Source organism: Equus quagga, chromosome 12 (assembly GCF_021613505.1).
Source record: "Equus quagga isolate Etosha38 chromosome 12, UCLA_HA_Equagga_1.0, whole genome shotgun sequence".
NCBI lineage: Eukaryota > Metazoa > Chordata > Mammalia > Perissodactyla > Equidae > Equus > Equus quagga.
The window spans coordinates 42,199,283-42,487,640 of record NC_060278.1 but is presented as its reverse complement, the minus strand read 5'-3'; the positions used below and the strand labels follow the sequence as shown (position 1 = coordinate 42,487,640).

Here is a 288,358-nt window from a genome sequence, read left to right as displayed (position 1 = left end):
TTAAAATGATTAGTATAAATGCAATGAGAAAAATATTAAAAGGTAGTCATTTTAACATCAGGAAATGAAGACAATTACAAGTCTGTTCTCTCCTCATTTTTCCAATCCATTATGTAGTGCCTTCTGCCACCGGTTAAAATGAACTGAATGTGTGATTCATTTATTAAACAAATCCTGAGTTCCACAGCCATGTGTCAGGTATGCTGGGGGCAGGAGAAACAGCAGGGCGCTCCCAGGTAAAACCCTGCCCACTCTGGCGGGAGGGTGGGGCGGGGGAGGGAAGGGAAGAGGAGACAGACAAGGGCAGTGGAGAGTGTGCTAAGTGATGATAAGTGCTAAGGAGAAAAAACAGGAGGAGGGAAGATGTTGAGTGGTGGTGGTGGTGGTGAAGGGGATGGGAAGTTGCCTTGAAAAATAGGGAGGCTCAGAACAGGCCGTTCGAGTTAAAGACCTGAAGGCAGCGAGGGTACAAAGTCTAAGAGAAGAAAAACTGGTCCAGAGAACAGCCAGGACAAAGGTCCTGCGGCAGAGACAGTCTGTGTGGTCAGGGAACCACAGTCAGAAGGCCAGTGCTGTGGGATTTATGTGAGTGAGGGGGACAGTAGTAGAAAATATGGTCAGAAAAATATTGGGGGCCAGACCTGCAGTCTTGTAGGCCATCACAAGGACTCCGGCGTTTACTCCGGGTGAGGTGGGAACCCACTGGAGACTTTTAAGCTGAGGAATGACGTGATCTGATTTAGGATTTAACAACTCTGGCTGCCTTTTGAGTATGGCCCCTAGGGGGCTAATTAGGAGGATGCAATAATGTAGGTGAGAGATGATGGTTTAGACCTGGGTGGTGGCAGTGGAGTGGTGGTTATTAGGATTCCAGAAATATCTAAGAGAATTTCCCAATGGATTTAATGTGATTAAAGGAGAAGAATCAAGAACGGCTCCAATATATTTGGTCTGAGCAACTGGAAGAATAGAGTTGCCATTTATTGAAATGGGAAGACTGCCAGAGGAGTAGATGTGTGTGTGTGTGTGTGAGTGTATGGGGTGGGGGTGCAGTAAAGAGAAGGGCGTACTGAAACTATGAGCAAAGATTTAGACAGGATGGAGAGGTCTAGTTAGACATCCAAGAAGAGATGTCAAATAGACAGGATCTATGAATCTGAGATTCAAGGGGGGAAATGTGACCTGGAGAGAAAAACGTTACATATAAATGCGTGTGTAGATAATATTTAAAGCCACAGGGCCAAAGGAGATCATCAAGGGAGTGGATTAAAAAAAGAGAAGAGATGCAATCACTGAGCCCTAAGGTACTCCAATATTGAAAGGTCAGGGAAATTATATGGTCTGTTAATCACATTACAAACTTAGGAGCAATCCTTGAGAAGCTAGATTTGGGGAGTTTTAAGAAACAAAAAGTAGAGGTGCTCATAAGAATTAGACTGAGGTCAAAAGCATGTTGTAAGGACTCTTTGAAAGATCACTTACAGAACATCCACGTCTAATCCCCTGGTGTGAAGTTGGCAATGCTCCCAAGCTTTCTGTAAATAAAAATAAGTTGATTCCACACCTGTTAGGATTGAGAGCCCCTTGTGTACCAGGCACTGTGATTACAAAGACGAATTTTGCACAGCACGTCCTCAAATGTCCATTAGGTGGCAGAAAAGCATTCACTAAATCGACTTTAAGCTAGGTCTCTCTCTCTCTGGTCTCTTCCCCCACCTTCCCTTTGAGCCCTCTGAATTAAAAGATGTATGTCTATTTGACGCACAACACTATTATCATGAAGAACAGAACCTAGTATTTTCTTCAGAAAGCCAAGAGATATCATCAGTCTGTAATATAGTGGGGTGAGCCAGGTATGTGGGGGACGGAGGGTGTGTGTGTGTTTCATCTGGTGTGGAAATGTGTGAGTTGGGAGATGGTTTTGAGTAGAGTACATTGACTATAATGAGACTGTTAGGCGTTATTCTTTAACTTTCGATAATTAAGCTTTTTAGCTTGGGGCAAGGTGGGGAGGAGGGCGCAGAAAGCAAAAAACCCTCTTAAAAAAAAATAAGGCACTAGCTTGATATTTGAAATTTCTGCAGTACACCAAATCACTAAATCACATCTCTATTCCCATTTAGAAGTTACATCTGTTCCCACTCTCCCTAGGGCACTGGTCCCCAAACTGGCCTGCTCATTGGGATCACCTGGGCAGCTTCAAAAATAACTGATGCCCATGTCCCCCGCCACCGCCGAGATTGTGATGTAAGTGGTCTGGGGAGTGGCCTGCCTTGAAATTTTTTAAAAAGACCCCCAGATGATTCTAATATGAAGACAAATTTGAGGGCCACTGGGTTTATGTAATGCCGAATATGTAAACATGATCGACCTTCCCACAATGCAAACATGTTCCACCCTGTAAGATACACGCAAGAGAACGCTTCCACGTCAGCGTGTCTGAGGGCTCCCTATCACCTAGGCCTGGTTTTCTTAATTTACCGAACAACTTCCAGCCGCAAATTTTGTACTACTTTCAAAACCCGAAACATGAATTAAAGCAGTGAAAGAGAAAGCAAAGGAATAATGGAGGTGAGCTGCTTTTTGAAAATGTTTTTATTTTCTTTTGCTGGTTATGTAGAATGTGTCTGATTTCTCAAGGCACGGACAATGTTTACTTTTGCAATAGTATTATGCTTAGAGTAGTGTTGGTCTTAAACACCAAATTAAAATGGTTGTTTTTTTGCTGCTCTTTGGCATCAGAAACTAAATGGTAACAACTGTTACTATTTCCTACCAAGGCTCTTTTGTGAAACACTATGAGTAAGTCAGTCAGGGAGAATGATGTCTCTCCTTGAAGTCTTCTCAGAGGACCCTGGGCAGGGCAGGTATCACCTCCTGCTGCTGTGGATGACAAATTTAACCCTTGACGCCGTTAGCAACTCTGACCTTTGAAAATGACATAGATGCAGCATTGCACCAATAAAATTTGGCGACTTAGTCATATATACATATGAATATTCATATGCATATTCACATATTCATATTATATGTGAATATTCATGTGTTATCTGTATAATATGAATATTCATGTTGCATGAACATTCATATATGGATATTATTAGATGCATAAGCATATGTATATACAAATATATATACATATGTGTGTTTAATGTTTGTAGTGCCTGTGGGGGGACTGGAATTGGCCACCCCAAGATATGACCCTTTGGCGTGAGGATTATTTTGGGCTGGTTAATTTTAAAAACTGCAGACAGGAAAGAAACTCTGAAAAGTAGAATTTACTTACCCTTTGTTAAGAGACGTTTACGTTTGTAAAGGAAATCTCCATCTGTACCTCTCTGTACCAGGAAGAAGAGGGGATGACCTTGTCTCTAGAAACTCTTAATCAATGCGGAAGGCAATGATTTAAATCTGTATAAGAATCTTACTCTTGTTTACTGTACTTGTCTGGTAACCTCCCATAACTGACTCCCCCTGACCCCTAACATCCTCCTTTGTCTTTAGCTGACATGATATTTAAGGTGGTGGCTTCAGCCATTTTGGCGAGTTGCTCAGTTTGCCTGAGCCTCTCTCATGTATACATGCTATAAAGCTTTGCTTAATTTTCTCCTGTTATTCTGTCTCATGTGAATTTAATTCATTCTCAGGCCAGAAGGACCCAGAGCGGGTAGAGGAAATGTCTTCCTCCCCTACAGCCCATAAAATATTTTAAAAATTCAATCTGCTAGTCTTCATTTGGATAGATGGCTTATAATATATTTACATTTATTATGATTACTGATTTACTTGGAATTATTTCTAATATTTTCTTTAGTGTTTCCATTAATCACGCTTTTTCTTTGTTCTTTTTCTACCCTCTTTCCTGCCTTCTGTTGAATTGTTTCTTTTTTTTCTTCTGCTAGTTTTGAAGCTGCACATTCTAATTCCATTATTTTTCTAGGTACCTTTAAATTGTTAACATGCATACTTAACAACCTATTCCAAAACAATACTTAAAGAGGTCAACTCCTCACATTTTTGTTACCGTTGTCTAATACTTAATACTGCTCTGTTGTTATACTGCACCCTACCAAAATAGTGTTTTTAAGAGTCAATACTTAAGATTTGTCACTCTGTTTACTAATTTATTTACATTTGTTTCTTGCATCTTGTTCTTACTTCTGGGTTCGATTTCCTTCTTGTTGACACACAATTTTATATTATTCATCTTTCAGTGAAGCTGTAAGAAAGATTAACTCAGTTTTTATAGGTGAAAATATTGCTTTACTCTCTCCCTATCATTGTTCATCTGGGTATTGAATTCTTTTTGGCAATAACCAATTGTCTTCTGGTCTCCATTGTTGCTGATCTGAAGTCAGCCATTGGTCTAATTGTTATTCTTTTGGGGGTAATCTGCCTCATCTATGTAACTTCAAGATTTTTTTATAATTTCCATGATCTAGGTTTGATTTAATTTTTATTTATGCCTCTTAGTATTGTTTATGTTTCTCACATTTGAAGATTTGTATCTTTCTTCAGATATGGAAAATTCACAGCCATTACCTCTTCAAACATTACCTTCCCCATTCTTTCTGTTCACTTCTTCTGGAACTCCTAATAAACAAATATTGAACCTTCTCATCTATTCTTTATATCTCATGACTTTTTCTTTCATGTTAATGGAATATACATCTCTTTATGCTGTGTTATGAGAGATTTCTTCAGATTTCTTCATTGTGTTTAATCTGCATACAACCTATCCTAGGTTGACTATATATTTCATTTCTAGAATTTCTGTTCAGTTCTTTTTCAAATCAACCTGTTCTTTTTGGCTATTATAATAGTTTGCTTCCTTTATCTCTTTGAACATATTAAACATATTCATTTTAAAGTTTCCTGTTGTTCTATTATTCCTCTTTCTTGAGTGAAGACTCTCCCATCTGCTGAACCCTCCTCATGATGGTTGATGTCTTCATGTGATTTTTAAGTTTTTGTAACGAGCACATCCTCAGCTTCACTTCAGCTCCTCACACCATATGAGGGCTGTGAATTTGGGCCACATGCCAGCATGTGGTACCAGCCTGGGGTTCCAGTTTTTTCAGGTGACTATTTCTACCCATGTTGCCAGGAGATGACAAATTACTTTGCACCTTTTGCAGGTCAGTAGGTAGTTTTTCAAGTCCATATTTTATAGATAAGATAGTACTTTATTATCTTAGTTTTATGCAGGTAGCTTTATTTCAGCACCCACACTCATGGGATCTGTGGTTTGGATTGTCTCCTCTCTGCACCAGTGTTAAAACTCTAGGCCTCAGGCCTATATCTGGCTCTGAACTCCCAGGAGCCATATCAGCTTCAGCTCACCCTTATAATTTTGAGTTTTCTCTCTTTTCCTGTTACTTAGGCTAGCTTGCTCCCTTCTGTCCTTCCTCTCTTCCTGCCTTCCTTCTTTTTTCTTTTTCTTTCTTTCTTCTTTCCTTTCTTTCTTTCTCTCTATCTCTTTCTTTCTTCCTCTCGGTTTCTTTTCATCCTCCTCTCTCCCTCCTTCCTTTCCTCCTTTGTTCCTTCCCTTTCTCTCTCTCTCTCTTTCTTACTTCCTTAGTATAGCCTGATTCAATGTTTTGGTTGTCTAATTCTATCCAGCATTTCCAGGTGTCTGGAATAGGAAGCGGAATTCTTCCACATCAGCTCAGTCTGCCATATTTGCTGATATAATCTTAAAATATATTAAATATTAGTTAAGACAATAGTGTGCTTACCATATTAGTGCCAGATATATATCCTATTAAGTGTTAGTTACTTAATAATAGCTGGCTTTTATTAAACACTTACTATTTGCTAAGAATTTTTCTAACTCCTTTATGTGTCTTTACCCATTTATTCCTCAATTTTATAAAGTTGGTACCACATTTACACACATATTCAAGCTATATTATTCTTATTTTATAGATGAGGAAACCAAGCCACAGGGATATTAAGTAACAGGATTTTCAACCTCTGACTCCAAGCTTGTCAGCTTTTTTAAGATTTCATCTGAACACAGTAAAATTAACTGATATTCAGTCTAGAATTTGATTCATTTTGACAAATGTATGCAGTCGAGTAACCACCACTACAATCATGATCTCTATTAGAACAATTCCATCATCCCAAAAGCTCCCTTTTATCCCTTTGCAGTTAATCTCTTCCCCTGATCCTCTCACCCCTAGAAAATACTGATCTGTTTTCTACTTCTGTAATTTTTCCTTTTCTAAAATTTTGCGTAAATAGAATCACATAATATACAGTGTCTAGCTTCTTTTGCTTAGCATGATGCTTTTGAGATTTCTTCCTAGGGGTGCAAATACTATTTGTCTATTACTTTTAATCACTGAGTAGCATTCCATTGAAGAGAGATGCCACATTTTGTTTATCCTTTCACCAGTTGATGGACACTTGAATTGTTTCCAGTTTGGGGCTCTTGCAAATAAAACTTCTATGAACAAATCTTTAGATGGATATATGTTTTCATTTCTCTTGGGTAAATATGTAGGCATGGAATTACCAGATTATATGGTAACTATATATGTGACTTTTAAGAAACTGCAGAACTGTTACAGAGTGGCTATACCATTTTACACTCCCACTAGCAATGAATGAGCGTTCTAGTGGCTTCACTTACTCCTCAACACTTGGTATTGTCTTTTTAATTTTAGCCTTCTAGTGAGTATGTTATGATATCTCATTATGGTTTCAATTTGTGTTTCCCTAATGACTAATGACATTGAGGATCGTTTCCTAAGTTTATTTGGCATCTGTAAATCCTCTTTGGTAAACTGGCTGTTCAAATCCTTTGCCCATATTCTAATTGACTTGTTTGTGTTTCACCTATTGAATTGCAGTAGTTCTTTATGTATTCTGAAAATAAGTCCTTTATCAGATATATACTTGGGAAATATTTTCTCCTGTCTGTGCAAAGCCTATACTCTTTTTTCTTTCTGCTTTTTTTCCCCAAATCCCTCCAGCACATAGTTGTATATTTTAGTTGTGGGTCCTTCTAGTTGTGGCATGTGGGACGCCACCTCAGCATGGCCTGATGAGCGGTGCCATGTCCGTGCCCAGGATTCAAACCAGTGAAACCTTGGGCTGCTGAAGCAGAGAGTGAGAACTTAACCACTCAGTCATGGGGCCGGCCCCAAAGCCTTACTCTTAACCACTACTTCTATTGCCTCTCAATATTTATTGAAATAATTGAGGAACTTCCGCAAAGCGATGGCCTCTTTCTACTAGCAGTGGTAGCTTTGGCAATTAATAAGGGGTAAGGGAATGCTGTCGAAATTTTTGTTTGAAGACCCAAAGTTCACATTTTCACTACTAACTGAACCTTTTTCATTTTGGTACAGAAATGAGCAGTCGTCTCTCGGATTTGAAGAATCGATGACATCACAGCTGTGATTGCCTCTGAACTCTCTGCCTTTACCAGCCATTGAAAATAACTGGACACCTCTCAGCTATATAAACTCTGCCCTGGGCAACTTGCCCTAAGGCGTCTTGTTTTTAATTTACTAGTTGTTTTTTTTTCCTTATGGAAAAAGACGGTTTACAGCAGTTAGAACTGGAGAAGAGTGGATCTTCCAAAAGAACTACTCCCAAAAGAATTATTCATTTTGTTGATGGAGACATCCTGGAAGAATATAGCACAGATGAGGAGGAAGAGGAAGAAAAAGAGGAACAGAAAATGAATTCAATGCTTGACCCTGTAAGTTTGGAATAGCAACATGAGTGAACATGGGGGCTGAGTGAATGACAGCTTAAGCCAGACAAGGTTTGTAGAAAATATGGTTTTAAGCTAATTCTTTGTTTTCCTTGGTTTGCTTTTTAGATCCATCTATAGTCAACTCATAATTTTGTTCATCTTAGTTTTCACATCTATGAGACAGAAAATGGATCATATTATAAAGCATTTTGAAACCTCCACAGGAAAGACTCTGCAGTCACCACTCCTATTATTGATTACTCTAACTCAATTTTTCTCTTTCTTTTTTTTTTCAGTCTAAACTTTCATGGGGGCCCTACCTACGGTTTTTGGCAGGGCGAATAGCAAGCACCTCATTTTCTAGTAAGTACAGCTAAGGTTATTTTCCTCTGTCCTAAATATAGACTTTAGACCCTCAGAGTTAGGTGGGACTTCCAGTGGTTTACTTCACGCCATGCTTTCTGAAGAAGTGATGATCTGGTCTCTTCTGGATCTATGCTGGAACATTCCCAATGGCATAGAACCTCACATCTTCAGGCAGACCCTTCCATCTTTTTCCACCTCTTGTTAGTAAATTCTTATACTTTTCTCTTCTTTTGAAGTTATTCCCATTGATCTTAGTTGCCTTTCTTAAGGCCATACAAAACCAGTCTAGATTCTTCTTTCATAGAACAGAGTTTTAAATACATGAAGACAATAGCCAGTCCTTCCTGAATAAACTTCCAAGTTTTCCAAACTGTTATGACACAGTTCCAAGTTCCCTCATCATAATCTCTCTATTATAAAAATTTATTATTATAAATAAAGAACTTTATTGACTCCTCCCAGGGGCATAATGAACAGCCCAACAGATGAAATATTAAATCTTATTTTGTTTGACTTTCACCAATTTTCTTTAAAACTCAATTGGCAACGTCTAATTACTCATTTCCTTCTAACTTGGATATGCTTGTGTATACCACAGAGAGGAAAACAACTTTAAAAATCTGAGAAAATATAAAATATAGCTCTTAGGAATTGCTCTTCATTCATTAAATAAGCATTCATTGAGTGTCAATATGTGCTCAACCCTGTGCTGGACCTGGGACACAAAGACAAATGACAATCTCTGCTTTCAAGAGACTCAATATTCAGTGGATAATATAGGCCAGTAAACATCCTGTCATTATAATTCGATCTCATGGTTACCAGGATAGAAGGAGCACAGGGACTATAGACAGAGTCAGAAACGCTGACATATGAAGGAGATACCTTATGAGTCCTATGCAGGTATGTCTGGCTAAGGCCAGCTTGGGGACCATGAAAGTGACCAGGGGGATCTTTAAATTACAGTGAAAAGTGATGATGGGGTGGTTCAGTCAGGTGGTCTGAGCTTTAAAGGAACAAGTGCCTTTACATCAAGACAGAGGGTTAGTGATTTGGAAGTTTCTCTGGGAATCTGAGTGAAATACCAATCTTACCGCAACCCTAACACATTGGCAGAAGAAAGGCTGTCTTCCAGAGAGTTCTGTGCTTTAGTTAGGACAAGACTGTTTGCAGAGGTGAAGTGTTTTGAACGGAGGGAGACTTAGGAGGTTAGGTCAAGTAAAAGAAGCAAAACTCGATACAGCAATACGAGAGTGTGAAGCAGAACAGAGACTACGGTGCTCTCCATGTTGACCTTTGACTGCAGATGGCGGGGACAGGACACATGGGGAATCAAGCTGCCTTCAGGGCTCCAAACAGAACTGTAGCATTAAAGTGCTTCTGCCTGGGGCTTCCAGATTGTAGTGGAGGCATCAATGTGCGAGCAGTCAGCACCTGGTCTCTACACAGAGATTTTGCATACAGCTGGAACCCAGATGACACTGGTAATGAATTTTTTCAACTTAAAATTCTAGTAGGTCATAAACAGGAAAACTTCCTAAGCTTTATTCTAATATTTTAGAAACTTCTCTCATACACATATGCTTAAGCACTGTGGCAAACAAACAGATTAAATAGCTAGAGTATTTTTGAAAAGACAAAACACATTTAAAAATAATAACATCATTCTGATGCCCTCTATGAGCAATATTGCAAGAAATGGAATGAGTCAGAAAGTCCTGTCACAGGGGGAGTCAGAAGTCCTATAATTTTATATATATATATATATATATATATATATATAGGTGAGGAAGATTGGCCCTGAGTTAACATCTGTTGCCAGTCTTCCTCTTTTTGCTTGAGGAAGATTGTTGCTGAGCTAACATCTGTACCAATCTTCCTGTTTTGTGTATGGGATGCCATCACAGCATGGCTTGACAAGTGGTGTGTAGGTCCATGCCCAGGATTCGAACCTGTGAACCCTGGGACACCAAAGCTGAGTGTATGAACTTAACCACTATGCTGCCAGCTGGCCCCCAAGAAGTCCTATAATTTTAAAGGAAAAGATTTCTAGGAGACACCTTCAGGAAACCACTGATCATTCATGCTAAACCTTTATCCCTGACTCTGACAAGCATAGAGCTGAGCCTGCAGGCCACCTTGCTGCTGTGACTGAAGGCAGACAAGGAGGGTCTTAAGCTGCTGCTAACAGGGAGTTTGTCTCGCTGCGTGGAAGAATCCCTGACATGAGTCTTGGTAACACCGGATTGAATTTTTGGTGTCATTTGAAATATACTCACAACTGATGATCAACTGATATGCATGGGGATGAGCAGCATCTACTCTGATTGTTCCGGACAAATGCTGTCCCTGTTATTAAGTATTTTGAAAATCTCTCCTGATGTATTCATCTGGAAAAGATAGTTTAGATGTAATCCCATGTGAAGATAGAAGATTTAACAAATTCCCTTTGGTCCTAGAATTTTTTGAGAGTCCAGAGCGATTGCAATCTTCTATCGGCCTTGAAGTTAAATGTAGTGGTGGATCTGCCACCACTGCAGTAGGAGGAGGCTGGGGGCCAAGAGTGTGGAAACACATGACTTGTAGGCAAGCTTTATCTCTTGGCACCTCAGCTGACTCTAAGCGTTAGTTACTCTTTTGACTTACCAAAGTTCTGGTTCTTTCTTTCAGCGTGTGAATTCCTTGGTGTAAGATTAGCTACCTTCTTTGGTCTTACTCAACCCAAATATCAATATATGTTAAACGAGTATTATAGAAGACAAAATAAGGTATGTGACATCCTGATGGGGACACCAAGAGCCCTGAGGTGGGAAGATGGGTTGCTCTCATTTCAGGCCGGTATAGAAGAGGGTTTTCCCACCTGGTGACCATGTACTACAATGTCACTGAGCTCCTACGGTCAGACTGACTTGTTTTGCTAATGCCCCTCACCCCATGGCACATCGTCGTATTTGCCTCTCTCGTGAGAACTTAGACTGTTGTGAGATGGGCTGGAGAAGGTAGTCGAGGGTGAGGCCTGCGATTGCTTAAAGGAGAAGCTTCTTACAGGGTGTCTCTACAAGAGGGGGAGTTCAGAGTTATTTGGTTTACAGTTAAACTTTTCCTTATTTCTCTCCATACCAGGAAGGTGACAAGGAAAATGAAGGGAATGGATCAAAGGCTCAGCCAGCCAAGGTTCCTAATGAAAAGTGTCACCTGGAGACTAGGGGCCTAGACTATGGAACCACACGACAGGAAATTGCAGAGGCCACTCCTCAGTGCAGCGCCACCTCCAGGGAGGGCCTGGCAGCAGGTTCCAGCTCATAATGGGCAGCAGGCAGGTCTGTACTTCCGCTGGATCTCTGTTCCTCGGCCATTGATTCCCATGGCAACAGCACCACAGGTGGCGCACCCAAACCAGATCTGATCTTAATCTCTTTGGGATTTCTTCTCCAGCAGCCAGGAGTTGCAAGCAATAATGAGAATAATTGTGGATTCTTTCTCAATCTAAATGTTTATTTATAAGCCCCACAATCCAGCTCCACCCCAGTGACACAAGTCCTGTTATTTGTGGATAGTTAGGATTGACATTTACACAGTAGTACAAATGCCTTAAGGAACCTGGGCATGGGAATTTTAGGCTGAAATGCTTTGTCATGGGCTTAGGGTGCAGAAAAGAAATTCTGTTCCTCAGAAGAAACTTTGGGCACCATGAAGTCTAAATAAATCCCCGTTCGACGCTTAACATAAGGTGTGTCCTCCCTGATAGCCATCCTGGCTTAGTTGGGGACCATAAGCAAACATTACTAATAACTCTGTTACAGTATATCAAAGTCTTTGAGAATTGGGTGAATTTGGGTGAGATTTTCCCTCAAACAATTAAAAAATAAACAATCTGAACTCCAGAAAAAGTAATTGGAAAAAATGGATCATTTTCTTGTTTGTCAAATTTTCAAAACCATTGATAGACCAACCATGGAAATCATAGCTGGATGACACAGGTTGTTCTGGCCAAAAGTAGCTGTGATAAAACAGAAATACACAGACTTATAGTCATAAGACCCGAGTTCAGATCTCAATTCTACCATTTACTAGTTGTGTGATTTTAAGTGTCTAGACCTCTGAGCCCCAGTCTCTTTCTTTGTAAAATATGGGTGGCATTTATTTGTTCCTCAAGGGTTATTGTTAAAAAAATATGATAATAAATGTGAAAACACTTTTAAAACTGTGAATATTAGTTGTTGATAATTAATGACTATTATAGACTGTTTATTGAAGATCCCAAAGAGCCATGGCTTCTGGAGTTCATGCCGTTGTATAGTCCCAACTACATTGACTCTGGGCTTGGCCACGTGACTTGCTTTGGCCAATGAGATAGTAGCAAATATGATGCAAGTGGAGGCTTGATAAGCATTTGCGCATGGGGCCTTGTCCTCTTAGAAAGCTCCATGTTGTAAAGCAGCTCAGGCTAGTCTTCTGAATGATGAACGTCCACATGGAGAGAGGTCCCAAGGATGAAAGACCGTCTCACACATTTCAGCTCCAGCCAAGGTACCCACCAAATGCAGCCACGTAAATGACCTTCTGCTGCCCTACATGGAGCAGAGGAACCATGCAGCTGAGCCAGTCACCCCACAGAATGATGAGAAATAATAAATCATTGCTGTTTTACGTTTTGGAGTGGTTGGTTATGCAGTCATTTATGACTGCAATAGTACATCTAAGAGAAGGGGAAGTTGGAATTGGTACGATATGAAATCGAGGATGGACGTCGGCCTGGAGAATAAAGTGGAGTTAGTTGAATATGTGAGGATAAGATGGGTTATGCTGCATAAACGGACAACTCCAAAATCTCAATGGCTTAAAACAGCAAAAGTTTCTTTCTTTCTCAGGAGAAGTCCACTGTCGATTCAGGTGGGTTCCCAAAGTCTTCACCATGTGCTGGCTCAGCAGTGCATGCTTCTCTGATCCTACAGTTCCTCCATCCCATGATGCCCTCGGGGATGCTGAAGTAGGAGTGGAGTGGAGGGTTCGGCACTGGCCATCAATGTCTCCGCTAGGAATGAATCATGTCACCTCTCCTTTGTTTCTTCCACCAAAGCAAGTCACATGGCCACAACTAACTTTAAGAAATGTGAGCCTCCTAAGACAGCCGAGAAAGGGAAACCCTTTCTTCTAGTGGCATAAGGGACAAATGACAGGCTCTAGCATCAAGATGATATAGGTTTATTCTCAGCTCTGCTGTTTCTTTCTAACCTGGTGGCCCTGTGCAACTTACTAAACTTCTCAGTGTTCCCATGTGTAAAACAGGCTTGATACAGGAAGAAAAGCCAACGTGAACTAGCTTAGGCGACAAAAAGGAATATTTTTGGAAGGGTACTGTTACCTCATAGACCCCAAAGGCAGATCAGATTTCAGTAGGTCTAGAACAAATCTGACAAGCCAGTACCTAAGCAGTACCCTCTCTCCATTTCTGGTCTTTCTTACACCTGAGGAAGATCACTCAATAGCTCTTTTATTTTTTAATCTATGTATTTACTTTCATTGCGATATAATTGACATATAACACTATATTAGTTTCAGGTGTACAGAATAATGGTTCAATATGTGTATCTATTGTGAAATGATCACCACGATAAGTCTAGTTAACATCCATCACCACAAAGAGTTACAAATTTTTTCTTTTTCTTTGGTTGAGGAAATTTGGGCCTGAGCTAACATCTGTTGCCAACCTTCCTCTCTCTTTTTTTCCCCTCCCCAGAGCCCCAGTACATAGTTGTATCTCCTGGTTGTAGGTCATTCTGGTTCCTCCATGTAGGGTGCTGTGACAGCATGGCTTGATGAGCGGTATGAAGGGCCGCACCCAGGATCCAAACTGGCGAATGCCAGGCTGCCGAAGTGGAGTGTGTGAACTTAAACTCGGCCATGGGGCCGGCCCCAGTTTTTTTTTCTCTTGTGATGAGAACTTTTAAGATCTACTCTCTTAGCAATTTTGAAATATACAATACAGTATTATTAATTATTGTCACCATGCTTTACATTACATCTTCATGACTTATTTATTTCATAATGGGAAGTCTGCACCTTTTGGACCCCTTCATCCATTTCACCCCCCACCACCCATTGCCTCTGGCAATCACCAATCTGTTCTCTGCATCTATGAGTTTGGGTTTTGTGGTTGTTCTTATTTTTAAATTCCACATATAAGTGAGATCATACAGTATTTTTCTTTCTCTGTCTGATTTATTTCTCTTAGCATGATACCCTCAAGTTTCATCCATGTTGTGGCAAATTCTGCCCACTTTTTAATTGGATTGTTTGGGTTTTTTGCTGTTGAGTTGTATGAGTTCTTTACGTATTTTGGATTTAACCCCTTATCATATATATGGTTTGCAAATATTTTCTCCCAATCAGTAGGTGGCCTTTTCATTTTCATGATGGTTTCCTTTGCTGTGCAGAAGGATGTCGTCCCACTTATTTATTCTTATTTATTTTTGCTTTTGTTTCCTTTGCTTTTGGTGTCAAATCCAAAGCTCTTTATAACTCTTCTGTTCAAGAGACTGCCCCTCAGGCCCAGTTGCAAACATACAAGAAATAGAACATGATTAGCTCTCATCCCACTAACTGAGACCAGAGAGGAGAGTCACGTAGTAGCAACATGGTTACAGGACCTGTTGCTGGGCAAACGTGGTTCTCAGGAAAAGGGGAATAAAGTGAACTAGGCAGAGAGACTCCACAATTGTTCTAAAGATGAGATGTGAAAACTGAGGAAATCACGTGGCTCTAACCAGGTACTCAAATCATCATATCAATTATAATGGTTAATATTGATGAGAATCCTGGTATTGCAGAGTTGGAATGGTTTGTCCCCTCCAAGGAGTCAATCTAAGTTCTTCATCTAACGGCCCTGTTGGCCCAATTTCAAGATGAAGTAAAGCCGAAGAGTTTAGGATGTGGAGGAGTGGCCAAGTCTAGCAGTTAAGCATCAGTGCCCTGTGTCTCAGGCATCAGGTCATGCTAAAGCTCTGCCCTGGTTTATGTGCCACTTTGCTTCAGAATATACCCCATGATGGACTCTCTTTGTCTTTTCCACTTTTCTCAAAAATTAAGAGGTGGGGCCGGCCCATGGCCAAGTGGTTAAGTTCGTGTACTCTGCTTCGGTGGCCCAGGCTTTCACTGGTTCAGATCCTGGGCGTGGACATGGTACCGCTCGTCAGGCCACGCTGAGGCGGCGTCCCACATAGCAGAACCAAAATGACCAACACCTATGTCCTGGGGGGCTTTGGGGAGAAAAAGAAGAAGAAAAAAAGATTGGCAACAGGTGTTAGCTCAGGTGCCAATCCTTAAAAAAAAAAAATCAAATCTTGAGCTAAATATAATAAGAAGAACAAATGGAAACCAGTGCCCACATCTTACCAGCCTGTGGCTGCAAGATAAGGTCATATTTCCTTTACTTTTTTCTTTTTTTAAAGATTGGCACCTGAGCTAACATCTGTTGCCAATCCTCCTCTTTTTTTTCCTTCTTCTCCCCAAAGCACCCCCAGTACATAGTTGTGTATTCTTAGTTGTAGGTCCTTCTGGTTGTGCTGTGTGGGACACCACCTCAGCATGGCCTGATGAGCAGTGCCATATCTGCGCCCAGGATCCAAACTGGTGAAACCCGGGGCCGCCAAAGCAGAGCGTGCAACCTTAACCACTTGGCCACGGGCTGGCCCCATCATTTAATAATAAAATTAATTCATTCCTTTAATATTAATTGGGCATCTACTCTGTGCCAGTTACTGCCTTAGGTGCTATCAACCAAACAGACAAAAATCTCTGCACTCCTGTTGGCCTTAAGTCCACAGAGCTCAGTTATCAGGGCGTCCAGTCTTTGTGTGGCCAGACTCTCAAGTGGTCCCCAGTAATCTCCACCTCCTGGTCTTCACAACCCAGGTAGCCCCTGGCATGCTGAACCAAGATGGTCTATGTGATCAAGAGAATATGTCAGAATAATTGCTATGACACTTCTGAGATTACTATAAGAGATGCTATGGCTTCTGTTTTGGTCTCTCTCTTTCAATCTGGATCACTTGCTCTGGGGGGAGCCAGCTGCCATGTTGTGAAGACAATCATGCAGCCCATGGAGAGGTCCATTTGGTAAAGAATTGAGATCTCCAGCGAATAGCAAATGAGGAACAAAGGACTGCCGATGGGCCTAGTTTCCCCTAAAAGCCACCATAATGTCACCAATCCTCTGAACCAGGTCCTGGCCCAGTACCTGGTCCCAGGCTGAGCTATATTTTCCCTAGTCCCACACAGCTACGTGGGACCGGCAGGAGCAATTCCTTCTCCCGAACCAGGCACCAGGCAGCCTTGGCTCTGGCAGCAACCAGGACTCCCTGGCGTCTCTTTGGAGGAAACCCTGGCCAACCCCACCCCACCGCGGAAATGTTTTTGAGTTCCACCCAGCTCTGCCTTAAAGGGGAATAGGCCACATTGTGTAGATTAGGGCTTGGAATTAGGCAGCTGCCTTGGCTCCCACAAACCTGCCCCCGTGATCTGGAATCTCACCATCCTTCGACTATTCTCAATCCTTAGCTACCCAGAACCACATGACGTGCACTTGGGCAGTACCCACCACTTCAGCAGATCTTGGAGAGCTGGGTCTTTCAAGGCTTCTGATGCCATGGCCTGGCCTAACCACCTAGATATTCTCCTGGGTAGAGAAGGCTCCCCCAACGCCAACCCCACAACATGATCTGATACTGCGACTGCAAAGATGGAGGAAGCCAGTCCCCATTTGGTCACGCTGCTGGTGGGGACCTGGGCTTCTCCACCAATCAAGGCTCCCAGGTGTCTCTTATTGGAGAAAATTCTGGGCAACCCTCCCTCGCCCCACCCTGGATGACTCTGGACTTCCCTTTACATCCAATATCTATTTTCCCCAAAGCACAATCATAATGTCAAGCTGACCCAATAGGAAGGGAGTCTACCATTAGCCATACACTATAACCAGAACCAAACTCTCCACCAACAATCTAGACAATGGTATAGTACTTGTCACCAGTGGGTTTCCTCTTGGGCCTTTATTGTCCTTTCATGACACGTAGTCTTAGTATCATCTCAGTGCATCCCACCTCATTTTTATATCTTCGAACTTTGGAGAAGAAGTTGTAGTCCTGGTCCTTTTCCTGCCAAGAGGCATCCCTGCCTTTTGTAAATTTATGGATGCTAAACAATATGTGGAGAAAACGTACTGCCCAGCTCCGTCTGGCAGCTTCCAAGATCCAGTGATATGTTGGGTAAGCTAACTAACTTCCCCTTCCAGCAATATTTAAACCCTAAATTCTTGCCAAGCCAAAAATATCCCCAATTAAACAAATCACATAGCAAAAAGTCTTGAATCAATTAATAAAATTTAAATGATTTTCTGATCTCGATGTTTTAGGTTATTATCACCACACTTCATTGTGCATAATGTGGGTAAATTAAAGGTAATTTAAATTTTTTTCTTTCTAATGATGGAGTCACCTAAACTTTAACCTTTGGAGTGGAAATTTAGGAAATCTGAAGTGATCAGAGAAGCCGTTTGGCAAACGCACAGAGGCCTCCACCCTTTATCTCCACACATAAAACATTTGAATGTCTTGCCCTGGGTGAGCAGCCTGCCAAGAATTACTTGAGTCTTTTTCATCTTTGCAGGCTTGTTGCTGATGATGCCCTTCAATTATCCCTGAAAAAGTTTCTATCCTCTGCCAAGTTGTACCACCTCCAACCACAAGATATAATTATTTTTTATACCTACAGCAAAATGAAGCCAACCACACCTTTAAGTATTTTCATTCTCAGGTACCTTATGCAGGTTTGCAAAGAACTAGCAAAAACAGTAGTCAGCTTTTCAAGCGAAAGAGGGAAAAAATGGGAAAACTCCTTAGGGAAAATCTTCGTTGTATGGTCTTATTTATGTTGGGGACAAGGAGGGAGTGACATGGTTCTATTAATCTGAATTTAATTAGGGTGGATAACATTTATACCAAGGAAAAGAAGATGAGGGGCCCCCAATGAATTGGTCGAAATCAAGCGGATCTTGTGTTCCTGGCACATTTACTTTATTTGTCATCTCCATGGCTACCTTCAGGCTGACCAGTTGCATAAATCACAGCAAAGTGGTAGAAAAAAATCCCTATTCTGAATTGAGTGAATTTCTGTAGACAATGTGTGCTAAGATAAATATTTCATGATGGCCTTTGGTTGTCTTTGGGAAAAAAATTAGTTTCAGTGACAGAGCAAGATGGCCCCCAAGAGCAAGATGGCTCCCAAGAAAGAGTTGATGCTGGATAAGCTACTTCTTCATCTTCAAATCGTAAGAAAGGTAGCTCTTGAATCTTCACAAATTTTATTAGTGCTAATTTTAGGCAACTGATTGAAATATCAACTTTTCCTCATTGGCTGATGGGATGGTTAGTTTTATGTGCCAACTTGGCTAGGCTCTGGTACCAGTTATTTAATCAAACTTTAATCCAGGTGTTGCTATGACAATGTGGTTAACATCCACAATCAGTGGACTTTAAGAAAAGGGGATTACTCTCAATAATGCAAACTGACCTTATCCAATTAGTTGAAAGACCTTGAAAAAAAAAGATTTCTCAAGAAGGAAAAAATTCTGTCTCAAGACTACAGCATCAAATCCTGTCTGCAGTTCCAGCCTGCTGGCCTGCCCTACGGATTTTGGACTTGCCACCTCCCATAAGCCAATGCCCTGAAATAAACCTCTTTGATTCTGTTTCTCTGGAGGACCCTGAGGGATACAGCTGGTATCCAACATGCATTTAGGAAGTCACCACCACCATATTTAGCTAGCTATCATGCCAGCCAGTGATCAGTATGACCATCATGCAATGTGCAGGACAGCTCTCTTCTCTGCTTCACATTGTTTCACACAGTCCAGATTTAAACACTTACATTCTCACACAAAAACTTTTCATCTTGGCTCCCCATTGCTTGCCAAATGAAGTCCAACATCCTAATATTTATGAAGAAGTCTCTGGGCTTGAGTTCATTCTTCTCTCAGATAATTGTGGTCACATAGAACCACATCACTGAGAATAAAGGTCTTCCATTCAGCTGTGGGACAATGAGTAGATGAAAGACAGGCCCAGCAATCCCTAACAGTAGCTTATGCTTGGATTCCGGGAAGGGAATATATCTTGGGGTTTAAAGGGAACTTGTAGTGAGTACTCAAGAGCCAGGAAACCTAGATTTTGATTCCAGTTTCTCCAGTCATTAGCCGGTGGCCATAGACAAGCCAAGCATCAGGCTTGTCCTCAAAATAAGAAACTGGTCTCCCTAAGAAGGGTGAGAATTAATTGAGATCCCGTGTGTGAGAGTTCTATTCAAAGCTCTATTCACATGGCCCCATCAGTGCTACCTTATTCCTCTAGGTCCATTTAACCCCTGTGGGATAGCACCTGGAAGCAGTACAGGGAGAGTGTATACTATGGATTATTCCTATTCTGTTCTCTGCTTTAATTCCTACTAGAGTTATGATTCTATGGAAAATGGAATATTTTAGATTCAACCCCTTCCCCCTACACAAACATCTATACATAGTTATGGCTGATTCAGTTTAGCTGCTACTTGAGATGCATCATTGTGCAGGAAACAGACATATGACCCCAGTGGCTGCCCTCAGGAAAGTGGGATCTTACTGAGGGAGCTGGCACAGGAGTGTGTTCCCAGGAACGGTGATCAGAGACCCGTTAACATACAGGTCCTTGCCTGCTGGGATCAGACTCCATGTGAAGGAGGAGGCCAGTACCAACAAGGAGAGAGGATTTGCCTAGAGAGCTAAGGGCCAAGGAGATGGATGAGGGACTATTCTTAATTTTGAAAGGAAGAGACATTGGCTCACAAAGGGGTGGATTAGGAACTCTATTTTGAGTCAGAGTGAAATGGAGGGGTTTCCTCTCAACTGGTTCCCAAGCACTCAGCAGCTGAGTTTATCTTCCCCTAGAAAGGTAAGAAGGGAAGGGAAAAAGGGAAGTCAACCTCTTCACCACCTGCGATATTGTGATTTATATTAAGAAACATATATTTGGTTTTTGTCCTCATTCCCAGCACAGAGATCCTAAAAGCCTTGGAATTTCCTGTGATGAAAGTGATAAAGGTACCCTTTGTTATATTAACAGGATGACTTTTGGATCACATCTAAGGATGGAGCCTGGTTGCCAGGAGAACCAACCACGTGATTCGTGGGTTGGAATTTTTAGCTCCACCCCCTAGACCTCCAGGCTGGACATTGAGTTCATTCTCCAATCACCTATGATTTAATCAATCGTGCCTATGTAATGAAGCCGCCATGAAAATCCCTGAACTACTGAGTTTGGAGAGCTTCCGCGTTGGTGAACATGTGGGGATTTGGGGAAGAGACGTGCTCAGAGGGCATGGAAGATCTGTGCCCTTTCCCCATATCTTGCCCTATGCATCTCTTCCATCTGGCTATTCCTGTGTTACATCCTTGTATCATAAACTGGTAATCAGTGAGTAAAATGTTTCTCTGAGTTCTGTGAGCTGCTCTAGCAAATTAATCAAACCCAAGGAGCGGGTCGTCAGAACCTCCAATCTATAGCCAGTTGGTCAGAAGCACAGGTGACAACCTACACTTGCAATTGGTGGCTGAAGAGGGGAGGGAGACAGTTTTCTAGGGCTGAGCCCTTAACCTGTGGGATCCGACACTATCTCCAGGTAGACAGTGTCAGAACTGAGTTGAACTGTAGGGCACCCAGCTGGTGTCAGAGAACTGCATGGTGTGGGGGAAAAACCCACACACTGGAATTGTGTGCAGAATTGTACCACCTTTTGGGGGTGTGAAGGAGCTTCCTTCTGGAGGTGGTTAAACCTAGAATGAAGAAGTTAAAAAATCTTACCTAGATCGAAAACTCTGAGATGAACTTTGCTAACTGCAGCTGTGCATATTCAGCACAATCAACTGTTATTGAAAACTACCCAGGTCCATCTGTCCCTCATAGTATAGGAGTGAGCTGTCTTTCCCGGGAAGTCAATGTCCAGACATCAAGATTCAGCCTCACGTGGCCACACGCAGGCTGAAGATGAAAACTAAACAGAAAAGTCCAGACTGTCAAGGGAAAAGAAATTCAGTCTTCAAGGCCAAACACAGGCTGGTAGGAAGGTGCCAACCAGCATGGCCACATGCTCCCCATCCCCTACCTAAAACCCCAGATGAATACCCCTACCTTTTCCCCTTCATAGAGGTGGATCCAAGTTTTAACTCCAATCTCCTCATCTGGCTGCCTTTCGATAACAAACCTCTTTCCTTCCACAAGCCTGGTGTTTCCAGTTTTTGGCCCTCCTGTGTGGCAGGTGAACACACCTATGTCTGTGTTGGGTAACAGTGGGGGAGACCCAGGAGAAGAGGGCAGGTAGGACAAATGAAGTCCCAAACCTCTGGTCGATTCCAGTTTAGGAAAGATGCACAAATCACCTTCGTATTAATTAGAAGCCTAGAGAAGAGGGTAGAACATTGGCTATGGAGTTGTGAAAAGTGGATTGTAGTCCTGACTCTGCTACTAGGAGTTATATGACTTCAGAAAAGTCATTTAACATCTCTGGGCTTGGTTTTCTAAGCTATGAAATAAGGAGTTTGGTCTAAATTAGTTTTTTCCAAAGTATGTTCTTCTGAATATTAATACATTTTATATTGAAAAATGGTCTGAGAAACTTAATTTTTTGGAGGAGTTTGGTTAGACAAAATGAAGAAAGTTTATTAGCTGCAGGACTTTTCAAGGTGTTTAGTATGCTAATGTGCATTGTTAAGCTCCAGAAGGCAGATATAATATACACTATTTCCCAATGTATTTGCTTATAAAATCATTTGTGCATGGAGCATTTCAAGAAGGAGTAGTCTAAGGAAATGACTTGGAGAAACACTGAACTGGATAATCTGTAAAGTGACTTTTAATTCTAATATTCTTATTCTATCAACTTGGAATGGCACCAAGAAAATGGGTGTGTGACTGGTATATAAATGACATGCTAAAGCGGGAAACATTTTTCACTTTTACCAACATCATCTTTACACTTCTCTCTCTTTTTAATGGCATCACCATTCTGACTGTCCGCCATGATGGAAGCTTCAACACTTGAAGGGCAACCTTGACTCTCAGCTGTCAATCTATCCATTGCTAACGCCCCAACAAGTTGTCCTTTATGTTATCTCTGAAACTCATTTCCATGTGAGTAACTCTGCTTCCAGGCTTTCCTGATGGACCTCTTTCTTGACTATTCCTCCACTGGTGGAAACACTAAAAATTTCTCTAACTAGTGAGGGCTGAAACATCTCCCTCTCTCCGCTTGTCTATTCTTTATCTTGATGCCAGAGGTTTTTCTTCCAAACTATGCGTCTAATCAGGTCATTCTCCTCAAAAATCTTCAAAGGTCTCACATTGTTACAGAATGAAACTTGAAATTCTTCAAGGTCATCCATGGTCTAGCCCTAGCTTATCCTATCTCTATGAGCCAAGCTCCCCACTCTTTAAAAACCTCTTATTCACGCCTCTTCATCTCTGTTAATATAATCTTCTGATTCCCACGTCTTATCTCTTGTTGTGAAAACGTTTATTTCCAATAAAGCATTTGTATCATTTAAGACACAGCTCTCATGCCACCTCTCCTTTGAAACTTCCTTATATCTTTATTTAGATATGTACTCTCCTTTCTCTGCAGTTGGTTAGAATCTCCCTTATCTGATATGCCCCTTGCCAGTCTTATAGTGATGTGTCAGCTCATGCTAGTCATTCTTCACATAATGGATTTATTGAGCAGGGGAAATAGTAAATGACTGGGCTAGGCTTAAAAGCTCAGCCGCCAGTTCAATCATACCTGGTCCCACTCATTTGTTTATTCGTTCAACAACTATTTATTATGTTCCAGGCACTGGGGAATAGAAACATGGATAAGATCCTATAACCTACCCCTTGGGTCCCCCAGGACAGCTCCAGGGGCTTGAGGAGAGGCCCTGGCGAGAAGTCCATTGCAGATCATCCACCTCCTTCCTGAGCAGTGATGAGCAGAGCGCCTCGTGCAAGCCCCAAATACCTCTGCTGTGATTGCTCCTTTGGCCCAGGTGGTAAGGATCTCTCATCTGAGATCCTTAATGTTCCTTAAAACCGAACATTAAAAAACACCTGTCCTTTGATCAAACCTCCAAAGCCTCATTTTCAGATTCATCCTAGGAAGGTTCTGGAACAAGCCTGCACTAAACATTCCACAAAGCCTAGTGCACTTACTTGACTATTATTTACTGTAACCTCCGTGAAGTGCACAACAAACACACAGAAGTCCCCAAAGCTGAAGGCTGGGAAGATGCAGCAGGAAGATAAATAAGCTTTGATGATGATTTCAATGGAGAGTAATTTCTTGCTTCCATGGATACTCCACAAACACAGCTGTCAGAAGTGCATTGTGTAAATCAGATGCTAATTAAATTAAATTCCCACTAGAATTAAGGCAGTGAAGTATTTTGTCTTGTTTTCTTGCAAACTAGGCTTCTCAATCAAGACAGCTGGAGCACTGGCATTTCAGGTACGTGGAGGCAACAGCTGCAGCGAAGCAGAGCAACTGCTTTCATAATTAAATTGCCATCAGTAACAGGAAAATAGATGGCATTTTCCACCACATTAGTAATGCTAAAAATGCGAACAATCTAGTAGAAACAGAGCTGGGTTGGGAAAGAAGAGAACTGGGTTCTGATTCAAGTTTTGGCAAAATTATTTTACAACTCTAAGCTTCAGTTCCCTGCTTCTTCCTCCCTTCCTTCCTTCCTCCTTTTCTTCTGCTCAATATTTATAGAATGTCAACTACTGCCAGGTAATGTACTGGGTCCTGGAGACACAAAAACACAAAAGACACTCCCTGTCCTCTGGAAGCTTCTGGTCTCTTTGAAGAACCAGGGGGTGGCACTCTGATTATGGCACCGTCTGGGACTTGGAACTCTATCATTCTAAATCTGAACTTTCATTCAACCAGCACGTAGGTGATATTGTAGGGGAAGAAGAGCTATTCTTCTATATTCTAGCTTCTTCTGGCTGGACTAAGAATTAAATTGACATGAGACAGAATAACAGGAGAAGATCAAACAAAGTTTAATAACATGTGTACACAAGAGAAACCCAGGAAAATGGAGTAACTTGCTAAAATGGCCAAAGCTACCACCTTAAATACCTTCTTTAGCTAAAGACAAAGGAGGATGTTGGGGGTAGTGATTTGGGACTACAAAGGGGAGGAAGGTAAGTTACATGGAGATGAAAAGCAAGTGTTTGATAAACAAATGTTTGCTGGGCCATCTATAGACAATGTGACCCAAGAGAGAACTTGGATAAAAATGGACTTAGCAAGGTTCCTCCCAGTCTACCACATGTAGAATAATACATGGTGATAGCTCCTTGTTGGGACAGGCCTTCTGTCTTAAATTCTTTTAGGCAGTTAGGGGAAAGGTCAAAGTTTCTATCTGAGTTTTCTGTTTTTGAAAATAATCATGTCAGAAAGACACATTTTAGGGTGGCAAATTCTGATCCTCCACAATACCAGCTCTGTTTTTCAGTACTCCATCCTACCTCTCTATTGAAGGATACAGAAGACACATCCCTGCCCTTGCCTTCAGTTATTAGAGTCTAGTTAGAAATAAAAGCACACACGGCTGAAACATTTGAAATATTCCACAGCTATAGATAAGCAGATGTAAGAAAATATTACCTAAATTATATAGAGAAGTATTAAGGCTGAAGCTTGGGTAAAGAAATTATTCAACGAATGCGTTTTTCATTCACTCATTCGTTCACTCATGAAACATTTACTAAATGCCTACTATGTGTCAGGTTCTGTGCTGTGTGCTGGGGATACCAAAGAGATAGTCTCTGGCATCAAGGAACTTCCAGTTAATTGGAGAGGCAAATATATTGACAAGAGATTTTCACATATTGAGGTATTTGGGTTCAAAACTGATTCAGCTTGAACTAAAAATCCTGACTTATGGCCTGTCAAACACACATTGTACATCTGCTTTAACCATTAAAGTAAAGAGTGCACTCTCTTAAAATAAAAATGCAGACTTCCCTCCTACGCCCTGTTGGTAACGCCCTATTAGTAACACCCATATTAGTCCGTTTCTTGACATCAGGGTCATGTTGACCTGCTAATTTGCAACGGAATACCTCTTTGAAACTTTGAAAATGTATCCTGGGTGTGTTTCATATATTTTCTTTGTTCTAAAGAGATATAAGACTGTACTGAAAACCATGGTTCTCCAGAACACGTTCTTCCTTTCTGGAAAAGTCCTTCCAGTGTTATAATCCTCACTCTGGCTCAAGTAAAACTCATCTTATTTCTCTTATCTATAGAAAGGTTATTGGTTATTTTGCGTCACCAATATAAAAAGTTAGTTATGATAAAATGTGGCTACAGCAGCAGTAGAGTCATCAGAACAGCATGCACTGGATGAGAGGTTTTCTGTAAAAACAAACTCGAAGGACTATTGAAAGTCTTCTATATCCGCCGTGTTTTTAATTGTCCTAGAATTTGTGTTCCACATATAACTCCCCATCAATATTCTAAGACATAAAGTCCCAGGGGAAGGTAGCTGTGTGTGGTCTATCTACAAGATAGATCCCAGCAGAGATAGCAATAGCTCTCACAAATGTAGTCTGATACCAGTGATGACTCACCAAGAACACATGATGTTACAACAAGAGAAAAATGGAAAAAGAAACTGGTATATTAACAAAACAGAATACAACTCAGCAGGAAAAAGGAACGAACTGCTGATACATGGAATAACAAAAATCAGTCTCAAAGTCATTATGCTGAGTGAAAGAAGCCTTAGGCAAAAGAGTATATAATATGTGATTCCATGATTATAAAGATCTAGAATAGGCAAAAGTAATCCATGGTGGGAAAAAATCAGCATGGTGGTTCTTCTGGAAAGTAGGATTGATTAGGAAAGGGCGTGAAGGAACTTTTTGGGGTCATGAGAACATTGTATATCTTGGCAGCAGTGTAGACGACACAGGTGTACATCCCTTGGGTTACACAATGCGTGCTTAAGATTTGTGCGTTACATTTAATCTAAATTTTACCCTAAATTGGATAAAAAACAAATATTGAGCTTTAGTTAGTGAGCTACATGCTGAAGTATTTAGAGGGAAGTGTGCTGATGTCTGCAATTTACTTTCAAATGCATTAAAAATAAGATGGATTAATAGATGGATGGAGGTATGAATAGATACATAGAAGGCAAGTATAGTACCATATTAATGATACAGTTTAGATGGTGGGCATAAGGGTATTCACTGTCATAGTCTTTTAATTTGGCTGTATTTCAAAATAAAATTTGGGAGGTGGAAAGGATACATGATGTCCCCAAACATCTGGCGGTGACATCTGTTTGATGCTCTCTTCCAAAGATTGTGCATCTCCCCGAGGACTCTTTTGAGGCAGTGGTTCCTAATCATAGGTGCATAGCAGAATTCCCTGTGGGAGTTTTTAAAAATCCACACATCAGGGACACACCCTTGGAGATTCTAGTTTCTGGCGGTATGGAATGGGGACCTGGATATCTGTGCCCTTAAAAGCTCCTCAGCTACATTTTATATAAACCCTTGGTTATGATCTCTTACCATGGAATGAAATTTTCTCTCCACCAAATGGGACACCAAATAAAGTGCATTTATCACAACAGTTTTCTTAAGCATCCTCTGGGGTCCCTCCCTGCTTAGTAGTTACCACACCTACCACACTGAGAAAAAAACTGTGGGCAAAGTGATTGAGGTGATGGTGTGATGGCATCTACCATCAGTGCCATCATCCCAATGCAGGTACATTCATTTACAGCCTGCAAGTGAAAGGAGGTTAAGTGTGATGACTTCGAAGTGTCACTTTCAGCTCAGGCCCTCTAATTCCATGTGAAAGGCAGTGCTTAAGGTTGGGGAAGAAAAGAGGAGAACTTGTGTGGGAATGGTTAACCTGGTTCTGGGTTTTTGGCAGCTTATTTCTACTCCCTGACTTCCAAGTGGAATTAAATTCCTCACTCGCTCAATTCTCTCTTCTCACTTTTTGCTTCTCCTTTTCCTGTCCTCCACACTTCTCAACTCTTCTTTCCCTTCTATCACTTTAAAATCCAAACACAAAGACATTACATATATGATTACGTCTATACAGTCAGCCCTCTGTATCTACAGGTTTCACAACCCAGGAATAAAACAACCCTGGATCAAGAGGCCTATGATGATTGCATCTCTACCGAACACGTACAGACTCTTTTTTCTTGTCATTATTCCCTAAACAATACAGTATAACAACTATTTACACAACATTTACATTATATTAGCTATTATGAGTAATCTAGAGATGATTTAAAGTATGCCAGAGGATGTACATAGGTTATATGCAAATACTACGCCATTTTATATGAGGAACTCAAGCATCCAAATTTCGGTCTTTTCAAGGTCCTGGAACCAATCCTCCATGGATACGAAGGGACAACTCTATGTGCTTTCTTCTCCTTTCCCTCCCACTCAGGCTCTGGAAGGCTACCCTGCTCTGTTTATGCTTGTAGCATCCGTTACCCCTAGCACAGGACCTATGCAAATAGCAGGTGCATAAATGAATTTACAGTCATGTGTTGCTTAACCATGGGTACGTGTTCTGAGAAATTCATCATTAGGCGATTTCATCATTGTGCAAACATCACAGAGTGTACTTACATAAAACTAGATGGTACAGCTTACTACACACCTAGGCTGTGTGGTCTAATCTTATGGGACCACGATCATATATGCAGATGGTCATTGACAGAAACATCATAATATGGTGCATGACTATAATTCAAAGAAAGGACCAGGTCAAGGTTGGAGGTGAAAAGTAGATGGGGACTATTTTCTACCTCATCCAAAGATCAAATGAAATTTTGACAGTTTCCCATGGTCCTGAATGTCCTACTGTAAGTCATTTCTTTATCATCAGTAGCTATTTTTTCCTAAATGTCACATATTTTTGAAGATATAACCACTTGGAAGTTATCTAGCAGTGGCATTTAGAGAGCTGACTTTAACTACTATGTAAAGTTGGCAGCTTTTTTCATACACAGTCTTTCTTAGTTTTCAAGATAGCTGAAAAAAATATTGCACTGAGTTGATATTTCTGCAGGGAGAAACTTAAAATGGTCCACATTACTCTAAAGGAGAAAACAACTCACTAATCTACATTTGAAATCCAATGGAGCAAGGCATTTCCAGCAGTTAGTCTGACTCCATTTCCCCTCTCCCCAGTCCACTTAAGACGGGTGTTATAATGTTTGTCTTTGCCTAGGACTCAACCTACAAAAATGTTACACACAATTTCACTGGAAGCTGCCATAGACTGATTCCTGTGGTGGGCATCTGGAAATGTGTCCCAGAATTGGGGGGAGAAAAATCTTCCATGGGCCACAGTAGAAACAAAAATGAAAATATTTGACTGGGGAGCCATCTGTATATTAGAGAGCAAAGAATGAAGTAGTGTATAAAAGGATAGAAAAAGTGGACTTAAAGAAAGGTGAGCTACTTCCAAGAAACAGAAAAAGTGTTCCAAAATTAGTAGACGTAGTTACTAACTCAGTATTTTGTATAGGGTGATCCTTAAAATACCAGTCCCGTAAAATGCTCCATTAATACACACAAACACAGTACCACCACCATCCCATTATGATCAAGTAAGATTGAGAAACGCTGCATGTCACAACCCCCTCTTGGAGATTTACAATATCTTTTTAACTCTGAGATGCCTTGCAGTAAAGAATTATATTTCATTTTGTTTAACTCAGAGCATTCAAAACTTATTTGACCACAGAGTAACAGCTATTAACATCCTGTGGAACTAGTGTTCTAAAGCTTTGGTTCTCAGACTTTGGTCTCAGGTTCCCTGTGTCAGTTTGGTTCCAGTCAGGAGAGAGAAACCACACAGTAATTTGAACAGGAAATGTTTAATATAAAGAATTATTAACTATAACATGAGATTAGCTAGTAAGAAGTAAAGAGAACTCTAAAGAATATAAGAAGAGCCAAAATAAGGAGTGGCCAGTAGCTGCCCTAGGCTGATATAGAGCCCCCATACCTCACAGCTCAGATCCAGATTTGTTGGAGAAGGCAGGGCCCCGGCTCACTGAACGGCAGAGAAATCGCTGTGGTGGCATCCTTGTGGAACTTGCTGGAGAACTTCACTCTGTGCTGGGGAAAAGCTGTTCAAGGAGAGACGTCTCAAGGGAAGCATTCTGCTACAAGACCACCTGGGGGCAGAGCTGTCAGAGGAAGCTGTTGTCTGCGGGATGCTGCTGGGTGCCCATCAGGAGCTTGGTGCTGGAGAAGCTGCCTGTGCTCAGGAGCTGGCTACTGGGGAAGCCATGCATGTGCTGTAGGAGCAGATGCTGCAAAAGATGCTCACAGGGCAGGATCCTGTTAAGAGATCATGTCAGAACCGGGACAGAAAAATGCTCTCCTTCTGCAATGTCTCTCTAGCTCCCTCTACTGACAAAGCTGGCAAAGGAAAAAAATTAAGGGGCCCAGATCCGTTTTCACAAGCAGGTAAGGGAGGGTGAACACAGAACTGAGAGACAATAAATTGATAACAGGTAAAGTTGCAACAATATATTCATTTGTTATTTAGTAGCTGATATTGATTGGTTGTTTGTCATGTGCTGAGCACTGACTACATCAGCACATTTAAACCTCAAGTATCAGTACCCAACAACCATTTTACGTATGACAAAACCCAAGGCGAATAGAAGTTAAACCACTCGCCCAATGTCATCCGCCAGTGAGTGGCAGCTCTAAGATCCAAACCTAAGCATGTGAGTTCAGAGTCTCTCTCTCACCTGAGACCAGGGAATATTTTTGCTTTATGCAATTTGATACCTGCAGTGCTTGCACACACAAAAAATTCATAAACATTTATTGAATGTGTGGCTCACTGTTTCTCAGCCTTTTTACATTATTGCTCCTCAAAGGAGACTTTCTGGACATTTTTTCCTAATCATCTCTACCATGAAATCTTAATACCACAGATATATCTTATGTAAATATATATTTATGTCCTGTACGTATATCTGTGCTTTGTACTTAGAAAGAGCAAGATTCCTGCTCCCATCCCTGAACCAATTTTTGCTCCCTTGGGGCCCCTATGACCCGTATTGGGAATGCTTAACGATGCCTATACAAAGGCATGAATTCATCCTCTGTGGGTCAGGAGGGTTACCTGGGGGCTCAAGCTTGTGAACTGGGGTGAGTCGCTTCACCTCTGGGTCTCAGTTCCTGGGACTATCTGGGTTGTGAGTTCAAATGTCTACACGGTCCAACATTGTAACATAAATATGTGAATTAGGCCAGTGTAACAATGACGTGTGAGAGAGACCAAGGCAAGCTGGAGACAAGTAAACCTCGTTAGAGTCAGGCATGTCAATTTTTTAATAACGTTGTGCCTGTCAAGCAAAACACTTTTGTGGGTTGGGTTAGTTGCCAAAGGCTGCCAGTTTGCAACCTTTGGACTAACGTCTCTTTCAGCTCCAAGATTCTTTGTCTTCAATTAAGCAAATAATGGTACGTGGTACCTCTTTGCCATTGGGAAATCTAAGTTCTGTGGCTTCCAGTTTTTTGTCGTTACGAACAGCATTGCCAAAACACATTCTTGTACACATTTTTTGATGCTCGTATGCAAGAATTTCTCTTGGGTGGTGTCCACTGATTTTGCAGGAAGCCAACACTAAGACAGAGTTAGCAGAGCAAGAGATTTATTGGGGGTAACACCTGTGAAAGATAAGGGGGCGAGGGAGCAGGAAGACAGGGAGAACCTTCGGACTGTGGCACCAGTCTAACTTGTGAGACGAGAGGAAGAAGGAAAGAGGATTTCGTAGGAAGAGCCTCAGATACTTCCTGCACTGCAGCTCAGAGGAAGTCCTGGCCAGCCCAGCGAAGAGCTCTAGAGCAGATATTGCCCAGAGAGAAATCCCTTGCTGACCAGAAAGTGGAAATACACTGGACCAGTCCTTGACTGGGGGCTTCCCAGGAAGCATGTGACCTTGGCTTGAAAGCTGAGGCAGATTCTGAAGTCACTTGCAACTGGAGGCCATCAGCTAGTTGCATTTGCTGTGGTAGCATCTCTCTTACAGGGAATTATGATGAGCAGTGGACCTCTAAGGCTGCCACATGGGTATATACCTAGGAGTGGATTATGGCTTCTTGGTCCTCTTAGTTTAAAAAAAACAGGTGAATATATTGCATTGTTGAAAAATAGAATTTTTAAAAATCAGTAAATCAAAGAAACATTTAAATATTTTTTGTAGGAAGACAGGCATCCTCTGGTGCCTGTTATCTTCTTTCTGAACCCCAATCTAGCTACCAACCACCTCTCCTGAGTGGATCGTCTGTGGGGCCAGCAGGCAGGTAGGGTCTAGAGGGTGGGAGCAAGGCCTGGGATTCTGCAGTCAGAGAAACAACAAGCAGAACACATGGAACAGACAGCGCCTGTGAAACAGGACTTGAACAAAAAATTACAGGATACCAAGTACTTTCTGGAACTAAAAAGAGGATCTCTTAAGTTAAAAAATTTAGTAGATAAATCGATGGAAAAAATAATCACTGTTAAAACTTGAATTAGTTTCCTGGAAGATCAAATAGAAGCAATATCTCAAAGCACAGAGCAAAAATACAAAGAGATCGAAATGTGGTGCAAAAAAGAAAAGGTTTGGAGGACAAATCCGAGAGATCTTACATGTGAAAGACAGGAGGGCTGGGAGAGAGGAACAAATAGGCAGAGCACAGGGGATTTTTAGGGCAGTGAAACTACTTTGTATGATACTGCATGGTAGGTGCATGTCACTATACGTTTGTCCAAATCCATAGAAAGTACCACACCAGAGTGAACGCTAATGTGAACTGTGGACTCCAAGTGATTGTTGTGTGTCAATGTGGGCTCAGCAGTTGCAACAAATGTACATCTGTGGTTAAGGATGTTGATGGTGGGGGAGTCTGCACACGTGCAGGGGCAAGAGGTATATGAGAAATCTCTGTACCTTCCACTCAATTTTTTAAAAAACTTTTATCAAGATTATGATAGTTTACAACCTTGTGAAACTTCAGTTGTACATTATTGTTTGTCAGTCATGTCATAGGTGCACCCCTTCACCCTTTGTGCCCATCCTCCACCCCCCTTTCCCCTGGAAGCCATTAATCTGTTCTCTTTGTCTACATGTTTAACTTCAACATCTGAGTGACCTTCCACTCAATTTTGCCATGAACTTACAACTGCTCTAAAAAATAATCTAGTAAAAAAATGAGTGCCCCATAAAACATGGGTAAAGGAAGAGATGGGAAAAAGACAGTAATTAAACAATAGAGAAAAATTTCTCTGATCTAAACAAACACTTGAGGCTGCAAATTTCAGGAGTTCACTGAGTTTTATATAGAATTTATGAAAAAAGGCATACATCTGGACATATGCTGATTAAAGAAAAACCTTAAGTTATTGACATAAAAAATTATTTATAAAGGGAAAGGAATTAAATTATTTTCATCTGCTGCACCAAAAATTAAAAGATAGTGAAATAACATTTAATTTCCTGAAAGAAAAAGACTGACACCCAAGGCTTCTGCATAGCCAGATCTCAGTGGTTTAGCCACACCTGTTATTGAATTATTGAAATAATTCCACAATGGATGGGAAATAACTTAGGGCCTGAGCATCTCCCTCCTCCCCAGCCCCTCCTCTCCCTCCCCTGGGTATCTGTTCTGCAAATTCAGCAGCTAAAGAGTTAATGTCTGGTACACCAGGGGTTCTCCTTTATTATGGATTGGTTAGTGTCTGGTTAAGTATCTGAATATCATTTCTTTTGCCAAGACATCAACTGACAGGGGGAATGAAAGTTTAAATTAGACAGTAAACCACCTGGTGACCTCATCTGAAGGAAATGTTTGAGAAAGAACTCTAGTCGAATAAGAAACAAATCAAAACAGAAATTTCAAGAGAGAGAAAGATAAAGAAGAGATGAAAACAGTGAGGATGAATAAGCCTTGCAATATGTGCTAAAATTTAACTAGATAATGATAGAGTGACTGGAGTTATAAAGGTAGAATTTAGGTTTTTTGAATAGAAGATATTTTCTGCAACAGAAAATCTAATACAAGGTTGAAATGAAAGGTACCCAATTGTCTCAGCAAAACCTAGGGATGGAAGGTAGAGAAAGAAAGGAAGTAAAAACAACTCTTGGGTCTCAACTTGCTCTGGGAAGGGGGCAGTATGGAGAATGAGAAATTCATAACATTCCAAAGATCTCGTCTGAGAGCAGTGGCAAGCAGAGCACCTGTGGGCAAAGGGACTAGTTGACGCCTTGTCTTCACGAAATAGTCAGAACAGATATTTGATTATGAAAGTCAGGAAAGAGAAGATAACTATTCAGAACGAGAAAGTATGGTAGAACTTTCAAATTGACAAGGAGAAAAAGGAAACAGTAATGAAAAGGACCAAGAGGAAACGACAAATCAAAGCAAATAATGTAAATGAAGGTGGAAGTGATGAAAAGCAGTCCATCAGTTATTTCACTATGTATAAGCAGGATAATTTCATGCATTAAATTATGGAAACTTTCTGGGGCCGCCCGGTGGTGCAGAGGTTAAGTTCGCACATTCCATTTCTGTGGCCTGGGGTTCGCTGGTTGGGATCTGGGTGTGGACCTATGCACTGCTCATCAAGCCATGCTGTGGCAGGCGTCCCACATATAGAGTAGAGGAAGATGGACACGGATGTTAGCTCAGGGCCAGTCTTCCTCAGCAAAAAGAGGAGGATTGGCAGCGGATGTTAGCTCAGGGCTAATCTTCCTCCAAAAAAAATAAAAATTATGGATACTTTCTGATGGAATAAAAACCAAAAATAAAGACCAGATATTTATATGTCACTTTTTTTTCTTAAAGATTGGCACCTGAGCTAACATCTGTGGCCAGTCTTCTGTTTCTTTTCTTCTTCTTCTCCCCAAAGCCCCCTAGTACATAGTTGGATATTCTAGTTGTAGGCCCCTCTGGCTGTGCTGTGTGGGACGACCCCTCAGCATGGCCTGACGAGTGGTGCCATGTCTGTGCCCAGGATCCAAACCAGTGAAACCCCGGGCCACCGAACTGGAGTGTGTAAACTTAACCATTGGGCCATGGGGCCGGCTCCTTACATGGCACCCTTAAAGTGACAAAGAAAGATAAAAAATAAAGGGACGAACAAGTAGATACTAGACAAAACGCAAACAAAAAGAAATCAGGAATGGCAACAATAATATCAGAAAAGATGGACTAGAAGACTGATTTCACATGAAACAGGATAAGGAATATTATAGAATGATAAAAGGCAGAATTTACAAAGAAAATATATAATAAGTATGTATACACCAAACAGCATTACAATAAATATATGAAGCCAAAAGCAATTAGAATTGTAAGAATTTGATAATATTTCTGAGAGATTTTGATTCATGTGTTTTAGATCAACAGATCTAGTAGCCAAAAACATAGGATATACAAGGATTGAATAGTGATAGAGAATTTTTTTCACTGTCCATGAAGCATTTTTAAAATTTGTTATTACTTTGATCACAAAGGCACTTAATAGAATTTAAAAAGTAGAGATTTCTGAGGCAAAATTCTTTACTCAAAATCCAATGACATTAAATACAAACAAGAGATGACAATTACATTTTCTTCTACTCGAAAATTGAGAAATGTCTTAGTAAATAACTCCTGGATCAAAAAGGAACAAATGGAAAAACTATTATGCTTTTAATTGAGAAGGCAATATCATAAAACTATTAATTTTCCAAATGTTAATAGATATATATAATACATTTTAATAAGACTCACTATTGTATTCTCTTTTCTTTTTGCTGAGGAAGAGTCACCCTGAGCTAACATCTGTTGCTGATATTCCTCTTTTTTCGCTTGAGGAAGATTAGCCTTGAGCTGACTGACATCTGTGTCAATCTTCCTCCACTTTGCATGGGGGACACTGCCACAGCATGGCCACTGATGAGTGGTGTAGATCCATGCCCGGGATCAGAACCTGCAAACCCAGGCCACTTGAGGCAGAGCATGCCAAACTTAACCACTACACCAAGGGGCTGGCCCCCTCACTATTGTCTTCTTTAATGAGATAAAATGATCTTAAGGTTTCTGTAGAAGACTAAATGTCAATACTTTTAAAGAGAATTACGAAAAAGAAGAATAACGAGAGGGATTTACCTTTCTAGATATTAAAATATATTATAAGCTCTCTGTAATAAAACTTTATAATACTCACTCTTTTATCATTATGAATTGACCCTCTTTATCCCTGGTAATATTTCTTTCTCTGAAGCCTACTTTTGCCTAATATTAACATAGGCACTCTGGTTTTCTCTTGATTAAAGTTTGCATAGGATGTCTTTTTTCTATTCTTTTATGTTTAACTTATTTGTGTCTTTATAGTTAATGTGGGTTTCCTGTAGACCACATATAGTTGGGCCTCACTTTTTAAACCAATCTGGCAATCTCTGTCTTTCAGTTGGGGTGTTTAGACAATTTACACTTAATATAACTGCTAATATGGTTGGCTTTCTACTTGTTTTGTCTGTTTTTTTGTTCTCCCTTTCTTGTTATGCTTCCCTCTTTTGGATTCAGTATGACTTTATCTTGTTTATTGGCTTATTAGCTATAACTCTTTGTTTTGTTCTTTTAGTGCTTGTTTTAATATTTATAATGTACATTTTTACCTTAACACAGTCTACCTTCAAGTGATATGAGACCACTTCACATATGGTATAAGAAGCTTACAAAACTTTACTTCTATTTTCTCCCTCCTGGCCTTCGTGCTGATTTCATAATAGGTAAAACAAACACACAAAAAAGTAGAACAGACTACCCAGAAATAGATGTCAGTATATATACAGTAACTTAATATATGTCAAAAGAGCTATTTCAAGTTAGTGGGAAACAATGGCATATTTTAAATTGATGCAACTGGTCTAGAGGAAAATAAAGTTGGCCCCCTGCCTCACACTGTAGACAAAAATTAGTTTCCAGAAAAATAAAAAGTTATACATAAAACAAAAGTATAGCACAATTTTAAAAGAATATATGTTTATATTCTTTTATAGGTTTAGAGAGAGCTTTTTAACCAAGACAGAAAATCTAGAAGCTATAAAAGATAAAAAATATTTGGTTATATAAAAGAAAAAATTTTATATAGCAAGATAACAAAAACAAAGTCACAAGACAAACAGTAGATTGGAAAAAAATATGTACACAAAGATGACTTATATTTTAGAAAAATGAATGTCTATACCAGGCAGAAAGCTCTCACAAATTGATTAGCAGACACAAATACAGAAATAGGGACAAATAATAGGAAAAGGCAATTTATAGAAGAGAAATCCAAATTGCCAATAAACATGAAAAATATTCTCTAATGTGGAGAAAATGCAAACTAAAGCAACAATGAGCTAACTCTACTCGTCTACCAGATTATCAGACAGTAAAAATAACGCCTACTGCTGAATGAGATGTGGTGAAAATTATTCTCTGCCTACATTGCTGGTGGAAACTTGGGTTGTTTCAGCTTTTATGGAAAGTCATATGTAAATATCTTTTAAAACTTACAATATACATACTCTTTGACCTAGAAATCTTTCTGGAAATCTATCTGCTAGCAGTGAAAACTCCAATATCCAAAGATATACGGACAAGGCTGTGGACTACAGCGTCGTTTGTTGCGGCAAAAGCTTGGAAACAGAGGAAATACTCTTCAGCATAGTTAAATAAATTGTGATAAGATTAGATCTGGAATATAAGTAATTATTGAAAAGAATGAGTTGGATTTATACCATTTGATTTTCGAGAATCTCCATGATGTGTCAAGTGAAAAAAGCTAGATGTAAAATAGTATATACAATACCTCATTTTTGTAAAACACACGTGACTTAGAAAAACTTACGTATGTATCGTACGTATAGTATGTGATTATTAGAATTTAAAGTAAGTATGAAAGGATGGATACCACGTAGTAAATTTCGGTTGAGGAGGGGAAAGTAAACAAACAAATGGAAGACAGGTGAATTTCCCGGTTCTTTTTGACCAGCCCAACTTGCATCCTGAAGCGCCATCACTGAGCATGCGCAGGTGGTCAGTGGCTTTCAGACGAGCGCCTACGCTCCGCGTCGCCTGTTACTTGGCCAAACACTGATGGCTAGGGTGAGTTGGACTATTTTACAGTTTTTAATTACTTTTATTTTTTTGTTATATAATGTTTATACTTACAACGAGCCGTTCAAGAGAGAAATACTAAGGAACGCTGATGGGAAAATATAACAAACAATGCAGAGTATAAAAATGATTTAGGTTCACAGGTTTTTCTCAAGAAAGGGCCCTAAATCTGGTCTGATCTGGATAGCTAGACTATCACAGCTCTGGGAGTGCTGAGTAAAGTGATAATGCCGAATGGAGAGCAGAATCTTGTCTCTCCAAAGCAAGGTGGGGACCAGCAGGAAGAGTTTTCAGTCCCCAGGAATTGGGGTTGACGGCAGCAAGATGGAATAGGCGTCTCCAGCCACAGGGTTTTCTCTTTCCCTAGGGGGCTTCAGTGCTGGGGGACAGGTGGAGCAGGGGAGAGATGGAGAAACCTGCGGAATCTCAAGAAAGCTGTCAAGGGAGGACTAAGCAATCTGGACTCTTGCCAGGACAAGTTGAGGGACTGCCCATCTAACTGTGTTGCTAAAATGTAGAGAGATCCGATCTGTCACCCCAGGTGGGGTTGGTGTCAGGACAGGACAGGGCTTGGCACAAGTCTTTGATGTCATTTTGACAATTTAGGGATCTCATAACTGTCTTCCCAGAGTGTCAGGAATAGGAGGTTTAGGCGTTTAAACGGCACACCCAGTGACGGCTGTTGCAGGGCAGCAATTCTCAAGTCTCCAGGAGGAAGGGAGAAAAGGCAGTGAAGCAGTAAATTGCAGTGTTACTGGCCAGGTGCTAACTTCGAGTTATCTGTGCAGAATCAAATTGGGACTAGGGGATGATAGTTCCTTCGTCCTCTTGAAGAGCAAGGGAAGTCTTTGTCTCTTGGCTTCTAACCAAGATCCTTTCTTATATTTTAAATCTCAGTTCTATGATCCTTGATTGTGAGAAGAGAAGAAGAAATAGAACAAAACTGCCACCTACGATAGTACCTAACAATGACAATTCTGAGGAGAGACTAAGAAACACGATTTGAAAGAGAAGTAGACTCAGGATTTGTGCTCTGAGTGTCGAGCAGGAAATGCTGCCCCTGCAGACACTGATTGATAAACTGGCTTCTGTTAAGGGCCTACTTTGTGCAGGCAGAATAACACAGTCCTAGGAGCTTTCCTTACTGAATCGTCACACTATCACACTGCAATGCATTGTCCAGACTTCTGTGGAGCAAACAATGGACAAGTATCCGTTTCCTTTCCATTTCAGTGTTTTATTTCTCCATTGGAAAGATGCATTTGATCTTCTATTTCAGAAGATCATCTATTTCAGAGCTCCTCAGCATCTGGGTCAGGACCCAATAAGTTGGTGAAATTGATCAAATGAGTCTCAAACATCAATTTTTTACAAAAGGAAGTGGAACAAAAAGAAAATAGGGAACTGATGGTGAAGAGAGGTAGTTTCATGAAATTTTTCTTTGAGTTTTATAGATATGTGTGTATACTGGATGTCCATGGAAAAGATATTTATTTCTCTGGGTCGAGGTTAAAAAAGTTTGAAGAACACTGATCTATTTCATTGCACTGAAATGTACGATGGTTTCCATCCAATAGACATAGCAAGAGTGAATTATGCGTGATGAAATCTTATTAAAAGAAGGGATCATCTGCTATATTTCTTTAGGGGTATTATCAAACATGCTCACAGAACCAAAAGATGGCAAAGGATAAGTAGACTAAAAGGTGTCTGATCAGACTGGGTTTTCCTGAATAATCGCTTCCCTGAACAGTGCCCGTCAGGTGCCAGTTTTTGAAGTTCAGAGTAAACTGTTCAAGCATATAGCTTTCCTCCACTAATTATACCCATCCTCATGTCATTTATTGCATTCGATGGTTGTAAATCATCTTCTTCCTCTTCTCTCGGAAGAACCCTTATTATATTTCTTAAGCCCACATGCAATCATCTGAAAACACATTTTATAAATCTCTGGAGTGAGGAATATGGTGGTAACAGATGATCGAGTTGTGTTATGAATTATTTAAGGCAGCATACATCATGAGTGCCTGAAATGAGAATTCAATTGGTAGTTGAAAACCAAAATCCCATGAAAGGGAAAACATAAAGAATGATATGATTCCTATGTGTGGTGTTTTCAAGTATTGCTGACTAGGTTGTTTGTATAAATCATTTTCCAACACGGGAAAGCAACAGAATCTTGCAGAGTGTGCAGAACAATTTCTTAACCATTTGGCATGTGTCTTTCGATTTTGAAGTAATTTTGCAACTTCGAAAGAGATTTTCAAGATCTTATGTACCCTAGGAGCTGCAAGATGCTGGAGTGAGCAGGCCATCAGTAAAGTGAGTGGAAGGTATTACACTGCCATAATCTTGGAGAAATGGATGGGAAACCTGAGGTCTGAGAACTGATTTATGCCAGGTACCTGATAGTCTTTCTTTCTCTTCTTCTCCCAACTTTTAATTCCAGAATACGTCAAACCTACGGAAAAATTGGAAGAATAGCACAAGGAACATCCATATAGCCTTCATCTGTTTGGTTCACCACTTGTTAACATTTTGCAATATATTTGCTTTCTCTCTCCTATTTAGATATAGACAGATATAGATTTATTAGTTAGTTTCAGACATCATGACAATTTATCCCTAAGTATTTTAACAACTGTCTCCTAAGGAAAAGGTGATTCTTCTTTTTAACCGTAATACTTAACATTGAATCAGTAATATGTCATAATTCAGAGCATAATCTAAATTTCCCCAATTGTCCCAGCACCTGGTATTCTTGATCCTGTGCCAAGATCCTATTCCTCAGCACTTCCAATTCCCAGAATAAGCAGGTCACTTCAATCTGCAGTGTATCTTCCTTACCCCAAATAAGGGACCAAGCCCGTAGTCAGGGCTATACATTAATATTCAACACCCTAATCCCCTACCAGTGTTGATGGATGGAAGGAACATGGTGACATAATGAGAGGGTTACTGCTGTCTGGAAGGACTCCTGAGGGGGCAATGTTCTTCCTTTAACCCTGGGAGGATGAGCCAGTGAACTCCGAGTTGTGGGATTTTCATTCCAGACAAGCCCCCATGTAGTCTAATGTTTTTGAGGGGCATTTACGCCTAACACCAAGGCCACGTCCACCCTCCCTATTATGGCATTCAAGGTCCTTCGTGAACTGGCTTCTGTTTATCTCTCCAGCCTCATCTCCCTCCCATCCTCACCGCCTTCTCTCCAGCCTCCCCTAACAAATGAAGTTCCCTCCGACGTCTAGGCCATTGCACATGTTTCCTCTGCCCAGATGATGATTTCTCCCATTTCACCCCTACTCTCTCTGAGCACCCCTGGCCTCCCAATCTGGTTAAGCTGCTCCTCCTCTGTGCTCCCATAGCTCCTCACTTCTCCTCTCTGCACTGCGACATTCTACTGTAACATCCTTCCCCCAGGAGCACCACGTGGTCAGAGCTGGCGCCCTCAGTCCCTAGCACAGGGCTGGTCCAGAGTAGGTGCTCAAGCTGTATTTATTCAATGGAGTTATTCCATGTTGAGTGAACTCTCCTTGTTGAGGAATTAGGCCCCCTGTAGCTGATGCATTCCTTCACTCTCTGTTTCTTGCTAGGTGCTCAATGGATAATAAGTATTAACGATGGAATCTGCATCCTCGGGGAGCCATACTCTAGACAGGGAAGCAAATTTGATAGACACAAAAGGCCAAATAGGAGTCCAAGAAAACTGGGTAAGAAGTGGCTGACATGGGTGCATTCCAGATCTGATTGTTCATCAGAATCACCCTAGGGGACTTGCCAAAAACACAGATCCTTGGTCTCTGCACCCAAAGGTTTTAACTGAGAAGATCCAGGGATCTCTTGGTATAAGTGACCCTGGGGATTCTCATGCGCTGGACTATGGACGCATCTTTAGGGACCACTGGCAGTTAAGGGCTAAAACTTCATAAGATGGAGTGATCACAGACAGGGCCTCCCCACCAGTCCCTTCAGTGCCTTTGTGTGAATGAGGAAAAGGCACCCGTTAAAAGGATGCCACCATGGTACGTGTCCTGGTGTGTGGAGGCCAGTCTGTGCTTCTGCTTCTGCTTGCCCCTTGGCTGGGTATGCGTACAAGGCACAACCTGTACAAGCAGACACAGTGACTCTGGTGTCAGTGAGACAGGAGAAACATCACGGAGGTACTAATTCAGTGGATCTTGAAGAAGGCAGGATGAAGCGAGCACAGTAAGCTGACTGGTCTGGCTGAATGCCAGTCTAAGGTACTGGCGCTTGATCCTGCAGGTAATAGAAAGCCTTCGAGGGATTTTGAGCAGGATCGTTATCTGATGAAAACAAGATGTAAAGGATCTGACAACACTGTGATTACTACCTGGAGAAGCAGGGAGTGGAAGATCTTTTCAGGCAGAGGGAACAGCATGGCAAAGTGGTAAAAATTAGGAGACGAAAAGAAGACAAGTATGGCCGGAGCTAGGGAGCAGTAAGTAAGGTGACCATACAATGTATTGTCCAAATAGGGACATTTTTGAACATGAAAGCGTGAGTTATTAACAATTATGCCAGGACGGTGGGTGTAAATAAAGACCGTCTTGGGCAAACTGGGAGGCATTTAAGCAACAAGCAGAGTAGTGCCCAATGGTTTTTGGCATGCAGAGAGAGGCCACATCATGCAGGGCCTATCACCCATGGGAAGGAGCTTAGATTTTATTCTAAATGCAGTGGGGAGCAAGGCTTTGATGGGTTTTAAGCAAAGCAGTGTCATGTCATGTTCCAATTTATGCATGTAAGGGATTCTCATGTGAAGGCACAAAGTTTAGAAATACAAGGGCCAGAGCAGGAGGCTTTGATATTAATCATTGCCTTGTTCTGGATGCCCCTGAAGCAGCATGGAAACCCCTGCTCATGTGTCTTCAGAGTGTTCCGTAACTTCACATGAGGAGGTAAACAAGGGTCATTACAGTATATCTTGCCATCTCAGAACATGCAAGAACATTTTCCATTTTGTCTTGTCAGGTGAATCTCAACAAACACAGAAACCACACAAAACAAATAAATCAAACAGTATTATTTGCCTTACGTCCCCCACTTCCAGGCAGCCAAACCCTGGGCTGTGACCACCCAACCAAGGGAGATTATTCCAGATGTGAGACCCTCCAATTAGCTTAGTGGGCATCCCATGTTTGCAGCACTGAAAAGGAGCAGCTGTACTGATGTGAGCGTCTACAAGGCCCCAGGAGTCCAACCCTGGGTCACGGGGTGCCGTAGACTGAATATTTGTGTTTCCCCTAAAATTCATGTGTTGAAACTTACCCTGCAGTCTGATGGGGTTTGGAGGTGGGGCTTTTGGGAGGTCATGAGGTTGGGGCCCTCAGGAATGGGATTAGTGCCCTTATAAATGAGATCCCAGGAAACTCTCCCACCCCTTCCACCATATGAGGACAGAGCAAGAAGATGGCCATCTATGAACCAGGAAGCCCTCACCAGACACTGCATCTGCTCTTGCCTTGATCTTGGACTCTCCAGCCTCCAGAACTGTGATAAATAAATTTCCATTTTTTGTAAGCCACCCAGTCTATGATATTCTGTTATAGTAGCCTAAATGCACTAAGACACAGGGTAACCCACTAGCTATTTTCCAAAGAAGTGAATCCTAGTGGTGCAAAGCTCCCTAAATGCATCCCAGATGTTCAAGGCCATCAACATTTATTGGGTACCTATGATGTATAAGGTGGGATGCTCAGTGCTGGTGGTGGACTGCAAAGATGGATGAACAAGTCATGGTACCTACCCTTAGGAGATAAAAACATAATAAAGAGAAAACTCTACATAAGCAAGATGATGTGCTAACAACTCCAAAGAAGGTTCAGACACATTGTTCTTTGTAATGCAAAAAGGAAGAGACGAATCTACATGGGAGGGCTGGCCAAGGCTTAATGGAGTAAGTGGAATTTACCCTGAGCATTGAAAAATGGCTAGGATTTTGACAGGTAAGTAAGTCTGGAAAAGACATTAAGGCTACTGGAATCTTGCTCTGCAACCTATTAGTTGTGTGACCTTAGCAAGTCATTTAACCCCTCCAAGTTTTAATTTGCTTATCAGGAAAATTAGGAAAATGATGACAGAGGGTTGTTGTGAGTAAAAACTGAAATGGTATACATAGAAGTACTTACCACAGTGGCCAGCATCTAACAGGTGCACTCGGTGATCTGTTCTGCTGATCAGAGGAAATAGGGTGAGTGAGTTGAAGCCTTTTAGGAAGAATGATAAGCAGTCCCATTGGAAAGGAAAGGAAAGTGAGTGGAGAACATCGCTGGAAAGCTGGTCTGGACCTAATTAAGAGTGACCGAGTGCGTGGGAAATCCTTGGATCAAGTGCTGTGGAGTTTTGTTCTCCATTCACCATGTAGTGGTGGGCACAGCTGTCAGAATCCGGGCAGGACACTGTGAGTTACTCCTCAAATCCAATTCTAATCCGATCTGAATATTTTGTAACTAAAGATTCAGTTGTAAAGTTTACTTCCCACAAAAATTAATCTCCAGCAAAAATTAACCACAACACTTTTTTTAATTTTTATTTTTTTTAAAGATTTTATTTTTCCTTTTTCTCCCAAAGCCCCCGGGTACATAGTTGTATATTTTTAGTTGTGGGTCCTTCTAGTTGTGGCATGTGGCATGCCACCTCTGTGTGGCCTGACGAGCGGTGCCATGTCCGCGTCCAGGATTCCAACTGATGAAACCCTTGGCCGCCAAAGTGGAACACGGGAATTTAACCACTCAGCCACGGGGCCAGCCCCACAACACTTCTTTTGAGAGCAACAACTTAATACAAAGAATTATTAACTAGATATTGAGGAACTAAAAAAGAAGTAAAGTAACACAAAGGGAGCAGCTGCCACCCCTAGGGCATAGGGAACCAAGAGAAGAGTTTGGAGTTATTGAAACTTAGGAGTTTGGAGCGTATAGAGGTTCCTCAAAAACTTAAACATAGAATTGCCATATGATGCAGCAACTCCACTTCTGGGCATATGCCCAAAAGAACTGAAAGCAAGGTCTCAAAGAGACACTTGTATACTCATGGTCATAGTAGCATCATTATTCACAACAGCCAAAATGTGGAAGCAACCCAAGTGTCCACTGATGGATGAATGGATAAACAAAATATGGTATATACACACAATGGTATGTTATTCAGCCCTAAAAAGGAAGGAAGATCTGTCACATGCTCTAACAGTCATGAACCTTGAAGACATTATGCTAAGTGAAATAAGCCAGTCACAATAGGATAAATACTGTATGATTCCACTTATATGAGGAACCTAGAGTAGTCAAATTCATGGAAACAAAGAAAAGTAGTGGATGCCAGTGGCCCGGAGGAGAGAAATGGGGAGTTGTTGTTTAATGGGTATAGAGTTTCAGTTTTGGAAGATGAAAAGAGTTCTGGAGATTGGTTGCTCAGATCTCTGAGCATTGGTGTCTCTGAATTCAGAGGCAGGGCCCTGTGGGGCTGGGGCCTGGACCTCTGAGGAGGGCGCATGGACCAGCTGGTGCGGGCGTCTCTGAAGGGGCCAGAATGAGGCTGGTTCTATAGGTGCTGGAAAATCTGCAAACTGGAGTCTAGTGCTGGTCCTGGGACTAAAGGAACTCAGGGATCTGCTGCTACCAGTGAAGAAGTGTCGCTAGGGTGTTACTGACAGAAACAGGAAGCAGAAAGAGACGAGAAATCCCTTCTTTCTTCCCCGGCAGTTCGGTCTCCCTCTAGCGTCCCCTCTTGGCAGAGCCTGACTTGGAGCCATCTGGCAAACAGAAAAGCTGTTTGCAGAGTCGAGTCCCTGCAGCAAAGCCGAGTGTGGAAGGCTGGGTTTGAAGATGACACAAGGGCTGGCACAGTGGGCCAGTGAATGTTTATGGGCAAGAAAGTAACGTAATCTGAGTTTTAGAAAGCTAACTCTGGGGGCAGTGTGACAGTGAATTAAAACCAGGAGAGACATAAGGAGACCATTTAATCCACCCAGGAAAGATGCAATGAGAGTCCAGCCTCCGATTTGCTCCAATTCTGACACGAAGGTTTCTGCCCTGTTCCTGAATCCTGAATCCTATTCCCCACTTTATCCTTAGTTCTAGTCAATAGATCCCTTCCTAATTTCCTGTTGTCCCCCCTGACTCTTTAGCTTGCCCAAGACTGCCCCACTCGAAAGTTGCGGACAGCTCAGAACCCTAGACTTGCCAACCTGTGTGGTCTCCCAATATGACCTGCTCTAAATATTATAGGGGAGGAAATCTATTCTATCTTACATTCTTAGTTGGGACTCTGTAATAAGGACAGATTAGCAAGAGAGAAAAAACAAGTTTATTAATTTTTTTTTTTTTAAGATTTTATTTTTTCCTTTTTCTCCCCAAAGCCCCCCAGTACATAGTTGTGTATTCTTCGTTGTGGGTTCTTCTAGTTGTGGCACGTGGGACGCTGCCTCAGCGTGGTCTGAAGAGCAGTGCCATGTCCGCGCCCAGGATTCGAACCAACGAAACACTGGGCCGTCTGCAGCGGAGTGCGCGAACTTAACCACTCGGCCATGGGGCCAGCCCCACAAGTTTATTAATTTTAACATGTCTATTTCATATATTCATGGGAGAAACTCAGGGAAGAGTAACTCAAAGAAGTGGCTTAGAATTCAGGCTTATGGAGTCTCTTTAATGAAGAACAATAAAGTTGTAGAGAAATGACAAGACAAAAGCAAGTGATTTTAGGCTTCCAAGGGCAGGAAACTGTGGGAAGGTAAATATATGGGAGGAAATGAATGGTGGATAAAGTCTAGTTAGGAAAGTTTGTTATGTAGATTCCTCTGATGCCATATCAGGACTAGTAAAAGAGTCTGAAGTTGCTTCCATTGATTTCCTTTTGTCCTTCCTGATAGAGAGGGGAGGGGAGACTCCTTTGAAAATTTATGTCCTGCCTTTAGAAGGAGAGCAAGGAGCTTTTCTTATATCTGCTTCTTCTTGATTGGCTTCAGCTCAAAATAATTCTTATGGCAAAGGGGCACATTTTTGGGGTGACATATTCTGGTTTTCTTTAATAACACCATATTCCAGAATACTATTCAGACGTCCGGCTATCCTTCTGAAACCCCGGAGATTAACAGCTTACCTGGACCTACTATGTGCCATCCATCAGTGCTGGAGTTTCAGAGATGAACAGCCTCTACACTTATGGAAACCAGAATCCAGGGGAAGAGACAGAAAATGTAAATAAATAATTACAATCCAATGAGAGAAAAATTGTAGTTAACACTTATCATAAGATAAGCATTTTTAAGTGCTTGAGATATATTAATTCATTTAAAGCTCACAACAAGCCTATGACGTATGTTATGTGATTATTCCCGTTTTATGGATGGTGAAACTGAGACACAGAGAGATTAAGCGGCTTGTCCAAGATCATGCAGCAAGGAAGTGTTGGAACTGGCATTGCAACCCCAGAGCAACTGGCTCGGGGCTTCTAGGCTTTAGCGTAGAAAAAGTTTAGAATAGTTGCTGAGGGGAATTCAAGTGGAAATCAACAGAGATGGACAAACTAGGTTAAGGTTCCACCCGAGGTTAAAGGGGAAAAAATGTGTGTGTGTGTATATGTGTGTGCATGTGGGTATGCACACGTGTGTGTGTGTGTGTCTAGCTGCTTGGCTCTCCTTGGAGCTGTTCTTATCGGTAGTGCTGAGGAGTTGCCATGGACCATCCCGTTTCTCCTGTCTGCTACTTCTTATCGTGCACCATTTCTGTGAGAGAGAGCAAAGGGTATTCAACCTCGCCAAACAGCCCAGACTCCAGCCCTCTTCACTGTATCAGTCTTAATTTTGCTCAACAAGAATACCCATCTCAGTTACCAATGAGGTAAGGTATAAGAGAGTGTTTTGTAAATTATTAAGTGCTGTACAAATTTGTAAATTAAGTGCCGTATAAATATTAGCTATTGTTGTCACGGCCACCAGCAGAACCGGTTGATTTCTGTACCTTTCCTTCCTTACATGTCAGTGCTGTGAAAACTCTAAGAAACTCATTGAAAAGTCCCCGTGTTGTTTTTGGAACTGGTCACTAGGTGTTGCTATTTGTTAAGATAATATGTTATTAACCTTTCCCCTGGCTCCAAAATGCCTGTATTTTTCATAGAAATTCTAATGTTGTTTTTTCTCTATTTGATTTTGAGAATTACCCATTGTGTTTCCCATAATTTACAGGGAGATAATTCAAGGTTAAGTAACGGAGACTAAGTGTCCTTAGATGTTACATCTCTTTTTCTTCCTTTCATGCCCTTCAGTTTAACAACTATCTCCACTGCAGTGCCTGCTATACGGACCACTCATCAATCCCTAGTTCATCCATTCAACAAATATTGATTGAGCATTATAAATGGTCCGGGAATTGGACTAGAAACTGAAGATACAGGAGTGAATAAAACGAAGTTTCATCCATCGTGCCCTTACTCGATAGCTCTTTCTTGGACAACAGACCCCTATTTCTGACTTTCTGAAGGGACATGAACTGAACGAACTCACTTGTCTTTCTATTTCCTGCACTGAAAATCTCCCGAGGTAGCATCCATGTAGCTCACCTGCATCTCAAACTCATCGTATTCACCTTGAGTACCATCTCTTGACTTGAATGGAACCATCACTCATTCTCTCAAGTCATCAAGCCCAGAAACCTCACGTTTCCTGGACAGCTCGCCTTCCTTCCCTTTCCACTCTGAATCGGTTGTTACATTCAAGCTCTGAGACAAATTTTCCCCTTCGTCTTCCCCAAAGCCACCACCAACATTCAGATCTTCAGTCCCCTTTGCCTGGGCCACGGTGAGAGACTGCTAACTGGCCTTCCTGCCTCCTTTTCCTCTTACCTCCAACAAATCCTCTACACTACTGACAGAGTGATTCTTTTGAAGGGTACTTCTCATTATATAATTTCCACTGTCATTCTGTATTCTAAAATACTTAAGCCTCTCCTTAGCATCTAAAGCTTTTCTCCATCATCTAACACCAACCTACATAATCTACCTCTAAATCAGTCATTGGGCTAAGGCCCATGGAGTAGAGATATGAACAAAACCAGACCCCTTTTCTCAAGATAAGCAGAAGAAGGTTATTAAATAAATTGTGGACTGAATTGTGTCCCCCTACCCCAAATTCATATGTTCATATGTTGAAACCCTAATTTCCACACCTTAGAACATGACTATATTTAGAGATAGGGCTTTTAAAGAGGTAATTAAGGCTAAATGAGGTCATATAGGTGGGCCTGAATCCAATATGACTGGTATCCTCATAAGACGGAGCGACACCAGGCAGGTGCTCACACAGAGAAAAGGCCACATGAAGAAACAAAGAGAAGACGGCCATCTGCAAGCCAAGGAGAGAGACTTCAGGAGAAACCAAACCTGCCAACACCTTGATCTTGGACTTCCAGTCTCCAGAGCTGCGAGGAAATAAATCTCTGCTGTTTAAGCCACCTAGCCTTGGTGTTTTATTATGGCAGCTCTAGTAAACTAGTACAATAAGTAAATACAGTAAGGTTTTGGAGAAAGGGTGCTGGCCAGTAAATTAGAACCACAAAGAGGGAGTGGTTACTTTGTCTCTCTTTTATAAGCCCAATGGTGCGTTATTATTTGCTGTATTATGTATTGTTGTCCTAATGTGTCCAGTTTTGTCCAGTCTCCGTGGCTCTGCCCTTGCTGTTTTCTTCACATGGTACGCCCTTCTCCCCATCCTCTCTCTGCTATCAAAATTCTACCCAGCTTTCAAGGCCAATACCATTGCCAACTTCTCCACAAAGTCTTTCCTCTGTTCTGAACGTGATTTGATTTTTCCTTTTGGCTCTCATACCATTTTGTGGGTGCCTTTCTGATAGTCCTCATCTTCCACAGATTTATTTATGAATCTTCGTTTGTTTGTTTTTTTCTGAGGAACGTTCACCCTGAGCCAACATCCATTTCCAATCTTCCTCTTTTTCTCTTTTGTATGTGAGCCACTGCCACAGCATGACCGCTAACAGACATGTGATATAGGTCTGGGCCCAGGAATTGAACCCAGGCTGCCGAAGTGGAGTGTGCTGAACTTAATCACTAGGCCACTGGGCCTGGCCTTGAATCTTGTATTTTTGACTTATCTATTCTTTCCGACCATAATCTCCTCAATAGGAGGAAATGTGTCTCACTTATTTTTATATTCCTTATGGCATCTATTACTGGGACTTACACACAGTAAATGCTTAATAAATATTTATTCAATTTGAACAAGGGGGAAATTCTGATAGAATAAAAAGAAATATACATTTTTGCTTGGAATTTTAATGGGAATACATTGTTTGTTCTTTTCTGTAAAAAATCCCCAAAATTACTGCTTTCTTTTCTGCTCTCTTGATGTCCTGAAGGAAGATTTGGCCACCTCATTGGTTCTGCAGCTTCATCAGTTTCTTGTTTTTTTGGTGAGGAAGATTGGCCCTGAGCTAGCATCTGTGCCAATCTTCCTCTATTTTGTATGTGGGATGCTGCCACAGCATGGCTTGATGAGTGGTGTGTAGGTCCACACCTGGGAACCAAACCCGTGAACCCCAGGCCGGGTTGCTGAAGCAGAGCGTGTGAACCTAACCACTATACCACCAGGCCAGCCCTCCTTCATCAATTTCTCAGCATGTTCCCTCTCCTGATGACACTGGCAAAGAAAATAGTGGGCAAAGTTCTTCAAAGTCGCATCATAGTGGTCAAAGTAGTAAGACTTTAAATTTAAAGTGGTAAGACTGCAGACTTAAAGGGGATAATCAAGAGAAGCTGACCATCCAAATTTCTAAGTCTTCAAATGCCAGTGCATCTAAAACTAGACAAAGTTTGGGTTGAATAGACATATTCAGAGCTGATCTTCCGAACACTGCTCCGTGAATGTGGTCTCTGAGATCTGAAAAACAGCTGGTCTTAAAGGGTTACCTTGGATGTTTAACTCCTAGAGAATAAGAACTCTTACCCAGAAGTTTAACTCTCTCTTTTCTCGGACCCTCTAAAATTATGGCCTCTGCTTCTGAAGACCTTTTTTCTATCTCTTTTGCTAAACTTTCTTAAGAACTCAGGTTTACCTTAAAACTTCGGGAACTAATCATCTCAAACAAGTAATTTCAATCGTAAATGTTCACCTCTTTTATCTGTCTTTTAGCTAAACCTTAATTTTAAAAGTGTAATTAAAATATCCCTAAAGAACTTCAGTAACTCAGGCATGAGTAATCCTGGGATTAAAGAGGAATAAAAATGATCTCTTCTGCTTTGTTGTAGTGTTGACACAATAATCTTCATATAAACCTAAGCTAAGAAATCCTGTTCTCATTAACTCAATGGAGTTCTATGCCACAATGAAAAAGGATGAACTACAGTTACCTCCAACGATTTAGGTGAATCTCACAGACGTAATGTTGAGTGAAAGAAGCTACTCAAGAGTACATACTGTATCATTCTACTGTTCTGAAGTTCAAGGATAGGCAAAATGAATTTCTAGTTATTGTGAGAATTAAATGAGTAGATTCACGCAAAGTCCTTGGAACGGTGGATTAATTGAAACTAATCAATAAATGTGAGCCACTTTTATTATGATGGGGGACAGTCACTAAAACCTCTCTGAAATAGATTATACTCATTAAATGGTCTTAATGAAGAACCTTAAGGTGCCCTGATGAAAGGATGACAAATGAGCTTCCACTAAGGGAACTCTACTCAGAGAGGTAGTGTAGCAGGACTTGCAGGCAGAGGTGACGTCAGCATAAAATGAAGCTCACTGAAGGGCAGGAGGCAGAGAGGGGTTGGAGAATAAAGATCAATAGGGACCATTGCCTGGCTCAGGCAAAGGGTGGGCTGGGGGGTGTCTGACAGGTTATTTCTGAGAAAAGAAGGGGGAGGGTGGGAGAGGCAGGAAAGCATGTGTACTAGAAGCCCCAGAGAGAGAGCTTAGGGGCCACACCCACACCAGATCTCCATCAGCCTTCGTCAAGCTACCCCAAAGAAGGACAATCTAGGGCCAGCACTTTTTATAGTCTAAGAGAAAAACCAGAGACTTGCTTTGGAAATAGCTTCAGGAAAATTGCCCTAGCTCTGTTCTAACCAGACCACTGCCAGAGCCTCTCTCCTTTACACGGAATCTGGGGCAGCGCCCTGGGTCCTTGATCCCTTGTTCCCCGAGGCGTCAGCCCACTCATTCATCCTGCCTTAGATGCTCTGATGAGGCTGATGTGCTGGATAAGATTGCAGCCCTTCATCTGGTTCCAGGATTACGGCCCACAGCTGTCTGCTCCATTGTACTCAGTCTGGCTACATATTGAGCCTGCAAATACACTGTTAATGCTTGGGTCTCTTTTCATGTCCTCTAGTAGGAATGTATGCATGCTCAGAAATGTTAGATAACAAAAGTACCACTCTTTAAAAAAGTTAGAACATTTCTTTCTACTTATTCTCCCTTTCCACCCACTCTACCTTTACTCAGGAATTTTCGAATTCAAACCAACTTAAATAGTGGTTTAAGGGCTTATAATAGACGTTATCAAGAAGGCTTTGGGAGTGCCTTTTAAAGTACTATATTCCTTATACTTATATTTCAATATATAAATATTAAAAAGTCTCCATAAGTGCCAAATTGCATTTAAACTATCATTGTCAAATTAATGGTCAATCATAATGCAAAAGTAATTATAATCCTCAGTAGTAATTATAATGGCTCCATTAAGTTCTTCGCTTCTCAAGATTTGTTCTCCATGAGAACGATTGTAACTCAATTATGCTTCAACCACCTGGGTCGTTGTATAATCACACCTTGAAACTTGTGACTGGTGACACCATAGATATTTAATAAATGCTATTTGATTTTCTTATCCTGATTGTGTTTCCTTCTTGCTCACCTCTGAAAAAAAAAGAAGCATGACACAGGGAACGTATGGGCACAGAGAAGGAAGTATAAACTATTCATGAACTTTTTCAAAAGAAAGGACTAATTCAAATTATGGAGCCTTAGGCAAAAATTTGTAGACTAGTTGGCATTCTTCCAGCTAAAATAAGTGAGGCCTGAATATTTTACTTTGTAGACCTTGAAAATAGCCTAAAGTGAGCAGACATTTTGGTTTGGCTAGGAGAGTGTGGGTTCTGAAGACTAGTCGAACAAACTTTGCTCCCTAATCAACTGAGCTGTGTTGACCCACACATTTCAAAGACTTTGTAAATGTATTGTCTCTAAAATATTGGGTCAACCTTGTCTATATAGTTAAAGTTTCCTAAAACAAAAGTTCATAGACCCAAATCACAAGAATGTCCATAAGCATACTGACATTGCATGCAAAATTGTGTGTGTGCATGTGTGTGAGTGTGTGTGCGTGGGCACACTTTTCTTGGGGGAATAGATACATATTTTTCATCATGTTCTCAGAAGGGGCCATGACTGATACAAGCTTAAGAATCACTGACCTCTGGGGGAGATCCAGAAAAAAACCAACAACAAAGAACCTAAGAGCACAGCCTACTGTTCATGCAAAAACAAGGAGCGGGTGGAGGGAGTGGTACAGTGGTGCTGGTGCATTAGACTAGGAATGCTGTCCAGGAGCAGAGAGGGCTAATCGTCCCCAAAGGACAGGGTTTATTTATTGTAAACACTCTGAGCTCAATTTGACAGAACTGATCTTTTTGAGTCAGACTTGCACAGGTCATTCAGGGCAGGACTCTCCACCCAAGCCCTTTGCAGAAAGGGAAAATGCCTGATGTAGACTGTCGGGGGGGGTAAGTACTCCAGTAAGCACGCACAGGGTTGGTGATGGGGAAGCGGCCTGGCTGAATTCACCAGCTTAGGTCTTAACAAAGGACCTGGTTGGTGACAAGGGGCTTATCGTCGAAATTGATCTTTCAGGTCTTTTCGGATTGTTTGTGATTTGGCCTGAGGTCATCCTTTTCCAGAGTGGCGCATTTTTTTTTAATACATCTGGTCTCAGGTAAGAATGCATGGTGGGGAGATGCATGGTGACTGGAGCAGCTACAGGAACACGGAGGAGGTGGGAAGCGAGGAGAGGACAGAGGGAGAAGGGGATGGGGCTGAGGGATACTGCAGTTCCCCAGGTCTCACACTCAGCTTCATGCCTCCCACTGGGAAGAATGGAAAGGCTGCGAGCTATAGCCCTGGCCTGGTAAATCGAGGACCTCCTGTTCCAGTGTATCAGTCCACTAGCATTGCTTCATTTTGTTGATTCTTGATGGTCTTTTTTTTTTTTTTTAAAGAATATTGTTCAGCGAAATAAAAATACCCCTGGGAAGATCAATGCTTAAGACCTCTACAGCTAAGACCTCCGTTATTTGTTAATACCATAACAAAGGCTGGGAACAGGGAGGAAATGGGGCAGGATGATGATTACGTTCCATAACTTTGCCTATGGAACCCATCTCTCCCAGAATTCCTGTTCCAGCAGCAGTAAAAGTCATTAGTGGCCCAAATGTCCAAGGTTCCATGTCATATTTTTGAAATAAAGATTTCTTGAAGTGATATGACATGTCTAAGTGTAGTCACATGGATATGGCATAGGATGTTTGAGATAATACGGTGAACTTTAGCCAAAGGAGGCTGCCTCCCACTTAGTTTATAGGGTTACACCCCTTCCCAACCTACAATGTGATCTGCTCGCTGGTTGCCACATGAACTGGAAGACGGGAATTTTTCTTCCCCTTGAAAATTGTAGAAAAATTACTGCTTTAAAAATTAGGATAATATTATACTTTTTATTTGGGCACTTTCATTTAAAGACTTTCATTCTTTTAAAAAAACATTGTTTTATTTTTATATATGTTAAATTTCAAGTAAATGCTATTATTGGCCATAATAAATTCATTTGAGCTGTTAGGGATGAACAATTTAAAAACCTCACAGCAGATTACTCTCCATGTTTTGAAGATCATGCGAGGGCCTGGAATTCTGGGAGAGTCCTGGGCCGAGTCCAGCTTTTCAGAGAAAGCGATGCTTTCTAAGGTGTAGAAAGAATGTTATCTACCTCTGTGAATTGAGATCTCTTTGGGTTCTTGAAAACACAAAAGCAGGAAAGTTTATCTTTCTCTTTCTCTTTCTCAGTGAAAAGAAACAGGAAGAGAAAGGTGAAACTGAGTTAGCTGGGTAACCCGATATTTTAAGTTTCATGCTGATTTGGCCAAAATAATTAATTATTTTTGTTAATAAAAAATAGATTTTTAATCATGACTCAATCATTTTAATACTTTAAATAGATTATTGTTCTGTTGAAGTAACTAGGAGTGATTTTATTTTCAGGCTTATTCTTTCACATCTGCTTCTACAAAAGCATTCGTGTCACATTTGTATGTAAAGTACTCAAGTCTGCAAAAGGGAGACACTTCTTAAATGAAAAGAGGTATTTTTCAAGCTACATATACTGTATATTTGTCAAGGGAAAACTGCTAGTGTTTTGGCTGCTTGACTTTTTTCATTTTATGTATTATTTAAATAAACATATTAATTTTAGATTTGGAACTGTTTGAACAGTTAGCTTTTCTGAGTTGTCTAGAGCCACTCACTGTTCACCATACTGTTGATCGTCCTTTTTTTTCTAGTCCCAGTGGCAATTCCTTAAGTCTATTCTGGTAGTACCTCCTTTCTCCACCTACCATTTTATCATTCTTCTTTCTCTGTATTTGACTTTCTTTAGTAATAGGCATAGAGTAAATCTGCATTTTTCAGAACATCCCATTGGAAGAGCGATCCCTTGTATGTAATACAAGTAAAATTGGGCATTTCCTTCTGTGAACTTTTGCAAAATTCATTAACTTGAGAACCTTTTTTTGGTATTTTTGGTATGTCATATGTATACACACATACCTTTTTAGTTTAAAAATTGATTGGCAGGATGAAACGATAACATTGGAGTCCAATTTGAGTTTATTTAGATCAAGCAAAATACATTAACACACAGAAACTTTTTTCCAGATTCTCTTGGAATCTTAGGGTCAGAAGTTGGGTGATCTGGTCCAAATTCTCATCTACTTCTCCAGCAATGGTGGCAGATGGTCATTTGGCTTCTGTTTGAAGGCCTCAGGTAATGGACTCCACTTTCTACCTGTTTTGAGTGGCTCTTTTTTCATTGATTCATTTATTTGATCATTTATTCATCATTTATTGAACATACACTATGTCAATTACTGTGTTGAGACACTGGTGTGAAAAAGATAGTCATCTTTTCTGGTACATTTCCTGCCCTCCAGGATGTCTAAGTTCCTGTGAGGAGAGACAAATATATAAATGTGTGAGATGGCATATAGTGCGGTCATTAACACTTGAGATATGTGAAGTCTGTTACTGGTCTAGAGGACAAGAGTCATTACTTCTTGGAGGGCATTGGGAAGCTCCAATGAGTCATACCGGAGATGTTGAATAGGGGTGTGCCAGTTGAAGAAGAGGCAGAAAGAGGACATTCTAGGTGCAGAAAAGAACACATGCAAAGACACTCAATGAGAAAAGGCTGGAAAGAAGGGTGGTGGTGATAGCGACAGTGGTAGTTAGAGGTCCATTTCACGGAACCTTCAGCAGGAAAGTAGGTCTTGTCAGAGGCCATGAAGAGACAGGTAATTATGGGGCGAATTAGGGAGGGAAAAGGTGGAGGATGAGTCTGGACAGAGAGCTGGAGGTTCTGAGTAGGAAAACCCATATCTGCTAAGGAACTGGATTATATCCCATAAGCAATGTGAAGCTAACTAGTATTTTCAGGTGTTGTAATAACAGCTATCACTTATACTGCAGTTTCAATGTGCTAGGCATTGTTCTAAGTACTTTAGATACATTGACTTATTTAGACCTTATACGAACCCTATGAGGTAGGAACTGTTTTTATCCCCATTTTAAGAGGATGAAACTGAGGCACAGAGAGGTTAATTAAGTAACCTAAGGTCATATAGCTAGTGAGTGACAAAGCTGGGATTTGAACTAACTGGGGAGCTTTGGAAAGATGACTGATAGCACTGTGGAGTGAAGCCCAGAGCTGGTGGCAAGAAGTCCAGCATGGAGAGGATTATAAAAATCCAAACAAGAGAGTTTATACTGAGACAGTGGGAAGAATGGAAAAGTATATCAAAGGCGTACTGTGTTGAAAGTCCTCTCTCTCATGTGCTTGCTACGGGGTCCAAAGCAGTCTGAGTTCTCTAGGATGATTTCATCATAGATTAGGACTTCGATAAAGAGTGTCAGTAGAAGAAATCAACAAACATCTATTACATGCTCGGTACATGCCAGGTTCTACGCAACTCGGCTTTATTTTCAGCTATCGTTTGCTTCATTTTATTACAACTAAATTTCTTGGCAGGAATATAGTCTAGCATTTAAAACGTGGTGTAGGATTTCCTTAGTGCACGAGTATTCCCAGAGAGATGTTCTTCTATATTTTCTAAATAAACTAAAATAAGCTGCTCAGTGTCTTGCTATGAATCTCTGTCAGTAAGTGGCCAATGTTTTGGGAGAGTTTTGGTAGGCAGTGGGCCAAACGCTAATGATTTTAGTAAATAATTTTAACCCACTCTCTTCCTGTTTCAAAACCTCCATGGCCTAATGGTAGCCTGCCTGAGGACAGAGGTTCCCGACTGCGTTCTCCACGGTGCCATCTTCATTCTGCACAAATTTCCTTTGTGTAGTAGATGGGAGCCACAGGGAGCTCACATTAAGACCCTACATTTGGTCTGCTCTGACAAGGGAAGTCAAGGCAATATTCTGAATACTTAATGGAAAGTTGGGGTTGGGTGTCATGTGTCTTCTCATTGCTCCCAATTTACTTTGCCAGTGAGTAGATATGGTATTTACTCATTATTCACTCAACAAACCTTGACTGATCACTATTACATGCTAGGTTTTGTGCCAAGTGCTTGAAGTCAGAGATGAATAAAACAGTTTATGACTTTTAGGGCAGTTACATTCTAGCTCCCTTATCGGTCACTTTCCAGTCAGGAAAAAGAAACCACACTAGCTATCTTAACAGAGAGAATTTAGTATTGGGAATTGGTTAAATGGGCGACGGCCAGCTGATAAGGCAAAAGGGAGCACTGAGGTCGTAGAGAGACAGTAGCTGCAGCAAGAAGCTCACACCTCTAGGGCTGTGAGTTAGAGAGGAGCAGGGTCTGCTAAGTGGGACCTGGGACTCTGAGGAGACACCACATTTCCACAGTAGATATTCTGAGGGGCCTGATGAGGCTGATGTTCAGAGTTGGGGAAAAGCTAGTAACTGGTTCTAACAACCAATCCCAAGGCGAAGGGCCATTGTAGATGATGCTGACAGGAAACAGGAAGTAGACAGAAAGAGCAAGTCCCTTCTCTGCCTCCAGGCTTCCATTCTGTCTCTCTCTAAAGCCCACTATGGGCAAAGCCTAACAGGGAGCAACCGGCAAAGGAGAAGCATCTGCAGGGCTGACATGTGGAGACAGAAAGGCAAGCAATCAATCCAGCAGGGGCTCCAGTCTGAGCCTAAGCTGGAATGGAGGCATGTTTCAACATGTTGGAAGCTCAGGAACTCGATATCCAGAATTCGATTTGCATATTCCTGCCTCAAGGCTTTTGCTCTGGCTATTCTTTCTGTCTTGGAACACTTTTTCCCCAGACATGCCTTTTTTCACTTTTTTCAAGCCTCTGCTCTAATGTCACTTTTTGATGATTGTGATTGCAACCCCCACCTCTGCCCCATGCCCTTTTATCTTGCCTTATTTTTTCCTAAAATATTTATCACCATGTTAAATAAACGTGTTGTTATAATAAACAAATATTTATCATCATGTTTATTGCTTTATTTTCCATCTTTGCCCCACTGGAATGTAAACTCCAACAGGGTAGGAATTGTTATCTCTTTTGTTTACCAATGGAACTAGAACAGTAGATGCTCTCTGGATATTTGTTGAATGAATAGATGAATGAAGGTGTGCGTAGCTGAGGAAGAATAAGAAAGTTGTTTGGGACAAAAGGCTAATAAGACTAATTTTAAAAAGACTAATAAGGACAGGATGGTGTCTGTCTTAGATATTATTGATCTCTCTCTCCCACGTAGAGAGGGAAACTGCAGGAAGAAAATGCACTAGGTATTTTACAAACAATGTTTTGCAAGATGGGTTTCAGCGGTGTTCCTTCTGCTCAGGTGATAAAGTGAGGTCTGGGGTGGGGACAGGACCTTTGCAAGTACCTCCACGTGCAAGCCTCAAGGGTTGGGAGCTTAGATGACATATGTGTACGGGTCCCCAGGCCAGGGCAGCAGAGATGTCTCAGAATCTACGTGAAGTTTGTTTCTGCTGGAGTCAATGTTAAAGAGGGTGTGGGGAGAGAGGTCAGTGAAGTAGCTCCATATTTATTTGTGAATGTAGTCTCCGTGTTCCATTTTCCAGAAATGCCACGTAAATTCCTCCATCATTCTTTGCACTGTATTCCTCTAATACCAAAATTCTGCTGGACTGTCATTAGACAAAGAAAGAATAAAAAATATAGAACATGACACACATGCAAAAACCAAAAAACAACTACAGAAAAGTACTTCAATATTAACAGTGAAGATTGTAGTCCGGTTCAATAGCACTTGTCCACTCTGTTCTCAGGTAAAATCCTAGACTCTCATACTAAATAACACCCAATCTATAAGTTAATACCTTATAACCATATGGAAATCAGATCAGCTTCTCTGATTCTGTCTTACATACTTTCCACTTAATCCTTAACAATATACATCACAGATCTTAAGTCTTACTTCTGTTTTGCTTTTTTTTTTGTGAGGAAGATTGGCCCTGAGCTAACATCTGTGCCAATCTTCTTCTATTTTATGGGAGATGCCGCCACAGCATGGCTTGACGAGCAGTGCTAGGTCCGTGCCCAGGATCCGAACCTGTGAACCCCAGGCTGCTGAAGCAGAGCGTGTGAACTTAGCACTGTGCCACCAGGCTGGCCCTGCCTCTGTTCTTCATTATAAGATGTTAAGAAAAGTATACAAAGGTGGATAGTTGTTATCTAGTAGATTGACAGCCCAACGTTGTACTCATGCTTTTGTGAGAGAAACGTTACGTCGACATATTTAAGGAATCTTTCCTTTAGAAATATTTAAGGAATCTTGCTTGTGTGCAATAGGGTTGCCAGATTTAGCAAATACAAATAAAGGATGCTCTGTTAAATTTGAATTTCAGATAAACAACAAATAACGTCTTACTGTAAGTATGTCCTATGCAATATTTGGGACATATTAATACAAAAAAAAAATCTGAAATTCAAATTTAATTGGTGTCCTGTATTTTATCTGGTGACTCTATGTGCAGGATATTTTTCTGAGCAGTGAGAATTTGCAATGTGGAGAAGGTCTGTCTCAGGACAAAAATACAGAGGAATCAGAAATAACCCTCTGTTCTGTCATGTCTGCTCAAGGTAGGTATAACCAACCTGTAAAGTATTATTTGATTTTAAGAGTTTTTGAGAGAATGCTACAAATAAAGGAAATGACTTCTTACTAAGTAATCAGGATGCTTTTGTACAGGAGGCATCTCCCTCTTTAAGGCAAACATCCATTGTTTTCACAGGCAAAGTTCTGCCTCAACCTTCCTAGCCTGTAGCTAATTTCTTCTTAGGAAATAAGTTTGTTATCAATGAGACTCAGAGCTGAAAATTCATTCTATTACTTACTTGGTGGTGAGATTTTCAAGTTGGGAGGAGAGCTGTGTGTGTATTTCAGTTATCAAACCATGGAGTGAAATTTTTATTGAAAAGGAAAGGCTTGTTTTCCTAGTCCTGTTGGAATTTAGCAGGTGAAACTTTCTCTGGTGGGAGCATTTCTGCTTAGTTTTGTTTTCTTGGGAAGAAAACAAAGCAAGGCTTGTGCGCTCATCAGATGTGTGGAATGCCCATTGCCTTTGCAGAAAGATAAACAAGCATTGGAGTTTAAAATTATTGGCTTGTATGAAAGTTCTTCAGAACACACCCACCCAAACTTTCAGTTAGTGAGTATCGGGTCAAGTTTCCCTGTCGTATTTCTCTTTGACACATGGAATTTCCATTGGTATAGGTCTTAAAGAGGTCTGAGGTAGAAGCTGATTATTACACAATGTGTCCCTGTGGAAGTCACATGTTTCATCTGAATTCCATAGGAGAAAAGAGTTGAATAAGACGTGACTTTATTTCTGTTTATAAATATGTTTACTTCAAGAGGGTACAAATCCATGTTGAAAATATTTTTATGGGCATACAAACCTATAAAATGAGACCAAAATTAGACTTAGGGGAGGGGGGACTGGGGAGTTAGTGTTTAATAGGTACAGAATTTCAGTTTGGGAAGATGAAGAAGTTCTAGAGATGGGCAGTGGTGATGGTTACACGACAATGTGAATGCACTCAATGCCACTGGAGTGTGCGCTTAAACATAAAAAAGTAGACCAAAATATCAAGTCATGTTTTTAAATATTTCAATTAAATTGAAACCTTTCTGGGGCAGCTCCCCTTTTAGGAAGAAACACCACTCTAAATGTAGTGGGTCATCTTTCATTTTAATCTAGAGATATTATTGGATCACAGAGATTGAGATCTTCATAAAAAATACCTTGCCTTAAGCACCCTGCAGTAGAGTTGGGAATTCTTAATTGGAGAGCACTGGCTGACCTTAATTATCTCTCAATTCGTAATTTTTAATTAATGTAATTTTAACTCAAATGGTTACTATTCCAGAGAACATGCCATTGTGATTGCCTCCAACTATAGATTAGTTGCAAATTATAGATTTTGTTGCAAATTACTAAATTACTGCATGTACAGAAGGAAGAGGATATAGTTTCAGATGTAACTGCTTATGATGTTGACGTTTATGTTGGTGGTGAAAAGAAAAAATAAGGATAACAAAAACATCCATATATGAACTAAAGAGAATGTAGAATGTGTAAATAAACTTTTAAAATAACTAACCTTATTAGCTCTGTTAATGAACCCATCTGTCTGAGCCAGTTGGTGAGGACGGGAAAAAAAAAGGTAGGACATTTTTCCTCAAAATATTCTCTCCTGGTTCAGAGTAACATTTCTGTTAATGACAGCCACTCACAAATGTCTCCTGAACAGTCGTGATGATTCTGCAGTCAGGCTGATACCATTACATAGACAAATCAAAGGTAGACTCTGAAGGCTGGGAGGTAGACGCCGGGTGGTACACTTTTAAGGACGTCACAGTAGTCTCCTGGGGGTGTTGCACTCTCTCCACACCAGAAGATCAGGTTACTGGACTGGGAGAGAGCAGATTTTGTACTAGTCCTGTCTCTGGGACTATGAACTGTTTAGGAAAACCATTATGTCTAGCTGGACTTCAGTTCCCTCCTCCATATAATGAAGAATTTGAAACACATGGCTTCCAAAGCCTCCCTCCAGATTTGTATCCTGATTGTCTGATTTGCCTCACCCATCAAATGCCATGGGAACTGTGACAGTTTTCCTGAAGGGACCAGGCAGCAGTGGAGATGTGCAAATTTTCCTCCTGTCATTGGCCTGGGGAGAGAAGCTGGTTCCAAAGCTCTAGTGAGAAGAGGTTGATGCTTTGAGCGAGCCTTGTGAATCGACGTCTTGGCGTTTCATTGCTAGCAACAGACATTTACCAAAACTAACCCAAGCAAAACGAGAAATTCACTGGGAGGACACAGAATTTTCATAGACTTTAAGGACAGGAAGTTTAGCTGGACCTCACAAGGGACTGGAAAGATAGGAACTAAGATGACCACTTCTCAGATAATTCTACCTTCTCTTTTTCCTTCGTTCTCTCCTCCTTATTCCTCCTTAGTCCTCTTCCTTCTAGTTCCTCCCCGCTTTTCTCCACCAGCTTTGGACGTCTTGTTTATGCCTAACCCAATCCTAGGTTTACATGATATTTCCATCTCAACATGAAAGAGAGACCAACTGGAGCTCTGTGTGTGAACTCAAAAACCCACACATGAGAGACTCTCTTAGCCTATTTGGGTTGTGTCTACATCCAGTCCAGTCTGCTGTGGCAATGACTATGGATCATTTGGCTCAGTGCCCATTCAGCAGGGGCTCTGGGAGCAGGTGATCTTAAAAAAAGGTATGATATGGGTATATTCCTTAAGATTATTTTGGTTGCAAGTAGCAGAGGCCTTCTTTAGCTAGACAGGCAAAAAAAATGTTTTGGAAGTACACAGGGATATCTCCTGTAATGAAAGGAAATATGGTAGGTCCTGGGTCCTTGGCAAAGGGTGTTAACAGATCTTTTCTTTAGGGCACTGCCATTTATATGACTCAGCTCTAATGGCAATTGTTTCTCTGTGTTTCCCTATGCCATATTTAAAATTCCCGGGGGGGAAGAGTCTAAATAGCCTAGTTTAGGATGTGTCTATCTCTTCATTAACCTATTATACAGGGGACATGATAGTGTGACCAACTTGTCCCAGCTTTTGCAGGACTATCCCAGTTTGAGCATGAAAAGTCCAGCATTCTGGGATCCCCCTCAATTCTGGGCAAACCAGGATGGTCAGTTACCCTAGAACATGGTCACCTGTGCATGCATATGTGGCCCTTTAAGGGATTGTGCTGAGTTTTGGGGCATTCCTACAAAAAGAGGAATTGTGGTGGGGAAACATCTCACGGAGTGTCTATTACACTCTATTTCTTGGTGGCCCAGCACACACCCACTCACACACACACCCTCCACATACATCACAACACACATACACACTCTCTTCTGCTCATTCTTTCAAAGACACAACTCTCCACTGCATGATTTGGTTATTTCATGTACTACCACAAATAGACTGCTAAGCTTCCCAATAGGAGAAAACCCAAAGCCATGTCCTTCTACTCCAACCAGAGGTGATGTTGTGCCCTCTAAGTACTGACTTTCTACATGATGTCCATTCTTCCTTTTCTTCTACCATAATCCTGTCTCCATATGTTACAGCATACCCTGTTTCTGGCAAAAGGAAAATAAAGGAAAAAATTATTATTATACTATTTCTTTTTAAAAAGGAAAAGGGGGCTTGGCAAGCAAGAGGGTATTTATTAAACACTAGTAGCAAGAAAGAAAATAGCAATAGAGACAACAGTCCTCATTACTGTAGCTGGTGATGAAGTTTCTCCTCCTTGGCTCATTCCATGGTTCCCTGTGGCTTCAGCTGGCATCTCAGTTGGTGGGGGTGATCTGCCCAATGCGGCAACCTGAGGGATATAAGCCCTGGCGGTCCTGACTTTATAGGGTTGTAGTAGTCATCCATCTTTTTTACATCTGGCTATGGGCGTTTGAGAAAGCACCCTCAAGGGTAAGATCTTTTCTCCATGATCTTTCAAGTTCTTATCTTTCTTTGATGACTACATCAGTCAGCCTAGTCAACCCTATAACTCACTATTTTCTCTGTTCTCCTAGAGAACCCTGATTCCCTGTTGCATAGAGTCTAAAGTCCAAATTCCTTAGCTAAGGCACAATAGTCTTCATGATCTGGCCTTGTCTTTATGATCTCAGACCTTGCTAAATTAACTGTAACCCCTTTAGCTCCCTAATCCAGCAAAGCTCTCACTCTGTGGCATCCTTCTCCTCTGCACACCCTTCTCCACCTTGTCTGCCCTTTAACTCTTATTCATCATTTCTTTCAGTCTCAATTGAACAGCCATTATCTCTAGAGAGTCTTTCTCTGCCCGGCTCCTTACACCCCACCATTCCCTACAGCACTGCCATAGTTCCTCTACAGCTTGATGGCTTCATTGCGCTTGTTTGCTCATGTATCTGTCCTTATGATACACTAAGCTTCCCTGTTTGATTTATTCTGTGCTTCCTTCATCGCCCTGAGTGCCTCCCTGGCTCCGTAAGATAGGGGCTTGCGTCTGTTTACAGGCTGGTTGTTGAATGACTGATATACAATAGGTGATAAAAATTTGAATTAAGGAATGAAGCAAGACTGCCTCGTGATGTGATGAACCTCTGTATTGATGACAACTTTAAACGAGATGGTGGAGGCAGGGGTCAACGTCTGAGTCATCCTGTTTCTAACGGGGTGGGAGCAGGGCAGACGCCTGGTCAAGCGATTGCAGACCGGCTGACGGATCCGCTGGAAAGAGAAGCAAGGCGAGAGGACGGAGACTGTGGGCGCCGCGGCCCCGCAGGGCAAGCCCCTCCGCTCCGTGCCTGCGACGCCCTCTCCCCGGTCCTCCACACACTCCATCAGGACTCCGCGGAGCCGGGCAACCCCGCGGACAGCAGGGGAGCCGGCGGGGCGGGACTTCCGGTCTCGCTCGGAACGCCTTCCGGCGCGAGGCGGAAGCCCGGCTCCGGGTCCAGGTCGGAGCCGGAGCGTCCCCGGCACTTGTCTCCTCAGTGGATTCCCCACGGCCCCGCCGCTGCCCCGCGCCGCGGGACGGGGAGACCGGGTAGGGACGGGAGAGTCGGGACTCCCCGCGCGGGCAGAGGGAGAACCGGGACCCCAGGTTTGAGGGAGGGGACCGTGATGGGGGGCCGGGGAACGGGGAGAGCCCTGAGGTCAGCCGTGAGGGGCTGGGGAGGGAGGCACTGGGGACCCTGAGGCCGAAGAGGCCAGGAGACGGGCAGTCGCGGGTGACACGGGGCAGGGATGCATCTTGGAGGAAAGTCGTCCCGCGTGGGGGAGTGTCCCGGGACTTGGCAGACTGTCTGTGAAGGTGGCACAAGATGGCAAAGGCTGGCTTCCAGGGCAAAGGTTCGAGAGGAGGGCGTCAGTCTCTCTCTGAGAGTCTTAGATGAGAAGGGCATCTTGACCTAACGGAGCAGAAGGATGACCAGCCACCTATTGGATGCTGAACTCGTATTGCTTCATTTTCAATTCATGCTGGCTTTTTAATATGTGTGTGTGTGTGTGTGTGTGTGTGTGTGTGTGTGTGTGTGTGTGTTTACCCCTGTGTGGATGTCGGGAAAATATTTCACGTTCCCAGGGAAAACTTGAACTCTTCTTCACCAGGTCCAACTTATGCTGCATTTCTTTGTCAAACCGATAGTACTTGAAAGTTGCCTTCACACAACAAGCAAGCCAACCAAAGTTTTCCTTTTGGAATCTTCTCTACTCTGCAGAGTTTAGGCTATCTTCTTTCCTTTGTCGTGGAATGAACCTCTAAATGCGTTTAGAATTACAGTGATGATCACATGGAAAGCCAGTTCTGTTTGCTGTTACAGTTCATTGTTTTTCTGCCTTTCTCACACATTTTTGCTAAAAGTTATCCTTTGCGTTTAGTTTTTCAGTTTAACCAGTAAGGGCAGTTTTGGATTAGGGTGCAGCCAATTACTAGCAATTCCTAAGAATTTGCTGTTTTTATTTCTGTTACAAGGAAAAAAATGTATATGTTTACCATTGGCAGTGTTTTAAAAAATATTGGTAACCCAAGATCTGTTATATATGCATTAGTGCATTTAGTTTTCATTAGTGGCCAGTGTATGTGGGCTGTTTTAATCATTACCAGAGGTAATTATTATTCATTTTAGTTAGTCTACCTTGCATTTACATTTAATGGCTGTAATATGTACTTCCTAATCTACATCATACAATATCTCACTTCAATGTAGTTACAAAGACTCTCCCAGCTTTTGGTAGATGGTGAGTTTGATTTTTGCCGCAAACTGGGTAAGGTAGCTAGGGAGAGCCATGACATTGTCAGTGGGGAGGGTGATATCTGATGATTGTTTTGCTTGTTTCAGGTGTTTCATAATTCGTGTTAAACTTTTTTATTTTTAAAATTACTATGTTGGTACAGGTGATTTTTGGATCTGATTTGGTGGTTTGACTTGCACTAGTTCAAGTATACTAGAACATTTCATATTTATTGGTGATTTCATGTCTTGCTAGCTTATAAATTCTCCCCTGCCCCGGCTTTATTGAAGTGTAATTGACAAATAAAAATTGTGTATATTTAAGGTGCATGTTGTGATGATTTGATATATGTATACATTGTGAAATGGTTACCACGATCAAGCTGATTAACAGATCATGACCGCACATAGTCACCATTTTCTTTCTTTCTTTTTTTTGTGGTGAGAACACTTAAAGTATACTCTCTTCCAAATTTCAAATGTACAGTATTAATAACTATAGCTTTTAAACTCTTGATGGCCTTGAAAATTTGTGCTTGCGTTAGGTACATACTTATAATTTCCTTATGTTTAGGGGCACAGCTCATATTTACAAGTAGAAAGCAATGCCTAGATATAAACAATACTTTAACATGTAAATGAGCATATTGAGTAATTTTGGGGAAAAAATGGAAAGATGACACTGATCTCTATAGTTATTGAATTAACTGCCATGTGGATTTCTAGTTATGTTTTAATTTAATCTTTAAGTTGGATAATACTGTTTTTCTGATAAGCCTTGTTCTAATTTTTCCATACTATCTTGGTTTGAAAAATGTGTTCTTCTCCCTTTGCCGTTGGTTTTTGGGAGATAAGCACTTGAGAAAGTATGCAGGGCTGTGGTAGTTTGTGGTGGAGGAAGTGCTTGATGTTGCAATCCCAGAGTCCTGCCTTCTTCGGCAGATTTCAAGTTATATATCTGAATGATATCTCTGAAATTTGATTGCCCTGTTTTCTGGATAATCTTTGAAATTTTCCTTCCTTGTTCTAATTGTTGAGTAAATTTCTTAGCCTTCTTTAGATAAACCATGTGTTATTCTGTAGGATTTAGACATATTTTACAGTAACCAATAGGGGCAATTTTTTATGAGGATGCAGCAAATTACGATTCTTATGGATTTACTCTTTCTTTTTATTTATGCTACAGTGAAATATGTATGTCTGCATTGGAAGAACTATTAAAACAGCGATAACGGAAACTCTGTCTTCTTATATACATACTTAGACATTTTGTTTTCCATAATCACCCGTGTGTAATATATGGAGTAATTTGCTATACTGAGTTTTTTGGTTCTGCACTCTCTGATTATCACTTTTATTATTATTTAACCTGTTCTCAGTTTTCTGCATACCCTAGTTAGAAAGCCATTCTCTGCCGTTTGATAGAATCAGGAGAATTTGTTAGAGCTGAGGAATACAGCTTTTGGACAGAGTTACCAAGGAGGGGTTGGTCTGCTGGCTTGCCATCCAGCTGCTGCATTGCCTATGGTGCAGGTGTGGCCTTCAGTAAGACTGGCTGAGGCACTGTCGGCCTCTTCTTTTAGTATCACTTTCTGTCCTTTTTCTTCTGCTGAGTTAAACCTTTTTTCCTGTAGTGACTAAGATGACCTGGGCCCCAAAGTGACCCAAGGGAATCTGAGCAGCTGAAGGACTGCAGTCCTGTTAGTAGAGCCTTGTCTGTTCTCTGCGTCTGGTCCCATAAATCTTGGCAAATTTTCCACCCTCCAGGCATGTAGTTGTGGCTGTGAACCGCTTGTTTGCATTATTGTTGTTTGAAATATAGTTTTAAAAATAAATCATAATTGGTCAGATTATATAAATGAACTGTACTTAGTTTTGCTTAGAGTGAGGCATCACATTAAATTATCCATTGACTTTTCTATTAAAGTGATGTGCTATACCTCACAATTGCAAATACTAGAGAAAGTACACTGATTGCTCTTAGTCTTTGTTGTTGTTGTTGTTGTTATTATTTTTAAAACTTGAGATCCTAAGGAAAAGAAAAACTATCGGCTAAAAAATTTGTGCAGAGGTCGGGGAGGCTGACCATTACCCGTGACGTATTAAGGGCTGATGGTGGCAGCTGCCGGCAGTGGTTGGAAGGCATATCTTAGCACCAAGGTTGTTTAGAATTGCCAGTGCTTGGTGATAATAAAAAGCAGAAAGACTTTTAGTTGGTTTTGTTATTGTTTTGAAATATCCTAGACAGTGCAATCCCTTGTTGCCTGCAGGCTGCAGGGAGAGAAATCCCTCCCGCCTCTCCCAGCTCCATGAGAATGACCTGGCAGAGGCTCTTGAGGTCAAAGTTTATATGGTAATTAGGAATCGCGGAGAGTTTTGAGGAAGGGTTGAAATGTGAGTAAAAAAACAAGTATTGAGGTTTATTTTAGCATGGCCATTTATTTATGACATTGAGAGCATGAAGGCTTGGAGATTGATGAGAACATTGTAAATATGAGATGCCAGGCACTATGGGTGAGTGAACTTGTCTTAATTAAAGCAGAGGACGGAAGGCAGGCCCTAGGAAGTGATGGATAATCAAGTTCTAGACTTTCCCACAAGAACTAATGACTACACAGATAAGAAGTATCAGAGTCAACTCCTGATATTTTAAACCTAAGTGATAACTATTTCATCATAATTGAATAGAGTTGCAAAAATACAAGTAGTACAAGGAACTACCCATATGCTCTTTATTTAGATTCACCTATTAACATTTGACCCCATTTGCTTTATCACTTAAGGACAAGAACACTTTTGATTAAAGTAGAATGCTCATATAAAATATACTCCCAAGCTGAACTGCTGACTTTATTTCTTTTCCTAATAAACAGTTATTTATTGGCTCCACTTTGCTGATTGCTAGAGCTAGAAAGTAGCTTGGGAGATAGTCTTATTTGACTCCGTCAAGGACTGTAAATGTTGACCAATCCAGGACAGGAGGGTTTTGATTTCTGAGCTTCCATAACTTCTTCCAGGGTCCTATCATCCTGACAGGTAGGAATTGTAATTCCTGTGTCTCTTTGTTGCCTTGAGGCTTATACGTTTTCCTTTGTCTCAAAACAAGCATGTAAGTGTTCCTCTTTAGACCTACCTGAAATTTCGCTCGCCTTCATTTCAGTCCACCTCTTCTTAATTTCTACTCCTTGGTTATAGATAACAGTTGAACAGCATCCTTTTTAAGAACACTTAACCTATTATGTAATACATACCTTGTTAACTTTCCTTGGGTAAAACTCTGTTTATACCTTTAGGATTTCACCTAGAATATACTTTCTCTCTCTTTAGTCCATTCACAATGCCTTACCTTGGATGATCTTTCAGATTCTAGGTTTTTCATACCCTTTTTAAAGTGTGGTGAGCAAAGCTTAGAAGATTCTGACTAATGTAGAATGCCAACAATGATATTTATGTATAGATTATTTACAGAGTGCTTTTCTTACGTAGTCATTTGGTCCTTAGGGCAGGACAGGTGGTATCCTTATTTGAGAGATCTTTTATCCAGATTCACCTGTTCACTGCGTCTCCCTTTCAGGACCTTACATATCACGCATTTTTAGATGTACCTTAGAATCCCTTGGCTTTCTCATTTCTTCTGCCCTTTCACCAGCCTAACTTTCTATTGGGGAAATAAAGTGTTTGCTGACTCAACTTATTCTTTTTCTTCTGCACTTAAAATAATATCATTGCAGAGTTAGAATGAACCTGTAACAGTCACTTAATCCAGTTGTCTACCTAATTTGAATACCCCCCTAACCCTTTCTTCCCTTCCTAGAGGATTTATGACCCTTGCAGGAATACTTACAGTAACAAGGTGTTCACGTTTTTGTGCAACCTTGGTTCCTTGTTGGGTGGCTTCTGTTTTTTTTTTAACTTTTTATTAAGATTATAATAGTTTACAACCTTGTGAAATTTCAGTTGTACATTATTGTCAGTTGTGTTGTAGGTGCACCCCTTCACCCTTTGTGCCCACCCCCTACCCGCCTTTCCCCTGGTAACCACCAATCAGTTCTCTTTGTCTACTGGCCCTATGAGTGGAGTCATACAGAGTTCGTCTTTCTCTATCTGGCTTATTTCACTTAACATAATACCCTCAAGGTCCATCCATGTTGTTGTGAATGGCACGACTTTGTCCTTTTTTATGGCTGAGTAGTATTCCATTGTGTGTGTGTGTGTGTGTGTGTGTGTGTGTGTGTGTGTGTGTGTGTGTATATATATATATATATATATATATATATACACACACCATATCTTCTTTATCCAATCATCAGTTGATGGGCACTTAGGTTGCTTCCACACCTTAGCTATTGTAAATAATGCTGTGATGAACACAGGGGTGCATGGAACTTTTGGAATTGCTGATTTCAAGTTCTTTGGACAGATACCCAGTAGTGCGATGGCTGGGTCATAAGGCATTTCTATTTTTAATTTTTTGAGAAATCTCCCTATTGTTTTTCATAGTGGCTGCACCAGTTTGCATTTGCACCAACAGTGTACGAGGGTTCCTTTTTCTCCACAGCCTCTCCAACATTTGTCACTTTTTGTTTTGGATATTTTTGCCATTCTAACAGGTGTAAGGTGATAGCTTAGTGTAGTTTTGATTTGCATTTCCCTCATGATTAGTGATGATGAGCATCTTTTCGTGTGTCTATTGGCCATGCGTATGTCTTCTTTGGAGAAATGTCTGTTCATGTCCCCTGCCCATTTTTTGATCGGGTTGTTTGATTTTTTGTTGTTGAGCTGTGTGAGTTCTTTATATATTATGGAGATTAACCCTTTGTCGGATATATAACTTGTAAATATTTTTTCCCACCTAGTGGGTTGTTTTTTTGTTTCAATCCTGTTTTCCCTTGCCTTGAAGAAGCTCTTTAGTCTGATGAAGTCCCATTTGTTTATTCTTTCTATTGTTTCCCTCATCTGAGGAGTCATGGTGTCCGAAAAGATTCTTTTGAAACTGATGTCAAAGAGTGTACTGCCTATATTCTCTTCTAGAAGACTTATTGTTTCAGGTCTAATCTTTAGGTCTTTGATCCATTTTGAGTTTATTTTGGTGTGAGGTGAAAAAGAATGGTCAATTTTCAGTCTTTTGCATGTGGCTGTCCAGTTTTCCCAGCACCATTTGTTGAAGAGACTTTCTTTTCTCCATTGTAGGCCCTCAGCTCCTTTGTCGAAGATTGGTTGTGGGTGGCTTCAGTTTTAAGGTTATTATCTTATTTTAACAGATCCAAATTACCTGTGTGTTTTTTTATGTATTGGTTTTAGTTATAGTATCATCCAAAGTGACATAGAAGATGTATTTTCTCTTTGTGGTGTAAAATTTTGTCATATTATTTAAAGATAACTAACCGTCTCTTCTCCAGGTTAAATAATACCAATACCTAGATCTCTCACCATCCCGATCATCTTATTCTGGATGCACTAGGTTGTCAGTACCCTGAAAATACGGCTCCCATCATTGTCTGTGCTGTTTTAGATGTCCGACCGAGGCAGCAAATAGTAGGACACTTACTTCCTGTAAGGTGGACATCATGCTATTCCATTATTGCATATTCCATATTATTGGAGTCCAGAATTACATTAACATTTAAGCAGACACATCTTACTCTTATATTAAGCATTCAGTAAGCCAAAGCTCCCGAAATTCTCATAGGAATTCTCTGTGAGTCTGGTCCCTGTACTAGTACAACTGATTTTTAAACTGATATGCAGGACTTTATTTTTATTCCTGTTAAGTTTTATCCTGCCTTTGTTTCAGCAGCCAGGCATTTCAGCCTGTAGAGATATACTTTGGTCTCAGTTTTCTTACTTACTCATTAGCCCTCTTCTTCAGCTTTGTCTTCTTCATTTATGATATTTATCCCTTAAAGCTTGTGTTGAGTCAGGGCTGCCTTTGGATTGATTATAGCTCACTGGCTAACGCTCCTTGTAGGGCTTAGGGGCAGATCATCTGTGGATAATTTTATAAAGTTTTCTGCAGAAAAGTGTGACAAGTGATAGTTCTCTGGCCCCGGTGCCCTCACTCCCTGGGAGACCCAAGAAGTACTTAGAGGCCATTCAAAGGCTTGTATTGGGTTTTCTGCTCCCTGCCAGCCACTTTTACACGCATCTCTGCAGAAGAGAGCAAATAGTCACTGGAATTATGTTCCAGTACACCTGCCTCTCTCCTAGTTCTCAGAACAAAGTTTCACCCCTAAACCTGGAATAGTTGAAAACATGGTTTAAAGAAAGTATCTGGGACCTGCCATTTCTTATGTTTATGATTTTGCTTTGGGGTTTAGTCTTTGAACTATATATGAACTCTTATTCATACTCTACAAACTTTAAAAAAGTGCTATAAACTATAAAAAGGTTTTTAAAAGACTTATAATGGGAAATAATAATTAATCTTCTTGGAAACTCAGCTTGCCAACGCCCTTAGTCCATTATTATTACATAGATGTATAATTATATATATAGATTATATATAGACATATATTGTATATAGAGGTTATTTCTGCTTTTAGTCAATCTCAAACCTTTAAATTCCCAACTAGTCATTTCTTAAATAGACACATTTTTTAAGCTTTGGTTCAAATCTTAGTTCATCTCCATATCTTTAAAGTTAAAATTGTTTATAGCTAAGTCTAGCTTTGAAGAAAGAGTCTATCAATTGGTGAGATTAATGCCATATTTTAGGTAGCAGATGGGAAGTAAGACGTGCAATAATTGGGGGTTTTTTTTTTTTGAGGAAGATTAGCCTTGAGCTAACTACTGCCAATCCTTCTCTTTTTGCTGAGGAAGACTGGCCCTGAGCTAACATCCGTGCCCGTCTTCCTCTATTTTATACATGGGACGCCTACCACAGCATGGCTTCCCAAGCAGTGCCATGTCCACACCTGGGATCTGAACCAGCGAACCCCGGACCACCGAGAAGTGGAATGTGTGAACTTAATCACTGCGCCACCGGGCTGGCCCCTAATTGGGTTTTCACTCAGTCAGCCACATAATAGTAGAGGAGTAGAAAGCCCTAAATTGAGTGTCAGGAGACCTGGGTTCTAAAGTGGCTGTTCCTAATGGGCCAAATGACTGAATGAAGTGTTTGGCCTTTTAGCCTCAGTAACTTCATATGAAAAGTTAGGGGGCTGGACTCCATTGGGGTTCTTATATTCCCCATTTTTGTGGCAAACGTTGGATAAATCCCTCTCAGCAGCTGTTTCATAATTCCTAGCGGTGCTGTATTTTCCTAGGCTAAGAATGGCTAAATTATATGGCCTCCAGGACCCTTTTCAGCTCTGATATTTCAGAGCTGTGCTGTCCAGCACTGTGGTCCCCAGTCATGTGTGGCTATTTTAATTAAAATGAAATCAAACTAAAAATCCAGTTCTTCAGTTAGACTAAGCCACATTTCAAATGCTCAGATGTTGCATGTGGTAGTGGTTGCCGCATCAGACAGTGCGCTGTCGAACATTTCTGCCCTCTCAGGGTATTCTGCTGGACGCTGTTCTCTTGGATGCTGTTCTAGAGTCTGCTCTGTGTAACGCAAGGGACAGATCTCAATTTAGTGTGGAAAATGGACTCACTCAGAATAGAATCTTTGTGTCTGGTGCTCAGGGGCATTGCCTCAGTGATGACTGGGTTCTTTCATTGACACTGTTAATCACTGCCAGTTTCTGTCAGAATCAGATGGCACTAACTGCAGAGACAGACATGATGTGCTGGGGGACTCGGCGGTCCTAAACACTTGGTTTTCGCAGCCGTTTCTCGTATATTTCCTACAGCAGAGGACAGGAAATGGAAACTGCGCCTGCATCGTGAGATCTAGCATTTATCTGTAAAACAGCTTCAGAGAGCCAAAGTTGTGTTCCAACCTTTGAAATACATTACATTTGTTTCAAGAGTGTGGGCAAGATTGGTGTCCACGTTAGGGAAATTTGACCAAAAAAGTGTCCTTAGTTTTGACCAGTGGTTCTTAACCTGTCAGATCCAACACTCTATTTTTATAACAAATATTTTCGAATTCCTCCTTTATAATCTTGAAATGAATTCATAGACCGTAACTGCTTACAAACCTGATTGCAAAGAAATGAACACAATGTTGTAACTATAATGTAAAGAAGAAATACAAATGAAGTCATTGCAAAAATATGTATTTTAATATGTGTACGCTCCATTTGACATACCAAATGGTCAGCTTTTTGTACCTGTACCTGGAATTACTGTGAATGACGTACCTGCAAATGCACTCTCATGCGAGTAAGTTGTACTTACATACACTGAATTGTATTGCTGTCATTGAGGTGGTTTTCCAAAATGATGAATAACTTGGTAAAATTCAGAGAAAAGTTAGGTACAGTCTTGCGTCGACTTTCAATCAGTTACATTTTGAGAAAATTTAGTGATCATTAACAGTGTGAAAAAGATAACTTGCATTTATGTGTTAAATGAAGTTACAATCTTGGCTTAGATAATTTGGATGGGCTTTTTGTCCACGTATATTTCTGGTGGGATATTAAAAACTCATGCGGGATAATCCTTTCTTGTGCAAAACTGTCCCTGCCACTGCAGGACACCTGACATTCCTTGCCTCAGTCCACCAGGTGCCTTCAGTGCCCCTCAGTCATTCTCACAACCAACAAATGTTTTCACAGACTTTCGGAACATCCCTTAGGTTTTAAAGTTAAACCATATTATTTTTCAATTTTATAAACTTAAAGGAAGCCAATTTTTTTTTTTTTTTTGGTGAGGAAGATTGTCCCTGAGCTAACATCTATTGCCATCTTCCTCTTTTTTTGCTTGAGGAAGATTCTCCCTAAGCTAACATCCTTGCCAGTCTTCCTCTATTTTGTATGTGGGATGCTGCCACTGCATGGCTTGATGAGCGGTGTGTGGGTCTGTGCCCAGGATCTGAACCCACAAGCCCTGGGCTGCCGAAGTGGAGCATGCAAACTTAACCACTACGCCACCACGCAGGCCCCATGAAGCCATTTTTTTCAGAGTGTGTATGTAGAACTGTCTTTTTAGATTAGAGATAATAAATATGTTTTAATGTCACAATTCTGTTTCATTGGTGGTGGTTGTCTTGAGCATTGTGTTAAAAATTCTGAGACGAAGTCCAGCCTCAGTAGGAAAGAGTATTGTGACTGATTACTCATATCTGCCATGGGTGGAAGAGGGAATGGCTGTATGGGACGCCTGTCACATATTCCATTTCTCATACAGCTCAGTGGATCTCAACCCTTTGGGTACCAACACCCCCACCCCAGGGGGTTTGGAGATATGTGGGGAAGTTTTTGGTTGTCATAGTGATGGGTGTGTGTGTGTGTGGTTAGCATTTAGTGTTTGGGAACCAGGGATGCTAAATGACCCACAGAGCTCTGGACAGTGTCACACAATGGAAAAATATCCCATCCAAGAATCTTCATGTCCTCATTGAGAAACACTTTCTAGCTTGGAGAAGAGTCCAATTATGGAACCTGTTCTGAGCAGGCTGGTCACTGGGACTTGAAACAGAGACCAGATATCTATTTGTCAGGGACATGATTCTAGGTATCTTGGCATGGAGAGGGAGATTGTACCACATGACCTCCAGAGTCTTTCCCAGCTCCGTGATTTCATGAGTGTAAGTCAGGGGTCAGCAAACTGTGGTCCACAGGCCAAATGTGACGTGTTTTAGTCCATAAAGTTTTATTGGAATGCAGCTATGCTTGTTCCTGTATGTATGTCGTTGGCTGCTTTGGGGCAACCACGGCATAGTTGAGTAGTTGCCACAGAGGCCTCATGGCCCACAAAGCCTCAATACTTCCGGCCCTTTACAGAAAAGTTTACAGATATTGAAATCCTTTTCTGTGTCACTGTAGCGCTGAGGGCTAACCACCTGGTGGATCAGCATTGGAACTCAGGACTGGAGAATTCTCAGCTTGACTTTGCACACATCACTAAGTAAAGTAGTGCAAAGCCTACATCTGTTTTGTGTGGTTCTTCAGTCTTTAAAGTTGGGCTGATAGTTGACTTTCCTCACAGTGATGTTATCCCAACTGGTAGTTACGAAATACTTTGAAAGCCATGCAAATGAGAAAAAAATTGAGTCTCAGAATCTTCTGAAATCAATCTTGGAGCTTAAAAATTCCATGTAGGAAATATCACTGTTCTTTTTCCTCTTATGTATTTGAATAAAGAGAAGCACAGTGAGATAATAGCATTGCTAATCTGTTGGCGTTGTGTAAGAAGTACTGACTTACAAAATAACTTTCTGAGCACTTATTTAAAATAATGTAATATTTTAGAGAGGTTATAAGAAACAGACATCTGTTAACCCTTACTTAGAAAAGAAAAAAACACTGGGGCTGGCCTGGTGGCATAGTGGTTAAGGTCACGTGCTCTGCTTCAATTGCCCAGGGTTCCATGGGTTCAAATCCCAGGCACAGAGCTACACACCGCTCATCAAGCCATGCTGTGGTGGTGTCCCACATACAAAATAGAGGAAGGTTGGCACAGATGTGAGCTCAGTGACAATCTTCCTCAAGCAACAAGATGAAGATTGGCAACAGATGTTCGCTCGGGGCCAATCTTCCTCCAAAAAAAAAAAAAAAAGAAAAGAAAAAAAAAGAGGAGCTGGCCTGGTGGTGCAGTGGTTAAGTTCATGCATTCTGCTTCAGTGGCCCAGAATTCACTGGTTCGGATCCTGGGTGTGGAAGTACACACCGCCTGTCAAGCCATGCTGTGGCAGGTGTCCCAAGTATAAATTAGAGGAAGATGGGCAGGGATTTTAGCTCAGAGCCGGTCTTCCTCAGCAAAAAGAGGAGGATTGGTGGCAGATGTTAGCTCAGGGCTAATCTTCCTAAAAGAAAAAGAAAAAAAGAAAAAAACACCAGTTTGAGTCTTTCAGTATGTTAGTGTAGCAGTCAGGGTTCTCCTGAGAAACAAAGCCAATATCATTCCTCTGTGTGTGTGTGTGTGTGTGTGTGTGTGTGTTTAATAAGAGATGTATTGTAAGGAATTGGCTTATGAAATTGGGGGATTGGCAAGTCTAAAATTTGTAGGGCAAGCCAGCAGGCAGGAAGGTCCGGCAGGAGTTGATGCTGCAGTCTTGAGGCAAAAATCCTTCACTGGAAAACCTGTTTTTGTTCTTAAGGCCTACAGCTGATTAGGTGAGTCTCCCCACACAACCGAGGGTAATCTCCTTTACTTAAAGTCAGCTTATTGTAGATATTAACTACGTCTGCAAAATTCCTTTGCTGCAACACCTAATGAATGTTTGATGAAACACTGGGTGCTGTAAGCTAGCCAGGTTGACACACAAGGCTATCACAGTTAGTATTTAAAACACATTTGGTATATTAAACAAATCTGTGGTATATAAGATATCGCATAGTGACGAGTAAATAGGCGAGTGTCTCTATTTGTAGCCCAGTAGTCTTTAAGGAATTACCTGGGTTTTCATTAATGTGTCAAATAAAGTATAGAAAATCGGCAATTTAATCAACCTTGTCATCCTTTGAAATTTAAGTTATTCTCTTTTTTTGTAGTTTTTATGTGTTGTGTATTAATTGTTTTAATTTGAGGTGCCCTAAGTAATTTTAAAGTTTTATGACAATTTTTCTGATTTTATAAATTAATGCTGTTGCTAATCTTTTTGCATAAAAAATTCTTAGAGCTGAGAATTAATTTTGTTTATTTAGTCTCATTTCCCTCATTTATGGTTGAGAAACTGGCCCCAGAAAAGTCGAGTGATTTGCCCATGTAACACAGCGAGTAACAGAATCAGGATTAGAAGCCAGATCTGGTTTCCAGTCTGGTGCCCTTTCTGCTACTAGAGTGATTACAGTCAAGGGCAGGTTTTCTGAAGAGAGGCTGATTTTGAGTCTCCTTTAAGGAATTGAGTATGAATTGATGTTAAGAGAATGGAGGTGATATTTGGGCCATTCAGTGACGTTGGGGAGACAGTGGGCAGAGAGAAGTGGGTATGTCATAAAGTGTATCCAGGTAGACAACATATCCACTTAGGGCATGTAGTGACATGTGATCCCCAAGGCGCTTGAAGAGATTTTACAAGTACAAGCTAGCCATTGGATGATCCCAGGGGATGTTCCAAAGGTTTTTAGGTACAGAGAATGCATGGCCCAAGAGAAGCTGCTGAGAGAGCTTTCTTTCTTGAGGGGGTTCAGAAGAGAGAAACATGGAGCTGTTGGAGCCCTCTGTAAGCAGCGTAGGACAGGAATTTGGAAATCCTTTAGGAGGGCATTTTAAGGACTCCGTGGGGCATAGAGAAAACGTTGTAGAATGTAAATGGATCCTTCAGAAGGTGACTAGGTTTCAGGCATAATTGAGTTTACTTTCTATAAATGATATATTTTTTGATTTTTTTATGGAGTTCATAATTGTGAAGTTTCAGTTGTATATTATTTGTTGTCTGTCCCCATATAAGTGCTCCCCTTCACCCCCTGTGCCTTTCTTCCACCCCCCTTACCTCTAGTAACCACTGAACTATTCTCTTTGTGTGTTTGTTTATCTTCCAGATATAAGTGAAGTCATATAGTGTTTGTCTTTCTCAGTCTGGCTTATTTCACTTAACCTAATACCCTCCAGGTCCATCCATGTTGTTGTGGATGGGATTTTTTTTTTATGGCTGAGTAGTATTCCATTGTGAGTTTACTTTCTCACGTGCAAAATAAACATAATAATACACATTGCACATAGTCATTATAAAGGAAATAATAAGTATAATGTGCTTAGCATAATGCCTGGCACATAGTACTAAAAAATGATAGCAATTATTATACCACATCATGGCAGCTGGCTGAGAGTCTTTTAAAAGGTATCACTAGAGTGAGGTCCTTTTGTTCCCCTTATTCTAGCTGCTTTATGCCACCCCACAGCTCTTTAGCATGATTTTGCCTTCAGGTTGCTTATTTCCAGGCAGGGGCATAGCTCTGACTATATATAGTACTTCTCCACCTCTTTGATCAGCAGGCCTGTTTGTTTTGAAAAAGCTGCGCACTTTTGGGGGCTGTATTTCAATTGTAAATTCCATCTCATCACATTGAAAGGATGTACTTACTACAGCACTATCTCTAATTAATTTGATACCTCCTTCCCTTTTTTTTTCTGCTTTGGACTATAACTATGAAGATGTTATTGGAAAGGGGAATGGAGGGTATAAGATTTTGAAGTAACCTCTCCCTCTCCTCTTCAAAGGATTCTTTCCTTCACGTTTTGAGTAAAAAACAAAATAAAGTATTTTGACGGATGCCAACTCTGAAGAGAACTGGTTAAACAAAAAAGATGTTTTCTGTGACAGTTGCATCTTAAGATATGAAAGCGCATAAGGATGTAGACTCAGTGGTAATCAGATGAGTTTCTCATGAGTGTAACGGGCTCAAGATCAAATTTGAGATTACTAGATGTGAGGCATACAGTATCCTCCTCAACTTTATAGTGTAATTATTTCTGAACGAGACCTGGAAACCATTTCACTTGTGTTCAGAAGGTTGGAAGAATTTGCATTTGACTCAGAGTGACTTGGTGGTTCAGGATCGTCCGAAGAGCCTTAGTGAAGCTTGAAGACCTATTAAAGAAGGGTTTTTTCTGGAACCCTTAGAGCTGGAAGAGAGCTGCTCTGCACAGCTTCGTATGCTGGGTTTTACATTTAAATTGAGAAATGTATGTATGTCTACATTTGCAAGCAAAGGGAGTTCAGAAAAGCTTGGAAGAGGCCTCTAGGGGAAAGAAGTAAGTTTGGATGCTTCTTTTTAGTAATCCCTAACTGCTTTTTGTAAAAAAGATGCAATTAAGTAAACATTAATTTTTGAGTGATAATGATTTTTCTGTAGTTTGATCATAAGGTAGAACAACGTCGTATTTCCAGACCCCAGTGTTTCAAATGATAGGGTATCCAGTTTCACAGTCCTGTGGTTGTCAGTATTGGTAATCTATGGTAGCGTTTGATTTTTAGTGAGACACGCTGGCAATGATTGCCTCTGAGAAGCTGGAGTGAGTGGTGTGTTGATCCCATAGTCTTTGGTGCACACTCTGCTGCAAGCTCTTCCTCTCCTTGCTCTGTTATTTCCTCTGTTTTCCCTGCTCTGTTATTTCTTCCATTGGATAGTGATGCTTTCTCATCTCACAAGTGCCCCATGCATTAAAATCACCCATTTCTCTTTCTTTTGCCCCTTAACTTCTCCCTTAATTGAACTCTCCATTTCTCTTATAAGTGATAGCTAATCCATAATTACTTGATTAAGTTAATTCAGAGTAAGATGTAGAATGACTGATAGACCTAAACCTAAAATACATTATATCAATTTATATATATTTTAAAGTGAAACTTGTAAAACTAAACAAAAAACCTGTAAAGTGAAAGAATTAGCAAGTGGCTTAATATATCTAGATTGTTTCCCTTGTTACTTCAGACTTCTTTTTTTTTGGATTCCCATTTTCTAAGAGAACATCTTGCTTCCTTATAGGAGTTGAGAAGAGGAGAGAGAATAATGGGAAGGGACAGGGCGTTTTTCAACTTGACAAATAGGTATAGCTACGTGACTTTTCTCCTTCTCCAGGTGCTTCCTCTGTAGTCTCACCACATAGCTTTTGTTTGTTTGTTTGCATACTCTTCTTATGAAATACAACTCACCTCTTGGTTGCAGGTTCCTATCTCCCAGCTTGCCGTAAGAGAACTACTCCTAATTTAGATGTTGTCAAGTTACATGTTCTTCCATGAAACTTACGATTTTACTTTGTTTTTCAGGACAGTATTAAGTTCTATTGATACGTTGAATTTTTTCCACTGAGGAGTAAAAGTCATCCCTAAATGTGTCCCTCTTGTTGGAAATCTCTCTCATAATATTGGCCTCAGTTTACTGATCATATACTATATGCCAGGCACTGCACTGGGCATTTAACATACATTATAGTCAGTCCTCACAACAAACCTTATGTAAGGTAGATACTGCTGTTTCCCTTGTGTAGATGAGGAAACCAGTTTGGAGAGATTAAATAATTTGTCTAGTTTATACTACTTCTAAATGGTGGAGCTAATTCTAAAGCCTGTCTACTTTTGATTATGTGCTGTTTTTCTCTACATTTCAAAAACACCGTAACTGTTTTGGTGCCTATACCTGAAGTCCTTTTTAGAGAATGTGAGCAGCATGTTGATTCTAGAATTTGTTTTTCCTGGTATATCCACGCACTCCCAGGAGTGTTTTATGATCCATTGGTTCTACTTTGAACTTTTATGAAATGCAGTCAGTTTATTATTGATCAATGTTTTTTTCCAAGGGTGGTACCATAATTCATAGCATCTAGCATAAAGTAGTACATGCTTATGAAATATTTGCTGCATGGATAAAAATAATAGCAAACAAAACAATGACAATAACAAAAAAGAGGTGGCAGTTAATGTATGGGGCTATTCACATAAAAATTTATTTCTTTTGGAATGTGAAGCAGGAACTTTTCTCCTATTACAGCATGCTGCAGGGCAGGGCTAGAATCCAAGCTTTGATGAAAATCACCCAAACTCTTTTTTTCCTTTGCTTTGTAACCACAAGTTATTGCCAGCTGAAAAGGATAATGGCGAGTAATGATGAATGTATTTCCATCTGCTGCAAAAAAATTTTTCGACAGTTTCGTTCTCTTTAAACCTAGATAAAAAGGGCGCTTTGAAATGAAGAGTAAATTAGTGGCTACCAAATGAGTGGTTATTAGATTTCTCCTCTAGAAACCTGTTCAGGTGATACTGTGGTGGTAGCTGGCAGTTAACAGTTCAGTTTCAAATAGTTTCTCCCTGGGGGGTGGTAGAAGAGTCCAGGCATTCTTCAGAGTCTTTCCTTTTCATCCTTAACTTGTGGGTTTTAGATATAGGTGTTACTTTCCCCAACACTGCTTCGGTTTTCCTAGGCTGTCAAAGTCAAATGCAAACCAAACTTTTAGGATTATCTTCAGTAGATCCTTTTACTCATTGGAACGTGAGAGAACTAAGCTGTTTGGCACAGCCTATATTTCTAATGCCCTCCTCCCCAGCCACTAAGGCTGTGAGGGGGCATATTGAATTGCTGTGCTTACAATAGTTGATGGTTCTTGATTCTTTTTGACTTTAATACGGTTTTTTTATGGTTGGCTCTCAAGATCACTTCGGCAGCAATGTATTATAGAAACATTTTATTAGTCCCTTCATACCTAATTATTAGTAATTAGATCTCTGGGCTCAAGTGAGCAGATCAGTAGTCACCTTTATGCTTTAATAACTTTTAATGATTTAATTTGTGGTGGTTTGGTATTGGATCTAGGTTATTGTATTTGCAGAATGCTGTGTGATGGGCATTAGGATTATCTACTCCTATCAGGAAGTGCGTAACCAAAATATAATTTCTTTATTCAACTGCTGCTTAAGGTGCTTTTTGACACATCTGCTAGTGTGGTGTGAAACAATTTTAGAAAGAGGATAATTATACCTTAGCTAACAATTATTAAATATTTACTATGTGCCAATCATTGTGCCAAGTGCTTTACATCTGTTAGATGTGATTTAATCTTCTCTGCAATCCTATGAAGGGCCGTTATTTTGCCAGCTTCACAGATACAGAAACTGAGGGATATGGCGGCTAAACAGCTTGCCCACACTCTTCCTCAGTAATTGGAGCTGAAATTTGAATCCAGGCAACCTGACTTCACGGCCGTAGCCCTTGACTATTCTGCTGTACATCAAGCTAATGCTTTCTGTTTTATATATAATACCAGCTCTATTTAAGATTTTGACTCATAAAATTCTCCATGTCATTTCCTATTAGAGTCTGTGTATGCATGCAGGATTTTCCATTTCTATTCTAATAAACTTTCATCGTTAGTTTCAGTGGTTGCCAATTGGTATCTTGCAAAGCACTTTCAGCTTTTAGCATTTTAATTCCAGGTAAGAGGATTGTGTGACTTACTGACTGTTTGGCCTATGTGCTTTAAAGTTGGGGATAGTCAAACCATTGTTCTGGTAGAAATGAACAGTTAAAGCATTTATACTTTATTTTGGATTATAATTTTTTGGGCAGACTTGTCATTTGAAGTTTATCTTAGACACATGGAAATTAATTTTTATCCTCTAAAATGTGCAGATGAGGAATTCTGGAAGCATCCTGTGTAGAAGAGAAAAAAAGTCCACTCAGAATTTAAAATTGGCCATGGAGAATTAAAAAAGAGGATGCGGGTATGGATAATCCAGATGTGGGTTGTTGAATTAAAAGTTGTTCACATTTTTTTGTCCTTAGAGTCAACCTTTAAAACGCTATTATTGGGAAATACTTGACTTACTAAGCTTTTATGAACACTTTAATTTTTGGAGCACAATTTCTAAATCCACGAAATAATCTTCATACAACAGATTATGTGCTCATTCTGAATTTTGACAAATTTTAATTAACTGAAGTGAATTACACATCTTTGAGGTGACATAATTAATGAACATTCTTTTTTCTTCCGGAAAGTGGGGGGTGGGAGGGGTGGGTAGCTATCTAATACAGCAGCAGCTGGGTTTCCTTTATCTTACAGGAAGTGTTAACCTTTGCATTTTGTTATGGAAGGGGCATTTGCTTCAGATTGGACTTCTCTCTTCTAAAAACCTGAACATATGTAAGCATAGTTGTGGAATAAGCTTGAGGTACTACATAAAATATAATTTTACTTAGAAGCTTTTTAGCCCTGAATAAGAAAGGAATAGACAGAAAGCCAAGGAGGCGAGTATGACTGAATTCTATGTGGTAGTTGTGGTATTCATGATTAAAATAGTCTGATTCAGCAACCTAAACCAATGCCTGCTTTTTAGTAAATGTTCTTGAGTGTCATGAAAAGAGGGCAAGGAAAAAAGTATTTGTGTATCTTTGTGCCGGGTATCATTGAGTACATGCTTCTTAACTCAAGTCCTAGGCTAAAAAGTTTGTATTATTTTCTTTTTTAAAGATAAGGAAGCTGAAATTTAAAAACTAGATGACTTGTCTGTGGTTAGAACTACTACATGTAGAGCTAGGATTTCAACCCAGGAATGTCCTACTCCAAGGCCTGAATTCTGTCTTCTCATATACTTTCTGTCTTCTTTTCTCTGTGCAGTTTTACCCTTTGGCTCTGTAGGGGAGGAAGAACAGTTCCTCTAGCCTCTGGGTCCTTCTGGCTGGGCTATGAATGAAATTGACATGGGACAGAATAACAGGAGAAAATCAAACAAAGCTTTATAGCATGTATACATGGGAGAGACTCAGGAAAACTGAGCAACTCGCCAAAATGGTGGAGGCTTTCATCTTAAATACCATCTGCAGCTAAAGACGAAGGAGGATGTTGGGGTGAGGGGAGTCAGTTATGGGAGATGACCAGGAAAGCACAGTAAACAAGAGTAAGGTCATTATGCAGATTTAAGTCCTTGCCTTCTGCACTGATAAGAGTTTCTAGAAATAAGGTCATCCCCATCTTCCTTGTGCAGAGAGAGAGACACCTTTACAGATGGAGACTTCCCTTACAAATGTAAATATCTCTTACAAAGGGTAACTTCTACTTTCCAATTTCTCCCTGGTCTGCAGTTTTTAAAAGTAGCCCAAAATAATCCTCGTGTCAAAGAGACACATTCTGGGGTGGCCAATTCTGATCCCCCACAACTCTGTTGGAAGTTTACCATTCTATTTCTTTTCTTTTAGTGGTTACTCTAAAAAATGTTAATATGTATACTTAATAAAATCTAAATGTAAATATTATCTTTACCCTTCTCCTGAACAATAAGATTAACCTCTTTCTGATATGAACTATTTTTATTAGATATATAGTTCTGGGACTTGATCTTTTAACCTCAGAACTAAACCATATGCACTTAGCCTTTTTTTTTTTTTTTTTCCGACCATTCCTTCACGCATATCAGCCTTAAAATGAATTGTTTTTTTAATTTTACATCCCCCTTTCCCCTCATGGGGCTTTGTGTGGGAGAATCTCTGCTCTGGCTCTTCACCTTGCATAGGCCCTCCTGTTTTGCCTCCTCTTACCGTATTTCTATAGCTTCCTCTCTCCCCCCATCAAGTTCCTGCCACCAGGACTTTGCAGATGCCCCTAGGGCATGCTGTTTTCAAAACTAACTCAACTCTCTATATTTGTGCTTTCTTCTCATTTCTGCCCTTGGAGCATTTGTCTTACTTTGTAGCTAGCTCTGCCATACATTTAAAAAAGAATGTAAAAATGTTTAATCCAGCATTTTTAGGTGATCTCCAACCATTGGGTCTACATTGCCAGAAATAGAAGTCCATATTGTCATTGTAATTGGTTGGAGTGTTTTGCATTGAACCTGGGGGGTAGGAAGAGGACTTTTGATTTATTTTAGTCTACCAGGCCCATTCCTAGCCATTGCAAAATTCTTTCATTGAGAACCATAAGAAATAAAGTGTTTGAAGGAGAATGATGGGGTTCAGGATATTCTACCCCAAAATATGGCACCTTGGCATATTGAATATTTTAAGAGGAAGGAATTTGAGAAATGGCAGATGCAGGAAGGACTTTCTGACCTTTCCCTGAAGCAGGTCAGAAGACCCTCCTGTGAGAGGTGCCCTCCCTATACCTGGAGGAAAGAAGCATCCTCATCTCCCAAGATGAGGAACCCGAGAGGAATCTGAATGAACAGTCCTTGCTAAGTTTCCCCAGTTTGCTATTCTTAGCTCATATCCCTTTTTGTCTTATCACATTTTTCCCTCACTCTGCTCTTCATCAAACCTAGTACAGTCAGGTGTTGCCCAACGATGGGGCTGTGTTCTGAGAAATGCATTGTTAGGTGATTTCGTCATTGTGCGAACATCATTAGATTGTACTTACACAAACCCAGATGGTATAGCCTGCTACACACCTAGGCTGTATGGTACTAATCTTATTGGAGCACAGTCACATATGTCGTCCATCATTGCCTGTAACGTTGTTATGCTGCCCAGGACTGTATAAAAATACTCAGGTTTAACTGTTTGTTTGTTCTGCATTTTCTGTGAAGGCTCCTATGTCATGTGAAACTCATGTTAAATAAATTTGTATGCTTTCCTTTTGTTAATCTGTCTTCTGATACAGAGACCTAGCTGAGAACCTAGAAGGGTAGAGAGAAATATTTTTCCTCCCCTGCAGTTTCTGGCAACCGGGAAGGGATGGCTGGGACACCCCACTCACTCTGGAGTCTGCAGATGGGGTCTTGGGAGAACGGACGAAAGTCAGTGAAAAGTTAGAATTCTTACCAAAATCGGCTCTCCCAGATCTCTGTCTGTAGTGCCTGGTCAAGAAAGGAAGGTAAAAATTTCTCTTTGTCCCTTCTTTCCCAAATTCAGATCAGCAGGAAAAAAACAGTTGTAAAAATTAGATCTTTGAATCCTGACTCTTGTGAATTTGGTATCAGGTAACCATTGGTTTTTGATCCTTTCCCTCCCAGGGACAGCTGTTGTTCTCCTGTTTGTCTCGTTTTCTGAGCTTGGCTTGGCTTTCTGCCCGCCGGGACATGCAGTTATTGGACCTGTGTGTGCAGGCGGTCAACTGTCAGGTTGGGGGCCATGAGAATATGGCTGGACAGAAGTGTAGATTGCACCCCTTTAGCAGCTAATGCCCTACCCACTGTTGCCACCTCTCGGGGGGTTATCTAAGTCTGGCTTTCTTGTGGCTTTCTTTGGGAGTGGGTCTGGATCTTGGGAGGGCTGTATCTTCTGCACCCTCTTGGGGAAGCCTCTTTGGTTTATGGTTGAGCCATAAAAGACTCATTGGTGTTAAGTCATAAAAGCCTTATCAGTTTTGAGTCACTTGAAATAGGTAATACCTTTGGTTTAAAAAAAAACGGAGCTCAATACTGCCAGGAATATTTACTGTTTGTCCTGTCTGAAACCTGATAAGATATTTGAGAGGATATATTTTTTAAAAGATCTGTATGTTCAGAAATTGGTCTAATGGCAACTGATATTCAGAGCTTGATAGGAGCTTTTTCTTTTTTTAAAGTCCTCTCTGTTCTCTCTATTTGATTCAGCTCCTCCTATGGGAACTTTTAAGTTGACTGAAATTCCGTTCTTGATCCCCTGCTGACTGTATATTCTACCAACTCTTATCTACTTTCCTTCTTGTTTGCAGGATTTTGCTGAGGATAATTTTGTACTTCGTTGGCTTCTCTGGGAAACTTAAGACCTCAAACTGGCTCCGCTAAGACCTCTTTCTTCCCATTGCTTCTGCTCCTCCTTCCTCCTTTTGCAACCTTTGATCTTCCATTCAGTTCCCTTGAATCCTTTGATATGACCCCCTTCAAGCCCCTATCTCTTCCATCCCTCTATCCACCCTGACAGACCTTTTTCCACTCCAGCCCTCAGTCACTTGAACTTTAGGCCTCCTGCTCTCAGTGGACTCAGGGTCCCCAAAAGCAGCTGTCTGAGAGTGAAAAGGAAGAAGACTAATTGGAAATTGATGGAATATTTTATCCACTCAGATGAGCTTTGGAGACATCCAGACAGTGCTAGATGTCTCCTTAGTTACTCCCCTAATGTGATTCACAGCCTCCATAAGATTACATATAGGGCAAATGAAAATCTTCAAAGCCTTCTCCACAAATATTGGTAAAAAAGCATTAGCCCTCATATTGTGTAGGTAACCTCAACTTGTCCTATTTTTCAGAAACACAATTCAGATAAAAATATAAAGTGGATAAAAACCCATTAGTTTGTTTTACTGATACATGGCTAAAATTTGAGAAGGAAAAATATAAAACCTTTGTTTTGTTTGCCTGTGCCTATATGTTGTGTATATGTGATATTTTTCTGTCTGTGGAAGCTATTACCAAATTAATTTTTAAAACCCCTTAAAGGAGTTCAAATCAAATTGGCTTAGAGATAAATGAGTGCTTATATAAATTAAGTATTCCTAAAACTCTCAGAAGTATAGAAACTAACCCCAACTTTTTTTAAGTTCCTATGATCTGAGATAACATTTGGTAACTACAGCTAGTTTTAAGGTTGTTGGTAAAATAAAAAGAGGTATGTATTCAGAGTTGTCAGCATTAAATATAATGCATACGTATAATTGTTTTTTCTGCCTAGCTTTACTAGTCAAATAAGCTTATTTTATCTCTACTAGATGTTTAAGATTATGAAGATATAAATCCATCCTAAGAACAAAATGTACAATAAAAATGATTTGCTTGATGTATGTCAAGTACAACGGTAGAAAAAAAGGAGGGGGGGAATCATGTTTAACTTGTTAGGTTCTTTGCTTTTGTGCTGTTTTTCATACTTGCCTGATTTGTCGACAAGAAAAATAACCTAAAATGTTGGCTAGCTTTATTTACTGTCTCATGAAATTTTCATAAGCAATTTGGGCAAAACTATTAAGAAGAAGTGAATTAATATAAGTGGGATAATAGTTTATAAATGAACTTTTCAATGATAATTATGTTTTATAATGTATCTGTTTAAAAATAGTTTCCAAAATCTTTTTGGTAACTTGAAACCTTAATGCTATACTAAGTTAAATGATGGATGTTTATGGAATATCTAGATTATTTCCAAATGAGATAAAGTACTGAAACATTAATTGCTGAACATAAACTTACCTACTTTTGGTTTCTTAAGTTTTGTAGAGAGAAAAAGATTTTTGGGTCTGTTAGCAAACATGTCCTTTGCCACATTGAAAAATTGTACTAAGAGGAAGCAGATGCCTCCAGAAATTGTGAGGTGTATATTCATAAATTTGCTAATCTACTACAGAATGTTAGTATGTGGCAGACAACTCACAATTGCCTCCTTCCTAGTTTTCACTGAAAATTAGGATTACTAAGGATTAAAAATTCTTATTACTTATGTAAGTGAAACCACTAGGAATAACAAGGGCAAAGAAGAAAAATCTCTGTATACAAAGTATGCAAGGAAAATAAGATGTGTTTGTGATAAGGAAAAGTATACAAGGTATGAAGGATATGTTTTTGTTAGGGGAAAAAGAAAGTAACTTGTCCTAAAGTAGAATGACTGGCTGTTCCAGAATGAGAAAAAGGAAAAGAGGAGGACAAAAACTGGATAGATATTAAAAAAAAAAAGTTCATAGAAGATTTGAGGAAAAAGAATTTTATGTGTGATCAAGCTGCTAAGATTGAATAGGTTTATTTATAAATTACAAAATTAAAAGATGGGAGACTGGCCCTGTGGCTGAGTGGTTGAGTTTGCATGCCCCACTTCAGCTGCCCAGGGTTTTGCCAGTTTGGATCCTGGGCATGGCCCTAGTACCTCTCATCAGGCCATGCTGAGACGGCGTCCCAGATAGCAGAACGGGAAGGATGTACAACTAGAATATACGACTATGTACTGGGGGGCTTTGGGGAGAAGAAGAAGAAGAAAAAGTAAAAAGATGGGCCTTAATTTTGATATTAAGTATGCTGATACAAAACTAGAATGACAAAGTTTTCTTGGATTATTGGTCTGCTCTTATTAAGAAATTGTAAAAAGGTTTTTCTTTATCTTCTAAATAATCTGAGAAACCAAGATTTTGTGTCTTATAAGAATGATTTCCTGTGCTTCAGGTTGCCCTTGCCAGGTCTTTGATTACTTAAGAAAAGCAAATCTTAATATTAAAAGAACTAAGGGTTTGTTCACAACTATGTAACCTTCTGTATCTATCTTTAAGATCTTTTATTGTCATTTTGGTTAAATAGATAATTAAGTATTATTTTACAATGATCTGCAATCCTATTTAATCAAGTGTTCAAACCTTTTGACATTTTTGACAAACTTCCTCAAATCAAATTCTAGATAAGGTCTTTTTGACCTAAACTAACTTTGAGATTTCCCAGAGGGCACTTGGAAAATCTCAAAGCATTTGTCTCTCACCTTGTAAAAGAGAGATGTTAGACTAATTAGGTTTATTTGACATATTAAACTGTGTGGAAAGCATTGTCAAATAAGAAGTGATGACAAACCTTCTTTAGGTTGTATTTGTATGGATATATGTTATTAATATAAATATTTCAGAATTGTATAAAGTTCAGTACCCTTGATGTCAATACCATTGATGTTCATGATATGTTCAGCATCATGTTTTCAGTCGTAATTCTGGTTATTTTAAATATTGTATGTCACTGAAATAAACAAATTTCCTTGTCAATTACGTTATAATGATTTCTCTTCAAATCTTTAACCATGACCATTTTAAAGTTTTTTGCCATTTACAGATAGTTGTTTTTTACTCCTGATTCTTATAATCAGCTACAAGTGAGAATGCTCAGTGATGCCATCACTTGAATAACTTTTGAGACCATGCCAATGGACTGAGTAATTTTCCAAACTAATGAAGAAGTTGATGGATTCACAAAACTGCTAACCCAAGATCAAACAGAATAAGAATTAATTATGTGAGATTGAATGAACTGATGAGGATGGTTATAATTTTTTTAATGACTTTTTATTTGAAACATTGCTGATTCTTTAATGTTTTGTTTTTCTCTTTTATTTTAAGCTATGTATAACTTACAGCAATTTGGTAAAGTATGCTTTGTGAACAAAGATGAAACAATTACTTTTTCTCTCTACCTGATCCCTCTGGAATTCAGAAACTCTTACTGAGTATTGTTATTTTCATGGCAATATAGTTATTTGCATAAGTCCAATAAGAATCTGTTTTCCCTGTAATCAAAACATTAGTTGTATTGCAAGGGCTTTGACTGGAATGTCATAGTTGAGAATGATGTATGAAATCAGATATGACCAGACAGTTTCAAGGGACTGAAGTGGGCTTTATGGAGCTAATGCTTATAAAACTCTCTTGGAAAAAAACTGGCCTGGTAACTGGCTTACAGGATTCTCAGCCTTACAGGTGAGTAAGGAAGGGCACTTCCTGAGAGGCCCAAGAGCCTTAAAATCTTTTGGAAACCTCAAGAAGAGAGGAATTTAGCCTAATCTATAGGTACTGAAGGCAAAGTCTAGTGGCAAGTTCCTGGCTTGGCTTCCCAGCGTTGAGAGGCTTTTAAAAGTCTAGTTTGAGATTCCTTATTAGAAGTGCCAGCAAAGCAAACTTAAAAAGAGTCTGTGGTGAGTCACTGTTTTTGCTGCACTTATAGTAAATAATTGGGCCAAATTCAATGAGACTAGACTTACTTTGCAAACAAATTAGTCTTACTTTTATTATCTTTGATAGAAATGGGGGTGACTAGAGAGAAAAAAATAATGTTTCAGTAGGAAACTATAGCATACGGTTGTGGATCTTAAGTTCTAGCCCTGCTCGTTGTCTCTAAGGTTTTATTTTCTACCTGTAAATTGGACTGGATCCTGGATTCTTCTAGTTTCCTCTAGTATCTGGCTACAACTCTCCAAATTAACATTTCTAATTTTTCTCCTGCCCTCCTGACTTGGAATCATTGAGCACTAAAACTATCTTTTTCCTGAAGCCCTGCAAGCTGAGGCTGGATGACTTGATTTAAACTTCAGAGAAATCGCCACAACAGATCACGTATGGGCAGCCTGCATGCCTGTTGCTGTGTGGGCCACTCGGAAAGTTCACCAGAACACCTGATGACCTCACCAGAGACATCCAAATTGCAAACCTGGAAAATCCATCAGGTCACCGCTGCTTGTCCTCACTCCACCATCTAAAGATGCTTCAAGCCTGACGTCTAGAAATCTCCTTAACTGACTGCCCTCTGGACTCAAAAACGGCGTTTATAGTTTGTTCTAACCGTTAACCTTTGTTTTTCTTTTGTTTTCCTTAGAAATACCCCTTATTAAATGCCCGATTGCTCACACCATATAGACGTCTAACTTAGGTGGACATCTACTCCCACCTACACCACCACCTCCTGAAATGAGACACACTGTTTAAACGGACTGACCTCTGCCCAGGACTGAGACTGGTTCTGTGGATTGTGGGAAATCTACCAACTCAGTTTGTGGCCTGTGAAACTTCTTGGGGAAGTTTCAGATGGAGAATGACAGGATTCGGGATGTGCTCCTTCAAAATATGGCACCTTGGCATGTTGAATGTTTTAAGTTGAAGGCATTTGAGAAATGCCAGGTATAGGAAGGACTTTTTGACCTTCCCCTGAAGCAGGTCATAAGACCCTGCTATGAGAGGTGCCCTCCCTCTCCCCGGAGGAAAGGAGCACCCTCATCTCCAAAGATGAAGGGACGCCGAGAGGAACCTGGATGAATAGTCCTTGCTAAGTTTCCCCAGTTCACTGTTCTTAGCTCATACTCCTTTTTGTCATGTTGTATTTTTCCATGACTCTCTACTCTTCATCAAACCTAGTATAAAAACACTCAGGTTTAACCATTTCTTTCGTCTTCATTTCCCTATGAAGGCTCCTGTATCACATGAAATTTATATTAAATAAATTTGTGTGCTTTTCTCTTGTTAATCTGTCTTTTGTTACAGAGACCGAGCTGAGAACTTAGAAGGGTAGAAGGAAAGGGTATTTTTCCTCCCCTACTAGAAGCACCAAATGACTTCCAAAAAAACTTTTGAAAACTCCCCTTACTGGAGGCTTATATTAACGGCTCTCTTGAGGAAGAAAAAAATCTGAAAACAAATCTTTTAATGGGACTAAGTATTATTTTTATCTTGCATCTTATTCTGAGATAAACAGGCGCCAAGGATTACTTGATCTGAGCATGGATTGCCATGTGTAAAGCTCAGATAGGAACAAATACTCTTAAGAAGATTTATGGCACTAAGGCTGAAATTTCCATGGCCATGTCAAAACTTATTTGTATTGGAATTTTGCAAAGTTTGTTCTGAGGACTTATCTTCTTCAAGGACCTCAGTAATCTTCAAAGAGATGATAACTGTACTTCATCAGTTCTCCAAATTTTAGTCTCAAAAATAGTTTTTCCTCTTTTATAAAAAAAAATTTATACACAAGAAGTTTTCCTTGTGTGTTTTAATTTATTTTAAGTGAAAAACTCATGCGTTATCAAAAATGATGCCTGTACTATTTTGTACTTATTCTCTTTAGTTAGCAATAAATATTAGGGCATTTGGAAGTAGAAAACTTTTAAAGCAGTGTTTCCTATGTTATTCTTTTCTTCATGTAATCTTTTAATATGATTGCTCACTAGATAAACACTGTTAAAAATAATATCTTAATTGAAAAGATGCTTAACCTATCTATTTTTTAATGGGTTAAGGTTAATGTTTTATCAAGTTACTATTTCTCTAGCAGGCGGTGTTAATTTAGTGTTTTTGGCACTGGTTTTCAGTTAGCACTAGTAGAAAAGATGAGCATTTGAAGGAAAACAATTGCTTGCTTTGTATGTGGTGATGTTGAGTAATGACTGAGTACATTCATTTGCACAGCCAGTGTCAACTCCAGACAGATTTTTCCATGCCTTTTCCTCAAGTGGGTCATGTGGTTTGGTGTTTATCACTGACTTGAATATCTTCAAGACTTACAAACCAGAACTTGACCATGAAATCAAGCAGCTGTTTCAAAGGACTCTTTGCAAGTAGATTTTATTTTTTATTTTTTTGGGTTATTGCAGTGAAAAGAAGGTTGTGCAGTTTGTATATGCATTTTGGAACTTTCTCCCTTCCCTCCTTCCCTTCTTCCTTTCTTCCTTCTTTCCTTCCACCTTCTTTAAAGTGAGTTTTGGTGCGAAGATTTTTTTGGTTTTCCCCAAATGGTCCCTACCATCAGCAGAGTTAGCTTTGTGCTAAGGCTAATGGGCCATTACATTTTTTTTTTTTTTAAAGATTTTTTTTATTTTTTTCCTTTTTCTCCCCAAAGTCCCCCCGGTACATAGTTGTGTATTCTTCGTTGTGGGTCCTTCTAGTTGTGGCATGTGGGACGCTGCCTCAGCGTGGTTTGATGAGCAGTGCCATGTCCGCGCCCAGGATTCGAACCAACGAAACACTGGGCCGCCTGCAGCGGAGCGCGCGACCTTAACCACTCAGCCACGGGGCCAGCCCCTGGGCCATTACATTTTTAAAAATCAAATAGCTGTATGGTATTTGGTGGCTCTCTTTCAAAGATGACAGTCAGTACCTGTGAGATTGTAAGCTCTGCTCTTTGTCATTTTGTTTTAGGGTTAAGGGGAAGGAGCCTAATCCCTAAAGAATGGTATCTAAGTTTGTGAAGAATCTGCACAGGTTGTAAGGGTGGCACATGTGACTGGTGGATCTTTTGGATTTAGATACCTGCAATGTTTTCAACGTATGTGTGCTATTGAAATTGTTCCTGAGTCTGTCCTTTCTTTTGTAGGATATGTGTACATATTATAGCACCTTTAATCTGCTGACCTTCAGTTGTGCTAATGTGAAATGCTCTGACAATTCTCCTCTTAAAAATTGGGTTGTTTCAACATTGAGAATTTCAGCATTATTATCTGGCAAAAGCTACTACTCTATTTTAAGTATTACACAGTTTGGCATTTATATGTATATACACATACACATGTGCAATTGTGAATTCAGGTTAGGCAATGACATGTAAAAAATGGAGAGATTATTTCAGAGTCAATAAGTTTGTTTTTGGATAGTAAAGGTATCTTAAATTCATTTAACAAATACATGCTAAGTGCCCATGATGTATATAGAACTATGTTTGATGCTGGATAGAATTTATAAACGGCCGTAAGTTCTTGTCCCTTATCCTTGAAGACCCTACATCCTGTAATTGCTGAATGTAAGGGTTGTAGCAGTTCAAATGAGAGAGATTTTATCATAGGACCAAGATTAGAGAAAACTATATAATGAGCTCGGCTGGGACTTGAAGATAGGATCTGGAGAGGCGGAGGGATAGAGGAGGAAATACTTGGTAGACGGAGCCTGAGTGAAGGTGGGAAAGGGCAGGCTGTGGATGTGTTTGAGGGACCAGTTGGTTGTAGTATCTGGGACCCATGTTAGGGAGTAAGAGAAGACAAGATTGGGGCTAGGAGATGTTGGACGTTGAGGACGAGCCTGAGGAGACTCTCAATCTTGTGAAGCAATGAGACAACTGATCATTCATTTGTTAACAAACTGAGTATTAATTGTGTGCGGATACCAATTAGGCAGAAGAGTATAGTGGGGAAGAACGCAGGCCCCGGAAGGCCTGAACTTTCAGGTTTAAGTCCTGATTTTGTCAAATCACCAAATCGTTGATTTTATCAAATTTTCTAATGTTTAAGGTCTTAATAAGAACTTTCAGTTTTGGTTACTGATCATAAAATATTTAGAAAACTATTTTATCATCACTAACAAAAATTTTAGTATTTCACTTAGCAGTTTTTCAGTTGAGAATTTTTTAAATGAAGGATTGTTTTAACCAATTTTCATTTCTTTTGGATACTGTTGAATTAATTTTAAGTTAAATTTAAAATGAAAATAAATATCAGTTAAGTTAGATGTAAAAATTTAAGTTTAAATTTAAATAAGTTAAAAATAAAATCCAAAAGCACTCCAAAAAAATCAGTTACCCAGAACAATCTTGTACCCATCCTGTGCCGGGGGATGGAGTGGAGGCAGTGAGGGTTCTGTTTGATGGCCTTACCCATATCATGTGGAGTGGGAAATGATTTTCACATAGACAAGGTGGGTAGATGTTTATTTGTTTTGTCACTGCTGTTGTTTTCTTAATTAGAAAAGTGAGTTCGGAAAGCACGCTGGATAGGCAGAATGAGAGCTTCCACAGCCTCTTACAGACCGGGGGTGGGATAGATCTCTGTCTTTGAGACTAGGCTTTTAATAAGATGGTAAGGATAGTTGAGATAAGTCACAAGTACAACCTCACAGGAACGCGTAGTGGTGTGGCAGAAGTGGGGGTATTAAGTAGGTCCTTCCAGGCTGTCTGCATTTTTGTTCAAGGGCACTTTGTGGGCTCTGATCTTGGGTTGACAGTATTTAACATTTGGATATCCCACAACTACTTTCTAGTACCCTGATTATTTAATACCGTAAACTGCTTTTCATCTCTGACACCATTGGACAGTTTAGTTATACATTCAAACTGTGTGGCGAGAGTCGTAATGGAGAGTGGAAATGGGCTGTGACCCGAGAGAAGGGAGCAGGAAAGGCCAGGCCTGTTGCTGTGCCTTGTTCTTAAGGATTTATGTCCCTTTAGTTTCTGACTGCTTTCCTCATATGACCACTGCTTTGCCATGACTGTGTGACACTACAGGATGATATATGGGTTATGAAGCATTCACTTCAGATGTTGTGAGTTGAGCTCTAAATTCACTCGACAGTGACCAGACTTATTTTTCCTCAGAGAAAATTTTTCCCCAGAGATCTTCCCTTAGTGTAGGAGAATTCGAGCCAGAAGACCTGGGCTTGAATCTTGACACCTCTGAGCAAGAAATGTAATTTTTCTTAATCTGTTTTCTCTTTAGTAAAGGGAGGGATAGTTATTTCTATGGCAGGTTGTTGCACTGAGCCTTAAATATGATGCCAAGAGAGCACTTTGTTAAGTCCTAAAGAGCTATTTGAAGGTGAAGTGTCATCGGTAGACTGTGAGTCTTTGGAGGCAGGCAGTGTGCCACAAGTCCCCACTCTGCTAAGGCACAGATCTTGAAGTTGTAAGTCTGAGGGCAGGGCCTTGTTTGCTGCACCGCCATGTAACCAGCATCTTTATGTCCAGCTGTATACTGTATATCCAGCATCTTTATGTCCAGCTGTGTACTGGATACCCAGCATCTTCATATCCAGCTGTGTCCTGTATACCCAGCATCTTTATGTCCAGCTGTGTCCTGTATACCCAGCATCTTTATGTCCAACTGTTTACTGTATACCTACCATCTTTATAGAATTGTGCTTAACTCATTTTCTTTATTTCTAGGTTTAAGAACTTTTAGTCTTTCTTTTTCTATTCGCCCCTCTTCCTCATAGGTTTGGTTATTCCTTTTCCATCTTAGAAAAAATGGTATAACAAAGCATAGCACCCTATTCTATAGCTGGATAGATCTAAAAGTAAAGAGGCGGGAGGTTCTCTTTTAGTTCTCTGTCTGCCTCAAATAACAAGGAACAGGATAATAGATGGGAATCTAGAGGACACAAATACTGGAAAGAGAGATGTTTGCGTAAAGCTAGACGGACAGGAATTCAGGCTTAGCATTTGGATGGAGAATCCGGAAAAAGCGTTTGGTCTGGGTCTAGGGAGGGATAATCTAGATCATAATGGGGTACACGAGGCCTCATTATTGAGACATTCTGTCATAGCAGGAGGTGCACACTAAGCTTACACCAACATGTCATCCAGGCTGCACACTTTCAAAATGCTTACCTTCTTGATGTTTTTTGTGTGTGTAAATCAGCATTCCTGTACTGATAGATGATAGTTAAGACTTTGCTTTAAGACAGTGCTCCTATGATTCTTTTTAATAAGCTAAACTTAGCCTTCAAGTTAGTTTCCCTGAGAGTGAGTTACTTGACTCTTATCCTGGCTCTGTTACATGTGAGCTATGTGATATGGGGCAAGGTACTCAACTTTGTTTGAAAAGGGTTTTTTTTTTTTCTTTATCAGCTGTAAAATAAAATAATACCTTGCAGAGTTGTTGAGATGAAAAATAATATATGTAAAGTACCTAGTATGGTGTCCTGTGCAGAGTGGTGATTCAGTTCATGATGGGTATTATTTTTTGACCTAGACTTAATGCATAACTATTTCTATGTCATGGGCATAAGTTCCATTCATACAATATGAGCATTCCAAATGTCAGTTTGAAGCTTTCAATATTTGTTTTAGGCTAAATATATATTATGTTCTTCCATAATTTCATAGATTGCTGAGACAGCAGACACCATATTCTGTTGAATTATTTGCAGTAACTCAAAAGGCATATATCAGTTGTCAGAAGCAGCTTCATTGAAAAAAAGACAATGTCAAACTTTTAAAGAGTCACTTATTCTTTAATTTTGCTTGGGTTATATTTGTATCCTTGACAAAGATAATTAACAGTCTTCTTGAACTAAAGTGAAGTCATCCAGACTATAAGATAGGCCAATTATATCATATCCACTCTGTACTGGAGTCCTCCCACCTCTGGTAATACGGTTGATTTTCATTTTCCAACCTTGATGATCACGACTTTGCTGTATGATATGGACAAAGCAAATAAGTTGTTGCTTTGTAAATATTTGTATTTTTTCCCTCCAAACTATGTAAAATATATTTCATGTAAAGAGAAAACATCAGGTATATTTGAGATCATCTCAGTGGGGGATTCATTACTGAGATGGGAAGAAAATAAGCTGGAAAAATTTGTGTGCAGTGATAAATTTTACACTTATTTAATGACAATTTTGGCATCTATTTAAGAATTAGGTAAATTTAGCAGACATTCTGGCTGTTTATTTTGTACTTGGGATAGTAGCAAGTAGAGTGTGTGGCAGAGTATGAGTAATTTTGACTCTTGAAAGAGAAGTAATAAAGTGTTTCATTCTCTGAGGGCAAACTTGGTTTTGGGATCTTTTAGTGACTGCAGGTAAACACAATTGGGAAAAAAAGTCAGGCTTAAGTTCTTTTATTCTAGTGATGTTTTTAAGTGAGCACACTAGATTTTAGAAATATTCATACAGAGAAACTACTGTGGCTGTGAAGGTTTCCTCCTTTAGCTTTATGTTGGTCCAAAGATAACATTGCTTGATGAATTCTTGGTAAGTGTACAAAAGTGGTAATGTGTGACCAAACTTTAGGATTTGCTTGGGACTAAAGGTTTATTGTCATTTGGAAGAAAAAAATTCTTCACACCATTCAACATGTGAGAATGACTATAATTATGACAGGACAAACCTTACTTTCACTGGAAGGTAGAAGAGGATAGTGAAAAGAGCACTGGAATGGAAATCAGGAATCTAGGGTCTCTATTTGCCCTTTCTTTCATTAACTGGCTGAGGACCTTAAGCAACACATTTAATCTCTGAGTTTTAGTTATCTTCTCTTTAAAATGAGGGAGTTAGAATTACATATTAAGAGTCCTTTCCACCTATGGGAACGATACACACACACTCTCACACTTACACACACAGATACATACATGTGAGGATATTTATTGTAGGAATTAGTTCATGCTGTTATGGAGGTTGAGAAGTTCCACATCTGCCATCTGCAAACTGGTGAACCGGGAAAGTCGATGTTGTGCTTCAGTCTGAGTCTGAAGGCCTGAGAACCAGGGCGGATGCCGATGGTGTAAGTCTTGATCTGAGTCCAGAGACCTGAGAACCACGAGTGCCAATGTTTGAGGGCAGGAGAAGATGGATGTCCCAGCTCAAACAGAGAAGGCAAATTCACCCTTCTGCCACTTTTTTGTTCTATTTAGGCCCTCAACAGATTGGTTGATGCCCACTCACATTGGGGAAGGCCATCCGTTTTATTCAGTTCATCACTTCAAATGCTAATCTCTTCCAGAAATACCCTCACAGACACACCCAGAAATAATGTTTTGCCAGCTATCTAGGCATCCTTTAGCTCAGTCCACTTGACAGGAAATTAATCATCACAAGTCCACCCCTTGTCAACTTGGCACCTAGTCTCATCTCACTAAACCATACTTAATCTCCAAATAAAGACAGTAACAAGGGTATAATTCTGCTTAACATGATACAGTTATCCTCTATACAACTGAAAATGCACTAATCCCTTCACCAGAAGAGGAAGTTAAGTCCTTGAGTGAGGTTTACTTTTCTCTCCATATCCCATAACTTGAATACTATGGTGTAAAACTAACAGTACTTAAATACTGATGTAAAGTCAGTACATCTTATGTTACATGATAAGGGAATAAGAGAGAAAAGAAAAAGATGTTTGCTTAACATGTATATACATACACAAACACATTCATAACAAAATAAGGAGAAAATACTCATGAGAATTATAGTCCTCATTTCTGTAACTGGTCACGTGGTCATAGCTGGTATTTATAACTACCTTCTTCTACTACTCATTCTGCATTCACTTGTCTTCAGCAAGCACCTCAGCTAGTTGTGGTTCTTTACCTGGCAGAGTAACCCAAACCTTCATCCCTGGAGGATTTGGGCTATTAGTAGTTCTGCCTGGATTGGGTTGTTGTAGTTTTCCATTGACTTCAATTACAGGGCATCGTAATTCTAAGAGATACGCTAGGGAATCTCCTTTATTTCGACATACTCTAACCTCCATTGTGGAGTAGTAGTCCAATTTCCCCTTGGTAGTCTGGGTCAGTCACCCCAGCCAACACCACAACTCCTTTCTTTGCCTGTGGATTCAGAACATGAGGCGCCCGAAGTGGCCGAGTGGCAGTCTTCCAGTTCAATGGAATCATTGTGTCTGTGGATGCATTGTTGCATCTCTCCTTTTGGAACTAAGTCCTCCAGGCCAGCAGAGCATAAAGTCATGAGAACAAGAAGCAAAAGTTTTACTAATGGATCGCTAGGGCTAAAAGGGAGTGACTCCTATTTTCATCGCTTGATTCCTGGACCCCTGGACCTATGAATCTTAGCTATCGGAGAAGGGACACCATATAATAGATGCTGATTCAGAGCATATACAACCTTCTGGAGAACCTTGCCCCAGCCCTGCAAGATACTGTTACATAACTGGCACTGTAACTGAGTCTTCAAAGGGCCATTCCATCATTCTGTCAAGCTCGCTGCTTCAGGATGGTAGGGAACATGGTAAGAGCAGTGAATTCATGAGCATAGGCCCATTGCCACACTTCTTTTGCTATGAAATGAGTTCCTTGATCAAAAGCAATGCTGTTGGGAATACTGTGATGGTAGATAAGGCATTCTCTAAGTCTTCCACGTCATCTTCCTTCCACATCCCTGACTATCCAGCAAACCATTGCACAGCCTGTGAATTGTTAGAATCACACGTCTGGCCATTTCTCCCTCCAAGCAAAGTGTGCAATGAGGTACACTGCCCTAAGTTCTACCACTGGAATGATTTCCCTTCACCACTGTCCTTCAGGGATGTCCCAGAGAAGGGCTGTAGTGCTGCAGCTGTCCACTTTTGTGTGGTAGCTGAATATTGAGCAGGACCATCTGTAAACCAAGCCCAACTCTTCTTTTCTTCTAACTGATCCTAGGGAACACCTCTTGAAGCCGTAAGTGCAGGCTAGGAGAGAGAAGGCAGTGTAGCAGGAGTGGGGACCATGAGCGTGTGGGCCACTTCTTCATATACTTTCAGGACCTGCTTGGCCCGATCACATATATACCACTTCCATTTGATGATGGAGTGTTGCTGTGCGTGCCCCACTTTGTGGCTCTAAGTTCATGATGGGCAGCTCAAGTCTCATGGTTAACTTGGTGGCCCATGATCAGAGCATTCAATTTCTACTAAGGCCCAATAGCAGGCCAAGAGTTGTCTCTTAAAAGGAGAGTAGTTATCTGAGGAGGATGGCAGGGCCTTGCTCCAAAATCCTAAAGGCCTGAGCTGGGATTCACCTCCGGGGCCTGCCAAAGGCTCCAAACACATCTCTGTCTCCCTCTCATACTTCACATGCCATGGGTTCTGCTGGATCATGTGACCCAAATGGCAGAGCCGCTTGCATAGCCTGAACCTGTTGCAGAGCCTTCTTCTCTTGTTCTGGGTCCCAGTCAAACTAGCAGCTTTTCGGGTCACTTGGTAAACGGGGTGGAGTAACACACCCGAATGAGGACTGTTGCCTCTAAAATCCAAACAGACCCACTAGGCCTTGTGCCTCTTTCTTGGTTGCAGGAGGCACCAGATGCAGCAGCTTATCCTTCACCTCAGAAGGGATGTCTCAACATGCCTCACACCACTGGACCCCTAGAAATTTCACTGAGGTAAAAGGCCCCTGAATTTCAGTCAGATTTATTTCCTGCCTTCTGCCATGCAAATGTTTTACCAATAATTCTGGAGTAGCTGCTGCTTCTTGCTCACTAGCCCAATCAGCATAATGCCATCAGTGTAATGGACCAGTGTGATATCATGTGGAAAGGAAAGGCAATCAAACTAAATTATGACCTAGGGCTGGAGACTTGATATACCCCTGAGGTGAGGCAGTGAACGTGTTGCTGGCCTTGCCAGCTGAAAGCAAACTGCTTCTGGTGAGCCTTATGGACAGGGATGGAGGAAAGGCATTTGCCAGATCAATAGCTGCACACTAGGTACCAGAGGGTGTATTAACTTACTCAGGCAATGAAACCACATCAGTCTAGCAGCTGCAATTGGAGTTACCACTTGGTTAAACTTACCGTAATCCGTCATTCTCCAAGATCCATCTGTCTTCTGCACAGGCCAAATAGGAGAGGGAATGGGGATGTGGTGGGAGTCATCGCCCTTGCATCTTTCAAATCCTTGATGGTGGCACTAATCTGTGGAATCCCTCCAGGGATGCAGTATTGCTTTTGATTTACTCTTGTCCTAGGTAGAGGCAGTTCTAGTGGCTTCCGCTTGGCTTTCCCATCATAGTAGCCCTCACTCCACAGGTCATGGAACCAATGTAGGGATTCTGCCAGTTGCTAAGTATGTCTATTCCAGCTATGCATTCTGGAGCTGGGGAAATAACCAGAGGATGTTTAGGGATCCACCAGGTCCACTGTGAGATGGACCTGAGCTAAAACTCCATTGGTAAACTGACCTCCATAGCCCCTACTCTGACTAGAGGGCCATAGTGCCATTTTGGGTCTTCTGGAATCAGTGTCAGTTCAGAGCCAGTGTCCAGAAAGGTCTGATTATTTCCTTTTCCCCAGCGCCCAGTTGTCCTGGTAAAAGGCTGTAGGTCTCTTTGGGGAAGGTTGGGAGAAAGATTAACGGTATATATTTTCAGTAGTGTACTGGGGTCCTTCCTCAAGGGGACCAGGCCTCCCTTTCATTCAAGGGGTTCTGGGTCTGTAAACTGGCCCAAGTCTAGGAATTGATTGAGGGGCCATGATTCTGTTTTTTTGATTTGAGTTAGACTTTTGTTCACTTGACCTAGAACTTTTCTGCTTCTATAGATCAAGTAAGAATTTAGTAGGCTTCCTGTCTGTTTCACTTGTAGCAACACTATGATTAACTAGCTAATGCCATAAGGTCTATACAAATCATACTATTCTGATTGCTGCTTTGACTCTGCTGTCAATTACAGTAACTGTGCCCACCTTGCCTTTGGTGGTTGAGCGCCGCCACTTGGCCCCTGCCACCCCAACTGCTCCCATTGCACTTAGGGTTTCCAATTGAGTGGTTGCCGTTCCCAGTATAAGATCTGGCTTACAAGGAGAAGAGTGATCATGGAGCTCTTCAGGGATGCTAGGCTCCCCTTACAAATTGATTCCTCAAAGTACTGGTGAAAAGTTTGTCTCCTGGACCCTCCCACTGAGGTGCCCTGCCCACAATAGGTAGAAAGTAAATATTTAACAGATAATAGTAACACTGACAGAGCAGTTACTCTGTGTCACACACTAAACTAGCAATTTATAATTTCTAGCCTTCACAGCTCTTTAAGGTAGTGTTTTGCTTAGGCCACTAGTTAGACTATAACAAAGTGTAACAAAGAAATACAAAATAAGAGCTTAAATAATACAGAAGATTATTTATCTCTCACGTAACGGTTCAAACTAAGTGGATAATCTAGGGTGGGTGGCCAGCTCTGCTCAGGGAACCCAGACTAGCTAGTCAGTTCTGCCGTCTTCATTTGGCATCCGTCACTGGATCCAAGGCTGCTCCTGCAATTCTTGCCGTTTCCCAGCCAAAGAGAAAAAGGAAAGAGAGCATCCAGGGCAAATGGCTTTGTCTTTAAGAAGATGATCTAAAAAGTTGCCCACATCTCTTCCTTTCACATCACAGTGTCCCTAACTTAGTCAGGGTCCCATGTAAGTGCATGTAGCTAGGAAATGCCTTGTAGCTGGGTGGTCACGGGCTGGCTAAAACTTAGAGTTGGGTGGGAATTCTGTTTCTCAAGAAGAAAAACAAGAATGGCTACTAGGATGTAGTCAGCAGACTTTGTCACAAGTAGGTATTATGCCTACTTTTTAAGTGAGGAAATTAAGAATCAGTTATTTGCCTAAGGTCACATAGCTAATAATAATTAAGCCAGAATTCAACTCCATAGGCTGTCTCTAGAGCCTGTAGTATTTCCACTAACTCATCCTAAATGACAACAGGAATAAATACTTTTAAAAAATTTCTTGCCAAATGTGGCACAACTGAATTGGTTCTAACCAGACAGTCCTGGGTATCCGATGGTAGTGACCTCCCCACCCACAGTGACATCGGCCTTTCCATCTCCATCTGAGGGGATTAACCCTGGATTGTCTGAGAAATAGCAATGGTCTCCCCAGAGGCAGAAGCCATACAAGACAATGCTGAGCCTCCGCAGGACTCCCCTCCACCACCCTCTTTGCTTCTAGACCTGTTACTAGACCTGTTACTTTGTCCCTAAAGGTGAGGTACAAGGTGTGACCCATGAGGAAGCGTGTTACACTCCAAAAGAACTACTTGGGTTTTCTAACTTATACAAGCAGAAATCCAGGGAACGTGTGGGAATGGATAGTTCAGGGTGTGGGATAGTAGTGGAAGGAACATGAAGTTGGATCAGGCTGAATTTATCGATATGGGCCCACTAAGCAGAGATTCTGCGTTTATTGCTGTGGCTCGGGGAGTTAGAAAGGGCTCTCTCAGCTTGGGTGGTTGGCTGAAACATGGATCAAAAGACAGCCCACTGTAAGCGAATTGGAATTGCCCCACCTCCCTTGGTTTAATGCAGAGGAAGGGGTTCAAAGGCGTACGGAGATTGGAATGTTAGAGTGGATTCATTTAGGACCTGAACTGGCAAACCCTGGGTTACCGAAGCGGAGTGCATGACCTTTTCCACTGTGCCACCAGGTGGGCCCCAAGAACAAAATTTTTATAGTGTCATTCATAATAGTAACCGAAAATATAGTTTATTGAGAATGAAACTGTAAGAAATGGGCAAGAGGTCCCATATGAGGAAAAACTTGCAGTTTAATTAAGACATAAAAGGATGTAAAAATATATGGAGAGGGGCTGGCCCCGTGGCCGAGTGGTTAAGTTCGCGCGCTCCGCTGCAGGCGGCCCAGTGTTTCGTCGGTTCGAATCCTGGGCGCGGACATGGCACTGCTCGTCCGACCACGCTGGGGCAGCGTCCCACATGCCGCAACTAGAGGAACCCACAACGAAGAATACACAACTATGTACCGGGGGGCTTTGGGGAGAAAAAGGAAAAAATAAAATCTTTAAAAAAAAAAATATATGGAGAGATATTTCATGTTACTTAATGTTATAAAATATTGTTTTCACAAAGGTTAGTTTATAGGTTTAATTAATGTTAAAAGCTCAAATAAGGAGGTGAAGTGTATAGTGAAAACATTGGTCCCAACCCTGGGTCATTATCCCCACAGGCAACTACTTTTAAATTCTTTCAGTAGTTTCTTCTGGTATTTACCTCCCTATTTTTCAATATGATTTATAGTGCAGTTTCTTAATTTTTCAGTTTTAATCACTATGCTGACTTTTTCATAGGGCAGCTGAGGATTTAGCTCTTTTATACTTCCCTTATCAATTCTTTCCCACTCCCCCTCAACTTTCTTCCCCCATAATAGTTATCACATTTTTTGGTTACAGTGTCTTCTATATTATAATTATGTATTCATAGCTGAGCCACAAAGTGATTATGATTACATTCACTTTTTCCTATAACTTGTTTTTCTTGGAGTTTATGGGAAATTTTCTTGTATCATCTCTTCGATAATTCCTTCTGCTTCATTTTCTCTTTTTTCTAGAATTTCCATAATATAATATTGGATCTCCTGGATTTTGATCTTCTAATTTTCTCTTTCTTTCTCTCTTTCTAGTGTCTGGGAGATTTCCTCAGCTTTATCTTCCAATTGTACAATTATATATTTTTTAAGTGTTTCCTCTCATTTAAAATTTCCAAAAGCTTTTTCTTGTTTCCTAAGCATTCCTTTTCATAGTCCCCATTCTTGTTTTATGGATACAATTGCATCTCATCTCTCTGAAGATACTAATTTTAGTTTTTAAAAAACAATTTCCGTATGCATGGTATTGTCTTTTTTTTCTTTTTCTACTTGATTTGGTTTCTTTCTTTCATGATAGAAGCATTCCTCAATTGTTTCTCAAATGTTTAGCTAATAAAAAAATCTTAGTGGAAGCTCTATGTGCCTGGGTTTCACGCTAGGGCTATTGAATACTGGACTTATTTTTTTGAGATATCTCTGACTCTTAAGAGATACCTATAGTCTTTTCTGGTTTTTCTTCCCAAAGAGGAATCCTTCTGTTTCCTGCCCAGGGGGTGTAAGACTGGCCACCAGTTTCTGGCAGTTGAGTAGGGAAGAGAGCTGGGGGGAGGACGTGAACTCACTGCTTAGTCTATAAACTTGCATTGACTCTCCCTGTTTTCAGTACAGTATCTTATCCTCATGCTCAGGGCCTGCAGTCTCTAGTCTAGAGTCTGTCAGATTCAGTTTTTTCCAGAGAGCAAACTGCTTTTCTCCTGTCAGAGTGAGAGTCAGTTGGAGAATTGAAGAGGAGCATCTAGCATCTAACTGTCCTTTTGGGAACTTTCTATCATCTTCCTGATTCTTGCCCCACCCATAACTCTGTCCCATATTCCTGAGCCTTTCTAGGATTCTCTATTGTGAATTACCTTCTTGTTGGCATCCCTTCCTTAACTGCACAGTTAATTTCAACTTTCTCTGTTCTGTTAAGTCAGAAACTATTCAACCCTCTGCTTTCCATCTTCCAAAATTTTATTAACTTTTGTCTTTTGTCTCTTCCAGTCTTTATCCTTAGTGTTTCATACTTAAAAAAATTCCTTTCCTGTCATTTTAATGGAGTTTTGGGAGTGAGTGGACATAAATGCATGTATAAATTAATTATTTCTTCAGCTGTGTCAAATCTGCATTTTAACCCAGTGTGTATTTTTAATTATTTCAATGCTTATAAAATTTTGTGTATTTTTTTCTCTTTGAAATCTCCCTGGCCCTTTTGATATTGTCGTTTTCCCCCTCATGTTTTATAATGTCTTCTATGTTTTCAATAATTTTAAGCGTATTTATTTTATGATTTCTATCTGTACTATTATCTGAAGTTTTTGTGGTCTAATTCTGCTGTTTTCTGTGTCCGCTGTTTCCCTCATGATGGATTATTTCTTCATCTACTTTACAACTTTGGATCATGAGCTCATCTTCAGTGAGGCCCTATTTGTGGGAATTCTGTGGATCCAGAGTAGTTTTACATTTGTTTCTGGTAGGTATCCCAGGGATGTTATCAGCCTGAGATCACTCTTTTTCTTTTTTAAATTTTTTTTGCTTGAGCAAGATTTGCCCTGAGTTAACATCTGTGCCAGTCTTCCTCTATTTTGTATGTGGGATGCTGCCACAGCATGGCTTGATGAGTGGTATGTAGGTCTATGCCTGGGATTCAAACCCGTGAACCCTGAGCCTCTCAAGCAGAATTCATGAACTTAACCACTATGCCACTGGGCCAGGCCCCTGAGATCATTCTTTTTATAAATTTCTGAGCCTCACATTTCTTGGATCATGCAAGTAGTATAAATTTGAACTTCAAAACTTTGTGAAGCTGGCCTACAACTCAAGTTCTCAGTGTAGTTTTTTTTTTGTCCACCTGGAACCCAGGCCCAGATAGTTAAGCTTTCTTGATGGGGAACTTGGTTTTATGAGGGCATTTTATTCTAACTCCCTGTCTCTCAGGGTTAAGGCCTCGTTCCCAGCTACTAGATAGGTGTTAAAATTCAAGACCCTTATTTACTGAAACTGGCAAATCTCCCCACAGCAACCAGTCAGTTCATACTTCTGTGGTTTTTGGTTCCTGTCTTGTTTTTGGCCTTCATGTTTAATTTCTTGCTATGCATTTAAAGGAATGTTTGTTTTATTTCATCCAGCATTTTGAGATGTTTGAGATTGTCATAGTTTTGGTTCTTCAGGGAATAGAGAGTTGAGGCAGAGATTCTCATGTGGGAGGTTTTGTAGGTAATTCTCTTGGCAACAACACCTATAAGGAAGTGAAGGATTGTGAATTGAGATTGGGCAGAGGGAGAAGCTAACCCATAGTGCGTTTGCAACCAGGACTTCAGTCAGTCCTATGGGGGTTCACCTTCAGAGACATCCCAAATCCAGGCAAGGGGCTAGGTCTTTGTGCCTCAGGGAACCCAGCTCTCTGGCAGTATTTGCTATGGTCAGCCTGGTCTACAGCCACCACGGAGCATCTCAGCAATACTGGTGTCCTTCTCACCAGTGGATTCCTTATTGCTTTGGGGAATGTAATGTCTTCTGGGCTTTCCTGTGGAGCATAGTCAGCAAGCAGCTGTTCCAGCCTTACCTGGTACATACTCTCTAGCATGCCGATTTCTCTGAGCCTTTCCTTCCCTTACTTTAGCATTTGCCACAGCAGTTCTGGCATTTCTCCTTCGCTTATTCTGGACCTTTACTTCTCCCAAACTTTCAAGAGCCATCTGAGTAATGTGGTAGTATCATTTCCAGGGTCCTCGTCGAAGTGTTAAATCCTATATCATGGGCGAGTGCTGCCAGCTAGATAAGTCCTCTTTTATCCAACTTTATGTTCTATCTCCCTTGATCTCCCTAGGATCCAGTCCTATGTATACTCATTGGGCTCCTGCTGGTACATATTGACTAAGTCCTGCAGCGCCTTTGGCATGTAGTCCCTTTCCTCCTTAGCAGATTCAGCACTTCCCAAGCTTGGTTATTTGTGATTGGTCTGCAGGCCAGGAGGGGAAGTCAAGGTTGATCCTGGAGGACACAGGCTGTCTTGTAAGATATCTCACATCATCTTCGGGCAAGGGCAAGTGCTAATTCTGCAGGATCAGATAGTTCCTAAGAGTCTGGAGATTCAAGATTTTTGAGTGGACTACCCAGATGGCCTCATCCTAAGTCTCAGGCTTCCATGTCTTCTTAATGAGGACCCTGACCTTGTGTAGCTGACTTGAGGGAGTTGAAAATTCAGCCTGGAGCTCACTCACTCTTGTGTTAAGTCCTGGGCCCAAGCCTCGGTTTTTGGTTGTCAGAGATGAGAGGGTCCATATGCTGCCAAGGAGGTCCTTGACTTTTGTCCTTCACCTTCAGTTGGTATTAATCAGCCTCAGCTTTTACTGTCTGCCTGTTGCATCCATAGCACCCAGCAAGAGGCATCTAATTCCATAGTGCTTGTAACTAGTGCTTTCCCCTAACTTCTCAAAGCCTGGGATGTTGTATCTGCCAGTGCATTCTCCTTCTACTGGTATTTCATCCCAGATCACTAGTGCTGGAAGTTTTAACAGTTGTACTAAAGCATGCCAGGATCTAATAGTACTACATCTCCCCGGGGTGATGGGGCCTTTGGGTGAGGGTGAGTCCTGGAGTGAGTCTTCGCTGTGCGCCAACAGTAGCCAACATTCTCGGCAGCCGTGCGATTGAGTCCTTAGTGTGATACCTGGGCAGTGAACCACAGCGTCCGTTACAGAAGGGTTTCAGGTAGCCTAGTGTGCAGTCTGGCTGGAAATAAAAGCTAGGCCAAGCATGTAGGACGTGAATGCTTATGTGGACTCTTTTTCCTAATAGGTAACAAGTTTGGATATGATTTCCTTGAGTCATTCGGTCCTCATTTTAGCCAGAAATTTCATTTTCAAAGAGATATATAAGTCATTAATCATGTCAGTGAAATGAGAGATCATGATTTTGAGATAAACCTAGCCGTTATTGATTTATTACTTCAAGGGGTAGCTATTGTTTTTTGGGATGGTAATACAATTTCTATTTTTAGGAAGTTTGCAATGTTGCGTCATATTGCCAGCTTATTTTTTAAAAAAATACTCTTTAAAGAACTAAGTCCTCCGCTTTAACTACTGAAATGCATGAAAAAGAAAAGTGAGAACACATGCTCAAAACTAATATATATCTATAATTTTTTAGAGCTTTATTGAGATACATTTCACATACCATAAAAACTTCCTGTGTTGTAGATGTACAGTTCAGTGGTTTTTAGCATACTCATAGATGTTTCTGCAGCCATCACCACATCTAATTTTAGGAAAGTATTAACGCCCCCAAGAGAAACCCCATACCCATTAGTGGTCACCCTGGTCCTGCTCTTCGCCCTTCCCTCCCCACCTGCGCACTAGGCTACCACTTATCTGCTTTCTGTCTTTATAGATTTCCCTATTCTGGACATTTTGCGTAAATGGAATCATCCAGTATGAGACCTTTTGTGACTGGCTTCTTTCACTTAAAGCTATTATATTTTCACTTCACTTTATATTAATTGTAGTAATAATTCTCTTTCTCATGATAAGAGGGAGTTAGAACATTGCACAACAAAGCTGAAACTTCCAGTACGGGCTCTACTTGATGCCCCTACTGCACCATCAGCTATGGCTTGGTGAGGAGTTTCTGGTCATGGGTAGCAACCATGTTATATCACCGAGGTGGCTGTATTTCATTAGGTTAGTGAATTAATCAGTAATGGAAGAAAGAATTTATTTATTTACTTAATTTATTCATTGAGTCACTCACCCATTTAAATTGACTCTGTGGAGGGATAGGAATGGGATATCATGTATATTTCAGCCTGTTCTCAGGAAGAACTGCATTCTAAGTAATAATAGGTGGTAATAGGTGGTGGTTTTGACTTTTTATTTTTAAAGAAATAGCCCAGTTTTTTTTTTTTTTAGAGAGAAATTGTATAGTTTAAGCCCATTTCTTCTATTGTCATCTGATGGCAAAAGAAGAAAAGTGCCCATCATCATGGTTATCTTACTATCGTTTGTTGGCTGCTTACAAAGTGTTGGATGCTGTGCGAAGTATGTCACGTGAATTATTCCTTGTTATTCTAACAGCCTTGCCAGGTAAGTGGTATTATCTCTATTTTAGAGATAAGGAAAATGAAACCCAGAGGCTGAGTAATGTGTGCGTGACTACTAAGTGGCATTCCAATTCACATCTGTGCCAGCTTCAGTGTTTATGCAGTTCTAGATGGCTATTTCCTGATTATTCTTTTATATTCCATAATATTAGTGTTAACCCCTACATTGGGAACAAAGCTTCTGTGTAATGCATTGGTCATGATTCAAGTGGTATCTTCGTGAAAATGGAACTGTGTAGCTGCGTGTCCTACAGCTCAGTAGCGTTATTCCTACCTAACAGTGTGATTGAAGAGCGTATACAGTTCAAATTTATTGCCACATATTAATAGTGTCTGTCTTTTTTTTAGTCTAACATTTGTTGGTGTTAATAATGTGCCAGCCTCTATGCTAAATAAAGGCATTGTCTCATTTGAGCTTTAAAACAACCTATGTGATAGTGACATTTAGTGTCCTCATCTTCCAGACAAAGCAGCTGAGGCTTTGAGAAGTTAAGATATGTCTCTTAGGTACCCTAAGTGACATAAGTAAGAAAAGACAGAGGTAGGAATTGAACCCATGCATTCTGGTACTAGAGCCCACACTCCTAACACACTCTGCTATGCTGGCTCTCTGTCTTTGAACATTGATAATAGTCATTTTTACTTGTCTTTGGTGAACTCGCTCTTTCTTTCCATTCCTGTGCTGTTTCTTCTTAGTGATAATCTTTATATTCTTGCTCCTGGTCTTGTCTTTGCAGTTTGATAGAATAATGAATTGATATGAGTATTTGCAATTGCTGATTAATTGTATTTTAGTAAGAAAATTTAAAAGATATCAAATGTATGATCAAGCCAATTAAAAAGCATTTTTATTATACATTTTTTTCCGTTGCGGAGGTAACACTTTCGCTATAAACAAAAGGGAAAACACTGTTAAACTATTGGTATATTTCTTCCTTTTTTGTCTTTACATTTTTAAATGCTTTTTTATCCCTCATTATCATATAAAAGTAATTATTGTCTTAAAGACATTGTAGGCATTGGCAAATAAGTGGAGAGAAGTTATTTTAAGTGCCTGCTGCGTTAAAAATTGTGCTACGGATATGTGAAATCCCAAAGGTAAAACCTGGTTTCTCTTTAAGGATGAGGGCAGGGGAGGGCATGCTCTAATCCGGTTTCTTTCCCTTAATGCGACAGCCTTTGGCTCCTTTGGGGAAGATAAACCCAGAGGCGGAGGTCTGTCTCTAGTAGAAGCATATTTTTGAGAGCTGCTGGCTGCAGGAGAACATGCATCCCATTCTTACTGGCTGCTTTCAGAATCTGTACACTGTTGCCGCTTAGCATGCGTGTGCCCAGGGCCCTCTCTCCTTTCTCCCTTCCCCGCTAAGTAAAATTACTTTCCTAAATCTCAACTTTTCTTCACTACTTCTGGATACCTTCAGTAGGTTTCCTGGCATACTTGTAGGTGTTCTAATATTTAGTAATATTTTCTTAAGCTAGTCCCTTCTCTGGAATTTTGGAATGCATTCCTGTGCCTCTACTTTTTAACCTCTTATAAAAAGTTTCTGATAAGGAAATATTTCATGGAAAAACATAAAGCCTGGTGGAGGTTTTCCTTCTGCTTCCCTTTAGTCTACCCTTCATGGCTAAGTGAACCCTAAATGTTTTTGCTAAAAACAGCAAAAAGTTGTAATACTTGACGTGTTCTCTGTGTTTAGTTTCCCCTGAAATAACTCATACATGTTTTTGGTAGGTTGGGTTTTAGAATAGAGTCATTGGTGAGTGATTTGGGTGTATTTATCCAAACCTTTAGTACCTGTTCTCTGGACCTTCTTATTATGTGCAATTTGGAGTTCCCTTAGTTAAAATTTTAGAAGGTCTGTTTAGAGTTGAGTACATCTTTTTTTCCTGTAAGATATAGAAACAAGAAATTACAATTTAGTCTCTGTAAGGGGGTGACTATTCATGATAATATAAAAGAATAGTGAGAATATTGGTGGCATTAAAACTTCATGAGTGAGTGTGGTTAGGGGAAGGTGTCTAAAAAAGCACCTTAGGGAGACAATGATGAAAAAGATGGTGAGAAACAATGATCTAGAGTGTAGATACTTCTAGTGTAGTGTCTGGTGTCTAGCTAGCACTGTAAAGCAGGGCCCACCTATTTAGGATAACCATTATCTCTTAGTTCCCATGTCCTGTGCATTTTAGTATTCTGGATGCTAATCTACTTTAAACAACAAAATATCTGGTATTGAATAGAAAGCCCTGCAATTACATGGCATATATTTAATTCGTCTCCCAAATCTGCATTAATTGTATAATTAAAATATTTAGAGTTCTTAACAGTTTTAAAATGTTCTCCTATGTTATGAGAGAGATACTTATTATACTTGTCATTTAAAAATAAATCACTACAGATTTTTTTTATTTAATAAACTTATTTTTTAGAACAGTTTTAGATTTACAGAAAAATTGAGTTCCCAAATACCACCCCCTGCCTCCCCACCTTTTCTTTATTATTAACATCTTGCATTAATGTATAATTTGTTACAATTGAAGAACCAGTGTTGATACATTATTATTAACTAAAGTCCATAGTTTATGTTACAATTTACTCTTTGTGTTGTACATTCTATGAGTTTTGACAAATGCATAATGTCATATATACACCATTACAGTTTCATACAGCATGGTTTTACTGTCTTAAAAATCCCCCGTGGGGTGTTAAGTGAAAATAAGGAGTCCCTTTTTTCTACCCACCTTCCCAGTCTGACTTAAGAAACCAATGTTACTATTTTCTTGTGTGTCTCTTCAGAATTGTCTTACAATTTGACTTTTTAATGAAACAATGAATTTTGGATCTCTTTCCTACAGTTCATGCCTCATATTTTTCCAGTGGCAGCAGAGTACACAACCTTGAAACCTCTTAAAGGAGGGGGTTATTTGGTGCCTGAAGACCAAGCCCACAATGCATTTGTTGTGAGCAGTGCTCTGAGAAGGAAACTCGAAGGTAGCATATCTAATGCTACACAATAGCTCCACTTTGGCATGGAAATGGAATGTTAGAGCATATAATTTAAGGCTGTTGGATTATTGAACACATAATAACATGTTATTAACTAGAAGATGGAGAAAGTGCTCTGATAGATGTGCATATATGTATTATGTTCATTTCATGAGTACCTTTGTCTAAATAGGAAAGCTTTCACTTAATATTGTACAAGACTTAATAGTTCCTCATTCTTGATATTTTAAACCTTTAAGTAGCTTTCATTCATTATGTGATTAAATGCCTTTCTAAAACAGGTATATTATGTTTTCTCTTTGAAGTATGGAGCTTGGAAAAAACGAATCAGTCAATGAAGTTGTAAGGATGTTTCATGAAAAAAAGTCAGGCATCGTTTTAAGCTTTCCCATAAGAAAAGTATTTGCCATGGAAAAATATTCCTGGAGATTCCTGCATGGTAAATTCTTGATATGTCTGAATTTTAGATATCAAAGTTAGTTATTTGGTTGACCTGGTAGACTTTTGAAACTAATTGTGAAAGAAATAGGACTTAGTGACACTTTAAATAAATAAATGAGCTTTTTTACTATTTTCTGTCTATCATGTCACTGAATGGAAAGTAGCATGCTTTATTAGAAGCATGATAAATTATAAATTAATTTCCCTTGACTTTCTGTATTTTTCTTACCTTTCATATACATCATTGAATAATTCTAGTATTGTGAACTTTTGCTGAATCATTTAATTTACGCTCATGTTCATAGGAGCATTGTACATGATAGCCAAAAGGAAGCAACCCAAGTGTCCATCAGTGGAAGAATGGGTAACCAAAATGTGGTATAAACATACAATGGCATATTACTCAGCCTTAAAAAGGAAGGACATCCTGTCACATGCTACAGCATGGATGAACCCTGAGGACATTATGCTAAGTGAAATAAGCTAGTCACAAAAAGGCAAATACTGTATGATTCCACTTATGTGAGGTATCTAGAGTAGTCAAATTCATAGAAAGAGAAAATAGAATGGTGATTGTCAGGGGCTGGAGGAAGGGGGAAAGGCAGGGGTTACTGTTTAATGGGTGTTAAGTTTCAGTTTTGCAAGTTGGGAAAGTTCTGGACATTGGTTATAGACAGTGTGAAGGTACTTACTACTGACCTGTACAGTTAAAAATGGTTAAAGTGATCAATTTCATGTGTCTTACCACAATTTAAAAATTTTAAAAATCAATCTAGGGCTGGCCCCGTGGCCGAGTGGTTAAGTTCGTGCACTCTGCTGCAGGCGGCCCAGTGTTTCGTTGGTTGGAATCCTGGGCGCGGACATGGCACCGCTCGTCGGGCCATGCTGAGGCGGCGTCCCACATGCCACAACTAGAAGGACCCACAACAAAGAATATACAGCTATGTACTGGGGGGCTTTGGGGAGAAAAAGGAAAAACAAATAAAATCTTTAAAAAAAATCAATTTAAAGATAAATACATGCAACTAATTTTGTCTAGTGGAATAGTATAGCAGGGAATGGAGAAGTCTAGAAGGTTGAGACTTTTCCTAAAAATGTGCTATCTCGTTTCCTAAATTTAGGAACACGCTGCTGATTTCAACTGCTAAGACAGTGCAGAGGGAAAGAATTATTTTGATAATCATTGTCTGCTCTTAAAAGGCTTATAGACTTAAAGCTTTTAAAAAATTTCCTTACAAAAGTTTTCTTGTAAGTACCATTTGACCATTTGTTCATGTTGAGTAAGGATTTGTGTGCGTGGTGTATACTTGAATAATCTCATCTGGAGATTATAAGGCTGAGTAGATGTAAGTGGCCAGGTTAGAAAGAAGATGTCTATATCATCATGCTAAGGTGAGGTTGAAAAGTATCAGCCTACCCACAACAGAAATGTGAGGATGTTAGAGCAGCCATAGACCTACCTCAGAGAAAAGAGGCAAATCGCACGCTTCAAATTACTCCTGTTCACTTTTCTTTGAGTGGTAAAAGTATTTGATAACAAAAAACAGTGCTAGTTTCTTTTAGCCACCAACACCAGGTTATCATTTCCAACATTCTTTAATTAGCTACTGAGTTCTGAGACAGGAGTGAGGAGAAAATGTGATTAGATGTGCTTGTCTGTCCGTCAGTTCTTGTGTGCACTGTGTTTAGATGGGTTCTTAAAAAGATGATTACAACAAAACCACATTTCTGTGCAGAGTTACACCATTTAGTTAAATGCTATATACATATAACTTATTTTCTTTAAATTATTAATGAATGTAAAGATGAGCAGAGTAGCTGATTAATCTTCGATCAAAGATTGTATCTTATTTGTCTTTGTGACTCCAGCAGGTAGCACAGTGCTAGGCATATTAGAAGCTGTTAATAAATGTTTGAATGAATGAATGACTAAATTAGTGAACATGCACCAATTCGTGAATTGAGATAAATACCATTTTAATCTGAAAATCTTTCTTTTATGACTATGTTTCATTTGCTCTCCCTAGATTTTTGACTCTCTCCTTTTAAAAACTTACTAAGCTTTATTTTAAGCAATTTTCTTTTGTAATAGGGTTCCATAACAAATAAATAAAGGTATATTTAATAAACATTTACATAGTGCTTATTATATGCCTGATACTCTTCTCCATAAGTCACGTAATTCTCATAAAAACCTTATGAGGTGGTTATTATTATTATTATTCCATTTACATGAGGAAACTGAGGCACAGACAAATTAGGTAATTTGCTCAAAGTTCTCCAGCTAGTCAGCGTCTCAGCTGGGACTTGAACCCATGTCTGGGTTCCAGAGTCTGTGCTTAACCACCACACTAGGCATACTCCTATCTTTAACAAATACCAGCTCTAAAAATTATTTTCATCTCCCCAGAGGACTGCTCATACTAGGGGGGCTTATCTTATTATTTATAGTAAATTTTGTTGATAGAAATTTTCTAACAGTAATATTCACTGTACTTATCTTTTATCATCAAGCTATTTAATGAGCATGCTGTGTGTTGTTTAAACAGTTGTATTTATTGTGAGCATGTTTGAAATATGCCTGGTGATATTTATATTGATAAATATTGATAGTGGTAAATGGGCGTTATTTCGATATGTAATGGGGTGTTGTGTGTGTGTTCGTGAGGGTGCTTTTGCTTTCTGTTGGTAAAGTGTTCTTTCTATCTGAAACATCTTTGAAGTGTCACAGAAGAAATGGCAGGTGTTGGATCAGATGAATTGGATCTTTAGAGATCTAGTTGGTATTTTTGACATCTGTGCTAGGCACCTAACGAATTTTGAACCTAGTCATGCCCCTGGTCTGCTAATTGTCTTGGTACCTGAGGAACTGAAGTGTTTCTGTTCCTGGCCCAGTTCTGTGATCCAGGAAAGGGTTCTGAAGATTCAAGCTCTAGTCTGGTTTGAGTTTGGTATTTCATAAGTCCAGGCACTCAATTTGCATTTTATTTATTGCTATATGTAGCCCTTCTTTAAAGCCTTTTGAGATATTTCTTAGTACTCGGTTGTTTAAAGTCCCCAGATAGCCTAAATTAAAAAAAATGAAATGTCTAAATTCACTGTGTCATCTATTAAACAAAACCTGTCATTAAAAGAAAAAAAAAGGAATCATCTGTTGTATTCAAATATAGCTACAGCAGAAGGGTTAAATACAGACAGAGCACTGTTTGTTTTTTCCAATGTTACTGTTTTAGAGGAAGAATAGTAACTACATTTCTTTTTTTAACCTTTATGACTTTCCTCTTTCCCCAAATAACTAGTACTTTTACAAATTTTAGTATCTGGCGGAAATTACTTTATGTTAAAGGTTAAAGACAGCAACCACTAGTGACCATTTTCTATAAACATGAGTGTTTTCCAAAGTATGTTTTTTGGAACTCTTGTCTTGGGAGATGCTCTGCTGGAATCTGGTTTTGTAATCATGAACTGAGGAACAAGCGCATAAATACTGCCCTCCCAACATACACAGAAGCATGTGTCAACACATATGCTTTGAGGAGTTAGGCTATGCATTAATAAATTATTGATACCAAGAAGTCCTACAGTAATAAAAACTGGTTAGCTTCGTTTGTTTAACTCAACATTTCCCACATTTCTCTGAACTCAGAACCTTTTTCTCCCTGAATATTAGTTGGTTGTCTGAGGCCCTTTGTCCTCCACAGACTACTTTTTGGGAAATAATGCTATATAGTATAACAATATATTACTTTGATGAGGTTTCAGAATAATGAGGCATCAAAAATCTACCATTATTATTTCCTTTATAGTTAATAAATGGATTTTAGGGAATAGCATTTAGAAATTGTTAGAAACTTAAGGTGCAATGCATCTTTCTTGAATTTATATATAGTACCTTGTATTTCTAGACATATTACTTAAAGACTTTTAATCTCTCTACTTGATATATAATGATAGAATGATAAATGTCATTAATTCCAACTAATTGGGGAAGCTGTCTGAATCCAAAATAGTGTAAAACAAATACCAGATGGTTTTTAAAGAAGTGTAATTTTATCACTTTAAAGACTTCATCTAAATTTATACTGAAAAAAATATTCCCAAGTGGAAGATTCTGGGTGGAAATTTTTTAAAGAATAAATAACAGTCACTTGTAATTAGTTCAGGTGCAAATATGGAAGTACTTCTGAAATATTTGAGATTACTTTAAAACATTTCAAAAGTTTTAGCTTTTATTACCTGAATCTTATTTATACTGTTTGCTTGCTAAACTGTTTCTTTATAGATTAATCTATTGCAAATTCTTAATATGGTATGTTTCATAAAACCTTAGTTATTTTATGATCTGTATCAATCCTGATAAAAATCAGGTAGAGGAGAGATTTTCTCTAATCATGCAGAAGGAAAAGAAATCTCTTTTGAGCACTGATAAAAATAACAAGCAAGAACCAAAGGCTTGACAATTACAGTTAAAAAGAGTGATTAATAATTAATAAACCAGAAGGAAAGGCATCTGACTATTTAGTTCTACAGAAGTCCAGATTGAAGGCCAAGAAGTGTTAAATCACAATAGCAATCAAAAGATGACAAAGAGAAAAATGAAAAGATGCTAGAAAAGAAAGATGAGATTCTTTCTAGTGGTGGTTGTAGCGACAAGATGGCTAGGTGAGGGGGAGGTCTGAAGCAGGTGCCGCTTCACAGAAGAGTCAGGATCAAAAGGAGCAAAAGCAGGTAAATGGTAACTGTCATGGTTGCCACTGAAGATACTGGTCTATTACACCCCTGTGGAGGCGTGGTGGTGGGGCTAGGAAAGATACCCACAGAATTGCGGTAGCTCTTAAGGTGCTACCTTTTTGTGTGCTAAGTGTTCATCTCTAGAATATATCCAGAATAGCCCATTCTGTACGTTTTATTTTTGTATTTTTAAAATAGCATTTACGCATTTGTTTCCTAAAATCTCCTCATATTAGTGGTTCTCACCAGGCTTTGGCAGACCTGATGGGTTGAGATTTCCTGCAGCCCCTTTTTACTTGCTTTAATACTTCCTTCATATTCCTTTGTGGTATAAGAAAGTATCGTAACACATAGTGGTATCACCCATTTTGTAGGAAGGAGGAAATCAAGGTGAAGGTTAAGTGGCTTTTTAAGGAGTGAAGGGAAGGAGGCTTTCAAATATAGCTTAGAAACCAAGAGTTTGGTGTTTTTAAAGGGAAAAAATATGCTGGCTAATTGAGCAGGCTTTCTGAATTTAACTTTTTAATGCTTGAGTCTACACTTAAGTATTAAATCTTTCAAGTATTATCTCTGTCAGTACTGACTAATCTGCCTTTCCTTATATAATGGATAGCTGATCCAGCCTTTCCTTTTAAGAAAATCCTTGATGTATTAGATCGTTAAAACAAATTCTAACATTTGGTGTTCATTAGTGTTGTAACCGAAACAAAAACATTTTAATGGTTGATCCCAGAGTATTTTGAAGTTAGTGTAACTTTGCTGGAAAGGTATTTTAACTATAGTATCAATTGCAAATAGGCCGTGAGCCAATTTTCAAAGCTGTTTCTAAGTAAGGCATTGGGTTTTTCAGAATGCAAAAAATACATTCTGTGGCACTGTGCCATGTGGCAAGGAACAGAATGAAACAATTACAATGAGATTTGTATTGATAATTGTATTTCTAAGTGAGTAGTTTAAGATATTCTGAGGTGGAGCTTAGAATAACCCCCCAGTGTGTTCAACAATTGCGTTATTTTAGTTGTAGACCATGAAAGAGCTGTTTTGCATATAAAGATGGATGGGAATTGCTGGACAATAATTCGAACTTCAAACTTACTGTTTAGGGTTTATAGCTAATTGGCCTGACTAAAAATGAGATGCTTTAACTTTTTGACTATACGTTTCAAGAAAACTGCTAATTATCATTTCTCTATTAAGGTCAAATAATCTAGTAATCTAGTGTAATCTGGTGATTAAATGTAACCCAGTGAATAAAAAGGTAAAATCTTCACTTAAGATACCTCGTCACAAGAATGCTCAAACTAGGGGCTTGCTCATTGGCGCAGCAATTAAGTTCACGTGTTCCGCTTTGGTGGCCTGGGGTTTGCTGGTTCAGATGCCCGGGCACGGACCTACACTCCACTTATCAAGCCATGCTGTGGCAGGAATCCCACATATAAGTACAGGAAGATGGGCACAGATGATAGCTTAGAGCCAGTCTTCCTCAGCAAAAACAAGAGGATTGGCAGTGGATGTTAACTCAGGGCTAATCTTCCTAAAAAAAAAGAATACTCAAACTAATTTACATCGCTTGTGATAAATGCCAAAGAAAGACACAATTAAGTGTTACTAATGTTATACCTGCATTTGAAATTGATTCTGCACTTTAATTGTCATCTTAAAGCGAAATAAGAAATGGAAGACAGAATAGATTGATAGTAAATACAATCTAATGGTTTTTATGTGTGTTTTGACATTTAACCATAGACAGTATTGCTTACAAGGACTCATTTTTTTTTTAAATCTTAGGGTATTTTTTTATTTGAAGTTTGTTTTAACTGGTAATTTTTCAGTGTAAGATGAAAGACTTAAAATCACATAACTATTAGATTTGTTTTCAACAAGTGTTTTTGAAACATTATGTAGATTTGCAATTTTATTCACATTAGTACATTAAACGTTTCTTAACATAGTCCTTTATGAGTTTCTGGTTATTTGAACAGTATGTTTAGGTTGTTTTGAATTACTTTTGTTATGACTGTGAACTGATTTGTTTTTGTGTATGTTGTATTTGTGTGTTTTGACTTTATCTGGACCTCAACTAGTTTAACAACAGTTCTATTGTAAGATCATTTTGAAGGTTGACTCTTTACTTTTTTTTCCCCTCTACGATATACAACTTTTTGAGTAAAGATATGTCTTGTGGTGTAGTATTTGGAAATATATGAATCACTTGACATGTTACAATATTCAAAACAGTTTACAGTGAAACTGAGTTTTCAGTGACTAGTCAACGTTCTTTATTGACTATCTGCTATTTTTACTTAAGTAAAATATAAATCTGTCAGGTTTAATTTATAGGATATTTTGAAAATATATTTTAAATGTTGGTTTCCTACCAGTTAAATTTTTAATTTTGAAAAAAATTCAGTTCAGCTGAAAATAAATTTTTAATTTTTTGTTTTGGCTTATTATTTATTTTGTTCTAAATCTGTATTGTAGAATCTTGCTCAGAGAATAAAATGTCCCTTAGATCCAAGTAGGTTTGAGTAATTTTTTTAATCATCCTACTGATACTTTCATAATTTTCTGTTGTTTCTTGAGCCTGTTATTTTGGGTGAGTGTTGCCTTCTGGTTTTTCCTGACTCTGCCAGCCAGTATGATTTGTATGTAGAGTAAGAGCGTGGGTGTTCACTGGGAAGAAGATAAAAAGTGGGTAGATTTGTTTAGAAAGCATTTTCAATGATATAAACAATGACATACTATGACTAATAAAATCAAAACGTCATTTTGATGATGATGAATAAGTATAGTGGCAAGTATATGATGATAGGAGAGCTTAAAGGCGTAATGTTGGTTTCTGACACTTTCTATTCAAAGATGCAGTAAAGCTGGAAATGTGTAAAGCTGTAAGAGAACGTGATCTCTTAAGTTCATTTTCTAATTATGATAAGTATCACTGTGTTTTATGGGTAATAGCTTATATATTTCAGATTACTTTTTAAAGTAGATACTATATGCATGTGGTACAAAATTCAGAAGCTATAAAGGTATAGAATCAGTGTCTCTCTACCTTTCAGCCACCCACTTCCTCTCCCTGGAAGCAACAGCTGATACCAGTTTCTTAGATATCTTCCAAAGATTTTATGCAAATACAAGCATATATGTCATGTGTGCATATATTTTATTTTGCGATTTATTATCCAGGTTGTAGGACTCTAAAAACAGTGTTATATGCCCTTTTCCCCCCTATTTAACAACATAATATCTTGGAGATCATTCATTTGAGAGATGTTTATCGTGTGCCTGGTTGGTATAGGTCCTGGGAATACAGCAGTAAACAAAACAGATAAGGTGTCTGCTCTCATGGAGCTTGCATTCAAGCAGGAGAGAGAAACATTGAGAGAGAGAGAGAATATTAAAATAGGGTGATATGGTAAAAAACAACTGATCTAGGTGCCTTGGGGGAGGCCTCTGAAGAAGCGACTTTACAATGGAGACTTGAATGACAAGAAGGGCCCTGCCAGGTGAAAATCAGAGGAAAGAGGCTCCGGAGACATAAAGAGGCCAGTGTGGATGGGAGCATGGAGGGTGAAGGGGCTAGGTGGGCAGGAACTAGGCCATCGGGCCAAGGGAATGTGTCTGGATTTCATTTTAAGTGTGATCAGAGGCCATCAGAAAGTTTGTTCATTGTTGTTTGTTTTATCAACAGTGTGATATCTGCTTTAGGTTTTTAAAAGATAGCTTTGGCTGCTGTGAGGATTATAGATTATAGGTTATAGTGTATATAAAACTGCTTGGTAGTCCATTGTATGGATGGATGGAATTTATTTACTTAGTCCTCTTTGATGGACCTTTAAGTAGTTTCCATTCTTGGATTTTGTGAATAATGCTGCAGTGAAATTTTTGGTATACCCATCTTGAATCAGGATGATTCTTATAAAGGAGAACTAATGATATTCATCTAAACTTTGTACTGCCAAACAAAATTTTGCAGAGGGCCAAATACCTTTACCCTGAGCGGCGTCGGGGGCCGCCTAAGTGTCAGAAACTGTGTGGCTTCAGTAACCGGTATTGAAAGAACATTTTTCTTTTTGCCTTTAGATTTTTTTTTTTTGAGGAAGACTGGCCCTGAGCTAACATCCATGCCCATCTTCCTCTACTTTATATGTGGGATGACTGCCACAGCATGGCTTGATGAGCTGTGCCACGTCTGCACCTGGCATCCGAACCGGCACACCCCAGGCCGCCAAAGCAGAACGTGCACACTTAACTGCTGTGCCACCAGGCTGGTCCCTGAAAGAACATTTTTGAGTCTCTTGATTTAATTTTCTTTTAACTAATTTTATTGGGATGTAATTTGTATATATAAAATATACCCATTTAAAGTATATAGTTTTAGGTGTTTGACAAATCTGTAAAGCCATATAACCACCACCACACTCAAGATATAGAACATTTCGATCACCTAAAAGTTCCTTTGTGGTCTTCCCCTCCTCAGTTTCCCTTCCCCCTACCAACTCCAGGCAACCACTCATCTGGTTCGGTTACTATAGATTAGTTTTACTTGTTCTCGAATTTAATACAAATGGCATCACACAGTATGTCCTCTTTTGTGTCTGACTTGTTGTGCTCACTATAACGTTTCTGAGATTCATCCATGTTGTCTGTATAAGTAGTTTGTTCCTTTTAATTGCTGAGTAGTATTCTATTGAATGGATATACCACAATGCATTTATCCATTTGTGTATTGATGGACATTTGAATTCTTTCCAGTTTTTTTTGGTTATTATAAATAAAGCTCCTATGAACATAAGTATGTATAAATATTTGTGTAGAAATATGTCTTCATATCTGTCAGATTAACACTCAGGAGTGGAATTGCAGGGTCATATGATAAGTCTGTGTTTAACGTTATGAGAAACTGCCAAGCAGTTCTCAGAGTGGTTGCACTGGTTCACGTTCCCACCAGCAGTATATGAAAGCTCCAGATGTTCCACATCCCCGTCAACAGTGATATTGTTAGTCTTTTTAATTTTAGCCGTTCTGGTAGAGGTGTAGTGGTACTTCATTTGGTTTGAATTTGTATCTTTTCGTGTGTTTATTTTCTATCCACATAGTTTCTTTTTTGAAATGTCTGTTCAAATCTTTTGCCCATTTTTAAATTGGATTGTCTTCTTATTATTGAATTATAGGTATTCTTTATATGTTCTGGATACACGTCCTTTTTTAGATGTGTGTAATGTGATTATTTTCTCCTGTCTACAGCTTGCCCTTTCATTTTCTTGATGGTTTTTTTTTTTTCCTGAGGAAGATTCACCCTGGGCTAACATCTGTGGCCAATCTTCCTCATTTTTTGCTGAGGAAGATTCACCCTGGGCTAACATCTGTGGCCAGTCTTCCTCTATTTTGTACGTGAGATGCCACCACAGCATTACCACCAAGGAGTGGTGTAGGCCCAAACGCAGGAACTGAACCCGGGCCACCGAAGTGGAATGCACCAAACTTAACCACTAGACCACCATGGGTGGACCTTGATGGTGTGTTTTGAGGGTGCAAATTTTTATTTTGATGAAGTTTTGTTTATCAAGAAAACTTACGTGGTTTGTGCTTTTTGTGTCTTGTCTGAGAAATCTTTGCTCAGCTTAAGGTCTTGAAGATTTCCTCCTAGATTTTCTTCTAGAAATTTTATAGTTTTTGGCTTTTACTTTTACATTTATAATCCATTTCAAGTTTATTTTTGTATATGTTGAGTATGGATTTTGTGTGTGTGTGTGTAGTCAGCAGAAATCCTTTGAAAATGTTTGTACAGGAGACAACTTTAATGACAGTGTGGAGGTTGCAATGAAAGAGTGAAAACACAGATGGTGTGAGTTGATAATGACCTGAACTAGGACAGCAGTCACACATATGGAGAGAGCAGGGAAGAGGGTAGATCTGATGTTGTTTTAGAGACAGAATGAATTGAATGCGGAGTGAGCATGAGTTGGGTGGGGAGTAAACATGTGGCTGAGTCTTATGGTTCCAGGAAAGAGTATGGCCTGTGATCAGGACTGGAATATAGGACAAAGAAAAGATTTATGATGAATGAAGAAGAGTTCTCTTTTAAACTATTGACTTACATGATAGTAGGACGTTCAGTCCTTGTCCACATGCACATATGTTGGGGCGTAGCCAGATTCTTAGTGGGAACATTTTTTTCTTTAACCCACTGTAACCAATTCTCTGTTGTTACATAGTCTCTATTATGATAATTTTTATGGCTTCACAGTATTAAAGTTTTGTGGTGAAGCTGTGACATCTATATAAAAGAATGATCTTTTTAAAAAAGTAAATGATGCCGCTAATGTGCTTTCCACTGTATTTCTCTCCTTTTCCATCACAACATAACTACTCATAAGGATATTCTTTCAGTCTTCATGTAGCTATGCAGACATCTCAAATCATTCTTTTCACACAAGTAAGATTGTATTATCCTTTTTATTTTGATGCCCAAATTATCCCAGGCATGGCCAGTGAAAACAAACTTCTTCACACTGATTCCTGTGTCCTTTTGACACGTCCCTGTGATTGTTTGAGCACCGTCTTACATTCTATCATAACAAGATATTCTAGGCTCCTCTTGTACTTTCCCTGCCCAAGCCTTGTGCTCAGCCGTTTCTCCAAGGAGCTCTGGTTCTTTTTAGTGAAGAATGGTATTTAGGAACTAAGATCTAGGTGTGGTCATTGCTCCCAAGACCTCATTGCTTAGGTCCTGTCAGTGGCCAGAGCTGGGAAATTGTTTATATATAAATATATAATTTATGTATATTTATATATAAAATGTGTGTTTGTATATATACACACAGGTGTATATATATAGTACACACATATCTATATTTATTTCTATATCTGTCCATCTATATAAATAATCGTAAGTTTATACCTGTACCTCCAATTTTAATCTAGTTTGACAGAGTTTTTTTCTTAGGCTTTCCTCTTTTCATGTAAGAAAACCTGCCTCCCATTCACCTCAATATATTTGCTTGTTTATTCAGTTCCCTTGTATATAACAAATCTTCTGGCTACAATTGGCCAGATTTTTGCTCCAAGACATGCCGACTCCCGTCTCCCCAGCAGCCAGGCCCAACCCAGGGGAGAGGGTGAAGGATCAAAGAGAAGGAAGAGAGGAAGTTCTTCCTAGTGAATTTTGGCTCAATTATTCCATTGGATAAAAAGAACTAAAGGAAGGGGCCGTGTAGAATTTTATACTTGAGAATAGTCAATTTTGTGAATCTCTCTTTTGTTTGTTTCTGGCTTTCATGTCATAAGCTAAGTTCATAAAACTTTTTTTGTAGTACTTTTTATGCTTTTTGTTTTATTTTTGACATTTTAATCTTTAATCCTCCTGAGATTTATTTGGGGGTATTTTAGCGTCTAATATATTTTATTTTTCCAAAGGGCCAGCCAATTATTCCCACGTTAATATTGACTAATTCATCTTTTTCCTGCTGATTTGAAATACCATCTGCATTGGATCCTCTTTTATATTATTCTGTTTCTACAGTCTTATGTTTCATTTATCTGTTTCTTCCATTGCTTGCCTGGATGTATTGTGGTGTTACTCCATAGGGTGATTGTAAACATTGAGTGAGAACTGCATATAAAATAATTAGTGCCAGCCATCCAGTATAAAGTAGTCAACAGATTAACCATTATTATGTAAAAGGATTCAGTTTTAAAACAGTAGGAGAGTAAATTGCAAAAAAAGATAAAAAGTATAGTCAGAAGTACTGGCATCTCTTTTTTTCCATAAAAACTTAGAGCTCCTAGTTTTTATATCATGCTTATAGAATGGCAAGAGCTCGTATTCTTTATATACAAATAAATTATATTAAAAAACACAACCAAGATTAGATGAAGTTTCGTTACTTAGAATTATAGGTGTTCTAGATTATAAGCTCTTTGAGGGCAGAGACTATGTCTTATTTCATTTAACAAGTATTTGTTGATCATGTCAGTGTGCCAGGCACTGAGCATAGAGTAAGACTGTGTCTACCTTGAACAACTCACGATCTAGTTGGGGAAACATACATGTAAACAAATAGATACAAATAATGGAAAAAGTGCTAGTCTATATATCAGTGTTTTTAGTTATCTTCCACTGATGTGGAAATATTTATATTAGAACTGTACACATTCAGTGAGTTTGTTCCCAAACATAAGGGTGGGATGATGAGAATAGTTAAATGATATTTTTATGCTAGCTTCCCATGAGCTATATCTCAAAGTACTTATTTGTCCCCGGACTCCCATCCCCAAATCCTTGTGTAATACCAGTCACAAAGAAGGCAAAAAGCCACATTTTTGGAATGCTTCTTTTGTACATTTTCTGCTTTTAAAAATGTTAACTCTATATATTCCATGTTTAATCCTGAATAGTGAATGTGTATATAGTACATATTAACAAAATGATGGTAATTTCAGTACCTCGTTCTAATATTATTTTCTCTGAATGCTTCTTCTAGTTCTATGACAAAAATATGTAATTAATTTGTATTTTTATAAGACCCAATTAATGCATTTTAAAAATCTAAGCATCTGTTCTATGTATGTTCCACACCTGTGACAAGATGATTTTAACCATTCACTTATAAAAGAGAAACACATTGTCAAGGGGGGACCTCAGCTTTGAAGCATACGTTCTATTTTTCGCTTGGTAACCATGTGAAAAATACCAATTACTGAAACTCTGAGAAGAATGAAGTTACTTGTAAACCTGGTATTCCTACAAAAAAGGCCTTCTAAATCAAAACCATACTGAGATGCAACAGACCAAATCTGTATAACATAAACCTTTCAAGATCAATGTAGCTAAAAAAATATCCATGATTTGGGAAGGCAGCTTTAACAAAACAGTATTGTTAAAAATAACTAAATTGAAACAGCTGGCAACCAATCTGACAAATATGTACCATGACAGGAAACTAGGGAACTCAAAGTACCTTAGTGAGTATTCAGGGTAAATATTTGCAGACTGCTACAGGGCCATATTTCTAGTACATTTTTGATAATATTTTAATGCATAAGAAGTTTTTTGACAAGTAGAATTATGGAATTTCCAAAAATTAAAAACCTAAATAAAAATACCATTTCGGTTGGAATGAAAATTATGACACACAATGTTGTATATCAATTATATATCAATAAAGCTGGAAATAAAGAATGTCATGACAATTTCAGATCTTGATAAGACTAATGTAGATGCTGGTACAGCATCTGTTGAGAATGATATTGTGTTCTAGCGTCACTTTCATTATTAGAAAATTGTCTTCAAGAGAAATACAAATACGAGAGGTCTACAGATGCTTTTTAGAGTGTCAGAAAGCTAGGTTGTATAGTGGACATTGCTATACAGATTTAGAGGCTGGCTTTGGATCAAAGAACAGATCTGTGTTAAATCCTAGCTCGGCCATTTGCTAGTCTAGTGTCCAGTACACGTAATCTTTCTATGCCTCAGTTTCTGGAGCTGTGAGATGTATAAGGTAGATCTCCTGAGACTGTTGTGAGATTTAAGTGAGTAAATATGTGAAAAATGTTTAGCATGTTATTAGCACTCGAGCAATAATGCTTAGTTAGTAAGTGCCGGCAGTAAAGTTCAACCTAAGTGGACATTCTTCCCTCCTGTACTTTCCCTCCATCTTTCTTCTCTCCTCTGCTTAATCTTATTTTTTCCCTTTCTCTTTAGTTTTCCAATCTGCCCACTTTCTTTCTATTCTACTAGCTCCCTTGTTGTTCACTCTTTTTCTCTCTTTTTTTACTTCTGTATTTTCTCTCACTTTACTGCAAGTTTTTACATTTTAAAGTTTCCCAATTCCTTTTATCTTGTCCGACAGGCCCAGTGGCCACACTGTCTTCCCTTCCTAGGCCTGTATCTCTGCCTCAGGGGCTCTTAAGCTGAGATCTTTGAACGCCCTTGAGAGGGCCTGAAGAACCCCTGAAATTATACATAAAATTTTATGAAGAAGGCTTTTTTTAAGGGAAAGCTTCCATAGTTCTTTACCAGGATTTCAGAAGATTTCACGACTTTTCCAAGGTTAAGAACCATTGTTCCATAGGCTGGAACTACCCTCCCTCCCAGGTAATTTGCTGGGCCTCTTTGCCATTTGCCTCCTTGGTAGTAGGGGACCTTTAGACATGGAAAGTGCTCACCACTCTGTTCTCTATACTCAGAGAGTACATGAGGTTTGCACTGTCATATTATAAAGGCACTTAATTCCCAGGTAATTCATTAATTGTTACAGTACTGTGTTGTGCTTTAATATTTGCATGGAGTAGCTTTGTTTTTAAAATTTTTAGTGGTTCTAATGATACATTATGCATTTCATAAAGTTATCTTCCCCATTTCAAATATTCATAACAAATGGCTAGTTTAATTTAAAACAAAGTAGATACTTCTCATTTTAATTTTCTTTTTTCCATTTCTGTATGATGTACCCAAGCCAACTCAGAAACAAAGCATTCAATATTTTAGAAGCTAATTGTCCAGTGAAAAAATTATGTATTTGGAATTAGTTATAAATTCATTAGGAAAAAAAAATTCTGGATTGATAGTATTTGGGGTTTCTTTTTCTTTTTAAACATTGGCAACTGAGCTAACATCTGTTGCCAGTCTTTCTCGTTTCTTTTTTTCTTCTTCTCCTCAAAGCCCTCCGGTACATAGTTGTATATTTTAGTTGTCGGTCCTTATAGTTGTGGCATATGGGACGCCGCCTCAGCATGACCTGATGAACAGTGCCGTGTCCCCACCCAGGATCCAAACTGGCGAAACCCTGGGTTGCCAAAGCGGAGCGCATGAACTTAACCATTTGGCCACAGGGCCAGCCCCCTGATGTTTCTTTTAAGCCTTTAAAGGCAGGCATATCAACTGTATTAAAACAGCAATATAGACTTGCAGTGTATTTTTTCTAGTTGGCCAAAGAGCCAGAATTGTTTTGTTAACAAAATTGTCATTCACATGAGTCAGCATGACAGCCTGAAAAATGGAGAACTCTTCTAGAAGAAGGAGATACCAGAGGAACACATTCTTCACAGATGTTATCATGTGTAAAAGTGTAAAAGGAGAAATATTTCTTTGGAAATGGTGCTTCATTCATCCCTGCACTGATAGTTTTGACCTCAAAAATAAAATGCCCATTTTCAAGGGCCTTGATTCTACTGGGGAGTAATCAAACCAAACACAAACCCTCCAACCTCCCTTTTTTTCCCCATTTATTTAAACAAACAAAAAAACCCCCCAAAAACCAGTTCACCCATTTCCCCCACTCCCACTCCCTGCCCCTGGCAACCAACAATCTTTTCTATCCATGAGCTCGTTTTATATATATGTATGTGTGTGTGTGTGTGTGTGTGTGTATATATATTTTTTAAGGTATACATTTTGTTGAGGAAGGTTGGCCCTGAGCCAACATCTGTTGCCAATCTTCCTCTTTTTTTTCCTCCCCAAAGCTCCAACACATAGTTGTATATACTAGTTGTAAGTTATTCTAGTTCTTCTCCGTGGGACGCCACCACAGCATGGCTTGATGAGCCATGTGTAGATCTGTCCCCAGGATCTGAACTGGTGAACCCCAGGCCGCCAAAGTGGAGCACACGAACTTAACCACTTGGCCATGGGGCTGGCCTCTTAATATATATTTTTTAGATTCTATATATAAGAGAGATCATACGGTATTTGTCTTTCTCTCTGACTTATTTCACTTAGGATAATACCCTCAAGGTCCATCCATGTTATTGCAAATGACGAGATTTCATTCTTTTTTTGGTTGAATAATATTCCATTGTGTATATATATATATATATATATATACAGCACAGTTTCTTTATCCATTTATCCACCCATGGAAACTTAGGTTGTTTCCATATCTTGGCCATTGTAAATAATGCTGCAGTGAACACAGAGGTACAGATATCTTTTTGAATTAGTGTTTTTGTTTTCTTCAGATACATACCCAGTAGTGGAATACCTGGATCATATGGTAGTTCTATTTTTAATTTTTTGAGGAACCTCTATACCGTTTTCCTTAGTAGCTGCACCAATTTACATTTCCACCAACAGTGCACAAGGGTTCCCTTTTCTCCACATCCTCACCAACACTTGTTATTTCTAGTCTTTTTGATAATAGCCATTCTAACAGGTGTTGGATGATATCTCATTGTGGTTCTGATTTGCATTTCTCTGATGATTAATGATGTAGAACATCTTTTTATGTACCTGTTGTCGATCTGTATGTCTTCTTTGGAAAAATATCTATCTATTCAGATCTTCTGCCCATTTTTTAATCAGATTGTTTTTTTGCTATTGAGTTGTATGAGTTTTTAAAATATATTTTGGATATTAGCATTTGGATTATCAGATAATATGATTTGCAAATATTTTCTCCCATTCAGTAGGTTGCCTTGTCGTTTTGTTGATGGTTTCCTCTGCTGTGCAGAAGATTTTTAGTTTGATGTACTCCCACTTACTTATTTTTGCTTTTGATGTCAGATTAAAAAATTATCACCAAGACCCATGTCAAGGAGCTTACTGCCTGTGTTTTCTTTTAGGAGTTTTATGGTTTCAGGTCTTATGTACAGGTCTTTAATCCATTTTGAATTAATTTTTGTGTATAGTGTAAGATGGTGATCCAGTTTCTTTCTTTTGCATGTGGCTGTCCAATTTTCCCAAGACCTTTTATTATAGACCTTATCCTTTCTCCATTGTGTATTTGTGGCTCCCTTGTTGTAAATTAATTGACCATACAAGCGTGGGTTTATTTCTGGACTCTCCATTCTGTTCCATTGTTCTTTGTGTCTGTTTTTATGCCAGTACTGTACTGTTTTAATTAGTATAGCTTTGTAATATAGTTTGAAATCAGGGAGCCTGATGCCTCTAGTTTTGTTCCTTTTCCTCAAGATTGCTTTGGCTATTGAGGTCTTTTATGGTTCCATGTACATTCTAGGATTGTTTGGTCTACTTATGTGAAAAATGCTGTTGGAATTTTGATAGGGATTGTGTTGAATCTGGGGTAGTATGGGCATTTTAACTATTAATTCTTCCAGTCTGTGAGCAGGAAATATCTTTTTGTTTATTTCTGTCTTCTTCAATTTCTTTCATTAATATCTTATAATTTTCAATATACAGGTCTTTCACTTCCTTGGTTAAATTTATTCCTAGGTATTTTATTCTTTTTGATGCAATTGTAAATGAGATTGTTTTCTTAATTTTTCTTTCTGATAGTTCATTACTAGTATATAGAAACACAACAGATATTTGTGTCTTGATTTTGTATCCTGCAACTTTATTTTGCATGACTTTGTTTATTATTTCTAACAATTTTTTGATGTAGTTTTTAGGGTTTTCTGTATATAATATCATGTCGTCTGCAAATAGGGACAGTTTTACTTGTTCCTTTCCAAGTTGGATGCCTTTTATTTCTTTTTCTTGCCTAATTGCTCTGGCTAGGACTTCCGGTACAGACAGTTGCCCACTTATGATGGTTCAACTTACAATTTTTTGACTTTGTGATGGTGTGAAAGTTATATGCATTCATTAGAAACTTTACTTTGAATTTTGAATTTTGATCTTTTCCTAGGGTAGCAGTATACAGTATGATACTCTTGTGATGCTGGTCAGCTCCCATTTAGCAACACAATCACGAGGGTAAACAATCGATAAACTTAGAACTACTCTGTACTCATACAATCATTCTGTTTTTCACTTTCAGTACAGTATTCAATAAGCTACATGACATATTCAACACGTTATTATAAAATAGGCTTTGTGTGAGGTGATTCTGTCAAACTGTAGGCTAATGTCAGTGTTCTGAGCTTGATTAAGGTAGGCTAGGCTAAGTTATGATATTTGGGAGGTTAGGTGTATTAAATGGATTTATGATATTTTCAACTTACAGTGGGTTTATTGGGCCATCACCCCTTTGTAGGTTGAAAAAGATCTGTCCTATGTTGAATAAAAGTGGCTAGAGTGGGCATCCTAGTCTTGTTCCTGATCTTAGAGGAAAAGCTTTCAGCTTTTCACTGTTGAGTATGATGTTAGCTGTGGGCTTGTTATATATGGCCTTTATTATGTTGAGATGTGTTCCCTCTATACCTGCTTTACTGTGAGTTTTTATCATAAATGGATGTTGAATTTTATCAAATGCTTTTTCTGTATCTATTGAGATGATCATATGATTTTTACCCTTCATTTTGTTAATGGTGTATTACATTGGCTGATTTGTGGATGTTGAACCGTCCTTGCATCCCTGGAATAAATCTCACTTGATCATGGTGTATGATTCTTTTAATATATTGTTGAATTTGGTTTGCTATTATTTTGTTGAGGATTTTTGTATCTATGTTCATCATGGATATTGGCCTGTAATTTTCTCTTCTTGTAGCATCCTTGTCTGGTTTTGGTATCAGAGTAACGCTGGCCTTGTAAAATGAGTTTGGAAGAGTTCCCTTCTCTTCTGTTTTTTTTGCAAGAGTTTGAGAAGGACTGGTATTAATTCTTCTTTGAATGTTTGGTAGAATCCACCAGTGAAGCCATCTAGTTTTGGAATTTTGTTTGTTGAGAGGTTTTCAATTACTTGTTCAGTCTCCTTACTAATAATCAGTCTTTTCAGATTTTCTCTTTCATCATGATTCAGTCGTGGTAGGTTGTATGTTTCAAAGAATTTATCCATGTCTTATAGATTGTCTAATTTGTTAGCATATAGCTGTTCATAGTAGTCTCTTATGATCCTTTATATTTCTGTGGTATCGTTTGTAGCATCTTCTCTTTCATTTCTGATTTTATTTAAGTCTTTTCTTGGCGATTCTAGCTAAAGGTTTGTCAATTTTCAAACCTTTTTGAAGAACCAGCATTTCAAAGAACCAGCTCTTACTTTCATTGATCTTTTGTCTTTTTAGTCTCTATTTCATTTATTTCTGCTTTAATCTTTGTTATTTCCTTCCTTTTACTAATGTTGGGCTTTGTTTGTTCTTCTTTTTCTAGTTCCTTGAGGTATAAAGTAAGTTTTTTCTGAGACTTGTTGTTTTTTGAAGTAGGCATTTAACACTATGAACTTCTCTCTTAGAACTGCTTTTGCTGCATCCCATAAATTTTGGTGTATTGCATTTTCATTTTCATTTGTCTCAAGGTATTTTTTTATTTTTCTTTTGATTTTTTCTTTGACCCATTGGTTGTTCAGTGGTATGTTGTTTAATCTTCAAATATTTGTGAGTTTTCCAGTTGCCTTTGTGTAATTAATTTCCTATTTGTAATCTAGTTTCATACCATTGTGGTTGGACAAGATGCTTGTTATGGTTTCAATCCTCTTAAATTTATTAAGACTTGTTTTGTGGGCTGACATATGATCTATCTTGGGAAATGTTCAACTTAAAACAGACTTTATAGATGTAAGTTGTTATATAGAAGCCTCATGGTAACCACAAAGCAAAAACCTAAAGTAAATACACAAAAGATAAAGGAATATAAGCATAGCACTAAAGAAAGTCATCAAACTACAAAGGAAGAGTGCGAGAGAAGAAAGGAACAAAGAGGAACTACAAAAATAGCCAGAAAACAATTAACAAAATGGCAATAAGCACATACCTATCAGTAATTACTTTAAATGTAAATGGACTAAATTCTCCAATCAAAAGACATAGAGTGGCTGAATGGATTAAAAAAAACCCAAGACCTATCTATATGCTGCCTGCAAGAGACTCACTTTAGATGTAAGGACACACACAGACTGAAAGTGAAGGGATGGGAAAAGATATTCCATACAAATGGAAACCAAAAGAAAGCTGGATTAGCTATACTTAGAGCAAACAAAAAAGTCTTTAAAACAAAGACCATCAGAAGAGACAAGGGCATTACATAATGGTAAAGGGGTCAATCCAACAAGAAGATATAACATTTGTGAATATTTATGCCCCCAACATAGGAGCATCTAAATATATAAAGCAAATATTAACAGACCTAAAGGGAGAAATAGACAACAATACAATAATAGTAAGGAACTTTAGTGACCAACTTACGTAAATGGATATTTCATCCAGACAGAAAATCAATAAGGAAATATTGGCCTTAAATGATGTGATAGACCAGATGGACTTAACATTCCATCCAAAAACAACAGAATACACACTCTTCTCAAGTGCATCTGGAACATTTCCCCTCCTTTCTGTAAAATATTGGTGATCAATCTTGACTTAGTATGTGGAGCTTAGCTAACACAGTGCCATGCACATATTTAACAAAAATGAACTGAGTACCTAGCACATGCTAGGCTCTGGGTATATGATAGTAATCATGGCACTAAGGTCCTTGCCCTTCAGAAAAACAAATATATATATGCATATATATATGTGTGTGGGTGTATGTATGTATATATATTAGGTGTTCATATACAAATAGTGAAAAGTGTAATGAAGAAATGAGTAGGACCTGAGGAGAGAGTAAATTTTGTTTTACAGTACTATGTACAGTTAATTTGGTAGAAAAATAGAGTCCTTTATTTAGTCTTGATTAATCTGTTTTCTGTTTTTTAATAATAAAGTTGGTAGCAGGCCATGATTTTTGGCTCTTCAGAAAAGAAGCAGCTGTATTTAGCCAAACATTTTTGTACCTTGAAATACAAATTTTACTCTGGAAATGAAAACATGTAGATATATATTCAGAGATGTTGGCCACAGTCTATACAGGGGAGTAAAACTGGAAGAACACTTTTTTCCTAACTCTATGTTGCCCTTACTCAACAAGGCTGAATCGCAGAACCTGATTCCCTGAACCTCTGTCTTGGAGACAGTTCTGAACTCTGACCTCTAGGAATACAGCCTGGACACTGCCAATCTCCTCTGACCCTTTCATTTTTCAGGTGATGAAATGACCTCATGCCCTCCTTTTAGTTGATTAGAGGAGGATCCTATTATCGAGCCTAAATTTTCTGATTCAGTGTTTTGTTTTTTCATTGTATTCAGCTATTATTACGCCTACCCAGAAGACTGTGCTTCCAAACGTGAGTGTTAAGGAGCTAAATGGGCTACCCAGCTGCTTGCAGTCAGGAAGATTTTGGGGCCTAGGAGAGTGGCTTCTCTGGAGCACTAGCAATCCTGTTTGTGTCCTGAGGAACTGAGGCAGTTAAGTCTAAATCATTTTCAAACTTGTCTAGGGAGCTTAGGGGCCCCACAGAGGACCCTCAGGGCTGCCAGTGGGAGTAGGTTTGCCAAGAAAGGTGGGTCTCTGCCGCACACACCCCCTCCCCCTCCCTTAACTAGGGAGCTACTACTAGATACAAATTGAAACAAAGAACTTGAAAACAATAAACAAATTCTTGCTTCTTTGTTATAGAACCTTCCTGAATTAGTGTTTGTGTACCAACTGTTGAGGATCCCATGTGTATGACAAGGAACCTCATCAAGACCTTTGCCCCTGGGCTCCCCTCTTCTTCTGCCACTCCTCCTCTGCCCCTCTCTCCGCACAAGCCCTTTTGTAGAGAGGAAAGTAGGGAAAAGAAATATAACACTTGAGTTCCACACTGAGGAAGCTATATAAGACCTGTTAGAAGTGAAGACTTAAGCAATTAATATTTGAAAGCCCTGAAAGTTAGGTTCCGAAATCTTCTAACTGAATGGAAAATACGATATCGTCATTAAAGAAGTATATATATGGAAGTAACCAACACACTGAACTATTTAGAAAGCAACATATTTTAGCCAATAATGAGTCTTAACCTTTGCAGGATTAGCACGTGGAAAGCGTTAGAGTGTACCAGCAGATAGATCCCTGTCACAATACTTCTTAAGTCAAGAACTAAGTCTTCATTATACCAGGGCATTCTGATTTTTGTAGTTAATCTTATTTGGTTGCTAAGTGCTTTTTTTTTTGCTTAATGAAACAAAGCTCAAAAAGATAACTAGCTTAATTTTGCAGTGTGAAATGATTCCTCTTTTTAATTTCAAAACATGTTTTTCTCCCTACCTTTTGAAGATATTTTGACTAATTCAAATTTTGCATAATATGAAGAGTACCATAATTCATGAGCTCTAAAAGTATGTGATTTGAATGCTTTCTACCTAATGTGACTGGAATTTTTCCCCAATTATAGGAGAGGCAAGATCATCATTCTCCAGTTTCAAAAAAAAATGCAGCTGCTTGCAAGAGGAGAGCTAAACTAACAGAACATTTAATATTTTGAAAAATATGTCCTGGGGGAAAAGACTTTTCTGTTCAAAAAGATATTAAATTATTTAGCTTGGCCCCTTCAGGGTGTGACTATTTTGAGCCCCATCACTGTCATTTATTTTTTATTGAGTTCAAATGGAAAAAGTGAAAACTGTATTCTGACAGGTAGTCCTTCATTCGATCTCATATAAACTTTTGGCTGCAGTTGCCTGCACGTTACTGTGATCTGTGTAGGCACATTCCACTTTTGTTGGATCAGCGTTTAATTTTCAAAATTCTCAGCAAATAGCAGAGCTGCAGCCAAAAATTCCTCCACTGAGATTCCTTCCGGCCCAGATGAAACTAATTGTTCCAGGCTGTGGTGCTGTCATTCATTACTAATCCAGGTATGGCTGCTTACTGTTTTTAATTTTCTCTTTCTGACCTTAAAGGCAGTGTTTGCCTTTTTCCCATGAGAAGCCAGTGATAATGTGCCTGAAATTCCAGCAACTGGAGGTAGTGGGCCTTTTCCATGCTGACATGCCTAGGCTTTGTTTGAGAGCTAGTATGGATATGAGCTTGTTGATAGACATAATGCAATGGAGGACAGGCGAATAGTTGGGTATTAAGGAAAAATAAGAATGTATTAGGGGTCTGCCCCTAAGTTTTTGAAGTTGGTGTCATGGAAAACAGCTGTTTCTTGCCACAAGTTATCCATGGATGCCACTTGCCATTTGGGGACAGAATGTTGAATTGGACAGACAATATGTTTTTATGTTTATTCTAGTTCTTGTTATGAAAATGACTTTCAGAAACATCCAAAATGTTGTTGCCAATTATCATTCTCTTAAAATCAGACCAGAATGGATTTATTTTGCATTTTAACCTGTCCTAATTGATACTTAAAAACAGTGTGCATGGAATAAAGATCATGGAATTTGGGATTGGACAGTTCTGGCTTTATCTCAGCTGGCTTTGTGACCTTAGGCCAGTGATACAAGATCTCCGAGTCTTAGTTTTTTCATTTATAAAATGGGATAATAGATTACAGAGTTGGTGTGTGGATTAACATTATAGTCAAGTGCCTTTACTGTAAGTTTATGTTTATATATAAAGGCCTAGGGCATATTTGGTACACAGTAATGGTAGATCATGTATTTATTATAAATTATCTATCTCTGCCTGCTCACCCATCTGCCTACCCACTTGCCTGCCTATTTTTATTTGTCTTCTAGTTCTTTTTTAGGCCTCCCCCCTTTTTGTTAATCCAGCTCTATTCTGTTGAAATTGAAAATGTAAAAATATTCAGCCTAATGGATAAATGAATAAAAAAAAAAGTTTGCTGGCTATCTCCCAAGAGGCTTCTAAAGACCTAAATATTACTTTCTCTGAGTGTGACTTTCAGTCTGATGGTGTGTCAGCATCCTGAGAGTTGATCTCTCTCTTGGGAACACTTTTCCAAGGTTGTAGGCCAATGTGCATGCAGTTACTACTTGCTAAAAGGAGTAACATGAGTCTCCTAGCTAGCGCTGGAATATCGCTGTGCAAGAAGACATAATCATCAGGTTTCTTAGAGAGCAAGGGAGTTAGTTATAGGATTGAAATATTTAGCACTATAGGTAAATATGATAGATTGACCACAGGCTCCATTTTGTGCTCCCCTCTGAAATGACTGTAATAGAATGGAGAGGGACAACAATAGAAGGAAGTTGGACAAACTTTTAGAAGCTGGAAAGTGGATGGACTGGTAGTAACTGACTCAGCAGAGCAGAGAAGATGGCATCCTTAACATTTGCAAGGTGGAAGCGAAAAAGAAGCCAAGAAATTGAAGAGCAGAGCCCTGGAAAGCCACAGAAGTCGAAGGGAGCACATATCCCTGAAGGCGAGCATGCTGGTGGATCTGAAAACAGAATTGTTGGAAAATTGTATGAGAAAGTAAGATTCCTGGGCTTTTGTTTATACTTTTGTTCATACATGCTGCCAGGTAACTGCCCTTTCCCCACTCTAACAGAACACTAGAAGAGTAATTTCTAGAACCATTGAATTGGGCATAATTAAGGACAGGGGTATATACCTATTATGTGCTTAGCATTGTTATAGGTATTGGGCATATATGTGATCAAAACAGACTGAAAAAGCTCTGTTTTTGTGGGAGGAGATAAACAATAAACAGTAGACATGATGAGGTTATTTGTTTAGTATGTTAGAAGGTGATAAATACAGAAAAAGAAAGAGTAGGGAAGGGAGATTGTGAGTGCTGGGTGGGAAGGGTAGTTTAAAACAAGGTGGCAGAGTAGGAGTCATTTGAGCAATGACTTGGAAGACAGGGAATGAGCTATGGGGATTGGGGGGAGAGTGTTCTAGGCAAAGGAACAGCTAGTGCAAAGGCCGTACAGTAGAAGCAAGCCTGAAGCACTAAGGATGTTAGTTGGCTGGAGGGAAGTGAGAGATAAGGTCAGAAGTAATGAAAGAGTATGGGGTGGGTGGTGGAGATCATGTAGGGCCTTTTTGGCCATTGTAAGGACTTGATTTTTCTCAGCGTGAGTTGGAGTAACATGATCGACTTAGGTTTTAACAAGATTGAATCAGAGCCTACATATTGAGTTGTAGTACTCTCTACCCTCTTCCAGCTAGCACACAGAAGGCTGCCAGGCTTATTACCACCTCTCACCTCCCACCCCCAGCAAATGCACACAGGAGCATGGAGCATCTCTCTCTGGGGAAAAGGACAGCTAAAAACGAAGAGCTCGCTGTAATGACATTGGGGTCCCCAGTGAAAAAGCTAGTTTGCTATCTCATCCTATGGTGAGATCTGCGAGTCAGTAAATTCTGTCCATCTGCATATAGCTATTGGTCACCTTTTTATTGTCTTATTCTTAACTTGAACAGACATGTTAGAGGCAAGTCTCTAGCATGAAAGAAACCAAAATAAACAGGAGAAAGAAATGTGAAAGGAACAGAAACATTGTAGGAGCAAAGACCTTTCAGAAAACTGTAATTAGAATCCTCAGAGGTAAGAGAAGATGCTGTATCTGTGAAACAGGATCTATGTATCCTCTAGAAAGGGTCATTCAAAGAATAAAGCTCTTGGGTATTTAAAAGATTATTAATTCAGTAGAAGAGTTGGGAGGTAAAATTGAGACTATCTTCCAAAAAGTAGATTAAAAAGGCAATAAGATAGAAAATAAAATGGAATTGGAAGATAAAATATAATTAGAGGAAAACCAGGCTGTCTAATATTTGACAATAGGAGGAGTTCCAGGAAGAGTTTGGGGTAAATTAATGTTGGCCCAGTCAGTTATATGTTCTAGACTCTAAATTCTTGAGGTCGGGAATAATACATAGTTGCCCGTTTGCTGTCACCATCAGTACATGTGCGTAACAGATCCTCAGATGTTTTGACTGAAATTACCCTTGTATCTATTGAGAAGATGCATAGAAAACTAAGCAAATTAACAACAACAAAAAAAGAGGCAGCTAATTAGAAGGAAGCACTTTTTCAAGAATGGAAATTGAATCATCATTCTTTTAGTGATTCAGTTGGGAATACTATTTACATAGTCATAATAATGTAAAACACCCAGTATTGATGTAACCAACAATTGTGATGTAGCAAGATTGAGAAAGGGGGGAGGGGAATGCTATGGAGAGCTAAATCCACATCATCTATAGTAGGAAGTCAATATGTAATGCTTGAAATATAACGTTTTGAAAAGCAGTTATGAGTTATGTTATCTACAAATAATTGCGAGTAGAAAGTGATAGCTGGAGAAAGGTGAGGCAGAGGACCACCATCCCCCCATTAAATGCCTGGTAGAACCACTTTTAAAACTATGTAAGTAGATTGTTTTGATAAAAATAAAAATTAAATTTAAGATATTTAATGGCACCAGGCTACCTCCTCCTCTACATTAAGACCATTTTGTCACCAGAATATGACTGTTGTTGGGCCACGGAACCCCTCTCTTAGACAGCCCTTCTCTTTTTTTTCTCCTTCCATTGCTGACGCTCCTCTCCTGAGTTAGTGTATTTCTTTAGATGTGTTAGGACAGTCAATCAAATCATGGCCAAGTGGCTAGGAACATTCTGCCTCTAAGTTCTCTAGTCTATTTTGTAGTGACTTTACATTTTAATTCTGGGGGTATTTTTCACCCAGACTTTTAAGTCATTGTTGACTATTTTATTGTAACTTCCAAGTACTGATAACCCATTTCACTACAAAGAAAGCTACTAATGTTTCGATTGTTGTTTTTCAGTTGTATATTCTAGACTCTGAAGTCTGGGAGATCAGGGATTATGTTGTTGCTTTCATTCACTATTTATTCAGTGTCTATCTCAGCATGTGCACATCGTAGATCCTCGGATGTTTTGGCTGGAATTATCCTCATACCTGATGGAAAAGCAGATTATTTAATGTTTAAGAGCATGGCTTTTGAGTTAGACAGACCTGGACTTGAATCCCATCACTATCAGTTACCTACCCCTCTTCCTGAACCTAGTCTCAGTGGAGAAGGAATTGTTCCTATCGAATGGTGTTGTTGTGAGGATTAAATGAAATGAAGTAGGTAGAGTACTCAGCACTCAGTAAGGGCCAGTAAATGTTCTCTATTGTTATTTTTACCTTATTTTTGAGTGATGTCATTTGCTCAGTCTTTCAAAAATCCAGTCTGGTTGTGAAATAAGAACTTTTCCTATTTGTAAGCATTCAACAAGTGTTAATTACTCTTGAGTATTTCTTCAGTTCTATCCTTTTAGTCTGTATCTCCGCCCACCTCTTTCTTAAGTACTATCACTCTATTTCCTATTAACGCCTAAAGGCCCTCGACTTCACAAACCTTTTCACCTTCTCATCATTTGTTATTCCTTATCATCATCTTACTGTCTTTTTCACATAACCACAATGAATTATTAATTTGACTTTGAAAATAATATTTGGCATTAATAAAGCAAGTTATATCCCACCCCTCCAAATTCTTAAGTAATGTTATTACAGATATCATTACAATGAAATAATGTTACAAGATCACATTACAACTCAAATATTTTTTAAAGCAAAAATTCTGTTTCTCAGGAGATAGTTTCATTCATTTTTAGGAATGTTTATTATATAACTTCTAGTACAGTGGAGAAGATGTTCATGTCCTTTTCAATACATTTTCCGCAGGAGGTATTTTGGCTGCATTGAAAGAGAGTAGTGATAAGATAATTTTGCAGCTTGTTTTTCTGAAAGGCTGAGCAATCCTTTCAAGACTGGGGTGTCCTCAAGGGTAGGAATTTGTTCTACCCATCTCTGTGCACTGTCTGACGTACAGTAAAATCTTAACTGTTGACTGAATGACTATATTCATGAATGAATTAGCCATAGTGTTTCATTTGTTTGTTTATAACTTTTAATTTTGATATAATTTTAAACCTAAAGGAGAGTTACAAAATTGGTACAAGGAAACCCCATATACTGTTCACCCAGATTTACCAATTGTTTACTAAATTTAAAATGTTTTCACATATGCATAATGTTTTTCTGAACTATTTGAGAATAAGTTGCCAATGTTGTGCCCCTTTACCTCTAAATATTTCAGTGTGTAATTCCTAAGAACAAGAACATTCTCTTATAATAAAATACAGTACAGTTATTGAAGTCTGGAAATTTAACCTTGATATAATTTTCTAATCCATAGTCCATATTCAGATTTTTCCATCGTCTCAATACTGTCTTTTATAGCCACTTTTTCCTCAGTCCAGTATCCAATCCAGAATCACACATTCCATTCAGTTTCCATGTCTCATCATCCACCTTTAACCTGAAACTGTTCTCTAGTCTTTCTTTTTCTTTCTTGATTGTAACATATTTTGAAGAGGTCAGTTATTTTGTAGAGTATCCCTCACTTTGGAGTTGTTTAATGTGTTCTCGTGATCAGATTGAGCAGTTTGGGCAGGAAAGCCACAGAAGGGATGTTGTGCGTTTTTCAGTACATCCTGTCAGTAGGCAATTTGGTATCACTTTGTACAAATATTTGGTTAAGTCCTATCCATCAGGTTTCTCCGCTGGAAAGGTACTGTTTTTCCTTTGTCAGTAATATGTAGTTTGTGGGGGGATACTTTGAAACTGTGAATATCTTGTTCTTCATCAAATTTTCACCAAATGGTTGTAGCATCCATCATTCCATCCTGCCATATTTATTGGTTGGCATTCTACTTTAAGGAAGAGCTTCCCTTTCTTCTTTATTTTTAATTTATATTAATTTGAAGTCATAGATTCTCTTTTTATCCAAAGAGTTGTATTCTGTTATTGTCATTACTTATTTTGATGCTTGAGTTATTCCAGATTTGACCAGTGGGAGCCCCTACATGTGGCTTCTTTGTCTTTTTGATATGTCTTCATCCTTCTTTGAGAATTTCTTATATTCTGGTATAACAAGGTATCCTAGGTTCTTCGTGTACTTTCCTTGCCCTAGCCCTGGACTTGGCCTTTTTTCTAAGGTGCCCTAGTTCCTTTTAGTGGAAAATGGTATTTTAAAACCAAGATCTGGGTGCCTAGTGTGCTCATTTCTACTAATGTGTCATTGGTTCTAAACCCTCTCAGGTCTCCCAGACTGAGCTAGGAAATATGTGTGTGTATGTATATATCTACGTCTGTGTCTAAATTAGAGTTCTATATCTAAATTAAGAGTTCATATTAATTATACCAGTTCAAATCCAGCACCCCAGGATTCCGTCTAGTCTCTCTCCATACTTGTAACTCCCATCTCCATCAGTGAGAAGCTTGGCTCTGTGGTATTGTTTCGTATCCATCGTGTCTTGTCCAAGCCTTGACATTAAGTGATAAATATATGTTTTAAGGATTTGAGTGAAAGAACAAGTAAATAAATACTTACGCTGTTATCACTGTATGTATCCTCATTGCTGTGACCAATGCCTGGCGTGAGGTAGATGTTGAATAAAACTTTGTTGAACAAGTGGTTCTCTTCTCTCCGATATCTTAATTTTTTCCTTTTTAATCAGATGAGATATGACTCCATATGAGTACTCTTGTTTTTTGCCATTTAAAGCATGAATCCAGATAAATTATTCAATTATATGAATAACTCAATCCTTTTTCCAGTCGGAAAAAATCATAAGTAAAAATAAAATTGCTCTATAAGAAAAATAGTTCCTTTGATTTTGTTTAAAAAACCTTGGATATGGGCAGCACCGTTGAACAGATTTCTGCATTTCTAATTACAAAAATTGTAGCTTGCAGAGTTTGTCTGGCACATTTTTCACATTTGTTGGCTCTGGTGATGTGAAATATGTTCTTCATCTGAATTCTCTTCCTATACCCCCTGCTGTCAGGCAGAAAGACTTTCCACCTCACTGCTGTTTGTTATTAAGCTGCTACAAACAAGAATACTTGAAGATAACTTATGAGCAAGAGACTAGAAATTTCTGATAACCTTAAGACTCATAGCCAAATTATATTATTAACTCTGTGAGTAACCTGGGGAAAACCAGTAGAGTTTCATTCACCTATGCCCTCAAACGTTGTAGATTTACAGTTTAGGACAGCCATTAATGACGTTACCTCTTGAAGTGGATTTTTTTTCTTTACCCTCAGGAAATGTGATCTATTTTTCTTTCTGGTGTGATTAAAACTAACAACTCCTTGCTCATAAACTCTTAGTTTATTCCTAGAAACTTGCTTAAAAACTGCATAATGCTTTTCTATTTTTGCTTTTTCTGTTTACCTAAAGTATGTTAAATGTAGCCTGTGCATTGTAACTTCTAGTATAGAATACATAATGTGTAATTTCTCTGAGTCGTACTACTAGAAAAGTAGGAAGGAAGCAAGGGGGTTAGTTTTATGTTCAGTAAGACTTGTCCACAAGATTGGTTGGAAATCGATTATTTTTTGTTTTAAAAAGTTTTTCCAACATAGCTGCTTTACCTCTGTATAGAAATATTTAAGTTTTTTTCTCCCATGCTCATAAGGGGGAGTGCCAGGAGTCTGCATCTTTTAAAACGAATAGAAAAATCAAGATATTTAAAGCACTTCAGTCTTGAAAGCCTTTCCTGTTTAAAGAAAAACTAAAAACAGTTTACAGAAATAGTTTCCTTTTCTAAGATTAAATATTTGAAACCAAAGTTCTATGGATTCATACCTTTTAAGCATACATATATAAAGCTAAAATCCCCAAATTGTTGCTTAAACAATACTTTTGGAAAGGGGATGGTGTTGTCATGTCATAGATTCCCTGCTGCCTGTTTTGGTTTATCTCTATAAATAGAAATTGCTTTAGCATCAGCCTAGTATTAATGATTTTTATACTTGCACACACACACAATAGTAGCTGTTAGAGGCAGGTATATTTGGCATATTTCCAAAAATGTCTGCACTTTTAGTCGAAGTCATGTTTTTGTTTTCTCTTTGAATTTTCACTTAGGGGCCCCTGTTGGGTTTTATGACAATATAGCATCTTCTTGAGGAGTACAGACCCCCAAGGAACATAACCCAGAGGATCACTGTAAAAGTTACTAAGAGAAAGGAAACTGTGTCGTCTTGGTTGTCATGTCATGTCATTGTTTCCCCCCCAAACCCCCCCCCCCCCCAAAAGGGGGAGGAATGTACAGAAGGGGTAAGCAGGGGAGACTATGGGGCACTCTCTCTCCAGGTTTTTTTTGGGTCTGGAGCACATAGCGTTTCCTGTCCTTCCGTCTCTGTCCTCACCCTCATCATTTTCAGTGGCTTCCTTTATTTTCACTCCTCTCTTTTACAGGAGAATGTGGCCTCAGAAATACCATCAGTGCGTGGTATTCTTGGGATGGCTTTGTGTTCCCTTCTTCTTTACATGTTTTTTTTTTAAGATTTTATTTTTCCTTTTTCTCCCCAAAGCCCCCCAGTACACAGTTGTGAACTTTTTAGTTGTGGGTCCTTCTAGTTGTGGCATGTGGGATGCCACCTCAGCATGGCTTGATGAGTGGTGCCATGTCTGCACCCAGGATTCGAACTGGCAAAACCCTGGGCCGCTGAATCGGAGCTCACGAACTTAACCACTTGTCCACCAGGCCAGCCCCTACATGTTTTTAAGTGAGGCAAAGATCAAGCAAATTAAAATCCAGGTATATATTTTTTTTTAATTATTTTTTTCGGATGTCCATCATATTTCACATTCTGTATACATTACATCATGTTCACCACCCGAACACTAATTATAGTGCATCCCCTCACATGTGACCCTAATCACCCCTTTTGCCCTCCCCCCTCCCCCCTTTCCCAATGGTAACCACCAGTCCAATCTCCAAGGGCTATGTGTTTTTTTTTTTTTGTCGTTTTTATATTCTACTTATGAGTGAGATCATGTGGTATTTGACTTTCTCCGAGCTCTGACTTATTTCGCTCAGCATAATACCCTCAAGGTCCATCCATGTTGTCACAAATGGCTGGATTTCGTCATTTCTTATGGCTGAGTAGTAGTCCGTCGTGTATATATACCACATCGTCTTTATCCATTCGTCCCTTGATGGGCACCTAGGTTGCTTCCAAGTCTTGGCTATTGTGTATAATGCCGCAATAGGGGTGCAGGTATCTTTATGCCTTTGTGTTTTCAAGTTCTTTGGATAAATACCCAGCAGTGGAATAGCTGGATCATATGGTAGATCTATCCTTAATTTTCTGAGGATACTCCAAACTGCTTTCCATAGTGGCTGCACCAGTTTGCACTGCCACCAGCAGTGAACAAGGGTTCCCTTCTCTCCACACCCTCTCCAACATTTGTTGTTTCCTGTCTTGTTAATTATAGCCATTCTGACCGGAGTGAGGTGATACCTCGTTGTAGTTTTGATTTGCATTTCCCTCATAGCTAATGATGTTGAGCATCTTTTCATATGCCTGTTGGCCATCTGTATATCTTCTTTGGAGAAATCTCTGTTCAGATCTTTTGCCCATTTTCTAATTGGATTGTTGGTTTTTTTGTTGTTGAGCTGTATGAGTTCTTTGTATATTTTGGATATTAACCCCTTATCTGATATGTGGTTTGCAAATATCTTCTCCCAATTGTTAGGCTGTCTTTTCGTTTTGTTGATGGTTTCCTTTGCTGTGCAGAAGCTTTTTAGTTTGATGTAGTCCCATTTGTTCATTTTTTCTTTTGTTTCCCTTGCCTGGTCAGACATGGGACTTGAAAATATGCTGCTCAGACCAATGTCATAGAGCGTACTGCCTATGTTTTCTTCTAGAAGTCTCATGGTTTCGGGTCTTACATTCAAGTCTTTAATCCATTTTGAGTTGTTTTTGTGCATGGTGTAAGGGAATGGTCTACTTTCATTCTTTTGCATGTGGCTGTCCAGTTTTCCCAACACCATTTATTGAAGAGACTCTCCTTTCTCCATCGTATGCTCTTGGCTCCCTTGTCGAATATTAGCCATCCATAAATGTGTGGGTTTACTTCTGGGCTCTCAATTTTGTTCCATTGATCTGTGTGTCTGTTTTTGTGCCAGTACCATGCTGTTTTGGTTACTATGGCTTTGTAGTATAATTTGAAATCAGGGAGTGTGATACCTCCAGCTTTGTTCTTTTTTCTCAGGAATCCTTTGGCTATTCGGGGTCTTTTGTTGTTCCATATAAATTTTAGGATTCTTTGTTCTATTTCTGTAAAAAATGTTGTTGGAACTTTGATAGGGATTGCGTTGAATCTATAGATTGCTTTAGGAAGTATGGACATTTTAACAATGTTAATTCTTCCAATCCAAGAGCAATTTTTAATATCACCTATGAACTAAGTTAGTTGTGGATATTAAATAACTGATTGCCACCGCTTTCCTATAAATTGGTAGTTTGCTAAGCTTTTTTGTCAGTTGAAAACTAGTGTTCTTTTCAGTCTTTAAGAATGCAGTAGAATATTTGCAAAAAATGATACATGAATCTTTTAAAAGATATATATTAAACTTTGACTGAATGAAGTTCAACTACGGGGAGGGCCAGTCTGAAATGGAAACAGTCTGAGGTGCAAAGCCATAGAATGCTACCATCTTAGCAAGGGGAATAGCCTGGTGGGGGGGGTCTGGTTTCTTTTCACAATGGTATCCATCGGACAAACCCCAGCATCTGCTGGAGCCTTGTAGATGCTCAGTAAAGACCTTTGAAGGAATGAGGGAATTCTAAAAGCTTTGGGGTTACTTTTTAATTTTATAGACAAAGAAACTTAATCTAGAAACTGAATGGCTGACGCAGAAGCAGAGCTCAAGTTTCCTGATGGCCATTCAACACTTACTACATTTTTAAAAGAGGTTAATTTTATTCTTTTCAAGATCTGTAATAATTGGAACCAAGCCAAACATATATAATAATGAGATTTTTAGGCATACTGTTTCAATGAATTGACCATTATACTTGTGATTCGCATATTGTCTGTAAATAGGTAATTATAATGTTCTTGTGGAGGTGCTTAAACAGTTTTCTTTCTTGAGTGGTTAAAACATTTTTTCTTTGAATATTGTTTGTACTGTTAATTTGTTGGTAAACCCTTTGTGGAAGTTATGCAAAGATTCTTTTAGTAAACTCCTCTCTCTGGGCTATCATGAAGTCTGCATTCATTGAACGATATAGTATCTTTGACTTTAGTATGAAGGGACTTTAGAAATTATCTAGTTCAAGCAGTGTATTATTTAAAGGAAGAAATGGACCTCCGTGTAGTTAATTAGCTTGTCAATGTCACATCAGTGGTTCATGGTAAAGCTAGAAATAGAGCCTGGGTTTTATGGTTCCCTGTCCAGGATATCTTTATTGTAAATAATAAACTTTTAACTACCACATAATATAAGAAGTCATTGTCTTTTGGTGCAGATTTATCTAGGCAGTGGTATCTGTTAAAATATAGGACATTGAGGGGCAGCCTTACCTGTAAAATTGGTTTAGAAAAAGAAGCTTTTCTCTTCTCCCTAGTGCTCAGGCCATTGTGTTGGTTGCAGAGGGAATTAATGCAAGGCAGACCTAAAGGGAAAGGAGCATTTTTTGGTGTTAGGTTTGGGCAAACACTTGGAAAGAGTCTATATGTCTCTCGTCTATCAAGAGGAAGGAGAATGATTATTAGGATTATGATGGTATGTCCATGCTGTGTAGTATTTTTGTAGGTATTAAAAAGACTGGGTTAGCTCTGTGTCTACTGTTTGAAGAAACAGCCATGATAGTGGTGAAAATTACAGAGTAATATGTATTATCTCATCAAAAATAAAAACCCTACATATATATATTTGTTTATATAGGAGATGTTTATATATGTTTGTTGATATAGGAGGTGTTTATATACATTTGAATGAGCATGGAGAAATAACGAGGCTGTTAGCGTGAATTATCTCATGGTCTGGGATTTGGTGGAGGAATTATTAACTCTTTCTTCATTTTTCATTATATTGTTTAATTTGTTACAAGAAGCATCTATTACTTTTGTTATTAAAGAGAGCTAATAAATAAAAATTAAAATCAATCTATAGCTTTGTGTATTTATGATATTTTTTTTAGTGGACTTAGAACAATGAAGGCAGTTAATAGAATTTCCCATGAAAGAAAAATACAGATTATCTGGTTACTGAGTGACTCTATTCTGGTAGTTTCTAACATACGGAAATTTTTCAGTAGTAAGATATATACAGAAAGGAATATAAGATAATTTTTAGATGTTTTCCCTAAGATCAAACTTTTCAAATGCTCATATTCTTGATTCAAGTAATGTTAAACATTTTTAATCTTATTTCAGAAATCTTTTGTATTTAGCAGTAAATGATTAAACTAGTATATTCACCAATAGAAGATGAATATTGTTTCCATGTGAAACCAAGCTAATAAATTCTCTTAATACCCTTGATTCAATTAAGACTTGAACCTTCCTTTTCTCAAGAAAGTATTGCTTAGTGTAATTAAAGTTTTTATTTAAAAAGGGAACAAATAGACTTTGCATTTTGTGAATTTTCCTAAGTTCTAAGGCTCTGAGCCTTTAGTAATTCTAAATAACTATAAATGCCCTTGTAATTTTCCAATGTTGGGGATGCGTCAGGTCCTAAGAGGTTGTTTGTTTATTTTAAATCACAGGTACTAATAAAAGAAGAATATTTTTGAATGTAAATATTTACTGGGAGTCTGTTAGTCATAGGTTTCGCATAGCACTAACAAAGCTGTTCTTCACATTAAATTTAAAAACTAGTCAATTCAAAAACTGTAAGAAAAATACCAGTAACAATTTGAGTGTATTTGGGATGGAGAAAACAAAGTACTCATTCTTTCCTTGGTTAAGGACTGTGTTGTAATCAATTACTTTGGTAGCAAGCTTTTAGTTTTTCATTAAAGTAGCACCAAGTTAATATCTTTAAAAGACCATGAGATTGTAACCAAGACCTGATTCAAGCACCACATTTTTTTTAATTAATTAATTCTTTTGAGGAAGGTTAGCCCTGAGCTAACATCTGCCACCAATCCTCCTCTTTTTGCTGAGGAAAACTAGCCCTGAGCTAACGTCCATGCCCATCTTCCTCTACTTTATATGTGGGACGCCTGCAGCATGGCTTGCCAAGTGGTGTGTAGGTCCATACCCGGGATCCCAACTGGCGAATCCTGGGCCACTGAAGCGGAGCATGCCAACTTAACCGCTGTGCCACTGGGCTGGCCCCTCAAGCACCACATTTTAACGAGGGAATTTTTTCTCTCTGAGGAGCTTACTAGCTTGCAGAAATGAGCATCTGATCCAAAAGCTCATGATAACTTTAAGGATTAGTTGATTCAGGCTACGAAAGATCAAAATAAATTATCCATGATGAAACAATTATAATGAAAAATAGAAGGATCTTATCTTCTTCTTGATCTTGTCTACATTTTGAGAGATATAGCTTATAGGCAATTAAATTTGATTAGTAACTTTTTAAATGAAACTATTAAAGTTAACCCATCATGGAGAATTCTGACCACCTCTTATACCTACTATTATTTTAACTCTTAAGTGAAAATTAGGTAGTTATTGGGTCAAAGGAGACCATTAGTTTACTAATTTTGTGGAGGGAGTAAGGTGAAGATGGAAAATGAGAGAGAATTCTGACTTATAACAGGGTGGGGCTGTGGGGTCATTTAGCTTGGGCCTTATGTTCGTGGAGGGCCTTACATTTAAATGTTTATATTAGCTCCAATTAAGGTCATATATACAGTCATATGTTTTTTTATCTCTGTGTTAAAAACAAACCATCAAATATACTATAAATTATTTGAACTCTATTTTGGCTTTTTTCTCCCCCCATATACTAGGAGCCTAAAAAGAGTAGAAGCGGCTAGAGTCTCTGACCCCTTAGAGGGCAAGAGTACTTTAGGTAGGAAATAACGTCAGAAGACATATAGATGTTAAAACATAGATGCTTGTGATTATGAATTAAAATTAAAAGAGTTCTTGATCTCGCTATTGGATTTTAAGATATGTACGTGATTCTAAAGTTTGCCTGGAAGAAAAAAATATCTGAAAACAGACAGGAAAATTCTGCAAAAGAGAATTATTAAGGGAGACTTGATCTATCAGATAGCAAAATGGGATAATAACAATATCTACCTCTTATAGTTGTCATGAGAATTAAAGTGTATTATTTATTTAAAATTCTTAGAATAGCATCTGACACAGAACAAATGTCTAATAAATTTTTAACTACTTTTCTTACTTCCCTGATATGGATATTGATTTTATTTTGTAAACATGAATTGCTTGCTCTCTGTGTGTGGGAAGAGGTATGGCTGATCAGTCATGGGGGGGAAGAAGAGAATAAGATTTAGCTTCTGGAGTATATAATGTGATTTATCTTTAATCTTTAATAAGTAGATTAAAAATGAAACTGGACTACTAACACTTTGGTGAGCAATTTTGCATTTTCTATGCACAAATCCTTCTTACCAGCAATTTCACTTCTTAGTGAAATACGCTGGAAAAATTCCTACATATGTACGGGAGACATACATAAATAAGTTCGTTGTAGCATTATCTGTAATTGTAAAATATCAAAACTACCTAAAATCTATCAAAAAAGAATAGGCAAATAAATTTTAATGTCTTCATACTGTGGGATAAAATTTAGCAGTTAAAAAGAATTAAACAGAACTGTGTATGAACATAAATCTCAAAAAACAGCACTGAGTTAAAAACAAAAGTTGCAGAATGATAGATACAATACGATATAATGGCATTTAATAAAGTTTGAAAACATGTGAAACAGTTCCTGTGTTATTTATGGATGCATATGTAGTAATAGTCTAAGATATACACGGGAATGAAAACCCCACATTCAAGGTAGTGGTTACCTCTTTGTAGGGAAGAAAGGGAGTCGAATTCCAGAATGTTCCCCCAGGACTCCACTTTGCTTGTAAAGTTTTATTTTTAAAAAAGGCAAATAAGGCAAAATTTTAAGATTTTTATAAAGTTGGGAAGCAAGTGCATGGGTATTCATTATATTAGTCTTTTTATTTCTCTTCTGTTTGAAGTATTTCACATACACACAAATTAAGATAGATATGTGGATGCTATGAAAGCAGCAAGAAGAGAGGGAAAGAATGTGGCCTCTGGAGTCAGAGAGGCATGGGTTTGTCCTGTCGTTGGTGCTTGTTTACTCTGTGGCCTTGGGCAGGTTGCTTTACCTCTCTGAGATGCCTACCTCATCTATGAAATGAGGATGATAATATCTCCATCCCAGTTTGTTGTGAGGAATAAATAATATACCTATAATGCCTTTTATAGTTCTTGAGATGTAGAAGTGCCAAGCACGGGGAATACAATATGAGCAGCAACAGGTATTGTCCCTGCCCTTACGCAACTTTAGAGTCTAAATAAATGATCAACCAATCACCCAAATTTAAATGGCACCTGTGATCTGTGTCTTGAAGGACAAGTGCAAGGTACTGTGAGTCTCTCTAATAGGGAGTATTGTGGACCACATATTTGTGTCCTCCCTAAATTCATATGTTGAAACCCTAATCTCCACTGTGATGGTGTTTGGAGAGGGGGCTTTTGGGAGATAATTAGGTCTTGAGAGTGGAGCCCTCATGATGGGATTAATGCTCTTACAGGAAGAGACAGGGCACAAGAGAGCTTGCTTCCTCTCCCCCGCCAGCCATGTGAGGAACCCAGGAAGGGGGCCCTCACCAGAACCCAACCATCCTGGCACCCTAATATCACCCTTCCAGCCTCCTGATGTGTGAGAGATAAATGTTTGTTGTTTCAGCCCCCCAGTCTATGATATTCTTGTTATACCAGCCCAAACTGACTAAGACAGGGGGATTTGGGCTAGATGGGAAGGTCATGAAAGGCTTCCCTGAGAAGGGCCTTAGAGCTAGACTTTGAAGAAAAGGAGCTGGAGCTCAGTGAAGAAGAGAGGCTCGAGTGGAACAGCCTGACGTGCTGTAGGGGGAGCAAAGCCAGTAGAAGGAGCTGGAAGGAGGCCAGTGGAATGGAGCAGAGAAATGCAGGGGGAGGGTAGGGGAGCCAGATAAGACTGAAAAAGTAGGTATGAGCCAGATCTACAGAATCTATAGCTTCTTTAGGCCCAGTTGGGTAATTTGGGTTATGAGGAGAGCAATTGGAAGACATGACTAGTAAGGTAGAGTTCCTTAAAATCAGAGTGAACAGAAGAAAAGTGTGAAGGAGAGTTTGGAAACACCTTTAAGCAATGGGATATTTTTAGGGAGTACTAGAAAATGATATGCTGAATAGGCCCAGAGCAGTCACAGCCGGTGTTGATGGGTTTTTGAAAGAAGGCAAGAATTAAGAGGCAGAAGCCCCATCCACAAACCAGTAGGTAGTTTGTTTTAACTTTTATGCACTTGGAAAAGAGTGTTGGTCACCCAGTAATCCTTTTTGCCAACAACTACGCACCTTCATGGTCATCTTCTTTAAATATAATAGAATCCTTTGTTGTACAGGGGCTAAGTTTATGCTGTATTATACAAACACAAAGTTAAAGCTTCAAATAGATAGTGAAACAATATCAGGGAATGTAACAGTATTCTAAATAGATTCCATTGGGTATAACCACTGTTACCCAAATGACCAATGATACTCCCCCCACGACGTGCTTAATACATTAATGTTGTAAGTGTTTTCCGTGCATTAATGAATCAAACAAATCCTTGTTGAGGGTTTGCTATGTCCAAGGCGCCATGCTCTGTGTCACACAGTAGGTGATCAGGAGTGTCTTTTGGTGCTCGCTGCGCAAGATCGCCCCTCTCCCTCCCTCTGCTGTGGAGCTGCTCGCCTTCATTTCTGAGCCATTTCGCATGTTGCCTCCAGCAATAAAGGGGAGACCAGAAGTTGGATGAGAGAAGGAGAGAGGATGTGGGCTGGCTTTCAAAAATAGATTAAAAAAAGAAAAAAAATCTCATTCCTCATTGGTCACCTTGAGAGGATACTAAGGGAGCAACTTGTTATTCTGAAAACTGGTAAGTAGAGGAAAAGAATCAAGGACTTAAAGTAGAAGTTAAAAAAATAGAAAAGTACAAAGATAAACATTTTTTAATGCTTAAAATTCTATTATAGAAATGAACCTTAACTAGTTCCCTGTTGATGCATAATTTGTTTCTATTTTCTCCTTCTCCCTCTTCTTCCTCCTCTTTTTCTTCTTTTCTCCTTCACTAAATAAAGAATGGTGCAACAAATAGCCTTGTATATTTTATTTTGATGAACTTTTAGGTTAGTCATAGTGTCAACTCCTGTGGCAATGGGATTTCTGAGTTAAAGTGTATTTTTAAAGGCGTATTTATAAAATACATTAGTAACTGTTCCTGTGTTGTCCTCTAGAAAGGTTGCACCAGTTTGTTTTACCTCCTATGGGTCTGACAGTGTGCATTTCCCCACCTTTGCCAGGATGAGGTATCAGCAAACTTAAATTTAGCCCACGTGATAAGTCAAACTAGCATCTGAATGTTTTGATTTGAATTTAATTTAGTTATGAGGAAGTTAATTTGAATTTATTATTACTATTATTATTATTATTATTATTATTTTTGGTAAATTGTTCACATTTTTAGCTAGTGCTTTTTATTATTCATTTCTAAGCAGGAGCCTTAGGTTTAACGCTTAGGTTGGCTCCAGGGTACTCTGGTTTCCGTTATGCTCACAGACATTTGGCTTATGAGGAGGCAGTGGGTGTTACAGAAAGATCTCTAGGGGAGGGGATCTGCTCTGATTAGCTCTGTGGTGAATCGTGAATTATTCTCAGCATAGATGCCCTATGTGGAAAATAGGGATTAGAATGATCAACTCAACAATTTATGGATGAAGCATTTTTGTAAACCCTAAAGTAGAGTAGAAATATAGCATGTTTTTTTAAAAATAAGTTTACTGACTTTTGAAAGCAAAACCTTCAAATGTTCTGTTTAATTCTTAGAAAGATCTGTAAGGGAGCTTCTGTAATCTTAAAAAATTAATTTCTGGAAAGCTGAGATCTGCCCCTTATTATTACTAGCATTATAATTTTTGGGGGGGTGGCGCTCAGAACAAAAGAAAGCTCTGCAAAAGGTCTGGGCTGCCATGCAAGCTGCTCTGGCACTTGGGCCACGTGATCCAGCAGACCCAGAATAATGTTTCACCAAATATCTGGACACCATGGTCAGCCAAACTGACACATAAAATTAACCGTCACAAAGACATTAAAAACTATGAACAAGGAAGGAATAGGCTTCATTATTAGATCATTTAGTAAGTAAGTTTCACGCAATAGATTATTTAAAAAGTCCACGAAAATTGGGGAGGGCCTTTTCTTCACAGTTAAGTTGTGACTTTAATGCTTCAGGTAAACTGAGGATTCTCTCAACTGCATTTGTTAAAGAGAACTAGCATTCTAATTTTATGTGTAAGGAGGCTAAGTGTAAATACTTGCCTTGGGGTAGAAATAAAAGCAACATTTTAATTAATGTATGTTTATTTGGCAGATTGGTTTTTTGTTTTTTCTTCTCTCCTTTTGAGCAGTTAAAGACTGCCCTTTAATGGATTAGAGGCCCTAATAGTTTTACCTTGTACTGAAATTAGCCCTCTCAGAGAAGGACTTTTGAAGAGTATTAGTTTTTAAATTGTGCTTGTTAGTAACATTTGTTTAAAAACAGAATTGTTTAATATCTTAAGTGACAGTCCATCCTCTGGCAATAAGACACCTGGCTTAGTTGTTTATGACCTCAGTGAAATATTTTTACTTTTCCATTTCCTTTGCTGTATAAAATATGTTGAAATGCTTTAAACCCAAACAAGCACACTTGATGCCCATTTATCACACTTGAGTGTGTTTAGCATTGTTGTTAAAGAGTGAGGAGCACTGTGTTGGTGAAGGAGGTAGGAAGGGTGAAATGAGTGACATATGGCCTGGTTTTCAGTAGCCTCGTGTGATGTCATGTGATGACTTAAAGGACTGGTAAAGAAATTTTGGAAATAGATAAGGAATATCCATATATTATAGAATTTTCGATTTCTGCAAAATGTATTATCTACATTTTCCCTTATGAATTATGAAGAATATATTTTAAACTTAAAGTCATTTTTTAGGGCATAAAACATAAAGCAAGCTAGTATTACTGTGGTTGCATCAAAAATGACGAGATTGAGGGGCCGGCCGGTGGCGCAGCGGTTAAGTTTGCATGTTCCGCTTCGGCGTCCCGGGGTTTGCTGGTTCAGATCTCAGGTGCAGACATGGCACTGCTTGGCAAGCCATGCTGTGGTAGGTGTCCCATGTATAAAGTAGAGGAAGATGGGCACGGGTGTTAGCTCAGGGCCAGTCTTCCTCAGCAAAAAGAGGAGGATTGGCAGCAGATGTTAGCTTAGGGCTAATCTTCCTCAAAAAAAAAAAAAAAAAGATGAGATTGATATCCATTCAATATTAATTGTTAAAAATACAGATTGATACAGAAAAGACCAAAATCTTAATAGACAAAAAGGCATTTCACAAAAGAGGATGTATATATTACTAGTATATAAATAAAAAAGATTTTATTTCCCTGGTAATCCAAGAAATGTAAATTCAAAATAGGATACTGTTTTCACCTATTTAGATTAATGAAATATATTTTAACACTCCATGTTGTTAAAGATTTGTTGAAATGAACATTCATGCCTTGCTTGTGGAATATAGATGGGCATGACATTCAGGAGAGCAACTTTATAACATGTATCAAGACTCCACTTCCAGGAGTCTTAAGGAAATAGTAATAAATATGCAAAAAAAGGAGTCGTGTATAAAGGTATTCGTTGAAGTAGTTTTTTTATAATAACAAAAATCAGAAGCAATCTAATGTTCAATCATGGGGGAATGTTTGAACAAATTAGGAGGTATCTATATGATGGAATATCATGCAACCGTTACAATTTCTATTTATGAAATTTAAGTTATCTTGAGAAAGTGCTTGTTATGATATTAAATGGGGAGAAAGCAGAAAGCACAATCTCAATTATATTTTAAAAAGAGAAACAGACATGGGCATATACAGGACTGGAAATATATGCGCCAGGATGTTAAGCTGTGTTTGGGCTTTGGGATCACGGGTGATTGTTCTTGCACTGTTTGTCTTTTTCGGTGTGGTCCAGTTTTTCTTCAGTATGCATGTACTACTTTTGTAATCAGAAAGAGAGTAAACATTATTTACTTAAAATCACTTGCACATTGCCATGCTAGGGAATGCAGTCTGCTCAGGCCTTTGTAGCAGATTCCTTTTCTGTGAGGAAGGATATTTATCACAGGGAAGAACTTAGGTTCTTTAAAGAGAGGGCAACATTTTCCTCTTTGAACTAGTCAGGGATAAAGATGGTTCTGTGGAATGTGTGGCTTTCCTGAGCGTGGACAGAGAAGACTACATATATGTAACTTAATTAATAATCATCCTAAAATATAATGTCTGGAGGAGTTCTAGAAAAGTGTTGTATATAGGAAAATTGGTTTTAACTTGTTTGGCTTTGAGAAAACTGACATGCCTGCTATATCCCACTAAAGCAGAACTTGTCAGTTTCCTTTAGAGTTGTTGATAAACATTTCGGTTGTTCACATTAATGGATTTTAGTAAAGGGACAAGATGTTCAGACAAGTGCTTTTATTTTCTCTTCCTTCTTGCAGTTCTCTTTACAATATTGAGGAGAGCCATGTTTGCAGCTCCATAATGGATTTATTGACAGGAGCCTGTTGTCATTAGGGTATAGTTTGAGATTGTGAAATTAGCAACATAATATTTTCAGTTGTTATGCTCAAAGGTTTTTAAAAGTCCTTTATACCTTTAGTTTTGGTTTAAAGGAAAAGTGCTGCTTTGACAATCTTTAATTTTACATTTTGGAAGGGACACAAATGATAGTCCTATTTTTAAAAGAGTGGACTGGAACAAAGTGTTAAGTGAGTACCTTCATGTATATTTATAAGTGTTTATGGATCCAACATGTACACATAAAATAAGACTGTTGTACCAAATTAAAACATTTAGGAAGGCAGTTAACAAGATTGGACCAACAAAAGGGAAATTTTGAGGTTGGGAGGTTTATAGACTTTTAATGATTAACATTTAGAAAAACGGCAAGCATTTTCTTTTCTATAGAATTGGAATGTTGACAGATCTGTAAAGGAAGTGCCAAATGAACATACAAGGAATTATCTGATTTCTATCTGAAATTGACATGGAGAAGTCTCAGATTTTCTTAACATATAGAGTCATGTTGTGAGATAATCAAGAATAAAATAATCGTACATTACAAATCATTTTAAATAAAATGTACATCGCAAATAAAAATCACAATTTTATTTCTCAATGATTTTGTCTCATCTTCTAAGATTTAGCTTCTAGATTTAAATCCTCCTGGAAGGCGTGTGAATTGGCCTTTTCTCCCAGAGGCTCCTCCAATCGCCTGCGCATGGAGGAGTGGTTCCTCGTCCTGTGTTAGTCGTCCGGGAGGGCAGGTTTTTAGAGGAGCTCCATACACTGACAGAAGGAGCAGGAAATTAAAGTTTGGTGGGATCTTCTCTTGTCTGCATTAGATTTAAAGTATCTTTGTCTAGAGAGGGAAGAAATATTGAAAATTTGCAGGTTAATGTAAAGGGACTAAATTTTTCTCTTTGTAACTTTATGAATGAATAGAGAAAAATATTCTCTGTGTATTTCCTTTGTCCTAGTTTTAAAACTTCCTATTTGTTTTATTTTTGGGTCATTTTCATTTCTCTAACTTGATTTTCTATGGAATTTGAGAAAACGAAGAAAGTGTTTTATGACAGAATCATATAAATTCCTTGTCTTCTTATGACAGGCTAAACCTACTGGAAATAAATGATGATGATGACAATGTTAACATATTGTCATGTGAAACATCAGCATAGTGTATCTGTATACATATTTAGAAATTAATATACAGTGAAAAAATAAAAAGTTATTAGAGCAGTTAAAAAGGATACAGTTTTGCAAAAAAATTTTTCAGAAAGAATGTTGAGTTCTATCACATATAAAGACTATAGTGAAATATCTAAGATGATGGTTGGACCAGCCTTTAGAAAAAAAGTATATAGAAAACATATATATATATATATATAAGATATATGTATATATATATATATATATAAAAGATATATATATATATATATATAAAAGATATATATATATCCACTTGGCAAAGAAACTTATGGGATAGTACCATTAATTAAAGAAATGCCAGCTAAAATAAGATAGGAGAATAATTTCATGTCTTTTAAACTAATATTTTTTGTTTTCTAAAGAAGATGATAAGGCCTGGTGTTTGTCACATGTGTAGAGGGCAATTGGACAATGCAATTTAAGCACCATAAATATGTTCATATCCTCTGACCCAGTAATTCCAAGCATGGAAATTTATCCTCAGAAAATAATTTAAAAGACTAAGAAGAAGAAAGCACCAATAACAACCAAGGTTGTACAAATGTACAAAGTTTTTTATAGAAACATTACTTTTTTTCAGTCTTCACATTTACCAAAATGAAGATCATACATTGTTTAGAGACAGATTGCAAGAGTTACAAGAAATAGTTCCACAGGCATAAGCATATGCAGATTTGTTAATTATACACATATAGTTGTATGTACTTGCAAAAGGTTCATCGGAAATAGATAACAAGGCTCTGGAAATACACCATGTGTGGTGTTACAATTCTATACTTAAATAAGGAAACTCTAGAATATGCTACATTTGCTTACAAGTAGACAAAATATAAAATAGATCTTCTATACTAAAATAGAGGGTGATCACACTTTATAAGGTGAGAGGGGCTCTGATTATAAGGAAAGCTACTAGACTGAGCCCTTTGAAGACAAGAACTCATACTTACTCATCATGGTAGCCTAGTAGAATACCTGTTCTGTAGTTGGCTCTCAGTAAAAAATTACTGTTTGGGTCTGTTATTTTTTTAATCAAAATCTTGGTTGCTGATTAGTGTCCTCAAACTCCTGTCGGGTGACTGCATCAGAATCACTTGGGCTATTTAAAAATACAAATTCCTAGGTTTCCCTCCTCTGGAATTCTTACATATTCACTTGGGCGCAGGAACGTTTTTTTTTTTTCCTCCCCAAAGCCCCAGTACATAGTTGTAGATCCTGGTTGTTAAGTCCTTGTAGTTCTTCTATGTGGGATGCTGCCACAGCGTGGCTTGATGGGCAGTGTGTAGGTCAGCATCCAGGATCTGAACTGGCGAACCTTGGGCTGCCAAAGTAGAATGCGAGAACTTAACCACTACGATACTGGGCCAGCCCCCCTTTATTTTTAACTTTTAATTTTGAAATACTTTTAAACCTTCAGAGAATTTACAGAGAGTTCCCAGTGACCCTTCACTTAGCTTTTCTTCATGTCATCTTGCATAACTATAGCACAATTATTAAAACAAGGAAAGTAACATTGTTATAATACCATTAACTGGTCTATAAAACCTATTTAAATTTTGCCAGTTTCCCCATTTATATCCTTTCTGTGGCCCAGAATCTAATCCAGGATCCCACATTGCACTAAATTGTCTTGTCTTCCCAGTCCCTTTCAACCTGTAATAGTCCCTGTCTTCTTTATCTTTCATGACCTTGGCAATTTTGAAGAGTACTTTTCAGCATTTTGGTAAAAATGTCCTTCAATTTGGGTATGTCTGATGTTTTCTCATAGTTAGATTGAGGCTATGCATTTTTGGCAGAAATATCACAGAAGAGAGGCTGTACCCTGTCAGCGCATCCTATCAGGGGGTATCTGATGTCAATAGGTCTTATTACTGGGGATGTTAACTTTGACCAGTTGGTTAAGGTGTCTGCCCAGTTTTTTATTCTGTAAGGTTACTATTTTTCCCTTTGTAATTAATAAGCATGCTGTGGGGAAACATTTTGCAAATACCCTGTTTTTCATCAAAAGATGCAAATAGTACCATTAGGCAAACACCACAGTAATAATGTTGTAGGCAAGAGCCACAGTGGTTTGATGACTATGCAAATATCCTGTTTCTCATCAAACCATTGTGACTCTTGCCTGCAACAATTATTACTATGGTATTTGCCTAATTTTTTATTTCCACCATTCCTTGTACATTCAATAATTGCAAAGCTACTGTAAAGAAAAATTATCCCTTCTCCCTCATTTATTTATATCAATGTGGCCTCATGAATATTCATTTCATTTTCTGGGTTTTAATCGAATACCATTGTTAATTTATTTTGTTGCTCAAATTGTTCCAGCCTTGGCTGTTGTGAGCTCCTTTGAATTGGCTTTTTTCTGCTTTCCATATTTTTTTAGCATTTGTTTGTATTTTAGCACTTCTTGAGACAACACAAGATATTCCAGACTCATCTTATATTTTTCCTGCAACAGCCCTAGAGCTCCAAGGGGTCCTCGTTTCTTTTATCGGAGAATGGTATTTAGAAACAAAGCTCTGGGTGCTGGATGTGCTCCTTGCTACTTGGCTATCATTGCTTCTAGGCCCTTTCAGGGGACAGAGCTAGGAGATATGTGTATATATACCAACACATCTACACATGTGTATTTGTTTCAATAGCCATCAGTACATATATATTAAACACTGAGTTCCTACCTCTGAGTCAAATCCAACAAGATATGGTTCTTTCTAACGTTTCCCCTTGTCTTATTTGTAACTTTAGCAGTGAGGAACCTGGTTCTCATTATCTACAATATATTTACTTATTTGTTTAAACCTAGTGTACACACAAAGCAGTGGTTCTCAACTGGAGGCAGTTTCATCCCCCAGATGAACACTGACAATGTCTGGAGACAGTTTTGGTTGTCACAACTGGGGGAGAGGGGAATACTAATGGCATCTAATGACTAGAGCGTGGGAATGGCCTAAGCACCCTACAATGCACAGGACCTCCACCGCAACCAAAAATTATATGGCCCAAAGTGCCAAGGTTGAGAGATCTTGACAGAAGTAGTTTCAGAATTGCTAGCCTATACCCCTGTGAATGACTAACTAGAATATAGTACTTGTGTATGCTTCTTCTTTTCTTTTGTCTTACAGTATGCAGTCAAAACAGTGTTATCCGAAGTTTATTAGGGTTAGTTCTTTCCTTCCCCACCCCATTCAGTTTGATTGTTATTCATTTATAATACAGTTAGCATCATTTGTTCCTGTTTGAATTCAGTTTGGGGTTTTATTTGTTTATTTTGTGAGTATGTGAAACATCATGGTTCTAGAGTCAGAGCAGTGTAAAAAGGTGTAATCAGAGAAGTGGGAATCTATTTTTTAAAAGTACTCCAGATGATTCTGATGTTCACCTGTTTTCAGAACCACTGGTCTAGCTCATGGGCTTTGAAGTCAGACCTGAATTTAAATCCAGTCTCTTATCAGGTATGTAATGTTGGGTAAGTTACTTTCCCTCTCTGAGCTTCTGATTCCTACTTCTAAGGACTGTTGTTAGGATATAAAAATATGTATGAAACTTTTATCACAATGCCTGCAGGGTGGGATCCCAGATGATAGCTGTATGCTTTGTTTCATCTATGCATGTAGCAAATGTTAATTGCATTGCTACTATGTACTTAGGCACTTTACCATTGACCAGCGATACAAAAGAACTAAGATAGGGTTCATGACTTTGAGTAGTCCACATTTTAGGCACTCACAGCAGTTTTGCAGAAAATACAATGACTGTTTCGTACATTGATGTGCAATGTAAAGCGGCTAAGATAATAGTAAATTGTGATTTTATGGAAGCTTTTCTCTAGAAAGCCTAACTAATGCAAACTATGTATGTATCTCTCTGGTGAACTATTGTGATAAAAAAAAATCTAAAGAAACATAGTTATGTGTCTCTGACTCTCTCCAATGTAAGTAATTTTGGGCGTTTACAAATGTCTAGTTATCAGACCATTTGAAGTTGAATTCTTTAGTGAATGTCTATAGACAGGTGTTAAGTGTTCTTAGATACTAGACATTCAAGTGATTTTTAAAGTATATATATAAACGTTTTAGAACAGTGCTTCTCAATTTTAATATGCATACAGATCATCTGGGGATCTAGTTAAAAAGCAGATTTGGAGTCAATAGATCTGGAGCGGGGCCTGAGAATCTGCATTTATAACGTGCTCCCAGCAGATGCAGCTGGTGTGGATCGCACTTTGAGCTACAAGAGTTTCTTCCATTGACTTTAAAGTCATACTTTCTGGCTTTGAATCCCAATTCTTCAACTTATTAGATATGTGCCTGTTGATGATTAATTTCATTCTATGTGCCTCTTGTACCTTGGGGTATTAGCTATTGAAGTCACCACTTACAGCGTTTTAACCTTTTAAATTAACACTCAGTACATGAAAGCAAATGTCTAGCAACTAATGGGTGGAATTGAAAAACAAGTGTCGTGATTTGTTAACGAACCAAAGATGTGCATTTGGATCTACATATTATTTGTGAGATTTTTTTCCCCAGTGTGACAGCCACTAAAACTAAAGTACCCAAATAACCTGAAATTAGAACCAGACTTGCAAATCACTTTATCGCAGAGGATTAAATTAAGGTTTTTTTTAAAAAAAGCATGTATAATAACACTGTTCTTACTATATTGATATATGAATAATTAATAAAATAATGTTTTAGTGAAATAGTTTGAACCATTAATAAATAAAATAGAGTATTATTCATCTGTCCTTTTAAAACTTTTAATTTATATGTGTTTGAATTTACTTAACTTTTTGGTATAAAAGTACATTTCTATAATTTATATTCTAAATTGGGGGTATGTGCTCAAGAATACTTTGCTCATGAGGGGTGGAAGAAAAAAGTTTCGATTCTACTGCTGTATAGCACAGAAAAGATCAATTTCTTTTGAAAAAAAAATTAAGGGCGGGTGTTAATAATTTGCTACTTTGACTAAATAAAACTCTCCTTAGAGCGTTTCCAGGGTATCTGATATTGAGAACTCTTTGTGACCACTTGATGTGGTTGAGCTTGAATTTGGTTGGACCCTTCACTAAATACTAAATATCTGTGGCAACACAGGATCCCTCCTGTCCCCCCCACCCCACCCCACAACAGAGGGTAGGGCATCTTAAATTTTAAGTGACTAATTAGTGTATTACATTCATGAAATTAAGTTGTCCTAGTCCCAATTAATGAGAGTTCTGGGATCTGCAAAACAGAAAATAATTATTATAGGGATGTGGCTATAAATTAAATGAATTAACTACCCAGGCACTGTGGAAATGTGAGCTGTTTAGGTCTCACTTATCCTAAGCCCACATCTAAATCTCTGATATGCTGCTTTTTCCTAGCATTGCCCTTTAAATCTTTGCCTAGTTGTTTCCTACTCTCTAAGCCAGAGGTTCTCAAACTTTTTGATCTGTAGAACCCTTTGGGCTCTTAAAATTGGTTGAGGACCTCAAGGAGCTTCTGTTTATGTGAGTTATATCTATCAATCTTTACCATGGTAGAAATTAAAACAGAATTTTAAAATTTTCATTAATTTGTTAAAAATAAAACTATTACTGGTTAACATGAATAACATATTTCATGAAAAATAACTGTATTTACCAAAGTAAACAAGTAGAGTAGTGACATTGTTTTACATTGTTTACAGATCTCTTTAATGTCTGGTTTAATAAAGGACAGCTGGGTTTTCCTGTCTGCTTTTACATTCAATCTGGTGCAACATCACACATCATGTAGCTTCTAGAAAGCTCCATGGGACACTCGTGAGAGAATAAGAGTGAAAAAGGCACATAATGACTTAATATTGTTTCATGAAAATAGTTTTGACCTTGCAGATCCCTTGAAAGGGTCTCTGGACCCCCAGGGGTTTCAAGTCTTCCTCAGCTAAGGAAGGAGTTGCCATGGCTGTCTATGGCCTGCAAAAGGCTCAGTCTACTTCTCTGAAGAGATCTGGCAGGGGCATAATCAGGGTACATCCGTCCCCTCTGTTTACTCTCCCTGATTATGTCATGGTTTGATTCTCAAATTAAACTTCCGTGGCACTCTGCTATCCCACAAGCTGCCTAGGTTGTGTCTCGGCCAAGTACAGTAAAAGTGGTCTTTTCCAAGGTGGTGAAAAATGATGTTAAACAGATAGAATTTGCTCAGTTTTTAGGTATTCTCTTGTACATTGTTCATATCTATTATTACTTTTGTTAGTAAACATTAGATGGCAAGACAAATGAACAGTTAAATCATATTATTATTAATGCAAGACCTTAAGATGATCATGTAAAATTCATGTTTGTTTTTCGTTGTGATATATAGGCCCTTGGTTGAGTTTCCTTAAAAAATACGTGCACAGTAATATTGTCTACTAGGAAATTCTTCCTAGTTTGCATGACAGAATTAAATATATCTTGTTTTATGGTGTCTCACAGAGTCAGCGTGCTCTTTCATCAAGAGCACCATGATTTTCTGGTAGTCTGTTGTATGAATATGGTTGAAAACCCCTGCAGAGGGCAACTTGGAAGGAGATGTAGAGGCCTAACTGATGTATGTATTATAGCGGTACAGCCCCTCCATCTCAGCTATGGGGAGACACAGGGGCGAGGGAGAAGACCTTTCAGTGATGCCTCTTCGACTCAGATAATGGAGCTGATGCGTACGTTCCTTTTATGTTTCTCCTATACGTCTTTCTGATGCCGATGGCAGAGAGCGAGGCACTGGAAATCTGAATAGTGAGACAGAAGCAGAGCAACATTCTGACGTTTATTGGGTAACACTCCTGGTGACAGGAGCAGCTACCACACCTCTTAGCACTTGTTTTGTATGCTATCAGATTCAGGTATTTATGCGTTCAAGAAATGTTTATTGAATACCTACTACGTGCTTTAAAATTACATTGACAAAGTCAACAAAGCCCCAAACTTATTTTCAGACAGTGCTCCAGTGACTGTCTGAAGACAAAGTTGAGATCTCTGGTAAATAATCCCTGCATGTCTTCCTTAAGGAGGATTAACTTAGTATAGGAGGCAACCGAGCACGAATGTGGCTGGCTGGGGGCCAGCTCTTTGAAGTTCCTTCGCTTGCACAGACTAACCCCGTCAATTCCAAAGGTATAGGAAGCTGGAGCACACTTTGATGTCAGAACTGTTTTGAGAGACCATCTTATGTTGCGTTTCCTTTGAAGCAGAGTGACTCAAGGCAGTCTTTGCTTGCATAGGGCAGTCATTTGACATAGAAAGCCTAGAAAGAAAAATCCTTTGCCAAAAGGGAGTTGAAAATAGCTACAAGTGATTTGAAACATCATGTTTGCTTAGAGAGTTTCGAGAGAGATCATTTGGAGTTAATCTGGTTTACTGAAAGGCAGAGGATTAGTTGTTCAAAATGCTTCCTCATGGGAGTTTACAGTTCGATGTAATGCATCTCTCAGAATTCTTTGGGTGCTGGCATCTTTAACTGCAGGCACATCTGGGAAGGCCAGTTTATTGATAAATGCACAACTATATGTAAACTCAAAGTATATAGTTGAGCTATTTTAAAAAGCCAGCTAAAAAGAATTTTTGTGTGGGGAAGAAAATAATCAAAGAAGCTGAAGGTTTGGTTTCAGAGATACCAAGTTATCAGATTTCTTCCGTGATGTCAGGTTCATGGGAAATTGGAAACTGAAAGCTGGTGTGTGTTATCCTCTTACACCTTAAAATGTTGCTTGTTAAGACAGGCACATTTTTGAAATACTTCTTTGAATACTTGAAGTTTCCTGCCTCTTGTTATCCTTCTGATTGGCTGTTCTTGTGATCATAGCCAGAGCATCTGGACATTTTTCAGCTAGTTGAGGTTAAAGGAGACTTGTCAAGGTATTTTCTTCTCCGTTACTCTTAAGTCCATAGTTCAAAATACTTGTTAGTTTCAGGCATAATATTTTCCTGAACTGGCTAATTATATTTGTAAATAATATTATAATATAAATATAAATAACTGGTTGTGTTTTTAATGTTTTCATGTTCAAAATAATGATGTTTTTGAGAATGGACACGGAGCGTTTGTCCTGATTTAGTAGGTTGGAATGGGGTTTGGACATCATAACAGCAGAGAAATGACATTGCTGACCCATTATCATTTGACTGTTTCAAACACTAATCTGAGTCACTGATTCTGGGCTCAGATGAGGGGTTCACAGTTTGGGGTAGATTTGCAAGTGGATCTGCCTGAATGTTAGGAGCAAGTTGGCGTTTCATACCAGTTGTTTCATTTAGCTTTAATGAAGCTAGAAGATTTAGCTTTATAGACTTACCCAAAATAGTCATAACACGGCCCTACTTGAGTTTCCTCCATTCATGATTCTAAGTGACGGGTGTGCAATGGAGAGAAAGGCGCACTAGTAATTTTTTGTTTTTCTTTTTTGAGGAAGATCAGCCCTGAGCTAACCACTGCCAATCCTCCTCTTTTTGCTGAGGAAGACTGGCCCTGAGCTAACATCCATGCCCATCTTCCTCTACTGTTTTATACATGGGATGCCTACCACAGCATGGCTTTTGCCAAGCAGTGCCTTGTCCGCACCTGAGATCCGAACCGGCGAACCCGGGGCCACCAAGAAGTGGAACGTGCGCACATAACTGCTGCGCCACCAGGCTGGCCCCCAAGGCCCACTAGTAATTTTTAAGTTTAGATGTACTAAGCCAATCATAATAACCATCACATGTGAAATACAGGCTGGCTACTACATGGATGTGAATGAGATGGAGCAAATGCCTACATATGTATATATACATATATATTGAACAAACCATCTTTTAAAAAGTAAAAACATCAAGCTGTTACATATGTTGGACAATACAATCTTAAGAAGGAAAGAATTTTTTAAAGTAAAATTTTCTGTGGTGGTCTTACTGAATGAAAAGGGTTCTAAGTTCTACTTTTAGTAAATTTTTTCTGGAACAAGGGAATGCTGAGCGTGGGGCAGTATAAAAATGAGGAAATTAGAATGTCCAAAATGATGGGAGAGTCAGTTTTAAATTTTGAGATTTTCGGTGTTTTTATCAGAATGTGTTCTGATAGCAGAATAAATTTTGCTGCACGTTGAAGATAGCAGACAAACCAGAAAGTGTTTGAATAATCCTTATTTTCTCCCACAAATTGGGAGAGAGTAACTAAATCTTCCTAAACATCAACAATGTTAACTTTTATCAGGACTATGACAATTTTAAGGTTTCTTCTTACGTTATTTTAGTGACAACCTTATCGTGAGTAACTGGTTATGTTCAGTTTATAGGGGTTTTTGTTTTCCTATTTGAAAGACTTTTAAAAGGTTCCTTAGTTTATTTAGTTGCCAACTTATTTTTTAACCTTGAAACATTTAAGATAAATACTTTTTTTCTGAGATCCTAACTCTTTTTAAAAATACATTTTATACTTTGAGCAGCGTATATTTTGTATTTCTGATACGGTGTATTTTGGGAAGGGGTGTTGTAAGTTAAGAATGAGGGAAGAAAAAACCCTCGCAATCTAAGTCAGCTTGTATTAAATGAATTGATGTTTAATCCCTCAAAAGCCAGGGTTTGTGTGTATCTAGTTCCCCCGTATGCCTTGTCTGTTGAACTGATTGATGATTGGTGAATCTGTTTTCCTCCAATAAGTGCTTCTCTGCAATTCCTAAAGAGTCCTGTTTAAAAGGAACTCTTTCAAGAGATTTTCTGATTAAAGGTGACAGAATGCAAACAGTAGAACTTGGAAACTATCTTTTGGCTTTTGTCATACTGTTTTTCTTCCAAATGTAGTTTTTAGCTGGTTTATCATTTTCCCCATGTAACTATTTTTCTCATAATCATAACCACATATTACTACAACTACATGAAATATATATGCTTTGGGGCAAAGGCTACAAGAAGCATAGAAAAAGGAAAATACCTATTATGCTAGAGACATGGGAGAATGGGTGAAAATAATTTTAAAACATTTCTTAATGTTAGCATTACTTCAGCAACATGTAACATTCAAAGGAAGACAATTTTCATTTTTGCAAATCTTGAAAAAAACTTTGTCAGCCTTTTCCATTTTGCTGTTTCAGAGCAGAAACTTTAATGAAGAAAGAAATGAAAATTTTTTATCTTCATTCCCTGAATTTAAATCATTTTGAGATTAGTCATAGCTGAGAGCTGTGCCTTTTGAGTTCTTTTGCTTGCAAATATTCTTAAATATTAAATATCAAGTGGCAAGCAGAAGTAAGTTGATGAATAACATATTGTTATGAAAAAAGATTTCCTTTAGTATATAGAAGGTTACAATCTCCAAACTTTTAATATTTTTTCAGTGATTATAAGCTTCCTTATAATGAAATGCCGGTCAGTATTAAATAGGCTCATTCATTCATTCATTCATTCATTCAATAGATATAATTATCAGTTGCTTTCTATATCACCAACTTTCTATATGTTGAGCACTGGAGATACAATCAATAGTGAGCAAAACAGTCATGGGTTCTCCTCTTGGAGTTTGCTTATGCATTAGTTCATTTGGTAGATAATTATTGAACACCAACCATGTGCCACGCACTGTTCTACAAGCTGCAGTTACACTCCATGGAGGGAGAAACAAGCAATAAATAAGTACATAAATGGATGAGTAAGATGATTTCAGGTAGAGATCAGAGCTTCAAAGACAGTAATACAAGGAGAACTAATGTACCTGGTCTGCTCTGTTTTATAGACTAGTAGAGGAAATAAATACTAGTACTATTAATCACCCAGATAAGTATGATAAATGCCATCAATGAAAAGTAAAGAGAGCTGTGAAACCATGCAGGCGAGGGAGGTGGGGACTAGTCCATTTTGAGGGAGTCGGGGAAGACTTCCTGGAGGAAGAGACATTTGAGCTAAGATCTGGGCGATGACTAGGTATGTTAGTTTCCAAGGGCTGTCATAACAACTGCCACAGGGAGGTGGCTTCAAAAGCAGGTGTTTATTGTCCCACAATTCTGGACACTAGAAGTCTCAGATCATGGGTCGGCATGGTTGGTTCCTTCTGAGGGCTTTGAGGGAGAGTCTGTTCTATGCCTCTCGTAGGTTCTCGGGATTTACTGACAGTCGTTAGTGTTCCTTGGCTTGTAGAGATCACATCACGCTGATGATCTCGGCCTTCATCCTCACATGGTGTTCTCCCTATGTGCATGTCTGGGTCCAAGCTTCCCCTTTTTATAAAGACACCGGTCATGTTGGATTAGGGATCCACCCTACTCCAGTATGACCTCATCTTAATGAATTACTCTACATTAGCCCTATTTCCAAATGAGGTCACATTCTGAGGTCCTGGGGGTTAGGGCTGCAAAATATGAATTCTGGAGGGAACACAGTTCAACTCCTAATGCTAGGAGTTTGCAAAGTGCAGAAGAGGGCGGGGGGTGGGGGTGGGGTGCTATTTTTCAGGAAGAGAGAACAGCATGTGGAAGGTCTTGTGTTAGAAAGAGGCATGGCTCATTTAAGGAATGCAGTGTAGCGGAAGCATGGAGACTTGAGAGCAAGGGTGGAGTGAGACAAATTGCAGAAACATTCTGAAGGGAGAAAGGATAGAGAGGACCTCATGACCAGCTGAATGTGGTGTCAGGGAAGAGAGGATAATCAAAGGTAACTTCCTACAGCTCTAGTCGTGTTGAGTTGAAGTGCTTTTGCCACTTCCAGGTAAAGAGATCCAGTAGAGAGAAATTTGTATCTGCAGATCAAGAGAGGCTGAAGCTGCAGATAAGGATTTGGGAGTTAACTGCATTGCAGGTCAAAGTTAACTAACATCACTCAGAAAGAGTGTTTTTAGGTGAGAGGGCTGGACTAGAACCTTGAAAAGCACCCATGTTTAAAGAAGAAGCCAGAAGAAAAAAGCCAACAAAAAGAGCAATGTGCAGTAAAAAAACCCTGGTGGAATACTGCTTGGAAAACCAAGTTAGAAGAGAGTTTTCAGAAAGAGGGACTGGTTAATGGCATCAAGTACTACACAGAGGTCACGGAGAATGAAACCTGAAAAGAGATCTCATTTGCCAATTTGCGGTCGTCAGCAACCTGTAGTAAAACCAGGTTCTGTAGAATGGTGAAAGTGGAAACCAGGTTTTTGTGTGTTGAGGAGTAAAAGGTAGTGAGGAAGCAGAAAGAGTAAATATATTTATGTACTCTGTGTGTATATACTTGTACTGTAAATGTATAGTAGATACACTAAGAATTGGCAGTGAAGGGAAGAGGATAAGGAGGGGACACAAAAGCTTTAGAAGATGGCATGATTGAAAGGCAAGAGCAGACAATCAATGTGGGTAGTGGTGTGGGGAGGGTGGGGAGATAAAGATACATAAGAGAAATGTTTCCACGTGGGATTTGCTCCCTTTTTTCCAGGTCCCAAATGGTGGAAAAATCAGAAAAACAGGGAAAGTATTACAATTCTCCTGTAAAAATTAAGGCTTTGTAATCAAGACAGAGATTGCTAATTTAAAGGAACCCTATAATATCAAGTCCAAAGCAAGAGCAGGAAATAGCACAGGGAGTCTCAGATTAAGATGGACATTTCTGGGAACTTGAATAGGAGCATGTAGGAGAGAAAAGTTCACAGTCATTCTTGCTTGTGGCTGTTGCCATGTATTAGTGTATATTCCTAGCCCTGTCTACTGCTGATAGTGAGTCATTCTTGCAAACAAAATGAATATTGATAGGTTTATTCACATAGTATATGTTGTATGATCCCAGTGAGCAGTGTTCCAAGAAATAACAAGTTTCACCAGCAGAATAAGTTCTTAAACTGGTAATTTGGGCAGGTAATTCTGTGTAATGCTATTAACCTGGCTAGTAGATTGGAATGTTACATTATTCAAATGCTGTCTAATGATGTTTGCTGAGGGTTTCCAGTGTTGGATATTTGCTGCCAACTACAATTATTTGTAAATACTTTAGTAGAATAAATGCCAAGAGAAGATGTGAATGTGGCTGTGGAATACTCCAACGTGAAATGAGAAAGTGATCTATAGTCTGAATTAGCAAAGCAATACTGACTCTCGTAGCGAAACCAAAATCAGGGCAAGCAGACAAAATAATTCCATTGTTAGGAAGTAAATGTGCTTAAGAGAAGTAAAATGTACCGAAATGCCCAACACAGAGATCACACCGTCTGTGCAAAATGAAAGAAATTTTTTCTATGTTTGGAGTATTGGTCATGAAACAAAGATCAAGATTCTTACTGTTTTGTGTGTTTCAAAATTTTCATTTAAAAAATGATGACTTTTATATACCAAATATTTGTAGTATTATCTTTCAATTTTTAAATGATTTCTTTTGGACATTTGTGTTAATGTTCACTTAATGTTTTCTGTTATTAGATATCTAAATCAGGTACAGATCATTTTTACATGTTACTGAAATGTATAATTGTGTCGTAATATACTGGTTGATAATAATAATTAACCATGTCTTTATTATTAAATCTCTTGTGTTACAGAAAACCTCTGAAACTTTTAGCATAATCCTATCATAGAAAAATTATTCAATGTATATGTAGTTATTGTCACTCATTATTTAAAAACATAAGTGTATGAAAAATACAGAATAACTTGTGATGTTGAGAATTCCTGGGGATTCCAATTTCTTGTTTCTGGGTCCTAAAGATTCAGAAACACTGCCTAAGACACTGATTTGATCCAAAAGCTAAGATTAAGGACACAAGTAGAAAAATAAGCATCTGAGTAGGGACATATTTTCTTCTCCTTCCTTTCTGGGATGGAACTAAGGATGTGTAGAAATATGGATGAATTTCAAAATCTAAAGGATGGTCTCAGTTTTCTCTCTAAAGAAGGAATGAACTCATACTTCTTGATTGTGTTGGGCAAACTGGCTGACCTAGGATGCCAGGGCTGGTGACTCTGGTCTGGAACAGCGGACCAGGGCTGAGGCTAAGGAGGCACCATCCAGTTGAAGGCCAGCTGAAGCATATCAGGGAAATTCTGAAAGGCCTTTTATGGAGCTAGCCCCTTGGGGACTTTTGCTACTGTACTCATTCCAAGTATTTAACTGAGTAACAATCAACTTAGAAAACTAATTCAGCACAATTTAGTATTCCCTGGGCTTATATATATTGGTTTAAGAATAACTCATCATTTAAAAAAACAATACTCCTTTTTTCAATCTGTGAGTTCCTATTCCATTATGAAGGGATGCTGGGAAAACATCAGCATCAGCAGTTGCCCTGGTTTTGACTCCTTATACCAAGACAGAGGAAATAATGTACACTTTACCTCTTTAAAAGACCATGATTGATAGACAAATAGATCAATGGAGCAGATAGAGTCTAGAAATAGACCCACATATATATGGTCGATTAATTTTTTACCAAAGGTGCCAAGGTAATTCAAAGGAGAAACATCAGTCTTTTCAATGTAAGATTCTGGATTAACTTGATGTCTTGGGGGTGGGGAGACTAACCTTGATCTCTGTTTCACAGCAAACACAAAAATGATCAAAAAATAAATCGTAGACCTAAATGTTGTAAAACCTAAAACCAAAAGTTTTAGAAGAAAACAGAGAAAATCTTCATGACCTTAGGGTAGGCAAAGATTTCTTTCTTAGTCCATTCAGGCTGCTTAGTCCATTCAAAATGCCACAGACTGGGTAGCTTAGAAACCACAGAAATTTAGTTCTTACAGTTCTCCAGGCTAGAGGTCTGAGATCAGGGTGCCAATGTGGTCAGGGGAGGGCCCTCTTCCAGATCTTAGACTTCTGTATCTTCACATGGTGGGAGGGGCTTGGGAGCTCTCTGGAGCCTCTTTTTTAAGGGCACTAATCCCATTCATCAGGGCTCCACCCACAGGACCTAATCACCTTCTGAAGGCCCCACCTCCTGATATCATCACTGGGCAGTAGGATTTAACGTAGGAATTTGCGGGGAACGCGGACGTTCAGACCATAGCAGTTTCTTAGGACATGGAAAGCGCTTTTCATAAGATAAAAAAATGTTTTGATAAATTGGACTTCAAGATAATTGCAAATTTCTACTCTTCAAAAGAGACAATTTTAAAAATGTACAGGCGGGCCGGCCTGGTGGCTCAGCAGTTAAGTGCACATGTTCCGCTTTGGCAGCCCGGGGTTCACTGGTTCAGATCCCGGGTGTGGACACGGCACCGCTTGGCAAGCCATGCTGTGGTAGGCATCCCACATATAAAATAGAGGAAGATGGGCATGGATGTTAGCTCAGGGCCAGTCTTCCTCAGCAAAGAGAGGAGGATTGGCAGCAGTTAGCTCAGGCCTAATCTTCCTCAAAAAAAAAAAATGTAAAGGAAGGCACAAAATATTTGTAACACAATGTCTGACACACGGTGTTATCTGAATATTTAAAGAACACTTACAATAGAACAATAAGACAGTTTTTTTTTTAAATGGGCAAAGACTTGGAAAGACACTTCAATTCTTTAAAACTCACAATGAGATAACACAACCACCAGAATGTCTAAAATTATAAAGACGAGAATAACAAGTATTGGAGAGAAAGCAGAACAAGTGGAACATTTCTGATGGGAGTATAAAATGGCACAACCACTTGCAAAATAGGCAGTTTTCTGGTAAACATACATGTACCTTATGATCCAGCAATTCCATACCTTCATATTTACCCCAAAGAAATGAAAACATATGCCCACAAAAAAGAATTATTCATGCATGTTCATATCAGCTGTATTCATGATAGGCAAAAGCTGGAAACAACCTAAATGGCTATGAGTAGGGGAATGGATGAGCAAGTTGGCGTAAGTTCATTCAATGCAATGCTCTTCAACAATAAAAATGAATGAAAGACCAATACAACAGTCTGGATGAATCTCACAGACATATGTTGAATGAAAGAGACTTGGCATGAAAGAGTACATGTTATATGGTTCCATTTACAAAGTTCTAGAACAGGCAAAAGTAATCTGTGAATATAGAAATTAGATCATTGGTTGCCTGGGGTGGGGTACAGTGGGGAGATTGTCTACAAAGAGGTACAAGAAAACTTTGTGAGGCGATAGGAATATTCTATAGCTTGATTGGGTTATTGGTTACATGGATGTATCTGCCCATTTGTCAAAACGCACTGAACTGTATGCTTAAAATCTGCATTTTATTGTGTGTAAATTATACTTCAATAAAGTTGTTTAAAAGAACACGAAGTTGTTTTAAAAATAACTAAAATATTGTTAGCTTCTAGTTTTGTATATTTTTAAAAAAGCATTTGTCACTTAAATTTATGGGGAGTTGTTCTGTATTTCTAGGATGCTTTATTAAACTCTCTAGGAGGCAAGTCAATGAACCTGTCATGAATAATTTAACTTTACACCTAATAGTTCTGGTTAAATCCAGAAATAATGAGGTAGGCCCCATTCCCTCAGGGAAATATTTCTTAACATCTATAACTTTCACTTTCATTTGAATGTTTTATGTTTTAAAATACGTACTAGTTTTATTATGTTTACTTTTCTGTATTTTCAAAGGCTAACATAGCTTGGTGTTTTACTTAAACTACACATGCCTTAAAAACATGAGTATGTCCATTTTGGATTTATTTTCAAAAAAATATTCCGTATCTAATCTAAATCATAAGAATATTTCTTCTCCCATCTAAATCTTAGATCTTCGCAGTCAGTAGTGCATTTTTACTGTCACTTTTTTCTTCTGCTTTGTGTCTTGATGTCCTGCAGATGAATTGTTGACATCTGATTTTCACTAGCCATGCCTTTGAGAAAAAACATAAGCCTTCTCATTAAATCCTCTTATTTGTCAAGTTCTGGTCACTTTCTCAGGGATTATGGCTTCTTGTATATGGAAGAAATTTAGCTGCAAGGATATAAACATTGTTTTGAATGGAAAAAGTCTGCACTAGCTGATGTATTATCAAAGTTTAAGCCAGTATCAAAATGTGTTTTTCAGAGGTGGGAAGAATTATTTTTTTAAAGACTGAGGTCATACAGCAGACTGTTGGGGGAGGGAACACAATTATTGAAGTATTAACTTTGTTTTTATGTGACATAGAGTGTTCTTTAAAGAGTAAAAGTGATTCTGTTGAAAAACAAGTGGAAAATTCTTAGATAATTTGTAACTCTTCCTGATGAATTTTTAGTTCAATTATAACAAGAGCAATTTTTTTAAATTAAAAAATGCCTAATGGTTTAAAACATTTTCAAATGCGTCATCTCATGTGACCTAGACAACAGCTCACTGTGGTTAGCAGGGAAGGCGTGTTTCCATCTTTAATAGATAATGTGTGAGCTGCATTCAGGGTTTGGCTATATTACGTTGGTTTCGTTCCCTTACGTCTATCTCCTGTCTGAGCTCAGCTTTTGGACTCCTTTAAATTAAATGACCTAGTTAGTGTACTTGGGCTCTGGTCTGCTTTTTCTAAGCACACAGCTAGCACTGAGCTCATTTAACTTTTGTGGCATTTAATCTTTAATGTTTCTGGAGAAAACACTTAAATGTCTTTTCAGAAAATAAATTATAAGTACCTTTTTAAGCAGCTTCCATTTGAAATAACATTTTATATGAATATAGCTTTTTACTTTTTCAGTTGATTCCTATAACAAGGCCATGAGAAAACGAAAGTTCACAGAAGTGATGTTTAATATAGTCTTTCCATGTCATTGTGCTGTCTCCTGAAATTTTCAATCTGTTGATTTTAGGGGGAGGGAAATCAAGAAATTAGAGTCTGAGATTCTAATGCTAAGAGGATATTTAAAACAGTTTTTTTGTTTTTTTTTTTTGAGGACCTGAGCTAAGATCTGCCACCAATCCTCCTCTTTTTACTGAGGAAGACTGGCCCTGAGCTAACATCCGTGCCTATCTTTCTCTATTTCATATGTGGGATGCCTACCACAGCATGGCTTGCCAAGCAGTGCCATGTCCACACCCGGGATTCGAACTGACCAACCCCGGGCCACCAAAGCGGAATGTGCGCACTTAACCGCTGTGCCACCAGGCTGGGCCCTAAAACAGTATTTAAAGTTATTTGCTTTCAGTATCTGCCTGAGAAAATTAGAATATGTCTTCTTAATGAATTATCATCTGTGATTTTCAAGTTGGTGACATGGTTAAGAACAAATAAATGGTTGAGAGTAATTATGGGCGTTGAATCCCAACTTTTATGTGGATCAAGTATTCAGAATAAAATCCTCATTTTAATTATGTCTTCATTACAAGGGATGAGGGCCTTATTTTACATTGTCTGCCTTAAAGGAATAGGATTGTTTCACTAGAACAAGAGGAAATTTAATGTTAAGTACTGTGTAGAGCTGTCTGCTGTCTTAATAAAATTTTTCAAAAAAACAATGGTTTGTTTTTAACATCCTCAAAGAGTTTCTAACTTCAAGTTCAAATAATTTTAATACAGAGTTTAATAAAAGGTATAATATGTACTGTATAATTAGGTAAGTTAGTAAGATTAAACTAAGCAAAATTCAGATAGTTTAGTACCTAAAATCCTCACAGGGTGCACATGTTGGATGGTGTACGATTCCTTATTAACATTAGTTCTGAGAACTGGGATTGATAGTACAGTGGTTGAGGGTTTAGGCTCTGCATTCAGACTGCCTAGGTTTCAATGTCAGTTCTGCCACTTCCTCATTATGTGAGTTGGGATGACTTTTATAAGCCTGAGTTTTCTCGTTGATAAAATGAGGATAATCATAGTACTTGCCTTTTCAGGTAAGAATGAGGATTAGATGAGAATGTATCTGAAGCATTTATATCATACGTGCACACATGTGACACAGTTAATTTGGATTATTATCTCTATCAGTAGATGAGGACATACATAAAAAAGAAAATCTAGTTGGTGAGTGCTTTTGACTTCACTGCACACTTAATTTGTTGATTTTCAGTGCATCTGTTCTCTCTTTCTTTGGAGATCCTGTTGAGTAATGAATTAATCAGAATTTGGAAAAGTGGTGACCCTCAACAAATCTGCAAACTGGATGATATATAACTGGGTAGTCTGAAAGACTAAAACTTGGCTGTAGGTATGCTTTAAATTAAAACAGCACCAACCAAAATAACCCAGAACATCCTTTTTTAAAAGAAGACTTTATGTTTTCTAGAACAATTTTAGATTCACCGTAAAACTGAGAGGAAGTTGCTGAGATTTCCCATATACCCCTGCCCCCACACACGCATAACCTCCCCCATTATAAAGATCCCTCTCCAGAGTGGTACATTTGTCACAACTAATGAACCTACAATGGCACATCATAATCACCAAGAGCCCCTAGTTTACATTAGCGTTCACTCTTGGTGTTGTACATTCTATGGGTTTGGACAAATGTATGATGACGTGTGTCCATCATTATAGTATGATACAGAGTATTTTCACTGCCTTAAAAACCCTCTGTGCTCCGCCTATTCATCCTTCCCTCCTCCCTCAACCGCTGGCAGCTGCTGATCTTTTTCCTGTCTCCGTAGTTTTGCCTCTTCCAGAATGTCGTATAGTTGGACTCATACAGTCTGTAGCCTTTCCAGATTGGCATCTTTCACTTAGCAATATGCATTTAAACTGCCTCCATATCTTTTCATGCTGGATAGCTCATTTGTTTTTAGTGCCAAATAATGTTCCATTGTCTGGATGTACCACAGTTCATTTATCCATTCATCTACTGAAAGATATCTTGGCTCCTTCCAGAACATACTTTTAAGGCAGGAGAATAACTCACCTGAAAAATTAGACTTAGGAGATCAAGATGAAAGTAGTGAACTGTGATCTCAGTTTATCACAGTGTGATCCCCATTAAGTTAACTACAGTCTCACTGTAAATAAACCATGATCTCAACTCGTATTATGTAAACAGAGTGATGATTGGGAGCTAACGCTTGGTGCTTTGTCTGGAGAGCTGGGCAGGAGCTCAAGGGAGATGTAGGACCAAGAGAAGTTTTTTGTTTGTTTTGTTGCTGTTCTTAAAATGGGAAAAATAAGAGCATATTTGTAAACTGATGGGAATGATCCAGTAGACAGGGAAAATTTTATGAGAAAAATGAGAATTGACTGACAATGTTCTTTAGTAGCTGAGAGAGAATGGAATCTAGTACACGAGTGTAGGGGTTAACCTTGAAGTGAGAACAGTTTATCTCCAGAAACAGGCTGGATGGCAGAAAACTAACTGGCGTACAGATGTTGGTAGGTGAGTAGCTGTGATGGGGGGCAGTTGTGGAAGTTCTCTTCTGATGCTTGTGTATTCTCAGTGGAATAGAAACCGAGGTCATTAGCCCAACATGAGGATGGTGAAGGAGTTGTCAGAGGTTTGAAGAGCCAGGAAAAACTATGAAATAGACATCTGAAAGAAAAAGAGAAAGCATTAACAGTGACAGAGACAAAAGATAAGTTTCCTACAAAGAATGAAGATTAAGACTGACCCCAGACTTTTTAGCAGATGCCCGAAGGCTGTGGAATAATATCTTCAAAGTCCTGAGGGAAATAATTTAAGAGTGAGAGTGAAAAGAAGACATTTTGGGACGTGTAGAGACTGAGGTTGTACGCTATTCATAGATTTTTGCCAAAAGAGCTACAAAAGCATGTGCTTCAATTAGAAGGAAACTGAAACTAGATGGAAAGTGTGAGATGCAGGAATCAATATGAGCAAAGAAGAGGGTAAATATTTATGTATTTCTAAGTAACATTAATTGTAAAAAGTAAATATTAAAGTGTAAAGTTATATATTTAAATATATCTACTTATAGTAATGTGAAGAATTTGGAACATATGTTTTTAATATAACATTTGCTTAAGTTATTGTGTTTTTTCCCTTCAGATGAGTGAGAAAAACAAAAAGTTCTACAAACTGGCTGTGAAGAGCTCAGGTTGTTCGAGCTGCCTTTGTGCTCACTATTTAGAAACTTGAGTGCAGTGTGACCTTAATCTACACTTTGTGAAATTAGAAGGCACCGGAGATACTTGACCTTGCCTTCCAAGGATGCTGGACATTAGTACTCTAAATCCTTGATTTCTCAGATACCAAAGACATTCCCAGGCTTTGAGATGTTCGCGCAGGGGCTCGGGAAGAGATCTACTGCTGTGCGTTAGAAGGCTTACGTTTGGGCAGTCCCCCGAAGGAGACAGTAGAGTGAATAAACCTCGAATTTATGCTTAAATACATTTTTTATTTTCCTTGCCTGCTTCAGTGTTTGTGTCCAGATCAAATAAGACCTAGGATATATGCTGTGTACTCCTACAATTCAGGTCCCTTTTATGGAAAAGAAACGTCGGCTGCTTATTCCTTTCCCTAATCAGGAAGGATTAAGCTCACAGTTGTTGGACAACCGCTGAAAAATATTCTCATGTTCTTTATGTAAAGGCTTAGGCATCTTTAGAAATCGCTTGAAACATAGAAGGTGTTTGATTACCTGCCAATGTGAGACTTTTCATCTGTTTTATTTTTCCAAAACTAAAAAGTAATCTCCAAGGTGGAAGTCTGAATTATTTGTTAGATAGGAAGTATATTTTTGCAAGCTTCCTGCGCCTCTGCCCTTAAGTGATCGTTCAGCCTTTGGTCTATCACATCATGATAAGTCATGGCTGGGCCATTGGTTCTAAACTGTACCAAAGATGTTATTTACAGACTAACTTTCTTGTAGACTTTTTCAGTATCATTTAACACTTCAGCATCCTTGATGTTGAAAGAGGCTTAAAGTTCGTTTCTCAAATCTTTTCTCTTAATGTGATACTTTATATTAAATGTAGAAAGGATGATTTATCTTTAGCTTATTCAGGGACTCGTGTTTTAACCAATAAAGTGATTTCTACTCATTTGATTATATTACTGGAATATTTTACCTTCTTAAACTCTGTATTCCTATATTACCAGAAAAACAAAATATACTGCAAGTAATGTTTGCTGGTAAATGCCATTCAGATAATTTATTGCGAGACTGATCTTACTGATTTTTTAGATGAGGATTTTTATTATTATTATTTCTAAAAGGAATTAAGTAGCTACTATAAACTCTGCTAGGGAAAAGTTGGAGCATAAAAATGCAAAAATAAGATGGATTATGACATCTTAAGTGTTCTGTTGAGTTAACATTTTATTTTACAAATAAACAGTTTAAGAAATATTTCTTCTCGTCAGTGTTAATTCTAAATCAGGCTAGTCTGAGATACATATTACGAATGCTCAGAGTGGAAAATATACACCTGTGGAGAAGAATATGTCATGGTAAATATGTTTATACAGCTGTGTGGTAATGTTAGTTATTACAGAGTACATTTACAGAATCATGTAATGAGCCTCATTTTCAAACAACCATTAACTTTGGCTTAGAAATGGCTAATTAAAGAATAACTTTATTTTTCAAATGCAGACTGTACATATAGCGTCAGTATATAGCATCATTGTAGCTATCTACAAACTCCGAATGCAGAAATTCGATCATAAGTAAATATTGGCTAATTTCTGAGGAAATACACACTTCTTCTTGTAAGATTATTTATTTATAATCTATGCTTTCATTGCATATAATGCCTACTCTTAGTACCAGACCAAGTTTCCATTAAACTTTATTACACTTACATGGACTCTTCTGTGATGCTTTAATAAAATTATAAAATTGACTTAATTGGGTCTGTGTGAAAGCTTCCCTTTTCATTAATAATTCCATTTATTCCGTCAGGTTATTAGTTTTGGATAACTTGTGTGACTTCATTCAGATTTGTACTAGAATATGAATAAATATATTAAAAAAGCACAAGTAAAAGCAAATTTTAAAAGGTACTCATAGGACTTTGAGGATTTAAAAAAAAATTTGATTCAAAAGAGTGAGTAAAATGTTACCATTAAATGTGTATTGCTGTAGTGTTATCTGTAAAAATATTTTATCTGAAAAATTTAACAGGGAGTGAGTGGTTTCATCCTTTTGTCTAAGTTTTGAGCACCTGTTGTGTGCTCTGTTAAACTCAAGAAATACCAGGATGGAAGACTTATTTTCTACCCTCAAAGATTTTGGTTTCCTTCCATCTAGAGCGAATACCAAGCATCAACTTGTAATTACCAGCAGTTACTTTCTTTAAACCTACTATGTGAGAGGAAGATATTGCAAATCTATTCAGCATATATAGTGGCATCTTTATTATACCCTTAACTCTTTTTATAATTCTCTAAAATTAATACTAAGATATAAGATATAAGATACTAAGATATAAGAGGGCCTAGAAAGACAATATAGTAGATTCACTAGATATCCGTTTCTACTCCTGGAAAAGCAAGTTTGAAATGCTTTGGGGGTCAGTAGTTTTTGCTTGTTTAAATAATTTTATTTCTAATATGGATCTAGAATCATGGGGTGTTTGGAGTTGATTCGAGGTTAATTGTGGAAGGTTTTACCTCAATATTTTTCACAGCACTAAGCGTGGTGAGTAACATATAGCAGGTGCTTCATAAGTATTTATTGAATGAATGAATAAATAAGGATTGTTAAAGAGGGGCCATTTATTGGCAGATAAGAAGGAGATCCTTCTAGCAGAGGAGGGAACCAAGGTCACAAGAATTATGAAGGGGTTTGCTAGGTTGGACAAGAGATGAGGTCAGAATAAACAAGCAATCTAATTAACAGAGGGGCTAACATATTAAACTGAGTAGTTGGAGCTTTAGTATGAGAGCCCTAGATGATGACACGAATGTTTGGTCTGAGCAGAATTAGTTTGCTTAACTCTGTAGGATGTGGTAAAAGTGGAAAGCAGCTAGAGCAGTACTGCTCAAAAGTGTGGTTCCCCAACAGCAGCTTCAGCATCATCTGGGAGCTTGGTAGAAATTCAAATTCCAGGGCCCTACCCCAGAACTACTGGTGAGGAGCGGGGAAGGGAGAGACCCAGCAATCTGTGTTTTAATGGGCCTTCCAGGGAATTCTGAGATCAGCAGGCTCATCAGGTAATAGGTAGCAGCCGTGAGATTAGGGATTCTTTTGAAGAGATGACCACTAAGGTCATTTCCAACTGTAAACTGAAAGATTTAAAGATTTGATGATTTATTATAGCAGTACAGAAATTATTAAGCAATGAATGTACAGAGTTTTAAAACAAGTAGAGATTTTCATACTTTGGAGGAGTAAGCTTAGGCTTTCAGCTTTGCAGGTGGAAGGACACTTATCAGTTTACCTAGAAGTAACTGGAGACTTCTTTGTAATGTACGATGTCAATTCATTATGTTATAGTGGAAATGAAGCTAGCTCAAACCGGAACCATACACTTCCATTTGATGTGTTTATTCTCCCAGAAGATAAAAGTATAAATCAAAGAGGTTGTATGATGGACAGAGAATTAAATCAAAGGCAATTGGATATTCTTAAGCATTAGTTCTTTTGAAATCAATGACCTAATAATTTACTTTCTCCATTCCAAGAATATTTCAATGTAAAATAAATGGAACCCTTCTGAAATCAAAGACCATTTTCTCCTGTTCAGTGCTGAAGACCCCTGAAGAATCTTTATTTTTTGGCCTTGTCTTTTCCTTTCTTCCTTTTTTTTTTTTTTTTTGAGAATTCCTGGAGATTATAACTCTTCTCTTTGTGATGTTATTATACTACACTTGGTAAATGTATTGTATCCTGGTGGCTTCATGGTGTGGTTTTGGATATCCTCTGTTCTTGCTTGTAGTATGTACCCTACAAAAAAGCTTCTTGGGTTGGGTTACTTCTGAGAATGATGTGGGCTAAATGGGTTTGAGTTGATTCATGTTAATTTCAGTTTCCAATTTGAGATAAACTTTTCTTATAGAATTATGTCACCAACTGTATGTAGAGAACAAAGGAAGTCAGGAAGAGATGGATCAGGCACTGTGTCTAGTGTTTTATACCTGTTAGCTCAGTTATTTTCTTAAAATTAAAACAGTTTCAAGCTCATTATGAATTACACCGGCAATTATCACATTCGTGTGGCTGCCATCACAGTATGGCTATTTTTAATCAAAGCAAATATAACATGCACCACTATGATTGTTTATGAATGTGTTAATGCTCTTCTGTTGTGATTCAAGATTCTGTCGACATGTGTTGTTAATGCACATTTACTTGCACTTACTAGGTGAAAGTTACTTATCAAGAACCTATTCTATATTAGGCACCATGCTGGACACTCAGGTGCAGACAGGATACAGGAGAGTGCTGGTCAGGGTTGCTCCATAAGATCTTGTTTCAACACCATCCTCCCCACATGGCAATGAGGGAATATAAAAGAGAAAACTAAAATGACATAGCCAGATTCAAAATCAAGACAAACATCTCAGACGACTGGAGAGTGGTCAGAAATGGAAAGTTGTAAGTAGGACTGGAACTGGGAGCCTGCCAAGTTCCTGGCCAGAAGTGGAAAGTTGCTCAACTACTCCTCAGCTCCCACACAGGAAAGGGGAGATGGAACCAGGCTTATGGCCTGAAGGAACAAGTGGAGTGACGAGAACCCTGCCCCAGCCTGGTTTCCATCATCGTCATTGGAAGCTAAAGCCTTGCTTCTCTCCCCACTTTTGGGAGCCATAGTGTTATCGGGAGCTATGAACCAAAGAGACAAAGCAGGATAAAAACACAGTTAACACAGTTTAGTGACCAGAAACTGAGACACATTGTCTGCTGGCTCTGTAATATCCCTAATATCACCATAGAGCTGAAGTTTTAAAATGTTCTTATCTGGACTGTTACAGAGCTAATAGTACAAAATCAGGGGGCAAGGGCAGGCAGCCACACAAACAATTGTCAGGAGAGGGAAGAAAGAGAAACCAGGTTAAAACAAAACAAAACAATAATTCCCATTAAAAAATGAGCCTGCAAACCTAATTGCCAAACCGCATGTTAAAGAAGACCAAAAAAAAGAGAACGTGAATACACTACTAAGGGACTTTGTGCTGAGAACTGTAACATAAGCACGTTCGGGATGCTCAAAGAGCAGAGGACATGGTGCCTCAGATTGTCCACGGTTGTTGAAAGACATGAGTCGTCAGATCAAAGTACACTCCAGGTACTAAATAGGGTAAGTAAAGGTAAATCCACACCTAGAGACATTGGAGTAGAACTACATCAAACAGAAAGAGAAAATACTAAAACAATCAGGGGGAAAAGACTTGACTTAAAGGAATGACGGTTAGACTTAGGGATTTCTCATTGGCAACCAAGATGCCAGAAGACAATGAAGTAATAACTTCAGAGTGCTGAGGAAAAAATAAATGTATAGAATTTCATACTCTGCTAAACTATTATTCCAGAATGAGAACAACATTAAGAAAATCTTAGATATATAAAATGAACGTTTACCATTCATGTAACTTCCCAGAAGAAATGCTAAAAGAAGCACTCAACCAGAAGTTATCCCAGAGGGAAGGTGTGGGTGAAATTAGGAAATAATACTGAAATTGATCAAGTATATCAGAGAGGTATAGCAGTCGTTTCTTATCTTGGAGAATGTGTGAGCATGATATGTTAAACAATAACATTAATTTAATTACTCCAAGTACAAAAATATAATCTCTTAAGACATTGCAAATATCCAGTACATGGTAGAGAAATTAGTTGTTTGGTAATCAAGGGAGAATTATCTCTGTGAACCAAAGCAGTCTAAAAAGAGAAAAGGAAATTTAGCTGTACCTTGAAGAAATAGGTAGAATTCAGCTTTGCCAATCTCATGGAAGATTGAGCAGTGGAAAGGAGAAATGTGAATATATTGTATGTAGGTCATGAAGCCGAAGACTCATTTTGAACACAGTTCAGCCAGACTAGGGGATTTATGTAAAAGAGTGATTAGGGAGGTTCTTCTGAACCTCTCGGAACCCCTGTGATGGGCGTGAGGGTATCTCTGTGGAGAGAAATAGGATGGCCTTCTTTTTAGCTGACTGCTTTTCTAGGCAGAATCTAGTAATTTGTCTTCTGTAAATGAGCAATATACATTTCTTTGAGATTTAAGAGTAGTTGGTTTAGGGACTTTGTTTTTTTGGTAAAACTCTGTCTTCTCAAGTTGTGTGTGTGTGTGTGTGTGTGTGTGTTTTCTTTTTCCTGATGGTGAATTTAGATCATTTGAAAGGCTCCCTCTCCTTATGTTATTTTAACTTGGGGTTAAACCTATTTTTCACTTTGTCTCTTAGTGATCCTTAGACGGAATAAATGCTGCTTAGGTACTAGTATAAAGTAAGGGTGTCATAGTATCAGGAGTATCTTTAAAACCAAGCCTCTGTGGTTTCCAATTTGAATTGTCTTGGATTTACTGTGCTTCAAGTATAAGACTGTGGAGAGCAAAGTTAAGGCACTCTTAAAAGGAAGAGTGCCAGTATCTGGTGTCTTCTCTCTCTTTTACAAATGGAAGAGATTATATTGATAAGGGAGTGAGGTGGTGGGTGCCAGCTCCAAAGAGTAGCAAGGGATGGGTGCATAGTGGCAGCCACCGGTGCTCACAGTATCCTTGTCCATAGGCCAGTGGAAGCCAACTCTTGTCTGAGATTCCCAGTAGTCCCCCATTTTTCTAAGCTCTTACTACTGTGCTTTAACTAAGTTCCTGTGTGTCCAGAATTATAATGGATGTTATGGGGTTATATCAAAAAAGTAACTTGGAATCTCAAGAAGAACCAGAGTGTGCCAGAGTGCTTAGTCATACCTTTGCAATAACTGAAGTATTGCAGTTTTCTCCATTTGTGTTTTTTCTCCCAATAAATTATTCTAGAAGCCAAGATTATTACTCTGTGTTCGATTATAGCATAAAGCACCTAATTTTTCTTCCCCCTTACCTATTTTCAGTGTTATATTTTGCCCTCTCCCCTCAGTTTCCTCTTCTCCCCTCAGATTGCCTTAGTTTCTGTCTTCTTTTCTTCCCCATTATTCGATGTGAATATCTTAAATATATCACCTTGACACTATGGCTATTTTCCATTTCCCATATTCCTTTCACCATTTGCCTTCCGTTACTTCCTTTCCTCTCCTCTCCCTGTTTGCCTTAGTGTCCTCATATCTTGAACTCTTTCTACAAGGGGCTTCTTAAAGTTAATTATAGGGAGTTGACTTTTGTATTAACCAAATTGTTCCTTTTAACTTTAATTTATTCTCAGGGCTTATTAGACAGCAGAAAAATAAAAGCCAATCACACTATATTCATAAAGCTTCAGTAAACTTTTGTTGAACTTATTTAGTTATTTAAGGTTTCACTAAAGAATGTGTTCTAGAAAAATAGGGTGATAGGGAGGTGCTTTCATGTCCAAGTATTGACAGATGATGTAATGGGGGCAGGAATGAAGCGTGGCCGCCATATGCAGTGATGTGATCTTGGGATATGAGATAATTCGCAGCACTCTCAACCTGCATGACGAGATTTTGACAGCAGGAATGCTAAAAAAAAATTACTGAACTTAAAAAAAACTTTGAACTAGACATTAACTTTTGGAATAAAGTAAAAAATAGTTACTGGAACTTAGTACATTAAAAAGATTTATTTCGATGTTGTGAAAAGTATCACCCCCACCCTATCTCCTTGGTTCTTGGTGTCACTTGTATTCTCTTAAAAGGTTTACTTATGAAATAGTTACAAATGAAATAGAAAACTGACTGAATCATTTTCTAAAGTATTAAAGAATTAAGCAAATAAATTAATGTATTTATTTTTCATGGGTAAGATAATTAGCTATCAAAATATTAGTTTGTTTGTATCAATATAGAGTGGAGATGTTACTATTAGACCCATATTATCCAAAATATGAACTTCCAAGTTAGAGAGTTTATTTGAAAAAGAAGTTGCTTCATAAAATATTAAAATTACTTGAAGTACGTTCTTTTACTTGCTCAGCAATAAGATTTTACCCTTGATAAGCTTCCTTCTCTGCTTTTACTGTTTAACTTTTTGTCTGAAAACAGATTCACAGGATACTAGCACTAAGCATTCAGTAAATGAGTAGATGAAAAATAAAGTAGGACTCTCTTGTTAGCATTCATTTTTGGGATAACTTTTATAAAGTTTGAGATTCAAACACTCCTTGTTTCTGTATAATTGGTACACTCCAGAGCCAAGAGGGGAGAACTTGTTTTATTCCAAAATTTGTACTTGAGGGGCTGGCCCCGTGGCCGAGTGGTTAAGTTCGCGCGCTTAGCTGCAGGCGGCCCAGTGTTTCGTTGGTTCGAATCCTGGGCGCGGACGTGGCACTGCTCATCAGACCACGCTGAGGCAGCGTCCCACATGCCACAACTAGAAGGACCCACAACGAAGAATATACAACTATGTACGGGGGGCTTTGGGGAGAAAAAGGAAAAAATAAAATCTTTAAAAAAAAAAAATTAAAAAAAAAAATTTGTACTTGAAAGTGGGAATAGTTTATTTTTTAAAAAACACGTTCCAAACAAAAAATGGGTAAGGTCTGCTCGTATAACTCATACTGTTATATGTTTCTCTTACCTAAGCCAGTACAGGTTTACTCAGACGCAGGTGATCTGAAGGAAATCATTAAAATCTTGGGGTGGTTATAAAATTCCTACTCCTCTATTTGAAGTTAGTCTTGATCAAAGGGATCAGGATTTAAGTTTTTAAAGGGAACTTTTTAAAAATAAAAACTCTTTTAAGGAGACTTGTGCAAATGCACAGTTGAACATTTCAAATATAGTACCAGAATCCAGAAATAAATGTGTATTACTATATACAAATTTAATTGCCTTTTAAAATATATTACACCAATGGGAAATTAGTTTTATCCTTTGAAGTCGAGATCAGAAAAAAATTTTCTCTTGTGACCTGGTGAGGTCTGTTATTATTATTAATTTGGATTCAAGTTTTCTTTGGACCAGCTCAAGGGCCTTTGCCCTCAGAAACAAGACGACACAGGCCTTAAGACCTTACCTCCTTTTTCAGTCTCTCACCACCACACCCCCCCGCCTTCTTTTTCACTTGCCCCATTGAAAAGGATACAGAGTTATCGCTGTGAGAATAAGACTGTAAATTCTGTCCCCCTCCTAGGAGATAGGATGAGAGACCTTGTAAAATTTAGTCTTTGACAGTGTCAAAAAATGTAAGGAGGTTAAGATCATGGTAGCAACGACTGAGCATCTTTCTGAGTCTGCTCCTGGCTTTATAAAAGCTGAGCTCAGCTGTCGTTGTCCTGGACACTGTCTTTGAGTACTGATTGCCAGTGTGTCAGTATCAACAGTAACCATTGTTGCAAACAGAGATTACAAAAGGCAGTTACTTCTAAAAGTTGTGCTTCTTTGATCTAAGTAAAAGGTACATTTTAGCTTTATGCAAGATTAGGGGTTATTTTAGAGATTTGTGACAGTTCCTTTTGTTTCCATATAGGGAATCTGAGCTTGATCCTTGATGCTGGATTTGACTCCTTGCAAAGCCATCAGGGTGTGGATGCTTATTACTAAGGCATTCCATTTGGCAGAGGAGGGAATGAACACTGCACTGCCTAATATCCCCTGGGGATGGCAAGGGGGAGTGCATAATGTCCCTTGCTGTGACCGAGGGCTGTGTTGACCAACTGTGTACTGCGTAAGGGAATGTGACTCGAGGATATTAACTAGAGTCATACTTAGGAATTCTTGGTCATTGACCAAGCTATCCAGGAAAGCAAGGACAGTTGGGTGACTTAAACAAAGCAGATCCCTTAACTTAGGAATAAAACAAAGAACTTACTCGTTTCATTTCTCCGACTCCTCAGTTTTTTTTGTTCATCCTTCATTCTCTTATAGTCTAAGACACTTTCAGTGACGGACCTTTGTGAAGTCTAAATACTGGATTTCACTAATAGCAGTGTGATAAATATCTCTTTTCTGTTTCTTTTTAAGGCAGAGGTCATCTTGGTGCTATACCCTGTTATTAATATAACTTGGAACTCTGATACAATGACCTGCTTAATAAATAAAGTACTTCCCTGCTACCAGTAATTGGGTAAGCTGATTTTGTTATTGTTGCTTTGTGACCAAAGTAACCGAAGGCCCCTTTCCTTTGGTGCTTCTCTGCAAAGTGCAGTGCTTGGACCAGTGCTTGTTACAGATTTGTCACAGTCATTTTCATTTTACAATTAGGTTGTGAGTTTTGTTATAAAGGAATAGAAATGTTTAAATTCACTTTAAGTATTTTTCCCCCTACATTTTTGTGAAAAGTTTTGCAATCTTAGGTTTTTAGAGTGCCCAGAACAAGTTAACCAAGAAGGATGTGGATTTTCTTCTCTAAAGATGTTTAAGGTGGAGGGTGGCTCAAATGAATGTTACATGTTTTCTCAACCCCAGTTCTAGCATTTGGAGAACTCTGGTAGCATACATCACAGCATGTACATGGTGGCTTGGTATGGGCATTGGGACAGCTGCCTTGTCATGTCCACACTTCCCAGCACTGGAGCTGGAGCATTTACCAGTCCATACCAGGAGCTCCATTCTGCCTGACAGCCCAGAAAGGTCTACCATTCAGGGATGGCAGTGACCAACTGGGACTTGCCTAGGCTCTCAGCTTTAGGATTTGCAATGAATGGGCCAAAGATGCCTTGTTCTTGAGGAGCCTGACTGTAGAGCACACTAATCATTGTGATGGTTTTTGTTTCAATGTTTTTGAAGTGGTGTTTGCTGAGCTTAGTGACATGCTGTCCTTAAATATGTTAAGATAACCTTTTGCCTTCTGTGACCTAATTTAGTTTCTAAGCTACCCCGTTTATATATGTATTCTTTCAGCCAGGCCTATGTTTTGAGCTTGACAACACTGCTATGTTGGGATATTTTAGAAGATTTTTAAGAGGGCTAAGTAAAATATTCTAGTATATATCTCACATTCTTAAATTCTGATATAAAGAAATATCCTTATTCCTTTCCCATTTGTTATTACATTATTTCTTGTCTTTTTACAGCCATCTCACAGAATTTTATTTCATATAAGCAACTTTCTGAAGCCAGACATACATAGCATGAGTTTCATAATTTTGAACTGCTTGAACCTCTGAATAACTAATGAGCGTGTTTTCAACATATAAAACAACTCCCACTACATTTGTGAAATACTTCACCTTAAGAAAATCTTCTATCTTAGAGTTGGAGTAGTTGAAGTTCCTTTCCTTGCCAAAAATAATATTACCACATATTACAAAAAGTATAAATAAATAAAATAGGATTAGAATTTTCATTTACTTTCTTCCATATAACTTCATTTTATACAGAGAATGTGATGTGTCACTGTGTTACTTAGTCTAAGCCTTTAGCAATGATGACAGGTGTTTGTCTGCAAGTGACACATATTTTCCTATAAAGTCTGACTTTCGGAAAATTAACTTGCATGTATTTTTATTTCATGACATAAGAAAAGTAAGTGTAACTTTCTCCATAAATATTAGAGGTCTGAGTTACAGAAAATTTCAATATATTGCTCATAATCCCTCTTAACGTATACATACCACAATCATTTAGATTCATTTAAGGTTTGGTAAAATGCAACTGAAACTGTTAAAATAACGTTCTAATATAATGTTCTAATTAGATTAGAGTTAAGACACAGTGGTCTTCATTCTAGGAGTATACCTCATGCCTGGAGCATCTATTATAAAAGTAAAACATCTTATTTTGAAATCCTATATTGCAAACCAGAAATATTTTGGAAACTCTCCAGGGCCCATGGATGCATTATGCTTTGCTTTTAAATCATCATGCATCACAAGATTATATTCTTAGATGATCTATAGTCTAGTTATTTTGTTATGGCTGAAGTGATCCAGCTTGTTTTTGATATAAAACTTATCATATCTGAGACTCCTCTCCTCTAAAACATAGCACATTCTTTATGCTTTGTGTGGGAGAAAGGCTCTCATGCAGCCTGCTGTTTACGCTGCTCATGTCAAGACAAAATGTTCACCAGAATTCCAACGTGAAACCGATAATAAACTAACCTGCTTGAGTTATTTTTCACATTTAAAAAGATTTTTTTAATAGTAATTTTTTGGTGAGGTTAAGGCAGGCTCAAATTTTTTTGTGTATTTTTTGTATTGCATAGTAAGATTTTTCTTTCTTTACAGGAACAAAGACTACCTGTTCTCTCAAAGTTACAATCTCTGTGCTCTTTTATGTAAAATATGTAGCCCAGGGCCTGACCCCATGGCCTAGTGATTAAGTTCAGTGCGCTCCACTTTGGCAGCCCAGGTTTGTTTGGTTCCCCGGCGTGGACCTACACGACTTGTCGGTGGCCATGTTGTGGTGGCAACCCACATACAAAATAGGGGAAGATTGGCACAGATGTTAGCTTAGGACAAAGCTTCCTCAGCAAGAATAAAATAAAATAAAGTTAAATATGGGGCCGGCCCCGTGGCCGAGTGGTTAAGTTCGCATGCTCTGCTTTGGCTGCCCAGGGTTTCACCACTTCGAATCCTGGATGCAGACATGGCACCGCTCATCAAGCCATGCTGAGGCAGTATCCCACATGCCACAACTAGAAGGACCCACAACTAAAAATACACAACTGTGTACTGGGGGCTCTGGGGAGGAAAAAGAAAAAGATAAAATGTTTAATAATAATAAATAAAATATGTACCCCCACTTCTTTTTTTTTTTTGAGGAAGATCAGCCCTGAGCTAACTACTGCCAATCTTCTTTTTGCTGAGGAATACTGGCCCTGAGCTAAATCCATGCCCATCTTCCTCTATTTTATACGTGGGGCGCCTACCACACCATGGTTTCTGTCAAGCGGTGCCATGTCTGCACCCAACATCCGAACCGGTGAACCCTGGGTCACTGAGAAGCGGAACGTGTGAACTTAACTGCTACACCACCGGGCCGGCCCCTGTACCCCAGCTTCTGATCTTCATTAAAATTTTTGATAGTGTATAGATTAATAAGTAAATTTCATTCTTGATGACCAAAGTGCTTTCTAAATTATTGATAAAATGCATCTGGTTTGCTAGTTTTTCATCAAATTAAGGAAAGGATATAATGAATAAAAATTAAGATTTTCCAGATTCACGTGTTTCCAAGACACTTTGTTCCAGAAGTCATATTTGCTACAATAAGATCAATTGGCAATTAAGCAGAAAGTCTATTGTCTGTTAAATTTAATGGCTCACCCTGGGGGAAAACTTCTATTTACTTTCATTGTTTAAAAATATTTATGCTAATTCCAAGGAAAATTCCACCATAGAAACAAAACAAAAAGAAATTATAAAAACTGCCCAAGAATAAGCTTGCATATTAGCTTCTGGAGTGACCTCTACTGGTTTGGAGAAAAGTGTGAAAGCCAATTACTGACATCTCTTATTATTCAGTAGCAATTTTGTATTCAGAATTTAAAAGCAGAGAGTAGTGGAACATATTGCAGTCATACTTAAAGTATATCGAATCTTAGCTGATGTTTATTTCCCACAACCACAGTGGAAGTGGTCGTTGGGGCCTATATAAATCAGCAGGAAAATAGGATTTTTGTGTACTGAATTTTATTTTGCAGACTACATTCCAAAACTACATTTATTCTGTTTAATAAAGGATATGTGTAATAGTAACAAATTGTAAAACACCACTTTTTCAATAAATATTTGTCAAGTAGCTGCCAGGTACTAGATCTTCCTGAGGGATATATAAATGGTAATGGAGCTTGTGCTATTAAGAGTAGATCAAGAGGGCAAAATAGGTATACAAATGATCGGGATGAAAAATTAACACGTGGTAGGTACCATAAGAAAGATTTCAGTCTTATAACTTAGAATAGAATGAGGAAATGTCTGGCTTAGGTAATCAGGGCACACTTCGTGGAAGATGTTATTTCTTCCGTGTTCTGAAGAAAGGATGGGATTGAGGCAGTTGGAAATGTGAACAAAGGCCACTGCAGGCAGAAGGAATAGCATAAACCCTGAGGGGTGTGTGTGCAGGCTTGTTTGGAGTAAAGCAAATTCTATTTGGCAAGTGCACAGATAGGCAGGGAAAGGGCCCGGATATTGGGGCGTCTTGCATGTCAGCTAAGGTGTTTAAACTTTGCTTGGTAGGCGTGGAGGAGCCATTAGTGTTTTCTGGGCTGGGGAGCAGCTTGATCAGATCTATCTGTTATGATGTGAATCTGGAAGCTCTGTTGCTAAGATTGGAAATGTGGGAGACAGAGGTTAGGTTACATCTATTACGCCGTTGCATCCTAAATTTGAAGGAGAGTAGTACATAGAAGAGAGAGAGGGAATGGAAAGCAAAGAATGAGTGTATGTGACAGTGTCTGGCTAGGTCTTGGGAACCAATAAGCAAGGATAGATGATGGTATAAAGAGCAAGGAAGACTCTCATCCTAGCTCAGGATGCAGCACAGATCAGATGTTCAATAAATATTTAAGTGAAAATTTGGGGCTTAAGTGACTGAGTGCATAAATAGAAATAGGAAAATCATGAAGAAGTTGTTTGCAGATGGTAAGATAGTTTATGTTTTAGATGATTGAGTTTAGGCTGCTGGCAGGACATATATATTGAAATGTCCTTAGACAACAAAAGTTACAGAAATGGAACTTAGAAAAGAAGTTGCATGTGACGACTAAGGAACAAAAAGGACAAAGGACAAGAGCCTTGATATTGCCTGAGATTTAGAATAAGAGAATTCGGAGGATCTGCCAAGAATATCGAATAGAAGTTAAAGAGGTAGAAAATGTTAGAATAATGGAAACTAAGCAAGGATAAATGGGTATTGCCAATGAGGTTGGGACATGAAGAAATGTAAAGAAACTGAGTACTGAGAAAGGACCATTGAATTTTGTTTGTCAAAGTACTGTTTCATTAGGTGGTGTTTCATTAGATTGTAAGAAGCTAGCCCTGGTGGTCTAGTGGTTAAGATTCGGCGCTCTGACCACGATGGCCCGTGTTCGTTTCCCTGTCAGGGAACCACATCACCCATCTGTTTGTTGTCATACTCTGGCTGCTGGCTGTTACTGTGATGCTGAAAGCTATGCCACCGAGATTTCAAATACCAGCAGGGTCACCCATGGTGGGCAGGTTTCAGTGGAGCTTCTAGACTAAGACTGACTAGGAAGAAGGACCTGGTCACCCACTTCCCAAAAAATTGGCCATGAGAACCCTGTAAATAGCAGCGGAGCATCGTCTGATACAGCGCTGGCAGGGGAGAGGATGGTGCAAGAAGAAGACCGGGCAGAGCTCAGCTGTGCTGTGCACGAGGGCGCTAGGAATTGACTTGTCAGTGCTCATAAAAGGTTGTGAAAAGTTAAGGAATGAGAGGTGGTGAGGCTTGACTATTGTCTGGCAATGAAAGGAAAGATAGGCTAGTAGCTTGAATACTAGCAGGCCAAGGGAAGGATTACTTTTTTAGGCTGGGGAGAACTAAACGTTTTTGGTAAGTAAGTAAAGAAGGAGCTGGCAAAGAGGAAAAGAAGAAGATGGACTTGGGGAGGGAGAGCGAGACAGAGTAAAGAAATGTGGCAGTAATCTGGAGCACTGTCCAATGAAACTTGCTGCGATGATGCAAATATTTGGTATCTGCTCTGTCCAGTGCAGTAGCCAAGAGCCACATGTGGCTGTTGAGCACTTGAAATGTGGCTAGTGCAACTGGAGCACTAAAAGTTTAATTTCATTTGGTTTTAATTAATTTCAATGTAAAGAGTCACATGTGACTAGTGGCTCCCTTATTGGGTAGCATATACCTAGTGTGTAAGTAGTTAATTTGGGAAAGAGGGATGGACATTGTGAGAGATAAGGGATGAGTTCCAGAAGTAGTTTGAAGCAGAGATGATAACATTTGAAGGAAGCCATGGTCACATAGTTTCATTATTTGCAGAGAGGGTTAAGGTGGAGAGAGCATGGGAAAGATTTCCACCCGTCCCTCTGAGGATTTCCAGTGAAGAGTCTGATAGATGAGGTGAATCTCGGCAGCAGTGAGAACCCGCCAGAAGCGAGAACACACATGTGGTTTAGGTCTCCACTTCCCTGTCTGGTGACTTTTTCGGTCATATTTCTAAAGCTGGGAGGAAAAAAACGAGTGGGAGAGCCAGTTCAGGGGAGATTTTTGAAAGGCTGGCACAGTGGAAGGCTGGTAACGTAAATAAGTGCTGACCACAAGATCTGTATGAAGTAAGCCGAGAGCAAGTGAAAATAGAGAGACATGGAAGGACTCAAGGGAAGGAGGTCATTCTAAGGGTGTAGGGCAGATTTCTCAGATGTCAGACTGTGGAAGATAAGCAACCTCGGAAAATTTTCATTTGTAAGAATTGCATGTTTTGGAGGTAGAGTTTTCAACAGGAAATGGAATTTAAGAATAAGGCATAAGATTAAGAAATGTAAATTGTCAGGGGAGAGGAATATACAAGACCGATGCACATAGTTCCAAATTGATAGAAAAGAGGTTCAGCATCCCACAATTATTTTGAAAGAAAAGGGGTTCAGCATCCCACAATTATTTTGTTTTTGCTCCAAGTTGCTTGCAATATGGTCTTTGCTCCAAACTCACTGACTCAACTTTGAAAGGATAGTCTTTTCTTCGTTCAAATTTGAAGAGTAAAACTGGGATTTCTCTATTTGCCGTGATGTCCAAATTCTTAAAAACTGAATTTGGAGTTGGAAGGGACCTGTGAGATCATCTCATGTAATGTGTGGATTTTGTAACTAGGAGGCTATCACTTCTGGTGTAAGTGACTAGTCCAAGGTTACAGAGCTAGTGAGGGGCGGAGCCGAGAGTGGACTTCAAGACTCCACTGAGTCCCAGTACTGGCTGTGTGACTTCAGCAGCATAATGTTCTGGGCTGATGTCTTAGCGTGACCTAACAATTTGTACTCCAGAAACCCTAAAATACAGTGTAGAATATTATCTGCAGAACTGTTCTATGATTACGGTTTCTGAACTTGTACTTTCAGATACTAAGCTGTTGACCGACCATGCTGAAAGAAAATTCCTGCCGAAGCGGTGCTCCACTGTCCGCCGTAGACTGCAGTGCTCATTCATAGCTGTTTTGACATTTAATACACACACACGAGATTAATAGATGGGGCTTCTAAATGTTAATAAATATAACGAAATCTAGAATTACATTTTAGACTGAGTTCAGATGTGAAAGAGTTTGTTAAACAGCAGGTGTTTTTTCACTTTTTTTTCCCAGTTTTACTGAGAAGTAATTGATGTACATCACTGTGTAAGTTTAAGGTGTACAACATGATGGTTTGATTTATAGATATTGTGAAATGATTATCACAATAGGTTCAGCTAACATTCTTTATCTCATATAGATACAATATAAAGAAAAGAAAGAAGAAAAGAAGATAAAAATTTTCTCCTTGTGATGAGAACTTTTAGGATTTACTCTCTTAACAACTTTCCTATGTATCATATAGCAGTGCTGGCTATGGTCATCGTGTTGTACATACATCCCTAGTACTTATTTATCTTATAACTGGAAATTTGTACCTTTTGACCGCGTTCCTCCATTTCCCCCACTCCCACCTCCACACACGCCCTTGCTTCTTGTAACTACATGTCTGATCTCTTTTTCTATGAGTTTGGTAGGTTGTCGGTGTTTTTTAGATCCTGCATATAAGCGAGTTCATATAGTATTTGTCTGTCTGACTTATTTCACTTAGCATAATGCCGTCGAGGTCTATCCATGTTGTCACAAATGGTAGAATTTCCTCATGTTTTATGGCTAAATAATATTCCATTGTATGTGTGTGTGTGTGTGTGTGTGTATGTGTGTGTATATACTACAACTTCTTTATCTGTTCTCTATGGATGGATACTTGGGTTCTTTCCATGTCTTGGCTAACTTTTTAAAACATACCGAGTGTCGTCCCTCTCCTGCCAGCTCTTGTCTCTGTCTCTCTCTCATGGCCTCTGTCTTTCTAGAATGAAGAGAGATACCTAAATAGTATGATCTAAGAATGAGAGATTATTTTCAGAGAACATTAGATCTTCGTAAGGTTACTATCACTTTCCTTTTCACTCTAAATAGTATATTGAGAAACATGTTAAAGCGATTGGAAATAATCCTGATTATTATTTGTAAAGTAATAAATGTATTCCCTGTGACAGTACCAGGAGTGTACTTTCAATTGCCCATTTTAACATGGACCGAACGTTTTTAAGTAAGGTGAATAAATGTACAAACCAGTAACTTTGCTAAAAATGTAAATAAGAGTTTACAAGTTTATGAGTTGGAGAGTTCAGGTCTTTGGTTTCTGTGACAGCTTAACTAACTGAAGGGGTTTCCTGAAGTAATTTATGAGATTTATAGCTCTAGGACCTTTGTTTGCCTTTCTTGGAATGACAAGCATAGTGAAGTGGGATTAGCTGCCTTGTTTTTTCTTTTTTATAATATTCTGTGGGTTTTTTTGTTTGTTTGTTTGTTTGGTGAGGAAGATTGACCCTGAGCTAACATCTCTCGCCAGTCTTCCTCTTTTTTGCTTGAGGAAGATTGTTGCTGAGCTAACACCTGTGCCCGTCTTCCTCTATTTTTTGTATGTGGGATGCTGCCACAGCGTGACTTGATGAGCAGTGTGTAGGTCCGTGCCCAGGATCCGAACCCATGAACCCCAGGCCACCAAAGCAGAGTGTATGAACCTAACCACTATGTCACCAGGCCAGCCCCAGGATTAGCTGCTTTAATAAACTTAACCGAAGTGCTATTCCAATGATCAAAGAATGTTAAAATACCTTCATTTTCATTTTAATTCTCTAATTCCTTTTTGGGGATTTTTAGGTATTACAGCATTTCGCCTACATATGGCATGAAATGAGCATAACCTAAGATTTCAGGGAGTGAATCTTTTAGTATAGTTACTGGAACAAATACCTCTCCTTTTCCCTCCTCCCTCTGTCTATTTCCTCCCCAGATTGGCTCTTTTCTACGTAAAGGGATGAAAGATACCTTTCCTGCCCCTGGGAGTTGGTACGTTGTCTTTCATATAGTGGCGCCCAAAGGCGGGTCTCAGAGCAGCAGCAGCACCTGGGGCTTTCAAAGAAGCAGATTCTCAAGCCCCACCCCAGACCTGCAGAATCAGAGTCTTGGGGGCGGGACGACGCAATCTGCCTTCTCATAAGTCTTCTAGGAGATTCGGATGCACACTCAAGTTTGAGAACCATCGGTCTAATGGCTAGAACTTTATACCTTCCTTATTTTTTTATTGAGATATAACCACATACCATAAAATTGACCTTTTTAAAGTGTACAATTCAATGAGTTCTAGTGTATTCACAAGGTTATGCCACCATCACCATTATCTAATTCCAGAACATTTTTATCACCGAAAAGAAACTCCAGACGTATTAGCAGTCACTCCCTCTGTCCCCACCCGCAGACCCTGGCAACCACTAATCTACTTTTCATCTCTATGAATTTGACTGTTCTGGATATTTCATATAAATGTAGTCATGCAGTATGTGACCTTTGTGTTTGGCTTTCACTTAGCGTATTTTCAAGGTGCCTGCATGTTGTAGCATGTATCAGTGCTTCGATTCTTTTCGTGGCTGAATAATATTCCAGTGTATGTATATATGACATTTTGTTTATCATGTATCAGTTGATGGACATTTGGGTTGTTTCCTTGGCTGTTATGGATAATGCTGCTATGAACATTCACGTACAAGTTTTGTTATGAACATATGTTTCCAGTTCTCTTGGGGATATGCACTCGATTCTCCTTATTTGCGGTAGTTAGGTTCCATCAAGTTGCTGCACCCCTGCATTAGTGAATGGAGTCATTGCTCCACAGAGAAATACAGGAGTAGCTTCTTCAAGCCTTGCTCAGCTCATATTTTTGATAGCCCGTCAATACATGACCTTGTTTTGTGTATGTTTCTGTTTAAAGACACTACATCTAATATATATTGTTGATTCATTAACGTTTAACCTCACATCCAACAGCACTATAACTCATGCCTAAATGAAGCTTATCTAACACGTGTATTTTCTCTGTGAGGTGCATCACGGCCTTCTTGAGCTTGGGAACACCAGACAGCCTGCACACTATGCTTTGGGGCCGTTTGAAACAGTGAAGTTGCCCACTAAAAGCACAAAAATGTGAAAAACGTGGCGTTAAATACACTGCGAAAAGAACACTTGTTTACAGTAGGAGAGCTGAAACAAGAAGGTAGAGTGTCACCTTGTTCCACCTCACCTGGGAACATGTGTGTCGGAGCACTCAAACTTTTCACCACTCCGTGCGTGTGCAAGTCTGGATGACTGTGAAAGCACCTGAGGATTCTTTTGGGGTTACAAATAAACTTTAGCGCGTAGGCAAACCTGCAAGTGTGGAATCCACAAATGATGAGGATCAACTGTACCTAGGAGTGAAATTGCGGTGTCATCTGATAACTCTGTGTTTAAGTTTTTGAGGAACTGCTAGACTATTTTCCATAGTGGCTACACCATTTTACTTTCCCACCAGTAGTGTGTGAGGGTTCCAGTTTCTCCATATCCTTGCCAACGCTTGTTCTGTCCTTTTCTTCCTTCTTTCCTTCCTCCCTTCCCTCTTCCCTTCTTTCTTTTTTTGATTATAGCCATCCTGATGGATGTGAAGTGGTATCTCTTTATGGTTTTAATTTGCCTTTCCTTAATCATTAGTCATGTTACACATCTTTTCATGTGCATATTAGCTATTTGTGTATTTTCTTTAGAAGAATGTCTCTTCCAAAACTTTGCCTATTCTTAAATTGGGTTATTTGGCTTTTTACTGTTGGGTTGTAAGGCTTTTTTATATATATTTTGGATACTAACCTCTTAGATATATGATTTGTAAATATTTTCTCCCATGCTGTGAGTTGTCTTTTTACTTTCTTGATAATGTTCTTTGACATACAAAAGTTTTTTATTTTTATTTTATTATTATTATTTTTTTTTTGGTGAGGAAAATTGGCCCTGAGCTGACATCCGTGCCGGTCTTCCTCTATTTTGTATGTGGGATGCCTACCACAGTACGGCTTGATGAGTGGTGTGTAGTTCTGCACCCAGGATCTGAACCTGCGAACCCCGGGCCACCAAAGCAGAGCACACGAACTTAACCACTACACCACTGGGCCAGCCCCGAAAGTTTTTTATCTTGATGAAGTCCAATTTTTTCTTTGATTGCTTGTGCTTTTGGTGTTACCTTCTTTAATTTTGAAAGTGCCATCTTCATATTAGTAATCAGTACAGACTGTTAAAAGAGTTGTTTACACATTTTTATTAAAGAAGTCCTGAAGAGTTAGATTTCATGGTCTCAATAAATTATCACTTATTTGCTAATGGATGTCATATGTAAATTTAAAGCATTTATTGGTAGGTATTTACAAGGTTTTATGTTGTGGAAGTTTAAATACTAGCATCATCAGGGCCACAAATTTATAAAAAAGCAGTGTCAAATTCATTTAACAAACTGCTGTTTTTCTTTAGGGAAGTTGAAGAGAAGCCCTTATAATTACTGTAAATAACACTTTCCTCTTTAATGAAGAAGAGTCTGCCACTTTTAAAAACTATGAACTTTCTGCCTTAAAAGCAGAGTCTCGAGAGCCATTTGTGAAAGAACACAAGAATGCCCGGAACTTGGAAATAAACACGGTTTGGTGTTTATTTGTATTAGTTTAAATGTAGTAGCCGTATGTGTCAGAAAACTGAATCTGTAACACTTAAGTTAGCCTAAGCAAGCAAATAATATCAGCTAACATGGCTTTAATCTACTAAGTAACTTTAAATCCAAAAGATCAAAGGAAGTTATAACTAAAAGCAGTCCTTCGAGCAATTTCCCAGTAGAAGCAGGAAAAGGCTAGAAATTACATGTCACCTTCATATCCTGGCTTGCTGACCTTGTGCTCAGATCAAGCCCCTCTGTATGCCAGCTGTTACCATTATTAAGACCTTGCCCCTAGGGGTTAAGTAGGAGAAAAACTCTCCTGTCCTATTGGAGAGCAAACTCAGAAAGTTCCAGCCCCTAACATACCTAATTCAAAGCAATCTGCATGTGCTTGTCATTCCGTCTGTCCTGCCGCTCTGTGGAGCTGCCCCTGCCGGCTCACTCATCGCTCTCTGCTGTGCTGTGTTACTGCAGCCACTTATGGCTGTTGCTCCTGCAGTCATTTGCAGACCAAACTGAGTCAGGCAAGTTTCCTCTTAACGCAAAGGTAATGCATTTCCTCCTGCCTCCGTATGTGCGAACTTATTTGGGAGAATTTATTTAAAAACTGAACTTTGTTCTGTGCTTCTCAGATTGAATTTAAAATTCCAGCCTGTAATTTTTGTCACTGTAAACTTTGAACGGCATCTTAAGGCATTGAAATCTTACGAAGTTTATTTAAATGATAGTCTAAGCACCGTGAGGGAAGGTAGGCTGTTTCTGAGGTTTATTAAAATGTGCTTTCTTTATGAAGTTGGGAGGAAAACTCAGATTTAAAGTAGTTTATGTTGTTTCGTGCTTTGAGAGTCTTTTTGAACCATTATGTAAATCAGAGAATTTTGAATATGTGCTTTTCTCATTACCAATTGGTAGAAAAATAGATGTAGAATCAGAGGAATTATTTTAATCACTTTTGTGAATTAAGTATCGTAAGAAAATAGTAAAATATTAACATCTTCCAGCCTATAAAAATAGAAGTTTGTTGAAGATACCTTGGGAACTAAGCTTCCATGGCAAGTTTAATTCTTACCAATGTTCATTTCAAATTCACAGCTTGGTGTACACTCTCAAGTTGTATTTGAGTTGATTAAGTATTTCATGCATTTTAATTGTAGCAATGGCATCTATATTATAATTGGATTTACTACGTAAAGTAGAAGTCAGAATATATTTGCCATATTTGCTGTTCTTCTTTTTTACTGAATAGTCTGTGACTTACAATATTGTGTAAATTTAAGGTGTACGTGTTAATTTGGCACGTTCGTATATTGTAATGTGATTGCCATTGTAGCGATATTTATCACGTCTGTCACACTGTGTAATTATCCTTTCTTCTTAGTGGTTGGGATAGTTAGGTTTTAGTCTCTTAGCAAGTTTGGTGATTGTAGTACAGCACTGCTGTCTGTATTCATTCTACTGCCTTAGACTTCTGTGGCTTGTTTACTCCTCATTGCAAGTTTCTACCCTTAAATAGCATCAATCTTATCCCTGCCATGTTTACTTTTGCTTAAAATGAGAATGGATAGTTTATATGCGACAGGCAGAAAAATTCAAACTAATTTAACTTGTAAAATATTTGTATGTCTGGTAGTAAAATGTAAATTTTAAAGAAACAGATGCAAATCTCCTGAAAACTAAGGTGTTTCACACAAATCATTGACCATAAATGACTTTCTTCAGTGATAATGCAAGAAATAGAGAGCACACTTTATAATTTGTTAAAATGTTCTTTAACAGGTGTTCCTCTTAAAAGGAAAAGAATGAAATATATCTTTTTCACCCACAGGAGGGTTAATTTAGATCATAGTATTTATAATTAAGAAAACTCTAGTTCCCTTTGATGGCTGAGAAGTCACTAAACTATGTAAATAAGCTCTAAGCTAATGAATATTTCCCTTGTAGACAGTGGGTTTACTACTTCTTATGGTTTTTAATGTCTGCTGACACATTTCCACTTTGAAAAAGTCAAAATAAGTGATCTTTTTGCATTATTTTTTTTTAAACTTTGTATCTCAAATAGATTGCATCTAAGAATGCTTTCATGGCCAAAATCTTGAATATTGGAGTATTTTATTAGATTATTCTCCATTTGTACCTTTTGGTTTTAGTATACAACAAGGCAGAGTATTTTTATGTATCTTCCCTGTTTCATATAGCTTGCACCTTAGAACTGAATTATAGAATTGTGAGCGTGAACTCTTTGCATTGATTATGAAAAAATGTGCAATGTTTAAGTGTCTGAAATGATTGACCTGTGAAGTGGATTAGAAAACACATGTTAACCTTGCCTCAGTCTGGGAAATGATATGTACTACAAAATTGATTCATCCGATGTTTTAATCTAATCCCAATTGTCTTTGTAGTTTATACTGAACCAGTCCACCCTTTTTTGGCAGCTGTTGGGAAATCTGCTTTTCTGCGTTTGCTGCACATTGGTTCTTTACTTTCGTTCTAACTGCTTTGATTTCTGGGATTGGATCAGAGCTTCTGCTTTTATGACTCTTATAACTCAGCATGGGTGATGGACAGCCTTGACACACTGACTATATGAACCTGTCCTATTTTTAAAAAATTATGATTCCTGATCACGTCCTAACACAGGAAACAAAACTGGGTGTTTAGGATCAAGGCAAATGAACTGCTTAGCCTATCTGCTTTTTGGAAAAAATATAAAACAAAGCAACTAAAGTAAATTAGAAAAGTGAGATTTGGGGAAGAGGATGGCCCTTTGTTCTCTCCATCTTAATTTTTATTCTTTTATCATTTTAGTTACTATGAAACAGGCTCACATGTGACAGATGCACATATTCAGATTCCAAGATAAATATTCATGAGGAACACAGTAGGTGCTTGTTACACGCCTGCTAAATAAGGACCTTCACCTATTTATCTGAAAAATATAACTTAATTACTTTTCTGAGCAAACAAGAATCCCACATCAACAATAAATGTAATTTCAGTTTATTTAGTATATACAAGACAGCGAATAGAATTTATGAGTATTTATAGTGATAATTTTAGTAAGGAATAGAGAAAGAGTTATGAAAGTTGCACCCAGGCTCTTACTACGAGTTAACTTACTGATCCAATTCAAGTAAGAAAAAAAGTCTTTGTGAATTGGATGTTTTCCTAAGCTTAAAGTAAATTTCAGAGTCCTTTAAGTCAAAGGATGTCTTTAATTGTGTTTCCTACAAATAACTTGAGAGATGTTTCCCAAGTAGCTCAGTAGGCTAAGGGATACCCTTGAGACGTTATTGGCTGGGCTCTGCAGGGAAGAACCCATTTGGGGAGCTGCCCTAGGAAATTTGATTTGCTACTTCTCAAACTTCACAGAACAGCAGGGAGTGGAGCCTGGTATCAGATACTTAGCATTTGTGGGAAAAGCTGAGATAATTCTAAGTGTAGTATTAAAAAACAACACGTTACCATCTAAATCAAACAACTTTCAAGTGTTTTATGGTGATTGATCTCAGTTTTTGGCTTTATGAAAGACGTTTAAAGAACTCTCACATTTTTTTTGCCTCACAATATATGAGAGTAGAATTTTCTTGCTTTGATTTACCTCAGTGATGGTTTTTTCCTTTCAGCAGCTAAGTTTTGAGGTTTTGAGCTGCGCGAAGTATTAAACGTTCATGGCGTCTTTAGACATGCTTGTAATCTGTTCAACAACATTAGTTGAGCTTAGTCATATGATCCTGTTTCTACTGGGAGAGAGCTGTAGTAATACAGACAGATTGCTCATTTGTAAAGTTGCCTGTTTTCTGATTTTAGTTGAGGCAAAATAGTTTCAGATGAAATCTTATGGCCTAAAGATAGACCTATCACATCTTGAGGGTCCTGTTTATTACCAAAGGACCTTGTAATTCTTATTTGGTGGGAATGGGAGTCTAGAAAGTAGGCCTGGTGTCTGAAGGCTTTCTGACCCTAGAATTGGAACATTTAAGCTGCTTAAAATGCAATCAGAAATACATATATACATAGATACAAAATGTTAGGGAACATGCCCTTTTAATAGAGGGGCTCAGAACTTCATTTCAGATTGACGAAGATTTGGGGATATATTTTTCTTGAGGGATAAATAAATTCATTAGTCAAATTGGCTATGTCCTAAACTTTATTCAAACAATCCATAAGAATTGAGGCTATATGACAGCTTGTTTTACATTTCCTCATTGTCCCAAATGAATTCTGTACTCTTGTCTCTCAAACTAATGTCTTATTAAGGGTTCTCTTTGCTGCACCCTTGTCCCCACCCTTATAACTTGAAAAGTAGATGAAATCTCTTTTCACTATAACCAGAAAAAAAGTGAAGATAATCCAAATACTATGAAGCACGTCTAACGTGGAGTACCAGGTCCAAATGTTTTTTAGTATATACCATCATTCTGCATTTTAAGCAATATTTTCTGAACGTTGAATATTTTGAGTGGCAATTGCTTGCTCTTATAAATTGATTGGCGTTAATTATATCAAATATAAATCAGTGGCTCTCAACCCTAGCTGCACGTTAGAAGCATCTGAGGAGCATTTTTTTTTTAATGCTAATGCACCCACCCCATTACAATATGAATTAAATCATAACCTCTGGGGCCAGGGCCCTGTGTCTGTATTTTTTTTTTTATATATTACTGAAGTGATTCTAATGTGCAGAAAGGGTTGAGACTGCTGTAATAGACTTGTAACTGTGTGAATATTTGTTATGTTTATTACATTCCCTTCAAGACTTGCAGCAGTGTAGATGAATGTCTTGGCTGGTTCTTGGGTTAGATATCTACTTATTGGAGGGTTTTATAGAATTTTTTTTGAGAGACTATTGATTGACATTTCTGATTATAGAAAACTCCTCTAGTCTTATTTTGTATATTCTTAGTTATACAACTGAGTATATGTCTCCAGACTTAGAGTTCAAAAGAATTCATGCAGCTTGATAGAATTTAAACTGATCTGAAATAGGAACTCAAAGATATAAGAAGCCTTTTTCTCTCTCTCTCTTTTAAAGGCATTGATGTTTATGGATATAACAAAGCATGAGCTTGGGGAGAAGTGGTGAATATTTTATGGAATGATAATTTTTGTGGATGAAATTGGAAAAGAGATCTCTGAAAACTGCTTTCATAACTGCAATACAATGATAGTGCTCTTGAAATATGTATTTAGGAAGATGTGTTTATGCTAAAAAGAACATGTTATTGACTATCATTTATCCCAGACTGTAAAAAGATAAACTTTATTTTACATCCACATAGACCTGTTAGCAAAGGTACATTGGACATAAAACAAATAAGAAAAATGAGATTGATGTTTCCAGAGTCCTGAAATTCCTATCACTCACCCTTACAGGTATGAATCTCGACTTTGACAGCCTAACTCAGATCTAGCAACAAGACTGCTCCGTAAATTCAGGCTTTCCAGATTTGCTATGGCACACACACTGTAGTATCTTCCTAAGGTTAACTTTATGTTGTTGTGGTGGTAAATCTGGGGGGGAAACTACCTGGCAATTTTTCTTTTTCTTCTACATCATTAAACTGTTTGTAAATATTCTGCAGTTTTTATAAAAACAAAACAAATATGTAACATTTACAGTTTATCTTTATTGATGCCTTTATCAATATATATCTTATATATGGTCATATTGAAAGAGGTTACATAAAATGTTAGGCATATTTCATTTTCAAAGATGTGTTTGTTTATCGTAAGTTGAAACTACCTTCTTGTTAATGTAAATTTAATAGGCAAACAGTAAGTTTTCATTGTAAAAGAATAGTAATCCCTTGCTTTCAGATTTTCTAGAACTCACTTTTCTTTTTTCAGGGTATGATGGAAAGCATACTAATACCTAGCAGGCTCTTATGAAATGTATGTTTAGTGGTATAGATTCTCAAATGTATAACATTGTTTCTTTGGAAAAATGACTTCTAATTTATTGCGATTTATGCTTAAGTGGAATAAAAGCAATAACTTATTTTTGTATAGTTCTTTGCAACATATGAAATGTTTGTAGGTGATTAAGTGAAGATATTTATAAGTGTTCTTATTGAAGAAGTTTAATGGTAGAAAGTTCATGAACTCTAAGGAAATTTAATTTGTCTCAGAAGGCAAAAAGCTTATATTTCTTTATTTAAGACCATTCTTTTTGGTTCCTTAAAAGTACCTGGTTCTTTGATTAAAGATGCAGATTTTGCTGTCTGGTCACAATTACATTATTTTGCAATAGCTCAAATACTACATGACAACAGTCAATCCACTGCCTTGCTTTTCAGGTTTGCATATAATATGATACATGGATGGATAGCACTTCTTAATTCAGTGAAATACGTCTCCAACACTCTTGAATGCTGAGTTGTACCTTTTAAAACTATCTTGGGGAATGTTGAATTCAGAGGCTATTTTTCGTGTGGACCTTTGGACTGAATTTTATATAAGTAGCCTCTAGTGGTCCTATAAAAGCTAGTTGAACTTGGCATTGCCCTAGAAGCATCTTGAGGTAGTGGAAAAGCCTTACATTTAGAGTCATACTGGTCTGAGATTGAATCCCAATCGTGTGATTTGGATTAGTTACACTTTAGTGTTTTTGACCCTCAGTTTTCTCTATAATGGGTTTAATAATATCTTCAAATATTCCTAGAGACAAAACCTGGCTGACGTCCCTCTACCATCCAGCTGTAATAGTCCCATTACAGAAAATGCCTAAAATAACAATTCCTTGTCAATTTCTCTGGCACGTTTAGAGAAGCTGTTTATTCTTTGCCGTAGCTCTAAATGTTAGTAGGTCAACTTGGTACCAGTGATCAGAAGTGAGGCCATCATTTTATGATAAGTGTCAAGCAATTTTGGAGGAACAGTTTCATATTAAAACAGGTTTGATAAATAACAGATACAGGTACTTCCCAGACTACTTTAATACCTGGCATGAAAAAAAGACTGCAGTTATCTTTATATACCCATCTTCCATCATCTAGTGCTGCTTGAGAGAAAAAGATTGTTTCGCCCAGTTAACTGGGCAAGGTGCTTCAATTCTATAAAAGATTAAAATCTGATCGGTTGTTATTTCTATGCACACGACATTTTAGGAGTCATGAGATAAGCCATAATGAGACTTAGCTATCAATTAGAACCTCTGTCGTTAAAATTTGTTACTTTTCTCTGCCTCAATCAGAAAAATGGGCCTGTATGTCTCTATCATTTTCCTACGTGTTTTATCCATTCTGCTTTAATTGCACATCATTTTGCCATTACTTAGGCCTAATTCTCTTGTAGCCCCCCCCCCCCCCCCACCTAGTTTGTGGTTTTGCCTTGCTACGCAAAGTGTATTCCGGGGACCAGCAGCTAAGCATGTTGTTGGAAGCTTGTTGCCCTACTCCAGATAGACTATATCAGAATCTGCATTTTAACAACTTCCCCTAGTGATCTTTATGTTTGAGAAGCGCTGGGTTAGTGTTTTGTATTTTATCTAGTGAAACTATGCTATAGGGAGCATCACTCTTCTGAAAAAGGTGATTGGCTACAACATGGGATCTTGTTGGTGATCCAGCCTTGACATTTATTGTTAAGTTTGGTGTTATGAATCTAATGAAGCAAAGAGTTATTCTAGAATACTAATCTGAGTTTATGGGCTGTAGTTCAGGAGAAAGACTTCAAAACCTTGGTATCAGCCTTCCTAGCCTTAACATTTGAGACTCTTTATCTCAAATGGAGTGGCAATGCCTGCCACACCTGTTTTTCTGAGGGCTATTAGGAGGATCAACTCAAGTGAGATCATGTGTGTGAAAGTGCTTTGGAAATACCAAAGAGGTGTACTATTGTAACTGTTGATGGGATGAAGATGATGACCCTTCAGGCTCTATGAGCCCTGTGTTTGTTAAGGATAGTGATGGCTTTGCTAAGTGGTTGCTGTGGTAATTGGAACAGGTCTGTGTATTCTCTTCAGCATTACATTTAGATTTTAACTTGACAGTTTTCTGGCCACACTAACAGTTCTGACTTCCAATTCCAAGTAGCTACCCTGAGGTTTTCATAACACCCTTTAGATGCTGAATCAACTAAATGGTTTGGCCGCATCCTTTGAGTAAACTGTGTGCCATTAACGTATTTTGCTATATAATATGTTGAATAAAATTTCTGTAATTCAAACAGATGCTACTGTGATTGCATGATAGCATTTTCAAAGAGAGACTACTTTTTGTCTTTGAACTGTGGTAATTTCCTTACATCTTGTAGATATAAGTTCCCTGAGTCCGAAACCAGAGTGGAATATAATTGTTTGAACTTTCTTATCACATGAACTCTGATGACTTTTCTCTCTACATTTCAGCATGATTGAATGTCTCTATATTTCCTCTCTGTAGTATCTGCTTAATCCTCGCCAGCGTTGGTCTAACAAATAATAATGTATATTTCCAAGAATTTAGAAGTTATGAGGTAAGATATATTGAAAACCTTTTTCTGAATTGTTTGTATTCATCTGTTTTTGCTCCTTAGCTCCGTTTTCATTTCCTGCTTTATCCCGTTGTTTGATATGTTGTGTAGGGTGGTAGCGTAAGAGAGCAAATGTATATCAGAAGATAAAATGCATCCGGTGAATAGATGGTTTAGTTATCCTTTAAGGCAAAGTAAGTTTGTTTCTGTTTCTGCATTTTAATAGTAAAACCTTTTGTTCCTTGTTAGTCACTGTGTTAGAAACTTTGTATGTTGTTTTATTAATATTTTACTAATATAGAGAAGATACATTTATAGTAAAAGTTGCAAGCAGTAAGTAAAATGTGAAGGTCTCCCTCCTTCCAAATGGCCCAGTCCAACTCTCCAGCAGGAAACATTAGCATTTTCTTATGTCCTTCTAGAAATTATCTATGTATATCATAACCATCTGCGTGTATCTCCCTCATTTTTTTAACGAAGTGGATTCATACCATATAGGCTGTTCTGCGGTTGTTTTATTTACACATAAAGATGTACTTTGGACTTCTTTCCATAGCAGTAATCCTGATCTAGCTCATTTTTTTTTATTGTGCAGAATACCCAATGTACGGATGTGACAGAATTTAAGTTCCTTATTGATGTTAGATTGTTTTCAGTTTTTACTGGTACAAACTGGTGCGTCAACATCTTTATCTATACATTTGTCTTTACACATTGTCCAAGTGTATCCAGAGGATAAATTCCTAGTAGAATTGTGGGTCAGAGGACGAGGGTATTTTAAATCTTGGTTAGTAGTACCATGTTGCTTTCTTCGTAGGTTGCATTAATTTGCATTTCAAACAGATTTAACTCTAAGAATAACCAAGACAACTCTAAGAGTGTAAGTAATTGGCCCACATTCTCAAAGTTAGTAACTGGCAGAGTCAACTTTCAAATTCAGACCTACTCACGCTATTTCTTCTAAGCTACGGATGTCTCAGCTGCCATTTTAAAGCATAATTTTGACTTCCAAACTAGGAAGTATCATTCCGTATTTTTTTATATTCCCATCACTCAAGCAATACTGATAATTATTGTTTTCTAGATATGTAGCCCTATATGGTTTTCAAAACATTTTTACATTCACGTTAATAATCCTGTGAAATGGACATTGATTATTATCCTGATTTACATGTGAAGAACTGGGGCTCAAAGAAGAAAACCTTAAATTTAAAAATGTAATCAAAAGATGGTCCTTGGCCAAAGGCCTTATAGCCACAAACTACTAAAGTACTCAGAACAAAAAAATGCTAGCAGAGAAGGTGAAATAGGGTGTTTGAGATTAGTGGCATGAATGTATTGATTGGGATATTATATTCATGAAGAACAGGAAATACACTAGAATATCTGGCCATGGGGCCCCATCACACCTTAAGCCAGTGCCTCAAGAATAGCTTTCTTTTGGCAGCCCCTGTGTGTTATGGCCCTGGGGAAAATGACTTTGACATAGCTGTCTTTTAAAGTTGTTCCTTATATTTGATCCAAAACTTATTTTAAATTTCCACTGTAAATACTATTATCATTGCATTTATAATCATTTAGCCTTGCATTTATCACAATAGTTCATTTTTATGGTGGTGTCTCTTTGTCTATCTCACTTCCTTTCTTATTCTCTCTGTTCTAGACTCAGATCAAATTTTTTTCTCACTTGTCTCAGTTCTAAAGAAATAAGATCTTTCTCTGTATGGCCTTAGGGTCAACTCTTGACTTCAGATTGAAGCTTTCCTTTTCTCTTGGTCACCTGAATTCCTGCACAGCTATATCTACAGACGTTCTTAGAACAACTTTTTCTGTTTTTGCTTTTTATTATTTTTTACTTATAATTCAGAACTTATTTATAAAGTCAGTTTGATTCTTCCCATTTTATGAATAAAGAAACTGAATCATAGAAAGCTCATGTGACTTACTTCAAACACAAGCCAAAGTCAGAGTTCAAATTATTCTTTACTATCCACTAGTTCCTACTTCATTACAAAAGTCTCCAAGTTATGAAACAGGTTGTGTTCCAAAAATTCATTTGTAAGTCCGTTATTTGGCACTTGAATTTCCTTTTACCACAGCGGGGGAAAAATGTTATAAATGGTGATTAGCTCCCTTGGCTGGCCTGCAAAAATCTATTTAACTCTATATGACTACAAAAGGATGCATTTGCAATAAAAATAAGAGAATATGATAGCTGGAATTCTGATTACAAAGAAAAAGAAAATTTTTTTTTCCTGAGGAAAAGCAGATTGAATTAGAAGATAGGGAGCAGATGAAATTGTGGAGCATCCAGAAGGGATTTCAGGGCACTTGGAAGCATGTTGGAGGTTTATGGCACTGTCTGAAGCCCAGTTGCACTTGAAAACTTTGAGGATTTTTGTTGTTAGATACTTCTCACTAGCATAACTTACCTGACAGCTGTGATTAGAGTTGATAGGATTGACTGAATACTGAATACTTACCAAAAAATAGACTCTGGAGATGATATTAACCAACTTGGGATGGTAAAAACAAACCAACAAACCAGACAAAGTCTTCCTTCCTTCCATCCTCCTGATGGAAAGGTCGGGAGGCAGTGTTGATTTTCCTATTTACAGAGCAGATCCCATCAGCTGGGGTAGTGTGGCCTAAGTCTGGAGAGAAGGTTTGGAGGCCTGAGTCATGGTGGAGACAGAGAAAGCATGTGCCTTTGGTGATTTCTGTGGAGTGTTTGTACAATGAGAGTTTCTAACTCTGGGAAATGACTGCATTAATCTCATCTAGCGATTGCTTCTTACCTTATCTAGACTGTCTTTCCCTTAAGCATAGAAATAAACATCTTAAATTTCAATTAACTTTTTAAAAAGTCTAGCACCTTTTTAGATGGCCTTTAATTTGTATGTTTTATTGTTTTCTGAGCATTTGCACATAGCTTTTTCTTTTGTTAACAACAAAAGGGAGGATATTTTCTTCAGTAAATGGAAGGTACATTTACCTATCAGTGCTTTGTTTTGGGTATATTATTTGAATGTTTTATAGTGATATTTATTCCCAGGAGTGACTTAATGAAGGAGAGAGCAACTGTGTTTACCACAACAGTTCTAGATCCTTCTCAATGGTATTAAAAAAGGAAGCTGGTAGGGGCTGGCCCCGTGGCCGAGTGGTTAAGTTTGCGCGCTCCGCTGCAGGCGGCCCAGTGTTTCATTGGTTTGAATCCTGTGTGCGGACATGGCACTGCTCATCAAACCACGCTGAGGCAGCGTCCCACATGCCACAACTAGAAGGACCCGCAACGAAGAATATACAACCATGTACAGGGGGGCTTTGGGGAGAAAACGGAAAAAAATAAAATCTTTAAAGAAAAAAAAGAAGCTGGTATTGGCAGACCATTTTCAAAAGTGATGATAAGGCTGATGAGAGAAATAACATCTACTTGATTTTGTGTGTTTTGATATTTATAAATGCTTTGTCCTTTCACTAAAACAATTTATGGAGAAATTTTTTACTGTCCACGTTAATTCTTCCATTTCTTATAGCCTTGATGTTTATATAACTAAATTTGTGTGTGTGTGTGTGTGTGTGTGTTTGAGGAGTTTTATCTGAAAGGTAAATAAATTAATAATACTACATTGGTATCCTAGTACAATGAGTATCTTCTGGATATCAGTATTCAGATTGAAACTTTATACCTTATCCCGGCATGCTCTGCTCAGAAATGCCCTTGTTGAGTAGTTTATATGTTGAGTGAAAACGTGCATGGAAATCTTCCTCATGGCTGACCCAGGTTTGTCAGGTTAGATTACGATGTACTCAGACTGAATAGAGATGATTTCCTCTGGTACTTGTGTGTCTGCCAGAAGTGGGGAGAGACTAGAGAGATTTCTCTAGAAGCTGTTTTGTTTACTTAGAAGAATGCCATACCAGAAGGGTTAGTGAGCCAAAATATGGTTTTCTTTTTTTCCTGTTGGCTTTCATGTATGGGTTAAATAGAACAATAGCATTTGATGCCCCATTTTTGTTACTGCAAATTCCCAGATTTCGTGTATATGTTGGTCAGAGGGTGGAGAGCGCACAAGGGGAGAGGGAAAAGGTTGTCTGTTTTTGCTCTTGTTTGTGGACTGGACAGAAACATACTACTGGTAATTTAAGCCTTAATTTTTCCTTTATATTGTAGGCCTAGAGCCTTTGGTAGAAGGAAAAAAGTTAAGAACAAAAATCCCGTTTTAAGCAAATCTTATCCGTAGTATTATTTTTCTCATGTGCGAGCAATGCTGCCTGTAGTACATAACATAGAAAAGAAATTAATAAGTTCATGGCAACTTACATGTGGCATGTTTGTTCATTATTTTTTTTGCTATTATATTCATTGTTTTAGGGGATAAAACTTTTGTGTCTTATATCTTGGTTGCCACAATTCTTAGTTTTTATTTTCTTTTGTAGGACCTGAGTGGCTTAGGGAAAAGTCATAATCTCCTGACATTTTGCTAAGACATTCTTGAGATGATTCACATTATTTTGACCTACACAACTAATTGTTCTCAAAGTGGCCCTTCATTTTGCTCATTACTCCTTTATCAGAACACCCCATGAATTGTTGAAAAGCTGAAGGATGTTGTTGGAATCCTCCCTCTCTTCTTCCCTCTCCCTGCCCCATCCTAAAATATTGTGATTCTTAACTGATACTTGCACACCTATGATTGGCAGAGAAGAAAGGCACTGAAAGTAGAGGTGGGACGGGGAAAAACTAGTCAGTAAGGATAGAGAGGGTTCTCAAAGTGCAGAAGTAGCTGGGAGGAAAGAAGAGTGCTAATGTGTTGGCTGCTTCTGTTGCAGATGCTGCTGGGTTTCCTCCACTCTCTCACAACTCCTGCAAGAACCCTTGTTTTCAAAGAGCTGCTTTTGAACATCGTTCCTGTCTTTCCTACTATAGTCTAGCCTGCTTGACTCTAAGTGGATGATTTTATATCATTTTCTTTCTTAGGGTCAAGAAATTGGAGCATGGCTATGAGCAATGGCAACAACGATTTTGTGGTTCTGAGTAATGGCAGCATCGCAACCAGTGCTACCAACCCTAGTCCCCTCACCTCCTGTGATGGAGACCTTGCAGCCCAACAGCTCACACCCAAAGAAGCACCAAGAACAAAAGTGAGTCCAAATGGATGCCTGCAAGTTAATGGCACAGTTAAATCATCCTTTCTGCCTTTAGACAACCAAAGAACACCTCAGATGTTATCCCAATGCTGCCATCCTTGCCTATACCATCACCCTTTGACTAGCCATAACGGTCACCAAGAGTGCCATCCCGAGGCTGGCTCTGCAGCACCTTCTGCTTTGGCCTCGTGTTGCATGCAGCCACACTCAGAGTATTCTGCATCTCTTTGTCCAAACCATTCACCTGTGTATCAGACTACGTGCTGTCTTCAGCCCTCTCCATCCTTCTGCCTGCATCATCCGTGGCCTGACCATTTTCAGCATCAGCCTGTGCAACAGCACATAGCCAACAGAAGGTGAGTAGTGCAAATGTTTTGCTGACCTTTAGCATTCAGTGAATTCGACATGAATTCTCCTTCCCCAAAAGAGGGAGGGAAAAATGTGTCAGAGTAAGAAAACCAATGAAAATGTGTATTTTGTGGATTGTGTAAAGCCTACTAAAAGACAAATGAAATAATATTACATCTACTTTATCCATTGACTTCTTAGTCAGTTAAACACTCCCTTCCTTTTTCTCTGTCTGCATGCTGGTGAGGTGTCCCTGCTAGGCCTCGAGTTAGAAAGTTCAGCACAAGGTTTTAATAAGTTAGTAATTTCTGTTATTAAACAGGGGAGATATATTTGTGATGAGGCTGCCTAAAAAGGAGTCTTTTATTTGCTATTACATTCGTCCCTCGTATCTGCATCTGCGGGGGAGTGGTTCCAGGACACTCATGGGTACCAAAATCTGCGGATGCTCAAGTCCCTTATATAAAATGGCGTAGTGTTTGCATATAATCTATACCTATTCTCCCGTATACTTTAAATCATCTCTAGATTATTTCTAATATCTAATACAATGTAACTAGTTGTTATACTGTATTATTTAGGGAATAATGACAAGAAAAAAAAGTCTGTTATGTGTTCAGTACAGATGGAACTGTTGTGGGCCTTTCCACTGGTTGGTTGAATCTACAGGTGCAGAACCTGTGGAGGGCAGACTGTGATGATAGTAATCAACCTTTATGAAAAGAAAGCACAAAACCTGTTGCTTCCTTATGACTGTACTCACAATTTCTATTCATGTGGTTTGGGTGACTGTGTAATATGTAGAGAATAGACGAAAGCAACAATCCCTTTCATAGCAGATGAAACCTATAAATCTGTAGCATAGGACTTTAAAAAATATTTTTTGTAAAGCATTTCCAGACCTGATAGATTGAAAAGTTCTAGAAAAATCTTTATCACTGTCAGTTCTTCTCCCCATCTCAGCCCATAGCTTCTCTTATATGTGCTTTTCAGCTGTTTCCTCCATGAGTAAATTAAGTCACATGCAGTGCAGATAAGCAATGGTAATATATTTTATAAAACACTAAGTACTTTGTAGAGACCAAGTATTATCTCACATTTTTAGGTAGTAAAGAATTTTAAAAGAGCTAGAGAGAGCATTCTTTTTTTTTTACAGCATAATTTACATACAGAGAAATGCACATATTTTAAGTGTGCAGTTTGATCAGTTTTGATCAATGCATACACCAGTGTGATGCACAGCTCAGTCCAGTGGAGAACATTTCTACCACCCCAGAAAGTTTCCTCAGGCTGCTTCTTAGTGATTCCTTCTCTCTTCACCAGAAGCAGTTGCTGTTCTGAGGTCTGTTACCATAGATTTGTTTTGCCTGCTCTAAAACTTCCTGTGAATGCACTGATACACTATGTACTCTTTTGAGCGTGGTAATTTTGACTCAGCCTAATGTTTTTGAGACTCATCTGATTGTTATGTGTATTCGTTTCCCTTTTGTTGCCGAGTGGTAATCCATTGCATGCATGTAGTAAATTCACTTTTAATTGAAGTACAAACTTCCAGTTATAGAATAAGTTTTGGGGATGTAATGTACAGCATGGTGACTGTAGTTAACAATACTGTATTGTATGTTTGAAAGTTGCTAAGAGAGTAGATCTGAAAAGTTCTCATCATAAGAAAAAAATTTTTGTAATTGTGTGTGATGATGGATGTTAACTAGACTTATTGTGGTGATCATTTCACAATAGATACACATATCAAGTCATTTATGTTGTACACCTGAAATTAATATGATGTTATATGTCAATTATACCTCAATTTAAAAAAGTCAGATCCAGACAGGGATTAAGTAATAATCAGGTTTTAGATGCTGTTGTGGTTATCTGGTTTCACTCTTTTAAAAAGAGAGGATGAGAAAGATGAGGAAAGGGGCAAGAGGTGGGGGGAAAGTCCTCCACTGTGTGTTTCTACAGTTTCTGAATACATTTTCCATATCAGACATGAGAGTCTTCTAGTTATAGAACTATGATTAGGACATTCACCGAAGCCATTTCTGAGAAGACTTGTCCTGACAGCATTGTGCTGCATGACCAGTTTTAGACTCTTTCTGCTTTGAATTAAACTGTGTAAGTAGTTGATTTTGAAATTATATGGCCATAAATATTAATGTTTTCAAGTCATAAATTATATGGTTGCAGAGTGTGAGATGAGATAGATAGTTCCACATTTTAAAGCTGACTGCCCCTTTAAAAAACTTCACAAAATATCAAAACTGTGGGCAAGTAACCAATATGGCAGGCGTGTCAGTATCTTCAGGATTTTGGCTTAGCATTTCTCAATGACCTAATTTTAAAGGAACGAGAGTCCTGTGTGCATACAACTTTAAATAGAATGGCATTAAAAAACAAACTGATAAAAATGCCATATCTGTCCATCAAGAAAAGTTGCAGAAGAAACTGGAATATTATTTGAGAAGTTTTTCATATTTAGAATTTTATCTCAAGAATCTGAGCGTTTTGGTCAGCTATTTGTAACAGACATAGAGTCTTTTAAAGATGCCTACAAAGGAATGGTATGTGTCCAGTTTTTTTTTTTTACAGTTTTACTTTACTGTAAAATGTGTGCTTCCAGAATTACTTCCCTAGTTTCTACATTTATTTATTTATATTATCAACAATATTTACTGAATACTTCTATGTACCGGGCACTGAAGATGTAGTTCTAAACAACTTGAGACCTTTTTTGCCTTCATAGAGCTATAAGCTAGTAGGAAAGGAGCCAGAAAAGCAGGCAGCTACAATCTTGTGATAAGTGCTACCAAGAAGGAACACCCAGGGCTGAAGATGAATAGAAGTTACAGATGGGGAGGGGGTGGTCCTGCAGACAGCGGGAACACGTTGTACAAAGACTTATAAGGTAGTGTGAGCCCAGCTCCAGCACGGTTCAGTATCGCTAGACCCTAGAGGAAGAGAGAGTGGCAGCAAGAGGAGAGGTATCCTGGGACCACATCCTGAGGGGCTTTGTAAATCACATTAAGGAGATTTCTAGACTTTATCTTGAGGCCAGTGAGGAGGTATTATAGATTTGTGTGTGTGTGTGATTTCTTTATTGTGGGAAAATACACAAAACATAAAAGTCATCATTTTAAGTATATTCACATTGTTGTGCATCCATCACCACCATCCATCTCCAGAACATTCTTCATCTTCCCAGACTGAAACTCTATACCCATTAAACAATAACTCCCCATTCCTCCCTCCCCCAACCCCTGGCAACAGCCATTCTTACTTTCTGTCTCCATGGATTTAACAGTAGAACTGGCAGATTTCACTTAGCGTAATGTATTTAAGGTTCATTCAAGTCATAGCATGTCAGAATTTCCTCCCTTTTTAAGGCTGAATAATACCGCATTGTATGCATATACCACACTGTGTTTATTGGTTCATCTGTCAATGGACACTTGGGTTGCCTCCATCTTTTGGCTGTTGTGAATAATGCTACTCTGAACATGGGTATACAAATATCTCTTTGAGTTCCTACTTTCACTTCTTTTGGACATGGACCCAGAAGTGCGATTACTGGATCATAAGGTAATTCTGTGTTTAATTTTTTGAGGAACTACCAAACTGTTTCCGCAGCTGCTGTCCTATTTCACATTCCCACTAGTAGTGCCCATCCATGCTAACACTTGTTCTTTTCTGTTGTTGTTTTTGGCTTTTTTATAGTAGCCATCCTAACAGGTGTGACATTACAGATTTTTAAGCAGAAAGGAAGCACTATTAGATTCTCATTTTAGAGAGGTCCGTAATCTGCATTGAGGAGAGTAGATTGAACTGGGTCAAGACTATTGTAGAGAGGAAGACCATTAGAAGGCTTGCCGCAATAACCCAGGTGAGAGATGATGGTAACTTGAACCAGGATTTCGAAATAATTTCATGCTAGAGAGATTTTTGAGGTAAACTCTACTAGATTTGGTGAACAATTGGATATGGGGGAGGAAGGGAAGCAGAATCACAACTGATTTTCAATTTCCTGGCTTGAGTAACTGGGTGGGTAGATAGGAATGCCAATCACTAACATGGGGAAGATGGGAGAAGAGCTGTAAGCAAGCTGAGCTGAGGCATTGAGCTTCTGGGGGCACCATAGCAGTGAAAGAGTGATAGCCTTTGAGCTTTCTTGAAAGAATGAAGATGCTGGGTAACACATGACAATTACATCGAGGATAACAATACTGTTGGAGGTTATCTTAGAATGAATACTGCAGCAACTCAGCCCAGCATGTATTTATTTGCAGAATTGTGCCATGGGCAAGGCACGGAGCCAGGTGCTGTCTCTCTCCTTCCCAAACCAGTGACTTATCCACAGAAGCAAATGTGGACATGGATATGGTCACAGTGTAAGGGATAGCAGGACGGTTTTGGATCATCTACACAGGATGTCCTTGCTAAGAAATTCTGAAAATGAGGATGTCATATCATGAGGATGTCATAGTTTCCTTTTTCCATTGCTTTAAAAGGTCATAGCCTTAGAGTAAAACTGTGTACAGCTGGAAGACCCTAGTGTTGTCAATTGCTGTTGCTCTTCGTGCCTATACCGCAAATGGGCCCACCTGGTTGGTATTTTCTTTTATTTTTTAAGTTTTTATTTGTTTATAAAGCACTTAAACCATAGAGAATGTTTTAAAGAGTCAATCAAGTGGAAAATGTAATCTTATCCTAGCTCATTTGCTGCTGACTTTCACTTGTTCATATTCCCATTTCTCTTTTTCCTGACCTTTTGTGATACAGCACCTTCTCTTTCATCCCTTCTTTACTGTTTAAGCTGTAATAAATCTTTCTAAAAGATTCATTATGTCCATCACCTCTGTGTGGTTTTTTTGCTTTTTAAAATTCTCTGTTAATCTTCTGACTGATAAAATTAAGATCATTGCAAAGATCACATTTAGTGTGCCCTGTTTTAATTCCACTTATCAGCACATATTAAGTAGTTTAAATAGATCTCATTTTAAAGCATCTGACTTTTTCATTTGTAAATTCCTGTCCTCATACCCATTGGTCAGGCATTAGTTAACTAATTGAGAACACTAGGAATTCAAAAAGGCAGAAAGTAGTTTCTTCCTATCAAGAGACAAGGCCTGTTCCCACAAGTCCTAAACCTAGCTGATGATCCGAATCACCTGGGGAGGTGAAAACTAAAGTAAGAATAATAACAAAGAGTTTTCTTTTGCAATAGAAACAATAAAGAACTCTGGAAGTTCAGAGGTGGGAAGCATCGCTCTCAGTTAATGAGGGTAGGGACAGTCTGACAGAGAAGAGAACTTGAGCGACCTTTGAAGGATGACGAGGACATGATAAAGAGATCGAAGGAGGCAGAACATGGAAGGTGGGGGGAAAGTTGTAAGGGGAAAGCATGCAAAAAACAAAAAGCATATTTAAGGAAGGATAAAGAGAACAGGATGGCCAGAGTGAAGGGGTCATTTGATGGTCACAGAAGAGAGCTTTTCCTAATTCTGTGTCCTGAACACAGTCCAGTTGTCTAAAAGGCTGCATGGTAATGATCTGCTCTTTATCCTACCGAGATCTGGAAAATGCCTCTCAGGAGCCAGTCATGTTCCACGTGTGCTGGTTGAAGCAAAGTTTTGAATTATTCATTGGGGATCTTCTTATTGCCATATTAAAGTGAAAGGGTAATGGCGTTATGACATAATTAATAAGGAGTTCTGCCTCCAAAAATAGCACACAAGATTTCTAATCCAAACTATACTTACCTTTTCATTTGGTGTTGCAAAGAAATGTTCTTGATTCTAACAGAGGACCTGTAAAGGATGCTTGGCAACACCACAGACTCATTCTCCTGGTGGGGAACCTGTGATAGTTTTGGCTAGCTGCCAAATGCATTTTTATTTCTCTGAAGGTGGTTTCGTAGACAGATGGTTACTTCAAATGTTCCCCATGGCCCTCTGGAGGAATTAGAGCTATACTGAGTTAAGAAGGCTTGGCACGGGGGGACCATGGAACCCCAGCATTAGCTCAGCCCCTTAAAGGTTCAATAAGCCTTGTCCCTGCCCCCCCCATACATTGTGACTGTATAATTTTTGTAACCTGTATTTCCTTTCTCCTTCAGTTCTTTATTAGTTTTCCAATTTCTCACTTTTCTCAAAGGTTTTCTTTTTCTTTTCCCTTAGGATGCGTGTTGCTTTCTATGAAGGGAACTCTTTTTCTTAAAAAGCAAGAAATGAGAATTCTTGTGTTATGTTAAAAGAAAGAGAATCTATCCTTGAACTCTTGTTCTTTTGTATATGTTGTATCATATGTCCAGAGGTAAAATTACAGCCGTGTGCATCATTTCCCGAATTGTCTTATTTTGCTGCACCTGGCCTGCAGTGATCCACCCTTTCCCCTTTCCTGAGCCCTGGCGATTATGTTATTTTATTTAGCTAGGAAATTTGAACCAAAAATCACTTTGAACACTTCATCAGCATTGTAGCATGAACATGGGCATTGACGCAGATCCCAGAGACTCTGATTTGCCCAAATCACCAGACTCGACCCAAACGGCTTTTCTAAGATGTTAGATCGATGAATGGAGAAATTCAAGGTTCGTTACTTATTTAGCAGGTATTTAATGAGTATTTACTAAGTGTTAAGTGCTGGAGACAGAGGTAAAAACTGCAAGCAAGGTTCCCAACTTCAAAGAGATGGAGGTAATGTGGATAGGGTAAGACACTTAGGTTTCAGCATGGGCTGACCACAGGTAGATTGTCTTCTTTGATCAATAAATATTGACTGAATAGCTACTCTATCTCTGGAGCACAGACGTTAAATATCAGTGCTTTTGCAGAGGCACAGGCCAGCTTTATATATTCATGCAAAAAGAGAACCAGACTAGTTTTCTAAATTCATTTCCACCTCTTTTCCTCTCTTATCATTGAAAGGTTACTAGTAGCTCAATTTGTCTTTATTTATTGATATAAATTATTTATTGATATAAACTGTCTAGGACTGTGAGGCAGGTGTCTTTTGCAAGAAGGAATGGCTAAACTGCATTCTTTCGACCTGTGCTGTTCAATAGGGTCCCAAAAAATTAAAAATTCAGTTCTTCAGTCACACTAGGCACATTTCAAGTGCTCAATAGCCACATGTGACTAGTGGCCGCCATATTGGACAGCACAGATAGAGAACATTTCCACTATGGCCCAGAGTTGCATTGGAAAAGACTCTGTTTCTTGGCTCTGTTAAAGCAAGTGAGATCCCTTTTCAACCTCCATGGCAGCAAATGGAACACGTGTGATGTAGAGTGATAGCAGTATTTGACAGAGAATACCATTTTTTGTCAACATAATTCTCGTTAATTGGAGTTCAATTGCTTGTATTTTGTTTAAAATATAACAAAGAAATGACAAAAGGTAAAATCCCTTTTCTTCAAAAATCTGAAAGACTAAAGCCCTATATCATAAAAAACTTTAGTAGGTAGGCCACATCCTTCAACATCTTCTAGAGACCCCAGTGACATCCCATGAAAACCACTGCCACATCATTATTTAGATCAATCTGAAGGCCAAAGTGTCAGCTCAGTTAATTTGTAGTTGCTTGGGCTTTTTATAAGTAGATCTAAAATACGAATGAGAAAACAAAGCTTTTCTCAGGGGCAGATAAGTACAGCTGGCCTCTAGAAGCAATCGTTGGTGCTACATTACCACTCTCATTTTTCGTTCCTCAATCCTCTCTCCTTTCCTCCCTGCATCTCATGAGGTAGTAAGAGCTGGGCTTTGGAAGAAATACACACTGTGTTTGAATCCTGGCTCTGCCATTTACTGGCTTTGTGATCTTGGGTAAATATTCCATCTCTCTCCATCTTAGTTTCTATCTCTGCAAAAACAGGAGTCACAGTAGTTCTCACGCACACAGGAGAGTGCCTGGAACCAAATAATAATGTCCTTTCTCTTCTCCTTCTGTTTTTGTTCCTTTCATTTTCTTCTCTTATTTTTTTTGTTGTTATTCTTTGCTGCCTGTACTTAATTCTGTTAGTATTGTTTCAGAAATCAAGCTATTACTGAATCCTGGTTTAAATAAACACATGATGAATTGCTTTTCATTCTTATTTATAAATTGCACACTTCACCCCATTGACCTTCGAGAGAGAACAAGTGGAAAAGATGGTCACTAATTTGCCTTCTGGAAGAGGAAGAGGCGTTGTTGGGAATAAATGGACCTCTCCAGCCCCCAAAGACTCAGAGCCTTTATACTTTTATCCTAATTATATAATCTGATTATGATGGTTAATTTTAGAAGCCTGGTCAAATTTAGTCTTGATTTCACTGAAACCAAGGTTTATTTTTACATTCCTTAAAGTAGTCAAGATTAACTTTTTAAAACAGGATAATGTTTGTAAAATTTAAAATGTTCCAAGCCTGCTTGCCAAAGTCAGTCAGTTTGGCAGTCAGATTGAGCGAAGCCCTATTTTACGAGTAAGATTTCTTTTAGAGACTTCTTTATATTATAAATGAACAGATTTTAGAGTTTATTATGCCTCATGGAATGCATTGCAGTCTGTAATACATTTCAGAATATGAGTCTTGGTCATCATTTACTTTAATAATAAATGTCAGGAAACAATGCCCTCTTTATTTCATAAAATTAATTGATAGAACATTTTAGAGTGAAGCAAATATGTTCTTTAATTATCCCCTTTCCATATTACTGCTAGTTGTTTAGCAGATACTAGAGAGTGAAGAAAAAAAGAAATGGTTCTAATTTTCTCTTTTTCTTTTTGGTTAAAAAAAGTTTAAAAAGGTAAAATATTTGGCACAGTAAAACTTAATAAAAAGACATAGTTGTGGATCAGTTACATCTCTAATTCCAGGAAAAAGGCAATTGTTATCATCTTCTTTCCAAACAAGTGAATTGTTAGGTGTGATTTAAAATAACTTATAGAACTTAACATTTATAGGAGAATTTTGATTATTGTACTATTTTGTGTTCTTTTCAGCAAAATTGACTAGACAAAATTATATCTTTTTTTCTTTTTTTAACACAAACCAGATAACCAACCAATTGCTTGGTATTTTTGAGTTTGAAATATAGCCTAGTGCCTGGGGCACGTTTGGAACTCAATAAATATTTGTTGAATGAATGATTATAAAAAATAATTCTCACGACTTTTTTATGAAAAATTCACAAAAGTTAAATTTTTAAAACACTTCATGAAGTTAGATTGATCACTGCCGTCAAGCAGCTTATAGTCTAGTAGGAGAAAGATGATGGGAGCAAAAATAACCATACTTTCTGAGTACCAAAATTAGAGTTTGGAGGGTTATGTGAGCCCCAGAGAGGATGATGGAATCATTGGAGAGCTTAAAGAAAGCATCATGGGAGATGGGAGGGGTCTTTCAAACACAGACAGGAGCCCAACTGCCTGAAATATGGGAACAGGAAGCCTGGAGGAGGTGGGCGTGGGAGCAAGTGTGAGGCGGCCTTTGTCTGGAGAAGGGACCAGAGGAGACATCATGGGGCATTGTGTCTATTGGCTTCCTCTCATTCGACCTTTAAAGAACAATATGCTATATAGTTAGTCAAAGAAGACTGTTCCCTTGAAACAGTGGATTCTACATGTTGTGTAATCATCATAAAGCATTTATTAAGCATCTAACTACTTTGTAGGCAGTAATTATGTAGTTCTAATACCTTTGATTTATTGATCTTTCCTTAGGTTTGTTGAACCATTTTTTTGTATTGCTGTGTATCTTCAGGGCCTAGCAGGGTACCTGGCATTTAGTAAACACTCAGACATTAATTGTTGAATGAACTTAATAAATAATTGAGCATCACTCAAATCCTTATACAGAGCTTGATTTTATGATGCAGTAGTTTGATAATGAAAATCAAGCAGCATTGGTCTAATGTAGTAAGATGTTTCCCAAACAGTGGGAGAAGGTTTCAAAGACTTTCTTTGTTTCCTAAAACACTGTTTTATTATTGCTGTTTGAGTCTATTTGGGGGGGGGGGGGGTACTTCCGCCTGTTCTTTAAATCTCCCCCCAAATGCTTGGTTTCTGACTTTTTAAAAAATTACAGCCTCATTCATGAAGAGGAATGAAAGAAAAGGTGGAGACCCAGCCCACTCCCACAGCCCCTAAGCTTCTTTCATATGTGATTCTGGAGCCCCTTTGAGCAAGCCTGGGAGGGCCCCGAGACTGTGCTCCAGGAGAGTCAGCCGGGAATAACCTCTCTGTTTGCTCAGCTCTGGCTGCCTCCAGGATATTTGCAAATCTGCTGTGAGTGACTTTATAGCCATCAGCAGATTATAAAGCTGGCGGATGAAACATAAATTCCTAAATAAGAGTTTGGGCTTTTCTTTGTTCCTGTGTATTTTATGAACTTGGAAAGCAGAATCAAATGAAAGGGTCCAGGACCAGCTTTGATGCCTTGTTCTCTGTGAATCTGCTGACTTCTGGGTTTAGTTAAATCAGTTTGTTTTCTCTATTTGAATCGTACAGGGCTCTGATAGTTACCAAATAGGCTGAGATTCAAGCATGATGCTTTCTGCAGGAATGTAAGCAACTTACTGTTTCTAAGCACTATTTTGTGTGTCCAGTAAGAAGCAACGATGGACAGTTAGCACATTGATTTCGTGAGACCCTATTTGTGCGTCTGTGGTCACTCGGGCCTACCCACCACCCCCTTCTGAAAACACTGCTTTCGTTATGTCACTCCTCTGCTAGGAAATCTTCCAGGGTTTCCCCGAACTCCTTGACCTGGCGTTGAAAGTCCCTTTAAGGGATGAAGTGTGTTTTGTGGGGTAAGCAGGGTGGTTCAGGGAGGTGGGATCCAGCCCTGGACAGGGACAAGGTGATGGATATCAGTGAATAAGAGGACTGTAACAGACTTTTTTCCTGCACTTTCGAGTGTAAACAGAAATCCCATTAATGACTGTGACTGTGTCTTCATTTCCACTTATATATAATTGAGAGCTAGACTCAGATAATTTTTTTGGCCCTGGCCAACACTAAATCTTCTTGCCCTTTGTTTTTTAGGTGTTATTCCAGGACTTTGTTTTTTAGCTGTCAGCTGTTGGCCTACCATATTGGCCACCAGAAACTAAAACTACTTTGTTGTAAAGCAATCCCTGGGAGAGATGTATTTAATTGTATTATTTGATTGTCAAAATGTCTCCCTCTAACACAGAGTTAAACCCTACATTGAGCTCCAAATTGTATTGATTTTTTTTCCTTCTTACCCCTGACCTCCTTCTCCCAAAGCTTAAAATTATAAAAGTGAGCAGCCTAAGTATCTAGTGAGTATTTTGGCTTGCGGATTTTAGACTTCATTCCAGCTTTCCATGCTCTTAAGTTAGTTAAGTTTAATAAGATTTTTCTGGCTTTCTTATGTGCTTTTCTTGGATCTCTTATTAGTGATTATTATTCACATCTTATTAAGAAAAGTATATACTATACTCTCATTTAGCATGTTTTGTGCGGGGCTCACAGCAACAGTCTGGCACCAAAAGGCTTGAGTTTAAGGGCAAGTGCTTTATAATTTAGTGTAACTTTGAAATGTAACACGTGGGGCTGTTTGCTTTATAACCTCCGACTAAATCATGCAGATTTCGCTTCATGGGCAGAGGAAGAATGTTTTCTTTTAACCAAAGCTACTTTTCAACGTTTAAGAATATTTTTGATTAACCAATTGTGTCCTTTTCAGTATTCTAATTGCTTTAAACTGTTTCTTAAAAAAAAAAAAAGGCATCCTTAGATTCCTGTTTTGGGGTGTGCATTGCACTGGACCAGAGGCATGTGGTACCTTGACCTTTAGTACGGCCCCTCCCTTCTCCCCCTTATAAGTGACAGAGACAAAATGGGTTTGAAAATGAATTTCCCATGCCCTGTTTCCTTCACCTTTCACTGAACAGCAGAATAGCTGCCCTTTAACTAGTGATCCCCTATGCCTTGGAACTCGATCGTTTTAGGAAGAAATAGTTAATTAAAAGTATCAGAGGAAATGACGCCCCTCCCCCATTCTCACCGAGTCATGTATAACATAGTTCCTTTCTTGTTTACTGGAGTAACTAGGGGGAAAATAGCATGATCTTTTGCTTGCTTCTCAGGACCAGGCTCTCCTAATAAGAGAAAAATTTCTTTTTAACTTCAATTGGAACTCAAGCTGTTACTTCAAGGTCTGATTTGTTCCAGCTTTCTGGGGTTTTGAGTCTGAGTGGGGCAGACAGACAATCATGTCCATTGTGTCCAAAACATATTTTTCTCTGGGAACATCACATAGAACTGCCTTCACGGGTTACCACGCTCTGTTACTAACTGAGATAATAACTGTTAGTAGATGGGGGGAGTATGTAGTTTTGCCCTTCAGCATCCCCATTGGGTAAACGTCCTTAAATGTCAGGAATTTTTCTTTTGCCAGCAAGTTTTGGTTAAGTTAGCATGGGGATTTATAAATATTTGCAAAATGCTTGTTCCTATCGTTCACTGTAGTCTTTTATCACATCTCTACAATATTCTTAATGTCTAAGTTGGAGGTGAGTTTTTCTCAGCTAATCAGTAGCCATTGAATGTTTAAGTGGGCTTAAAGTAGATGGAAGTGAAGACAGCAAAGGAAATTCAGCAATAGAATTGCCCATAATTCATAGACATTTCAGCATTTTCTCTCTTAGACGGGCACATTCTGTCAGTTAAAAAGAGAACATAAATTCATGTGTTTAAGGAGTAGACATTCGTTCATGAAGGTAGGAATGGTCATAATCAGGGGTCTAGATATATCTTAAGAGAGGTAAATTCAACATGATTTTAAGTATGATTTTAGTATCACATAGTTTAGAAATTAAATATTTTATTTTTCCTTAGTTAAAATAACTAACCTAAGAGATTGTTTAAAAATCATGATTTAAAAGAAAAGCAATTCTTCATCATTGTGAATTCAGTCTATAAAATTTAAATTATAGAGTGCACTTAAATGAAAGATTGTGAGTATCCCATTAAGGTTTCAAAATGGGAAGAGATGGAGGACATTTGAAAGAAATACATCTTCTCTCACCTACAGATGTAGGTTTTGCATGGAAATGTAATCAACTATAAATGGCTTCTACATTAATGATGTACTTGAATATATCTGATCTTATAAGCAGTTAAGAATATTTAGTTTTCCATCAATATTGTAATTAAGATTACATAACATTTAAATTATTTCTTATTCTATCACATAAATATCTTCTTTATGTAATTTTATAACAAAATGACCTTTCTAAGAATTCTGATAGTAAGTTTTATCACTACTACAAATATTCTAAAGTATTCTAAAATAATAAATAATAGTTTCTGGGTGTAAAGGATTTTAAAAACTTCTTTAAAAATTATGAAGTGGAACTTGGTTGTGCATTGTACATGTGTCTTTGGTGAAGAAAATGGACTTTAATGGCATAAAATCTCAATTAAATTTATAATAACAGAATTAATGTTTTTATTGAACTCTTACTATATGCCAGACATTGTGCTATATTTTACATGCACTCTTTGATTTAATCCTAAAAACAACCCGAGGAATTCAGAGCTATTATTATTATCTCCATTTTATAGATGGAGAAGCTATAGTTTGAAAAATTAAATAGTGTTTAGAAGATTAATGTAAATTAATTTCAAAGAGAGTTGAGTCCTGCTCTGTCTGATTTTGAAGCCTTTCCTCTTAATCACATCTCTATGCTGCTCAAACATCAGAGAATGAATTTATTTTATTTTTCCTAAAACTTGTTTTCAGTTTCAGCAGTAGTTCAAGAAACAACTAAGTGCTTGTGGAAGTTCATTCTTGAAATCACAGAGCTGAAATTGCACAGATCAGGCCCATAATCCTGAGAAGCACAGACGATTGGCCTCAGGCTGCCTCCGTGATTGTTAGATGATGGACACGGCCTGTTCACCGTGCCACCTTGCACAGACCTGAGGAAGAATCCTGCCTCATTTCTCCAATCTGTTTGTGCCGTGTCCATATTGTACTTAAACCACTTACCTAGTGCGGGACACACGGTGGATTCTTGGAAATGCTGGTAGTAATAAACAGATTTTCCACAATTTAAGTGTAACATATCCATTTTGGAGGAGTCATTTAAACTGAATTCTCTGGTTTAGCTGTTACACACCATTGCTGTCACCTTCAAAGTTTTGGATGCCTTTGCTCCAGCTCTCAGCCTGCTGACACTGCTTTCTATAAGAAAATAGAAACTGCAGACCTCACTCAGAATGATTTCATGTAGTCTGGCATAACTCGGTCTTTGCTGCTATCTCCTCAGCACGCTTCCTCTAGCAGCTTTTTCGCATGCTCCCCTCTCTCTCGTTTACTCAGACTATGGTTTACTCTCTCAATTCCTGGGCGGCCTCACCTAACTTTATGAACACCACTGACACTTTGGCTATAGGATAGCATAGAGGTTGAGAGCTGCACCCTGGAATAGACTGGGTTTGAATGCTGCCTCTATACTTATTAGCTGTGTGGCTTTGGGCGACTTATTTAACCTTTCTGTGCTTTGGTTCCTCATCTATAAAATCTGTACCTACCTTATAGGATTGTTTTAAGATTTAAAAACTGTTTTAATATGTTAAGTCTTTAGCACATAAAGAAGTTCTGTAAATGTTGACTATTATTATTTTTAGTGTATTATTGTTGTGGGGGTTCAGAATTGGCCACCCCAAAATGTGTCCATTTGGCTTGATTATTTTTAAGGACAAGAGAGTCTGAAAGAAACTTTGACCTTCCCCCTAACTGCCTAAAAGAATTTAAGATAGAAGGGGCTGGCCCCGTGGCTGAGTGGTTGAGTTCACGCGCTCCGCTGCAGGCGGCCCAGTGTTTCGTTAGTTCGAATCCTGGGCGCGGACATGGCACTGCTCATCAGACCACGCTGAGGCAGCGTCCCACATGCCACAACTAGAAGAACCCACAACAAAGAATATACAACTATGTACCGGGGGGCTTTGGGGAGAAAAAGGAAAAAATAAAAAAAATCTTAAAAAAAAAAAAAAAAAGAATTTAAGATAGAAGACCTGTCCTGGCATTACCGTAGATAACTCTGGGTACCTTAGGCTAGGAGGGTCCTTGCTAAGCCCCTTCTTAACAAAATTCTGTCTACCAGACATTTGCTTGTCCATTTCCATGTGAATTGCCTCCCTCCCCTTTGACTCTCACTGCTGCCCCCAACATCCTCCTTTGTATGTAGCTGAAGATGGTATTTCAGGTGACAGACTTTGGCCATTCTGGTGAGTTACTCCATTTTCCTGGGTTTCTCCCATGTACACATGCTATTAAGCTTTGTTTGATTTTCTCCTGTTATTTGTCTCATGTTGATTTAATTCTTAGACCAGCCGGAAGGACCCAGAGAGTAGAGGACTTGTCATCCTCCCCTATGTTATACTTAATGCTTTCACTTTGCATCACCTCTTTCCTTTTTCATGCCTTGCTGTCGGACGTTTACCATCATTCCTTTCCTGGCAATACTCGGGTCAGTGACCTCTTTGACAAACTCGACTCATTTCTTCTCCTCCTTAGTTTTAGAGCATTTAATTTCCATCTACCATACCTTCTTAAGCTGTTTTCTTTTTTGTATTCCACAGCCCTGTGCTTTTCATGGCCCTGTGCTTTTCTTTCTTCTTATCCCGTGTGCGGTGACCATTTCTGCTCTCATTACTGTTGATGGAGCCTCCTCTTCCACCCTTTCACATGACTGTCATTTCGATAATGCCTTACTGTTTTTTCCTTAACCCCTCGCAGCTGTAAAAGCCAGCCCTAGTGGTCTAGTAGTGGTTAAGATTCAACACTCTCAGGGCTGCAGCTCAGCTTTGTTTCCTGGTCAGGGAACCACACCACCAGTCTGTTGGTTGTCATACTGTGGCGACTGTGTGTTGCTGTGATGCTGAAAGCTGTGCCAACAGGATTTCAAATACCAGCAGGGTCACCCATGGTAGACTGATTTCAGCAGAGCTTCCAGACTAGACAGACTAGGAGGAAGGACCTGGCCATCCGCTTCTGAAAAAAATTGACCGTGAAAACCCTATGAACAGCAGTGGAGCATTGTGTAATAGAGAGGGGAGAGGATGGCACAAAAAGACCGGGCAGGGTTCTGCCCTGCTGTCCACAGGGGCGCTAGGAGTCAGAATCTACTCCACAGCACTAACCACAATCTCAACTGCTAAAATTTCAGATCTCTGTTTCTTGCCTGTCTTTCTCACTGTAAGGGATATCCCTATATTCACAGTAGCATATAGAACATCTTCTTTTAAATATTCTGCCAAAGTGTCAGGGAGAGCACTTTGTAATTCTTAAACTGAAGCACACTTTTGTTAATTATACTTCAGTAAGCATAGCCACTTGTAACTAGATGTTGTTGACTCAGGCAAGATCTTGGACTTTAGAAGAAACTAAGAGGTAAGGAAGCTAAACAATATGGATTTTTTAAATAATCTATTCAAAAGTAACATAATGACAGATAACAGTACCAGGAGTAGTTTTGCTGTAGATCAATGAAGTTTTACTGCTCATCAAAGGCCTTTAATATGTAATCTAAGATCTCTACCTTGTAAGTCATTTGGGCAGATACTGCTAAAACTTTGAGAGTAAAGATCAATTAAGACTCATCCAAGAGTCACCCGTTTAAAATGTTACGAGAACTTCATTTTTATATATTTTCTTAAACTTGAGCTAAACCTGAATTTTTGATTATCTAAGGTTCTACTTAAACTTTTATCTTTGGCTGTCTTAATAAAGGTGATCCTTTAGGCAAACTAGTCTGTGGCCATAGAAACCTGAATGTTGGTTTTCCCTGTGGGCAGGATATGATTATTGATTGGAAGGGGTACTAGGGAGCCTTTTGGGTTGCTGGGAAATGTCCTATATGTACCTTGCTCTGAGCAGTGGTTACAAGGATGTATATGTATGTAAAAAATCCATCAAGCTGAACACTTAAACTTTGTGCCTCTTACTGAAGAGTTGGTGAAATAGGAATGATTTAAAAGAATGACAGGGATTTAAGAATCTCTCCCCTTTAATCCGAAAATTTCCTTTCACCTTCTTGGCCAGTCCGTATACACTTGGAAGGTAGGGACAATATTCTATTAATTTTTATAGTCCTAGTTAGACAGTGGAAGGGGGTTTGGAGGAAGGAGGAATGCTTAAGAGCTGGCATATATATATCTATGTTTTACTTGATTTGAAGATAGCAAGGTTAAGCTGCACTTTTATTTCAGAATCTTAAAAAGTAGAGTATTTTGTGACATGAGCACATTTTTGTACTTACTTTACCTTAATTGCTTTCCCACTTGCATCTTCTGTCAGCCTCTCATCTTCCTCTTTTGGTACTTGAGAGTAGAAACTGTATCTTTTACTTTTTACTGCTCGAAAGTGCGTAGTGAATTAGAATTTTTAGGGTGGAGAAGAGATGACAAATGAGTGATTTAATGATGCTGAGAAAATAAAGGGACTGTCCTCAGGCAGCCTCCCTTAGGGAAGATAGTAACATATCTTTTCCATCCCTCTGCCAAAGATTTTATGATAGAAGTAAGCCAAGATTATAGAAAGATTTAGGGTTTCCATATGGAAGAGCCAAACTTAGGGCCAGGAAGAAGGAACAGAAAAGGTGTTTTTAACATTTATGACAAGAGAGAGCCCTTGGATTTGACATATGTAAGCCTTTCCTCCAAAATACCTCAACCTACGACATAAGTCAGGTTCTGGGAAAACTTACTATGCTCAGTTGACCTAGAATTGAATGTGAGTTTACTTTGTAAGAAATATCTATGCACAAGGAAAGCATATGGGAGTCTCGCTGTAGTACTGTCCTTGAGGTTCATGCAATTGTCCTGTTACGTTGTTCTGAATGAGCTGAAAGACTTTTGAAATTTCCCCTAGGATCTTTGCTCTAGACTATAATTTAGCATGTGCATGTCAATGGAGAATTAAAGTTCTCATATTTGGTTGAGGGCCCATTTAATAATCTCTTTCAATATTTCGCAAACTGGAATTGTTTTCAAGTACAAATGCAAGAATAGCACTGTAAGCCCATTAGTTCTCTAAAGGGAATTAGGATTTCTTAAATGTATTCCATCCTGGGACTTGCCTATCTTGTAGCCAAAGTAACTAAAATAATGTGATTCTGTGAAAAGAATTGGATCAATGGGTCCAGTAGGACAGATCAAACAGACCTTAGTATGTATAAAACCTTAGTAAAGTAAAATCCAGTGATAACTCAGTGGGCCCCTGACTTCCACCTAACCCCCATTCTCAAATGGGGCCAGGCTAGAATTCTTACCTTCTGACAAGCCAGGAAATCATAGGCACCACTCTTTCAGGAAGTGGGGAGGCAGAAAGTAGATCTCCATATTCCCATTACTCTCTTAACCGAGTTTCCTCAAATCTGGCTAACAAAATGGGCACCATCTAACTGAGAGATTTCTGTTACCAATATTGTGGTCCTGAAGGACCAGTCAATCTCAGAATCCAGTTCCTCCCCATTGATAATTAAACCCAAGGGACCAGCTGTTCCTGGATGGTGCCAAACCAGAGCATGTACTAGGACAGATGCGGATGGTTCAGTGACACCATGGAAATTCAGTCCCCTGGCTGAACAGGTGCACCACAGTCAGCTCATTATTCTCACCGTCTCAGATGCTGTATATTTTATGAAAATGAATTTCTGGACTCTGCTTTTCCCCTTAAAGCGGGCTTTATAGAAGATGATACTTGAAACATCACAAATAGGGCCAGCCTAGATTATTCACTAAGTGGAATTGGGAGAAACTGACATCTGGATCAAGGATAACTCTGCCTGTAAAAGTAGTCATAGAAATTACAAAGGAAAATTACCACTATTGAAAATTTAAAAATGCATGTCCAAAAGAATCACGTTAAAAAAATATGACAAACTACGAAAATTGTGATGTTTAATAGCTTTAATACAGGGCTCTTATAAATAAATAGGAAAGATATATAGAAGCCAAAGATGGGGTCAGCCTGGTGGCGTAGTGGTTACATTCATGCGCTCTGCTTTGGCGGCCCAGGGTTCATGGGTTCGGATCTTGGGTGTGGACCTACATACCGCTCATCAAGCCATGCTGTGGAAGCATCCCACATAAAAAAATAGAGGAAGATTGGCACAGATATGTTAACTCAGAGCCAATCTTCCTCACCAAAAAAAAAGCAGCAGCAGCCAAAGAGACATAAAGCAATGTATTAGTGGGACTGTAATTGTGTACGTATATTAAATAAATTATGATTAATATAATGGAACATTATACAGCTACTAAAAATCATGTTTTTGAAAGATTTAATTACATGGAAAAAGCTCATAACCAGAAGTGATAACACTGTATGCATCCAGTATGATCCTAATGTGTGCATATTTAAGGTGTATATTTAGGCACAAAGGAAATATACTGAAAGGAAATAGATCAAACAGGATTACAGAGGTTAGATCTGTGTAGTGAGAGTATGGCTGGGTTTTTTTCTTCATAACTTTCTACATTTTTCAGACTTTAAAAAAAGAATGTGTTAGTTTTATAAGCAGAAAACAAAGCCAACATAAAACAGAAACCATATCTCCTCATTAAAACTTTTCTCTTCCTTTGAAAATTAAATTCGTTTTTTAGAATGGACCAAACATATTAAGTGAAAAAGCCTATCAAAGGTAAATTTTTAAAATAAAAAATGAAGATTTTATTATATTGCCTTTCTTAGATAGTAGATGGGAGACTCAGAAGAAAGAGGCGTTTGGAAATTTTAAAAGAGCTCTTTTAACTTGACCTCTTTTAATGTGAATATGTTTGCTCTTCTGCTAAAACCCATTAGAGTGGTGAACAAGATGCTTCCTGAGCACTTCTTGCCACGGCGTCTTTGGTCACCGGGCATGATTTCCTACAGCGTGTTTTCCTCCTTTGACACACACTGGCACAGATGTGTTCCTGGCATCACAGTTCATCAGTCTCCATGTTCATCTAACGCTGATGGACAGGGAATTCTGCCCTGTCCTCCCACGTAGCACTTTCTCGTTAAACCATTTAGCCATTTATAAAACGCCTGTCTGTCTAGCTATTCACATAAAGAGCCAGCATTCTTTTTCAAAGCATTTTAAAATACTAGTTCTTACCTTCCTTATGGGGGGATCATTTTTCATTGATTATTCACATGAAATATTTCAACATAGAATTTCGATTAGGGGAACCTGGCTTCCCAGCTTTTGCCATAGCAGAGTGTTGAAATACTTATGTGGTGACTTGAATTATTTGAAATTCCACAGGAGAGTACAATAGAATTTCACAGCAGGAAAGGACCTTAGAAATAATTTAATCCAACTCTTTTTATTTTACAGATGAGGAAATTGAAGCCAAAGAGGTTAAAACCCAAGATTAACACCCAGTTAGTAATAGGTCTTCTTACTTCTCATTGTGGTCTTTTTAATACAGGATCCTTAGAATAAGTTCCTAAACTTTATTTCGTGGTATTTGGGTACCATCGGCATATATGAAGTTTAGGGGTTGCAAACAGAATCTACCCTGCTATAAATTAAATACAGTGAACTTGAGGTTTTGGCCAAGCCGTCCTAGCACCAGAGTAACAAAGACCTCACTACAGCTTGAGAACACATGGCCCCACTGTGTTGGGATTTTCCTCATTTCTCTTCAGAAAATTCTCATTTGTCCTCAGTCTAATTCTTTTAAGCTTAGTTGTTTTGTTTTCAACCTCAGACTTTTGGCTGAGAAGAAAACCCTTTTCTATCAGTATGATTTTTATAAAAAGCATGTTAGAGTTTTACTTTGATCTTTATTTATTAAAGCTTTGACAGTTAGTGAGTTACATAAATTTAATTTTTAAGTTAAAGGGAAATAAATAGGGGAAAATTTCATTAAGGAAGAAAACTCGATTTCACTACATACTGTTGTTCTTAAAAGCATAACTAAAGAATTTCTGTAGGAGTTGAGGAAATAGTCTGTCTTCCGGGCCAGTAAAATGAAGATGTCACAGCAGCTGCAAGGTATTGGTTACACGGTTGGAATTCATTTTGATACAGTGGATTTTTATTATTTTTTTAACTTCCCTCTCAAAGTTTTTTTTGATAGCAGGTGTGACTTTTAAGCTTCCAAACTCAAACTTGTATGATACTGAGGAATTTTTTAGGGACAAAATAATCCAAAATATCTGGGAAATAAATTTAAGAAAGATTAGCAAGCTTTCTTGTGATTTTGAGCTCCAATAATACTTCTTACATTAAACAAAACGTAGACTTATTATACTAAAAATTGAAAACTAGCAAATGTTGGAGGAGAAGATAATTGGCAAGTTTATGAATTATGATTGTGTTTATACTTTTCATCTCTAGTCTAATTGATGAAGGCCGTGTCCTATTAATAAAATAGCTAACAAACTTATTTTCAGAAATGCAAATATACCTTCACTGAGGTTATAATTAACACACAAACTCTTATTGGTATAATTTGTATGGTTTATAATGAAATGCAAGACATTTGTACATTTTTATTGATAAGATCCATAAAGTTTTGGAAGTGGCGAAATGTTTGTGTGTGTTTCTTATCATAATGAAAGTAATGAAATATATTTTGTTGAATCAGGCTTGATGTAAGCCCCCAAAATGTACGAACAAAACTGTGCCCTCGACCTCCAGACTAGTCTTTTGGACAACAACCTCTTTGTGTGATAATCCAAATTATCACTAACTTCACTTCAGTAGGCGCTGCTACTATTTTTAATTCGTTATATAAAGATATGTTAAATGTAGTTTTAGGCATTTCTAATTGTACTTAAAGTACATCATTATATATAAATATAAAATAACAGTGAGTATGGAAATGTGTTATATTGCACATAGGATACATAAACCTTGGTTTATCCAAAGTTTCACTAGAATTTTTTCCAGTAATACCATGTATATTTATGACAATTAGTACTCGTTTTGTTTTGTTTTTTGAGGAAGATTGGCCCTGAGCTAACATTCGCTGCTAATCCTCCTCTTTTTGCTGAGGAGTACCGGCCCTGAGCTAACATCCGAGCCCATTTTCCTCTATTTTATAGGTGGGACGCTTGCCACAGCATGGCTTAGTAAGCGGTGCATAGATCCACTCCTGAGATCTGAACTGGCGAACCCTGGGACGCTGAAGTGGAACACACAAACTTAACCGCTACGCTACCAGGCTGGGCCCAGTACTCATAATTTTGATTCACATATTTATAAGATTCTCAGAGGCTTTCTGAATCATTAAAGGAAGATTAAAGTCTGTTCCATGTTTTTTTCTCAGCCCTGTATACTTGGGTCACTGTAGTAACTCTCAATCTGTTCTCCTTACCTTTCTACTTCGTCCTGCACGTTGCCACCAGATCATTCATCATAAAATAGTGTTTTCATCATATCCATTCTTGCTCAAGAAACTTTAGCAGCCTCTTATTTCTGTTACCCACTTTGGTCTCTTGCTTCCCCCAGAATACCCCCTACTCCAATGAGCTGCCCTCCTACTATCTCATAATGCGTCCTATTGATGTTGCTCTTGCTGCTGTGTGAAGGTGTCAGCATAGGTCTTGGGACAATGTTTGTTTCCTTTCCCTCTGCCTCCTATGTGAGACCTAGTTCAAATTCCACATCTTATGTCAAGTTCACGGCTTCTTCTTGGACTACTCCGGTCCGATGTTATCTCCCTATTCCCCATTCACTTGTACCTTTAAGTTCTGATTATTTTCTTGTAGTATTCTGTAATTGTTTCTTGTCTGGAGGTCACGTTTTCCTGGCAAACTGTCTGAGGCAGTGATTCAGGCTCTGACTGTGTAGACTCTACGACAAGACCTACTGGATCAGATGACATCCCCGTTTTTGATAAGCTACCCAGGTGATTCCAGTGTTGATCAAATCACTTAGTGTCACTTAAACTGTGCAGTAAATACTTGAACAGAATTAACTATAGATTTTGTATTAAATGCATTTTGTTTTAAGTTTGTTGAAAATTTATGATCTGTGTATAATGTTACTTCCTTTCATCTAGTTTATAGTTAGGGTGTCCCATTCTCCCCAAATTCTATACCTGTGAGAGAAATTTTCAAATAAAATATTTCAGTCACGTGTACCTAAATGAACACACATGCACTTTCCCTTTATAAAACTTCACTTCTCTTTAATTATGCAAGTAATTCATAAATACATTCTCATGAAGAACTCAAAAATACAAAGTAAAACTCACTCTTGATTCCTTCCCCCATGGTACACAGGGCTACTGATTTGCCACATTCCCTTCTGAATTTTTAAAATACGTTTACATATTTTGTATTTTGTTTTTCCTATAAATATAATATGAATTATTTTAAACTTCTCACTTTGTTTGTCTTGGCGCTCTTTCCATATCAGTATGTGTGTGTATGTGTATGCTCATTCTGTATGGTGTTCTGTAGCATGGATGTACCACCACTGATTTAAGCATCCTTCTGTTAATAGATGGATACTAATAGGTGAATAGGTTGCTCTCACTTTTTTTCCTTCCTATAAACCAACCCTCAGTGATCATCCTTGCATATCTCTTCTGAACATGTACCATTTGCTCTTAAGTAAGGTCTTCCTGCTCTGCCTCCTTTCCATTTTCAGTCCCCAAGCAATATCTCATAGCTTGCATCAGTGTACTCTTTTTCAGGTTGTGGCCAAAAAGCACAGGATCAAGTCATGAAATTTGCATTCTAGACTCTGTTAACTTGCTCTGTGATCTTGGACTCTTTTATCCTTTGTTATGTGAGAACAAAGATTAGATGGGATGACTTCTAGGGGTCCTTACAGTTCTAACAATCTCTTGTTCTAATTAGGCTTGTGGGCGTGATGTCATTCATTTTTATCATATTCAGCTAGTAGCAAGTGCCATTGAATCTTGTAAATCGTAAAGGTTCGCAGTGCTTATGAATAAAAGGCCATTATACATTATTCCTCATTAGTCTTCTGCGTTACTTCTCACCTGAAGCTGGAATGCCATTTCCAGATGAACTAGTAGTGATGGTAGTAATGGTAGTAGTAATGCCTTTTTTCCTTTGGATAATGCTCAACAGTTTACAGAAGCCTGTTACTCATACCAGCTCATTTTTAGGTATTATCCTTTTCCCACAAATCCTGAGAAATTAAAAGACTTGTTCAATATCATTCGACCAATGAGTTTCAGGGCCCAGACATTACCTCACATTTTTTGATTACTAAATTCACTATTTTCTTAAAGACAGTTTCTTCATACTCAAATATTTATTCAAGTTACACTAAATTTCTTTTTCAACATTTATAAAGTGCTTGGTATTTATTAGATGCTATTTAAATGTTAGTCTTCTATTCCCAACCTTTTCCCCCGCTCCTCCTAGTTTACTGGCTGGTTTGTGTTCAGTTATATCAGTTCCAGACATCAAGATGACCAACACTTTTGAGTCAGCATCTCTTGAGCGGTCAGCGAATGCGTTACGCTAGTAGTTGTGGCTATTGTTATCCTTCAAATCACTTGACACAGACCGTAAACATTTAGCTCTGGTGTATGAAAGATGAATCAGAGGCCAAGCACAGCTTGCTACAGGGTATCTGTTTCATCTTCATGATGGAGCCCAAGTGTGCCAGTGATGATTCATGGGAATACTTCACGAGGAAGACTGGTTTTGTTTGTGTTGGAAATCTTTTAAAGAATGCTCATCCAAGTGTGGATTCTTTTATTTTCAGATACTTTCTTCCTAACATACCAGCACTGAACTGAAGTTATTACTTGCAGAATACCCTTTTACGCAAAGGCAGTATGGCACAATCCAGCAGGACTACTGAGACTAAAATGTGCTACTTTCAGCACTTTCTTACTTAAATTTGGTTACCAGGAAGTAGAAACTATATATCCTTCATAACATTTTAGTTGTTCAGAAATATATAAAGCAGTTTTTCTCCATAACTTTTGACTTTCCTGAATGCTGGGAAGAGCTATTTGGAATTTGTGAAAACTGATACTGTCTGTTTGTGACTTGTGATATTAATTCTGCAGCTATGTCAACGGTAGAGTTCCAGAGACGGTGGCATGTTTCCATGTTTTAGTATTCCCATTTCTCTCACCCTAAAATCTCCCACCCTCTGCCCAAAAATTATTAAAAGAGAGAGTAGAAATGAGGGAGACAAAGAAGCAGACCATTTATAGCTTTTCCACATTTTTTTCTGTTTCTTGTTAATCTTTTTCCTCTCATACTTATTTTTTTCCATAGTATTTTTAAGAAATTTCCCTTGCCTCTGTATCTGCCCCGGCCCGCATTATCGTGATTACCCCGCTCTGTACCTCCCACCCTCCCTCCTGCAGAGAACTTTACAGTCTCGTTATTTGTTCCTCTGACTGAAATGTGCACATACCACAGCTCTCTGGTCATGAGTCCTGGAGCCAAGGTTCTCAACTGCTGTGACAGTTCTCAAGTTGGAAGGGCCAGGGGCCATTTATTACTAATTATGAGTACCCGAGTTTGTAAGTGCTTTGTTTTTTTAAAGCAGAGTTGAGCCAGCCTTGTAATAAGATCACTGTCACCCACTTGCGTACAGAAATGCTTTCTTACGTGGGAGAGAAAGAGTAACACTCCAGCTAATGGTCTGGGAATTGTGCACAACCCAAACTCATCTACGCCACAGCCTGTGGGAGTGTGTCGTGGAGCATGCCCGTATCATCTGCTTTGGGGCTTTTTCTCAGCAGAAAAAGGCAAAAAACCTAACCAAAGAACAGGCAGATGCTGCCACCTAAGATTATTTTTGTTTGTTTGTTTTTGGCACGTGTTTTGACCGTATGGTATTAAAAGCTGACTGAACCCTGGAAAAACATTGTTTCTCTCTTTAATCGAGGTTCGATTTGCTTACGTACTTGTTCGTTTTTACTAGCTGTTATTTATCAACACAAGACTGAGGTTAGGATGAAAATCATCCTGCAAGTTTTATTAGATAGATACCAAAAGCAGCAAATGGGAAAGATTTTACAAATGGCAGAAGAGGACTTCTGAGCAATCAAAGTGTGTGGTGGTCTCCCTGGCTTGCCTCCTTTCACAGATATTTTCTGGAAAGAGATTGCAAGGGCAGAATGAAAGATGGCAGCACTGTGGATCAAACAGTTTCACATTTTACCTGTAGTTGTGGTTTGGGTGGTTCACACATCTTTTTGTCCTGTCTCTTAGTATAAAACCTTCAAAGGGATCTTATGTTTTCCCGGGAGGTGTCTTTGTGGTAAACTCAATTTTTCTTTTTCCAACTGATGTTGGCAATCTCTACTTATTGTCTCAAATTTAACATAAAATGAAGCCTTTACTCAAGCAGAAAGAAAGTAATGAATCTATAGTTGTTTCTGTCTCTGGGGAGTAAACTAGTCATAGATCCATGAATTTCTCAGTGTAAAAAAAAGTTAATGGGGGTGAGTAGGAGGAAAGAGAACATTTACATTTGTTCCAACCCAAAATGTATATAAAAAATATCATTACTTTGCAACTGCTTAGGATAACCTATCCCAGAATTGTGGCTCTGGGGATCACTTTAGATCTAAAGATAGCAAAATTTGTTAACTTCTTGTGGAAATTCAAGTGTAGTTTTGAGGCTGTGTAACTGGAAAACAAAGAGTAAAAAGTTCAGATTTTGTGTACAAGTTAATTGATTGGTTTCTGTGTTGGGTGTCTTACTCTCCCTCTCTGTAAAAGTAAATTTTCTCTCGTAGTTCATTAATAGCTTCATCATTGGTGTTTAGAGAGCATATTCTTTAAAAGTCAATATATGCGCAACTCTGAAAGTACTAAAAACCATTAACTTGTATACTTTAAATGGATTAGTTATATGGTATGTGAATTATGTCTCAATAAAACTGTTACATTAAAAAATCAATTGTAATTATATTTGAAAATATCGTGGGTTTTCTTTTTCTTTGTACATTTACCCAAAAAACTAAACGTTCTTCACGACCTCTTCAGTAGTAATCATTTTTATTGAAAGCCCCTTTTGTATCAAGCACGGCTCCAAGCCCTTCACTAGCTCAGTGGAGTTGCGGGGTGCTCCTTCCCTCTGCGCATGCTCAGGTAGCCCTGGCAGGCTGACTGCTGGGTGTTAGGAGGCTGCGCCCTCTACGTCCACACATTTCTCCTCCCACTGTTTGACACGGCTGCCTACCAAACCTATCGTGCTGGCTAGGCTTGTTTTTCTAATTATGTCGTTTAATTTTTTTAATAATCCATTTATATATAGGTTCTAAAAGAAAGGGTTGATTTTGTGAAAGGAAAATTGTAGGCTTTAGAAAGACTATATAGAGGTAAGTTGCTATGAAAAAAATTGATATCGAATTAGGCATGAGAGAAACAATTGTAAAAGATTTTGGGGGAAATCGTCAAAACTTGGATGTGTATTATAGTCAGTATACTCAGTATACAGTTGTCCCCCCTTATCCATGGTTTCACTTTCTGAGGTTTCAGTTACCTGGGATCAACCCTGGTCCGAAAATAACACTACATTACAGTGCCTACTCACTCACCTCACTTCATCTCATCACGTGGGCGTTGTATCAGCTCACATCGTCACAAGAAGGATGAGCACAGAACAGTAAGATATTTTGAGAGAGAGAGACCATGTTCACATAACTTTTATTGTAATATATTGTTATAACTGTTCTATTTTATTTTTAGTTATTGTTAATCTCTTACTGTGCCTCATTTATAAATTAAACTTTGTCATAGGTATGTATGTATAGCAAAAAGCACTATATATATAGGATTCGGTGCTATCCACGGTTTCAGGCATCCACTGGGGGTCTTGGAACATATCCCCAGTGGATAACGGGGGACCACTATACTCACAAGTATCCTAAGTCCTCCAAAACTGGAAGTCATAGGCAATGCAGTGTGGTGTGGCTTGTGTAAGAAAAGATCGGCAGCTGACTGTGCATTTAAATTTAAGTTACAATGAGATATTTAAGAACTGTATATGGCACTTTTTTAGAATTTTTCACTTTAATTAACCTTTTTGATTAACCATCAAATTAATGGTTCATGCATCATTGAATACAAAGGCCTCATTGAATACAAAGTATATAAGTATATATATACTTCTGGTATAAGATTCAGAGGCACAAACAAAAAGTGGCAAAATGTAGTAAGGTGGTAAAGTTGTTTAGGACTGACAGATGGGAATGGGCTGAAGTTCCAAAGTGTGTGGGTGTGTGTAACAGAAAAAGAGAGAGAGAGAGAAACAGAAAATAAAACTAAATTTACCTGTGTTGATATTTGTGTCCCCATATTCTTGCTATCCATTCACTAGTATTGACTTCAAAGCTGATGAGCCTGAGAAAAGTAATAAAAGGTTCTCGTTCATTAATCCAACAAACTCTGATCTGACATCCACAAAAGGACCATACATTATACTAGTTTATGGAGCTGTGAATGCAAATAAGATATGGTCCCTCTTTATGCCATTAATATCTCCTTTTAGCTTTTAAAAATGAACTTTCTTTACATATATAAAAAGAATGCAGTTTTTTTGTATTTAGGAATGCTGTGACTATTTGGTCTCATACTTAGTTCTTAAAGCAACAAGTTCTCTTATGCTCTTCTTACTGGAAACTCTGACTTTAAATTCCACATCTCCCAAAAGAAAGGCTACCTCCCTTCCTGTATGACAGATTAATACTTTATAATTATCCCTATGTTGTTTGTCTTTTTTCCCTTGGTTTTATGGACAGACACATGCAGGACAGAGAGCATCAAGTTAGGCATCGAGAGACGTGACTTCTCACTACAGCTCTGCTCCTAAGACCCTGAACAACAAGGCACCCTGAGGCCCATGTCTACAGCTTGGGCTGGGATGGAATTGGAATATATACTCTCTGAGGTGGTTTCCACTGCTTGCAACCTCTGAGGTTGTTCTGTCTTTTTGATTTTAATATTTTTAATGGGCTTAGGGTCCCTAATGAGGACATATAAATAAAACATGAAATTTAGAACATATGCATCTTTCATATAAACAGATTAATACAAAGTGCGTTCTAGAATGTAAGCTCTATGAAGTTTGGGACCCTGTTGATCTCATTCATGGCTATACCAACAGTTAGATAAATATATTTTTAAGAAGGAATACATGTATCTTAGTGAGAAATGTGAATGGAGAGGGAAAATAAGAAAGGAAACCTTAGCTCTCAAAGAAATTCTAAAATAAAGTTCTAACTATTGGAAGAGTAATAGCTTGAAGTAGAAAGATTGGAAGACAGATTTTTGCATCTTGTTTTGTTTCCTCGAAAAGTAGGCCGGCCTGGTGGAAGATTTGAGGTTAGGAGAGAGTACACAGGTAGGACATTCGTTCATTTATTCAGAAATATTTAAGTATCCTCTCCGTATTAGTGTTATGGTTATCAAACTTTTTGGTCTCACAACCCCTTTACACTTTCAAAAACTGTTAAGGATCCAAAGAGCTTTTGCTTATATGGGTTATAACTGGTATTTACCATATTAGAATTGAAACTGAGAAATTAAAAACTTTTAATTTATCTCACTTAAAAAGAACAGTAATAAACCCTTTACATGTTGATGTGAATAACGTTTTTTATGAAAAATAATATATTTTCCAAAACAAAAAACAGTTTAGTGAGATAATTACATTTGTTTCAGATTTTGGCAAACCTCTTTGAAGTGTGGCTTGATAGAAGACAGCTGAATTCTCATATCTGCCTCTGCAGCCAATCTATTGCAATGTGCTGTTTGGTTGAAATATACGAAATTATGGGGAAAATCTAGCCTTACCCAGGTATGGAGTGGGAAAAGGGAAGCCCTCACAGACCCCGTGTAGGGTCTCAGGATGAGTCAGGGGTCTTCAGGCCACACTGTGAGAACCACTGTACTTGGGAATGGTGAAACATGAGTAGCAAATTTTCTTTGTTCACCAAATATTTATTAAGTGCATACCAAGTGCCAGTAAATAGGAAAAAATTAATCTGCTAGGAATGAAGAGTTTGGAGGTTGAGACTAAGTTGGAGTTTGGAGTTTCTTTTGACAGCTTGTCTATTCTTTTGGGTGGGGGGTGGGGCAGTACAAAGGGTGAGAGGGAAAAACAGAGTATGGGGAAGTACACGCCAGTACTTGTTAAAATGGATTGTGGCGTTAGATACTAAGAAACTGCAAGATGGAAGAGCAGCCCCTGCGTCTTGATGTGGAAATAATTTGTAGTACTACAAGAAGGTCTTGATGCCCTCCCCCTTTTTTTTGGTGAGGAAGATTGGCCCTGAGCTAACATCTGTTGCCAATCCACCTCTTTTTGTTTGAGGAAGATTGTCGCTAAGCTAACATCTGTGCTCATCTTCCTCTATTTTTTGTATGTGGGACGCTGCCTAAGCATGGCTTGATGAGTGGTATGTAGGTCCACACTGGGGATCCAAACCTGCGAACCTGGGGCTGCCAAAGCCAAACGCCCAAACTGAACCTCTACACCACCAGGCCAGCCCCTTGATACCCTATTTTTAAAAAAAGATGTTAGGGATCCTTGATAAGTAAGAAACAGCCTAGAATGGAGACAGGTATGTAGATTCCTGTTGTGAGAAAGATGAGAGAATCTGTAGCTATAGGTTTGGAGAATGTTGCCCAGTGTGACTGTGATTCGGCTAGGTGGGTGTGATACGAGTCTGGGAAGGTGCTGCCTCCAGACCAGCCTCTCTAGCACTCACCTACCTGGTGTACTGATGGCCAACGTTCATTGTTAAATCCATGTGTGTTTACAATCTCTCAAATAGATTGTCTTTTTTAACCCTTCCAGGATTCTTCCACGAGGAAAGAGAACAAGTAGAATGTTAAATACGTATATTAAGACTTTGTTTTTGTTATAGTGCTTTGTTTCTGATTGTTTTTCCTTTGCTTTTTTTTCAGACCATCCAGACCTTTCAAGTTACCAAAAAGGTAAAGTAATCTGAATCATCTTATTAAATAATAAGCTTAGTTGCCTGCTTTTCTGCTTCTAGTGCTTTCTCCACATTTTGCTACTGTTTCCACCTCCTTCATTCATACTTTTATGAAGGAAAAATACATCTACCCTGAGTTGACTGCTTAAGGAATCCTATATCTCCAAAAGTGGTTTTAATCTCAAGGTGGATTTTTAGCCTTTAGATTCTATTTGTGGGTAATCATTTATATTTGCCTAATTATTTTGCATTCCTTCCTGTAATGGATTGGCTTGTCAGTGTCTTACTTACTTACTAGGTAGAGACACTGTTCTGCTTGAATTCATGACAGTTTATTTCAGATGGGTTGTCTGTATTTCCTTCTAAAAATTTTGTCGCCCTATTAAGATGGAAGTATTCTTTTATGTGAAAATGTTAAAGTTTTATCTTTTCAGTAGAAAAGCAAAATTTTAAATGGATCAAAGTTTCTGAAAAAAAGCACTGTCTCGTCAGATGTCCTTGTCCATTGTGGTTCCAGATATAATATTGTTACACCTTAAGGAACTCTTAAGTGATCTTTGAAATTCACTTACTACAGAAGCTCAGATGCTGATAACTCTGAAGCCTGCCTCAGGAGGGTTACCATCTGTTTGGAGTAAAGTTACTATGTAAATTTTTAATTAGTAAATTCCTCTTCCATTTTTAAAAAATTGTTGTTTTTAAATTGTGGTAAAATACATCTGGCGTAAAATTTACCATTTTAACCATTTTTGAGTGTACAGTTCTATGGCATTAAGTACATTCACATTATTATGCAACCATCACCACCATCCATCTCCAGAACTTTTTTCTTCTGCAAAACTGAAACTGTGTACCCATTAAACAATAACTCCTCATTCCTCCTGCCCTAGCCCCTGGCAACCACCACTCTACTTTCCGTCTCTATGAATTTGACTACCATAGGTCTCTCATACAATTGGAACCATACAGTGTTTATCCTTTTGTGACTGGCTTATTTCACTTAGCATAATGTTCTCAAGTTCATCCATATTGTAGTGTGCGTCAGAATTTCCTTCCTTTTTAAGACTGAGTAATATTCCATTCACTACGTTTTGTTTATCTATTTTTGAAAAAAAAATATGGAAAAAGATGAAGGGAAGAGGCTACACAAGTAAACTTGGCATACTAATAAAACAAATTTCTATTTTTCTAGAAATAATAGGGTCTTCTCAGGTGACTAAAAATTTTTCATTTTGGAAATATTTGTGTATATCTTTTCTCTGTTAATAAATTGGTATTTTTAAAAGTCTTAATTTCTTTTCAGTATATACACATATAAATACAACTTCTTCAAAGAAGCCTTTTCTGATTGCCCTTTCCCACCCTAACTGGAGGACTGTCTTCCTTCATTGAATTCACAAAACATTTTATATGTATCTCTCTAAAGACATCTCCTTTTTGCCTGGTTTTGTAGTTATTTGTGTACCTGTCTGATTTTCTGAATTACGTTCTAAGTTCCTTGAGATCAAGACCCATGTCTGCCATTTTTATATTCCCAGAATGTCCTGCATCCTTACTTCGTAATGATAATTGTCAGATGAATTTATTACTTCACAAGAAATCTGTATCCTGTTTTCTTTTCAAGCTTCAATCATTCCTCCCACTAAATTGTTAGTTAATACCACTGGGAAAGTTATGATGAATAGTATTTTGAAATGCTTACCCTTAAAGGACATGAAGATATAGGAAAGAGTTATGGGGAAATAGAAAGGAAGAAACCGAGGAAGAAGAGATTTCTAGAAAGAAAGGGCTAGCTAAAGGGTTAAATATTGCTCAGGTCAAGGAAGGTGAAAACCAAGACTAGTTGATTTTGGCAGAGTCATGAGAACAAAAGCCAGACTATAGGGGGTTAAGGATTGGGTATTTGGTCAAGACAAAGAGGCCTCAGGTCCAAGGCACTCACTCTCTGAAGCTGGGCTTTCTGCTTGGAAGGGAAGGGGAGAAAGAAGAGAGTGTTTCCAGAAAGACAGCAAAGGGCAAGGGAAAAGCCCTTGGAAACTGAAAGAGGAAAATTTACTCTGGAGGGTCTTACTGTAACACAAATGGCCCATTTAAACCAGGCCACCAAATAATGTCACTTGAGCATTAGTTAACCCTGTAAGACACTTAGTTTATTTGTTTCAACAGTTATTTCTGATCTTTTTCCAGAGTAAACCCAAGAATAAGGTGGCTGAGAATCTATGAGTATTTGAGGGACTTCCCTTTGGACACTCATGAAAACTCCCACATGACAGTAACAACCAGGACCAGGTTGCCAGGCAGCATGCCCACTAACTCAGGCCCACAGCTGACCCATGAACACATTTCATTCACCCTGCTACTTCTGTTTCCTCATCCTAGAAAGGGGGCTGCATCCTTCAGCTCTGTGTACTATTTGAGACTTCACCTGTTCAGAGGATGATGGCAACCTTCAGACAGCCGTGCCCTGGATAGAGCTGCGGGCCCTAACCTAGGCAACTGGTACAGCAGTAGGGCCTCAGGGAAAACTGTCACCTGGTCATTCCCTGGAGAATGACTTCTTGCTGTAAGCCAGGTGTCGCAGAGGTGATTGCATTTACAATTATGTTGTGGTGTTGCCTAAAGATTTCCAAAATTAGAGCAGGCAGATGAAAGACAAGTATTATATGCTATGCAGAAGAGCTTACAATAAAAGGCATGGTCCTTTTGAAAATTCTTCTAATGCACATGTGGTTCACTTTTCAAAGAAAATAATGTGCAAGTGCTTTATTCTTTAAACTTAGTTAGAATATATACCTTGAGTGCTCGCTTCGGCAGCACATATACTAAAATTGGAACGATACAGAGAAGATTAGCATGGCCCCTGCGCAAGGATGACACGCAAATTCGTGAAGCGTTCCATATTTTTGAAAATTGACCGTTCTTTTTCACCACACACCAAAATAAACTCAAAATGGATCAAAGACCTAAAGATTAGGCCTGAGACAATAAGTCTTTTGGAAGAGAACATAGGCAGTACACTCTTTGACATCAGTTTCAAAAGAATCTTTTTGGACACTGTAACTCCTCAGTTGAGGGAAACAATAGAAAGAATAAACAAATGGGACTTCATCAGACTAAAGAGCTTCTTCAAGGCAAGGGAAAACAGGATTGAAACAAAAAAACAGCTCACTAATTGGGAAAAAATATTTACAAGCCACTTATCCGACAAAGGGTTAATCTCCATAATATACAAAGAACTCACACTGCTTAACAACAAAAAAACAAACAACCCGATCAAAAAATGGGCAGAGGACATGAACAGACATTTCTCAAAAGAAGATATGAATATGGCCAATAGACACATGAAAAGATGTTCATCATCGCTAATCATCAGGGAAATGCAAATCAAAACTACACTAAGATATCACCTTACCCCCGTTAGATTGGCAAAAACATCCAAAACCAAGAACGACAAATGTTGGAGAGGTTGTGGAGAAAGAGGAACCCTCATACACTGTTGGTGGGAATGCAAACTGGTACAGCCACTATGGAAAACAGTATGGAGATTTCTCAAAAAGTTAAAAATAGAAATACCCTATGACCCAGCCATCCCATTACTGGGTATCTATCCTAAGAACCTGATATCAGATATCTCAAGAGTCCGTTGCACCCCTATGTTCATCGCAGCATTATTTACAATAGCCAAGACGTGGAACCAGCCTACATGCCCAGAAACTGATGATTGGATAAAGAAGATGTGGTATATATACACAATGGAATACTACTCAGCCATAAAAAAAGACGACATTGGCCCATTCACAACAACGTGGATGGACCTCGAGGGCATTATGTTAAGCGAAATAAGTCAGTCAGAGAAAGACGAACACTATATGACTCCACTCATAGGTGGAAATTAGTATATTGAGAAGGAGATCTGATCGGTGGTTACCAGGGAAAAGGGGGGGTGGGGGGAGGGTACGGAGGGGGAAGTGGTGTACCCACAACATGACTAACAAAAATGTACAACTGAAATCTCACAAGGTTGTAATCTATCATAACATTAATAAAAAAAAAAAAAAAAAAAAAAAGAATATATACCTTGAACCCAGACTCACCAAGAGTGGAATTAGCAAAAAACCTAGCAGTGAGATTTATAGCCTATTTTTAATTTCCTTTACTTCTCCAATTTTCCTGCTTTATTAGATTTTTATCTTTACATTACAACCACTGTCTGGGTTTCATATAGTATATGGAAGTTTTGTTTCCCATGTGGTGCCCATAGCTATACAATGTCTTATCATAGATAGCAAGAAGAGCAGAAATATCCTTAGCAATATTATGGTATTTTGGAGAAACACTAGTCTGAGTCAATTTACTCAGAATAGTTGGGGCTTTCCTCCATGGAGCTTTATGTACTCAGGATGGTGATTCCATTTCTTCAGTGTGAGCAGTTGTCTCTAGGAAAGGTTAGCATGTGAAACATGTGCTCTGTGAGCAAGTGGAATTGTAATATAGTAAGGGTAGACGTGTTTGGAAGAAATGTGCTGAAATCACTAATGCCGTAACGTTTCCATATGTAGTCAGTGCACGTATGCGGTATATAGCAGTGCTGTAAAATCAGAACCAAATGTTTTCAAAGGGTAGAAAAGCAATTATTGAACGAAGTTTTTAAGGTTGCTGTGCATGTGTGTGCAGATTTTTCAAGAACACAAAACAAAAAGTCATTATATGGGTAAATTAAACCACAGCTTGAAAACGAAGCAATTGGGGCCCACTGCCCTCTATTGATAATATGTTTGTAGGTAAAAATACATAATTTCTGGTTCATTTAAAAGAAAATTGATCCATTTAAAGTAAAGTATAATGAGTAATTTTGTAAGCCTGAGGCCATTTTCATTTCACAGGGCTGATATTTTAAAGGTCTAAAATGTAAAGGACTCTTTTTAAGTCTGAAGCAATGAAGAGAAAGTCTCAATGTGCTATTGACAGAGGACTTTATTGCTTCAAAACCAGTTACTTTCATGTTAGTTTGCATTTGGTGGAGGAGGAAATAAAGTATAGAGAATATAAGCATTGGGTGTGTTCTTGAAATGCAAAAGCTTCTGACCACTTGGTGTTTGCATTTGAACAACCACAATCAGCATATTGTGATTTATATGTTTTCGTTACATTCAGAATTATTCTTAAAAGGTTATCTCATCTTATCTAGCATGATGTTTTTAATGAGTTTTAAATCCAGAATTTGCTGTCAAGTGAAGTCCTATGGATCTAGGTGATTTTGCATAGAGAAATTAGCTGTTTGTGTGGCTTAGGAATTTAGTTTTTAAATGTGCATTTGGGGAAGCATACATTTGTGGCAAATTGACTTATTCTTGATGTCTTTTGTTTCTCTGGTATTTGAAGCAAAAGATGATATCATAGTGTTTAAGAAGCCAGACAATAGAAGCAGACTACCTGGGTTCCTAGCTTTGTGACTTTGAACTGGTTATTTAACCTGTCTCTGCCTCAGTTTCATGACATAAAGTTGTGAGAATTAAATAAGATGATCTATGTAAAGCATAAGAGCACCTGGTACTCCTCATAAGTGCAAGCTATTGTGCTTTATTTTCCTAAAATTACTTTTAAAAGAACAATGAAAAATGCCTGTGCAAGCGCTCCCTTAAAGCGTAATTATGTTATATTTTAATTTCCTTATTAAAATTTAATTTTAAATATCTCCACAAAGCCAGGTCTATGAAGTTGAGAGATCAGAATTTATTTTTTCTCAGAATGACATTTTGAGCCACCAGCTTTATTTAAACTGCCAGTATGATTTTGAAGAAATAACTCACAAATATATGAGTAAGAAGCTTATTTCAAATGAGCCAGAAATAGCCATCACAGCAGCCAAATGAGCAAACGTAGTTGAGAATCCCAGAGTAACTGTCCACAAGTTAAATATTTCTTTTTTCTTCTCATAAAAATTCAAGAAACCTGAAGTTGGCAGACTATATTTCAAATTTTGGAAAAGTTCAGTTTAGTCAACTTCTGTTGGGCACCCCATTCATATCAAGATCTGCAAGGGTCAAGATAATCAGTCATGGTCCAAGACCTTAGGGTAGGGACAGAGACACAGGTCTTTCAGTCAAAGGTGGGGAATGAGGGGATGGGAAGGGCATCTGGAAGAAGGGCCTTGATGGTGTGGTTTGGTAAGAGAGAGGAGTTTTCAAGATGTAAGAGACTACAGCCAGACTGTAGTGGTTGGAGAGTGAATGTGTGGTAGGTACTTGTGTGTATGTTCATTTAGTCAATAGATAGTTACTGAGCACCTTTAAAAGGTACTGTTCTAGGTGCTGATACTGCACTAAATAAATAAGATGAAAATCTCTGCCCTCATGGAACTCCCAGTCTATTGGATATGTTCATTATAGTTTTAGCTACAAGGAAAGCTACAGGCTTATGGGAAGTGTTTGGCTTGGTTTGGTTATTCTTAAGATTTACACTACATGAACCTGTTTATAAGCTGAGTTCTTCTAGAATTGATTGAGTAAATCTGGAGAAAGGGAATAACTGGAGAAACCAAAGTTCTGGAAGAGACTGCCAGGAGGATGGATCTTCTGTTAAATTTGTTTTCGTTCCACTTAGGAAGTGTGAATTTTAGATTTTCTCTTTCCCAGGCACACATGGACCTATAAATTGTTGTTTGTCAGAAACAGACATTATTCTGACTCTCAATAGCCTGTGGCATATGACCACTGCTAGTTTATTACAAAAATGAGAGGGCAATGGTCTTGTAATTTTCTACTATAATTCCATGTAAGTACTTAGTCTCATTAGATCTTTTATTGATAAATACCTGCACTTGGTCTGAAACATGAGGATTTAACAAATTGCTCTCTTAGGTAGCAAAAAACACTCTGTTGCTTCTAAGAGGCCTTCTTTGTGATTTCTCCCTGCTTCTCCAGTTATGCAGCCCTGATAGCCGACTGGCCCGTGGTGGTCTTGGGCATGTGCACCGTGTTCATCGGGGTCTGTGCCTTGGTTGGAGTCATAGTCCCAGAGCTGCCCGACTTCTCTGATCCATTGTTGGTAAGGAGAATTGAGCCAGTAGAATTTATCTATTCTCTTTAGCCCAATATCGTCTCAAAAAATTAAGTATTTTAATACATGTTGCATTGTTATTTAGTATCCCATTTCTTTTAAAACCTTCCCAAGCCAGTAAGTATACAACTCTCCTTGTGAAAAGTGAAGACATGTTTTATCTGTATTCTCAGGTTCTTAAAAGGTCAAGGAACTTGCTCACCATCAAAACTCTGGAAAGTTTGCTTCTTGGTCCTCATATTTAAGTTAAAAAGCAATAAATTGGAAAATCTGCATCCTATAAAAACGTTTTCATAAAGTCTTTAAGACTGAATGTCTCTTTTTTCTCCAAAGCAGTTGAAGGAATTTCATTGTTACTGTGAGATAATAGGGTCTGTTTTTAAATAAATGTTCCCCTGGAGTGGAATATTGAGGAAAATATGAGCAAGGATAATGATATACTCTTTGTAGAGCACTGTAACATGCATAATGTAATTTAATTTGACCATAACATTTTATAACATAAAAAAATGAGGATTTACTAAATGCTTAGGTGTGAATTTGAAAGAGAAGCTTCAGATAAGTTTTTTTCGCTCTTTCCTGAGACGTGTAACATACCAAAGAATCATACTGTTGTGTCACAGTCAATAGGTGATCATTATTGTGTCAGATCATCTTGTTTTAATGCAGTTCACCTCTGGAGTAGCTGTGAAGGATGTCTATATTCTCTATTGAAAGCTATGCATCACCTTGACATTGCTCTCCCCAGCTGTTATAACTGTCCTTAGCCTGAAGTGAAGCACTCTAATAGGAATTTGTAATGTTTTCCCTTAGGGTTTTGAGCCAAGAGGGACTGCAATAGGCCAGAGGCTGGTCACATGGAATAACATGGTGAAAAATACAGGATACAAAGCAACATTAGCAAACTATCCCTTTAAATATGCAGACGAACAAGCCAAAAGGTAATCGTTTATTAACTTTTAGACAAAACATTGTTTGGTGAATTCCCCTTTTAATCATTGCCTGAGCAAAAAGATTCACTGTAAAATGTGTGGCTCAAAATCTTTACCACTGAATTTGTTTAAATTGTCATTGTCTTTTAAGATTTTGTATTAGGATGAAAAAGTGAGGGTTTGGGTTTTTTTTATTTTTCAAAAGTGAAAAAATTAATGTTGATTGCTTATATTAATCCTTCCAACTTAACATCAAGTGCTAAATAGGTCATGACTGACGATGTACTGTTACCGGTATGCTTCTTGGCCTTGAAATAGCTAGTACTTTACTGAAGACCAAATTGTTGTTCCCTTTCAGCCATCGGGATGATAGATGGTCAGATGATCATTATGAAAGAGAGAAAAGAGAAGTTGACTGGAACTTCCACAAAGATAGCTTTTTCTGCGACGTTCCAAGTGAGTGGCATCGAAAATGAACAAACCCCTCAGTGGTTCGTTAGCACTTGCGTTTGAGTGGGATTATGACGTAGATTGACAGGAGTATGTGGCGAGTCACACAGCTTCACCCTTTCTATCGCACTTAAGAGATTTCAGCTTAATTAACTTGTAATTTCACTTCTCTGGGTCAGTCAACCACTAATCTGAATTTATTTGCCTACAATAAAAATTAATAAGAAAGAGATGATTGAGTTATATTCAGTTTTAAGGATCATATAAATCTAATAAAATTCTTGACCTTGCCCTAAATTTTATGTCATTTTTAAAATTCCTTTTACTGTTTTTTAAATATTCTAGATCAGATAACAAGTACATATTTTTAGGTTGAACCCTGAAATAACCTACTGTATTATCAAAAATAATTTTTAGACTTTGATTCATTCAAACAGCATATATTAATTCATCAAAAAGCTTCTATGTGCCTGCTTGTCATTAGACATTAGAGATAGAGAGATAAACAAAATAAAGTCCAGTGGTCCAAAGCGTGAATCCTCAGGGACCTAGCTCACTATGTGTGTGAGTGAAGTTTTCTGGGTGTAAGGCAGTAGGAAGTGGTGGTGGTCATGCAGAACTAAAGAGCGCCTGCAACAGAACATGCAGAACGAAAGAGCTACTTAGCTGCAACAGAATGTGCCCTGAAACAACGAGGGAGGACCCAGATATTGTAGGAACTTCTCAGAGGTCAGGAATCCAGATTTTAATACGGAATCACCACATCTCTAAATGTTGGCAGCAAATTCACTAGACAAAATCTGCGGTAGCCTAGAGTCAGCCTAATCACTCTGCAGTTGCCAGGGAGGAAGGAGTGCATGGCCTGGAGGAAGTACGCGTACGTGTGTAAGTCCTTGATTAGCCCTCGTGATTAGGAGCGAGGAGCTGTGGATAATTACAATTTCTGATTGAGTGAATATTAACCTTAAAGCTCTTTCGGTTTCAGCTTTTTTTGTTGTTGAAAATCCTTCTAAAATCTATATTTTCCTATCTTATCAGATCACTAGAGGACCTGATTAGATCTTTGATGTTTCTAGATCTTCCCAAGCCGCAGGGTCTTGATTTTGAACACTGTTTCACTATAGAGTAATAGAGAGAAAGTAGGAGATCTGGGAGGAGCTTTAACTGATCCCAGGAAGCAATGCAAGTTTCTTTGTCTGTCTCTTCTCTTAGAAAACATTCTAGAAAAGTTGAACTCTAGTTAGTTGCGTGTTCTGGCTAGTTGATTTCTCTCAAAGTGTTACTATATGTTGCTTAACCAACATCTGTTAGTTAATATCTGAATCAGGAAGAACGTTAACAAATTCATGAAATATAGTCTTGTTTATATTTTGGTAGTCAACACCAAGTATTTGTCTCATAATTAATAGGTTCTGCCTGACTAAAGCTGTTACCAGCTCTGTGAGAATGAGATGTTTCATTTTCCACAAGGCTTATTTTGGTCTTCAAAAGCAGCCAACATAAGATGATAGCCATATGGTGAAGACAAAAGTTTATTGAAGAAAACTTCACAATCGTGAATAAAAGCTCAGCTCACGTAGTAAAGTTTTATTCATAAATTTGCAAATTGATTTTCTTTCTTAGCACAATGAGGCATTTTAGATAATGTACAACTCATCTGCTTTGTTTTAGTTGGTTCCTAATAAGTTTTTTTAATGCCTGAGGAAGCAGCTTCTTACTGGGCACCTATTTTTCATTGTCTCATTTAATTCTCGAATCTATTTGAGTTAGGTGTCGCTGTTTCCATTTTACGGATGAGGAACCAAGGCTCAGAGCTGTTAGTTGCCTAAGATCACCCAGCTTAGTAAATGACAGAACCTGGTTACACCCAGTTCTAACTCCAACAACCATGCTCTTTCCAGTATATCACACAACCTCCCTTATTCAGAAACGTATTTTATATTAATGTGATTTTCAAAGTATTTTTTCCAGACTCTGGTGTACCAGAGAGACCATGTACTCAACCAAGATATGGAATATGTCTGTGATCCTGGCCAGCGCTTTGTATAAGTTGACTCTTTAGTGCTTTTAAATTGATCACCTGCCATCTTTCCTCTCTAGTTAGCTGCCAGAGTACATCCTTATAATCCATTCTTGATAATCCCTAGTGCATCGTTCTTTGATTTTATATACCATTATGGTGGTGTGTTGTGTAAATTCAATTCATTTCCTGCTGAAAGTTCTTGTGTATTCTTCTTCCTAATTATAGTCTGATCAGAAATAGATTTGTTATATAACTCCTGTGATTTTTAAGATATAACGAATAGACCAAGGCTTTGAGCTAGGGCAATATTATAGCATTGCTTTTTTTTTTCACATTTTTTTCCTGGAATTTCTCAAAAGAAAGGATTCCCTGCTGCTAATGAATTGTCCCTGTGGCTTCCCAGTTTGATTTGTTTCTGAATGCTGAGTCTCATGAAATAAATGAATAATTTATAAACCTTTCTCTTTTCTTTTTTCATACCTCCAGGTGACCGATATTCCAGAGTAGTGTTTACTTCAGCTGGAGGGGAGACGTTATGGAATTTACCTGCAATTAAATCAATGTGCAATGTAGATAATTCAAGGGTATGTAAGTAAGACTGAAATATGTTTAACACAAATAAGGTTATATTTTTGAAACTCTGTTTACTGCTGACCCTGGTGTCTGATCGATGAAAGTACTTAAGTGGCTCACCTACTGAGGAGTAAACACCAGCAGGCCAGCTTTGCGTTCTTTCAGATCCCAGGATCAAAGTGTCTCTGTGTTTCTCCACCTTTAAAGCATAGCATCTTCCTTAATAAAGAACTCTTTTTCTTTCCACTCATGTTCTCTGTCCATGATAGTCTTTTGTATTATTTCACTACATATTTCCTTTCAGGATAATAGTTACGACTTTTTCCCTCTTTCATTGTATTTTCTCTTTCCTAATCTAGTTTCATTGTTCACTGCATTTCCCCCCGAGACAATGGTCAGCATCTTAATTATGGAATGAAATGACTGCCTCTCTGGTAGTCAGTGGGTCATTTGGGTCAGTCACCTCGAAGGAAAATTTAGGTCACAGCCTGGAAAAGGGGACATCAAAGGGCATAAATACAGTATCTATGTAAATGGCCAGAGTAATCCAATCCAGGTTGCCCTGAGCTCTAAACACCTTGCTGCTTTAGAAGACAGAAGAATGCAAGAAGACAAGCATTTCCTCTTTCAGGCTTCTCTAGAACCAAAAAGATATCAGCACCAGAAAATGTAAAGTCAGCCTCTGGGCTTAGAAGAGCTGTCAATTTCATGTGTTCAGAAGCAGTTTCTCCAACTGGGTGCTGCTGATGTCACTCATGGACCTATCCAAGCACAGTAACCAGGCGGAAAAGGAACTCAGTGTATTCTTAGCATAACTCTAAAATGTGAAGTAATTGGTTACTTGAAAATCTAATCACGTGCCCCACTAAGAGCTAGCCTGACAATCCAGTGCAATCACCTATTCCATCAACAGGGTTTCCTAATGGAATAGGAGGTAGCAAAGACTCCTTGCAGTCACCCAGGCTGACAGTCTCATTGTGCTGATTAAGCACCTTCCAAGAGCTAAGTGGCTTACCCAGGTCACCTGGTTTGTTGTTCCCAGGTCTCCTGACTTTATTCTTCATTCTGGAAGCTGTTTACATGTTTTTAAAATAACTCTCCCATTGTTTGGGTCATCAGGATTTTCTATGGGTGCCATCTTTTCTCTGTCCAACTCCAAATCGACCAAAGTCACAAGCCATCTCTAAATAGACCAGAGTTTCTTAATCAGTGGTCAATTTTTATTTGCCATATTTTCTTCTCTTTCGCAGCTGTCAGTTCATTATTCGGAAGCTATGAATGTGTTTCTCTCTGTCATGGGTTACAACCCTTCTTATGTAGAAAGTTAACTCTAAAGTGGTAAGTAGGTAGAGTTCTTGCTATGTGCAAGACTTTATGCAAGGTGCTTATATCTCTCACAGTGGGCCCGTGACCTTGGAATAACACCTTTTAACAGACGAGGAGCTGAGCTCAGAGAAGTTAGGCCAGGCTGCTTACTTTATAATCACGCCTTGGAAGAGAACAGCACTCTATTCCTCTCAGTCCTCATCATTCTGCCTTTGCACTGGGTCTCTAGACCTTCCCTCCCATGAAGACTCTCAGCTGACTGAACTCACACAGTTGATTAATAGCTGATGTTTACTGAGCATGTCCGGCCATGTTCTAAACACTTTAATGAATTATTTCATTTAATCCTCATGACAGTGCTATAAATTAAGTACTATTATTTTTCCCATTTTGTAGATGAGGAAGGTTCACACAGGTGGCAGGTGGCAGATGCAGGATTTGAATGCAGCCAAGTCTAGTTCCAGAGTGCCTTTATCCACTATGCTTTATGCTTCCATAATGCAGAAGGTTCCCCCTGCCATTTTTGTTTTGTCTTGTTTGACTATATATGCCGTTTCCCACTCAAATGAACTTCAGAGTCATCATGGCATAGAATAAGTACCCTTTTTTTAAATCAAGGGACCGGCCTGGTGGTGTAGTGGTTAAGTTCGTGTGCTCCACTTTGGTTGCCCAGGTTTCCTGGGTTTGGATCCTGGGCAGGAACCTACACTCTGCTGATCCAGCCATGCTGTGGTGGTATCCCACATACAAAGTAGAGGAAGATTGGAACAGATGTTAGCTCAGGGCCAATCTTCCTCACCAAAAAATCTCAAAAAACCAAAAAGAACAAGCAATTTGTTCTATGAGTACATGTTAGACTCTTTTTTTTTTTTTTTTTTGAGGAAGGTTAGCCCTGAGCCAACATCCACCCCCAATCCTCCTCTTTTTGCAGAGGAAGACTGGCCCTGAGCTAACATCCATGCCCATCTTCCTCTACTTTATGTGGGATGCCTGCCACAGCATGGCTTGATAAGCAGTGTATAGGTCTGCACCCAGGATCCGAACTGTCAAAACCCTGGGCCACTGAAGCAGAATGCGTGAACTTAAACACTATATACCACCCAGCTGGCCCCCATGTTAGACTCTTAATGGACTCGGAGACTCAAAACCCAATAAGCAGTACTATGCCATTATAGCTGTCAAAGTGAAAGCACTATTTTATACATATATATCAGATGATAAAAATTAGCATCAATAGGTAGCTCACAAAAAAGCATATAGAAAAGATAAGTTGAATGAATTACATGAACGGAAAATAATAAAGCTAAGCATGAGATTTAACATACAATAATGCATATTTCACAATCCTGTACATTTGCTAGCGGTGAGCTACAAACTTGTCCCTAACTCCCCTGGCAACCGGAGCAAACAAGAATTCACAGTCAGTGACAAAAGTCACATAAATAGGGTAACACTTTTTTTTTCCGAATCCCAGCTTTCCTTCCTACTAGGGAGAGCGCTGTTCCCCGTAGCCTTCATAAAAGAAGTGTGATGTTGCGTGCAAAGTTCTTAATAGCATGTTTACAAGAGATACAGTATTGAATCTTAGCTGCTTTGTAAACCCTATCTCAGGTAGACTGGTAGCAGGAAAATGTTATAGCAAAAGCATTGCTACAAGGGATTAAAGCAATGAAATCTAAATATGTAGCTTTCTAATCGTTCGACTTGATGCATTTGCAGAATTTAGACTATCTAAAGGAATACATATGCTCTGCTTGTCTGGAGTATTTTTCTCTACTGGGCTCGTAATAAGGATTGGATAGCTGTGAATTCAAGTTTGTAATCCCTGCAAGAACACAACAAGCATTGTGGTCCTCTTGTGAAAATCTGAGGAACAGACCCAAGACACGTGTCTGAATGAATGGTCAAGCCAGGTGCAGACCCACACCAACAAATGAACAAACAGATAATCAAGGCCCCAAAATTCTACCTCAAAGAGCATGGTTATAATTTTAACCTGTTAAATTAAATACTGTTTTTACCAATGGCAAATGCCTTTATATTCTAGTCTCAAACTCTGCTATGAACCCAGAATAATAAACCTTTCTCTTAGAGATAATATGTTCAATGATACCTTAAATAATAACTCTTGGTTAACAGTTCAGATTTCAGATTATTACTGTACCTTTTTCAGGTCCCCCAGCTCAAGACCCTTTTAGGATTTTTATCTGTTAGATAGTTTAAGTGAACTGTGTCCCAAGGTGACTTGGCAGTCTTTCCCTTTTCTCCCCACTCAAATCCTAGCTATTGTACTTTAGCACTTGATTCTTAACAGCACTCAAGTTGAATGGGACACATCCCAAATGATACAGAGCAGAAGAGCTTAATTCTTGGTGGGTTGACTCCAGAAAATGTCTGGTAATCAGTGTAATATCTCAACGAGACCAGTTGTTTCCATTGTCGCCTGCCTTTGTTTACAGCACACTGAGTTCCAACTCCAGTTCCATTTAAATCCTATGCCACTTATACTTGTAATTCAGACAGGCCTTGCTTTCCAAAGTAAATACCTTCTGTTTGTGGTGCTGTTGTCCACCTCCTAACAGAAATGCTTGTTTTCTTAGACTCTTTTAAAGGAGCCTCAGTTGACTCCCCTGATCTTCTTCATCACTTTTTTCTGCCCTTTGGCTTCTACAGAACACACTGGCAGATAGTCATTAGTAACCAGAAGTGTGTTTCTCTAATCTTGACTGCTGAAAACCCTGTAGTCTGTTTCTCAGTCATTGTAGAACTTGGAGCTCAGAGGAATCAGCTTGTGAAAGGGATTTGAAATTCGGTGCCCAAGACCCTGTTTACTTGGGTAACTTTTGTGGACAGCTGGAACCCTCCTGAAACTTAAAGGACCCCAGAAATGTGTTTCCTGATGTGTTGTTTTAAAGAGGACTGTGGAGGTCTTGCTTTTTCTTTCCTCTCGAACTGCCTTAAACTTTTTTTTTGAGGTAGATTAGCCCTGAGCAAACATCTGCCGCCACTCCTCTTTTTGCCGAGGAAGATTGGCCCTGAGCTAACATCTGTGCCCATCTTCCTCTATTTTATACGTGGGACACCTGCCACAGCATGGCTTGATAAGCGGTGCGTAGGTCTGTGCCCAGGATCTGAACCAGCACACCTGGGCCACTGAAGCAGAGTGTGCAAACTTAACCACTGCACCACCAGGCCTGCCCCCCTTAAACTTTTAATACGTGAGGAACTTGGACACATGGGGAAGGAGAGTCCAGCAGTTGATTGCACCTGGCATTAAGGGCTTAATTTTCTTCCTTTTACTCCTTTCTCAGCCTCTCAACATATCTCCAACTCGGCCAATAGTTTTAAAAGTTAAGGTATCATTTAAAACTCTGCTGGTTTCTTCTTTTTCTCTCCTCTCCCTTTACCTCCTATTTTAAGCCAGCTCCACCCCCGGTACTATCTAACTAGGGAATGGTGCAAAGACATGTATAACCACATAAGCAGAATGACTCCCTAAAACAGCCAATTTGGGAATACCTAGAATTAAAGGGCTATGTTCTTCATGAGAGTTACAAGAAGTTGTTCTCACTAACTCTGTTCTTATTTTTATAAACTTCAAAGATTTTGAAAGCATTCCTGTGAATCCCTCACCCAAAAATATGGCAAAAATATAGTTGCCTTCTGCATGAAGACGTACCTGCTTGCCAGTCTCTTTAAGCGCACAGTCTCATGTATGCCTCTGTATTTAGCTATCTCAGTTGCAAACGACTAAGTCAGAGCTGCCATCCCACCACACTTACAGGCTTGGGCACTCCCTCTGCAGGTTCATGTGGACCCTGACATGTAATATGCTCCTTCTCATGTTGAATTATAATTATTGTTTTTTTTGTCTGATTTCCCTGCCTCGCCCTCAGCAGCTTGAGGGCAAGGACTGCCGCGCCTTACACATGTCGTGTAGGTGTCCAATAAATACTTTCTTCTTTAGAATAGTCGGATGGATGGGAACATATGGCCTTACTCTCTGAAAGCCTAGACAGTTCCTTGTGCTTCATTCCTTTAGAGTCAAGGCACTGGCATCCAATTCAAGGTAAAGAGTGCCAGTCTCAGTGTCTTTTCTTTGTCCCTGTTTCTTACCCTGCAAAAGATCCTTGCAAAACTGTTTTCCAAAGGCTGTCCATCAGCCAGCACCACCCTTGAATCTGAGGATCAGCTCTCCAGAGACTCACCAGCATTTATTTTTGATAGCAGCCATCAAAGTAGTCTTTGCTCTGTGTTTATCATGTCCGACTTTTTAATCTTTGGTCAAATATACACATAAAAAACCCGCTATTACGTGAAAAGGTTATTCAAGGACGGAATTCTGTGCTTTCTTTCCCCGTTTGAGCTGGCACCCCTACTTCCTTTATCTTTGACATTTGGTTATTTCAGCAAATACAAATGTGTTCCAGCTGATAGTGGGTTTCATAATGGATACAATTTATTTTCTTCCATCTGAAAACTGTCAGGCATTGGGCTTGCATTGGCTTTCTTTCAGTTTACCAGGCTGACCCCAGGGAGTTGCATGTTCTTTCTTTTTGGGGTAAAAGTGGTTATCTGCCATGAAAACCAAGGAGATGCTATTCCAGGGTTTCCTGTTATTTATTAGGTGGTTCGCTTTCCCCTCAGGTAGCCTATGTGAATGTTTTTACCTAGAAACAATTAAATATTAATTATATTATTTTATGAAATATCGAGTAATTATTGATCTTTAAAAATGAGCTTAAAAATTAAGCCTTTGTTAAAATCAATGTTGCTTTAGTACGCTCGAATAATAACCCTTTTGACTCATTTTTCTTTACCCCCAATAGAGTATCTTGAAAAAAGAACCACAGATTTTTATTATGGAAATTTTCAAACATGTGCAAAAATAGACTAGTAGAATAATGCCCATGTGCAAGGCCACCCAACTTCAACAATTCCCGATACATGGCCAGTCTTGGTTCATCTACGCCTCGCCCCCACAGGGTTAGGCCCAGGAAAGTCTATCGATGGCCAGGGCTTAGTTAGTTATGAGTAACTTGGTTCTTGGATAAGTCTGTTTCAAAAAGATGATTTGTGCCAACTTCTCCTCTACTTTGAGAAGATATTTCAATGCATGATTGATAAAACCTACTTTAATAAAGGTAGAGGGTGGTTTTAATCCTATTAGAAAAAAAAATATTCACACCCTTCTTGACTTTGGATTTTCTTCTCTGGAACAGCCTTTGGTAAATAGAGATGAGGGAAGGTGATAGGAGTGGGTTGTCCTTAGCTCTAGTCCTTCTGAAGAGAAGTCTCCGGACAGGCTCGAGAGAGGGGTATTTCTTATTCTTACCCTCAGGGAAGAGGGCCATTCACGTAATTTACACGTTTTTAAGGCAATGGAACTGTGCAGGCTTCAGTATAATCTTATCAATGCGAGATTTGGCATTGGCACAATTTTTCAGTTTTCTGTGACCAGAACAGCCATAAGAAGAAAAGCCTTATTAGAAATAGTGTTCTGAGTGAAATACGGTCCACATTACATCCAGAATTGTCAGACTTGCTGATATGCAGCAGAACCCTGTTCAGCAAAACAGAAAAGAAAGTTCCCCCAAAAGTCCTTTAGCCAACTTGGATAAACTTCTAACGATGTGGAAGAAATAATTAAATTCCTGCTTATGTATTTATTTTATTAATTATACATATTTATTTAAAATCAGATTATATAATATTTTAATTTAGAAGCACTGCCCTTTTCGACTCATATTTCAAGAAACAATTTTATGCCATGTCTTTCGTACATCTTTGACATCAGCACTTCTGGTGTCACCAGAGTCACATTTTGATTCACTGACAGTTTTCTAGAGAATATCATCTTTGCCTCCAACTAAATTAATTGAAACACAGTACCTTTGTCACCAAAAATTTCATGCTGATTACCGGAAATTTCAGGCAAAGCCACAATCGTGTTTCATAAATCAATTGGGCAATTGTTCTCTTAATTAATCCTGTAGGTGAACATACATAAACCTCACAGCCTATCCATTTTATTCCCTTTTAAAGTGGCTTGGAAAAGGCTTGTTTACCAAAGAGGTGTTAATTTTGTGTCCTTTTTGAAACCAAACTAGCATTGATTGAAGTTCTTTCACACTCATGTGCTATCCGCTGACAGTAGTTTATTGTTTGAAAAGTAACCTACTGAGGACTCCGCCATGTAAGACAGCTTTGAGGGGGAACCTCGCTTTGTATTCAAACTGATACCTAACTTCAGAGGATGATGATTTAACTTCTGTAACTTTCCCTGTCCCTCAAGGCCACTTAATTCAGACCCTTTGCTGACCGATTTTAAACGGCAGGCCTTCCACGTGTCTGTGTCTCCGCAGATCAGGTCTCACCCCCAGTTTGGCGATCTCTGCCAGAGGACCACGGCCGCTTCCTGCTGCCCCAGCTGGACCCTGGGGAACTACATCGCTATTCTGAACAACAGGTCATCCTGCCAGAAGATCGTCGAGCGAGATGTTTCTCACACCTTGAAGCTGCTTCGGACCTGCGCCAAACACTACCAAAATGGCACTCTGGAGCCAGACTGCTGGGACATGGCGGCCAGAAGAAAGGACCAGCTCAAGTGCACCAACGTGCCGCGCAAGTGTACCAAGTACAACGCCGTGTACCAGATCCTCCATTACCTGGTGGACAAAGACTTTATGACCCCAAAGGCAGCCGACTACGCCATGCCGGCGCTCAAGTATAGCATGCTCTTCTCTCCCACTGAGAAAGGGGAGAGCATGATGAACATTTACCTGGACAACTTTGAAAACTGGAACTCTTCTGACGGTGTCACCACCATCACCGGGATTGAGTTTGGGATCAAACACAGTTTGTTTCAGGATTACCTTCTCATGGATACTGTGTATCCTGCCATAGCCATTGCCATCGTCCTTTTAGTCATGTGCGTCTACACCAAGTCCATGTTCATCACTCTTATGACAATGTTTGCAATCATCAGTTCCTTGATTGTTTCCTATTTTCTGTATCGCATAGTATTTAACTTTGAATTCTTTCCATTTATGAACCTCACTGCACTCATTATTTTGGTTGGAATTGGAGCGGATGATGCTTTTGTCCTGTGTGACGTTTGGAACTACACCAAATTTGACAAGCCTCATGCAGGAACTTCGGAAACCGTGAGCATCACCTTGCAGCACGCCGCCCTCTCCATGTTCGTCACCAGTTTCACGACAGCCGCTGCCTTTTATGCTAACTATGTTAGCAACATTACAGCCATCAGATGCTTTGGGGTTTATGCGGGCACAGCTATTTTGGTGAATTATGTTTTAATGGTCACATGGCTTCCAGCAGTAGTTGTGCTGCATGAGCGATATCTTCTCAATATATTCAGTTGCTTCAAAAAGCCGCAGCAGCAAATATACAACAACAAAAGCTGCTGGACAGTGGCTTGCCAGAAGTGCCACAAAGTACTTTTTGCCATTTCAGAAGCGTCTCGAATTTTTTTTGAAAAAGTGTTGCCATGCATCGTCATTAAGTTTCGCTACCTTTGGCTGTTCTGGTTCCTTGCCTTAACTGTAGGGGGGGCCTACATCGTGTGCATAAATCCAAAGATGAAACTGCCCTCATTGGAGTTATCCGAGTTCCAGGTGTTCAGGTCGTCTCACCCTTTTGAACGTTACGATGCTGAGTACAAAAAGCTTTTCATGTTTGAGCGTGTCCACCATGGAGAGGAGCTCCACATGCCCATCACAGTGATCTGGGGTGTGTCCCCCGAAGACAATGGCAATCCACTCAACCCCAAGAGTAAAGGGAAGTTGACCTTAGACAGCAGTTTCAACATTGCTAGCCCAGCTTCCCAGGTCTGGATTTTGCACTTCTGTCAAAAACTGAGAAACCAAACCTTTTTTTACCAGACCGATGAACAGGACTTCACCAGCTGCTTCATTGAGACGTTCAAGCAGTGGATGGAAAACCAGGACTGTGATGAGCCTGCCCTGTACCCGTGCTGCAGCCACTGGAGCTTCCCCTATAAGCAAGAGATTTTTGAACTGTGCATCAAGAGAGCCATCATGGAGCTGGAAAGGAGTACGGGGTACCATTTGGATAGCAAAACCCCAGGGCCCAGGTTTGATATCAATGATACTATCAGGGCAGTGGTGCTGGAGTTCCAGAGTACCTACCTCTTCACACTGGCTTATGAAAAGATGCATCAGTTTTATAAAGAGGTGGACTCATGGATTTCCAGTGAGCTCAGTTCTGCGCCTGAGGGCCTCAGCAACGGCTGGTTTGTCAGCAATCTCGAGTTCTATGACCTGCAGGATAGCCTCTCCGATGGCACCCTCATTGCCATGGGGCTCTCGGTTGCTGTTGCGTTTAGTGTCATGCTGCTCACCACTTGGAACATCATCATAAGCCTTTACGCCATCATTTCAATAGCCGGAACAATATTTGTCACTGTTGGTTCTCTCGTCCTGCTGGGCTGGGAGCTCAACGTTTTGGAGTCTGTCACCATTTCGGTTGCGGTTGGCTTGTCTGTAGACTTCGCCGTCCATTATGGGGTCGCTTACCGCTTGGCCCCAGATGCTGACCGGGAAGGAAAGGTGATCTTCTCTTTGAGTCGCATGGGCTCTGCCATTGCCATGGCCGCACTGACCACCTTCGTGGCCGGGGCCATGATGATGCCCTCCACGGTTCTGGCTTACACCCAGCTGGGCACCTTCATGATGCTCATCATGTGTGTCAGCTGGGCTTTTGCCACCTTCTTCTTCCAGTGCATGTGCCGGTGCCTTGGGCCACAGGGTACCTGTGGTCAGATTCCTTTACCTAAAAAACTCCAGTGCAGTGCCTTCTCTCATGCCTTGTCTACAAGTCCTGGTGACAAGGGACAAAACAAAACACATACCATGAATGCTTATCATTTAGATCCCAGGGGCCAAAAATCTGAAATGGAGCATGAGTTTTATGAATTAGAACCTCTGGCATCCCACAGCTGTACCACCTCTGAGAAGCCCTCCTATGAAGAGACCCACATCTGCTCTGAATTCTTCAATAGCCAGGCAAAGAACGTAGGGATGCCCGTGCGTGCAGCGTACAACAGTGAACTCAGCAAAAGCACCAAAAACGAAGCTAGCGCTGCCTTGTTCCAGCCCTCTCTCGAACAGCACACCATGTGTCACCTCTTCTCTCTGAATCAGAGATGTAGCTGCCCAAATGCCTACAAACATTTGAAATATGGCGCCCACGCCTGCCAGCAGATGGGTGACTGCTTGTGCCACCAATGTGCTCCTACTGCCAGCAGCTTTGTGCACCTCCAAAATGGCCTGACGCCTCTGAAGGCTGCGCACCAAGCCCCCGAGGGCTTCGCGCATCCCATCCCACACATCCACCACTGTCCCTGCCTACAGGGCAGAGGGAAACCACCCGGAATGCAGAATTCTCTGCCTAGGAGTCTTTTCCTCCACCCGGTGCAGCACATCCAGGCCCAAGAAAAAATTGGTAAGACCAGCGTACACAGTCTTCAGAGCATAGAAGAGCATCTTCCAAAGGTGGCAGAGCCATCACCATTTGTCTGCAGAAGTGCCGGATGTTTACAAACAGCGTGTTGTGATCCTGAAAATAACCAAAGGGGACTCTGTAAAAGTAGAGACATCGGAAATATGGAGGGCAGTGGAGCGGCCGCAAACCAGGACTCCAGTGTGGAGAATCAGAGCGACCAGACAGAAAGGGAAGGAGAGCCGAGCCCGGCTAAGACTGATGTCACTGTGAACTCAGAACATTTCAATCAGAACGAACCAAAATTTTTATTTAACCATTTAATGGGGAAGGCTGGTTACAGGTCCTGCCCGAACAATCCACAAAGTTGTGGCAGAATTGTGAGAGTCAAGTGCAATTCTGTGGACTGCCAAATGCCAAACCTTGAAGCCAATGTGCCTGCTGTATTGACACACTCGGAACTTTCTGGTGAAAGTTTGTTAATAAAAACACTTTAATAAATATAGTCTTAAATTCAGAACCAGTGCCTCGATCATTCCTTTGAAATGGAAGTAAAATCAAAAAGTTTAGAACAGGAGCCCAAAAATACAGGAGGAAGGATGTTTCACTTTGTTAAAAATCACGGAATATTTATATTTTCCATATGAACAGTCAGAAAACTCACTTATCTAATGGGTATTGGCTGGTATTTGGATTTTATATTTTCAAAAAGTACAGTTGTATTTTATATTTATACCCAGCTTGGAAAATAATCATCTCTCTCTCTACCTTCCCATAGCAATGAGTCAGAGAATCAGAGTTTGAATTACCTAGAAGTTTCCATTCTCCCAGGCAATCATATTTTCCTGATATCCCTATTCTGGTGCATTTGGTCATCAGTAATCAAGACTTGATTGCTTAATGTAAATGTTGATTTTAATAGAGCCATTTCAGTTGGGATCCAGGAACGAAACATTAACATTTACATTTTTGGTGAGGCCTCATTTAAAAATTAATTGCCGTGAATTTTAACAGTGCATTCCACCTGTCTGCATGGGTAGATGTCACATGAAGCCAATGACATTTATATCCACATTGGTATCTTTTTCCACATTAGCCAAAGTGACAGTTGTTCAGTTATTACATCTATTAACCCAGGAGTCATGGGCATCACCTCGTGTCAGGCGACAATTATGTTAGTGCCGCAGAAGGAGGAGCACACGAAGAGATGTGATCCTCCGGAATAGCACTCCACTTCTTAGGATAAGCTGCTCGTAGACAAAGATAGATCTAGGTCAGATGAGTCCTAACCCCCTGAAGCCTGCAGGGTGGGGGAACTTGTTCTATGACGTTTCACTTTCATCTCTGCCCTAAGGGACATGTTCAGACAGCTGCTTTCTCCTGTGTTAGACAGGGTCTCAAGATGTGCAAGGATGATTTTATTGTGCAACTAACACCTGGAAACGCTGAGCCTTCAGGCAGCATCTTAAATGACACGTGGGTCTTGTGTTAGATCAGTCTACAGTGATTGAGCTGTTGGAGCACGTTTTCTGGGTAATGCTTCAGATGACACAGCCCTCCTCATGGGGTGTCATCTGATACTGTGTGCATTCCGGCCCCGTATGGGGAGAATTCCACTGCATTCTCCTTCCTTCTGGGATTCGGCCTCTAGTTTGGTCGTCTGAAGAAAACTGGTGGAAATATTTCTAAATACATTGTTCTTTCCAAAAGTTATATTAGCTATTTTCTAAGAATAGTTTTCCAAATTAGATCTGCATATTATTCTCGGGCCTGAAAAAGCTGTCAAGAGTTGGAAGGGACCTTACGGTTCACTGACTCCAACCCACCTGCAGGAAACCAAGGTTCTGTTAAGCGGCTTTCCAGCTTTGGCTTAATTACTTCAGTGACAAGGAACTCACTACGTGACTACCTCGGTTGAACCCAAATCTGGTGTCCTGTAGTTTTTCTCCCGATTGGCCCTCATTCTGTTCTCGGAAGTGAAAACAAACATCTCTGATCTTTCCGCCACATGGCATCCCTAAAGATATTTGAAACAGCAGTCATGTCCTCCCACTCACATGCCTAGTTCACTCAATTGTTCTTCCCTTCACCGGGTTCTAAGCCATTAAAACACTGATTGAGCAATTATGGTCTCTTCTGGATAAGTCAGGTTGTCCAACTCCCAGCCCAAGTGTAGTATCCCCAAACAGACTCGGATGCAGCACCGGAAGGAGGACCAGCCCAGGGAGACTGGGTGGTTCTCCTGTTAGTTCACTTAGAGGTAGAAGTAACTTCTGACTCAAACTTTCCAGCCAACTCTCGTGCAGCTTAGAGGGAACTAAACCCACTGGTCCCTCACATGTGTTGCTGCTAAGCTGCCTCTTCAAGCCAGTGAGGTTTTTTACACTGAAATTCAAAACTCTATGTCCGTTCCCACTGCACTTGATTCTGTTAGGTAAATCCGACGAAGTGGGGAGGAGAAGAGAACACTTGAAAACAGGACTCACGCAAGGACCAGCGCTAGACTCTTTATTTTTCTTCTATAATCTGTAGCCACAAAGTGGCTAGTGAAAATTTAGTGACCTGAAACATTATTTTTGCTGGGCATGGACACAGATTTAATTTAAGGACTACCGGAGACACAGACTTCTTTACAGAGAGTCTGACCTAAAAGACTTTCATGTGAACTAAGTGTGGTGAAATTTAGAAAATAAGAACTGGAGTGAAAGGAACTTAGCGGGAGGAGAGATGTCCTCTGTCTTCTCCCTCAGTCAAGACTGGGGCCTCAATCTTGCTGCTGGTCATCCCTACCGCCTGTGGCTCCAGGAGCTGGAGGGGCCTGTCTCCCCCGCTCTGCTCAGCACCCTGAACCTTGAAGGTGGCAGTAAACCCTTTTCACATTGATTTCAGCTACAGACTTTGACTTTGAGTTGACTATATTTTTCACACAGGAATTTTTTAAAGAATTTGTTAGCTGGGACTGAAAAGCTTTTTTTTTTTAATTCCCTGTTACTGAGCGGCAAAAGATCACTATTTCTAGTTCTGTTTCACAAAGAAATTTCATCCACTGTCCTCTCCTAAAGAATTGCAAAGCAAATAAGAGGTTAAATTATGTATGGGGAAAAGAGCCTTTTCACTGTGAAATATTGGAGGGTATTTACTTATGGGAAGGATTTGCATCCTGTTACTACAACAGAGCATCCCTTTGAGGTTGGAGTCCATGTTACCAGATTTCTTCCTGACTTCTCCCCTGCAAGGTCACTTTTTAAATCCCTACTTGATTGAAAAGTGAGACAGGCCAAGAGCACAAAGTTTTTCACGTGGAAAGGCTGTATTGTTTAAAATAAACTACACAGCTTCATCTGTGTGTATTCATTTCTTGTGTGTAATTGCTGTGAAATGCACATCCTCCTAAAACAATCTTCTTTAAAGTTTTGCTAAGCTGTTATGATATTAAATTTCATTACAATAATCTATGCCCCAGCCTTCATCATTCTAAACTTTAAAACTTTTGCATCGGGTGATCTGAAGAGTAGTTTTAGGAGTGTGGGCTTACAGAAGATTAGGAAATGTTCCTGACTCCCATTGTCTCACATGGAAACCGTCTTTCCACCAGCAGTTAGGACAGTTTCTGAATGAAATATGAGGAAACCATGACTTTGAAAACAGCTGTGTCTTTTCTCTTTAATGACGAGAGTTATTTTAGAAGGAAAAAATGAAGAATCCAAAGACTCGGGTTTTCTTTCATAAGATTCAGACATAGCCATGAAAAATAGAAATTTGTTGAATCATGAGAGGATTTTTTTCTTAATGCAGAAGGAACTATTGTGTTCAAATACCCTTTATACCATAGTGGATCTTTCCAAAATGTTTGCTGGCATTTAGTTCATTTATCTCCAATTATTGTTATATTAAACTACAATGTTTTTTGTAAAACTACCACTTTCATTAACGTTTGATTTTGTACACTCAGAAGTTTCATATCTTTGCATTAAATATGTAGAAAAAAGTAATGAATATTCATGATTGATTAGTAGAATCTTGTGCCTTTTGTTCTTAACAATGTTTTAACTGCCCTAATTTTGGATTTCTCATGAAAAAAAAAAGCGTTATTTCTTGTTCCGTTAGCTTTAGAAACCACAGCATGTGCACTCAAGAACACTCATTGGGTAACCAGGATCAACACAGTTTCTATCAACTCCCCTGATCCATCAGTCACAGCATGAACCTGACAGCACAAGTGCCGACCAGGACACAGTGTACTAACTCAGAGGAGCCTGATGGGCATCTGTGGCACATGAGTGCCTTCCTGAGATTTGGGACGTGAAAGTGCTGTTTTAAGCTTTAGGAAGGAGCATAGAATAAAGCAATGATGTTCTTCATTCAGAAGTCACAGTGCAAGAAAGGGCTCTTCCTAGCCTGGACGTTCTTCATGAGTTTTCTTTCAGGTAAACTTGAGAACCATACACTTAATTTTGAGTAGGAAGATAGGTCAGTGGCCCAAGTTGTTAAGAGGAACTTGTAGACCACGTGTCCTCTTCTCAGGGGATTTCAGCCAAAATTTGAAATACCAGTCAACACCTCCACCATTCTCACCTGACACCTAAAATGGATACTCTTCTTGACTTTGTGCTTATTATTAATGGCGCTGTGACTTTCACAGTGAAACAAGAGTTAACTTCATGCCCTCAAATCAACTGGAATAGCTAAACTTTGACGTTTCCCCTTCTCATCATATTTTTTCACATAACTTTCTGGAATGTCATCTGCACCTTCCTAAAAAGTGACGGGCAGATTATTTTCAAGCAAGAGATGTTTTTCTTTGGAACCCAGTGAGATTCTTATAAGAGCTGGTTTTAATTTGAGCCAAAGTGACAATCAAAGCAAAATTTGCTCAACCTCTCTCCACTATTTGGACATTTTTGATCAGTGAACTGGACTTTAGTTTTCCACTATTTAAAAGGGAAAGGAATTGCTAAGTAAATCAGTAGTCTAAACAAGATTACGGAGAGCCTGTTCAGCCAGCCCAAGAAAACAAATAAAAAACTACTGTAGTGTTACTGCCTTTGCAACATTGCAAATCATTGCAAATTGCATTGATAAAGAAAAGTCCAATTGGAGTATCTCTAGGCAAAATTTTACCACATGTTTTAAATATTAGTTGAGAATATTAAATAGCATTTATTTTTAAATAGTTAAACGTGATTTCTGTGGGATGCTGCCCACCCTCACGAGTGCATCGTGCTCCTGGGATGTCCCTGGTCTGCAGGGTAACTTCTAGTTCTCTGCATTCTGGCAGCAGTCACATGTTTAATTCAATGAAGCCTTAGAGGATGGGGTGTGTAAAGCCACAGCTTTGTCCTCCTTCCAGCAAAATTTCCTTTCGTGCAGAGATCTAAAGAAAGGCTTTGGGAAACGTGGAAATCTCTGCAACATCCTCCGTCAGATTGAAGGTCCCCGGGGTTGGTTCTTTTCTATCGTTTGATTTCTGTACCTTGAGTTTTCTGAATAGTGTATGTGTTATTCGTCAGATATCTCAGATGGGAATAGATATCAACTGAATCGTCTTGGATTGTGGAATAATTCCATCACAGATCTCAACTTGAATTTCTTTGCCCTACCCTGAACAGGACCCTCGGCTGTGATTGGCAGGTAGGAGGGAATTTCCTTCAGTGAATAGCTTCCCTGCCAATCATGACAAATTATACGGCACTTTGGTAAATGTCTACACGTTCCCATGGGAGAGTAAGCAGAGGTTAGACAAGCCAGCTCGGAGACAAAACCCAGCCCTTCCTCTAAATCACTGTGATTCCGAAAACCAATTTAGGCACAGATCCTGCCCTGGAAACAAAAACTGTGATTTTTCTCATCTCTGGGGTGATTGTTGCAAACCACACGGGGGTGGGAGAACTCATCCTGAGCCCCTTCACAAGTGGAGGGGAGGTTTTATATTTCTCTGTGTTTTGATGTCACTTTTGGATCTTGGGAGAATCAGGCTGATCAGTCTTTCTGAGCAGTTTGGGCCATCCAGGTGGGAACCACAGGTGACCTCACTTGCTCGACTTCCACAATCCGTTAGAGGAGGGTGTCCCTCTGCCACCAGGGCTCGCCATCAGCATCCATCACCTGTTGTTAGAATCGTCTGATTGTCTGTCTCCCTCACTCAGCTAAGTCCTTGGGAGCAGGCTCTCTCCAGCACCTTGCTGCACCGAAGTGACAAACTTTACTGAAAGCTCTTTGCATTCAGGGCACGGGTTCTCTGATGACCAAGAACCTCTGCCTTCGAGAAAGTGACAGTCCTTCAAAAGCAAAATTGAGGCCCTCCAAGAAGAAGGGATCTGCAAAGCAAGTAATTACACAAGTAACATTCTTTTTTAAGTGGGAGATGTGAAAAATGTTGATACTAGATTGAAATAGTCTCAAGCATTTTAGAATTACCCCGGTATGAAGCAGCAAGGCCTTAAAAAAATCACGGATTTGGAGTTTAAAAACCAAAGACCTAGGTTGAAGAGCAAGACCAGCCACTTTCTTGTACCTCAATTTCCTCATCCATAAACTATAGTTGATGCTACCTACCTCACAGGGTTTCTAGGATTAAGTGAGTTGAGACGTGTTAAAGATGCTACTGTGTAGATATTGCTGTTCCAATTGTTATGTTCATCATGTCATTTTGTCCTCATTTGAACAGCCTGCAAAGGTAGAGCAGGCCATCCTTGGTTAGCTGATCCAGCGTCACACAGACGCTCTCTACTTATTCGCCTGTGTTGCAACTATTGTGTATATTGTGTGGTATATAAATTTGTGTACATATGTGTTTTCAGTGTATATATTTGTGCAAATACTTCATTATAATAAAAACTTTATCCCACTCCAGTCTGTCTCCTGTGACCATCGTGCATTTTAAATAAGCTGTATTTACTTATGTTCCAAAAGCTGCTCAGTGTTTTCATCCACTATATTCATGGGGTACCCCAAAGATATTTTCTACTCCAGCTTTATAAGCTAAATATTCCTTCGGTTATCTTTCATATTAAAGTTGTAGAGGTTTTTTACATTTTTAAGTCGCCTTTTCATGATCCTGTTTTAAGTCAAATCAGCCTACACTGTAAAATGTCTGCTGCTGAGATTTGACTGAACGAATGAGTAAGTGGATGAAGGGACGGATGTGTGGCTGGTCATAGTCTGGGCAGATGTTTCTCCCCTGTGTACAGATGATGATGATGAAGGGCTTAACTTGATCACTCCATTGACAAGTGCCGAGCCAGGAGTCCGGGGCTTTTTCCATGATAGAAACCTACCACTATTAAGCCATTTTTTAAAGTGATTAATGTTTCCTTGATATAATTTTGATTATAACGGTCTATATGACCTCCCTTATGATACAATTCTTCATTAGCCTGCTAATCTTTATTTCATTCTTATTCAAGATAGATACATATTTTCCTAGTTTTTTATTTGCCATTTATACATATGAATCCTGCCACATAATATTTGTTTCATATTCATTTTGAGGGTCTCATAATGCTCAAGAATTGAAAAGCAAAACCCAAAACCCACAGTGGTTTTTACTGCAATAAACTGAACTGAAGATGAAATTTTCAGAAAACCGACAGACACGATTTACCTTTTTCAGCATCTACATTTTATTTTAAAGTCTCCTAACAGAGGGTTTTTACTCAGGCAGGCTGACTTTCCCTTGATCTGTCTGCCACCCATGTGTAGCCTCACCCATCTCTGCAGCAGACATTGCCGAGAGCCTGCTCTGAGCCAGCTGCTGTCTCCAGTGGTGCACCCTGACTATGACGAGGTCCCTGCCTTCCGAGGGCCCAGAGTAATAAATCATTACAGGAGACAAGTGACTGCCTGGAAGAAAAACAATTTTACAAACACCTGTAACAGACAAAGCCTTGGTATCTCTATCCTACAAATCTAAAAGAAAAGGATGCCCAGTCAAAAAATGGGCAAAAGATATAAATAGGTGTTTTCAGAAAGGAATACACAGGGCCATCTCCTCACTAGATGACCTACCATTCTAACCCATCAGATCGACCAGAGCTTTAAAGATTGGTAACGTCCAATGTCGGGGAGAATGTGGGGAAAGAGGCCCTGTTTGCATAAAATCTACACGATATTTTGAAAGGGCAGTTTCTGACAACAATAGTGAATATTAATAGTCTGTGATACAAGAGTCCCATTCCTAGGAAATTCCCTCCAGAAAAGACAGCATGGGTGTGCCAAATATAATATGTATGGGGATATTCATGACAAGAATTTGAAACAAACTTAATGTCCACCAATAGACCCCTGGTTAAATAAAACTATGCAATACGTTGTGTCGCCCTTAAAAAAAACTATACAGATATTTATAAGCTGACATGGAAAGATACCTATGGTGTATTGTTAAGTGGAAAAAAAAGTTGCAAATAAAATGTTTAGAGTGATACACACACAACTTTTAACAGGAGCTCCTTCTGGGGAGTAGAGTCCAATGTCGGAAATTGCTAAGGAAGGAGTAATTTCACATTATTATATACTTTTTCCAACGTGCTTGGAATATGGGTGACTTTAACTTTATTTATTTTCAATATTTTTAAAATCAGATAATCGTTAGATGTCTGAAGGGCACAGTTGAGCATAAGTGCTGCGGTGGAGGTGTGTACAAAATGTCACGGGAACAGAAGAAGAGAAAGGAGGCGAGGAATCATGAGTGCTTACCGTCTGTATGGCTCCTTTTCAGCTAATATCCATTTAATTCCTTAACAACCTTTTGAAGTCAGGAATATTATCCTTATTTTCTAGATGTGCACACTGAGGATAAGAAAAATCAGGAAACGTTCATCAGGTCACACAGCTATGTAGCGGCAGAGCTGGATTTCAACCAGGTCTGTCCAGCAGGCTCCCAGACCCACACATGAATGTTAGCTCCATGTGGTGTGGTTGGCCACCGAGGAGACAGCTGCAACCCAGGCAGAGGAAACTGCATAGACGAGACTGCAGACATGAAAGAATCCAGCCTGGTTAAGCAACTGTTTCTAACCAGAGGGTAGTTGTTGAAATTTCTCATACGTAATGAGGAAGACTATAAAAGAGGGACACAATTGACAAGTCACAACAAAATCAAAATCTTTTTTTCCACAGTCTTCCTCATATGCTCTAAAATTAAAGGCCGAGCAGGGCCCTCTGGAATGAAGGCGGAACAAGAAAACGCAGGTCTGAATCGAGACTTTCCATCTCACCCGGTGAGCAGTGGAGAGGGGAATTCTGCATGTATGGTGGACTTTGGCCATTCATGGGTACCCCCAAATTTTAACAGCCTCCCCGTATTTTGAGAGCTTCCTCCACGTTCTGAATCTACTTTCCCATCAAAGCATCCAAAACACTGATTTCCAGCGTCACTTGCCACAAGGCTGCGGACACATGACTGAGGTTCTTAAACAGATGGAACCACATCGGATTTGGGGTTGAAAGTGACGACACAAGCAGGGACCAGGGCATTTATTTGCAAATGCAGGTGAGTCTGGGTTTGCCCATGGCAGGAGCTCCCTTTCCAGGACCATTCTTCAGTGGATGCCAAGAGTTGTTCTGGAAGCTTGCAACAAGTGCCTCCAGCCCTCCAACCTATGAGTTTCTAACATCCCTTAATGAATTCTCTCCTGCTGGAAACCAGTCAGAAGAGACTGTGTCGTCTGCAGCTCAGAACCCCAGTCAACATAACGTGGAAACTCTAGGGGGAGAGGAAGAGGTTTCTTATAACCTCACCATTCTCAGCTTCATACAGGAATGGAGAAGGGAGTGAAATGAAGGGAAGGTGCGCGGCCTCTTGGCTAACGCCTTGTCTACACTTCCTTAAGGTCAGTGAGTTCCAATCACGTTTAGGATTTTCCCTGGAGTTTTCGACTCTACCAGAAACCATTGCGTCTTCTCTTAATCTGTAAGTCTTCTAAATATTCTGGTAGTAGCATCTGGACCTCAGAGCCTCTGAAACATCCGCTTCCCCAGCAAATGCTAACAGTGGAAACAACGGTGCCTAAATGCGTGAGTGGTGGGGTTGAGACAGGAGCTGTGCCCAGTTTCCCCAGCGACTTCCCGGCTTCCCCGTGGGACCTGCCTGTCTGAAAAGGAAGAATGTGAACCGAGGGGAGGGGAGGTGGAGGGATGAGAAGAGGCCTTGGAAGTCCTTTGATTGCCTTCAGAGAAGATCAACTGTTAATGGAGGAGCTGGGGAGAACATCACCGAGACAGAGGTTCAGCTGGAGTTCACACAGCCTGTTGGACTTGTCCTAGGCTCTTTGTCCACATTAATAATGGGAGGTGGATTCAGAGGCCTGACATGCAAAGAAGAGTCTAGCCACTGCAGGCTGCTATGAACTAGGGGAGTCGTATCTTAAGGGAAAAAACCCTGAGATAGGTTCCCATCTGCCCAGGAGAATTTAGGAGAGGTGGGCCTGTCCACCGGGAGGTTAATGTTGGGCCTGGAGTGGGCATTAGCCCACAGAGGCCACGTTGAGGCCAGCCTTGTGGGTTAATGATGCTCTGGATCGCTCATCTTTGGAGTTAGAGGCAGAGTTATGTTTCCTGATGTAATGAGCAAAGTTTTATGAAAACAAAAGTAAAGACCAAGAGACCAACAATTAATTGGATGTCGAGGGGAAAGTTTTACTGTCTGGTGGGGAACCCAATCCATCAGTCTAGGTTCTGAGGGAAGGTCGGAGGGAGAGCAATGGCGTAGGTCTTTTAAGTGAACAGTGTGTGGCCTGTCTCTGTGCCATGTTCAGAAAGCAAAGACAGAGTGGTGACTGTCTGGTGACATGGGCTTTCTGAGGGGGCCGGCATGGGGCTGGCTGTTTGCCTGCAGACCCTGCGGGGCCCACCTGGGGTCATGGCGTGGTCTGCCTCTGCTGCATTCCAGCATGCCATCCCCCGGCCAGGTCTGCCCGGTGTCAGCTGGCTAGGTGGCCAGTGGGGCTGGTCAGCTTCCTGTCTGGCTCCTGTCAAGTGCAGAGGTGAGGGGGCCGTGGCTGGAGAGAGGGGCCTGTCTGCGGAAAGCAAGCAACTGTCTGTGTTCTCAGAGGGTGAGTGGTCCCCCATCTCTGGCGGGCCTGGGCCCCTCCTTGTCACCATCCTGCCTGCTGGTCTTTCTCTTGGGCTCCCTCTCCCTGCTTTCTCACGAGCTCAAGGCCCCGTGGCGCCCATGCCCCCACCCTGGGAAACAGCCGGGCTCGGAAGTGGCTGCCTGGAATCGGGCAGGAAACACGCGCTGGAGCAGGGAGAGAATGGGCCGCTCTTCCTTATCTGCGGGCTGGGCAGCCGAGAGCAGTAAACAGGAGGCTGGCCCGGCGTTGGAAGTTCCTGAGTGAGGCATTTCTTTTTAACTAGAAAGAAGGGATATCCTGACATTGATCAGTGAGATGGTCCCTGCTCGGCATCTTTTCCAGACCCGCCATTGAAGGGCCGGACGTGGGCTTTGTCTTGTGAACCAACGTCCAGGACACTCCCAGGCCTGGAGCAAGGACCTGAACTCCCTCCCGGCCGGACTTCGAGGGACAAAGCAGAGGGAATTTGAGGTCCTGAGAGCCCTGACTGAGGGGATACAAATCCAGCCCCAGCCTCTCACTAGGGGCATCTGAGGCCGGCCCCCTTTGCCTATCTGGGTCTGGGCTGTGAGTAGGCACCGCTCGCCTCCATGGGCTGTCTGTGGTACCGCATGCACACCCTCAGCACGTTACATTTGGCCCCAGGTGGACAATCTCTGGGAGACCGGAAAGGCTTGTTCCACCCTGGTCATTCAGCTGCTATGACTTGCCCGTGAGAGTGGACACATGAATGGAAGGCCACCTGCCCCAAGAAACTTAGTGCTTTGACACTGCCCCTCTTCTGCAGAGACCTTGGAGGACCCGGACTAACGGGACATAGGGGCCACTCAACCCATGCTCCCTGTAGGTGACCAGGAACCATAGGTCTGAGTTGGAGGCTTGATGGAGCTGGGGACACCAGCTGGGAGTCTGGCTCACATCAGTGGTCACCGTTAGACACATGCAAGACTCTTGTCAAATCCGCAGTCATCCAGGCCTGTGGGGATGCTCTGAGGATGCAGGGACATGCCTGACATGGTACCCCTGAGGAGGGGGCCCTAACCTCTCCCTGTGTCTAGGCAGCAGGGCAGAGCTGAAAACCAACATCTGCAATGGACAGTGGGGCCTGATAGCCACCAGCCTCAGGTGCCTGTTGAGCACTTAAAATGTGGCTCATCTGATTGGGGAACTGGATTTTTAATTTTAATTTATTTCCATTTAAATGGCCACACATGGCTAGTGGCTGCCACATTGGATAGCCCAGCCGAGCCCTCAGTGGCTCTTGAGCTTTCATGAACATAAGTGTCACCCAAGAAGCTTGGTGAAAAGTGGACTCAGATTCAGCCTCTGCACGTCGGGAGGGAGACCCTGAGCTGCATGCTGATAAGCAGTCCAGACCGACTGACGGCCGCCGTCCGTCCGCTCTCTCCTCCCTTCTCCTTTCTTTCTCCCCAGGCCCTGGCCTTCTCTTTCACTCTCTTCTTCTTTTGCTGCTTCCCTCTATCATCTCATTTCCATTCTTCCCTGCAAATCTAATTGAGGGGATGAATGAGCGCTGAAGGACGTTAGTAGGAGGCTTCACGGTGGAGAGGTGGGGTGGGGAGGTCAGACCGTGGCACATCAGCCCAGGGGGGCGGAGTCAGATGGCTCTGTGCGCGCGGACATGTTCACTCTCTGAGCCTCAGTTTCCTCATCTGGAACGGAGGGTAGTCACACTTACAGTCTGAGGCGACCTTGAGGACTCAGCGGCACAGCGTGGAATCCAGTGATGGCGGTCTCTATGTGCATCCCTCCATTCCTTGCCTCTTCTGTTCCCTCCTAGGGAACTAGCACCCGGAGCCGAGGCTGCCAATGAACCGCCTCACCTCATGCTCTCGTTGGCATCACAGACCCACCACCCAGCCTCCTCTTCTGCCCCACTGTAAACACCACCTCTACTTGCCCCTCAACGCCTTTGACTTCTGAACTTTGGGGGTTTTCATAAGAAAGTGCTGAGCAGGTAAACTGAGGCTTGGGTTGGGAAAAGTCCTGACTAGACTTTCTCCAGGAGGCTGGGGAGCAGGCTGCCTCCTGGGAGATCAAGGGAGTCTGAAATATCCCAGAGAGCTTGGGGAGGCCCAGGGATTTGGGGCCTTTGACCAGGGTATCGAGGTAAAGTCAGGCGTGACAAGCGTCTTCGGAAGCCACCCGCAGCTATCTAGAGCTCCAGGACTGCAGAAACAGCTACTGCGTCTCAGAAGCAACTCGTGGGGTCAGTCTGGACCCAGAAGACGGGACAGAACTCATGAAGTCCAGCCCCCATCTGTCCTGCTCCAGGTCCCTCAGACCCACGTTCGGGAGTGAGAGAGAATCGCTTCTCGTTAGGGAGGTGACTTTCATGCCTGCATGGCCCCCTCCCCGGGACACCACAGAAAGCTCGCGGTCTCTGCCTGCCAAGCTCTTCTCGGTGGATCACAGGCTTCTCCGCTCTCAGGCTGGTCTGATCCCCCTGGTATGTTTCAGGTTCAAATAGGCAGCCCACGTCTCCTGGAAACTGGATACCCGCTCCTCCAGGGCCGAGCGAGCACTGTCGCTCCCTGCTGTTGTGAAGGAGCCGAGGGTGGGAGGCGACAGCAGCCCTCAGGCTTGTGGGTTCCTCTGAGAGCCACGCAGGGGGTGAGGTCAGCGGCCCAAGGAAATCCCGGATTCCTGGGGTGGGGGAGGTCTGCAGACCCCCTGAGATCCAGGCGCCCCCTCAAGTCAGGACCAGTGTCAAGGCCAGTCTGTGGTGCTTGTGCTTCCCTGGGCTCTCAGGACCCATGTGGAGAGAGGTGACAGGCCACCCTCCGGGCCAAGGGAGGCTGGACACCCCTGGAGCTGGCCTGGCCGCCCCGACAGCCTAACCTTACTTGAATGGCATGTCGTCAGAGCAGACGGCAGCTTGGCCTATTTCAATACACAGGGGAGAGTTCTGTGAGAGGAATTGGGGGCCTCATGGAACCCTAGGGCAGCATTCCTGGGGGGCTGGAACCGAGAAAACTGCTCTTCCCCAGTCTCCGTCTCTGTCCCTCTCTGGGGTACATGATCTCGCATCCTCGCTTGTCTCTGTGTCGGCTTTTCTCTCCTCTGTGTCCCTGTGGATGTGTTTCCTCTGCTGTTTGCACACGGCCTATGGGGGTTGCTCCAAACCCGTGCCCTCCGTCCGCCCTGAGGCGCACCTCCCGGCTCCAGCAGCTGACTGACCCAGGCTCTCAGAGTCCTGGTGGCAAATTTCAGAATCAACAGTCCCATGGGCCCAGCCCCGTCTGTGGCGCAGGTGCTCACCTCCTGCTCCATCAGCGCAGTCTGGGGGACCAGGAGCACCCAGAACGGCACTTGGCCTTCCTGCCAGGTATGGGGTGGGCGTGCAGCAAGAGGAGGGCTGGGGAGGCAACTCCAGGACATGTCTGTTGCCTGGAGCTCCCCACACCCTCGGCTCTAAAATCACAGAGCGCTTATTCCATTTACGAGTCAGCACACTGGGTTGGCCCTTGACAGGGCTGGAAGAAAATGGAAGTGGCAGGAATGGACCTGGTCCTGGTCTCTCTCTACAGGCAGCAGGAAGCGGTCCCGCCCTGGCCTGCTGCTCCCTTACTCCCACCACGCCCCCATTCAAGGAGAGAATCCCTCCACAGGTAATTGGAGCCCAGCTCCAAGCGCCAGGTTCTGACATGGCAGCCAGCAGGCATCCCGCTGCCCCACCCCAGCACTTCCTCCTGCAGAGCCACTGGGTCTGGGTTAAGGTTCCAGCCCATCTACTATGCCTGAGAATCCCCCCCGCCCCGAAGTCGCCTTTGTTGTCTCTTCTTCCTAATCCAGCCCCAGCAGCTGAGCTGCCCCCAGGGATTCCCTGGCCTGTCGCCTGGCCTGGCTGGGGTCTGTCTCAGGGCTCACAGTTGCTGCGGCTGGCAGTCTCCCCGGGGTCCCCGCTTCCCAGGGAGGCAGCTGCTCCTGTCCATCCCCCGCCTGCCTGGTTTGCATCCCGGAGGCCCCGTGAAACCCACAAGGGCAGGAAGGCAGAGCTGGGGTCCCCGGGGGAAGGAGGAGGTAACGGGGAGAGAGAAGGGCAGCGCTGGGGGCCGACCCAGAGCCTTAGAGGCAGCTGGACCAGAGAGACCAGGCCGGCTTCCCCACGAGCGTACCCCGCGGCTGGGGTGTCCCTCTCCTCATCTTGCAGGGATTGGCCCCCAGCCCCGTAGCATCCCACGGCTGCATCCTCAGCGTGGGGCTTCTTGCTCTGATGGCTGGAATCGTGGCTTGATATGAAAAACAGCTGGAGCCAAGGCCTTCACACTTGCTCAGATTTCACACTGTTGTGATTGAGGATTAGCAGGAAGGAGAGGCAGATCAGATGTTACCATCATTAGAGGCTTTTCTCCCTGGGGACCAGCCCTCAGCCCTGCCCTTTCGTCCTTCCTGCTCCTCAACTCTCTGCTATCTGGGCTGGGCCCACCCTTCCTCAGGATGCTCCAGCAGCCACAGCTGGTGTCTGTTTCAGCCTGCAGCGCGTGCCTTTCTGGGTTTTGGTTGCCTCAAAGCTCCTGGCCCCACGTGGCAGGGGTCCAGGCCCCAGCCAGGTGGGCTCTGAGCTGTGCTGTGGAGAGAGTGTTGGGTGCTGTCCACAGGCAACAGACACTCAGGTCTGTTTGCAGTGGGAGCATTTGAAGGACCACGTATTTGGGGACTTTGAAATTCATTCTATTCATTTAGTCACTTCATTCATACAAGCATGCATGCAACAATTGAACACTACCTCGTGCCATCAATAGAGCACACAGTGGTGTGAGAGACGGTATCCTTGCATTCGAAGTCTAGAGAAAGGGTAATCAGCAGTTACAAAAAGCGTGAGAGGGCCAAGCTGGGGTTGTCCCAGGGCAGTTCCGAATATGATCTAGTGCCGTGTTATTCAAAGTGAGGTCTGTGGACCAGCAGTAGCAGCGCCACGTTGCTGCTGTGGGAAATGCAGAATCTCAGGCCCCATTTCCTCCCCAGAGAATCAGCATCTTCCTTTTAACAAGACCCGGCGTGGCTCACACACACTGTAGTGTTTGGGAAGCACTGGCCTGGTGCGCAGGTTCTCAATCTGCCAGGGGAGCTTGAAAACAGACTCTTGGCTGGGTCCCTCCCCCAGCGATTCTGGTTTCATTGGTCAGGATGTGGCCTGGGCATCAGGGCATTTAGCAGTTCCTAGGGAGATTCTAGCGGGCAGCCAAGGAGAGAACCACTGGTCCAGGGGAAAACCCTTCTGGAGGAAATGGCGTCCAAGCTCCCTGACTCACTCATATGCTCTCTTACTCCTTCACTGGAACAGCATCATCAACTAGGCGTTGAGACGGTGCAGGGACGTCAGAACATCAACCCTGCTCCTCGTGCCTAGAACACAAGCATAACCAGAAACAACCAGAGGCAAGTGACAGGTTTTTATGGCAGAACTCACAGGAATGGTAAAGCCCCAAAGCCATGCAGCGGGCTCTGTGGGCAGTCAGGAGGGAGGTCAGCATGGCCGGGGTCTTGAAGCAAGGGTCATGGGTCTGGAGGCAGGTGGGGCCGCATCTGCACAGTCGTGAATTTGGGAGCTGGGAAGCTAGGGGCCAGGAGAGGAGAATGGTACCCGCTTCTTCCAGGCTGTGGTAGATGGGAAATGAGCACCAGAGTAAAACTGCCCAGTGGTAGACATCCTGAGACCCAGCCTGGACTCAAGCAACTGGAGCAATGGGATCCCTGGCTGGAAGACACGGGGCTCCTTTCTCTGGGCAGAGTTGGCCAAGAAGCTCCCTTTCCACACCCAGCTGCTCAGTCTGGTTGGTAAGGAGCAGCGAAGGACCCGCAATTCCCTCCTCCTGCTGATGCTTCCCCAGCACCGAACTTGGATTGCTGGGATGACGATGGGGTCTGTGTGTTCCCTTAGTCGGTGCTGGCGGAGGTGCGGGCCCAGGTTATTGAAGCGAGTCGCCCCAGAGCACTTCCTCCCTCTGCTCTTCCTTGCAGTCCCCATCTGGGCACGGCACACGTGCTTAGAACACAGTCGCATCCACCGTGGCTCCAGGCAAGAACTAGCCCTGTCACAGACAGCTGTTGAAAAAGTCCAAGTGGCCAAAGGAGTCTGATCACTTTCCTTCCTGTAACTTCCTTGGATTTTTCTTCCTCCCTGGGGACGGGAGGAAAGTTGTATTTTTAAACCTCACATCCTGGTGGCCCTTCCTTCCCGGAAGGAAATGCTCTCACCCTATTGTGGAAAGTGAAAGTGAGCATCAGCGCTGGGAGGCTGTGGGAGGGAGAGCTGCTGAGCTCTGTGCTGCTGGGGAAGCAGGGGGCCCAGGGAGAAACGTGTTTTGGATACAGCAAAAGCGAAGGAGAAGGTACCCTTTAGACCCAAGCCGTGTTCCACTGTTAGCCCCCTGGCACGTCAGCCTGCCTGCAGCTTCCCGGTGGGCGCCGGCTCTCCCAGATGGGGTCCTGGGCTAAACGCACCCCGGGCCCGAACGCGGACTTCCCAGCATCCAAGTTCATGGCACTAATTGCTGGTCTATCCTTTCTTCCTCCGAGGAGCTTCGGATTGCTGGGAAGATTCCCTTCGGGATTTCAGAAGAACATAATAATGAAGCATTTTGAGAGAAGGATGCTTGCATAAGTTCAAATTAGATGCTATATAGGGAAATTATAGCCTCTGCTGCCAAGAAGAGCCTGCAAGCAGGGCCACTGGGGAGAGAAGTTGTGTTCCACCAAAATATGAATGAAGCACTTTGGATCTGCGGGGTGGGAGCGTAGCCCCTTCTGGGCACCACTGCAAATTCCACACCTGGTCCTTGGGCAAGCAGATCCAGAGTCCTGGGCGTCTCAGATGGCCAGCACTGGGCGGGGGGCGGGGGGCGGGGGGAGGCAGCCTGACGCTTCACCACCATGGCCAGCCCTCCCCATACCAGAGCAGAGCCAGGACCCCACAAGGACACCGCAAAGAGAGGTGTTCACTTAGCACAAATGCTTTTTCCCTCATTCTCCTTAAAGTCCTAGACCATGGAATTGCCTTCCCCATGACCTCTGGGCTGGGAGAGACGCACCTGGGTCGGCTGTGGCCCAAGCAGGCTCCATCTGGGAGCCCAGGGCTGGCTTCCAGGGCCTGTTAGGAGCTCCCACAGTTCTGGGATTGTCCAGTGACCAGACCAACACTTGGGGGTCAGGGGAAATGGCTTGTGACATCCTCTCTTTCCTTTCCCCTGCTGGAGGGCATAAGGGCGGGCACCTGCCATGTGGATGGCATGAATGCCCACGACTTCCAGGCTCTCGCGGGCAATCACCATGGCTCTGGGTCACTTCCCCACACCTGGCCAAGTGCCCCACATCTGGAGCAAGGCCTGTCAAGCCTCTGTCCCCAGGGCCAGACTCACGGCCTGCTTGCCAAGCAAGGTCTTTTATTCAGCGGTCCAGCTTGTTGTCTCAGCTCCCCAGTGAAGCGACAGCTCCTGGAGAGAAGGGACAGTGGTGGGTCTTTATATACCTCGTTCATCACAAGGTGACCAACAATGAGCCAACAGCGAACGTGATGACAGCTGTTGTTGGTCCAATGTCTACTGCACACTTGGCCCGTCACATGCATTGCTTCTAATTATTCGACTAAGCACTAGAATTTCCATCTCCAGAAGAGGAAATTGAGGCTCACGGGGATTAAATGACTGCCTTACAGACAGACACAAGGAGAGTCTGGGCTGGGTTTTGAACCCAGATTTGTCTGTCTTCACAACCCGCCTGGTTTCCACTCCTCTCTCCCATATTGGAGCTATCAGGTGCTTCTCTCCCTGCCCCACGCCCAACACCGCCTCCGCAGTCCAACTCCCATTTCCTGTGCTCACCTGATCTTCTGGAAAGAGCACCATGAATACAATGTGCTGCCTCTGAAGGACCACTATCCAGTGCCTCCATCCCTCTATCAGTGCCTGACTGAGAGGGACAGAGCGGCCCTGGGTGCCTGCCAACCCTCCCTCCACCCGGCAGCTGCCCCAGCCCTCATGGCTAGGGGTGCCACACTTAGCAAATAAAACATGGGCCACACGATAACATCTGTTGTTTATCTGATGCTCAAATTTAACGGGGAGTCCTGCATTTTACTTGGCCACCTGGCCCCGGCCCCAGCAGGCTGGAGCCCTGGTGGCGGGGGGGGGGGGGTGACATTGAGGGACAGGCAGGGATGAGGAAAAGCGGAGCCAGCTGTGAGAGAGAAAGGGTGGGAAGGGAAGAGAGAGAGGTGAGAGAGGAGGGGGGAGTCCCGGCTCCCTGTGTCCAGGCTGGGCCAGTTCCTTCATCTGGGGATGGTCCTTCTGTATCTATCCCACAGGCGAGGAGGGCCAAGGGGCTGAGACCCCAAGGCGGGCGGGGCTGTGGTGGGAAGAGAGAGCCTCCTTCTCCCCCCGTGGCCCTGGGAGGTGCCCCTTCTAGGACAGAGGATGGAGAAGGGGGTTCTGGGGCGCACCTCTGGGGTGTGCGCTCTGTGTGGGCCTGGGGAATTAGTGCCCCCGAAAGAGGTGTGACCAGGAGTTCTGCTTGCCTCCCACCTCCTGTCCAGATAAGCAATTTTGGGGACAGAGAAGCACCCGAGAGAGGGAGGGCTGGGCAAGTGCGTTCACGCCTCATCCCCTCCTCCCTGGAGACGTTGTCGCTCCCTCCTGTCTGGGCCGACAGCAGAGAGCAAGCTTCAGAGAAGCGCTGTGCCAGGCCCTGCTTGGGCTTCTCCAGCCTCCACATGTGAATCTTCCTAAAGCTCCCACTTGCCCAC

General features: G+C 39.5%; 2 protein-coding genes and 1 non-coding gene across 10 annotated transcripts; all 3 read left to right on the top strand.

Moving 5' to 3' along the window:
* Positions 1–7,543: 7,543 nt before the first annotated feature.
* On the top strand, positions 7,544–11,386 carry FAM177B (family with sequence similarity 177 member B). The gene is made up of 4 exons (XM_046678013.1): positions 7,544–7,717; positions 8,011–8,077; positions 10,751–10,848; positions 11,204–11,386. Exons 1-4 carry the CDS (start codon positions 7,544–7,546, stop codon positions 11,384–11,386), a joined length of 522 nt encoding a protein of 173 aa, XP_046533969.1.
* A 53,231-nt stretch (positions 11,387–64,617) lies between these two features.
* Positions 64,618–275,374, top strand: DISP1 (dispatched RND transporter family member 1). 8 transcript variants are annotated; one of them, XM_046678928.1, is made up of 9 exons: positions 64,618–64,723; positions 190,115–190,217; positions 215,246–215,771; positions 246,645–246,674; positions 253,600–253,723; positions 254,549–254,676; positions 255,026–255,123; positions 257,627–257,724; positions 265,405–275,374. In XM_046678928.1, exons 3-9 carry the CDS (start codon positions 215,263–215,265, stop codon positions 269,017–269,019), a joined length of 4,602 nt encoding a protein of 1,533 aa, XP_046534884.1. In that variant the 5' UTR covers positions 64,618–64,723; positions 190,115–190,217; positions 215,246–215,262; the 3' UTR covers positions 269,020–275,374. The 8 variants fall into 8 exon arrangements, with proteins under 8 accessions (XP_046534884.1, XP_046534880.1, XP_046534885.1 ...); XM_046678929.1 differs by lacking the exons at positions 64,618–64,723; positions 190,115–190,217 and adding an exon at positions 162,737–162,800 and having other exon boundaries at positions 215,246–215,409; positions 215,671–215,771; XM_046678926.1 differs by lacking the exons at positions 64,618–64,723; positions 190,115–190,217 and adding exons at positions 202,249–202,354; positions 210,161–210,267.
* Positions 249,475–249,581, top strand: LOC124249235 (U6 spliceosomal RNA). Its single transcript, XR_006891306.1, has one exon. It is a non-coding gene; the product is annotated as a U6 spliceosomal RNA (small nuclear RNA).
* Positions 275,375–288,358: the final 12,984 nt, after the last annotated feature.

What these genes read in the sequence shown, in the direction of transcription:
- FAM177B (XM_046678013.1), top strand. Translation starts at nt 7,544, where the DNA reads ATGGAAAAAGACGGTTTACAGCAGTTAGAACTGGAGAAGAGTGGATCT. An exon ending in TGAATTCAATGCTTGACCCT is followed by an intron (nt 7,718 to 8,010) that starts GTAAGTTTGGAA and finishes TTTTTTTTTCAG; the next exon opens with TCTAAACTTTCATGGGGGCC. An exon ending in AGCAAGCACCTCATTTTCTA is followed by an intron (nt 8,078 to 10,750) that starts GTAAGTACAGCT and finishes TCTTTCTTTCAG; the next exon opens with CGTGTGAATTCCTTGGTGTA.
- DISP1 (XM_046678923.1), top strand. Translation starts at nt 162,755, where the DNA reads ATGGGCTTTGAAGTCAGACCTGAATTTAAATCCAGTCTCTTATCAG. An exon ending in CCTTTCAAGTTACCAAAAAG is followed by an intron (nt 246,675 to 253,599) that starts GTAAAGTAATCT and finishes CTGCTTCTCCAG; the next exon opens with TTATGCAGCCCTGATAGCCG. An exon ending in CTTTTTCTGCGACGTTCCAA is followed by an intron (nt 255,124 to 257,626) that starts GTGAGTGGCATC and finishes TCATACCTCCAG; the next exon opens with GTGACCGATATTCCAGAGTA.